The 257,617-nt window shown below is 44.8% G+C and overlaps 6 protein-coding genes and 3 long non-coding RNA genes across 9 annotated transcripts in view; 5 read left to right on the forward strand and 4 right to left on the reverse strand.

Moving 5' to 3' along the window:
- The window catches only part of LOC112236278 (cytoplasmic FMR1-interacting protein 1 homolog), an 89,817-nt gene extending 69,863 nt beyond the window's left edge, over nt 1–19,954 (reverse strand). The window contains 3 exon segments of the mRNA XM_042322672.1: nt 3,625–3,714; nt 3,808–3,925; nt 19,716–19,954. Coding sequence (XP_042178606.1) covers nt 3,625–3,714; nt 3,808–3,924 — 207 coding nt within the window. The 5' untranslated portion in view covers nt 3,925; nt 19,716–19,954.
- A 19,782-nt stretch (nt 19,955–39,736) lies between these two features.
- On the forward strand, nt 39,737–66,252 carry LOC112235788 (protein XRP2-like). The gene is made up of 5 exons (XM_042322673.1): nt 39,737–40,057; nt 41,960–42,628; nt 61,262–61,376; nt 65,279–65,364; nt 65,499–66,252. Exons 1-5 carry the CDS (start codon nt 39,902–39,904, stop codon nt 65,580–65,582), a joined length of 1,110 nt encoding a protein of 369 aa, XP_042178607.1. The 5' UTR covers nt 39,737–39,901; the 3' UTR covers nt 65,583–66,252.
- Nucleotides 66,253–69,137: 2,885 nt separating this feature from the next.
- On the forward strand, nt 69,138–69,326 carry LOC121846609. The gene is made up of 2 exons (XR_006083531.1): nt 69,138–69,191; nt 69,235–69,326. It is a non-coding gene; the product is annotated as an uncharacterized LOC121846609 (long non-coding RNA).
- Nucleotides 69,327–71,810: 2,484 nt separating this feature from the next.
- LOC121846568 lies at nt 71,811–72,599 on the forward strand. The gene is made up of 2 exons (XR_006083510.1): nt 71,811–72,388; nt 72,455–72,599. It is a non-coding gene; the product is annotated as an uncharacterized LOC121846568 (long non-coding RNA).
- A 10,051-nt stretch (nt 72,600–82,650) lies between these two features.
- LOC112235789 (protein Jade-3-like) lies at nt 82,651–124,596 on the forward strand. The gene is made up of 14 exons (XM_042322674.1): nt 82,651–82,869; nt 92,722–92,780; nt 93,613–93,672; nt 95,707–95,789; nt 96,448–96,605; nt 99,688–99,878; nt 102,653–102,864; nt 106,622–106,789; nt 117,124–117,240; nt 120,801–121,337; nt 122,489–122,606; nt 122,763–122,936; nt 123,033–123,107; nt 123,177–124,596. Exons 3-14 carry the CDS (start codon nt 93,624–93,626, stop codon nt 123,869–123,871), a joined length of 2,577 nt encoding a protein of 858 aa, XP_042178608.1. The 5' UTR covers nt 82,651–82,869; nt 92,722–92,780; nt 93,613–93,623; the 3' UTR covers nt 123,872–124,596.
- Nucleotides 124,597–126,799: 2,203 nt separating this feature from the next.
- LOC121846569 lies at nt 126,800–127,068 on the reverse strand. The gene is made up of 3 exons (XR_006083511.1): nt 126,992–127,068; nt 126,872–126,953; nt 126,800–126,830 (listed from the first exon to the last, which is right to left on the reverse strand). It is a non-coding gene; the product is annotated as an uncharacterized LOC121846569 (long non-coding RNA).
- A 10,343-nt stretch (nt 127,069–137,411) lies between these two features.
- si:dkey-66a8.7 (PI-PLC X domain-containing protein 1) lies at nt 137,412–163,898 on the forward strand. Its single transcript, XM_024404312.2, has 6 exons — nt 137,412–137,786; nt 139,514–139,650; nt 150,595–150,723; nt 150,948–151,103; nt 151,640–151,823; nt 163,537–163,898. The coding sequence occupies exons 1-6, from the start codon at nt 137,672–137,674 to the stop codon at nt 163,812–163,814; spliced, it is 999 nt and encodes a 332-aa protein (XP_024260080.2). The 5' UTR covers nt 137,412–137,671; the 3' UTR covers nt 163,815–163,898.
- Nucleotides 163,899–166,715: 2,817 nt separating this feature from the next.
- gtpbp6 (GTP binding protein 6 (putative)) lies at nt 166,716–193,142 on the reverse strand. The gene is made up of 10 exons (XM_042322675.1): nt 192,375–193,142; nt 191,692–191,829; nt 191,451–191,521; nt 191,191–191,321; nt 185,763–185,833; nt 184,899–185,057; nt 181,613–181,821; nt 180,630–180,778; nt 179,269–179,421; nt 166,716–168,547 (listed from the first exon to the last, which is right to left on the reverse strand). Exons 1-10 carry the CDS (start codon nt 192,853–192,855, stop codon nt 168,421–168,423), a joined length of 1,689 nt encoding a protein of 562 aa, XP_042178609.1. The 5' UTR covers nt 192,856–193,142; the 3' UTR covers nt 166,716–168,420.
- Nucleotides 193,143–214,707: 21,565 nt separating this feature from the next.
- On the reverse strand, nt 214,708–252,911 carry LOC112240851 (mitochondrial import receptor subunit TOM70-like). The gene is made up of 12 exons (XM_042322676.1): nt 252,578–252,911; nt 240,780–240,953; nt 240,085–240,211; nt 238,662–238,771; nt 231,315–231,463; nt 230,754–230,961; nt 228,375–228,509; nt 227,961–228,068; nt 226,324–226,440; nt 226,070–226,167; nt 216,947–217,069; nt 214,708–216,274 (listed from the first exon to the last, which is right to left on the reverse strand). The coding sequence occupies exons 1-12, from the start codon at nt 252,821–252,823 to the stop codon at nt 216,121–216,123; spliced, it is 1,749 nt and encodes a 582-aa protein (XP_042178610.1). The 5' UTR covers nt 252,824–252,911; the 3' UTR covers nt 214,708–216,120.
- Nucleotides 252,912–257,617: the final 4,706 nt, after the last annotated feature.

Below are 257,617 nucleotides of genomic sequence, written 5' to 3' on the forward strand. Positions count from 1 at the left end.
GAATAAAGGGAGAGGTTGTAATCTGAATATAGTGAGAGGTTGTAATCTGAATATAGTGAGAGGTTGTAATCTGAATATAGTGAGAGGTTGTAATCTGAATATAGTGAGAGGTTGTAATCTGAATATAGTGAGAGGTTGTAATCTGAATAAAGGGAGAGGTTGTAATCTGAATAAAGGGAGAGATTGTAATCTGAATATAGTGAGAGGTTGTAATCTGAATAAAGGGAGAGGTTGTAACCTGAGTAAAGGGAAAAAGGCCATTCTTGAACATAGGATGAGACATTCTTACTAATTTACCAGAGAACCAGTTTGGAGTTATGTATAACTTTTGTATGACTGAAGCCTTTAGTGAGAATTCTAATGCTTTAATATTTAATCATTTCTGCCCTCCAAATTCATATTCATTATATAAATAGGCCCTTTTTATTATTTTTTTCTCCATATAATTTTAACAGGTCGCTAGTTGCAGGCAAGGCCATAAGTAAAAAGGTTAAACTGGGATATGACTAAAGAGTTCATCAGGGGGATTATTCAACAAATAGACAGGCATTTTTCGATAGCAAGATCTTATCAGTTTTTGGACAACTTTCTATGATTATCATGAGGGAGGAGCACAGTGCTACGCAGAGCCATGACCACATGGAACTCTATTCCACAGTGCTACGCAGAGCCATGACCACATGGAACTCTATTCCACAGTACTACATAGAGCCATGACTACATGGAACTCTATTCCACAGTACTACATAGAGCCATGACTACATGGAACTCTATTCCACAGTGCTACGCAGAGCCATGACCACATGGAACTCTATTCCACAGTACTACATAGAGCCATGACTACATGGAACTCTATTCCACAGTACTACATAGAGCCATGACTACATGGAACTCTATTCCACATCAGGTAACTGATGCAGCAGGAGAATCAGATTAAAACACCTTATGGAATGGAGGGGACGGTGAAGAGACACACAGGCACGGACACACATGATAAGACACACGTGAACATGGATGTTGTATTGTAAATATGTGATAGTGGAGTAGTGGCCTGAGGGAACACACTAAATGTGTTGTGAAAAGGGTTATGAAATGTAATGTCATATTTTAAACTGTATATAACTGCCTTAATGTTGCTGGACCCCAGGAAGAGTAGCTGCTGCCTTGACAGGAACTAATGGGGACCCATAATAAACCCCAGGAAGAGTAGCTGCTGCCTTGGCAGGAACTAATGGGGATCCATAATAAACCCCAGGAAGAGTAGCTGCTGCCTTGGCAGGAACTAATGGGGATCCATAATAAACCCCAGGAAGAGTAGCTGCTGCCTTGGCAGGAACTAATGGGGATCCATAATAAACCCCAGGAAGAGTAGCTGCTGCCTTGGCAGGAACTAATGGGGATCCATAATAAACCCCAGGAAGAGTAGCTGCTGCCTTGGCAGGAACTAATGGGGATCCATAATAAACCCCAGGAAGAGTAGCTGCTGCCTTGGCAGGAACTAATGGGGATCCATAATAAACCCCAGGAAGAGTAGCTGCTGCCTTGGCAGGAACTAATGGGGATCCTGGTTGATGTGGTTGTTACTGACAAGGAGCACATGGCTGAGCTCTTTAATCACCATTTCATTAAGTCAGGATTCCTATTTGACTCAGCCACGCCTCCTTGCCCATCCAACACTTCCTCATCTCCCACCCCTTCTAATGCGACTAGCCCCGATGCTCCTCCCTAGCCCTGCTACAAAGTTTCTCCCTGCAGGGCGTCCCTTACTCCAAGGTGCTAAAGGGGCTCCTTAAACTGAACCCCAAAAAACATCTGGGTCAGATGGTTTAGACCCTTTCTTCTTTAAGGTTGCTGCCCCTATCACCAAGCCTTTCTCTGACCTTTTTAACCTCTCTCTCCTTTCTGGGGAGGTTCCCATTGCTTGGAAGGCAGCCACAGTGCATCCTTTATTTAAAGGGGAGATCAAGCTGATCATAAATGTTATAGGCCTATTTCTATTTGCCCTGTTTATCAAAAGTGTTGTCAATAATCAACTGACTGGTTTTCTTAATGCCTTTATTTCTCTCCGGTTTCCACTCAGGTTATGGATGTGTCACTGCAACCTTAAAGGTCCTCAATGACATCACCATCACCCTTGATTCAGGAATTGTGAAAAACTGAGTTGAAATGTATTTGGCTAAGGTCTACTGTATGTAAACTTCTGACTGCAACTGTATATGGCTCCCCCTCTTGGCCATTCATTGTACTGTGGCAAGTGTGGAAGTAGAAGGATAAAGACAGGAAGTTGGGCCTTCGGTGGGGGAAGTGCTTGGTCTGTTGACCATATACAGAGGAGATCAGATGATGTATTTTCCTGTCCTGTTGTCTATGCTTTAAGTTGATAGGATTTGTTCGATTAAAAGGAATATAAGTTATTTTTTGTTGCACTGTGGCAAGTGTGCAGGTAAATGGAGGAAGTTGGGCCTTCTGTGGGAGGAGTCCTAGCTGGACGCAGGAGCTGTAAAGTCTTGACCATATCATGCCTTTTCATTTCAAATAGTCTGGGCTTTTAGTCGATTGGAGAATACTTTAGATTTAAAGGAAAATAAATCCTATTTTTGCTGCACCATATCCCTGGCTCTCTGTGCATGCTGCACCATATCCCTGGCTCTCTGTGCATGCTGCACCATATCCCTGGCTCTCTGTGCATGCTGCACCATATCCCTGGCTCTCTGTGAATGCTGCACCATATCCCTGGCTCTCTGTGCATGCTGCACCATATCCCTGGCTCTCTGTGCATGCTGCACCATATCCCTGGCTCTCTGTGCATGCTGCACCATATCCCTGGCTCTCTGTGCATGCTGCACCATATCCCTGGCTCTCTGTGCATGCTGCACCATATCCCTGGCTCTCTGTGCATGCTGCACCATATCCCTGGCTCTCTGTGCATGCTGCACCATATCCCTGGCTCTCTGTGCATGCTGCCCCATATCCCTGGCTCTCTGTGCATGCTGCACCATATCCCTGGCTCTCTGTGCATGCTGCACCATATCCCTGGCTCTCTGTGCATGCTGCACCATATCCCTGGCTCTCTGTGCATGCTGCACCATATCCCTCTCTCTGTGCATGCTGCACCATATCCCTGGCTCTCTGCATGCTGCACCATATCCCTGGCTCTCTGTGCATGCTGCACCATATCCCTGGCTCTCTGTGCATGCTGCACCATATCCCTGGCTCTCTGTGCATGCTGCACCATATCCCTGGCTCTCTGTGCATGCTGCACCATATCCCTGGCTCTCTGTGCATGCTGCACCATATCCCTGGCTCTCTGTGCATGCTGCACCATATCCCTGGCTCTCTGTGCATGCTGCACCATATCCCTGGCTCTCTGTGCATGCTGCACCATATCCCTGGCTCTCTGTGCATGCTGCACCATATCCCTGGCTCTCTGTGCATGCTGCACCATATCCCTGGCTATGTTCACATGGTAAGGAACAACCCTGACACAGGCTGGGGTAGTGGCTATGTTCATATGGTAGGGAAGTCACCACATTCACCTCTATTCACTCCTGGTATTCAAACCTGGTACTTACCATGCTAGAGTGGACAGAGGCCTGCTCGATGTGTCTGGAACCTGGTACTTACCATGCTAGAGTGGACGGTGGCCTGCTCGATATATCTGGCGATCCCCGTCACAAAGGCATTACGGTCCTCAAAGTTGGTGTTGAAGTTGGGCTTTGGAGAGAGAGCGGATGTTTTAATCAAATTAAATCTACATTCAGGTGTTTACCTGCTGAGCTTGACAGGAGATCTGAGAACAGGTCTTACCTGGTACATGAGGGAGCAGGGCAGAGGCTCGATGCAGGGCTGCTGGTCTGGGAGAGGCAGCTCCTCCAGAAGGTCCACATTGGACAGAGCATCCTCCAGGGTCACCGTGGACGCCATGCTGCTGCAACAACACAGATATAGGAGTTAGATATATGATGCTGCTGCAACAACACACAGATATAGGAGTTAGAGATATGATGCTGCTGCAACAACACACAGATTTAAGTCAGGACTCCTATTTGACTCAGCCATGCCTCCTTGTCCATCCAACATCAGATTTGCCACCAATGCTCCTTATAGGACACATCAGTGCACTCTATACTCTTCTGTAAACTGGTCATCTCTGTATACCCATCGCAAGACCCACTAGTTGATGCTTATTTATAAAACCTTCTTAGGCCTCACTCCCCCTTATCTGAGATATCTACTGCAGCCCTCATCCTGGTAAATATATCCAATGCAAAAAAACATCTACATATAAACAGCATCAATATGAATTCCCATATATTCCTGTTAATTCCCATAGAAAGTTTCCACCTCTGAATATTCCCCAAAATGTGCAACCCTAGTCTAGAACGTCATTTTAAGACTTCCCTTCACTGGAACTAAGGGGCCTAGTCTGAACCATGAAAAACAGCCCCAGACCATTATTCCTCCTTCACCAAACTTTTCAGTTGGCACTATGCATTGGGGCCAGGTAGCGTTCTCCTGGCATTCGCCAAACCCAGATAGTGTAGCGCGATTCATCCCTCCAGAGAACGTGTTTCCACTGCTCCAGAGTCCAGAGTCTTGTGTGCGGCTGCTCTGCCATGGAAACCCATTTCATGAAGCTCCCGACTAACAGTTCTTGTGCTGACGTTGCTTCCAGAGGCAGTTTGGAACTCGGGATTGAGTGTTGCAACCAAGGAAAGATGATTTGTACATGCTATGTGCTTCACACTCGCCAGTCCCGTTCTGTGTGGTCTACCACTTCACGACTGAGCCGTTGTTGTTCCCAGACATTTCCACTTCACAAAAACACCACTTACAGTTGACCTGGGCAGCTCTAGTAGGGCAGAAATTTGACGAACTGACTTGTTGGAAAGGTGGCATCCTATGACGGTGCCACATTGAAAGTCACTAAGCTCTTCAGTAAGGTCATTCTATTGTCAATGTTTGTCTATGGAGACTGCATGGCTGTGTGCTCGATGTTACACACCAGTCAGCAATGGGTTGCGCTGAAATAGACTAATTTCAAGGCGTGTCCACATACTTTTATATAGACAGTGTAAAGTACAGGACAGGTCCAGGTATAACATAATAGCCTAGTATAAATGATTAAACCCCTCAGGCTGCAGGTTAAATAATGATTAAACCCCTCCGGCTGCAGGTTAAATAATGATTAAACCCCTCCGGCTGCAGGTTAAATAATGATTAAACCCCTCAGGCTGCAGGTTAAATAATGATTAAACCCCTCAGGCTGCAGGTTAAATACATTCTAATTAGCTTCGTTGCAGTCTTGATAATACAGTCACATGCTTCTCTTCTCTTTCTCTCAACTGCTGATGGAGATTTATTGCCATGGAACAGTAAAAACTCACTGCAATCAAAACAGACCGTCAGATCGGTATTACAAAGGACTGTGGGGACACACAATCATGGACAGGGTGTGAGAGGGATACCGGCCCGACAGGCGGCAGACCGGCCAGACAGGCGGCAGACCGGCGGCAGACCGGCGGCAGACCGGCCAGACAGGCGGCGCTCCACTAACACAAACACTAGTGCTGAGAATTGAATGAAATGTTGGCTATTTTTCGGTTTTAAACAACTAATTGACCGACATCGGTTCAATAATATGAAGTTTTCCTTGAGCAGCGGTTCATCATCCTGGTCCTGGGGACCCACAGGGCGCACATTGTAGTTGTTGCATTCGCACTCCACACCTGATTGAAATCATCAAAGATGATGAGTTGATCATTTGAATCAGCTGTGTAGTGCTAGGGAAAAAACTACAATGTGCACCCTGTGGGTCCCCAGCACCAGGATGAACCACTGCTCTAGAGATACAGTAAATCAGACCAGCTGAACTGTGCGATGGGAGTTGTAGTTTCCAACAGGACAAAACTACATATTTTAGCTCAGAAACCGTGGTAATGAACTACAGTGACCATATAATCCATTGCTCGCAGGTGTGTTTCTTTTACGCCGGCTACGTTAGGTTAGTAGTGTTGGGCAGACAGTAGTGAGAAGAATGCATCGTGGGGCATCTCTACATGATCTCAGAACTCCAGGATTATAAATCTGTTGCATCGCGGGGTATCTCTACCTGAAAATACATGCACTAAGTCGGGGGTTCCCAAACTCGGCCCTGGTGCCCCACTTGGGTGCAAGTTTAGTTTTTTGCCCTAGCACGACACAGCTGATTCAAATAATCAAAGATTGATGAGTTCGTTATTTGAATCAGCTGTGTAGTACTCGGGCAAAAAAACGTAAAAAATGCACCCAGGGGGGCCCCAGGACCGAGTTTGGGAAACACTGATTGATAGTTGGTATTCAGCAGTCATGAAAGTAAGCCTTATTAACTTTGAAGAACTACAAAAGTGATTTTGTCAGACAGCATAGACAGCAGCTCTATAGGGATGAGATGATGACTTGGAATGAAATACTAAAAGTCATTCAATAAAACCAATGTAATATAGAACTGGAATACTGTATTAAAAGGTAATAAATTATGGTTCATAAGTGATCAGTAGTGATGGAGAGTCACTATCATCATGTGGCTCTGATTGTTTTATTCTGTGATGTTACAGCATTCCACATAATGCACTGCATTTAATGTTTAAAAAAAAAGAAAACCGTAATATTGTATTTTTTAGAATCGAACCGACCTCAAAAAGCACTAACCGCTCAGCACTGTCAGACACACAGACAGATGTGAGGAATCAGAGGCCATGTGGACAGGAGAACACAAAAGCCTTGTTCACACTGCAGGCCTTAATGCTCAAATCCGATTTGGAATATTGACTATCCAAATCAGATGTGTGTTCAGGCAACAGTCATTAGCTGACATGGCTACACTAGTTGTCATAGTAACAACAGGTGTGTGCACAGTGGTGCTCGTGCTTCCTATCACTCAGAAGTCATGTTGCAACATAAGGTGACAACGACGCCTGCCATGGATGTTTCCCAGTTGAGTTGAATGTTCAACATCACAGTGTAAGAACACCAAGTCTCAAAGCACATGTCAAACTCAGAGGGTTTCGCTCCTCCCTTGTTCTTGAATGATGAATTAAGGTCACTAATTAGTAAGGAACTCCCCTCACCTGGTCGCCTAAGTCTTAATTAACGCACGCCTCCAACTCAATCATCAAGTTTGCGGACGACACAACAGTGGTAGGCTTGATTACCAACAACGACGAGACGGCCTACAGGGAGGAGGTGAGGGCCCTCGGAGTGTGGTGTCAGGAAAATAACCTCACACTCAACGTCAACAAAACTAAGGAGATGATTGTGGACTTCAGGAAACAGCAGAGGGAACACCCCCCTATCCACATCGATGGAACAGTAGTGGAGAGGGTAGCAAGTTTTAAGTTCCTCGGCATACACATCACAGACAAACTGAATTGGTCCACTCACACAGACAGCATCGTGAAGAAGGCGCAGCAGCGCCTCTTCAACCTCAGGAGGCTGAAGAAATTTGGCTTGTCACCAAAAGCACTCACAAACTTCTACAGATGCACAATCGAGAGCATCCTGGCGGGGTGTATCACCGCCTGGTATGGCAACTGCACCGCCCTCAACCGTAAGGCTTTCCAGAGGGTAGTGAGGTCTGCACAACGCATCACCGGGGGCAAACTACCTGCCCTCCAGGACACCTACACCACCCGATGTTACAGGAAGGCAATAAAGATCATCAAGGACATCAACCACCCGAGCCACTGCCTGTTCACCCCGCTATCATCCAGAAGGCGAGGTCAGTACAGGTGCATCAAAGCTGGGACCGAGAGACTGAAAAACAGCTTCTATCTCAAGGCCATCAGACTGTTAAACAGCCACCACTAACATTGAGTGGCTGCTGCCAACACACTGACACTGACACTGACTCAACTCCAGCCACTTTAATAATGGGAATTGATGGGAAATTATGTAAATGTATCACTAGCCACTTTAAACAATGCTACCTTATATAATGTTACTTACCCTACATTATTCATCTCATATGCATACGTAGATACTGTACTCTATATCATCGACTGCATCCTTATGTAATACATGTATCACTAGCCACTTTAACTATGCCACTTTGTTTACATACTCATCTCATATGTATATACTGTACTCGATACCATCTACTGTATCTTGCCTATGCTGCTCTGTACCATCACTCATTCATATATCCTTATGTACATATTCTTTATCCCCTTACACTGTGTATAAGACAGTAGTTTTGGAATTGTTAGTTAGATTACTTGTTGGTTATTACTGCATTGTCGGAACTAGAAGCACAAGCATTTCGCTACACTCGCATTAACATCTGCTAAACCATGTGTATGTGACCAATAACATTTGATTTGATTTGGATTTGATTTAATTGAAAAGAAAACCCAAAAGCCAGCAGACACCAGGACCTCCATGGAATGAGTTTGACACCCCTGCCTCGAAGGATGAGATGATCCAACTTACTTTGGGTGTACTATCTAACAGGCTGGAGGCTATCAACGTGTGTACTATCTAACAGGCTGGAGGCTATCAACGTGTATACTATCTAACAGGCTGGAGGCTATCAACGTGTATACTATCTAACAGGCTGGAGGCTATCAACGTGTATACTATCTAACAGGCTGGAGGCTATCAACGTGTATACTATCTAACAGGCATCAGGCTAACAGGCTGGAGGCTATCAACGTGTATACTATCTAACAGGCGGGGTAAGAGTAGATAGGAAACTATGAAATGCTAATGCACATTCTGACTGAGTGACAGTAAACTTGGCTGCCTGCTGCAACTTGACCACAGACACTCAGTGCTAATCTGAAGCTTTTTTGCAGTGATGTATTTAGCCAACATCTATTTACATTAAAACAACATCTATTTACATTAAAACACTTCTCTTTGTTTTACAATCACAAGTGTCATCCGATCCAACTGTCAGTTTACGGATATGATTATAGCCATGTCAGCAAACTCCTGACAGGAACTTACACATAACTCAACAATAAGACATCTGATTGGCTTAGAATAAACACTGGAATGGGATTCAACAATCACATTTCCTGGTTGAAACACTCAATCTAAAAGATGGAAGTAGACTGAATACGTACACTTATTATAGTTGTGGAGCTCTTCAACACTGACTGACTGGCAGACCTGTGAAATACAGTCTGGCAGAGCAGGGTAGTAACTGGAGAGAACTACACATGGTATTTCATGCTTACCTTTCAAAAAAATGACTTAACAGATTCACTATGCAGATATCACTCTGCCATTTCCTGGTTCATAAAACTAGTAGTTTGACTAATTCCAGTTTATGTGACAAAAACAAACAAGTGTAGTGTAGAGAATCACTGTTCCCTCTCAACCACTGACATTTATTATCCATAACCAGGAATACTCTATTTTCAGCTGTTTGAAGCTGGTGTACAAAACCCCTATGTAAAAGACCCCAAAACAGCAAAGACTCAAATCCAGAAGCTAAATAGAATAGGTGTACTTTCACTGTAAAAAAGCAGTGACTTCTGGTTCAGTTCCTCTTGAAGCAGCAAAGTCTCCAGTCGTCTTCTCCTTCCCTTATGAATAGGGTTAAAATGCCTTGTCCCAGGATTAGGTCCGGGCCCTAGGGAGGTCCGGGCCCTAGGGAGGTCCGGGCCCTAGGGAGGTGGGCAGCAGCAGATTAGAGATACAAGTAGGACTGAACCTCAGCTAACTAAGACAGAATCAGGAGGTGTCCCTGATCTCTCTCTGTAGTGTAATTGATTGCACCCAAATTGGTCATTTCAATGTATAGGATTCATGTCATATTAAATATAATATCCAAACGATTTAACGGTTAAGACATGAGGATTCCAAATCAATGGCCAAGAGCCACCCACGGACCCCCCCCTCCCAAACCAAGAGCCACCCACGGACCCCCCCCTCCCAAACCAAGAGCCACCCACGGACCCCCTTCCCAAACCAAGAGCCACCCACGGACCCCCTTCCCAAACCAAGAGCCACCCACGGACCCCCTTCCCAAACCAAGAGCCACCCACGGACCCCCCCCTCCCAAACCAAGAGCCACCCACGGACCCCCCTTCCCAAACCAAGAGCCACCCACGGACCCCCTCCCAAACCAAGAGCCACCCACGGACCCCCTTCCCAAACCAAGAGCCACCCACGGACCCCCTCCCAAACCAAGAGCCACCCACAGACCCCCTTCCCAAACCAAGAGCCACCCACAGACCCACCCCCTCCCAAACCAAGAGCCACCCACAGACCCCCTCCCAAACCAAGAGCCACCCACAGACCCCCTCCCAAACCAAGAGCCACCCACGGACCCCCTTCCCAAACCAAGAGCCACCCACGGACCCCCTCCCAAACCAAGAGCCACCCACGGACCCCCTCCCAAACCAAGAGCCACCCACAGACCCCCTTCCCAAACCAAGAGCCACCCACAGACCCCCTCCCAAACCAAGAGCCACCCACAGACCCCCTCCCAAACCAAGAGCCACCCACGGACCCCCCCTCCCAAACCAAGAGCCACCCACGGACCCCCTCCCAAACCAAGAGCCACCCACCAACTCTATAAGTAACATAATTGAGCTACAACATTTTTAGATACTTTATTGTGAGTTGGATATGAAGCGTGAAAATGCTAATATTAGGTACCATTGACTTGCATTGGATTTGTGTTACAAATGCTAAAAGGTTAGCATCTAAAACAGGGTCCAACAAAACCAAAGCATGGTCTGCTGTCATACCTTATCCAGACTGCTTACAGTCTTATTTCACTTGCTACACCCTTTATCAAAGGGCCACAGACTGCTTACAGGGGAAGGAAACCAATATGTCCTTTATCAAAGGGCCACAGACTGCTTACAGGGGAAGGAAACCAATGTCCTTTATCAAAGGGCCACAGACTGCTTACAGGGGAAGGAAACCAATGTCCTTTATCAAAGGGCCACAGACTGCTTACAGGGGAAGGAAACCAATGTCCTTTATCAAAGGGCCACAGACTGCTTACAGGGGAAGGAAACCAATATGTCCTTTATCAAAGGGCCACAGACTGCTTACAGGGGAAGGAAACCAATATGTCCTTTATCAAAGGGCCACAGACTGCTTACAGGGGAAGGAAACCAATGTCCTTTATCAAAGGGCCACAGACTGCTTACAGGGGAAGGAAACCAATGTGTCCTTTATCAAAGGGCCACAGACTGCTTACAGGGGAAGGAAACCAATGTCCTTTATCAAAGGGCCACAGACTGCTTACAGGGGAAGGAAACCAATGTCCTTTATCAAAGGGCCACAGACTGCTTACAGGGGAAGGGAAACCAATGTGTCCTTTATCAAAGGGCCACAGACTGCTTACAGGGGAAGGAAACCAATGTCCTTTATCAAAGGGCCACAGACTGCTTACAGGGGAAGGAAACCAATGTCCTTTATCAAAGGGCCACAGACTGCTTACAGGGGAAGGAAACCAATGTCCTTTATCAAAGGGCCACAGACTGCTTACAGGGGAAGGAAACCAATGTCCTTTATGTAGTTTAGGAGGCCAATTTGTTTTCAGCACTTCTCTTTCCATGACGGATTGAAACTAGATGTTTTCTCATGACTCGTCTCTCTGCAGCAGACACATGGTGAGCAATATGTTCGCAACATCGAATCACAATAAAATCACAGTATGCAATTACAATACACATCATAGAAGCGTTGTGATAATATCGGATCGTGAGGGCCCTGGTTGTGATAATATCGGATCGTGAGGTCCCTGGTTGTGATAATATCGGATCGTGAGGTCCCTGGTTGTGATAATATCGGATCGTGAGGTCCCTGGTTGTGATAATATCGGATCGTGAGGGCCCTGGTTGTGATAATATCGGATCGTGAGGTCCCTGGTTGTGATAATATCGGATCGTGAGGGCCCTGGTTGTGATAATATCGGATCGTGAGGGCCCTGGTTGTGATAATATCGGATCGTGAGGGCCCTGGTTGTGATAATATCGGATCGTGAGGTCCCTGGTTGTGATAATATCGGATCGTGAGGGCCCTGGTAATTCCCAGCCCTAATATCTGGGGGGCGTTCAGCTCACTCAAACGCTTGCTACATTGTGGAATGGTTTGTACCTGAATGGCACATTTTCCCCAAAACATTTTTTGTAAGTTCTTGAACAGAAAGATAAGTTAAGTTAAGTTAAGTTAAGTTTTCTCCATTTAGGTGGGTGTGGCTTGAAGCAAAGAGCAGCGTATTTTAAAGGGAAACGGTGCATTTTTTACCCACAACCCAACCTGTTTCCCCCCCCCAACTGGTCATTCAATACAGCACTGTTTCAATTCAATTGAAGGTAAAAATGTAGTGAACCCAGCCCAGTAGTCCAGCGCTGTTGGAAATCAGTCTCCTCTCACAGACTCTCGTCTGGATGAAGCCTTGCATGGTAGAAACTCCGTTCAAGTCATGTTATGTTTTGTGGCCCTGTAGCTATGTCGTAGCTAGACCCTGTAGCTAGACCAGCAGAAAAAGATGTAGCCAATGACACCTCTGAACAGGAGATTGACAGAGTCACACCTCCAACAGTATCTGTGCAGTTGCAACAAGTTGTCACGTTGCAAATATACAAGAGGTGTGAAATCACATGAAAACGTCAGCTTCCAAGGAAACCACTTCACTCGAAGCCTCACTTTGCCACAAGAAAAACAACTACAGAGGTAGAAACCCTGCAGAGATGACGTCTCCCACCACAAACCAAACCTGCAATACCAAGATCCAGATATACTAGGGTCCAGCTGTCACCCTCCCCCATCTACAGTTTCTCTCTTTCGCTTCTAAACCTCAGCAGCAACTCTCACTTCTCCTAAACATCAGCAGCAACTCTCACTTCTCCTAAACATCAGCTGTAACTCCCTCTCCCCTGCCCCCTCTCTCAACTGTGCTTCACCAGATCACACAAGGAAGACACTGAGCAAATACAAAACACAGAGTTCCTTGGGCCTATACCAGACTGCTGGAGGGCCTATACCAGACTGCTGGAGGGCCTATACCAGACTGCTGGAGGGCCTATACCAGACTGCTGGAGGGCCTATACCAGACTGCTGGAGGGCCTATACCAGACTGCTGGAGGGCCTATACCAGACTGCTGGAGGGCCTATACCAGACTGCTGGAGGGCCTATACCAGACTGCTGGAGGGCCTATACCAGACTGCTGGAGGGCCTATACCAGACTGCTGGAGGGCCTATACCAGACTGCTGGAGGGCCTATACCAGACTGCTGGAGGGCCTATACCAGACTGCTGGAGGGCCTATACCAGACTGCTGGAGGGCCTATACCAGACTGCTGGAGGGCCTATACCAGACTGCTGGAGGGCCTATACCAGACTGCTGGAGGGCCTATACCAGACTGCTGGAGAGCCTATACCAGACTGCTGGAGGGCCTATACCAGACTGCTGGAGGGCCTATACCAGACTGCTGGAGGGCCTATACCAGACTGCTGGAGGGCCTATACCAGACTGCTGGAGGGCCTATACCAGACTGCTGGAGGGCCTATACCAGACTGCTGGAGGGCCTATACCAGACTGGTGGAGGGCCTATACCAGACTGCTGGAGAGCCTATACCAGACTGCTGGAGAGCCTATACCAGACTGCTGGAGAGCCTATACCAGACTAGATCTAGGCCTATCTGGTCTCAATAGAGACGTGTTGAGCTTTAAGAGAAACTTCTCCTTATCTAATTGCAGAGTTGGTTAGTGGTGGCAGAATGACTACAGGATAGTGGGTGTATTACAAAGCAAGGATCCAACCAACCGGTGAATGGTTACATTGAGGCAGGAACCTGGGCCATGCCACACAGCCCACACCCAACAGATATAATACGAGTACATAGAAACCACATTTATAAATCAACAATACAAGTCACTACAGACATCTGGTTCGAATGCACTGACACCAAATACAATTTAAACCTTGATATCTGCAGAGAAATGGATATGACTTCAGTTCAGAAAGAATGAAATGTCAACTTTGAAATGTCTGTTCCTCAATAACAACCCAACAGCAGTGGCCGACACGTAGTTCAACTACTAGACATTTTGCAGGTGGTAGCTGAACTACACTGAACACCAATAGAAGAAACGCAACATGTAAAGTGTTGGTCCCATGTTTCATGAGCTGAAATTACAAAAATCCCAGAAACGTTCCATACCTGCAAAAACTCCCCACCCATAGCCGCACCCCTGCACCCACTGCCCACACTGCGCCCACTGCACCCACAGCGCCCACCGCGCCCCCTGCACCCACCGCGCCCACCGCACCCACCGCGCCCACCGCGCCCCTGCACCCACTGCGCCCCTGCACCCACTGCGCCCCCTGCGCCCACCGCGCCCCTGCACCCACTGCGCCCCCTGCGCCCACTGCGCCCCCTGCGCCCACTGCCCAGTCATGTGAAATCCATAGATAAGAGCCTTGTGAATTTATTTCAATTGACTGATTTCCTTCCATGAACTGTAACTCAGTCAAATCGTTGCGTTTATATTTTTGTTCAGTATTGTTGGATTTGACATTTTGAACATTGAGATATGAAAGACATGATAGAGCAGACACATATTAAGGAGAGAGATCTGTAGAAAGACAGAGTGGCTGTGGAATGTGTTGGGGGACAGGAGCAGAGCAACGTGTTGATAAAGGGGAGACAGATGGACATCTGTGGACTAGGGGAAGGAGGGGTTGAGGTCAGGAGGCGAGGACAGCGATGTGTTGATACAGGGGAGACAGATGGACATCTGTGGACTAGGGGAAGGAGGGGTTGCGGTCAGGAGGTGAGGACAGCGATGTGTTGATACAGGGGAGAAAGATGGACATCTGTGGACTAGGTGAAGGAGGGGTTGAGGTCAGGACAGCGATGTGTTGATACAGGGGAGAGATGGACATCTGTGGACTAGGGGAAGGAGGGGTTGAGGTCAGGGGGTGAGGACAGATCTCCTGAAGGGAGTATTTCAAGGTTTTACTACCCTTTTCCTGTGGAACCATAAGATGTAAGGATTGGAGAGGAGGAGGAGCAACGAACCACTCTTGCTGTCTCTGACTGGCCGGCTCCCCTCTCTCTACTGGGATTCTCTGCCTCTGACCCTATTACGGGGGCTCACTGGCTTAGTAGCGGTCTTGCATGACAGTCCTAGAAGGGGTGAGTCACTGACGTGATCTTCCTGTCCGGTTTCGCAGCCCCTCGGGCTGGTGCAGTGGATGATACCTTCGTGGCTATATTCAGCCTTGGCTCAGGGTCGTAAGTTGGTGATCTGTTGATATGCCTCTCGTGGTGTTGGGGCTGTGCATTGGCTAAGTGGGTGGGGTTATACTCTGCCTGGTTGACCCTGTCTGGGGGTATCGTCAGACGGGGCCACAGTGTCCCCCGACCCACCCCGTCTCAGCCTCCGGTATCTATGTTGCAATAGTTTGTATGTCGGGGGGCTAGGGTCAGTATGTTATATCTGGTGAAATTCTCCTGTCTTATCTGGTGTCCTGTGTGAATTTAAGTATGCTCACTCTAATTCTCTCCCTCCCCTCCCGGAGGACCTGAGCCCTAGGACCATGCCTCAGAACTACCTGGCCTGATGACTCCTTGCTGTCCCCAGTCCACCTGGTCATGCTTCTGCTCCAGTTTCAACTGTTCTGCCTGCGGCTATGGAACCCGGACTTGTTCACCGGACGTGCTACCTTGGGTTTCTGTATAGAACTTTGGGACAACTGCTGATGTAAAAAGGCCTTTACAAATACATTTAATTGAAAAAAATGCACCTTCATAGGATGCCACCTTTCCAACAAATCTGTTTGTCAAATGTCTGCCCTGCTAGAACTGGCCCAGTGTAAGTGCTGTTATTGTGAAGTGGAAACTTCTAGGAGGAACAACGGCTCAGCTGTGATAGGCCACACAAGCTCACAGGACCACTGAGTGATGAAACGTGTAGCGTGTAAAAATCGTCTGTCCTCGGTGGCGACACTCACTACAGTGTTCCAAACTACCCCTGGAAGCAACATCAGCATAAGAAGTGTTCATGGCCTAGCAGCTGCACATAAGCATGAAATCACCATGCACAATGCCAAGCGTCAGCTGGAGTGGTGATAAGCTCGCTGCCATTGGACTCTGGAGCAGTGGAAACGCGTCGAACAGACTAATCACATGTATGCATGGATGTATATATGGTGTAAACTCAGCAAAAAAAGCAAAGTCCCATTTTCAGGACCCTGTCTTTCAAAGATAATTCGTAAAAATCTAAAACACTTCATTGTAAAGGGTGTAAACACTGTTTCCCATGCTTGTTCAATGAACCATAAACAAATAATGAACAAGCACCTGTGGAACGGTCGTTAAGACACTAACAGTTTAGACGGTAGGCAATTAAGGTCACAGTTATGAACGTTTAGGACACTAAAGAAGCCTTCCTACTGACTCTGAAAAAGAGTGTCCCTGCTCATCTGCATGAACGTGCCTTAGGCATGTTGCAAGGAGGCATGAGGACTGCAGATGTGCCCAGGACAATAAATTGAAATGTCCATACTGTGAGACGCCTAAGGCAGCGCTACAGGGAGACAGGACGGACAGCAGATCGTCCTCGCAGTGGCAGACCACGTGTAACAACACCTGCACAGGATCGGTACACAAAAACATCACACCTGCGGGACAGGTACAGGATGGCAACAACAACTGCCCAAGTTACACCAGGAACACACAATCCTTCCATCAGTGCTCAGACTGTCTGCAATAGGCTGAGAGAGGCTGGACTGAGGGCCTGTAGGCCTGTTGTAAGGCAGGTCCTCACCAGACGTCACCGGCAACAACATCGCCTATGGGCACAAACCCACCGCTGCTGGACCAGACAGGACTGGCAAAAAAGTGCTCTTCACTGACGAGTTGTGGTTTTGCCTCACATGGGATGATGATCGGATTCGCATTTATTGTGGAAGGAATGAGCGTTACACCGAGGCCTGTACTCTGGAGCGGGATCGATTTGGAGGTGGAGGGTCCGTCATGGTCTGGGGCGGTGTGTCACAGCATCATCGGACTGAGCTTGTTGTCATTGCAGGCAATCTCAATGCTGTGCGTTACAGGGAAGACATCCTCCTCCCTCACGTGGTACCCTTCCTGCAGGCTCATCCTGACATGACCCTCCAGCCATACTGCTCGTTCTGTGAGTGATTTCCTGCAAGGAATGATCTTAATTCCATTGAGCACGTCTGGGACCTGTTGGATCGGAGGGTGAGGGCTAGGGCCGTTCCCCTCCAGAAATGTCTGGGACCTGTTGGATCGGAGGGTGAGGGCTAGGGCCATTGCCCCCAGAGATGTCTGGGACCTGTTGGATTGGAGGGTGAGGGCTAGGGCCATTGCCCCCAGAGATGTCTGGGACTTGTTGGATTGGAGGGTGAGGGCTAGGGCCATTGCCCCCAGAGATGTCTGGGACCTGTTGGATTGGAGGGTGAGGGCTAGGGCCATTGCCCCCAGAGATGTCTGGGACCTGTTGGATTGGAGGGTGAGGGCTAGGGCCATTGCCCCCAGAAATGTCCGGGAACTTGCAGGTGCCTTGGTGGAAGAGTGGAGTAACATCTCACAGCAAGAACTGGCAAATCTGGTGCAGTTCATGAGGAGGAGATGCACTGCAGTACTTAATGCAGCTGGTGGCCACACCAGATACTGACTGTTACTTTTGATTTTGAACCCCCCTTTGTTCAGGGACACATTATACAATTTCTGTTAGTCACATGTCTGTGGAACTTGTTCAGTTCATGTCTCAGTTGTTGAATCTTATGTTCATACAAATATTTACACATGTTAAGTTTGCTGAAAATAAACGCAGAAGACAGTGAGAGGACGTTTCTTTTTATGCTGAGCTTAGATATTATTTTTAGTCCATATCGCCTTAGTCCTTATACATCCAAAACAGCGAGTGATGCCTGTTAATGTTCAGACGGCTGTTAGCAAAACCCCTACAGAAGACGTCTTCGTCCAATGAGCGTGTGTGCATTCGGAAAGTATTCAGACCCCTTGACGGTTTCCACTTTTGTTACATTACAGCCTTTATTCTAAAGTGGATTAAATTGTGTTTCCCCCCTCAAGCTACATACAATTATCCATAATGACAAAGCAAAAACAAGTTGAGATTTTAGCAAATGTATTTAAAAATATATAACATTTCCATAAGTATTCAGACCCTTTACTCAGTTATTTGTTGAGGCACCTTCGGCAGCACATACAGCATCAAGTCTTCTTGGGTATGACGCTACAAGCTTGGCACACCTGTATTTGGGGAGTTTCTCCCATTCCTCTCTGCAGATCCTCTCAATCTCTGTCAGGTTGATGGGGAGCGTCGCTGCACAGCTATTCTCAGGTCTCTCCAGAGATGTTAGATCGGGTTCAAGTCCAGTCCACTCAAGGACATTCAGAGACTTGTCCAGACATTCAAAGACTTGTCCAGAAGCCACTCCTGTGTTGTCTTGGCTGTGTGCCAAGACTACACAGGGTCGTTGTTCAGTTGGAAGGGGAACCTTCACCCCCAGTCTGAGGTCCTGAGGGCTCTGGAGCAGGTTTTCGTCAAGAATCTCGCTGTACTTTGCAGTGTTCATCTTTCCCTTAATTCTGCCACCACCATGCTTCACCGAGGGGATGGTGGCAGGTTTCCTCCAGATGTGACGCTTGGCATTCAGGCCAAAGAGTTCAATCTTTGTTTCAACAGACCAAAGAATCTTGTTACTCATGTTCTGAGCATCCTTTAAGTGAATTCCGTCTGGCCACACTACCATAAAGGCCTGATTGGTGGAGTGCTGCAGAGATGGCTGTCCTTCTGGAAGGCTCTTCCATGTCCACAGAGGATCTCTAGATTTCTGTCAGAGTGACCATCGGGTTCTTGGTCACCTCCCTGACCAAGACCCTTCTCCCCTGATTGCTCAGTTAGGCCGGTACAGTCAGCTCTAGGAAGAGTCTTGGTGGTTCCAAACTTCTTCCATTTAATAATGATGGAGGTCACTGCGTTCTTGGGGACCTTCAATGCTGCAGAAAATGTTTTGGTACCCTTCCCCAGATCTGTGCCTCTACACAATCCTGTCTCAGAGCTCTCCCCAGATGTCATTCACTTTGTCATAATATGATAATGTGTAAATTGATGAGTAAAACATTTCATCCATTTTAGAATGAGGCTGTAAAATAACAAAATGTGGAAAAAGTCAAGGTGTCTGAATACTTTCCAAATGCCCTGTAACAGAGTCATTATCAACCGGTAGCTTTCACAGTAACTTCCCCAAACAGGCAATTATTTGGATCACTTTTAGTATTTTCTCATTGATGTGTCAGTCAACATCCACCATGATTGGTACAAATAATTCCTGCAACCTGTGACTCGCCTGTATAAGAGTTACTCTCGACGGGCGGATCTGTGTCAGATTCCTGCGTGTCAAGATCCTATCTAGTCTGATTAGTCGCACTGTTTGAGGCCTAGGGCGTTGAAGGAAAATATGCAGTTTATAGAGTTAACTTTTCATTAATTAAAATCAAAATAATAAGCGCATAAGTAATTTATTTTATCGACTAAATTCGATTAAAAAAAGGTAATTCTCTTGAATAGAAAACCCATCCAAATCCATAAGGAGTAAAACAACGCGAAGCCACAAAAGGCAACACCCATCCAGAGAAACATCACAGAAAGTTTTCGTAGGCGTTGGTTACACAGCTAAAACTTCCCGAACTGATTAGATACTCACCCGGAGTTGTTTTCCTGGGAATTTGGTCCACTTCAACGACTTAGAAATCCATTCAACACTAATATTAACAAGCTTGACGCCCCTGGAAAGCAATGGCGGTGAAAAAGCATAAATAGCACCGTTTTTTTTAGTCTGGGCAATCTTCTTCCCTGTTTGAGGCTATCGCGTCAGGCAGGCGGGGAGTCGAGAACAGGGAGTTCCTGTCCCACTGAAGCAGGGAAATGGAACAGGAAACCCCTCCGCTGCGGTGCAGATGTTATCCGCTAGGGACGGTGTGATGAACGACCTCACAGGAAAGGGCTCCTCACTACTTACCATAACCACAGAGTCAGCCTACTCCACCAATCAGATGAGGGAGTGTGATGACGCGAACGCCGAGATACATGCCTTTCTTTTTTTTGATGAACTGTTTCACAGAAAGAGACATCTTTGAAATTGGCTGATTAAATATGATAACTTTATTTGGCACCTATAAACTTACTATAGTAATTTATTTATTGAACTTAAAATAGCCTTGTAGTCCACCCTAACCCCACTCTATACAGGGGTAACTCACCACCCTAACTCCACTCTATACAGGGGTAACTCACCACCCTAACCCCACTCTATACAGGGGTAACTCACCACCCTAACTCCACTCTATACAGGGGTAACTCACCACCCCACTCTACACAGGGGTAACTCACCACCCTAACCCCACTCTATACAGGGGTAACTCACCACCCCACTCTATACAGGGATAACTCACCACCCTAACTCCACTCTATACAGGGGTAACTCACCACCCTAACTCCACTCTATACAGGGGTAACTCACCACCCTAACCCCACTCTATACAGGGGTAACTCACCACCCTAACCCTACTCTATACAGGGATAACTCACCACCCTAACCCCACTCTATACAGGGGTAACTCACCACCCTAACCCTACTCTATACAGGGGTAACTCACCACCCTAACCCTACTCTATACAGGGATAACTCACCACCCTAACTCCACTCTATACAGGGGTAACTCACCACCCTAACTCCACTCTATACAGGGATAACTCACCACCCTAACCCCACTCTATACAGGGGTAACTCACCACCCTAACCCTACTCTATACAGGGGTAACTCACCACCCTAACTCCACTCTATACAGGGGTAACTCACCACCCTAACTCCACTCTATACAGGGGTAACTCACCACCCCACTCTACACAGGGGTAACTCACCACCCTAACCCCACTCTATACAGGGATAACTCACCACCCTAACCCTACTCTATACAGGGATAACTCACCACCCCACTCTATACAGGGATAACTCACCACCCCACTCTATACAGGGATAACTCACCACCCCACTCTATACAGGGATAACTCACCACCCTAACCCTACTCTATACAGGGGTAACTCACCACCCCACTCTATACAGGGATAACTCACCACCCTAACTCCACTCTATACAGGGGTAACTCACCACCCTAACTCCACTCTATACAGGGGTAACTCACCAGCCTAACCCCACTCTATACAGGGGTAACTCACCACCCTAACCCTACTCTATACAGGGATAACTCACCACCCTAACCCCACTCTATACAGGGGTAACTCACCACCCTAACCCTACTCTATACAGGGGTAACTCACCACCCTAACCCTACTCTATACAGGGATAACTCACCACCCTAACTCCACTCTATACAGGGGTAACTCACCACCCTAACTCCACTCTATACAGGGATAACTCACCACCCTAACCCCACTCTATACAGGGGTAACTCACCACCCTAACCCTACTCTATACAGGGGTAACTCACCACCCTAACTCCACTCTATACAGGGGTAACTCACCACCCTAACTCCACTCTATACAGGGGTAACTCACCACCCTAACTCCACTCTATACAGGGGTAACTCACCACCCTAACTCCACTCGATACAGGGGTAACTCACCACCCTAACCCTACTCTATACAGGGGTAACTCACCACCCTAACCCTACTCTATACAGGGGTAACTCCCCACCCCACTCTATACAGGGGTAACTCACCACCCCACTCTATACAGGGGTAACTCACCACCCTAACCCTACTCTATACAGGGGTAACTCACCACCCTAACCATACTCTATACAGGGGTAACTCACCACCCTAACCCTACTCTATACAGGGGTAACTCACCACCCCACTCTATACAGGGGTAACTCCCCACCCTAACCCTACTCTATACAGGGGTAACTCACCACCCTAACCCTACTCTATACAGGGGTAACTCACCACCCTAACTCCACTCGATACAGGGGTAACTCACCACCCTACTCTATACAGGGGTAACTCACCACCCTAACCCTACTCTATACAGGGGTAACTCACCACCCTAACCCTACTGTGTACAGGGGTAACTCACCTCCCCACTCTATACAGGGGTAGCTCACCACACTAACCCCACTCTACAGGGGTAACTCACCACCCTAACACCACTCGATACAGGGGTAACTCACCACCCTAACACCACCCGATACAGGGGTAACTGACCACCCTACTAGATACAGGGGTAACTCACCACCCTAACACCACTCGATACAGGGGTAACTCACCACCCTACTCGATACAGGGGTAATTCACCACCCTAACACCACTCGATACAGGGGTAACTCACCTCACCACTCGATACAGGGGTAACTCACCACCCTAACACCACTCGATACAGGGGTAACTCACCACCCTAACACCACTCGATACAGTGGTAACTCACCACCCTAACACCACTCGATACAGGGGTAACTCACCACCCCACTCGATACAGGGGTAACTCACCACCCTAACACCACTTGATACAGTGGTAACTCACCACCCTAACACCACTCGATACAGGGGTAACTCCCCACCCCACTCGATACAGGGGTAACTCACCACCCTACTCGATACAGGGGTAACTCACCACCCTAACCCTACTCTATACAGGGGTAACTCACCAACCTAACCCTACTCGATATAGGGGTAACTCACCACCCTAACCCTACTCTATACAGGGGTAACTCACCACCCTAACCCAACTCTATACAGGGGTAACTCACCACCCTAACCCTACTCTATACAGGGGTAACTCCCCACCCCACTCTATACAGGGGTAACTCACATTCCCACTCTATACAGGGGTAACTCACATTCCCACTCTATACAGGGGTAACTCACCACCCTAACACCACTCGATACAGGGGTAACTCACCACCCTAACCCTACTCTATACAGGGGTAACTCACCACCCTAACCCTACTCTATACAGGGGTAACTCACCACCCTAACCCTACTCTATACAGGGGTAACTCACCACCCTAACCCTACTCGATACAGGGGTAACTCACCACCCTAACAATACTCTATACAGGGGTAACTCACCACCCTAACCCTACTCTATACAGGGGTAACTCACCACCCTAACACCACTCTATACAGGGGTAATTCACCACCCTACTCTATACAGGGGTATCTCACCACCCCACTCTATACAGGGGTAACACACCACCTTACTCTATACAGGGGTAACTCACCACTCCACTCTATACAGGGGTAACTCACCACTCCACTCTACACAGGGGTAACTCACCACTCCACTCTATACAGGGGTAACTCACCACTCCACTCTATACAGGGGTAACTCACCACTCCACTCTATACAGGGGTAACTCACCACCCCACTCTACACAGGGGTAACTCACCACTCCACTCTATACAGGGGTAATTCACCACCCTACTCTATACAGGGGTATCTCACCACCCCACTCTATACAGGGGTAACACACCACCTTACTCTATACAGGGGTAACTCACCACCCCACTCTATACAGGGGTAACTCACCACTCCACTCTATACAGGGGTAACTCACCACTCCACTCTATACAGGGGTAACTCACCACTCCACTCTATACAGGGGTATCTCACCACCCTAACCCCACTCTGTACAGGGGTAACCCACCACCCCACTCTATACAGGGGTACCTCACCACCCTAACCCCACTTACATACTCATTATTAGTATATATTTTGGTGGCCCATCCACCCCCCTCTTCGGAGGACAAAGGTAATTTTGTTTTACATTTTCGTTTCTTTTACAAATATTTTGTTCCATCCTGTGTACAATAACAGTCAAACGTAAACATACAGTACCAGTCAAACGTAAATATACAGTACCGGTCAAACGTTTGGACACACCTACTCATTCAACGGTTCTTCTTTATTTTTACTATTTTCTACATTGTAGAATAATAGTGAAGACATCAAACTATGAAATAACACATATGGAATCATGTAGTAATTAAAAAAGGGTTAAACAAATCAAAATATATCTCATATTTGAGATTCTTCAAAGTAGCCACCCTTTGCCTTAATGACAGCTTTGTACACTCATGGCATTCTCTCAACCAGCTTTACCTGGAATGCTTTTCCAACAGTCTTGAAGGAGCTCCCACATATGCTGAGCACTTGTTGCCTGCTTTTCCTTCACTCTGCGGTCCAACTCTTCCCAAACCATCTCAATTTGGTTGAGGTCGGGTGATTGTGGAGGCCAGGTCATCAGATGCAGCACTCGATCACTCTCCTTCTTGGTCAAATAGCCCTGACACAACCTGGAGGTGTGTTGGGTCATTGTCCTGTTGAAAAACAAATGATTGTCCCACTAAGCGCAAACCAGGTGAGATGGCGTATTGCTGCAGAATGCTGTGGTAGCCATGCTGGTGAAGTTTGCCTTTGCCCACTAATTGAGTGGTTGAAAAACTAGTTTTAATGACTCCAACGTGTATGTAAACTTCTGACTTAAACATGATACGTTTATACACAGTACTACATGATAGGAATACAGTTTGATATACACAGTATACAGTATTACATGATAGGAATACAGTTTGATATATACAGTATACAGTATTACATGATAGGAATACAGTTTGATATATACAGTACTACATGATAGGAATACAGTTTGATATACACAGTATACAGTATTACATGATAGGAATACAGTTTGATATACACAGTATACAGTATTACATGATAGGAATACAGTTTGATATACACAGTATACAGTATTACATGATAGGAATACAGTTTGATATACACAGTATACAGTATTACATGATAGGAATACAGTTTGATATATACAGTACTACATGATAGGAATACATTTTGATATACACAGTATACAGTATTACATGATAGGAATACAGTTTGATATATACAGTACTACATGATAGGAATACATTTTGATATACACAGTATACAGTATTACATGATAGGAATACAGTTTGATATATACAGTACTACATGATAGGAATACATTTTGATATACACAGTATACAGTATTACATGATAGGAATACAGTTTGATATATACAGTACTACATGATAGGAATACATTTTGATATACACAGTATACAGTATTACATGATAGGAATACAGTTTGATATATACAGTACTACATGATAGGAATACATTTTGATATACACAGTATACAGTATTACATGATAGGAATACAGTTTGATATATACAGTACTACATGATAGGAATACATTTTGATATACACAGTACTACATGATAGGAATACAGTTTGATATACACATTACACAGTACTACTGTCACCACTGATAAATCCACAATAATTGAGAATTTCAAGAATAATTTTTCTACGGCTGGCCATGCTTTCCACCTGGCCAACCCTATCCTGGTCAACAGCCCTGCACCACCCACAGCAACTTGCCCAAGCCCCCCATTTCTCCTTCACCCAAATCCAGATAGCTGCAAAATCTGGACCCCTACAAATCAGAAGGACTAGACAATCTGGACCCTCTCTTTCTAAAATTATCAGGCGAAATTGTTGCAAAGGGGGAGACACTCTTGACCAAACTGCTACAGACCTAAATCTATTCTACCCTGCCTTTCTAAGGTCTTCGAAAGCCAAGTTAACAAATAGATCACCAACCATTTCTAATCCCACCGTACCTTCTCCGCTATGCAATCTGGTTTCCGAGCTGGTCATGTATGCACCTCAGCCACGCTCAAGGTCCTAAACGATATCATAACTAGAGGTCGACCGATTAATCTGAATGGCCGATTAATTAGGGCCGATTTCAGTTTTCATAACAATCAGTATTTTTGGACACCGATTTTCCAACTCCTGACCGCAAACCTGAACCTATAAAGGAGGGTCCGGTTGGGCATCTACCCTCGGTGGCGGATCCGGTTCTGGACGCAGCCCCCCCTCTTTACGCTGATCCCTCCACCTTTGAAGAACCGGACAGTGGATCATCGCCGGAGGCTCTGGACTGCGGAACATCGCCGGAGGCCCCTGACTGGGGACCGTCGCTGGAGGTTCCGGACTGTGGACCGTCGGTGAAAGTTCCGGATTGTGGACTGTCGTTGGAGGTTCCAGACTGTGGACCGTCGGTGGAGGTTCAGGACTGTGGACCGTCGTTGGAGGTTCCGGACTGTGGACCGTCGGTGGAGGTTCAGGACTGTGGCCCATCATTGGAGGTTCCGGACTGTGGACCGTCGTTAGAGGTTCTGGACTGTGGCCCGTCGTTAGAGGTTCCGGACTGTGGCCCATCGTTGGAGGTTCCGGACTGTGGACCGTCGGTGAAAGTTCCGGACTGTGGACCGTCGTTGGAGGTTCCGGACTGTGGACCGTCGGTGAAGGTTCCGGACTGTGGACCGTCGGTGAAAGTTCCGGATTGTGGACTGTCATTGGAGGTTCCGGACTGTGGACCGTCGGTGGAGGTTCAGGACTGTGGACCGTCGTTGGAGGTTCTGGACTGTGGACCCTCGTTGGTGGTTCCGGACTGTGGACCGTCGTTGGAGGTTCCGGACTGTGGCCCGTCGTTAGAGGTTCCGGACTGTGGCTCGTCGTTAGAGGTTCCGGACTGTGGCCCGTCATTGGATGTTCCAGACTGTGGCCCGTCGTTAGAGGTTCCGGACTGTGGCCCGTCGTTAGAGGTTCCGGACTGTGGCCCGTCGCCGGAAGCTCTGCACTGGGAACTGTCGCCGGAAGCTCTGGAATGTGGAGGCGCACTGGAGATCTGATGCGTGGTGCTGGCACTAGTGGTACCGGGCTGAAGAGACGCATCTCAGGGCGAGTGAGGGGAGGAGGCACAAGACGTACTGGACTCTGGAGGCGCACTGGAGACCTGGTGCTTGGGACCGGTACAGGTGGCACTGGGCTGAAGACACGCACCTCAGGGCGAGTGCGGGGAGGAGGCACAGGACGTACTGGACTCTGGAGGCACACTGGATGCCTGGTGCATGGGACCGGTACAGATGGCACCGGGCTGAAGACACGCACCTCAGGGCGAGTGCGGGGAGGAGGCACAGGACGTACTGGACTCTGGAGGCTCACTGGAGGTCTGGTGCGTGGTGCCGGCACTGGTGGTACCGGGCTGGTGACACGCACCTCAGGGCGAGTGCAGGGAGCAGGCACAGGACGTACTGGACTGTGGAGGCTCACTGGAGATCTGGAGCGTAGCGCTGGCACAATGCGTCCTGGCTGGATGCTCACTTGAGCCCGGCAAGTGCGGGGCGCTAGCACAGGACGCACTGGGCTGTGCAGAAGCACTGGAGACACAGTACGTAGAGCCGACGCAGGATATTCTGGTCCAAGGAGGCGCTGAGCCGGCACCATCCGTCCTGGCCCATTCTAGCCCAGCAAATGCGAGGAGCTGGAATAGAGCGCACCAGGCTATGAATCCGAACTGGAGACACCGTGCGCATCACTGCATAACATGGTGTCTGACCAGTCACACGTTCCCCACGGTAAGCAGGAGGAGTTGGCTCAGGTCTCCAACCTGACTCAGCCAATCTCCTCGTGTGCCACCCCCAAAAAATGATGGGTTTGCCTCTTGTGCTTGTCTCGTTGATACAACTCCTTGTAATATCGCCGTTCCACTTTCACTGCCTCTATCTCCTTCTTAGGACAGCGATACTCCCCAGTCTGTGTCCAGGGTCCTGCTCCATCCAGAATCTCCTCCAGGTCCATTCCTCCTGAACACGCTGCTTGGTCCTTTGTTGGTGGGATCTTCTGTCACGTTCGTTATAAGGATGAGACCAAGGTGCAGCATGGTAGGCGTACATTATACTTTTAATTAATGAACACCGAACAAAAACTACAAAACGAACAAACGAAACGTGAAGCTATACAACTAGTTCTGACAGGCAACTAAACATAGACAAGATCCCACAAACACCAAAGGGAAAATGGCTGCTTAAATATGATCCCCAATCAGAGACAACGATAAACAGCTGTCTTTGATTGAAAACCATATCAGGCCAACATAGAAATACAAAAAGCCCTAGACCTACAACAACCCTAGACATACAAAAATTAGCGTACTGTGACGGCCCTGAATTATTCTGAACCGTCTCAGTGCAGCTCCTTCCAATAGGGCGCTTTCCCTTTAATTCCCAATTAAATAGCCAGCATCAGCTGCGCAAAAGGGGGGTTGTGATGGAGACGTGAATGAGGATGTGTTCAACCCTCAGTGCCGAAGCTTCTCTATTCCGTTTGTTTTGTTGCCGTTAAACGTGTGTTTTGTAGCCTAATAGAGTTTACCCAGGATCGGCTCCACTCTTTGCGTCCGTGGACTACACCTCTCCGTTCTTCGTGGCCTTTCTCCGCTGGAGATCTATTGGCGGATTGGATTGTCTGACTGACCGACTGACTACCACCTTTTTGTATACAGTATTTCATTTGTTTTGATGTGATGTATACTGTGATTTATGTAGTTAGTTGTAGTTGAGGACTTAGTAAGAGTTGATACGCTTTAAAGTTCTGTGGTAAAATAATTGTTATATTGATTGTATGTTTAATACTGGGTTTACGCTACATGGAATGAACGGACAAACATTGCGTGACAAAAGTCACTTGAGTTCACTGAACTCCTTTACCGGGCTGGACTCTTTTTAGGCCCGAGGTACAGGACATTTCTGGAGGAACCAGAACTCATTGTGATATTATTATATGTGTGTAATCATTGTTGTTGCTAATACAACCCACGCAAAAGAATATAGTTGTTTTTGAAGTTCTTTCCAATGTTTTAAGGGTTTATGAAAAGTTTATTTCCATCCTGACTTTTACATAAGTCCTTTGTATTGGTGTAGACTTGACGGACCAGATGGGACTCATTCCCACCCAAACTAAAAGGAGAAACCAATGTTTTCTCTGGTAGGCACAACCTACCTGGCACCCCTATAAATAATAACCTCAAGTCAAAACCGTTACAGTACCCACCCTAGTCACACCCTGACCTAACCAAAATATAAAGAAAACAAAGATATCTAAGTTCAGGGCGTGACAGAATTGTACATAACATTGAAGGTTGTACAATGTAACAGCAATATTTAGACTTAGGGATGCCACCCATTAGATAAAATATGGAACGGTTCCGTATTTCACTGAAAGAATAAATGTTTTGTTTTCGAAATGATAGTTTCCAGATTCTACCATTTTAATAATGACCAAAGGATCATATTTCTGTGTGTTATTTTGTTATAACGAAGTCTATAATTTGATAGAGCAGTCTGACTGAGCGGTGGTAGGCAGCAGCAGGCTCGTAAGCATTCATTCAAACAGCACTTTCGTGCGTTTTGCCAGCAGCTCTTCGCTGGGCTTCAAGCATTGAGCTGTTTATGACCTCAAGCCTATCAACTCCGGAGATTAGGCTGGTGTAACCGATGTGAAATGGCTAGCTTGTTAGCGGGGTGCGCGCTAATAGCGTTTCAATCGGTGACGTCACTCGCTCTGAGACCTTGAAGTAGTTGTTCCCCTTGCTCTGCAAGGAGAGATGGGTAACGTTGTCGATGTGTTCCTGGTTCGAGCCCAGGTAGGAGCGAGGAGAGGGACGTAAAGCTATACTGTTACACTGGCAATACTAAAGTGCCTATAAGAACATCCAATAGTCAAAGGTATATGAAATACAAATGGTATAGAGAGAAATAGTCCTATAATTCCTATAATAACTACAACCTAAAACTTCTTACCTGGGAATATTGAAGACTCATGTTAAAAGGAACCACCAGCTTTCATATGTTCTCATGTTCTGAGCAAGGAACTTAAATGTTAGTTTTCTTACATGGCACATATTGCACTTTTACTTTCTTCTCCAACACTTTGTTTTTGCCTTATTTAAACCAAATTGAACAGGTTTCATTATTTATTTGAGGCTAAATTGATTTTATTGATGGATTATATTAAGTTAAAATAAGTGTTCATTCAGTATTGTTGTAATTGTCATTATTACAAATACATTTTAAAAATTGGCCAATTAATCGGTATCGCCATTTTTTTGGTCCTCCAATAATCGGTATCGGTATTGGCGTTGAAAAATCATAATCGGTCGACCTCTAATCATAACCTCCATCGATAAGAGACAATACTGTGCAGCCATCTTCATCGACCTGGCCAAGGCTGTCGACTCTGTCAATCACCACATTCTTATCGGCAGACTCAACAGCCTTGGTTTCTCAAATGACTGCCTTGCCTGGTTCACCAACTAGTTCTCAGACAGAGTTCAGTGTGTCAAATCAGAGGGCCTGTTGTCCGGACCTCTGGCAGTCTCTATGGGTGTGCCACGGGGTTCAATTCTCGGGCCGATTCTTTTCTCTGTATACATCAATGATGTCGCTCTTGCTGCTGGTGACTCTCTGATCCACCTCTACGCAGACGATACCATTCTGTATACTTCTGGCCCTTTTTTGGCCACTGTGTTAATTAACTAACCTCCAGATGAGCTTCTATGCCATTACAACTCTCCGTCCATGGCGTACCAACTGCTCTTAAATGCAAGTAAAACTAAATGCATGCTCTTCAACTGATCGCTACCAGCACCTGCCCGCCCGTCCAGCATCACTACTCTGGACGGCTCTGACTTAGAATATGTGGACAACTACAAATACCTAGGTGTCTGGTTAGACTGTAAACTCTCCTTCCAGACTCACATTAAGCATCTCCAATCCAAAATTAAATCTAGAATCGGCTTCCTATTTCGCAACAACAAAGCATACCGATCCTCAACAACGGCGATGTCATTTACAAAATAGCCTCCAATACTCTACTCAACAAATTGGATGCAGTCTATCACAGTCAGTGGCGCTTCTAGACCATTTCAACTGGGGGGCAAGCTGGGGCCAGTTGTACTGTTAGAGAGGCCAGTTACATTAGACGTTATTGTTGTCATATCGTATTCTTCACTGCATTGCAGGCATTAGCAGGCAAAATACCATGTTCCGCATTGCCACTGTCTAATAACGGATGTAAAAAAAAGAACAATAGCAAAAATGTGTTATGTAAAAATGATTTCATACTCCACATTTAGGGGGGCCACAAGGGGGTCCACAATTGTTTTCACAGGGGCACTGGCCCCTCCTGGCCCCCCAGAACAGCTAGTGATCACAGTGCCATCAATTTTGTCACCAAAGCCCCATATACTACCCATCACTGCGACCTGTACGCTCTCGTTGGCTGGCCCTCGCTTCATGTTCATCGCCAAACCCACTGGCTCCAGGTCATCTATAAGTCTCTGCTAGGTAAAGTCCCACCTTATCTCAGCTCACTGGTCACCATAGCAGCACCCACCCGTAGCACACGCTCCAGCAGGTATATTTCACTGGTGACCCCCAAAGCCAACTCCTCCTTTGGCCGCCTTTCCATCCAGTTCTCTGCTGCCAATGACTGCAAAGAACTGCAAAAATCGCTGAAGCTGGAGACTCTTATCTCCTTCACTAACTTCAAGCACCAGCTGTCAGAGCAGCTCACAGATCACTGCACCTGTACATAGCCCATCTGCAAATAGCCCTTCCAACTACCTCATCCCCGTACTGTATTTATTTATTTTGCTCAATTGCACCCCAGTATCTCTACTTGCAGATTCATCTTCTGCACATCTATCACTCCAGTATTTAATTCCTATATCGTAATTACCTCTCTCTTTGGCAAGCCAGCACTAATAGGCTAGCTAACTAGCATGTAGCTAAGCTAACTTACCTAACTTTTCCATAAATAAAATAAAATGTTAGGTAGCTTCCTAGCTAGCCAACATAAACCCAACATCCTGCCTCACAGTGTAATTTCAGTTCATGATAAGGTGGACTACAATGCTTACCTTCATTACTTTGTTCTGTCTTTGATGTGAATTCTCTCCGATCAAATTATATTGGTCACATACACATGGTTAGCAGATGTTAATGCGAGTGTAAGCGAAATGCTTGTGCTTCTAGTTCTGACAATACAGTAATATCTAACAAGTAATCTAACAATTCCTTGTCTTATCTTGTGACTTGTCTTGTGTTGTAAGATGATGAGAGCTGACTGCTAAATTCTGTCAGTGAAGTGTGATGACAACGAAGGAGCGCAGCCTCAACTTTCACCGTAGCAACGAGTAGGTCTTCGGGCGGCAGACACCCAGAAGTAATGATGGTGGCATTTGGAGAGATGTTGCCTTCATATTTATACCTCCACATGTAACGGATGTGAAACGGCTAGCTTAGTTAGCGGTGCGCGCTAAATAGCGTTTCAATCGGTGACGTCACTTGCTCTGAGACCTTGAAGTAGTGGTTCCCCTTGCTCTGCATGGGCCGCGGCTTTTGTGGAGCGATGGGTAACGATGCTTCGTTAGTGTCAGTTGTTGATGTGTGCAGGTTCGCACCCGGGTATGGGCGAGGGGACGGTCTAAAGTTATACTGTTACACACACACACACACACAGCATAAGGTTTAAAAAGTGTAGTGTGATCAGAGTTAACTGTGTGTGTCACGGTGAATATGTGAGAATCAGGGTCATTACCACACCTGAAGGTGTTATGCAATTGGCTAGTTTTACAAACCAATGGGTGGGTATGAAAAGGTATGCATTAACAATGTGTAATAATGGCTGCTTTGGCAATGTTGGAAGATTTGGCAAATGGAAGAATTCAGAGAGAGAATTTTCAGAGACCAGCAAGATTTTCTGGCTAATGATGATGAGTGGTTTATGAGCCAGTTTCGATTACCAAGAGCTGTTCTCTTGGATCTCTGCTCTGTAGTGGGCCCAGCTTTACAGAGACCACAGGAGCGCAGGAGAGAGGGCCCGTCCCCTGCCCGTGGCCACCATAGGGTGCTACTAAATTCATCCAGAAAGGGCTGGGGCTGGCCCAGGGAGTCGGAGCCAATCTCAGGGCAGCACCACCGCCGCCATGGTTTGTTCAACAGCCTGTAGGGTAATAAATTATGTTTATGTATCATTAAAATATATATATATTCTTTTATTATTGCAGAAAATGACTTATTTGGTAAATACAGGCTGAGGAAATGTTCATTAAACCTGTTCAGCCTGTTGGGGAAGAAATGGCGTTTTGTAGTTGTTTTTGGATAATTGCCAAAAACAACTTATTTGGTAGCAAACGTCACCTTTTGTGATTTTATTATGCATTTATGTATTGAAAAAAACTCCTAAAGGCTTCATAACTGCTAAATGTCATGTTAAATGACTGATATTATCTCATAGATGGAAACGGATCAGACCTCCTGAACCCATCTGTCTGAACCTGACCTTATTTTCAGTGTTTTGTCAGATTTCTTCCATTATCACATTTACATTTGAGTAATTTAGCAGATGTTCTGGTAATATTTAGCAAAATACATATACTGGGACATCTTTTAGCATTTTCCTCACAGTAACACACATTATCAAGCTTTATTAGTCTTACTACACCAATTATTTACAGGATCGATTTGTCCGCGATGGGACGGTTGAGCTGACGTTGTAAGTAACAACAAAAAAATCCCAGGAAATAGACATATCTGATATGGGCAGAAAGCTTGAATTCATGTTAATCTAACTGCACTGTCCAATTTACAGTAGCTATTAGAGTGAAATAATACCATACTATTGTTTGAGGAGAGTGCACAGTTATGAACTTGAAAATGTATTAATAAACCAATTAGGCACATTTGGCCAGTCTTGATACAACATTTTAAACAGAAATGCAATGGTTCATTAAATCAGTCTAAAACTTTGCACATACACTGCTGCCATCTAATGGCCAAAATCTATATTGCGCCTGGACTGACATGAGATGATGGAAAAAAACAGGGAAAAAACACATGGTTTTTTTCTGTATTATCTTTTACCAGATCTAATGTGTTTTATTCTCCCACATTCCTTTCACATTTATACACACTTCAAACTGTTTCCTTTCAAATGGTATCAAGAATATGCATATCCTTGCTTCAGGTCCTGAGCTGCAGGAAGTTAGATTTGGGTCACTTCAGGTGAAAATTGCAAAAAAGGGTCAGATTCTTGAGAAAAAATGTACTCAGTTCCTCCACATTGAAATGAATGGCAGCCAACGTGAAAATACGCTGCTGTGACTGATTTGACACTGAATCCATGATGACTATGAAACGTTTCCAATGGGTCTCCTTGTTCTGTGGGAAGTTTGGTGTAGTTCTCATCTAGGGTACCATGTGATACTAATGCACATCCCAGAGCTGCCCATTCTGTCTCATCAATATACCCCAAAATGCATGCAGGTATGACCTTTGACCCCCCAAGGTGGACCCATAGAGATGTCATTAACGTTCCAATTATTTTATACATTATTTCATACCTCAAGTTAACCACATTGAATTTCTTCCTATAGGTGGTTATGCCAGTGATAACCACATTGAGCTCCCTCCTATAGGTGGTTATGCCAGTGATAACCACATTGAGCTCCCTCCTATAGGTGGTTATGCCAGTGATAACCACATTGAGCTCCCTCAGTGATAACCACATTGAGCTTCCTCCTATAGTGGTTATGCCAGTGATAACCACATTGAGCTCCCTCCTATAGGTGGTTATGCCAGTGATAAGCTCCCTCCTATAGGTGGTTATGCCATAACCACATTGAGCTCCCTCCTATAGGTGGTTATGCCAGTGATATTAGAGGTGGTTATGCCAGTGATAACACATTGAGCTCCCTCCATAGGTGGTTAGCAGTGATAACCACATTGAGCTTCCTCCTATAGGTGGTTATGCCAGTGATAACCACATTGAGCTTCCTCCTATAGATGGTTATGCCAGTGATAACCACATTGAGCTCCCTCCTATAGGTGGTTATGCCAGTGATAACCACATTGAGCTCCCTCCTATAGATGGTTATGCCAGTGATAACCACATTGAGCTCCCTCCTATAGATGGTTATGCCAGTGATAACTGAGCTTCCTCCTATAAATCAAATCAAATCAAATGTATTGGTCACATACACATGGTTAGCAGATGTTAATGCGAGTGTAGAGAAATGCTTGTGCTTATAGTTCCGACAATGCAGTAATAACGAACAAGTAATCTAACTAACAATTCCAAAACTACTACCTTATACACAAAAGTGTAAAGGGATAAAGAATATGTACATAAAGATATGAATGAGTGATGGTACAGAACGGCATAGACAAGATGCAGTAGATGGTATAGAGTACAGTATATACATATGAGATGAGTAATGTAGGGTATGTAAACAAAATGGCATAGTTTAAAGTGACTAGTGATACATGTATTACATAAAGATGCAGTAGATGGTATAGAGTACAGTATATACGTATGAGATGAGTATGTAAACAAAATGGCATAGTTTAAAGTGACTAGTGATACATGTATTACATAAAGATGCAGTAGATGGTATAGAGTACAGTATATACATATACATATGAGATGAGTAATGTAGGGTATGTAAACATTATATTAATAAGTAGCATTGTTTAAAGTGGCTAGTGATATATTTTACATCAATTTCCATCAATTCCCATTATTAAAGTGGCTGGAGTTGAGTCAGTGTGTTGGCAGCAGCCACTCAATGTTAGTGGTGGCTGTTTAACAGTCTGATGGCCTTGAGATAGAAGCTGTTTTTCAGTCTCTCGGTCCCAGCTTTGATGCACCTGTACTGACCTCGCCTTCTGGATGATAGCGGGGTGAACAGGCAGTGGCTCGGGTGGTTGTTGTCCTTGATGATATTTATGGCCTTCCTGTGACATCGGGTGGTGTAGGTGTCCTGGAGGGCAGGTAGTTTGCCCCCGGTGATGCGTTGTGCAGACCTCACTACCCTCTGGAGAGCCTTACGGTTGTGGGCAGAGCAGTTGCCGTACCAGGCGGTGATACAGCCCGACAGGATGCTCTCGATTGTGCATCTGTAGAAGTTTGTGAGTGCTTTTGGTGACAAGCCAAATTTCTTCAGCCTCCTGAGGTTGAAGAGGCGCTGCTGCGCCTTCCTCACGATGCTGTCTGTGTGAGTGGACCAATTCAGTTTGTCTGTGATGTGTATGCCGAGGAACTTAAAACTTACTAACCTCTCCACTACTGTTCCATCGATGTGGATAGGGGGTGCTCCCTCTGCTGTTTCCTGAAGTCCACAATCATCTCCTTAGTTTTGTTGACGTTGAGTGTGAGGTTATTTTCCTGACACCACACTCCGAGGACCCTCACCTCTGCCCCGTAGGCCGTCTCGTCATTGTTGGTAATCAAGCCTACCACTGTAGTGTCGTCCGCAAACTTGATGATTGAGTTGGAGGCGTGCATGGCCACGCAGTCGTGGGTGAACAGGGAGTACAGGAGAGGGCTCAGAACGCACCCTTGTGGGACCCCAGTGTTGAGGATCAGCGGGGTGGAGATGTTGTTGCCTACCCTCACCACCTGGGGGCGGCCCGTCAGGAAGTCCAGTACCCAGTTGCACAGGGCGGGGTCAAGACCCAGGGTCACGAGCTTGATGACGAGTTTGGAGGGTACTATGTTGTTAAATGCTGAGCTGTAGTCGATGAACAGCATTCTCACATAGGTATTCCTCTTGTCCAGATGGGTTAGGGCAGTGTGCAGTGTGGTTGAGATTGCATCGTCTGTGGACCTATTTGAGCGGTAAGCAAATTGGAGTGGGTCTAGGGTGTCAGGTAGGGTTGAGGTGGTATGGTCCTTGACTAGTCTTTCAAAGCACTTCATGATGACGGAAGTGAGTGCTACGGGGCGGTAGTCGTTTAGCTCAGTTACCTTAGCTTTCTTGGGAACAGGAACAATGGTGTCCCTCTTGAAGCATGTGGGAACAGCAGACTGGGATAAGGATTGATTGAATATGTCCGTAAACACACCAGACAGCTGGTCTGCGCATGCTCTGAGGATGCGGCTGGGGATGCCGTCTGGGCCTGCCGTCTGGGCCTGCAGCCTTGCGAGGGTTAACACGTTTAAATGGTTTACTTAAGTCGGCTGCAGTGAAGGAGAGTCCGCATGTTTTGGTTGCGGGCAGTGTCAGTGGCACTGTATTGTCCTCAAAGCAGGCAAAAAAGTTATTTAGTCTGCCTGGGAGCAAGACATCCTGGTCCGTGACGGGGCTGGTTTTCTTTTTGTAGTCCGTGATTGACTGTAGACCCTGCCACATACCTCTTGTGTCTGAGCCGTTGAATTGCGACTACGTTGTCTTTATACTGACGCTTAGCTTGTTTGATTGCCTTGCAGAGGGAATAGCTACACTGTTTGTATTCGGTCATGTTTCCGGTCACCTTGCCCTGGTTAAAAGCAGTGGTTCGCGCTTTCAGTTTCACGCGAATGCCGCCATCAATCCACGGTTTCTGGTTTGGGAATGTTTTAATCGTTGCTATGGGAACGACTTCTTCAATGCACGTTCTAATGAGCTCGCTCACCGAATCAGCGTATTTGTCAATGTTGTTGTTGGATGCAGTGCGGAACATATCCCTGTAGGCAGGGAGCAACAAAATGGAGTCGTGGTCAGCTTTTCCAAAAGGAGGGCGGGTGAGGGCCTTATCTGCGTCGCGGAAGTTAGAATAGCAATGATCCAAGGTTTTATCAGCCCTGGTTGCGCAATCGATATTCTGATACAATTTAGGGAGTCTTGTTTTCCTTCCTGTTTGGCCCTGTCCGGGGGTGTCCTCGGATGGGGCCACAGTGTCTCCTGTCTTAGCCTCCAGTATTTATGCTGCAGTAGTTTATGTGTCGGGGAGCTAGGGTCAGTTTGTTATATCTGGAGTACTTCTCCTGTCCATGTTCTGTTATAATCTCCACCCGGCACAGCTAGAAGAGGACTGGCCACCCCACATAGCCTGATTCCTCTCTAGGTTTCTTCCTAGGTTTTGGCCTTTCTAGGGAGTTTTTCCTAGCCACCGTGCTTCTACACCTGCATTGCTTGCTGTTTGGGGTTTTAGGCTGGGTTTCTGTACCGAACTTTGAGATATCAGCTGATGTACGAAGGGCTTTATAAATACATTTGATTTGATTTCAGATTAGCCTTGTTAAAATCCCCAGCTACAATGAATGCAGCCTCAGGATATGTGGTTTCCAGTTTGCAAAGAGTCAAATAAAGTTAGTTCAGAGCCATTGATGTGTCTGCTTGGGGGGGAATATACACGGCTGTGATTATAATCGACGAGAATTCCCTTGGTAGATAATGCAGTCTGCATTTGATTGTGAGGAATTCTAAATCAGGTGAACAGAAGGACTTGAGTTCCTGTATGTTGTTGTGACCACACCACGTCTCATTAACCATAAGGCATACACCCCCGCCCCTCTTCTTACCAGCAAGATGTTTGTTTCTGTCCTCGCGATGCGTGGAGAAACCAGCTGGCTGCACCGACTCCGATAGCGTCTGTCCAGTGAGCCATGTTTCCGTGAAGCAAAGAACGTTACAGTCTCTGATGTCCCTCTGGAATGCTACCCGTGCTCGGATTTCATCAACCTTGTTGTCAAGAGACTGGACATTGGCAAGAAGTATACTGGGGAGTGGTGCACGATGTGCCCGTCTCCGGAGTCTGACCAGAAGACCGCTTCGTTTCCTTCTTTTACGACGTCGTTGTTTTGGGTCGCCGGCTGGGATCCATTCCATTGTCCCGGGTGGAAGGCAGAACACAGGATCCGTTCCGGGAAAGTCATATTCCTGGTCGTAATGATGGTGAGTTGACATTGCTCTTATATTCAGTAGTTCCTCCCGACTGTATGTAATGAAACCTAAGATGACCTGGGGTACCAATGTAAGAAATAACACGTAAAAAAAAAAAAATACTGCATAGTTTCCTAGGAACGCGAAGTGAGGCGGCCATCTCGGTCGGCGCCAGTGATATCCACATTGAGCCTCCTCCTATAGGTGGTTATGCCAGTGATTACCACATTGAGCTCCCTCCTATAGGTGGTTATGCCAGTGATAACCACATTGAGCTCCCTCCTATAGGTGGTTACGTCAGTGATTATCATACCAAAACATAACCCACAGACATGGACCTTAATGTAAATTGTCATTAGACTTTGCCACACCAAAGTGGGAAAATGTGTGAAATGTGTCCTTCTGGCCATGGACTCATGTGGGATGCATACTGTGTCTTTAATGATTGTGTAATCCATATTTGGCTCTTAATGTGTTTTAAAAAAAATGTTAATTCAGAATGTATTATTGTTTTTTTTTTTACTGTGAGAAATAAAACCAAATTCTGTTGTCATTGATATCAGAAAAGGGTCCAACTGACTGACTGGCTAACTGCCTGCCTGCCTGGCTGGCTGACTGACTGCCTGACTGGCTAACTGCATGACTGGCTGAATGTTACATTTGCTACCAAATAAGTTGTTTTCGGCAATTATCAAAAAACAACTCCAAAACGCCATTCCTTCCCCAACAGGCTGAACAGGTTTAATGAATGTGTGTAAAAATGTGCCCTAACAAGCGTTCTAATCACGTTAACACACTAGACAGGTGAAAAAAATCACGTGTACAAAAATTACATTTGACACTTGAAAAAAGCAAGTGAAAAATGACAATTACAAACGTTCAGAAGAGTCCGATTAAAAGACGATTTTGTGACTTTGTGACTGTGCTAACTAGTGTCGAGCACCAAAACGAGCACGGCACTGATTTGATTGGCTGCTATTGACCACGTTGCCCCATCCACGCCTGCCTGTTAGGTTACGCCCTCGCAAACCTTTTCTGTTCTGTGATTCGCTGTTACTAAGTAACGGATTGCAAAGTATCGATTGGTTGTTGACTGGGTAAGGAAACGGGAAGCTCAAATGCAGGTTTCGTGCGTGATAAGCCCGAAACTGAGGTGTCTCGAAGATAGAAATACCTGTATATTTCTTACAAAGTAGGCAAGATAACTTCTCGGGACAGACTCTAGTCATATATTACTATTCACCTTTGGTGGTTTTGTCGTTAATAGGACAAAATGGGTTGCTGGTTTTCCAAAAAATCTAAAAGAAAATCACCCGAAAAAGAACCTACGACGACGGTAGAAGAGAACACGACCAGCAACAACATTGCCCTCAGCAGCAATGCAACTGAGGATCCACCTAAACAATACAGCTGGGACAAACGTGAAAAGGTTTGAAGGAGATGCATGCATGGCCAGGGAGACTAACTAGCGACATGGTTGTAACTGTAGCTAACATGTCAAAGACTTTTCAAGTCAGGGATTTTTTCAAGTGCTTGTGAACCAATTATCTGGGTTTATATACATTATTGTTGCTAATAGACTGCCTTGAAAACAGATTGTAGCAAACAAGGTTAGGGTGATACACGGGTATATTTTGTCTACCTAGCTGGCCTGGTAGCTCGATAGAGCTCATTATCGGCTTAAAGTCAGTCCAAGACACGTAACAATTTTGTTTGGCAGCTAGTTGGTCATATACCTGAATACACCGGATTTGCATATAAACAGTTACAACCGATATTCGCGCTTACAAACCTCAATAGCTGTGAAACTACTTGAGCTACAAACTCCAAATAAGTGTCATGATATTGGAAAAATTGTGCACAACAATGCATAGGTCTTATTTTCAAGATTTGGACAAATTTTCTTTCCAAAGCTAATAAACATGTGGAAATGTGAGCAGCATTTTGTATTCCTAGTTGAATTATTTAGGGAGCGTAATCAAATGTATTTATATAGCCCTTCGTACATCAGCTGATATCTCAAAGTGCTGTACAGAAACCCGTTTAACAAAATAAACAAAATACAAGCTTTTTTTTACATTCGAATTTCAATAGCACCTTGGTCATGTGACCTACTGACCTCCAACTACTCCACGGACTGGCGGAGACTGGCGCCGCGAGGAGTCCAGCGCGATAACGCGACCGATCCTGGAGAAGCTGGCGGGAGCCCCGGGGAGAGTTGTCTTTTCTTTGTGAAGGGCGCCCTGGAATGGGTTCGCCCCGAGAGACCCAAGCCCTGAAAGGCTTTGCGCTTTCGGCGGTGTCTGGTGAGCTCTCGCTGGCCCTTGAAAATCCTGGGGAGAGGGTGTAAATCTCGCGCCGGGCCGTACCCATATCCGCAGCAGTTCTCCAAGGTGAACAGCCTCTGGCAGGTGGGGAGTTTGACTGGGGTGGTACATCTGTCAAACGGTAACGCAGGTTTCCTAAGGCGAACAGCCTCTGGCATGTTAGAACAATGTAGATAAGGGAAGTTGGCAAGTCAAATCCTGTAACTTCGGGTTAAGTATTGGCACTAAGGGCTGGGGTGCGAAGTGGGGCTCGAGCCGTGGCTGGGGAAGCAGTCGCTCCGTCCTCCTCTTTATATAATGTTTCCATACCCTACATTACTCATCTCATATACTGTACTCGATACCATCTTTATGTAATGTGCCACTAAACTCTGCCACTTTGTTTACATACCCTACATTACTCATCTCATATGTATATACTGTACTCTATATCATCTACTGCATCTTTATGTAATACATGTATCACTAGCCACTTCAAACTATGCCACTTTGTTTACATACCCTACATTACTCATCTCATATGTATATACTCTACTCTATACCATCTACTGCATCTTGCCTATGCCGTTCTGTACCATCACTCATTCATATATTTTTATGTACATATTCTTATTCATTCCTTTACACTTGTGTGTATTTAAAAAAAATGTTTAACCTTTATTTTACCAGGCAAGTCAGTTAAGAACAAATTATTATTTTCAATGATGGCCTAGGAACAGTGGGTTAACTGCCTGTTCAGGGGCAGAACGACAGATTTGTACCTTGTCAGCTCGGGGATTTGAACTTGCAACCTTTCGGTTACTAGTGCAACGCTCTAACCACCAGGCTACCCTATAAGGTAGTTGTTGTGAAATTGTTAGGTTAGATTACTTGTTAGATATATTACTGCACAGTCGGAACTAGAAGCACAAGCATTTCGCTACACTCGCATTAACATCTGGTAACCAGGTGTATGTGACCAATAAAAATGGCTTTGATTTGATTCTTGTCCTGTCCCCCTGCAGGTTGACCCGAAGGACTTCATGCTAACGGGGCTGAAGGATGCCACGGTGGGCCGTCTGCCAGGCAAGCTGAACGGACAGCAGTTTGTCATCCAGGACTGTGACAACTGTAAGATCTTCGTGTTGGACCACTCCGCCACCATCACCATCGACGACTGTACTAACTGCTGCATCGTTATGGGGCCAGTGAAGGGCAGTGTGTTCTTCAGGGACTGTAAGGACATCAAGTGTGTGGTGGCCTGCCAGCAGTTCAGGACCAGGGACTGTAAGAAGATGGAGGTGTTCCTGTGTTGCGCCACTCAGCCCATCATCGAGGCGTCCACGGGGATGAAGTTCGGCTGCTTCCAGTACTACTACCCTGAGCTGGCCTTCCACTTCAAGGACGCAGGCCTCAGCATCTTCAACAACAACTGGAGCAACGTCCATGACTTCACGCCTGTCTCAGGGGAGACCAATTGGAGCCTGCTGCCTGAGGACACTGTGGTGTTGGACCATGTTCCAGCCCCTGACCCGGAGTCAGAGTTTAAATCAGTCCGGATCTCAGCTGAGGCATCCCGCAGCATCGTGCCCATGACCAAAGGAGGCAGACGCAAGGAGAGTGACGAGTCCTGTCTGTTTGTGTTCTTCTCTGGGGACTACACCACTGCTAACGCCCGGAAACTCATTGATGAGGTGAGGAGGAGGTAGAAGGGAGGAAAGGAAGTCAGTACAGGGTCGTTCCACCTCCAAAAAGCACAAGAATCCCGTTGAATCCCACCGTCTCAGATTTTCTGGAATCGTTTCTGTTAGAAATAAGATTACTGTTCCTGCAATATTATTTAGGTGAAATATAATTTGATCTCTGAGAAATTAAGATAATTGATTGCACCCAAATTAGCCATTTTTTTATTGATAAGATTCATATAATATTTAATAAATATAGTACCTAACATCTGATTTGGACCAACATGTTTTCCCAACAATGAGTTAGACACTGGGTCAGACAGGGGGTTAGACACAGGGTCAGACCCGGGGTTAGACAGGGGGTCGGACAGGGGGTCAGACACGGAGTTAGACACGGGGTCAGACAGGGGGTTAGACATGGTGTTAGACACTGTTTTAGACAGGGGTTAGACAGGGGGTTAGACAGGGGCTCAGACACGGGGTTAGACAGGGGGTCAGACACGGGGTTAGACATGGTCAGACAGGGGTTAGACACAGGGTTAGACGGGGGTCAGTCACAGGGTTAGACGGGGTTAGATGGGGTCAGACAGAGGGTTAGACACGGTTAGACCAGGGGTTAGGCAGGGGGTTAGACACGGGGTTAGACATGGTCAGACAGGGTGTTAGATGGGGTCAGACAGAGGGTTAGACACGGGGTTAGACAGGGGGTCAGACAGAGGGTTAGACAGGGGGTCAGGCCTGTGGTTAGACACAGGGTCAGACAGGGGGTTAGACACAGGATTAGCCGGGGTCAGACATTGGGGTTAGACAGAGGGTTAGACAGAGGGTTAGACACGGGGTCAGACACAGGGTTAGATGGGGTCAGAAACGGGGTTAGACACAGTTTTAGACAGGGGTCAGACACGGGGTTAGACGGGGTCAGACGGGGTTATACAGGGTTGGACACGGTGTTAGACAGGGGGTCAGACACAGGGTTAGACGGGGGGTCAGACAGGGGGTTAGACGGGGGGTCAGACCCGGGGTCAGGCACAGTTTTAGACAGGGGGTCAGAAACTGTTTTAGACTGGGAGTCAAGACAGGGGGTCAGACACTAAGACAGGGGGTCAGACACAGGGTTAGGCAGGGGGTCAGACACGGGGTTAAACACAGGGTTAGATGGGGTCAGACAGAGGGTTAGACGGGGTCAGGCCTGTGGTTAGACACGGGGTCAGACACAGGGTTAGATGGGGTCAGAAACGGGGTTAGACACTGTTTTAGACAGGGGTTAGACAGGGGGTTAGACGGGGTCAGACAGGGGTTAGACGGGGGCAGGGGTTAGACGGGGTCAGACAGGGGGTTCAGACGGGGGGTTAGACGGGGTTGGACACGGTGTTAGATGGGGTCAGACACGGTTAAACACGGGGTTAGACGGGGGGTTAGACGGGGTCAGACAGGGGGTTAGACGGGGTCAGAAAGGGGGTCAGACGGGGTCAGGCACAGTTTTAGACAGGGAGTCAGACGGGGTCAGACACAGGGTCAGACAGGGGTCAGACACGGGGTTAGACACAGGGTCAGACACGGGGTTAGACATGGTCAGACGGGGTCAGACAGAGGGTTAGACAGGGGTTAGACGGGGTCAGACTGGGTCAGACAGAGGGTTAGACACTGGGTCAGGCCTGGGGTTAGACACTGGGTCAGGCACTGGGTCAGACAGAGGGTTAGACACGGGGTCAGACACGGGGTTAGTCATTGGGTTAGATGGGGTTAGACATGAGGAATCCTAATGTGTGGACCCCCCACGCCCGAAACACAGACCCACGCCCGACACATGGACCCCCCATGCCCTGACACATGGATGACCCCCCACGCCCGACACATGGACCCCCCATGCCCTGACACATGGACCCCCATGCCCTGACACATGGACCCCCCACGCCCGACACATGGACCCCGACACATGGACCCCCCAACACATGGACCCCCTCCACTACCCAACACATGGACCCTCCACGCCCCAACACATTTTTCCAGAACGTTATCGACCGAATTAAGGAATATCGCCGTAACTTGTAACGACATTAGAAGTTTATCAAAATAATAATTATTTTGAGCTATGAGAATATGAATATGTTGCAAGTGAAAAGATCATTTGCCGTTATTAAACTCGCCAGATCATTTGCTGTTATTAAACTCGCCAGATCATTTGCCGTTATTAAACTCGCCAGATCATTTGCTGTTATTAAACTCGCCAGATCATTTGGTATTTAATCATTTGCTGTTATTAAACTGCCAGATCATTTGGTTATTAAACTGTTATTTGCCAGATCATTTGCTGTTATTAATCACGTTATTAAACTGAGATCATTTGCTGTTATTAAACTCACCAGATCATTTGCTGTTATTAAACTCACCAGATCATTTGCTGTTATTAAACTCACCAGATCATTTGCTGTTATTAAACTCACCAGATCATTTGCCTTCATTAAACTCACCAGATCATTTGCCTTCATTAAACTCACCAGATCATTTGCTGTTATTAAACTCGAGCGGTATTAAACTTGAGCGGTATGGTATATGGCCGGGTGGTGCCAGAATAACAACCTATCCCTCAACGTAACTAAGACTAAGGAGATCATTTTGGACTACAGGAGGACCGAGCACACCCCCATTCTAATTGACAGGGCTGTAGTGGAGCAGGTTGAGAGCTTCAAGTTCCTTGGTATCCACATCACCAACAAACTAAAGTGGTCCAAACACACCAAGACAGTAGTGCCCCCCTCGGCCCCAAGGCTTCCCCCTCAGGAAACTAAAGATTTGGCATGGGTCCTAAGATCTTCAAAAGGTTCTACAGCTGCAACATCGAGAAGCCCAAACAGATATAATGTTTGACTAAAAACATAATAATTGCAACTCTTGCTTACATTTGCACACGATCACGTCTTATCTCTATTAATCCTTGGGAACAGAATTCTTAAATGAAAATCACTTGGAGCTGATTTCCTGTTCCCAAGGATTAATAGAGATAAGACGTGATCGTGTGCAAATGTAAGCAAGAGTTGCAATTATTATGTTTTTAGTCAAACATTATATCTGTTTGGGCTTCTTGCAGTCCACAAATTATTTGTAATTATGTTCCGGCCCCCAGGCCCCCCTCGGCCCCAAGGCTTCGGCTGAATCTAGTTGATGATCCCTGCTGTAGCCCCTGATAGGCCTACATCTTATTTCAGATAGCTTACAGTAGCCTAGACACGATTTAGCAGCTTTCTTAGTTCAAATTAAGACTAATTTATTCAACGTGAATAGCGAGGTGATTTTTGAGGTAAGAAAGTGCTTGTGTTTCCCCAATAGCCTGCTGGAATATGCTACTGAGGATGAGGTCATCATTTCAATCACTGAATTAAAAATGAATACTATGAAGTGGATATGCCTGTCAACAACAGCTGGTGTTTATTATCTCCTTGTTTACCTGCCGTCAAATGCTTTCTAACAACTGATCGGAAATTGCGGTAGAGCGTTAATAACGTCCAATAATTAATGAACTAAACATGGCCGTTTGAATAATTTCACTTTTACACAAAGCGACAACAACAATACACTGAAGTTATATGCTATTTATTGAAGTTGTTTACCAGCTCCAGGGAGGCGACACAAGCGGATGAAATTGATTTGCAATGTATCAAATGGTAGCCCACAATGGTATAGAAATTAATAGGCTACTTTGATGACCAACAGATGCAAATGTATCATTCTCCACATTTAATGTTCGTTTCCTTGAGGACTTTTCCACATAACGGAAGCCCGTGAGAGAGTTACATTTCAAATTTCCACTCGTGCATAATGACATGTTGAATAGCCCCCCTACCTACAACAGGTAAACAGGAGTCTCCATAATGACATGTTAAATAGTCCTACCTACAACAGGTAAACAGGAGTCTCCATAATGACATGTTAAATAGTCCTACCTACAACAGGTAAACAGGAGTCTCCATAATGACATGTTGAATAGCCCCCCTACCTACAACAGGTAAACAGGAGTCTCCATAATGACATGTTGAATACCCCCTACCTACAACAGGTAGACAGGAGCCCCCTACCTACAACAGGTAAACAGGAGTCTCCATAATGACATGTTGAATAGCCCCCTACCTACAACAGGTAAACAGGAGTCTCCATAATGACATGTTAAATAGTCCTACCTACAACAGGTAGACAGGAGTCTCCATAATGACATGTTAAATAGCCCCCCTACCTACAACAGGTAGACAGGGGTCTCCATAATGACATGTTAAATAGCCCCCCTACCTACAACAGGTAGACAGGAGTCTCCATAATGACATGTTAAATAGCCCCCCTACCTACAACAGGTAAACGGGTGTCACGACGTGTACTTATGCTGCTGACTCCTCCTACTCACGTGACTCAGCCAATAGTGGACTGGGCTGCATGCGTCAGTTCTCTCTCAACACCCCCCCCACCCTCTGGCCTTCTACCACTCTCACTCAGCAACAGCCTGCCTCACTGTCAGTTCTCTCTCAACACCCCCCCCTGGCCTTCCACCACTCTCACTCAGCAACAGCCTGCCTCACTGCCTGATTGCGTTGCAACTTAGAGGTAGGCCAAAAACCAACCACCACCCGCAATCAATACATTTTCCCCTGCGACATCATTTTCAAAGTAGCCAAATTCAATCAGGCAGGGGATTACCAGGTTCTGACCACTAGATGGTGCTGTATCTGCTGTTAGGGGAGAGGGGGCAATTCTTAAGTTCTCACCTATGTTAAAGGGATAGTTCACCCAAATTACAAAATTACATATTGGTTTCCTTCCCCTGTAAGCAGTCTGTGGATAAGGTATGACAGCAGACCATGCTTTGGTTTTGTTGGACCCTGTTTCAGATGCTAACTTTTTAGCATTTGTGGCACAAATCCAATGCAAGTCAATGGTAACTATATTAGCATTTTCACACTTCATATCCAAATTCTCCTGAAGTATCTGAATATGTATTGTAACTCAATGATGTAACTTATAGATTTGGATACTGATAACGGCCCAACACTTAAGTTTCAGTCGCTTGTTAGGTTTCAGTGGCTTGTTAGGTTTCAGTGGCTTGTTAGGTTTCAGTGGCTTGTTAGGTTTCAGTGGCTTGTTAGGTTTCAGTGGCTTGTTAGGTTTCAGTGGCTTGTTAGGTTTCAGTGGCTTGTTAGGTTTCAGTGGCTTGTTAGGTTTCAGTCGCTTGTTAGGTTTCAGTCGATTGCTGCAATAGGACAAGATTTTTGTGCTTTGGCCACAATGGCCAGATTTCCAACTACCAGGTGATTTGTAATTATTTATTTTATCCATTGAGGTCCTTCTGATCTAAACTACTGGCCATCCTCCAGATGAGGAAGTGAAACTACTGGCCATCCTCCAGAAGAGGAAGTGAAACTACTGGCCATCCTCCAGAAGAGGAAGTGAAACTACTGGCCATCCTCCAGAAGAGGAATTGAAACTACTGGCCATCCTCCAGAAGAGGAAGTGAAACTACTGGCCATCCTCCAGAAGAGGAAGTGAATCTACTGGCCATCCTCCAGAAGAGGAAGTGAAACTACTGGCCATCCTCCAGAAGAGGAAGTGAAACTACTGGCCATCCTCCAGAAGAGGAAGTGAAACTACTGGCCATCCTCCAGAAGAGGAAAACTACTGGCCATCCTCCAGAAGAGGAAGTGAAACTACTGGCCATCCTCCAGAAGAGGAAGTGAAACTACTGGCCATCCTCCAGAAGAGGAAGTGAAACTACTGGCCATCCTCCAGAAGAGGAAGTGAAACTACTGGCCATCCTCCAGAAGAGGAAGTGAAACTACTGGCCATCCTCCAGAAGAGGAAGTGAAACTACTGGCCATCCTCCAGAAGAGGAAGTGAAACTACTGGCCATCCTCCATACGAGGAAGTGAAACTACTGGCCATCCTCCATACGAGGAAGTGAAACTACTGGCCATCCTCCAGAAGAGGAAGTGAAACTACTGGCCATCCTCCAGAAGAGGACATGTGTCATGGTGTTCACTTCCTCCCTCCTCTACCCAGACAGTTATTTAGAAATGCAGAACAATTTAAGTTGTTACGGTCATATGAGGCCATGCAATCGATGACAGTCCTTGAGTGAACGACATTGAGACTGTGAGATAATGTTGAATACATTATTATTATTATTATTATTATTATTATTATTATTACTATTATTAGAGACACAACACCAGAACTATCAGTTTGCTGATGCAACTTCCAGAGGTCTGATTAGGCTACTTTCTGCTCAGTAGAAACACAGATTGTGCATCCCAAATGATCTATTGTAGTAGTAGTGATCTATTGTAGTAGTGATCTATTGTTGTAGTAGTAGTGATCTATTGTTGTAGTAGTGATCTATTGTAGTAGTAGTAGTAGTAGTAGTAGTAGTAGTGATTAGTAGTAGTAGTGATTAGTAGTAGTAGTAGTAGTGATTAGTAGTAGTAGTAGTAGTGATTAGTAGTAGTAGTAGTAGTGATTAGTAGTAGTAGTAGTAGTGATTAGTAGTAGTGATTAGTAGTAGTAGTAGTAGTGATTAGTAGTAGTAGTAGTAGTGATTAGTAGTAGTAGTAGTAGTGATTAGTAGTAGTAGTAGTAGTGATTAGTAGTAGTAGTAGTAGTGATTAGTAGTAGTAGTAGTAGTGATCTATTGTAGTAGTAGTGATCTATTGTAGTAGTAGTGATCTATTGTAGGAGTAGGAGTAGTGATCTATTGTTGTTTTATTGGTAGATGTGCTCTATTGTTTTTGTAGTAGTAGTTGTAGTTGTACTCTTTTGTTGTACAAGTGGCAAAAGCATGGATAAATCTTTCTGCATTTTTGGACAGAACGTTTCAGATTTTTGCCATGTTACATAGATGGAAAAGAGCTGTCCTTGAAACAGTCTTGATATGTTCGTCAAAAGAGATCAGGGTCCAGAGTAACGCCGAGGTCCTTCACAGTTTTATTTGAGACGACTGTACAACCATCAACATTAATTGTCAGATTCAACAGAAGATCTCTTTGTTTCTTGGGACCGAGAACAAGCATCTCTGTTTTGTCCGAGTTTAAAAGTAGAAAGTTTGCAGTCATCCACTTCCTTATGTCTGAAACACAGGCTTCCAGCGAGGGCAATTTTGGGGCTTCACCATTTCCGTTTCATCGAAATGTACCGCTGTGTGTCATCCGCATAGCAGTGAAAGTTAACATTATGTTTCCGAATGACATCACCAAGAGGTAAAATATATAGTGGTCCTAAAACGGAACCTTGAGGCACACCGAAATTTACAGTTGATTTGTCAGAGGACAAACTGATATCTTTCCGATAAGATGTAAACAAGGCCAGAACTTGTCCGTGTAGACCAATTTGGGTTTCCAATCTCTCCAAAAGAATGTGGTGATCGATGGTATCAAAAGCTGCACTAAGGTCTAGGAGCACGAGGACAGATGCAGATGCAGTTTCAGTGCTATGATGGGTTCTAAAACCAGACTGAAGTGTTTTTTAGACATTGTTTGTCTTCAGGAAGGCAGTGAGTTGCTGTGCAAAAGCGTTTACATTTCTTTTGAGAGGAATGGGAGATTCGGTATAGGCTGATAGTTTTTTATATTTTTCTGGGTCAAGGTTTGGCTTTTTCAAGAGAGGCTTTCATGTTACCTGATGAAATTGCTGTATAATATGATCTTGTTGCCTTCTAATGCAAATTCAGATGTCATAAATCAGCACTGCAGAGCTCTCCTTGTCCTCTGCCGTGTCCTGATTGTAATACTGTTGATGATATCTGGAAATGTGAATGTACTGTTGCTAGCTCCAATTCTGATTTGAGCTCTGATATCTGCTTCACTGATTTCTGCTCTCGTAAAAGCCTGGGTTTTCTGCACGTTAACACTTGAAGCTTATTACCTAAAATGGACCAATTGAAAATGTGGGTTCTCAGATGTTGGTCATTACGGAGACGTAGTTAAGGATTCTCTGGTTCTAACCTTTTTTTGGCAAGACAGATCTTCCAAAGGTGGGGGAGTGGCAAATCTTTACCAAGGATCACCTTCAGTGCTCAGTTGTCTCCACCAAGTCTGTCCCCAAACAATTTGATTTGCTGATTTTAAGCATTAAACTTTCAAATAGCTCTTCGTTGACTGTTTCTGGGTGTTATGGTCCTCCATCAGCACCGGCCTGTAACCTACCTGCCCTAAGCTCAAAAGTGTTGGAAAATCTTGTCAATAATCAACTGACTGGCTTTCTTGATGTCTATAGTATTCTCTCTGGTATGCAATCCGGTTTCCACTCAGGTTATGGATGTGTCTCTGCAACCTTGAAGGTCGTCAATGATGTCGCCCTTGATTCTAAGCAATGTTGTGCTGCTATTTTTATTGACTTGGCCAAAGCTTTTAATACGGTAGACCATTCCAGTCTTGTGGGCCGGCTAAGGAGTATTTGTGTCTCTGAGGGGTCTTTGGCCTGGTTTGGTAACTACCTCTCTCAAAGAGTGCAGTGTATAAAATCAGAACATCTGCTGTCTCAGCCACTGCCTCTCACCAAGGGTGTACCCCAAGGCTCGATCCTAGGCCCCACGCTCTTCTCAATTTACATCAACAACATATCTCAGGAGGTAGGAAACTCTCTCATCCATTTATATGCAGATGATACAGTCTTATACTCAGCTGGCCCCTCCCCGGATTTTGTGTTAAATGCTCTACAACAAAGCTTTCTTAGTGTCCAACAAGCTTTCTCTGCCCTTAACCTTGTTCTGAACACCTCCAAAACAAAGGTCATGTGGTTTGGGAAGAAGAATGCCCCTCTCCCCACAGGTGTGATTACTACTTCTGAGTGTTTAGAGCTTGAGGGAGTCACCTCATACAAGTACTTGGGAGTATGGCTAGACGGTACACTGTCCTTCTCTCAGCACATATCAAAGCTGCAGGCTAAAGTTAAATCTAGACCTGGTTTCCTCTATCGTAATCACTCCTCTTTCACCCCAGCTGCCAAACTAACCCTGATTCAGATGACCATCCTACCCATGCTACATAATTTATAGATCGGCAGGTAAGGGTGCTCTCGAGCGGCCAGATGTTCTTTACCATTCGGCCATCAGATTTGCCACCAATGCTCCTTATAGGACACATCAGTGCACTCTATACTCTTCTGTAAACTGGTCATCTCTGTATACCCGTCGCAAGACCCAATGGTTGATGCTTATTTATAAAACCGTCTTAGGCCTCACTCCCCCTTATCTGAGATATCTACTGCAGCCCTCATCCTGCACATACCACACCCGTTCTGCCAGTCACATTCTGTTAAAGGTCCCCAAAGCAAACATATACCTGAGTCGCTTGTCTTTTCAGTTCGCTGCAGCTAGTGACTGGAACAAGCTGCAACAAACACTCAAACTGGACAGTTCTCAATCTCTTCATTCAAAGACTCAATCATGGACTCTTACTGCCAGTTGTGACTGCTATGTGTGATGTATTGTTGTCTCTACCTTCTTACCCTTTGTGCTGTTGTCTGTGCTGTGTTGCTACCATGTTGTGCTGCGACCATGTTGTGTTGCTGCCTTGCTATGTTGTTGTCTTAGGTCTCTCTTTATGTAGTATTGTGTTGTTTCTCTTGTTGTGATGTGTTTTGTCCTATATTTTTATTTCATTTATTATTATTTTTAATCTCAGCCCCCGTCCCCACGCAGGAGGCCTTTTGCCGTGACTGAGGAAAATATTGCTTTGGTTGAGGACTGTATTGATGATGGCTGCTGATGACTTGTTGGAAACATTTACTACGCAGCCAGGTACAGCCAGACAGCCCAGGTAGAAGACGTATGGGGATACTGTGGGAATACTGAAAGGACACTTTTCAACAAAACCACTAGTTATTGTTGAAAGGTTCCACCGATGAAATCAGGAAAGAAGGAGAATCAGTAACAATGTTTGCTGCTGCGTTAAAAAACTGTGTTGAATGATGTTCTAAATGACGTCATTGGAGACAGACTAGTATGTGGGCTACGGAGTGAAGCTACACAAAGAGACTGTTGATTGAAAGTAATCTGACCTTGACCACGGCCATTGAAGTTAGTGTGTCCATGGAACTAGCTGCTAAAGAGACTCCGCAGTTGAGTTGCAACTGAACATCAGAAACAGGGAAATCAGGCATCAGGCAGCTGGTAGTCTACATGCTGGTGCAAAGACATGGATTGCTAAACCTTCAGAAACAAAAAGAGCTCTGAGAATACGTCAACGACTGCTCTGTTGAGCAAGAGAACACTGAGGAAGTTGAGCAAGAGAACAGATGAGGAAGTCACACTGGATTAGCATGGAAATCTGCATGCCATTAAAGCCACAACACTAAACAATACATAAATTGCACTATAACGGTGACCAACAGTGCCTACAAACTGTTAGGGCCTACATAAAGCTGTCCCATTATTTTACCACTGCTACACCTGGCTGTCAGCGGAGCCTTGTCTGGCAGCGAAACAGTTAATTCAGCCTCCTTTAATGCCTTTTAATAAACATACCTGACGTGGATGACTTGCTTATACAATTGTGGTTTCTACCGACAATTGAGATGTACAAACTATGGCATAAGGGAACGATGAGCGTAAAAGGGGCAATCTGTAATTTTGATTAAGACATTAATGAGCGAGCTAGGACGGACGTAGTCAATATAACTATTTATTCAGCACTTTTGAAATGTACAACGACAGAATTCGGAACATGGTCCGCTTTCTACACTCCATAAGAAGGTCCGTTGCAGACAATCCCTTTTGATCATCCTTGAGATGTCGCTACAACCTCATTGGAGTCCACCTCATTGGAGTCCACCTCATTGGAGTCCATTTCAATTGTTTGGACATGATTTAGAAAGAAACACACCTGTGTAAATCATGTCCCACAGTTGACAGAGCACGTCAGAGTAGAAACTATATCATGAAGTCCAAGGAACTGTCATAATTTCTCCCAGATTGGCTCTATATACCCTCAGTGGCCAGTTTATTAGGTACACCACCACATTCCCAAAATGGTTCCCTCCTACAGACAGTGAGTCACGTGCCTTGCTATATAAAGCAGGCAGACAGGCATCAAGACATTCAGTTACTGCTCTATTGAATGTTAGAATGGACAAAACCAGTGACCTAAGAGACTTTGAGCTTGGGTTGATCGTCGGTGCCAGGCGTGCCAGTTCCAGTATCTCAGAAACGGCCTCCTAGGCTTTTCACACACAACAGTGTCTAGGGTTTACAGACCAGGTTGCAACAAACAAAAAACATCCAGTCAGCGGCAGTCCTGTGGGCAAAAACAGCTCGTTGATGAGAGAGATCGAAGGAGTATGGCAAGAAACGTGCAAGCTAACAGGCTGGCCACAGACAGACAAATAACGGTGCAGTAAAACAGTGGTGTGCAGACCACCACAGACTGAGGCTGGCACTAAAACCTGCTCTCGATTAGCTGTATTCTGCCATAAGCAAACAGGAAAAGGCTCATCCAGAGGCGGCGCTCCTAGTGGCCGGGGACTTTAATGCAGGGAAACTTAAATCATTTTTACCTAATTTCTATCAGCATGTTAAATGTGCAACCAGAGGGACATTTTTTTGAGACCACCTTTACTCAACACACAGAGAAGCATACAAAGCTCTTCCTCGCCCCCCATTTGGTAAATCTGAATATAACTCTATCCCACCGATTCCTGCTTACAAGCAAAAATTAAAGCCGGAAGCACCAGTGACTCAGTCTATAAAAAAGTGGTCAGATGAAGCAGATGCTAAACGACAGGACTGTTTTGCTAGCACAGACTGGAGTATGTTCTGGGATTCTTCCGATGGCATTGAGGAGTACACATCAGTCACTGGCTTTATCAATAAGTGCAACGAGGACGTCGTCCCCACAGTGACTGTACGTACATATCCCAACCAGAAGCCATGGATTACACACAACATCCACACTGAGCTAAAGGGTAGAGCTGAGGCTTTAAAGGAGCGGGACTCTAACCCGGAAGCTTATAAGAAATCCCGCTATGCCCCCCGACGAACCATCAAACAGGCAAAGCATCAATACAGGACTAAGATCGAGTCGTACTACCCCGGTTCTGACACTTGTTGGATGTGGCAGGGCTTGCAAACTATTACAGACTACAAAGATAAGCACAGCTGAGAGCTACCCTGTGACACGAGCCTACCAGACGAGCTAAACTACCTCTATGCTCGCTTAGAGGCAACACTGAAACATGCATTATAGCACCAACTGTTCCGGGTTGACTGTGTGATCACGCTCGCTGTAGTCGATGTGAGTAAGACCTTTAAACAGGTCAACATTCACAAGGCCGCAGGGCCAGACATATTACCAGGACGTATACTTTGAGCATGCCCTGACCAACTGGCTCGTGTCTTCACTGACATTTTCAACCTTTCCCTGTCGGAGTCTGTAATGCCAACATGTTTCAAGCAGACCACCATAGCCCCTGTGCCCAAGAGCACTAAGGTAACTTGCCTAAATTACTAACGATCCATAGCACTCACTTCTGAAGCCATGAAATGCTCTGAAAGGCTGTTCATGGCTCACATCAACACCCTAGACCCACTCCACTTGCATACTTCCCCAACAGATCCTCAGATGATGCAATCTCTATTGCACTCCACACCTCCCTCTCCTACCTGGACAAAAGGAACACCTGTGTGAGAATGCTATTCATTGACTACAGCTCAGCGTTCAACACCATAGTGCCCTCAAAGCTCATCACTAAGCTAAGGACCCTGGGAATAAACACCTCCCTCTGCAACTGGATCCTGGACTTCCTGACCGGCCGCCCCCAGGTGGTAAGGGTAGGTAACACCACATCCGCCACGCTGATCCTCAACACAGGGGCCCCTCAGGGGTGCGTGCTCAGTCCCCTCCTGTACTTCCTGTTCACTCATAACTGCACGACTAGGCATGACTCCAACACCATCATTAAGTTTGCCGATGACATAGTGGTAGGCCTGATCACCGACAACGATAAGACAGCCTATAGGGAGGAGGTTAGAGACCTGACTGTGTGGTGCAAGGACAACAACCTATCCCTCAACGTGATCAAGACAAAGGAGATGATTGTGGACTACAGGAAAAGGAGGAGCACTCCCCCATTCTCATCGACTGGGCTGTAGTGGAGCAGGTTGAGAGCTTCAAGTTCCTTGGCGTCCACATCACCATCAAACTAAAATGGTCCAAGCACACCAAGACAGTTGTGAAGAGGGCACGACAAAATCTATTCCCCCTCAGGAGACTGAAAAGATTTGGCATGGGTCCTCAGATCCTCAAAAGGTTTTACAGCTGCACCATCGAGAGCATCCTGACTGGTTGCATCACTGCCTGGTATGGCAACCGCACGGCAAGCGGTACCAGAGCGCCAAGTTTAGGTCCAAGAGGCTTCTAAACAGCTTCTACCCCAGGAGCCATAAGACTCCTGAACAGCTAATCAAATGGCTACCCAGACTATTTGCATTGCCCCCCCCACGCTGTTGCTACTCTTTGTTATCATCTATGCATAGCCACTTTAATAACTCTACCTACATGTACATATTACCTTGGTGCCCCTACACATCGACTCTGTACCGATACCCCCTGTACAGTGCCTTGCGAAAGTATTCGGCCCCCTTGAACTTTGCAACCTTTTGCCACATTTCAGGCTTCAAACATAAAGATATAAAACTGTATTTTTTTGTGAAGAATCAACAACAAGTGGGACACAATCATGAAGTGGAACGACATTTATTGGATATTTCAAACTGTTTTAACAAATCAAAAACTGAAACATTGGGCGTGCAAAATTATTCAGCCCCCTTAAGTTAATACTTTGTAGCGCCACCTTTTGCTGCGAGTACAGCTGTAAGTCGCTTGGGGTATGTCTCTATCAGTTCGAGACATCGAGAGACTGAAAATTTTTCCCATTCCTCCTTGCAAAACAGCTCGAGCTCAGTGAGGTTGGATGGAGAGCATTTGTGAACAGCAGTTTTCAGTTCTTTCCACAGATTCTCGATTGGATTCAGGTCTGGACTTTGACTTGCCCATTCTAACACCTGGATATGTTTATTTTTGAACCATTCCATTGTAGATTTTGCTTTATGTTTTGGATCATTGTCTTGTTGGAAGACAAATCTCCATCCCAGTCTCAGGTCTTTTGCAGACTCCATCAGGTTTTCTTCCAGAATGGTCCTGTATTTGGCTCCATCCATCTTCCCATCAATTTTAACCATCTTCCCTGTCCCTGCTGAAGAAAAGCAGGCCCAAACCATGATGCTGCCACCACCATGTTTGACAGTGGATATGGTGTGTTCAGGGTGATGAGCTGTGTTGCTTTTACGCCAAACATAACGTTTTGCATTGTTGCCAAAAAGTTCAATTTTGGTTTCATCTGACCAGAGCACCTTCTTCCACATGTTTGGTGTGTCTCCCAGGTGGCTTGTGGCAAACTTTAAACTACACTTTTTATGGATATCTTTAAGAAATGGCTTTCTTCTTGCCACTCTTCCATAAAGGCCACATTTGTGCAACATACGACTGATTGTTGTCCTATGGACAGAGTCTCCCACCTCAGCTGTAGATCTCTGCAGTTCATCCAGAGTGATCATGGGCCTCTTGGCTGCATCTCTGATCAGTCTTCTCCTTGTATGAGCTGAAAGTTTAGAGGGACGGCCAGGTCTTGGTAGATTTGCAGTGGTCTGGTACTCCTTCCATTTCAATATTATCGCTTGCACAGTGCTCCTTGGGATGTTTAAAGCTTGGGAAATCTTTTTGTATCCAAATCCGGCTTTAAACTTCTTCACAACAGTATCTCGGACCTGCCTGGTGTGTTCCTTGTTCTTCATGATGCTCTCTGCGCTTTTAACGGACCTCTGAGACTATCACAGTGCAGGTGCATTTATACGGAGACTTGATTACACACAGGTGGATTGTATTTATCATCATTAGTCATTTAGGTCAACATTGGATCATTCAGAGATCCTCACTGAACTTCTGGAGAGAGTTTGCTGCACTGAAAGTAAAGGGGCTGAATAATTTTGCACGCCCAATTTTTCAGTTTTTGATTTGTTAAAAAAGTTTGAAATATCCAATAAATGTCGTTCCACTTCATGATTGTGTCCCACTTGTTGTTGATTCTTTACAATAAAATACAGTTTTATATCTTTATGTTTGAAGCCTGAAATGTGGCAAAAGGTTGCAAAGTTCAAGGGGGCCGAATACTTTCGCTAAGGCACTGTATATAGCCTCCACATTGACTCTGTACAGGTACCCCCTGTATATAGCCTCCACATTGACTCTGTACTGGTACCCCCTGTATATAGCCTCCACATTGACTCTGTACTGGTACCCCCTGTATATAGCCTCCACATTGACTCTGTACCGTAATACCCTGTATATAGCCTCCACATTGACTCTGTACCGTAACACCCTGTATATAGCCTCCACATTGACTCTGTACCGTAATACCCTGTATATAGCCCCGCTATTGTTATTTACTGCTGCTCTTGATTAATTATTTGTTATTCTTATCTCTTACTTTTTTGGGGGATGAAACAACAAGGAAGGTGGTTGCTGGCTGCAGCCCCACACCTCTTTCTTGCCTGCTCTCCTTTATGTATCGACTCTAGGGGGTTACATTTCCAAATTAATGTGTTTATGCAAGAAATGTTGGTACATTGAAACGAGGGGCCCTCCGCTGCATCGAACCGAGTGGCCCTCCGCTGCATCGAACCGAGTGGCCCACCGCCTTATCGAACCGAGTGGCCCACCGCCTTACCGAACCGAGTGGCCCACCGCCTTACCGAACCGAGTGGCCCACCGCCTTATCGAACCGAGTGGCCCACCGCCTTATCGAACCGAGTGGCCCACCGCCATCGAACCGAGTGGGCCCACCGAGTGGCCTCCGCTGCATCGAACCGAGTGGCCCACCGCCCGAACCGAGTGGCCCACCGCCATCGAACCGAGTGGCCCACCGCCTTACCGAACCGAGTGGCCCACCGCCTTACCGAACCGAGTGGCCCACCGCCTACCGAACCGAGTGGCCCATCGAACCGAGTGGCCCACCGCCTTATCGAACCGAGTGGCCCACCGCCTTATCGAACCGAGTGGCCCACCGCCTTATCGAACCGAGTGGCCCACCGCCTTATCGAACCGAGTGGCCCACCGCCTTATCGAACCGAGTGGCCCACCGCCTTATCGAACCGAGTGGCCCACCGCCTTATCGAACCGAGTGGCCCACCGCCTTATCGAACCGAGTGGCCCACCGCCTTATCGAACCGAGTGGCCCACCGCCTTATCGAACCGAGTGGCCCACCGCCTTATCGAACCGAGTGGCCCACCGCCTTATCGAACCGAGTGGCCCTCCGCCTTATCGAACCGAGTGGCCCTCCACCTTATCGAACCCAGTGGCCCACCACCTTATCGAACCCAGTGGCCCACCGCCTTATCGAACCCAGTGGCCCACCACCTTATCGAACCGAGTGGCCCACCACCTTATCGAACCCAGTGGCCCACCACCTTATCGAACCGAGTGGCCCACCGCCTTATCGAACCGAGTGGCCCACCACCTTATCGAACCGAGTGGCCCACCACCTTATCGAACCCAGTGGCCCGCCACCTTATCGAACCCAGTGGCCCACCACCTTATCGAACCCAGTGGCCCACCACCTTATCGAACCCAGTGGCCCACCACCTTATCGAACCGAGTGGCCCGCCACCTTATCGAACCCAGTGGCCCACCACCTTATCGAACCCAGTGGCCCACCACCTTATCGAACCCAGTGGCCCACCACCTTATCGAACCGAGTGGCCCACCACCTTATCGAACCGAGTGGCCCGCCAATGCTAAATTGTTACCACCACTGCAAACAAATAAGAAGGAATTTTGTCCAGATTTGGTCTTGCTTGGGGATGGAGCTCATTAGAATAATAGCCAAATATGCAAAGGAGGATATTATATATTTGTACCTATTTAGGATACATCACCATGAAGACAATGACATTTAGAATTATGTATTTCTGTACAGATTATGGACCCAGCATTTAATTACCTTAATTCTGTTACAAGGTGTAAATACACTTCACTTTCTGTCGTTGAATAACCAAAACATGTTTTTTATCAAGGTGTCATTCCATAGCTGACTCCCAGTTTTGAGAAAACATGGACATAAAAAAGAAAATGTTACTGTCATTCTGCTACCAGACTTTGCATCAGCACAGCTCTTCCAGGAAATGTGTTTTTGGGAAATCTTCAGTGTAAAATAGTCCTTGTGCATAGAGTTGTATGGTTTGGTTAACTTTGAAATCAATGGTTTTTGTTTGGCACGCTTTAAAGTCAACAATCTGAGTCTAATTCTGTTACTGTGCCCACGTGTCAAATAAGGACAAGGAGTGGTTGATTGTGTTATGTGGATTTTATTTTATTTGAACCTTTTATTTAACTAGGCAAGTCAGTTAAGAACATTCTTATTTTCAATGACGGTCTACCGGGGAACAGTGGGTTAACTGCGTGTTCAGGAGCAGAACGATGGATTTGTACCTTGTCAGCTCAGGGATTCGATCTTGCAACCTTTCAGTTACTGGTCCAACGCTCTAACCACCAGGCTGCCTGCTGCCGATTGAACTGATTGTAATGACCCAGGATTCCATGGGGTTTGTAATGACCCAGGATTCCATGGGGTTTGTGAAATGACTCACTTTGTCTGAAAAGATTCCACTTATGTTTTCTTCACTTCCTAAAAATGCACTACTGTCTCTTTAACAACAATCTATACTATATATACACTACTGTCTCTTTAACAACAATCTATACTATATATACACTACTGTCTCTTTAACAACAATATATACTATATATACACTACTGTCTCTTTAACAACAATATATACTATATATACACTACTGTCTCTTTAACAACAATATATACTATATATACAGTACTGTCTCTTTAACAACAATATATACTATATATACAGTACTGTCTCTTTAACAACAAGATACAGTATACCATATTGTCTATTTAACTACAATATACACTATAAATACAGCAGTATGCCATACTGTCTCTTTAACTACAATATACACTATATATACAACAGTATGCCATACTGTCTCTTTAACTACAATATACACTATATATACAGCAGTATGCCATACTGTCTCTTTAACTACAATATACACTATATATACAACAGTATGCCATACTGTCTCTTTAACTACAATATACACTATATATACAGCAGTATGCCATACTGTCTCTTTAACTACAAGATACTTATTTAGAAAAAAGACGGCCAAAATAAATGCTTAGTGGGAATAAAATACAGTGGCCATCGGTAAATGCTTAGTGGGAATGCCTTCCTAAACATGGACTACTGTCTCTTTCAAAACCAGATAGGTTACTGTCCTGTGAGGTAGTGGTGGATTCCTGCTGCTGCCCTGCTTTAGTGTGCAGCAGGGTGGATTTTGGGCCAAATCCATTTCAGTCCGGTCACTTCAGGAAGTCGGCTAAACTGAAATTCCAAATTGAGTTCCTTCCTGGACTGACAGAATATAGTCAACCCTAGTGTGCAGTCAACAATAACACCAACTTCCTGTACAGATGTCGGTTATTAAATGATGGAAAGGGTTTAATGGTGTCATTGCTTCCTGTCTGTATTAACTCCAGGCCTCTGGGAAAGGGTTTGTGCTGATCCAGACTAAGGAAGTGTCCATGCGCCCAGAGGATGTCAGCAGAGTGTTCCAGAACAATGCAGAGGGACTCCTGGAGTGGATCACCAACGGTAAGCAACACAAGACTGTGTCCCAAATGGCACCCTATTCCCTATATGGACCAGTGCCCAAAAGTAGTGCTCTATATTGGGAATAGGGTGCCATTTGGGATGCATACAATCTTGTCAAAAGTAGGGTACTATATAGGGAATAGGGATAACATGTGAAATGCTTGATAATGTATGTGATATCAACAGAGGTATTTTTTCCGGGTGATTTTAAATGTTTACTGGGTTTCATCAAGCTGCCCACTCAAGAAAAAGCTTCAAACTGTCACCAGTGCCTGCAACCTGGTTCAGGTTATCAGTCAACCTACCAGGGTAGTTACAAACAGCACAGGAATGAAATCATCAATATGTATTGATCACATCTTTACTAATGCTGCAGAAATGTGCTTTAAAACAGCATCCAAATCCATCAGATGTAGTGATCACAATATAGTAGCCATATCTAGGAAAACCACAGTTCCAAAGGCTGGAACTAATGTAGTGTATAAGAGGTCAGGCTGGGTCTAATATAGTGTATAAGAGGTCAGGCTGGAACTAATATAGTGTATAAGAGGACAGGCTGGAACTAATATAGTGTATAAGAGGACAGGCTGGAACTATTATAGTGTATAAGAGGACAGGCTGGGCCTAATATAGTGTATAAGAGGTCATAAAAATACGTTTTGTAGTGATTCTTATGTTGTTGATGTAAGAAATGACCAAAAACTGTTAAATCCCAGTGGATTGATGAGGGATTTAAAAATGGTATGTTTGAGAGGGATGAGGCAAAAGGAATGGCACATAAGTCTGGCTGCACAACTGATTGGCAAACATACCGCAAACTGAGAATTAATGTCACTAAACTGAATGCAAAGAAGAAGAAACTACAAAGAATGATAGTAACAATCTGTGGAGCACCTTCAATTAAATTTAGGGATAAAAGGCAAACTCAGATGGCTCATTCATTACAAAACCGACTGATATTGCCAACTATTTTAATTATTTTTTCATTGGCAAGATTAGCAAACGTAGGCATGACATGTCAGCAACAAATGCTGACATTACGCATCCAAGTATATCTGACCAAATTCTGAAAGTCATTTCGCTACCTAAGAATAGTAAAGCCCCCTTTTACTGGCTCAAATAGACGACCAATCAGCCTGTTTCCAACCCTGAGTAAAGTTTTGGGAAAAAACGTGTTTGACCAGATACAATACTATTTCACAGTAAACAAATTGACAACAGATTTTCAGCATGCTTACAGAGAAGGATATTCAACAAGCACAGCACTTACACTCATGACTGATGATTGGCTGAGAGAAATTGATGATAAAAAGAATGGGGCGACTGTTTTGTTAGACTTCAGTGTGGCTATTGACATTATTGATCAGTCTGCTGCTGGAAAACATATGTGTTATGTCTTTACACCCCCTGCTATATTGTGGGTAAAGAGTTACCTGTTAACAGAACACAGAGGGTGCTCTTTAGTGGAAGCCTCTCCAACATGGGGCGGCAGGTATCCTAGTGGTTAGAGCGTTGGACTTGTAACCAAAAGGTTGTAAGATCGAATAAAAATCTGTCATTCTGCCCCTGAACAAGGCAGTTAACCCAGTGTTCCTAGGCCGTCATTGAAAATAAGAATTTGTTCTGAACTGACTTGCCTAGTTAAATCAAGGTAAAATAAAATTAAAATAAAAACATAATCCAGGTAGAATCAGGAATTCCCCAGGGCAGCTGTCTAGGCCCCTTACATTTTTCAATCTTTAATAAACCCTTGGAAGAGTAGCTGCTGCCTTGGCAGGAACTAATGGGGATCCATAATAAACCCTTGGAAGAGTAGCTGCTGCCTTGGCAGGAACTAATGGGGATCCATAATAAACCCCAGGAAGAGTAGTTGCTGCCTTGGCAGGAACTAATGGGGATCCATAATAAACCCCAGGAAGAGTAGCTGCTGCCTTGGCAGGAACTAATGGGGATCCATAATAAACCCCAGGAAGAGTAGCTGCTGCCTTGACAGGAACTAATGGGGATCCATAATAAACCCCAGGAAGAGTAGTTGCTGCCTTGGCAGGAACTAATGGGGATCCATAATAAACCCCAGGAAGAGTAGCTGCTGCCTTGGCAGGAACTAATGGGGATCCATAATAAACCCCAGGAAGAGTAGCTGCTGCCTTGACAGGAACTATTGGGGAGCTATAATAAACCCCAGGAAGAGTAGCTGCTGCCTTGAACAGGATCCATAATAAACTAGCTGCTGCCTTGGCAGGAACTAATGGGATCCATAATAAACCCCAGGAAGAGTAGCTGCTGCCTTGGCAGGAACTAATGGGGATCCATAATAAACCCCAGGAAGTGTAGCTGCTGCCTTGGCAGGAACTAATGGGGATCCATAATAAACCCCAGGAAGAGTAGCTGCTAACTTGACAGGAACTAATGGGAATCCATAATAAACCCCAGGAAGAGTAGCTTCTGCCTTGAAAGGAACTAATGGGGAGCTATAATAAACCCCAGGAAGAGTAGCTGCTGCCTTGACAGGAACTAATGGGGATCCATAATAAACCCCAGGAAGAGTAGCTGCTGCCTTGACAGGAACTAATGGGGATCTATAATAAATACAAATAGGGTGCCATTTGGAACTTTTATCATCTGGGTTAATAATTCAATAAGAAGGAAGGCGTGACATCGTCTGGGTTAATAATTCAATAAGAAGGAAGGTGTGACATCGTCTGGGTTAATAATTCAATAAGAAGGAAGGTGTGACATCGTCTGGGTTAATAATTCAATAATTAGGAAGGTGTGACATCATCTGGGTTAATAATTCAATAAGAAGGAAGGTGTGACATCGTCTGGGTTAATAATTCAATAAGAAGGAAGGTGTGACATCGTCTGGGTTAATAATTCAATAAGAAGGAAGGTGTGACATCGTCTGGGTTAATAATTCAATAAGAAGGAAGGTGTGACATCGTCTGGGTTAATAATTCAATAAGAAGGAAGGTGTGACATCGTCTGGGTTAATAATTCAATAAGAAGGAAGGTGTGACATCGTCTGGGTTAATAATTCAATAATTAGGAAGGTGTGACATCGTCTGGGTTAATAATTCAATAATTAGGAAGGTGTGACATCGTCTGGGTTAATAATTCAATAAGAAGGAAGGTGTGACATCGTCTGGGTTAATAATTCAATAATTAGGAAGGTGTGACATCGTCTGGGTTAATAATTCAATAATTAGGAAGGTGTGACATCGTCTGGGTTAATAATTCAATAAGAAGGAAGGTGTGACATCGTCTGGGTTAATAATTCAATAAGAAGGAAGGTGTGACATCGTCTGGGTTAATAATTCAATAAGAAGGAAGGTGTGACATCTTCTGGGTTAATAATTCAATAAGAAGGAAGGTGTGACATTGTCTGGGTTAATAAATCAATAATAAGGAAGGTGTGACATCGTCTGGGTTAATAATTCAATAATTAGGAAGGTGTGACATCGTCTGGGTTAATAATTCAATAAGAAGGAAGGTGTGACATCGTCTGGGTTAATAATTCAATAAGAAGGAAGGTGTGACATCGTCTGGGTTAATAATTCAATAAGAAGGAAGGTGTGACATTGTCTGGGTTAATAAATCAATAATAAGGAAGGTGTGACATCGTCTGGGTTAATAATTCAGTAATTAGGAAGGTGTGACATCGTCTGGGTTAATAATTCAATAAGAAGGAAGTTGTGACATCGTCTGGGTTAATAATTCAATAAGAAGGAAGTTGTGACATTAGTTTGCTGTTTCTGGTTCTCTGTGAGGTATGATGACCTTTGAACCAAGAGAAAGGGTGGATAAGATCCTCATAGCTGAAGGAAATAATTGTGTTAATGAGTTGGTTTAGTGCTTATGATGATAAGGCATGCATTTCTGAACTGCATCTCTTGTTGCCACAGGCCCAGTGACAGCTCTGGAGTTGAATGGGGACGGGGTAGTGGAGGCCTGCAAGAGTATGGCCAGTGACATGTTCAGTGGAACCAAGGTAACAGCATTCCTGACCTCTTGGTACAAAAACATCTCAAGATTGAATCAATTGTATTGAACGTGTTAGTCAGAGCTGAACTAGCTAATAATATAGTACCTGTATGTGAAGTACCTCTGTCCTATTCCCTGCAGGTGTTTGTTTCAGACAACAGAAATACTTCCTCTCGAGATGTGGACAACTTCTTCAACTTTGCTGACATGCAGATGGGCTTGTGATTGAATCACTGTATGACAATCAAACTACACCACTGATACACTTTTGTATGTTGACATTTTTTATTGGTAGTATTAACACTGGATATACCGGTAGGTAGGAGAGAGGACAGGTTGACCAACATAGTGAATGTAGGTAGGAGAGAGGACAGGTTGACCAACATAGTGAATGTAGGTAGGAGAGAGGACAGGTTAATCAACAAAGTGAATGTAGGTAGCAGAGAGGACAGGTTATTCAACATAGTGACAATGACATCTACCAGTCTGTCTATCCTGGCCTCTATCCACTATTCATAGTAACAATATAGACTACCAGTCTGTCTATCCACTATTCATAGTAACAATATAGACTACCAGTCTGTCTATCCACTATTCATAGTAACAATATAGACTACCAGTCTGTCTATCCACCATTCATAGTAACAATATAGACTACCAGTCTGTCTATCCACCATTCATAGTAACAATATAGACTACCAGTCTGTCTTTCCACCATTCATAGTAACAATATAGACTACCAGTCTGTCTATCCACCATTCATCGTGACAATATAGACTACCAGTCTGTCTATCCTGGCCTCTATCCACCATTCATAGTAACAATATAGTCTACCAGTCTGTCTATCCTGCCCTCTATCTATACCTAGCAGTGGAGAGGTCAGCTGATAGGCAGTGGATAGTAACAATGATAGGCAGTGAGAGGTCATTGATAGGCAGTGGAGAGGTCAGCTGATATCCAGTGGAGATGTAACAAGCTGACTAGTCAGTCTGAGGTCAGCTGATAGTCAGTGGAGAGGTCAGCTGATAGGCAGTGGAGAGGTCAATATAGGCTACCAGTCTGGGTCTACCATTCTGGACAGTGTACAATATCAGTAGTGGGTCTACTCTGGACAGTTTATAAGGATCAGTAGTGGGTCTACTCTGGACAGTTGATAAGGATCAGTAGTTGGTCTACTCTCTACAGTTTATAAGGATCAGTAGTGGGTCTAGTCTGGACAGTTGATAAGGATCAGTAGTGGGTCTACTCTGGACAGTGTATAAGGATCACCATGGGTCTACTCTACAGTTTATAAGGATCAATAGTGGGTCTAGTCTCTACAGTCTATAAGGATCAGTAGTGGGTCTACTCTACAGTTTATAAGGATCAGTAGTGGGTCTACTCTGGACAGTTGATAAGGAACAGTATGGGTCTAGTCTGTACAGTTGATAGGATCAGTAATGGGTCTACTCTCCACAGTTAATAAGGGTCAGTAGTGGGTCTACTCTCCACAGTTAATAAGGATCAGTAATGGGTCTACTCTCCACAGTTAATAAGGATCAGTAGTGGGTCTACTCTGGACAGTTGACAAGGGTCAGTAGTGGGTCTACTCCACAGTTAATAAGGATCAGTAGTGGGTCTGCTCTGGACAGTTTATAAGGATCAGTAGTGGGTCTACTCTGGACAGTGTATAAGGATCAGTAGTGGGTCTACTCTGGACAGTGTATAAGGATCAGTAGTGGGTCTACTCTGGACAGTTGATAAGGATCAGTAGTGGGTCTACTCTGGACAGTTGATAAGGAACAGTAGTGGGTCTAGTCTGTACAGTTGATAAGGATCAGTAGTGGGTCTACTCTGGGCAGTTTATAAGGATCAGGAGTGGGTCTACTCTGGACAGTTGATAAGGATCAGTGGTGGGTCTACTCTGGCCAGTTTATAAGGATCAGTAGTGGGTCTACTCTGGACAGTTAATGAGGATCAGTGGTGGGTCAACTCTCTCCAGTTAATAAGGGTCAGTAGTGGGTCTACTCTGGACAGTTAATGAGGATCAGTAGTGGGTCTACTCTGGACAGTGTATAAGGATCAGTAGTGGGTCTACTCTGGACAGTTGATAAGGATCAGTAGTGGGTCTACTCTGGACAGTTGATAAGGATCAGTAGTGGGTCTACTCTGGACAGTTGACAAGGGTCAGTAGTGCGTCTACTCTCCACAGTTAATAAGGATCAGTAGTGGGTCTACTCTGGACAGTTTATAAGGATCAGTAGTGGGTCTCCTCTGGACAGTTTATAAGGATCAGTAGTGGGTCTCCTCTGGACAGTTTATAAGGATCAGTAGTGGGTCTACTCTGGACAGTTTATAAGGATCAGTAGTGGGTCTACTCTGGACAGTTTATAGTTTATGACCTTCTGGATGGATTTTTACCTGTGAGTGTTCACATCCTGTTGAAAAGGGAGAGTCTCGTCCATGGTGGACAGGCAGGGAGAGTCAGGCAGGGAGAGTCAGTCAGGGAGAGTCTCGTCCATGGTGGACAGGCAGGGAGAGTCAGGCAGGGAGAGTCAGTCAGGGAGAGTCGTCCATGGTGGACAGGCAGGGAGAGTCAGGCATGGGAGAGTCAGTCAGGGAGAGTCTCATCCATGGTGGACAGGCAGGGAGAGTCAGGCAGGGAGAGTCAGGCAGGGAGAGTCAGGCAGGGAGAGTCAGTCAGGGAGAGTCAGTCAGGGAGAGTCAGGCAGGGAGAGTCAGGCATGGGAGAGTCAGGCAGGGAGAGTCTCGTCCATGGTGGACAGGCAGGGAGAGTCAGGCAGGGAGAGTCAGGCAGGGAGAGTCAGTCAGGGAGAGTCTCGTCCATGGTGGACAGGCAGGGAGAGTCAGGCAGGGAGAGTCAGTCAGGGAGAGTCTCGTCCATGGTGGACAGGCAGGGAGAGTCAGGCAGAGAGAGTCAGTCAGGGAGAGGCTTCCATGGTGGACAGGCAGGGAGAGTCAGGCAGGGAGAGTCAGTCAGGGAGAGTCTCATCCATGGTGGACAGGCAGGGAGAGTCAGGCATGGGAGAGTCAGGCAGGGAGAGTCAGTCATGGGAGAGTCAGTCAGGGAGAGTCAGGCAGGGAGAGTCAGGCAGGGAGAGTCAGGCAGGGAGAGTCAGGCAGGGAGAGTCAGGGTCCATGGTGGACAGGCAGGGAGAGTCAGGCAGGGAGAGTCAGTCAGGGAGAGTCTCGTCCATGGTGGACAGGCAGGGAGAGTCAGGCAGGGAGAGTCAGTCAGGGAGAGTCTCATCCATGGTGGACAGACAGGGAGAGTCTCGTCCATGGTGGACAGGCACGGAGAGTCTCGTCCATGGTGGACAGGCAGGGAGTCTCGTCCATGGTGGACAGGCAGGGAGTCTCGTCCATGGTGGACAGGCAGGGAGAGTCAGGCAGGGAGAGTCAGGCAGGAGAGTCAGGCAGGGAGAGTCAGGCAGGGAGAGTCAGTCAGGGAGAGTCAGGCAGGGAGAGTCTCGTCCATGGTGGACAGGCAGGGAGAGTCTCGTCCATGGTGGACAGGCAGGGGAGTCTCGTCCATGGTGGACAGGCAGGGAGAGTCTCGTCCATGGTGGACAGGCAGGGAGTCTCGTCCATGGTGGACAGGCAGGGAGTCTCGTCCATGGTGGACAGGCAGGGAGTCTTGTCCATGGTGGACAGGCAGGGAGTCTCGTCCATGGTGGACAGGCAGGGAGTCTCGTCCATGGTGGACAGGCAGGGAGTCTCGTCCATGGTGGTCAGGAGGGAGAGTCTCGTCCATGGTGGTCAGGCAGGGAGATTCAGGCAGGGAGAGTCTCGTCCATGGTGGACAGGCAGGGGAGTCTCGTCCATGGTGGTCAGGTAGGGAGAGTCTCGTCCATGGTGGTCAGGCAGGGAGATTCAGGCAGGGAGAGTCTCGTCCATGGTGGACAGGCAGGGAGAGTCTCGTCCATGGTGGACAGGCAGGGAGAGTCTCGTACATGGTGGACAGGCAGGGAGAGTCTCGTACATGGTGGACAGGCAGGGAGAGTCTCGTCCATGGTGGACAGGCAGGGAGAGTCTCGTCCATGGTGGACAGGCAGGGAGAGTCTCGTCCATGGTGGACAGGCAGGGAGAGTCTCGTCCATGGTGGACAGGCAGGGAGAGTCTCGTACATGGTGGACAGGCAGGGAGAGTCTCGTACATGGTGGACAGGCAGGGAGAGTCTCGTACATGGTGGACAGGCAGGGAGAGTCTCGTACATGGTGGACAGGCAGGGAGAGTCTCGTACATGGTGGACAGGCAGGGAGAGTCTCGTACATGGTGGACAGGCAGGGAGAGTCTCGTACATGGTGGACAGGCAGGGAGAGTCTCGTACATGGTGGACAGCAAACCCTCAACCTTCTGGCCTGTTGGCCCTGCGTGGCATCAGCTGTGTCACAAAAGAATGCTGAAGTTGTAAAGACGATATGTCCATGATTATAAACACAGGCTTGCTACAGTTTATTTATGGTTGTAATCATCATTGTTGTACATTTTAGAAGGGGGGGGGGGGGTTGGTCCATCCAGCTATGTGACATTGTTTGGTATGTTTCATGTGTTTTCTCTTCACGTATTTATTAGGGTGTTTAGTAGAGCAGCAAGTCAGCTGGACTTCCTTAGTGGTTACCTGGGTTACCTGGGTTGTTTCCAGACACGTTGTCAAGGTGATACAGGTGTAAATAGCTGACTGGACATTGATCTGATTAATGAGTACGAGAGTGTATTCACTAGGAAATAAACTGAAGCAAACAGGGCAAAACGGGGTTGTATCCACCTGAATATGTCAAATAGAAATGAGTTGGCACTAATGAATATACCCCATGCCACATGATTCAGGTTGTATCTGTAACACTGGTTACACCACTGAAATGAGTTTGCACTAATGAATATACCCCATGCCACATGATTCAGGTTGTATCTGTAACACTGGTTACACCACTGAAATGAGTTTGCACAAATGAATATACCCCATGCCACATGATTCAGGTTGTATCTGTAACACTGGTTACACCACTGAAATGAGTTTGCACAAATTAATACATCCCATGCCACATGATTCAGGTTGTATCTGTAACACTGGTTACACCACTGAAATGAGTTTGCACTAATGAATATACCCCATGCCACATGATTCAGGTTGTATCTGTAACACTGGTTACACCACTGAAATGAGTTTGCACTAATGAATATACCCCATGCCACATGATTCAGGTTGTATCTGTAACACTGGTTACACCACTGAAATGAGTTTGCACTAATGAATACACCCCATGCCACATGATTCAGGTTGTATCTGTAACACTGGTTACACCACTGAAATGAGTTTGCACAAATTAATACATCCCATGCCACATGATTCAGGTTGTATCTGTAACACTGGTTACACCACTGAAATGAGTTTGCACTAATGAATATACCCCATGCCACATGATTCAGGTTGTATCTGTAACACTGGTTACACCACTGAAATGAGTTTGCACTAATGAATATACCCCATGCCACATGATTCAGGTTGTATCTGTAACACTGGTTACACCACTGTAATACGTTTGCACTAATGAATATACCCCATGCCACATGATTCAGGTTGTATCTGTAACACTGGTTACACCACTGAAATGAGTTTGCACTAATGAATATACCCCATGCCACATGATTCAGGTTGTATCTGTAACACTGGTTACACCACTGAAATGAGTTTGCACAAATGAATATACCCCATGCCACATGATTCAGGTTGTATCTGTAACACTGGTTACACCACTGAAATGAGTTTGCACTAATGAATATACCCCATGCCACATGATTCAGGTTGTATCTGTAACACTGGTTACACCACTGAAATGAGTTTGCACTAATGAATATACCCCATGCCACATGATTCAGGTTGTATCTGTAATACTGGTTACACCACTGAAATGAGTTTGCACAAATTAATACATCCCATGCCACATGATTCAGGTAACACTGGTTACACCACTGAAATGAGTTTGCACTAATGAATATACCGCATGCCACATGATTCAGGTAACACTGGTTACACCACTGAAATGAGTTTGCACAAATGAATATACCCCATGCCACATGATTCAGGTAACACTGGTTACACCACTGAAATGAGTTTGCACTAATGAATATACCCCATGCCACATGATTCAGGTAACACTGGTTACACCACTGAAATGAGTTTGCACTAATGAATATACCCCATGCCACATGATTCAGGTTGTATCTGTAACACTGGTTACACCACTGAAATGAGTTTGCACAAATGAATATACCCCATGCCACATGATTCAGGTTGTAACACTGGTTACACCACTGAAATGAGTTTGCACAAATGAATATACCCCATGCCACATGATTCAGGTTGTATCTGTAACACTGGTTACACCACTGAAATGAGTTTGCACAAATGAATATACCCCATGCCACATGATTCAGGTTGTATCTGTAACACTTTGGTTACACCACTGAAATGAGTTTGCACTAATGAATATACCCCATGCCACATGATTCAGGTTGTATCTGTAACACTGGTTACACCACTGAAATGAGTTTGCACTAATGAATATACCCCATGCCACATGATTCAGGTTGTATCTGTAACACTGGTTACACCACTGAAATGAGTTTGCACTAATGAATATACCCCATGCCACATGATTCAGGTAACACTGGTTACACCACTGAAATGAGTTTGCACTAATGAATATACCCCATGCCACATGATTCAGGTTGTATCTGTAACACTGGTTACACCACTGAAATGAGTTTGCACTAATGAATATACCCCATGCCACATGATTCAGGTTGTATCTGTAACACTGGTTACACCACTGAAATGAGTTTGCACTAATGAATATACCCCATGCCACATGATTCAGGTTGTATCTGTAACACTGGTTACACCACTGAAATGAGTTTGCACTAATGAATATACCCCATGCCACATGATTCAGGTTGTATCTGTAACACTGGTTACACCACTGAAATGAGTTTGCACAAATGAATATACCCCATGCCACATGATTCAGGTAACACTGGTTACACCACTGAAATGAGTTTGCACTAATGAATATACCCCATGCCACATGATTCAGGTTGTATCTGTAACACTGGTTACACCACTGAAATGAGTTTGCACTAATGAATATACCCCATGCCACATGATTCAGGTTGTATCTGTAACACTGGTTACACCACTGAAATGAGTTTGCACTAATGAATATACCCCATGCCACATGATTCAGGTAACACTGGTTACACCACTGAAATGAGTTTGCACTAATGAATATACCCCATGCCACATGATTCAGGATTACACCACAGAGTTTGCACAAATGTACCCCATCATGATTCAGGTAACACTGGTTACACCACTGAAATGAGTTTGCACTAATGAATATACCCCATGCCACATGATTCAGGTTGGTAATACTTTGGTTACACCACTGAAATGAGTTTGCACTAATGAATATACCCCATGCCACATGATTCAGGTAACACTGGTTACACCACTGAAATGAGTTTGCACAAATGAATATACCCCATGCCACATGATTCAGGTTGTATCTGTAACACTGGTTACACCACTGAAATGAGTTTGGGGAAAGGCTTTTTATAAGTCTCCATTATTTTGTATTTTTGTTTTCTGCTCTCAAGGTGTGAATAGTTTTGATTGAAAGCCAACCAGAATGTGCACAAATCAGCTTTCAAGACTACACACAATGTTAACTAAATAGATCTAAGGATTTGGAATGTATTGCAGAGAGGAAAAGGTGGTAATGTTGTTTTCTATGGGACCAGACAGGAAGAGATGGTAATGTTGTTTTCTATGGGACCAGACAGGAAGAGATGGAGGTGGTAATGTTGTTTTCTATGGGACCAGACAGGAAGAGAGGTGGTAATATGGGACCAGACAGGAAGAGATGGTAATGTTGATGGGACCAGACAGGAAGAGATGGAGGTGGTAATGTTGTTTTCTATGGGACCAGACAGGAAGAGATGGTAATGTTGTTTTCTATGGGACCAGACAGGGAGTAAGATGGAGGTGGTAATGTTGTTTTCTATGGGACCAGACAGGAAGAGATGGTAATGTTGTTTTCTATGGGACCAGACAGGAAAGAGAGGTGGTAATGTTGTTTTCTATGGGACCAGACAGGAAGAGATGGTAATGTTGTTTTCTATGGGACCAGACAGGAAGAGAGGTGGTAATGTTGTTTTCTATGGGACCAGACAGGAAGAGATGGAGGTGGTAATGTTGTTTTCTATGGGACCAGACAGGAAGAGATGGAGGTGGTAATGTTGTTTTCTATGGGACCAGACAGGAAGAGATGGAGGTGGTAATGTTGTTTTCTATGGGACCAGACAGGAAGAGATGGAGGTGGTAATGTTGTTTTCTATGGGACCAGACAGGAAGAGATGGTAATGTTGTTTTCTATGGGACCAGACAGGAAGAGATGGAGGTGGTAATGTTGTTTTCTATGGGACCAGACAGGAAGGAAGTAAGATGGGACCAGACAGGAAGGTGGTAATGTTGTTTTCTATGGGACCAGACAGGAAGATGGAGGTGGGGTAATGTTGTTTTCTATGGGACCAGACAGGAAGAGATGGTAATGTTGTTTTCTATGGGACCAGACAGGAAGAGAGGTGGTAATGAATGGGACCAGACAGGAAGGAGGTGGTAATGTTGTTTTCTATGGGACCAGACAGGAAGAGATGGAGGTGGTAATGTTGTTTTCTATGGGACCAGACAGGAAGAGAGGTGGTAAGACCAGACAGGAAGAGATGGAGGTGGTAATGTTGTTTTCTATGGGACCAGACAGGAAAGATGGAGGTGGTAATGTTGTTTTCTATGGGACCAGACAGGAAGAGATGGTAATGTTGTTTTCTATGGGACCAGACAGGAAGAGAGAGGTGGTAATGTTGTTTTCTATGGGACCAGACAGGAAGAGATGAAGGTGGTAATGTTGATGGGACCAGACAGGAAGAGTGGTAATGTTGTTTTCTATGGGACCAGACAGGAAGAGATGGGGGTGGTAATGTTGTTTTATGGGACCAGACAGGAAGAGATGGAGGTGGGACCAGACAGGAAATGTTGTTGTTTTCTATGGGACCAGACAGGAAGAGATGGTAATGTTGTTTTCTATGGGACCAGACAGGAAGAGATGGTAATGTTGTTTTCTATGGGACCAGACAGGAAAGAGATGGTAATGTTGTTTTCTATGGGACCAGACAGGAAGAGATGGAGGTGGTAATGTTGTTTTCTATGGGACCAGACAGGAGATGGTGGTAATGTTGTTTTCTATGGGACCAGACAGGAAGAGATGGAGGTGGTAATGTTGTTTTCTATGGGACCAGACAGGGAATGGTAATGTTGTTTTCTATGGGACCAGACAGGAAGAGGTGGTAATGTTGTTTTCTATGGGACCAGACAGGAAGATGGATGGTAATGTTGTTTTCTATGGGACCAGACAGGAAGAGATGGAGGTGGTAATGTTGTTTTCTATGGGACCAGACAGGAAGAGATGGAGGTGGTAATGTTGTTTTCTATGGGACCAGACAGGGAATGGAGGTGGTAAGATGGGACCAGACAGGGAGGTGGTAATGTTGTTTTCTATGGGACCAGACAGGAAGAGAGGTGGTAATGTTGTTTTCTATGGGACCAGACAGGAAGAGATGGTAATGTTGTTTTCTATGGGACCAGACAGGAAGAGAGAGGTGGTAATGTTGTTTTCTATGGGACCAGACAGGGTGGTAATGTTGTTTTTTCTATGGGACCAGACAGGAAGAGATGGGACCAGACAGGAAGGTGGTAATGTTGTTTTCTATGGGACCAGACAGGAAGAGATGGAGGTGGTAATGTAATGTTTTTCTATGGGACCAGACAGGAAGAGAGGTGGTAATGTTGTTTTCTATGGGACCAGACAGGAAGAGATGGAGGTGGTAATGTTGTTTTCTATGGGACCAGACAGGAAGAGAGGTGGTAATGTTGTTTTCTATGGGACCAGACAGGAAAGATGGATGGGAAGACCAGACAGGAAGAATGTTGTTTTCTATGGGACCAGACAGGAAGAGAGGAAGGACCAGACAGGAAGAGATGTAATGTTGTTTTCTATGGGACCAGACAGGAAGAGATGGAGGTGGTAATGTTGTTTTCTATGGGACCAGACAGGTAAGGTGGTAATGTTGTTTTCTATGGGACCAGACAGGAAGAGATGGAGGTGGTAATGTTGTTTTCTATGGGACCAGACAGGAAGAGATGGAGGTGGTAATGTTGTTTTCTATGGGACCAGACAGGGAAGAGATGGGACCAGACAGGAGAGATGGTAATGTTGTTTTCTATGGGACCAGACAGGAAGAGATGGGACCAGACAGGAAGAGGTGGTAATGTTGTTTTCTATGGGACCAGACAGGAAAGAGAGGTGGTAATGTTGTTTTCTATGGGACCAGACAGGAAAGAGAGGTGGTAATGTTGTTTTCTATGGGACCAGACAGGAAGAGATGGAGGTGGTAATGTTGTTTTCTATGGGACCAGACAGGAGAGAGATGGAGGTGGTAATGTTGTTTTCTATGGGACCAGACAGGAAGAGAGGTGGTAATGTTGTTTTCTATGGGACCAGACAGGAAGAGTAATGTTGTTTTCTATGGGACCAGACAGGAAGAGTAATGTTGTTGTTTTCTATGGGACCAGACAGGAAGAGATGGTAATGTTGTTTTCTATGGGACCAGACAGGAAGATGGAGATGGTAATGTTGTTTTCTATGGGACCAGACAGGAAGAGATGGAATGGTAATGTAATGTTTTTCTATGGGACCAGACAGGAAGACAGGAAGATGGAGGTGGTAATGTTGTTTTTTGGGACCAGACTAATGTTGGGACCAGACAGGGAAGAGATGGAGGTGGTAATGTTGTTTTCTATGGGACCAGACAGGAAGATGGAGGTGGTAATGTTGATGGGACCAGACAGGAAGGTGGTAATGTTGTTTTCTATGGGACCAGACAGGAAGAGATGGAGGTGGTAATGTTGTTTTCTATGGGACCAGACAGGAAAGAGATGGTAATGTTGTTTTCTATGGGACCAGACAGGAAGAGATGGTAATGTTGTTTTCTATGGGGGACCAGACAGGAAGAGAGGTGGTAATGTTGTTTTCTATGGGACCAGACAGGAAGATGGAGGTGGTAATGTTGTTTTCTATGGGACCAGACAGGAAGATGGAGGTGGTAATGTTGTTTTCTATGGGGACCAGACAGGAAGACAGAGAGATGGAGGTGGTAATGTTGTTTTCTATGGGACCAGACAGGAAGAGAGGTGGTAATGTTGTTTTCTATGGGACCAGACAGGAAGAGAGAGGTGGTAATGTTGTTTTCTATGGGACCAGACAGGAAGAGATGGAGGTGGTAATGTTGTTTTCTATGGGACCAGACAGGAAAGAGATGGTAATGTTGTTTTCTATGGGACCAGACAGGAAGAGATGGTAATGTTGTTTTTTCTATGGGACCAGACAGGAAGAGATGGTAATGTTGTTTTCTATGGGACCAGACAGGAAGAGATGGTAATGTTGTTTTCTATGGGACCAGACAGGAAGAGATGGTAATGTTGTTTTCTATGGGACCAGACAGGAAAGAGATGGTAATGTTGTTTTCTATGGGACCAGACAGGAAGAGATGTAATGAGGACCAGACAGGAAAGAGGTGGTAATGTTGTTTTCTATGGGACCAGACAGGAAGAGATGGAGGTGGTAATGTTGTTTTCTATGGGACCAGACAGGAAGAGATGGTAATGTTGTTTTCTATGGGACCAGTGGTAGATGGTTGTTGTTTTCTATGGGACCAGACAGGAAGAGATGGTAATGTTGTTTTCTATGGGACCAGACAGGAAGAGATGGTAATGTTGTTTTCTATGGGACCAGACAGGAAGAGATGGTAATGTTGTTTTTCTATGGGACCAGACAGGAAGAGATGGTAATGTTGTTTTCTATGGGACAGGAAGACAGGAAGAGATGGTAATGTTGTTTTCTATGGGACCAGACAGGAAGAGATGGTAATGTTGTTTTCTATGGGACCAGACAGGAAGAGATGGTAATGTTGTTTTCTATGGGACCAGACAGGAAGAGATGGTAATGTTGTTTTCTATGGGACCAGACAGGAAGAGATGGTAATGTTGTTTTCTATGGGACCAGACAGGAAGAGATGGATGGTAATGTTTTTCTATGGGACCAGACAGGAAGAGAGGTGGTAATGTTGTTTTCTATGGGACCAGACAGGAAAGAGAGGTGGTAATGTTGTTTTCTATGGGACCAGACAGGAAGAGATGGTAATGTTGTTTTCTATGGGACCAGACTAATGTTGTTTTCTATGGGACCAGACAGGAAGAGAGGTGGTAATGTTGTTTTCTATGGGACCAGACAGGAAGAGATGGTAATGTTGTTTTCTATGGGACCAGACAGGAAGAGATGGTAATGTTGTTTTCTATGGGACCAGACAGGAAGAGAGGTGGTAATGTTGTTTTCTATGGGACCAGACAGGAAGAGATGGAGGTGGTAATGTTGTTTTCTATGGGACCAGACAGGAAAGAGATGGTAATGTTGTTTTCTATGGGACCAGACAGGAAGAAGAGATGGTAATGTTGTTTTCTATGGGACCAGACAGGAAGAGATGGTAATGTTGTTTTCTATGGGACCAGACAGGAAGAGATGGTAATGGTAATGTTGTTTTCTATGGGACCAGACAGGAAGAGATGGTAATGTTGTTTTCTATGGGACCAGACAGGAAGAGAGAGGTGGTAATGTTGTTTTCTATGGGACCAGACAGGAAGAGATGGAGGTGGTAATGTTGTTTTCTATGGGACCAGACAGGAAGAGATGGTAATGTTGTTTTCTATGGGACCAGACAGGACCAGAGATGGTAATGTTGTTTTCTATGGGACCAGACAGGAAGAGATGGTAATGTTGTTTTCTATGGGACCAGACAGGAAGAGACAGGAAGAGGATGGTAATGTTGTTTTCTATGGGACCAGACAGGAAGAGATGGTAATGTTGTTTTCTATGGGACCAGACAGGAAGAGATGGTAATGTTGTTTTCTATGGGACCAGACAGGAAGAGATGGAGGTGGTAATGTTGTTTTCTATGGGACCAGACAGGAAGAGATGGTAATGTTGTTTTCTATGGGACCAGACAGGAAGAGATGGTAATGTTGTTTTCTATGGGACCAGACAGGAAGAGATGGTAATGTTGTTTTCTATGGGACCAGACAGGAAGAGATGGTAATGTTGTTTTCTATGGGACCAGACAGGAAGAGAGATGGTAATGTTGTTTTCTATGGGACCAGACAGGAAGAGATGGTAATGTTGTTTTCTATGGGACCAGACAGGAAGAGATGGTAATGTTGTTTTCTATGGTACCAGACAGGAAGAGATGGTAATGTTGTTTTCTTCTGTGATGAAATGTAAAGTGCCTTCGGAAAGTATACAGACCCCTTGACTTTTTCCACATTTTGTTACGTAACAACCTTATTCTAAAATTGATTTTAAAAAATTGTTTCCTCAATCACAATACCTCATAATGACAAAGAAAAAACGGGTTTTTAGACATTTTTGCTAATTTATTCAAAATAAACTGAAATATCATACTTACACAAGTATTCAGACCCTTTACTCAGCACTTTGTTGAAGCACCTTTAGCAGCGATTACAGCCTCCAGTCTTCATCGGTATGAAGGTAACTTGGCACACCTGTATTTGGGGAGTTTCTCCCATTCTTCTCTGCAGATCCAAGCTATGTCAGGATCGATGGGGAGCGTCGCTGCACAGCTATTTTCAGGTCTCCAGAGATGTTCGATCGGGTTGGTGCCAGATTTCCTCCAGACGTGACACTTGGCATTCTGGCTAAAGAGTTCAATCTTGGTTTCATCAGACCAGAGAATCTTGTTTCTCATGGTCAGAGTCCTTTCGGTGCATTTTGGTAAACTCTAATGTAAATATAAATAAGGTATTTCTGTTTTGTATTTGTTTTTACATTTGCCCAAAATAAAAATAAAAACAGTTTTTGCTTTGTCATTATGGGGTATTGTGTGTAGATTGCTGAGGATTTTTATTTATTTAATCAATTTTTGAATAAGGCTATAACATAACAAAATGTGGAAAAAGTCCAGGTGTCTGAATACATTCCAAAGGCACTGTGTACTTCCTAAATGTCACCCTGTTCCCTTTATAGTACACTACTTTTGACCAGGGTAGTGCACTATAAAAGGACTAGGGTGCCATTTGGGATAGACGATATACTGTAATATTTGTTGAAGGAATGATATGATTGGACTTTGTAAAAATAATTTCTTTTTGTATCTGCTTCTTTTGTAGAATCAACATGTCTAATATATTTGTCAAAAGATCAGTTTTATGTTCTGTGGTGTGTTTATTTTAGATTTTAGTGTGGCGTCATTGTGGGAGATTTTCTTGTTATACCGTACAGACTTTAACCAAATACATTTCAACTCAGTTTTTCACAATTCCTGACATTTAATCCTAGTAAAAATTCCCTGTCTTAGGTCAGATAGAATCACCACTTTATTTTAAGAATGTGAAATGTCAGAATAATAGTATAGAGAATGATTTATTTCAGCTTTTATTTCTTTCATCACATTCCCAGTGGGTCAGAAGTTTACATACACTCAATTAGTATTTGGTAGCATTGCCTTTAAATTGTTTAACTTCGGTCAAATGTTTTGGGTAGCCTTCCACAAGCTTCCCACAATAAGTTGCGTGAATTTTGGCCCATTCCTACTGACAGAGCTGGTGTAACTGAGTCAGGTTTTGTAGGCCTCCTTGCTCACACACACTCTTTTTCAATTCTGTTCACAACTTTTCTATAGGTTTGAGGTCAGGGCTTTGTGATGGCCACTTCAGTACCTTGACTTTGTTGTCCTTATGCCATTTTGCCACAACTTTGCAAGTATGCTTGGGGTCATTGTCCATTTGGATGACACATTTGCAACCAAGCTTTAACTTCCCGACTGATGTCTTGAGATGTTGCTTCAATATATCCACATAATTTTCCTACCTCATGATGCCATCTATTTTGTGAAGTGCACCAGTCCCTCCTACAGCAAAGCACCCCCACAACATGATGCTGCCACCCCCGTGCTCCACGGTTGGGATGGTGTTCTTCGGCTTGCAAGCCTCCCCCTTTTTCCTCCAAACATAACAATGATCATTACGGCCAAACAGTTCTAATTTTGTTTCATCAGACCAGAGGACATTTCTCCAAAAAGTATGATCTTTGTCCCCATGTGCAGTTGCAAACCATAGTCTGGCTTTTTTATGGCGGTTTTGGAGCAGTGGCTTCTTCCTTGCTGAGAGGCCTTTCAGGTTATGTTGATATAGGACTCATTTTACTGTGGATATAGATACTTTTGTACCTGTTTCATCCAGCATCTTCACAAGGTCCTTTGCTGTTCTGCGATTGATTTGCACTTTTCACACCAAAGTACGTTTATCTCTAGGAGACAGAACGCGTCTCCTTCCTGAGCAATATGACGGCTGCGTGGTTCCATGGTTTTTATACTTGCGTACTATTGTTTGTACAGATGAATGTGGTAGCTTCAGGCATTTGAAAATTGCTCCCAAGGATGAAACAGACTTGTGGAGGTCTACAATTTATTTTCTGAGGTCTTGGATGATTTCTTTTGATTTTCCCATGATGTCAAGCAAAGACGCACTGAGTTTGAAGGTAGGTCTTGAAATACATCCACATGTACACCTCCAATTGCCTCAAATTATGTCAATTAGCCTATCAGAAGCTTCTAATGCCATGACAATTTTCTGGAATTTTCCAAGCTGTTTAAAGGCACAGTCAACTTAGTGTATGTAAACTTCTGACCCACTGGAATTGTGATACGGTGAATTATAAGTTAAATAATCTGTCTGTAAACAATTGTTGGAAAAATTACTTGTGTCATGCACAAAGAAGATGCCCTAACCGACTTGCCAAAACTATAGTTTGTTAAAAATAAATTTGTGGAGTGGTTGAAAAACTAGTTTTACTGACTCCAACCTAAGTGTATGTAAACTTCCGACTTCAACTGTACATGGTAGTAGGCTGGCAATAGCCGTAACCAGGTATAGTAAACAGATATACAGGATATCCTGTCTCAGGATAATAACTGGGCTCCCAAGTGGTGCAGTGGTCTAAGGCACTGTATCTCAGTGCTAGAGGCGTCACTACAGACCCTGGTTCGATTCCAGGCTGAATCACAACTGGCTGTGATTCGGTGTCCCATAGGGTGGTGCACAATTGGCCTGGCTAGGCCTTCATTGTAAATAAGAATGTGTTCTTAACTGGCTTGCCTATTTAAATGAAGGTGAAAAAAAAAATATATATATATATGGTAGTTGGCTGATAATGGCCATAATCAGGTATAGTAAACAGAAATAAACTCAGCAAAAAAAAAACGGGAACTTGCAGGTGCCTTGGTGTAAGAGTGAGGTTTATTTTTTTTACATCTCACAGCAAGAACTAGCAAATCTGTTGCAGTCCATGAGGAGGAGATGCACTGCAGTACTTAATGCAGCTGGTGGCCACACCTGATACTGACTGTTACTTTTGATTTTGACCCCCACCTTTGTTCAGGGACACAATATTCCATTTCTGTTAGTCACATGTCTGTAGAACTTGTTCAATTTATGTCTCAGTTGTTTAATCTTATGTTCATACAAATATTTACACATGTTAAGTTTGCTGAAAATAAACGCAGTTGACAGTGAGAGGACGTTTCTTTTTTTGCTGAATTTATATGTTCGTTGGCTGAGTGGCCATATCCAGATATAGTAAACAGATTTACAATATATAATCCACTTAAGACTTTCATCCTTCACATCTTGATTCAACTTAGTTTGTTGACATTTCTCATACCCTGTCCAAAGGCACTTCAATGTTTTGTCTTACCCATTCACCTTCTGAATGACACACATACACAATCCATGTCTCAGGGCTTAAAAATCCTTCTTTAACCTGTCTCCTTCCCTGCATCTACACTGATTGAAGTGGATTTAACAAGTGATGTCAATAAGGGATCATATTTTTCACCTGGTTAGTCTATGTAAAGACCTGGTTTTCTTAATGTTTTGTATACTCAGTGTATTCCAAGTGTTGTATGTTATCAAAAAAAATAACTCAGATATACAGTTCAATATATTTGACAGAATATCACCAGTTTAGTTCAGTACAGTAGCGCAGGCCAATGCTTTAACCAGAGACCGTAAATATAAATTCAATAGATTTTAAACCGAAGTACAGTGTTGACCATACAGCCCCAAGCCAGGCGGAGTCTATGACCCAGCGGACAGGGTGGTACAATAGCCCTGTTATGCCGTAATGCGGAGAGCTTGCTGCTAACTCTGGGAAATACTGTCTCCCAAAAAATACCGTTTTACTAAGAGTCTGCGGTGTTTTATATGTGAGGAATTGGGTGATAGAAATCACGAGTCTCAATAAGCTGCAGAATTTACCGCTGCCCCAAGGTAAGGTCGCTGAACAATCTTGTCGCTGTGTGCCGAGCCTGCTTGCCATATTGTTCAGCCAGGCTCTATGGCCTGCTAACTAGATAACTTCCTCCTCTCTCATGTAGATATTTCACCCTCGTATGGCACAAATTATTAATGTGATACGCGGTCACATCGATACTCAAATGGATTAACGTCTGAATTAATTGAGACATTGAGAAATGCCGCTGGGAGCTAAAATGGAGTGATATTTTAGGCATCGCAAGTAGCCGGAGTGGTGGTGTTGGTGGCGGCGCCGTTTGATTTCAGCCACCGCGGTGCTGTAGTCCACGTCATGAAGCGAGGCCTGAGCTTGGCGCTAGGGCCGCCAGTGGTTTGTCCCGGTCTGGATGTGTGTGCTTTGTCCCGGTCTGGATGTGTGTGGTTTGTCCCGGTCTGGATGTGTGTGGTTTGTCCCAGTCTGGATGTGTGTGGTTTGTCCCAGTCTGGATGTGTGTGGTTTGTCCCGGTCTGGATGTGTGTGGTTTGTCCGGTCTGGATGTGTGTGGTCTGGATGTGTGTGGTTTGTCCCAGTCTGGATGTGTGTGGTTTGTCCCGGTCTGGATGTGTGTGGTTTGTCCCGGTCTGGATGTGTGTGGTTTGTCCCGGTCTGGATGTGTGTGGTTTGTCCCGGTCTGGATGTGTGTGGTTTGTCCCAGTCTGGATGTGTGTGGTTTGTCCCTGGATGTGTGTGGGTCCCCATGTGTGTGGTTTGTCTGGATGTGTGTGGTTTGTCCCAGTCTGGATGTGTGTGGTTTGTCCCAGTCTGGATGTGTGTGGTTTGTCCTGGATGTGTGTGGTTTGTCCCGGTCTGGATGTGTGTGGTTTGTCTGGATGTGTGTGGTTTGTCCCAGTCTGGATGTGTGTGGTTGGATGTGTGTGGTTGTGGTCTGGTGTGTGTGGTTTGTCCCGGTCTGGATGTGTGTGGTTTGTCCCGGTCTGGATGTGTGTGGTTTGTCCCGGTCTGGATGTGTGTGGTTTGTCCCGGTCTGGATGTGTGTGGTTTGTAGTTTTGGTCTAGCAATATGCATGGTTTTACAGAATCTATATTTTGAGTGACAGGGGCCGGGGTCTGTTGATTTAGCTTCAGGAAACTGGTCATTTGTGGAGGTAAATGTAGGATAGTAGATTTGTCTTCTTATTTACATACTGGAATTCCATATTACTGTTAGCTAGTTATATATCAAATTGGGTTAGCCTATGCTTAGACTTGTTAGTTGATGGTGAATAACGTAGTAAGTTAGACAACGCGTCCTGCCATAGTTATAAGAACAAAACACAATGATTTCATGCACTTTATTCTCATGAAAATAACTTTCCTTTTTCGTAAATGAGCGTAGTTAATCTGTGGAACTGGAGTAGCAAATATATTTATAACAAACCCAATATAGACCATAACTTGTCGTTTCCAATTGGAGTAAATGAATGATATCGGGAAGAACAAGCACGGATGTAGGCAGAGCCAAGCAGGAGCTAGTGAGATCCTATTGGCGCTTTCTAGCATTGGTTTGCATATTTCCGTTAGGGAACACCTACTTTGAAGTGAGCCTGTGTAATACTTCTGTTTGCCCTGGCTTTCCTTCTAAACAATGTCACTTTTAAAAACTTTGACATAGGGTAAAGTCTACAACATCCAGTCCACTCCGTTTGTTACAGTTTCTAGTTTTGGAAACCGAAAACTGTATGGAGATCAAATGTTTAATCTATGAGGAAATGTGTAGCATAACGGCCATCTTGCTCAATCTTCTCCCACTGCCGGTCACTGGACTTCCTCTCATCACCATATTTGGTAGTGAGTGTGAACGCCAACCTGATGCCTCAAATTTATACATCCGGTGAAATATCTGGCTCATTGTTCTGTCTGTGGAAGTAGTGTCAGAGGAATTCTGGAGGAAACAAAACGTTAAGTGGATTGAACTTCTTTAGGAAAACCTCACTAATGTTGTAAACAAACGTCATTATGTTGTCATCGAGTCACGGGTATTTATTTCCAAGCTATAGCACACAATATTTTACATACAGCAGGTTTTTAAAGGACCAAGGAGTTTGAATTGCTTCATGTTTTCATTTTTGCCATGGAAAAAATATTGTGATTATTGGTATCATCCTGGCCCTACTAATGGTATACAGCTACGAACAGAATTTACTTTTCTAGAGTTCCTTTAAATTAGTTTTTTAAATTTTTAATAGGGGTAGAATAGCGGAAGCTTGAAAGCCACTTTCTCGCAGATGGTACTTCAGGTGTGGACCTTAGTAACAATATGATTTTTTGGGGCTAAGTTTACAAGGTTATTGAGCAGATGTTCAGAATCAGGGTCAAGCACAATGTTACAATCAAAGTAGAGTGAAGACAAACCGGTGTAAAGTAGGTTCTATGAAGAAATGGAGTTGTTTGCTTATGGAGTTGCATTTGGGGTAGACCCGTTGGCATATAGAAGCCCATTCTTCCTCACCCATGTCCAATGTCTCTCTCCCAAACAGGTTTCAACGCAGCATAAGATGAGGAACTTCTGTCAAATAGAATATATGTCGGAGATTAAACCTCTCCGAACAGTAGGATTCGTAAATAGATTTAAAAAAAATCTTCAGTCATTTGAAAACGTAGTTAATTGACTCCTATGAAGTGTCTAAGATGTAGGTAAAAAAAATCAATCTCAGTTTTTATCTGTTGGAACGATTTAAGAGTGTCCTGAGTAAATAAAGGCTTAAGGTCAGCAATCATCTTCTTCTTCTAGTCCAGAAGTCCAATACTCCTTATTTGGGGGGGGAATCTTGATTAAGGGCAAACGGTGACCAGAGTGATACATCGTCTGGAATCTGCAGGTACCTCTTTGCATGTTTCCAAGCTAAGAGTGTATTATGTACTGTTACAATTGTCAGATAAGGTCGGGATCTTTTCAATGCTATTAACATACATGGTAAGGAAGGTCATGTGCTTTGGGTGACATGCTATTGGTTCAATCCCAACCTAAATTGTGTGGTGTCTGTCTAGGCACCAACTAATCATGTGCAGACCAGTAATATAGTTGTGGTTTTGGCAAAGAGATCCCTGCTAAATCCTTAGGTTAATAGGTTTCTTATTGTTCCAGATATATTTAGATTGGCATTCATTTTCTGGCAAAAGGACTGCGATAGATGGCAGGGGATCATTTAGCCGATGAAGGATATTCATCCTGCCAAAAAGAGTTTGCTAGGGTGACCAGTTAATCAGGTCCTCTTTAATCTTCGTTAGCCAAGGCATATCATTTGAAGTGACCAGGTTATTAAGATTTGGAGCAACACAAGTATTTGAAACCTGTTTCAGTCTTTTGGAATGGAGATAACATTTCTAAGTTGATTGTGGACGGGATGCCTGGTTGCTTAGTATGGCAACTGCTCGGGCCTCCGACCGCAAGGCACTACAGAGGGGAGTGCATATGGTCCAGTACATCACTGGGGCCAAGCTTTCTGCCAGGACCTCTATACCAGGCAGTGTCAGAGGAAGGCCCAAAAAATGGTCAGACTCCAGCAACCCCAGTCATTGACTGTTCTCTCTGCTACTGCATGGCAAGCGGTACCGGAGCGCCAAGTCTAGGTCCAAGAGGCTTCTAAACGGCTTCTACCCCCAAGTCATAAGACTCCTGAACATCTAGTCAGATGGCTACCCAGACTATTTGCATTGCCCCTCTCCCCCCTCTTCCACGCTGCTGCTCTCTGTTATTATCTATGCATAGTCACTTTATTAACTCTACCTACCAGAGGTCGACCGATTAGGTTTTTCAACGCCGATACCGATTATTGGAGGACCCAAAAACAGCAGATACCGATCAATCGGCTGATTTTAAAATATTTATTATTTGTTATAATGACAATTACAACAATACTGAATGAACACTTAACTTAATATAATACATCAATAAAATCAATTTAGCCTCAAATAAATAATGAAACATGTTCAATTTGGTTTAAATAAGGCAAAAATAAAGTGTTGGAGAAGAAAGTAAAAGTGCAATATTTGCCATGTAAGAAAGCTAACGTTTAAGTTCCTTGCTCAGAACATGAGAACATATGAAAGCTGGTGGTTCCTTTTAACATATCAAATCAAACATGAGTCTTCAATATTCCCAGCTGGTGAGTATCACCACTAAGGGAGGCCGTGGGGACGGCACAGAGTATCACCACTAAGGGAGGCCGTGGGGAAGGCACAGAGTATCACCACTAAGGGAGGCCGTGGGGAGGCACAGAGTATCACCACTAAGGGAGGCCGTGGGGACGGCACAGAGTATCACCACTAAGGGAGGCCGTGGGGACGGCACAGAGTATCACCACTAAGGGAGGCCGTGGGGACGGCACAGAGTATCACCACTAAGGGAGGCCGTGGGGGGAAGGTATCACCACTAAGGGAGGCCGTGGGGACGGCACAGAGTATCACCACTAAGGGAGGCCGTGGGGACGGCACAGAGTATCACCACTAAGGGAGGCCGTGGGGAAGGCACAGAGTATCACCACTAAGGGAGGCCGTGGGGAAGGCACAGAGTATCACCACTAAGGGAGGCCGTGGGGAAGGCACAGAGTATCACCACTAAGGGAGGCCGTGGGGACGGCACAGAGTATCACCACTAAGGAGGCCGTGGGGACGGCACAGAGTATCACCACTAAGGGAGGCCGTGGGGACGGCACAGAGTATCACCACTAAGGGAGGCCGTGGGGACGGCACAGAGTATCACCAGCTATTACATTTTACTGTTCATTCCCATATTTTTGAATCTACAACGTTTGTTGGTTTCTGTCATTTCTGTTAATGCATTCAATATGTATTATTATTACATCAGAGTTACTTTTTAATCTTTGTTTACAGGTCACATGGCTGTCTGCTTAGCTAGCGAGCTTGCTAATTACATGCATGTCCGGACACGTCCACACGAGCCTTATTATTAGTGATTTAACAAAACTAATATTTGGTCACTGTCAATTCATCCACCTCTCAATACCTTACCTTTCTGTTAGAGAATGAGCTAGATGCTGATTTGACCAGCTAGACATTCCTCAGCATTGTACAGTGCTCGTGGCATAGCAGCAGTGTTTCTATGTATAGGGACTATTGGCATAGTGGACAGCCAATAGACTAGAAAAGGCCAATATCGACCCGATAGGTCGGGTTGGACGATTATCGGTTGTTCTGGAAATTGTAGTTATGCTGTAGATGAGGGCAATACAGAAACTTCAACATGACACAAATGAGAAGCAACAACTCTAAAACATCCGTGTCACATCTTACAGCATATTAACAGGTTATAAAGTGGCTGAATTGTCAGTTTTCGTGCTGATAGATTAATATTTGAGGGCACTGCCACAGACATGGAAGTTGGTGTGATTTAGTCCAGTCAGCAAAATGGGACTTTGTCCTGTATTTCTTGGCTTTGTACACGGTTTCGTCCACAAGCTAGGTTGTTGTTCAATGTTAGTTTGGTTCTGCAGCTTCAACTGATAGCAGAGTGGCTGTCTACTACACGTCCAACATCTCAGACATGTGACACCATTACCACGGTAACCTCCCGCCCTTAAAGGGGCAGCTGAACATTTTGTCTCTGATATTTTGATTAAAAGACTCTGGTCACATTAAATTGAGCAGTATACCACATTACTTCTTACTAATACATTTCCTGTTTTAGAAACATTACAAAGCATGCTCATCTGGGGAGGGGGTTGATGTGATAATGGGGCAAAAATATTTTGGCTGGTAAAAAGCCATAGGGCTTTGGTCTAAAGTAGGACCACTATATAGGGAATAGGGCTCTGGTTTATAGTAGTGTACTATATAGGTAATAGGGCTCTGGTTTATAGTAGTGTACTATATAGGGAATAGGGCTCTGGTCTATAGTAGTGCACTATATAGGGCTCTGGTCTATAGTAGTGCACTATTTAGGGAATAGGGCTCTGGTCTAAAGTAGTGCACTATATAGGGCTCTGGTCTATAGTAGTGCAATAGGGCTCTGGTCTAAAGTAGTGCACTATATAGGGAATAGGGCTCTGGTCTATAGTAGTGCACTATATAGGGAATAGGGCTCTGGTCTATAGTAGTGCACTATATAGGGAATAGGGCTCTGGTCTAAAATAGTGCACTATATAGGGAATAGGGCTCTGGTCTATAGTAGTGCACTATATAGGGAAAAGGGCTCTGGTCTATAGTAGTGTACTATGTAGGGAATAGGGCTCTGGTCTAAAGTAGTGCACTATATAGGGAATAGGGCTCTGGTCTATAGTAGTGCACTATGTAGGGAATAGGGCTTTGGTCAAAAGTTGTGCACTATATAGGGAATAGCATGCCATTAGACACGCCCCCCACCACTTCCATTGTCAGCAGTATCTCCAAATAGGACGTGTCAGTAGCAGTGTCTCCAAATAGGACGTGTCAGTAGCAGTGTTAGTAACATGGTCAGGGGGACTAGGGGTGTTACAGTAGACCATATTACAGGGGTTAGTAACATGGTCAGGGGGACTAGGTGTGTTCCAGTAGACCATATTACAGGGGTTAGTAACATGGTCAGGGGTACTAGGGTTAGTAACATGGTCAGGGGGACTAGGGGTGTTACAGTAGACCATATTACAGGGGTTAGTAACATGGTCAGGGGGACTAGGGGTGTTACAGTAGACCATATTACAGGGGTTAGTAACATGGTCAGGGGGACTAGGGAGTTACAGTAGACCATATTACAGGGGTTAGTAACATGGTCAGGGGTACTAGGGGACTCAGGGGGGGTGTTACAGTAGACCATATTACAGGGGTTAGTAACATGGTCAGGGGGGTTACAGTAGACCATATTACAGGGGTTAGTAACATGGTCAGGGGGACTAGGGGGTACAGTAGACCATAACAGGGGTTAGTAACATGGTCAGGGGGACTAGGGGTGTTACAGGACCATATTACAGGGGTTAGTAACATGGTCAGGGGGACTAGGGGTTAGTTACAGTAGACCATATTACAGGGGTTAGTAACATGGTCTGGGGGACTAGGGGTGTTACAGTAGACCATATTACAGGGGTTAGTAACATGGTCATGGTCAGGGGGACTAGGATCATATTACAGGGGTTAGTAACATGGTCAGGGGGACTAGACTGGGTGTGTTACAGACCATAGGGGTTCGGGACTATGGGGGGGACTAGGTGTGTTACAGTAGACCATATTACAGGGGTTAGTAACATGGTCAGGTGGACTAGGGATGTTACAGTAGACCATATTACAGGGGTTAGTAACATGGTTGGGGGACTAGGGGTGTTACAGTACACCATATTACAGGGGTTTAGTAACATGGTCAGGGGGACAAGGGGTGTTACAGTAGACCATATTACAAGGGGTTAGTAACATGTTCAGGGGTACTAGGGTTAGTAACATGGTCAGGGGACAAGGGGTGTTACAGTAGACCATATTACAGGGGTTAGTAACATGGTCAGGGGGACTAGGGGTGTTACAGTAGACCATATTACAGGGGTTAGTAACATGGTCAGGGGGACTAGGGTTAGTAACATGGTCAGGGGGACTAGGGGTGTTACAGTAGACCATACTACAGGCATTAGTAACATGGTCAGGGGACTAGGGTGTTACAGTAGACCATATTACAGGGGTTAGTAACATGGTCAGGGGACTAGGGTTAGTAACATGGTCAGGGGGACTAGGGTTGTTACAGTAGATCATATTACAGGGGTTAGTAACATGGTCAGGGGGACTAGTGTTAGTAACATGGTCAGGGGTACTAGGGGTGTTACAGTAGACCATATTACAGGGGTTAGTAACATGTTCAGGGGTACTAGGGTTAGTAACATGGTCAGGGGGACTAGGGTGTTACAGTAGACCATATTACAGGTGTTAGTAACATGGTCAGGGGGACTAGGGGTGTTACAGTAGACCATATTACAGGGGTTAGTAACATGTTCAGGGGTACTAGGGTTAGTAACATGGTCAGGGGACTAGGGTGTTCCAGTAGACCATATTACAGGGGTTAGTAACATGGTCAGGCGGACTAGGGTTAGTAACATGGTCAGGGGACTAGGGGTGTTACAGTAGACCATATTACAGGGGTTAGTAACATGGTCAGGGGGACTAGGGGTGTTACAGTAGACCATATTACAGGGGTTAGTAACATGGTCAGGGGTACTAGGGTTAGTAACATGGTCAGGGGGACTAGGTGTGTTACAGTAGACCATATTACAGGCGTTAGTAACATGGTCAGCGGGACTAGGGGTGTTACAGTAGACCATATTACAGGGGTTAGTAACATGGTCAGGGGGACTAGGGTGTTACTGTAGACCATATTACAGGGGTTAGTAACATGGTCAGGGGGACTAGGGGTGTTACAGTACACCATATTACAGGGGTTAGTAACATGGTCAGGGGACTAGGTGTTACAGTAGACCATATTACAGGGGTTAGTAACATGGTCAGGGGGACTAGGGTGTTATAGTAGACCATATTACAAGGGGTTAGTAACATGGTCAGGGGGACGAGGGGTGTTACAGTAGACTATTACAGGGGTTAGTAACATGGTCAGGGGGACTAGGGTTAGTAACATGGTCAGGGGGACTGGGGGTGTTACAGTAGACCATATTACAGGGGTTAGTAAGATGTTCAGGGGTACTAGGGTTAGTAACATGGTCAGGGGGACTAGGGGTGTTACAGTAGACCTTATTACAGGGGTTTGTTAGTCAGGTATCAGGGGTATAACAGCAGACTAGTCAGTGATTTCAAGTTGCACTTTCACCAATGGTGAGTCCTGTGTTATTCAAGTTCATGAAATAACTATAGTATGAACACTCAACTAACAGTTTGAGCAATGTCTTTGGCAATGAACTGCAATGTCTTTGGCAATGAACTGCAATGTCTTTGGCAATAGATAGTGTTACAGCATAATAGTGTTTCTCGTGTTGATGTACAATACCAGATGGATCATATTGTCTAGTGGTTCCATTCCCCTACCAGCAGGATCATATTGTTTAGTGGTTCCAGATGGATCATATTGTCTAGTGGTTCCAGCCCCCTACCAGCAGGATCATATTGTCTAATTGTTCCAGCCCCTTACCCACAGCTATTGACAGGGTTCTCCTACCCACAACTATTGACAGGGTTCTCCTACCCACAGCTGTTGACTGGGTTCTCCTACCCACAGCTATTGACTGGGTTCCCCTACCCACAGCTATTGACAGGGTTCGCCTACCCACAGCTATTGACTGGGTTCTCCTACCCACAGCTATTGACTGGGTTCTCCTACCCACAGATATTGACTGGGTTCTCCTACCCACAGCTATTGACTGGGTTCTCCTACCCACAGCTATTGACTGGGTTCTCCTACCCACAGCTATTGACTGGGTTCTCCTACCCACAGCTATTGACTGGGTTCTCCTACCCACAGCTATTGACTGGGTTCTCCTACCCACTGCTATTGACTGGGTTCTCCTACCCACTGCTATTGACTGGGTTCTCCTACCCACTGCTATTGACAGGGTTCGCCTACCCACTGCTATTGACAGGGTTTGCCTACCCACAGCTGTTGACAGGGTTCGCCTACCCACAGCTGTTGACAGGGTTCGCCTACCCACAGCTGTTGACTGGGTTCTCCTACCCACAGCTATTGACAGGGTTCTCCTACCCACAGCTGTTGACAGGGTTCGCCTACCCACAGCTATTGACTGGGTTCTCCTACCCACAGCTATTGACTGGGTTCTCCTACCCACAGCTATTGACTGGGTTCTCCTACCCACAGCTATTGACTGGGTTCTCCTACCCACAGCTAATGACTGGGTTCTCCTACCCACAGCTATGGACTCATAATGACATGAGCTGTTGTAATCTGTCTACAGGGATGAGAGGAGGTTGGTTGGAGTGCACCAGAGGAAGACTTTGTGACAGGACATTTATGGTGAGTTGTCTCCGTGCTGCTTGCTGATGTGTCAGCATCAAGTACTTGTCTCTGTCCCCCTCCCAGTTAGGGGGAGTGGTGAGCTCTACAGCAGACTTACACAACTCAATCGCTGGTTGAAAACTGTTTTCTGCCCTCTCCCAAAATATAGAATTTTGTAGATAACTGGCCCCAGTGTGTCCTCTGGAAAATGTGTTAGCCGTTGGGGGGTCCCCCTGTTTTGGGGTGTTTCCGAGGACCCCCCCACAAAAAAACATGTTTACGGTTTGAAAAGGTTCTGGTGACCTTTTTTAAAACAAAACAAAATACCCATCTAAAATATAATTTCCACACCCAGAAATGAGCTCAATAACATATTGGTAAAGTGATTAAAGTATACAGGATGTCATTTAAGGGTGAGTGCTGCAGCTATCTAAAGAAACACAAGAGACCTTCTTTCTGAAATTAAAATGTTTATTTTGACAAAATGAACAGAGGAGCATTTGACTGAACATCCAATTAAAGCCCACTAATTCATGTTCATCACAAACGGAGGGCATTGAAAATCTCTCTAGGTTCTGACAAAAACCTCGATCTGACATAGTTTACAGCCTTTTGACAGAGCACTTTGTTTTTCTGGGCTTTCAGAAAAACAAGTCAAATTTATCACCCCTTACCCCTTACAGCTTCCAGATATAAAGAAGATGGTATGAACGATGTTATTGGATAGGATGGAAGTTCTTTAGTCTCCTGTTGGGCTCATATATAGTTTATTCTACGTCTCATTGCTCAGCTTCTCGTGCCTCTTCTCGTGCCTCTTCTCGTGCCTCTTCTCATGCCTCTCTCCCTGTAGGATACGTCAGGATGAAACGGCTCAGGTCTTCAAGCAGCAGTGACAGTTCTGACAATGAGAGTGAGTTCACTTTCTGCATAAACTTCATGACTTAAAACGACATGTGATTGTTTTTTAATATATTTTTTATACCTAGTACACAGTGCCTTCGGAAAGCATTAAGACCCCTGGACTGTTTCCACATTTTGTTATGTTACAGCCTTATTCAAAAATGCTGAGGAAATGTTATTTAATACAATCTACACACACCACCCCATAATAAAAAAGAGCGAACCAACTTTTTTGACATTTTGATTGGACTCCACCTGTAGTAAATTCAATTGATTGGACATGGTTTGGAAAGGCACACACCTGTCTATATAAGGTCCCACAGTTGACAGTGCATGTCAGAGCAAGAACCAAGCCATGAGGTCGAAAGAATTGTCCGTAGTGCTCAGAGAGGATTGTGTCGATGGACCAGATCTGGGCAACAAAACATTTCTGCAGCATTGAAGGTCCCCAAGAACACAGTGGCCTCCAAATGGAAGTAGTTTGGAACCACCAAGACACTTCCTAGAGCTGGCCGCCCGGCCAAACTGAGCAATCGGGAGAAGGACCTTGGTCAGGGAGGTGACCAAGAACCCGATGGTCACTCTGGAGCGCTGTCAGAGTTCCTCTGTGGAGATGGTTATCCTTCTGGAAGGTTCTCCCATCTCTGCAGCACTCCACCAATCAGGCCTTTATGGTAGAGTGGCTGGACGGAAGCCACTCCTCAGTAAAAGGCACATGACAGCCCACTCTGAGTTTGCCAAAAGGCACCTAAAGACTTTCAGACCATGAGAAAAAATATTCTCTGGTCTGATGAAACCAAGATTGAAATCTTTGGCCAGAAGGCCAAGTGTCACGTCTGGAGGAAACCTGGCACAATCCCTACAGTGAAGCATGGTGGTGGCAGCAGCATGCTATGGGGATGTTTTTCAGGGACTGGGAGACTAGTCAGGATCAAGGGAAAGATGAACGGAGCAAAGTACACAGAGATCCTTGATAAAAACTTGCTCCAGAGCGCTTAAGACCTGAGACTGGGGGCGAAGGTTCACCTTCTAACAGGACAACGACCCGAAGCACACATCAAAGACAACGCAGGAGGGGCTTCGGGACAAGTATCTGAATGTCCTTGAGTGGCCCATCCAGAGCCCGGACTTGAACCCGCTCAAACATCTCTGGAGAGACCTGAAAATAGCTGTGCAGCAACGCTCCCCATCCAGCCTGACAGAGCTTGGATCTGCAGAGAAGAATGGGAGAAACTCCCCAAATACAGGTGTGCCAAGTTACCTTCATACCCATGAAGACTGGAGGCTGTAATCGCTGCTAAAGGTGCTTCAACAAAGTACTGAGTAAAGGGTCTGAATACTAATGTAAATATGATATTTCCTTTGATTTTATTTGATAAATTAGCAACAATTTCTAAAAACCTGTTTTTGTTTTGACATTATGGGGTATTGTGTGTAGATTGGGGGGGTACATATTAATTTTAGAAAATGACTGTAATTTAACAAAATCTGGAAAAAAAGTCAAGGGGTCTGAATTCTTTCCGAAGTGTTTGTTGGATGTTTTGCATTTTCATCTTGACAAAGAAAAACAGGTCGAACGTGTACCAGGGTTGGCTCAATTTGAAATGAAGCCAGTCAATTCAGGAAGATTTAAAACCTGTACCGGGGTTGGTTCAATTTGAAATGAAGCCAGTCAATTCAGGAAGATTTAAAACCTGTATCAGGGTTGGCTCAATTTGAAATGAAGCCAGTCAATTCAGGAAGATTTAAAACCTGTACCAGGGTTGGTTCAATTTGAAATGAAGCCAGTCAATTCAGGAAGATTTAAAACCTGTACCAGGGTTGGCTCAATTTGAAATGAAGCCAGTCAATTCAGGAAGATTTAAAATGTTTGAAATAAATAGCTACTACATTTCAGTTTATTGAAAAGCCATTGAAAATAAAGGACATTTTTTTCGATTGAATTGTAATTTTAGTTTACTTCCTGAAATGACTGCCTCCAATTAGAATTGAGCCCAACCCTGGCTTGTACGCCCTGTTCCTCTCTCAACCCCTTTTCCTCCAGGTCCTTCCACCTCATTCTGCTCCTCCAACAAGTATGGAAGCAAACCTGGAACCCCTGCTCCCATGCCCAAGAAACCAGCAGAGGTACAGTAAGAGAAGGACACTGTTTCCTGTCTATAGGCTGGTTCTCAGGTTGTTCCCTGATGACAACTCCACAGGGCTCTGGTCAATAGTAGTGCACTGTTTAGGTAATAGGGGGCCATTTTGGACACATGGTCAGAAAGCTGCAGCTTGCTTTGATACCCCTCTCCTCCCTCCCTAGGGTAGAATGTCTCTGTCAGCCTGTTGATACCCCTCTCCTCTCTTCCTAGGGTAGAATGTCTGTCAGCCTGTTGATACCCCTCTCCTCTCTCCCTAGGGTAGAATGTCTGTCAGCCTGTTGATACCCCTCTCCTCTCTCCCTAGGGTAGAATGTCTCTGTCAGCCTGTTGATACCCCCTTTCCTCCCTCCCTAGGGTAGAATGTCTGTCAGCCTGTTGATACCCCTCTCCTCCCTCCCTAGGGTAGAATGTCTCTGTCAGCCTGTTGATACCCCCTTTCCTCCCTCCCTAGGGTAGAATGTCTGTCAGCCTGTTGATACCCCTCTCCTCCCTCCTTAGGGTAGAATCTCTGTCAGCCTGTTGATACCCCTCTCCTCCCTCCTTAGGGTAGAATCTCTGTCAGCCTGTTGATACCCCTCTCCTCCCTCCCTAGGGTAAAATGTCTCTGTCAGCCTGTTGATACCCCCTCTCCTCCTCCCTAGGTGTTCAGGAAAGACCTGATCAGTGCCATGAAGCTGCCAGACTCTCACCATGTCTCCCCTGAAGACTATTACCTGCTGGGGGACACCTGGAGACAGGAGTGGGAGAAGGGGGTGCAGGTGCCCGCCTTCCCTGAAACCATCCCACACGCCTCTATCAGGTAACCCTCCCACACGCCTCTATCGGGTAATCCTCCCACACGCCTCTATCGGGTAATCCTCCCACACGCCTCTATCGGGTAATCCTCCCACACGCCTCTATCGGGTAATTCTCCCACACGCCTCTATCGGGTAATTCTCCCACACGCCTCTATCGGGTAATCCTCCCACACGCCTCTATCGGGTAATCCTCCCACACGCCTCTATCGGGTAATCCTCCCACACGCCTCTATCGGGTAATCCTCCCACACGCCTCTATCGGGTAATCCTCCCACACGCCTCTATCGGGTAATCCTCCCACACGCCTCTATCGGGTAATCCTCCCACACGCCTCTATCGGGTAATCCTCCCACACGCCTCTATCGGGTAATCCTCCCACACGCCTCTATCGGGTAATCCTCCCACACGCCTCTATCGGGTAATCCTCCCACACGCCTCTATCGGGTAATCCTCCCACACGCCTCTATCGGGTAATCCTCCCACACGCCTCTATCGGGTAATCCTCCCACACGTGATCGGGTCTGACTGGTGTCTCCCACACGTCGGGTAATCCTCCCACACGCCTCTATCAGGTAACCCTCCCACGTGAGAGGTCTGACTGGTGTCTCCAAGTGGCCACTCCTCTCCAGACTGTGGGTTTGAGTGAGAGGTCTGACTGGTGTCTCCAAGTGGCCACTCCTCTCCAGACTGTGGGTTTGAGTGAGAGGTCTGACTGGTGTCTCCAAGTGGCCACACCTCTCCAGACTGGTGTCTCCAAGTGGCCACAGCTCCTAAGTAATTTCGATATACTTTTATGATTAAAAAAATATTCTTCAGCTATAAAGTATTTTTTTTGCTGTGCAGTTGAGGAACTAGAGTAAGCACACTTGTAGTGGTTTGGAACACAGCCCTGCATCCCTGCCTGTTTGGTTTGGAACACAGCTCTGCAAACACACAACTACTGTTGTTTACACAATCCACAAATTGTCTACTTATAAATTGCAATCTGGGTCATGTGGGCATAATTTGAAAGCTTGTTCGATTGCCAACATGACTAGATAAATGATAAATGATAGTATTTTATCTTACAGTTTTAGGCATTCACAAGGCAATTCAGAGAAGCAGGTTGTAATTTTGGTGCGTATATAGGAATGCACGCATGACTCCATTCTGATGTGTGGTCAGCGCCAAATGTTCTTCACAATACACACACAGGCTCATCCTGTTCAGGACAGGCCAGGGTACGACGCCGTGTCATCCTGTTCAGGACAGGCCAGGGTACGACGCCGTGTCATCCTGTTCGGGACAGGCCAGGGTACGACGCCGTGTCATCCTGTTCAGGACAGGCCAGGGTACGACGCCGTGTCATCCTGTTCGGGACAGGCCAAGGGTACGACGCCGTGTCATCCTGTTCGGGACAGGCCAAGGGTACGACGCCGTGTCATCCTGTTCGGGACAGGCCAAGGGTACGACGCCGTGTCATCCTGGACAGGCCAAGGGTACGACGCCGTGTCATCCTGTTCGGGACAGGCCAAGGGTACGACGCCGTGTCATCCTGTTCGGGACAGGCCAAGGGTACGACGCCGTGTCATCCTGTTCGGGACAGGCCAAGGGTACGACGCCGTGTCATCCTGTTCGGGACAGGCCAAGGGTACGACGCCGTGTCATCCTGTTCGGGACAGGCCAAGGGTACGACGCCGTGTCATCCTGTTCGGGACAGGCCAAGGGTACGACGCCGTGTCATCCTGTTCGGGACAGGCCAAGGTTACGACGCCGTGTCATCCTGTTCGGGACAGGCCAAGGGTACGACGCCGTGTCATCCTGTTCGGGACAGGCCAAGGGTACGACGGCGTGTCATCCTGTTCGGGACAGGCCAAGGGTACGACGGCGTGTCATCCTGTTCGGGACAGGCCAAGGGTACGACGGCGTGTCATCCTGTTCGGGACAGGCCAAGGGTACGACGGCGTGTCATCCTGTTCGGGACAGGCCAAGGGTACGACGGCGTGTCATCCTGTTCGGGACAGGCCAAGGGTACGACGGCGTGTCATCCTGTTCGGGACAGGCCAAGGGTACGACGCCGTGTCATCCTGTTCGGGACAGGCCAAGGGTACGACGCCGTGTCATCCTGTTCGGGACAGGCCAAGGGTACGACGCCGTGTCGGGACAGGCCCAGGGTACGACGCCATGTCATCCTGTTCGGGACAGGCCAAGGGTACGACGCCGTGTCGGGACAGGCCCAGGGTACGACGCCGTGTCATCCTGTTCGGGACAGGCCAAGGGTACGACGCCGTGTCGGGACAGGCCAAGGGTACGACGCCGTGTCGGGACAGGCCAGGGGTACGACGCCGTGTCATCCTGTTCGGGACAGGCCAGGGTACGACGCCGTGTCATCCTGTTCGGGACAGGCCAGGGTAACTGTACATCAAACACAGGGATCATAAACGTTGACACTGTATGACATGAGTTTTATTATATGGAAATGTGACGTGCACATTTGGACGTGTGTTTGGATTGCTTGTATGACATCAAAGCGGTATTCATTATAAACATCAACGTCTCATCTTTTCAAAATACGTAGAGTCCTCGTAATTTACAGCAATTCCCTCACTCAAAGTGTGCAAAAGTTGCCCAATTAGCGGGATGGATGGGGGAACTTCTCGTGCTCTAGTTCAGAACAGCTGTCAGTCAAAACCCATACAGCGCTGTGAAGCTCAGAGCCTGAGCATGTTACTGTACAGCCACTGCGTTCCAATTTCAGTGCTTCTCAGTGTCCAGGTCTGCCGTTATCAACCTGTGTATAGGTATGATTGTAGAGTGTTATTGGTTCTCTGTTTGTCTGGGTACTAGACGACTTGGGGGCGGCAGGGTAGCCTAGTGGCTAGAGCATTGGACTAGTAACCGGAAGGTTGCAAGTTCAAATCCCCAAGCTGACAAGGTACAAATCTGTCATTCTGCCCCTTAACAGGCAGTTAACCCACTGTTCCTAGGCTGTCATTGAAAATAAGAATTTGTTCTTAACTGACTTGCCTCGTTAAATAAAGGTAAAATATAAAAAATAAACTTCCCAAACTGCCAGTGATTCCTGACAATTGTTTGTGTCTGTAGGAACATAGCGGAGAAGCCTAAGGAGACGGTGTTCACCCTACAGAAGAGGTATATCCAATGCTGGAGTCAGGCCTCTACAGAGACTGGTTACGTTAACATCAAGGAGCTGGCTGAGGCCATGTGCTCTTATGACCTGGATAACATGGACCTCTACTGGCTGCAGGCACTCAACGCTGAGCTGGAACACATGGGTAAGGACTCAATGCTGAGCTGGGACACATGGGTAAGGACTCAACGCTGAGCTGGGACACATGGGTAAGGACTCAATGCTGAGCTGGGACACATGGGTAAGGACTCAACGCTGAGCTGGAACACATGGGTAAGGACTCAATGCTGAGCTGGGACACATGGGTAAGGACTCAATGCTGAGCTGGGACACATGGGTAAGGACTCAACGCTGAGCTGGGACACATGGGTAAGGAATACAACGCTGAGCTGGGACACATGGGTAAGGAATACAACGCTGAGCTGGAACACATGGGTAAGGAATACAACACTGAGCTAGGACACATGGGTAAGGAACACAACACTGAGCTAGGACACATGGGTAAGAGCTAGGACACATGGGTAAGAGCTAGGACACATGGGTAAGGAACACAACACTGAGCTAGGACACATGGGTAAGAGCTAGGACACATGGGTAAGAGCTAGGACACATGGGTAAGAGCTAGGACACATGGGTAAGAGCTAGGACACATGGGTAAGGAACACAACACTGAGCTAGGACACATGGGTAAGAGCTAGGACACATGGGTAAGAGCTAGGACACATGGGTAAGAGCTAGGACACATGGGTAAGAGCTAGGACACATGGGTAAGAGCTAGGTCACATGGGTAAGAGCTAGGTCACATGGGTAAGAGCTAGGTCACATGGGTAAGAGCTAGGACACATGGGTAAGAGCTAGGACACATGGGTAAGGAACACAACACTGAGCTAGGACACATGGGTAAGAGCTAGGACACATGGGTAAGAGCTAGGACACATGGGTAAGAGCTAGGACACATGGGTAAGGAACACATGGGCTGAGCTAGGACACATGGGTAAGAGCTAGGACACATGGGTAAGGAACATATTGCTGAGCTAGGACACATGGGTAAGAGCTAGGACACATGGGTAAGAGCTAGGACACATGGGTAAGAGCTAGGACACATGGGTAAGAGCTAGGACACATGGGGGTAAGGCTAGGACACATGGGTAAGAGCTAGGACACATGGGTATAGAGCTAGGACACATGGGTAAGGAACATATTGCTGAGCTAGGACACATGGGTTAGGAATATATTGCTGAGCTAGGACACATGGGTAAGGAATATATTGCTGAGCTAGGACACATGGGTAAGAGCTAGGACACATGGGTAAGGAACACAATGCTGAGCTAGGACACATGGGTAAGAGCTAGGACACATGGGTAAGGAACATATTGCTGAGCTAGGACACATGGGTAAGAGCTAGGACACATGGGTAAGAGCTAGGACACATGGGTAAGGAACATATTGCTGAGCTAGGACACATGGGTAAGGAACATATTGCTGAGCTAGGACACATGGGTTAGGAATATATTGCTGAGCTAGGACACATGGGTAAGGAACATATTGCTGAGCTAGGACACATGGGTTAGGAATATATTGCTGAGCTAGGACACATGGGTAAGGAATATATTGCTGAGCTAGGACACATGGGTAAGAGCTAGGACACATGGGTAAGAGCTAGGACACATGGGTAAGAGCTAGGACACATGGGTAAGAGCTAGGACACATGGGTACGGAACATATTGCTGAGCTAGGACACATGGGTAAGAGCTAGGACACGGAACATATTGCTGAGCTAGGACACATGGGTATAGAGCTAGGACACATGGGTTAGGAACATATTACTGAGCTAGGACACATGGGTTAGGAACATATTACTGAGCTAGGACACATGGGTTAGGAACATATTACTGAGCTAGGACACATGGGTTAGGAACATATTGCTGAGCTAGGACACATGGGTTAGGAACATATTACTGAGCTAGGACACATGGGTTACTTGCGTAGATTCGGGTTTGCTCCCAGCAGAACTCTGCTAGGCGACGCGAATGTCTGTGTTCGCATACTCCCTTAAAAGACCTCGCTTGAATAACAAGATAAAAAGTGGTAATTTTACTGTTTGTCCCTCTTGAGACGCCGTAGCAGCAACACAGACAATATACTACTTCCTCAATAGTCCAAATGAATCTAAGATGAATACATCAGGTATGAGTTTTGACTTTTTTGCGTAGGAGGTCATATTCATTCTATTTTACATTAAAGATATTTGGTCAAGTATTTTTCAAGTGAAAACTACTATTTGCTTTTTGAATGACGACAAACAATGAATTCAAGAAAACCCATCCATAGTGCCCACACCTACTAGGAGTAGTACTGTTGACCAATCATAGACAAGGGGCATAGACTTCAGCTCCCGAACTTCAACTGGCCTCAAGAAAACATTTGTTCAAACAGCCGTAAAAAAAAATAACTGCTTGACACCAAAATGAAGGTCACGAAGGCTACAACGTTTCATCATAATATGTGTTTGAACTGTTTCGACTGGGAAGCAGGGGACGGGCTTCACGCCTCCGCCTTCCGGGGGACGGGCTTCACGCCTCCGCCTTCCGTGGGACGGGCTTCACGCCTCCGCCTTCCGGGGGACGGGCTTCACGCCTCCGCCTTCCGTGGGACGGGCTTCACGCCTCCGCCTTCCGTGGGGACGGGCTTCACGCCTCCGCCTTCCGGGGACGGGCTTCACGCCTCCGCCTTCCGGGGACGGGCTTCACGCCTCCGCCTTCCGGGGGACGGGCTTCACGCCTCCGCCTTCCGGGGGACGGGCTTCCGGGGGACGGGCTTCACGCCTGTTATTCTGTCTCTCAGGGGAGGGTCCCGGGGACGAGCCAACTGTTATTCTGTCTCTGTCTGTTTGTCTAACTGCGTTACGTCATTCCCCAGGGGAGGGGCCTGTAGACGAGCTGACAATGGAGCGCACCATGGAGGCATTGGAGCGTCACTGCCATGACAACATGAACCACGCCATCGACACGGTAGAAGGGCTGGGCATCGAGTACGACGAGGATGTCATCTGTGACGTGTGTCGCTCCCCCGACAGCGAGGAAGGCAACGACATGGTCTTCTGTGACAAATGTAACATCTGTGTTCATCAGGTAGGAACCTGACCACCTGATGACTATAGAAATGTAATACTAATGATAAACTGGGTGGTCCCTGAATGCTGATTGGCTGACAGCATATATATATATATATATATAACCATAATAGATCTTATTATGCCATAGTATTCCTTGTTATTTGTATTTATTGTGTGTGTATATTTATATATACTCTATTGTATTTTTATGACCGTATACCACAGTTATGACAAAACATTTATTTTTACTGCTCTAATTATGTTGGTAACCAGTTTATAATAGCAATAAGGCACCTTGGAGGTTTGTGGTATATGGCCAATATACCATGGCTAAGGGCCATGGTATATTGGGCATATACCACACCTCATTGGGCCTTATTGCTTAAATAGTCATCTAAAGTCATTTTTAGATAAAACTATACTAAATATATTCACGTCACCACATAATTGATTTAAAACACACTGTTTTGCAATAGTCTACAGTGTCTTCAACAGCACTCTGTATGGTAGCACCATGGTGTAGCCGGAGGACAGCTAGCTTCCGTCCTCCTCTGGGTACATTGACTTGACAACTTCCAGAGGAAGTCCTCCAACATATCAGAGCTCTTGCAGCATGAACTGACATGTTGTCCACCCAATCAAAGGATCAGAGAATGAATCTAGTACTGAAAGCATAAGCTACAGCTAGCTAGCACTGCAGTGCATAAAATGTGGTGAGTAGTTGACTCAAAGAGAGGAAGACAATAGTTGAACCGTTTTGAACAAATACATTGCTTCAAAAAGCTTTTGTTTTTACAAATGTTTTGCCTCCGGGGCCTGCCGGTGTAACTACTAAACTGACTGTACACTGTACTGCATGATTTTAGCGGGTTTTTAACACATTAGTTCTATTAGCTATGTTGACTATGACGTTACTTTAGCAAATATGGTGACAACGATGTAGGCTGTGTGTAGCGGTTATGATTTTAAAGTTTTTGGTAAGGATTTTTCACCTGGTCACAGACAGCTAATGTGTTGTACATTGAAGTCTACAAGTGAAGGGAAACGGTGAGAGGAGGAGAGCGCGTAGAGGTCGAGAAGGAATACAACGTGGCTGCTATGAAAGTGAACTGTGTTTACGTGTGATCAGGGGTGTATTCATTCTGCCTATTCCGTTGAGAAACATTTCTTAAACGGAAGCAAACAAAATGGGGATAAACATACCTGAATTTGGCCTAGCTGTTGGACTAATGCTTACTCCCAAGATCAGCTAGATGCAGGCAAGCGCGTGCAAGGCGCTATTGAATGTATGACTGTCTGACACCTCAAATTTGTCTCTCAACCTGTGTGTATCTACGTTGTAAACTTTCATTCATATGCTAGGTTGTAGCAACCTCATGATTGGTATAGGGGATATTAGAGTATCATGTAGTAGCTATCACTAGTAGCTAGTGCCTATCACTGTTAAATTGAGCTGGGTGAATGGAATATGAATGACAGTCATCCAATATGCTGTAATAGAAATTAGGCCATGCTCATGAAAAAATACTCATCTTAAACGTCACCGACCGACGCTGACAGTGAATTAAATATAAAGGCAACATGCAACAATTTCAGAGATTTTACTGAGTTACAGTTAAAATAATGAAATCAGTCAATTGAAATACATTCATTAGACCCTAATCTATGCACTTAAATATCAAACGGAGGTCCCTTTTCCCGTGGTTCATTTTCATGCCAGCCAGGTAGGCTATACTCCTGCTGTAAAGATAAGCAATGTGCTTAATATTAGGAAAGTTGAGAAATAAATATAGTAGGCCTGGCCTATAGAAAGCTGGTAGGATCCTCCTCTTTTTATTAGAGGCCATCACTCTGTTTTCTCGCGCAATTGCATAGCCTATAGAAATGTTGTGTAACATGAGCTCATGGGCTCTCATGAAGTGTTTGATTCGATTTTAGGTCACATTTGCATTGATGTCAGAGTGATTAGAGGGACAATAGAGTGCTGAGTACCAGGCAGTAAGCAAGTTTGGTAGGTTACTAATGACCATCACTAGCATTAGAGCTTTGGAGAAGCCTAATTACCGTGACTAAATGGTCACATAGAATTTGACTGCCTTCATGACATGTGACTGCCGGTGTGGTGGTAATACGGTCACTGCAACAGCCCTAGGTGAGACCACCGTTTACATCACACAGTGGGACACGTCTCCTTCACATAGTTGATCAGGCTGTTGTTTGTGGCCTGTGGAATGTTGTCCCACTCCTCTTCAATGGCTGTGTGAAGTTGCTGGATATTTGCAGGAACTGGAACACGCTGTCGTGCACGTCGATCCAGAGCATCCCAAACATGCTGAATGGGTGACATGTATGGTAAGGGTAGGCCATGGAAGAACTGGGACATTCTCAGCTCCCAGGAATTGTGTCCAGATCCTTGCGACATGGGGCCGTACATATTCATGCTGATACATGAGGTGATGGTGGAGGATGAATGGCACAACAATGGGCCTCAGGATCTCGTCACTCGATCTCGTATCTCTGTGCATTCAATTTGGCATCAATAGAATGCAATTGTTTTCATTGTCAGTAGCTTATTCCTGCCCATACCATAACCCCACCACCAGCATAGGGCACTCTGTTCACCATGTGACATCAGCAAACCTCTCGCTCAGACGACGCCATACAAGCTGTCTGCTAACTGCCCGGTACAATTGAACAGGGAGTCATCCGTGAAGAGCACACTTCTCCAGCATGACAGTGGCCATCGAAGGTGAGCATTAAGTCTGTTACGACGCTGAACTGCAGTCAGATCAAGACCCTGGTTAGGACGACGAGCATGCAGATGAGCTTCCCTGCGTTGGTTTCTGGCAGTGTGTGCTGAATTTCACAATTTCATCAGCTGTCCAGGTGGCTGGTCTCAGACGTTCCTGCAGGTGAAGAAGCTGGATGTGGATTGGTTGGCTTGGTTTACATGGTCTGCGGTTGTGATGCCTGTTGGACATACTGCTAAGTTCTCTAAAATGACTTTGGAGGTGGCTTATGGTAGAGAAATTAACATTTTAATTCTGGTGGACATTCCTGCAGTCAGCATGCCAATTACACACTCCCTCAACTTGAGACATCTGTGGCATTGTGTTGTGAGACACAGCTTCACATTTTAGATTGGCCTTTTATTGTCCCCAGAACAAGGTGCACCTGTGTAATGATCATGCTGTTTAATCAGTTTCTTGATATGCCAAACCTGTCAGGTGGATGGATTATCTTGGCAAAGGAGAAATGCTCACTAACAGGGATGGAAACACATTGTGCAGAAAATGAGAGCGAGAAGCTTTTTGTGCATATGGAACATTTCTGGGTTCTTTTATATCAGCTTGGAACCAACACTTCATGTGTTACGTTTATATTTTCGTTCAGTATAGATGAGTGTATCTAATAAACTGGCCACGGAGTATATTTAGTTTTGAGGAGGGCAACGTCATGGTCTTCTGTGACAAGGCAGCATCAGATTCCTACCTGGTAAACAATCTCCTCGTTTAGTATGGCTGTTGAAGGGGCCATCGGTCTCTCTCTCTCCTGCCCAGGTGTGTTATGGTATAGTGAAGATACCATGTGTAGTCCTAACTCTCTCTCCCCCTGACCCCCCCCTGCCCAGGCATGTTATGGTATAATGAAGATACCATGTGTAGTCCTAACTCTCTCTCTCTCTTCCCCCTGCCCAGGTGTGTTATGGTATAGTGAAGATACCATGTGTAGTCCTAACTCTCTCTCTCTCTCCCCCTGCCCCCCCCACCCAGGCGTGTTATGGTATAGTGAAGGTACCAGATGGTAACTGGCTGTGCAGGACGTGTGTCCTGGGCATCGACCCCCAGTGTCAGCTGTGCCCCATCAAGGGAGGGGCGATGAAGGCTACGAGGGCGGGCACCAAGTGGGCACACGTCAGCTGTGCCCTGTGGATCCCTGAGGTAAAGGATGACTTCCGAATTACACCCAATTGCCTTTATAAACTCAGCAAAACAAGAAACGTCCTCTCACTTTCAACTGCGTTTATTTTCAGTGTAAATATTTGTATGAACATAACAAGATTCAACAACTGAGACATGAACTGAACAAGTTCCACAGACATGTGACTAACAGAAGTGGAATAATGTGTCCCTGAACAAAGGGGGGGTCAAAATCAAAAGTAACAGTCAGTATCTGGTGTGGCCACCAGCTGCATTAAGTACTGCAGTGCATCTCCTCCTCATGGACTGCACCAGATTTGCCAGTTCTTGCTGTGAGATGTTAAAAAAAAAAAACTCACTCTTCTACCAAGGCACCTGCAAGTTCCCGGACATTTCTGGGGGGAATGGCAGAACACTGACATTCCTGTCTTGCAGGAAATCACGCACAGAACGAGCAGTATGGCTGGTGGCATTGTCATGCTGGAGGGTCATGTCAGGATGAGCCTGCAGGAAGGGTACCACATGAGGGAGGAGGATGTCTTCCCTGTAAGGCACAGCATTGAGATTGCCTGCAATGACAACAAGCTCAGTCCGATGATGCTGTGACACACCGCCCCAGACCATGACGGACCCTCCACCTCCAAATTGATCCCACTCCACAGAGTACAGGCCTCGGTGTAACACTCATTCCTTCAACGATAAATGTAAATCCGACCATCACCCCTGGTGAGAAAACCGCTACTCGTCAGTGAAGAGCACTTTTTGCCAGTCCTGTCTGGTCCAGTGACGGTGGGCTTGTGCCCATAGGCGATGTTGTTGCCGGTGATGTCTGGTGTGGACCTGCCTTAAACAGGCCTACAAGCCCTCAGTCCAGTCTCTCTCAGCCTATTGCGGAGAGTCTGAGCACTGATGGAGGGATTGTGCGTTCCTGGTGTAACTCGGGCAGTTGTTGTTGCCATCCTGTACCTGTCCCGCAGATGTGATGTTCGGAAGTACCGATCCTGTGCAGGTGTTGTTATACGTGGTCTGCCACTGCGAAGACGATCAGCTGTCCGTCCTGTCTCCCTGTAGCGCTGTTTTAGGCGTCTCACAGTACAAGGTTCCCAGTAGATTACAGCGGTGATAGACAGAGGTGGATAAAACGTGAACACCTTCAACATGTTGACACACTCCAACATCAGTAGACCGGAGCTAAAAGGCAAAGGAACAACACCATCTCCCCTCAGCATTCAAGCTGTCCTTGGCAGCTGATTCTGACCGGGACAAATACATTACAAGAGTGATAGGTAGGCTATGTTTATATGTTTAGTCTTTGGGCGCATATCCACAGCTATAAACCAATTCTCAGTGGTTGAGAATAAGGGGTTTCAGCACCCTGATCAAGTGCTCAAGCCACATTATAAACTTCCCTCTTGCACCCATTTCAGCAAACCAGTGTAGTATCCTCTCTATGTAAACAAGCCAAACCAGTGTAGTATCCTCTCTATATAAACAAGCCAAACCAGTGTAGTATCCTCTATATAAACAAGCCAAACCAGTGTAGTATCCTCTATATAAACATGCCAAACCAGTGTAGTATTCTCTCTATATAAACATGCCAAACCGTTGTTGTATCCTCTCTATATAAACAAGCCAAACCAGTGTAGTATTCTCTCTATAAACAAGCCAAACCAGTGTAGTATTCTCTCTATATAAACATGCCAAACCAGTGTAGTATCCTCTCTATATAAACATGCCAAACCAGTGTAGTATTCTCTCTATATAAACATGCCAAACCGTTGTTGTATCCTCTCTATATAAACAAGCCAAACCAGTGTAGTATTCTCTCTATATAAACATGCCAAACCGTTGTTGTATCCTCTATATATAAACAAGCCAAACCAGTGTAGTATCCTCTCTATATAAACATGCCAAACCGTTGTTGTATCCTCTCTATATAAACAAGCCAAACCAGTGTAGTATTCTCTCTATATAAACATGCCAAACCGTTGTTGTATCCTCTCTATATAAACAAGCCAAACCGGTGTAGTATTCTCTCTATATAAACATGCCAAACCGTTGTTGTATCCTCTCTATATAAACAAGCCAAACCGGTGTAGTATCCTCTCTATATAAACATGCCAAAGTTTCCATTGAATTGGTCCATGCACCCGTGTTGCACGTAACAATGACAGCCATCATATGACCCCGGATTGTCAAGATGGCGCCGACAGATATGGAGGCTCTGCTCCTAAGACATGACAGATATGTCAGCTCTGCTACTAGCTCCCAAGACATGACAGATATGACAGCTCTGCTACTAGCTCCCAAGACATGACAGATATGACAGCTCTGCTACTAGCTCCTAAGATATGGCAGCTCTGCTACTAGCTCCTAAGATATGGCAGCTCTGCTACTAGCTTCTAAGACATGGCAGCTCTGCTACTAGCTTCTAAGACATGGCAGCTCTGCTACTATCTCCTAAGATATGGCAGCTCTGCTACTAGCTCCTAAGATATGGCAGCTCTGCTACTAGCTCCTAAGACATGACAGCTCTGCTACTAGCTCTTAAGATATGGCAGCTCTGCTACTAGCTCTTAAGATATGGCAGCTCTGCTACTAGCTCCTAAGATATGGCAGCTCTGCTACTAGCTCCTAAGATATGGCAGCTCTGCTACTAGCTCCTAAGATATGGCAACTCTGCTACTAGCTCCTAAGATATGGCAGCTCTGCTACTAGCTCCTAAGATATGGCAGCTCTGCTACTAGCTCCTAAGATATGGCAGCTCTGCTACTAGCTTCAAAGACATGACAGATATGGCAGCTCTGCTACTAGCTCCTAAGACATGACAGATATGGCAGCTCTGCTACTAGCTCCTAAGACATGGCAGCTCTGCTACTAGCTCCTAAGACATGGCAGCTCTGCTACTAGCTCCTAAGACATGGCAGCTCTGCTACTAGCTCCTAAGACATGGCAGCTCTGCTACTAGCTCCTAAGACATGGCAGCTCTGCTACTAGCTCCTAAGACATGGCAGCTCTGCTACTAGCTCCTAAGACATGGCAGCTCTGCTACTAGCTCCTAAGACATGGCAGCTCTGCTACTAGCTCCTAAGACATGGCAGCTCTGCTACTAGCTCCTAAGACATGGCAGCTCTGCTACTAGCTCCTAAGACATGGCAGCTCTGCTACTAGCTCCTAAGACATGGCAGCTCTGCTACTAGCTCCTAAGACATGGCAGCTCTGCTACTAGCTCCTAAGTTAAGGCAGCTCTGCTACTAGCTCCTAAGATATGGCAGCTCTGCTACTAGCTCCTAAGATATGGCAGCTCTGCTACTAGCTCCTAAGATATGGCAGCTCTGCTACTAGCTCCTAAGATATGGCAGCTCTGCTACTAGCTCCTAAGACATGGCAGCTCTGCTACTAGCTCCTAAGACATGACAGATATGGCAGCTCTGCTACTAGCTCCTAAATCAAATCAAATTTAGTTATATAGCCCTTCGTACATCAGCTGATATCGCAAAGTGCTGTACAGAAACCCAGCCTAAAACCCCAAACAGCAAGCAATGCAGGTGTATAAGCACGGTGGCTAGGGAAAACTCCCTAGAAAGGCCGAAGCCTGGTTCCTCTCTAGGTTATGTGGGGTGGCCAGTCCTCTTCTGGCTGTGCCGGGTGGAGATTATAACAGAACATGGCCAAGATGTTCAAATGTTCATAAATGACCAGCATGGTCGAATAATAATAAGGCAGAACAGTTGAAACTGGAGCAGCAGCACGGCCAGGTGTGTGTGTGTGTGTGTGTGTGTGTGTGTGTGTGTGTGTGTGTGAGACTGTGGCCCCATCCAAGGACAGGGCCAAACAGGAAGGATATGACAGATATCTGCTACTAGCTCCTAAGACATGGCAGCTCTACTACTAGCTCCTAAGATATGGCAGCTCTGCTACTAGCTCCTAAGATATGGCAGCTCTGCTACTAGCTCCTAAGATATGGCAGCTCTGCTACTAGCTCCTAAGATATGGCAGCTCTGCTACTAGCTCCTAAGACATGGCAGATATGGCAGCTCTGCTACTAGCTCCTAAGATATGGCAGCTCTGCTACTAGCTCCTAAGATATGGCAGCTCTGCTACTAGCTCCTAAGATATAGCTCCTAAGCAGCTCTGCTACTAGCTCCTAAGATATGGCAGCTCTGCTACTAGCTCCTAAGACATGGCAGCTCTGCTACTAGCTCCTATGGCAGCTACTATATGGCAGCTCTGCTACTAGCTCCTAAGATATGGCAGCTCTGCTACTAGCTCCTAAGATATGGCAGCTCTGCTACTAGCTCCTAAGATATGGCAGCTCTGCTCTACTAGCTCCTAAGATATGGCAGCTCTGCTACTAGCTCCTAAGATATGGCAGCTCTGCTACTAGCTCTAAGACATGACAGATATGGCAAATCTAAATCAAATCAAATTTAGTTATATAGCCCTTCGTACATCAGCTGATATCGCAAAGTGCTGTACAGAAACCCAGCCTAAAACCCCAAACAGCAAGCAATGCAGGTGTAGATGGCCAAGATGTTCAAATGTTCATAAAGCACGGTGGCTAGGAAAAACTCCCTAGAAAGGCCAAAACCTAAGAAGAAACCTAAGAGCAGGAACCAGGCTATGTGGGGTGGCCAGTCCTCTTCTGGCTGTGCCGGGTGGAGATTATAACAGAACATGGCCAAGATGTTCAAATGTTCATAAATGACCAGCATGGTCGAATAATAATAAGGCAGAACAGTTGAAACTGGAGCAGCAGCACGGCCAGGTGTGTGTGTGTGTGTGTGTGTGTGTGAGAGACTGTGGCCCCATCCAAGGACAGGGCCAAACAGGAAGGATATGACAGATATCTGCTACTAGCTCCTAAGACATGGCAGCTCTACTACTAGCTCCTAAGATATGGCAGCAACTATGCACTAATTTGTTTTTTTTTGTGTTATTTCTTACATTATTAGCCCTGTTATGACATACAGATGGAAATAACTTTGGGATATCAGAGCTGTGGTAACTCGCCAGCAAAAATATGACTTCTCCGAATTGTATCCGTTGTTCGAACTCCCAACTGAACTTATCCCAGATGCTGCTCGAAGACTGCACCGGTGGAGAATAAGTATTCAGACTTGTAGTCCTGCTCAGGAGGCGTGCACACCACCCACCGCTTCCGAGTATATTACTCGCTAATGTTCAGTCTCTGGATAGTAAAGTAGACGAGCTCAGGGAGAGGATCTCCTTCTTCTGTCTTGTTGCTTTTTGTTCCATGTTGCTCTGTCTGTATGCTAAGTTTTGCTAGTCCTATGTTGCTCTGTGTGTGCTCAATGATAGTCTATATTGGAATTGTTTTTAATAACCTGCCCAGGGACTGCGGTTGAAAATTTGCCGGCTTGCTAAAACCGGCACTTTTACTGAAACGTTGATTAATGTCCACTGTCCCTGTAAAAATAATATAAACTCAAACAAACTAGAAAGGCATCCGGGACTGTAACATGCTTTGTTTCACGAAATCATGGCTCTCTCCGGATATACTGTCCATACAGCCAGCTGGGTTCTCAGTACATCACGCAGACAGGAATAAAGAACTCTCCAGGAAGAAGAAAAGCAGGTGGTGTCTGTTTCATGACCGTATTACCTCCCAAGAGAATTTTCTTTGGTTATAGTCACAGCCGTGTATATTCCCCCTCAAGCCGATACCACGACGGCCCTCAAATTACTAACCTGGACTTTATGCAAACTCAAAACCATATATCCTGAGGCCACATTTATTGTAGCTGGGGATTTTAACAAAGAACATTTGAGGAAAAAGCTACCAAAGTTCTATCAGCACACTGCCTGTAGTACTGCATCAAAAACTCTTGATCATTGTTACTCCCCCTTCCTGGATGGCTTCAAGGCCCTCTCTTTGGCAAATCAGATCACCACTCCACTCTGCTCCTCCCTTCCTATAGGCAGAAACTCAAACAGGAAGTACCTCTGCTAAGGCTTATTCAAAGCTGGTCTGACCAATCAGAACCCACGCTTCAAGATTGTTTTGATCACGCGGACTGGGATATGTTCCGGGTAGCCTCCGAGAATGACATTGACAAATACACAGATACGGTGACGGAGTTCTTTAGGAAGTGTATAGCAGATGTTGTACCCACTGTGACTATTAAAACCTACTCAAACGAGAAACTGTGGATAGATGGCAGCATTCGTGCAAAACTGAAAGCGCGAACCACTGCATTTAACCACGGCAAGGTGACTGGGAATATGGTTGAATACAGTGTTGTTATTCCCTCCGTAAGGCAATCAAACAGGCTAAACGACAGTACAGAGACAAGGTGGAGTCCCAATTTAACGACTCCGTCACGAGACTTATATTGCACAGTCTACAGAATCACGGATTACAATGGGAAAACTAGCCACGTCGCAGACACCGTCTTGCTCCCGGACAAGCTAAACACCTTCTTCTCTTGCTTTGAGGATAACACAGTGCCACTGACGTCTTGCTCCGGACAAGCTAAACACCTTCTCTCGCTTTGAGGATAACACAGTGCCACTGACGTCTTGCTCCGGACAAGCTAAACACCTTCTCTCGCTTTGAGGATAACACAGTGACACCGACGTCTTGCTCCGGACAAGCTGAACACCTTCACATTTAAGCGTGTTAACCCTCGCAAGACTGCCGGCCCAGAAGGCATCCCTAGTCACGTCCTCGGAGCATGCGCAGACCAGCTGGCTGGAGTGTTTACAGACATATTCAATCTCTCCCTATCCCAGTCTGCTGTCCCCACATGCTTCAAGATGCCCACCATTGTTCCTGTACCTAAGAAAGCAAAGGTAACTGAACTAAATGACTATCGCCCCGTAGCACTCACTTCTGTTATCATGAAGTGCTTTGAGAGGCTAGTTAAGGATCATATCACCTCCACCTTACCTGACACCCTAGACCCACTTCAATTTGCTTACATTCCTAATCGATCCACAGACGACGCCATCGCTATAGACAAGAGGGATATCTATGTAAGAATGCTGTTCATTGACTATAGCTCAGCCTTCAACACCATAGTCCCCTCCAAGCTCATCATTAAGCTTGGTGCCCTGGGTCTCAACCCTGCCCTGTGCAACTGGGTCCTGGACTTCCTGACGGGCCGCCCGCAGGTGGTGAAGGAAGGAAACAACACCACCTCTACGCCAATCAACACTGAGGCCCCACAAGAGTGTGTTCTCAGACCTCTCCTGTATTCCCTGTTCACCCATGACTGCGTGGCCACGCACGCCTCCAACTCAATCACCAAGTTTGCAGGTGACACAACAGTAGTAGGCCTGATTACCAACAATGACGAGACGGCCTACAGGGAGGAGGTGAGGGCCCTCGGAGTGTGGTGTCAGGAAAATAACCTCACACTCAACGTCAACAAAACAAAGAGGATGATCGTGAACTTCAGGAGACAGCAGAGGGAGCACCCCCCCCTATCCACATCGACGGGACAGCAGTGGAGAAGGTGGAAAGTTTTAAGTTCCTCTGCGTACACATCACGGATAAACTGAAATGGTCCACCCACACTGACAGCGTCGTGAAGGAGGCGCAGTAGTGCCTCTTCAACCTCAGGAGGCTGAAGAAATTGGCTTGTCACCAAAACACTCACAAACTTTTACAGATGCACAATTGAGGACTTCCTGTCAGGCTGTATCACTGCCTGCCCTACAGGACACCTACAGTCCTAGAGAACAGCACCCGTTGTCACAGAAAGGCAAAAAGTTCAAGGGCAACCACCCGAGCCACTGCCTGTTCCCCCTGCTATCATCCAGAAGGCGAGGTCAGTACAGCTGCATCAAAGCAGGGACCGAGAGACTGACTTGAGCTTCTATCTCAAGTTCATCATATTGTTAAATAGCCATCACCAGCCAGCTACACTGGTTACTCAAACCTGCATATTAGTCTCTGCTGCCCCATATACATAGACATGGAATCACGGCCACTTTAATAATGTTTACATACTGCTTTACTCATTTCATATGTATGTACTGTATTCTAGTTTATTTTAGTCAATGCCACTCCTACTTTGCTCGTCTTAATATTTATATATTTCTTAATTCCGATCTTTTACTTTTAAATGTGTGTATTGTTGTGAATTGTTAGATACTACTGCACTGTTGGAGCCAGGAACACAAGCATTTAGTTAGATACTACTGCACTGTTGGAGCCAGGAACACAAGCATTTAGTTAGATACTACTGCACTGTTAGATACTACTGCACTGTTGGAGCTAGGAACACAAGCATTTATTTAGTTAGATACTACTGCACTGCTAGGAACACAAGCATTTCGCTACACCCGCAATAACATCTGCTAAATTTGTGTATGTGACCAATAGAATGAGATTTTATTTGAGTGGGGGATGTAATGCGCTACAGATATGCCCCCTTTAAGAGAGTCACAAGTGGGCAGCTGGCACAGGAGGCAGTGTCATGCTGCGTTCGTAACCAAGATGGAAGTGGGAAAATACCACATACGACTGAAAAATCCGCTAACGCCCCTCCAACTGGTAATTACTTGTGGGGAAACTGTCATCCTGAGCTCACACCTCTCCCACGTGGTGACCTCTGACCTCATCTAAGGAAATGACCTCGATAACAGCATTTTCGGCAGTTGAACGCAACAAAAATCAATGGATTAATGTGTTTTTCAACATTATAATTAGGTTACAATCATGATAGCTGTACTTTTAGTTTATGGTTGACGCAGCTTGTTGACCTTTAGCCAACTGGCGTTGCTCAACGAGTTCAAATCACATGAATGTATCCAACTGGTATTTTCGACAGCTGGTAAATTCCCACCATCCACATGGTTACAAACGCAGCATCCGAGTGGAAACTAGAGGCCCAATGAAACAACCCTGTCGCAACAGACAATGCTGAACATTGTGAATAGGATTTCATTTTCCCACTGTAACAAAGCCGAACCGTGACCCCGAACCTGCAATACGTACTGAACTGTGGGTTTGGTGGGCCGTTTACAATACGTACTGAACTGTGGGTTTGGTGAACCGTTTACAATATGTACTGAACCGTTTACAATACGTACTGAACCGTTTACAATACGTACTGAACCGTTTACAATACGTACTGAACCGTTTACAATACGTACTGAACTGTGGGTTTGGTGAACGTGGGTTTGGTGGGCTGTTTACAATATGTACTGAACTGTGGGTTTGGTGGGCTGTTTACAATATGTACTGAACCGTTTACAATATGTACTGAACCGTTTACAATACGTACTGAACCGTGGGTTTGGTGGGCTGTTTACAATACGTACTGAACCGTTTACAATATGTACTGAACCGTTTACAATACGTACTGAACTGTGGGTTTGGTGAACCGTTTACAATATGTACTGAACCGTTTACAATACGTACTGAACCGTTTACAATATGTACTGAACCGTTTACAATACGTACTGAACCGTGGGTTTGGTGGGCCGTTTACAATACGTACTGAACCGTTTACAATACGTACTGAACCGTTTACAATATGTACTGAACCGTTTACAATACGTACTGAACCGTGGGTTTGGTGAACCGTTTACAATATGTACTGAACCGTTTACAATACGTACTGAACCGTTTACAATACGTACTGAACCGTTTACAATATGTACTGAACCGTTTACAATATGTACTGAACCGTTTACAATACGTACTGAACCGTTTACAATATGTACTGAACCGTTTACAATACGTACTGAACCGTGGGTTTGGTGAACCGTTTACAATATGTACTGAACCGTTTACAATATGTACTGAACCGTTTACAATATGTACTGAACCGTTTACAATATGTACTGAACCGTGGGTTTTACAATATGTACTGAACCGTTTACAATACGTACTGAACCGTTTACAATATGTACTGAACCGTTTACAATATGTACTGAACCGTTTACAATATGTACTGAACCGTTTACAATATGTACTGAACCGTTTACAATATGTACTGAACCGTTTACAATACGTACTGAACCGTTTACAATACGTACTGAACCGTTTACAATACGTACTGAACCGTTTACAATACGTACTGAACCGTTTACACCCATACTTTAGAGCACTACTTTTATTTCAAATGAAGGGTCCCTGAGGTTTGGCCAGAACCCATAGGGTTAGCCCAAATGAAGGGTCCTTCAGCTCCAATAAAACATGAAAACACACTCATTTATTTATTACCACACGGTGAAGAATGGCCAGAACAGTAAATCTGACAGTGTGTTCTAGGTGAGCAGTATCTAGGTGAGCATAGCGTGTTGACAGTGTGTTCTTCATGTATCTAGGTGAGCATAGCGTGTTGACAGTGTGTTCTGACGATTCCGTGTGTCTCTAGGTGAGCATAGCGTGTCCAGAGAGGATGGAGCCCATCACCAAAGTGTCTCACATCCCCCCCTCCCGCTGGTCTCTCATCTGCAGCCTCTGTAAACTGAAGACTGGAGCCTGTATACAGGTGAGTAATGCTGACTATGTGGAGGGCAGGGCCCGCTGTCTATGTGGAGGGCAGGGCCCGCTGTCTATGTGGAGGGCAGGGCCCGCTGTCTATGTGGAGGGCAGGGCCCGCTGTCTATGTGGAGGGCAGGGCCCGCTGTCTATGTGGAGGGCAGGGCCCGCTGTCTATGTGGAATCAAATCAAATCAAATTTTATTTGTCACATACACATGGTTAGCAGATGTTAATGCGAGTGTAGCGAAATGCTTGTGCTTCTAGTTCCGACAATGCAGTAATAACGAACAAGTAATCTAACTAACAATTCCAAAAAACTACTGTCTTATACACAGTGTAAGGGGATAAAGAATATGTACATAAGGATATATGAATGAGTGATGGTACAGAGCAGCATAGGCAAGATACAGTAGATGATATCGAGTACAGTATATACATATGAGATGAGTATGTAAACAAAGTGGCATAGTTAAAGTGGCTAGTGATACATGTATTACATAAGGATGCAGTCGATGATATAGAGTACAGTGTATACGTAGGCATATGAGATGAATAATGTAGGGTAAGTAACATTATATAAGGTAGCATTGTTTAAAGTGGCTAGTGATATATTTACATCATTTCCCATCAATTCCCATTATTAAAGTGGCTGGAGTAGAGTCAATGTCATTGACAGTGTGTTGGCAGCAGCCACTCAATGTTAGTGGTGGCTGTTTAACAGTCTGATGGCCTTGAGATAGAAGCTGTTTTTCAGTCTCTCGGTCCCAGCTTTGATGCACCTGTACTGACCTCGCCATCTGGATGACAGCGGGGTGAACAGGCAGTGGCTCGGGTGGTTGATGTCCTTGATGATCTTTATGGCCTTCCTGTAGCATCGGGTGGTGTAGGTGTCCTGGAGGGCAGGTAGTTTGCCCCGGTGATGCGTTGTGCAGACCTCACTACCCTCTGGAGAGCCTTACGGTTGAGGGCGGTGCAGTTGCCATACCAGGCGGTGATACAGCCCGCCAGGATGCTCTCGATTGTGCATCTGTAGAAGTTTGTGAGTGCTTTTGGTGACAAGCTGAATTTCTTCAGCCTCCTGAGGTTGAAGAGGCGCTGCTGCGCCTTCCTCACGATGCTGTCTGTGTGAGTGGACCAATTTAGTTTGTCTGTGATGTGTATGCCGAGGAACTTAAAACTTGCTACCCTCTCCACTACTGTTCCATCGATGTGGATGGGGGTGTTCCCTCTGCTGTTTCCTGAAGTCCACAATCATCTCCTTAGTTTTGTTGACGTTGAGTGTGAGGTTATTTTCCTGACACCACACTCCGAGGGCCCTCACCTCCTCCCTGTAGGCCGTCTCGTCGTTGTTGGTAATCAAGCCTACCACTGTTGTGTCGTCCGCAAACTTGATGATTGAGTTGGAGGCGTGCGTGGCCACACAGTCGTGGGTGAACAGGGAGTACAGGAGAGGGCTCAGAACGCACCCTTGTGGGGCCCCAGTGTTGAGGATCAGCGGGGAGGAGATGTTGTTGCCTACGCTCACCACCTGGGGGCGGCCCGTCAGGAAGTCCAGTACCCAGTTGCACAGGGCGGGGTCGAGACCCAGGGTCTCGAGCTTGATGACGAGCTTGGAGGGTACTATGGTGTTGAATGCCGAGCTGTAGTCGATGAACAGCATTCTCACATAGGTATTCCTCTTGTCCAGATGGGTTAGGGCAGTGTGGTTGAGATTGCATCGTCTGTGGACCTATTTGGGCGGTAAGCAAATTGGAGTGGGTCTAGGGTGTCAGGTAGGGTGGAGGTGATATGGTCCTTGACTAGTCTCTCAAAGCACTTCATGATGACTGATGTGAGTGCTACGGGGCGGTAGTCGTTTAGCTCAGTTACCTTAGCTTTCTTGGGAACAGGAACAATGGTGGCCCTCTTGAAGCATGTGGGAACAGCAGACTGGTATAGGGATTGATTGAATATGTCCGTAAACACACCGGCCAGCTGGTCTGCGCATGCTCTGAGGGCGCGGCTGGGGATGCCGTCCATCCACAAAATGGAGTCGTGGTCAGCTTTTCCGAAAGGGGGGCGGGGCAGGGCCTTATATGCGTCGCGGAAGTTAGAGTAACAATGATCCAGGGTCTTTCCACCCCTGGTTGCGCAATCGATATGCTGATAAAATTTAGGGAGTCTTGTTTTCAGATTATCCTTGTTAAAATCCCCAGCTACAATGAATGCAGCCTCCGGATAAATCGTTTCCAGTTTGCAGAGAGTTAAATAAAGTTCGTTCAGAGCCATCGATGTGTCTGCTTGGGGGATATATACGGCTGTGATTATAATCGAAGAGAATTCTCTTGGTAGATAATGCGGTCTACATTTGATTGTGAGGAATTCTAAATCAGGTGAACAGAAGGATTTGAGTTCCTGTATGTTTCTTTCATCACACCATGTCACGTTGGCCATGAGGCATACGCCCCGCCCCTCTTCTTACCAGAAAGATGTTTGTTTCTGTCGGCGCGATGCGTGGAGAAACCCGCTGGCTGCACCGCTTCGGATAGCGTCTCTCCAGTTAGCCATGTTTCCGTGAAGCATAGAACGTTACAGTCTCTGATGTCCCTCTGGAATGCTACCCTTGCTCGGATTTCATCAACCTTGTTGTCAAGAGACTGGACATTGGCAAGAAGAATGCTAGGGAGTGGTGCACGGTGTGCCCGTCTCCGGAGTCTGACCAGAAGACCGCTTCGTTTCCCTCTTTTTCTGAGTCGTTTTTTTGGGTCGCTGCATGTAATCCACTCCGTTGTCCTGGTTGTAAGGCAGAACACAGGATCCGTCTATGTGGAGGGCAGGGCCCGCTGTCTATGTGGAGGGCAGGGCCCGCTGTCTATGTGGAGGGCAGGGCCCGCTGTCTATGTGGGGGGCAGGGCCCGCTGTCTATGTGGAGGGCAGGGCCCGCTGTCTATGTGGAGGGCAGGGCCCGCTGTCTATGTGGAGGGCAGGGCCCGCTGTCTATGTGGAGGGCAGGGCCCGCTGTCTATGTGGAGGGCAGGGCCCGCTGTCTATGTGGAGGGCAGGGCCCGCTGTCTATGTGGAGGGCAGGGCCCGCTGTCTACGTGGAGGGCAGGGCCCGCTGTCTACGTGGAGGGCAGGGCCCGCTGTCTACGTGGAGGGCAGGGCCCGCTGTCTACGTGGAGGGCAGGGCCCGCTGTCTACGTGGAGGGCAGGGCCCGCTGTCTACGTGGAGGGCAGGGCCCGCTGTCTACGTGGAGGGCAGGGCCCGCTGTCTACGTGGAGGGCAGGGCCCGCTGTCTACGTGGAGGGCAGGGCCCGCTGTCTACGTGGAGGGCAGGGCCCGCTGTCTACGTGGAGGCCAGGGCCCGCTGTCTACGTGGAGGGCAGCTAGTAATATGTTTGTATTAGTTGTGTATCAGGATCAGTCAATGAACTCTCCTTATCCTCCTCCATCCCCCAGAGGGCTGAGTGAAGAACTGCACCATCCCGTTCCATGTGACGTGTGTCTTGGAGTTGTAATATGTTTATATTTTTCTGATTTAGTTAATGATGTGTATATTCTGTTGTGTTGGGTCTCATCCCTCTCAGTGCTCAGTGAAGAACTGCACCATCCCGTTCCATGTGACGTGTGCCTTCGAGTACAGCCTGGAGATGAAGACTGTCCTGGATGAAGGAGACGAGGTGAAGTTCAGGTCCTACTGCCTGAAGCACAGCAAGCCCAAGAACCAGGCCTCCTCCGACCCACCAGCCCCCGGCCTCAGCCCCTGTCAACCAGCCCACAACAAGCAGCCCAAGGCAGGGGAGCCAGGCTCCGGTCTCAGTCCGGCCCGGCCCAAACCACCCGTAGACCCAGAGAGGGGGGGCCTGAGGGCCCAGAGGTTACTAGAACTAGAGGAGGAGTTTTCTACTCTGATTCACCCTGAGGAGCTGGCCCTGAACCTGGGCCTCCCTCTCAGCCTGCTGGACTTCATCTACCAGTACTGGAAACTGAAGAGGAAGAGCAACTTCAACCGTGCTTTGCTGCCCCCTAGTGAGGAGGAGGGTAACCTGCTGCTGTTGCCTCATGAAGACAGCATCCACACACGGATGAGGATGTTCATGCACCTCCGACAGGACTTAGAGAGGGTTAGTATTACTTATTAGTTGGATATTTAAAACAGATATATTAGAAGACAGCGGCTACACACGAATGAGGATGTTCATGCACCTCAGACAGGACTTAGTGTGTGACTGGTTGATTATATTATGTCAGGCCTCGTCAACCCTGTTCCTGGAGAGAGACCCTCCTGTAGGTTTGAACTCCGACCCTGTTCCTGGAGAGAGACCCTCCTGTAAGGTTTGAACTCCGACCCTGTTCCTGGAGAGAGACCCTCCTGTAGGTTTTAAGAACAGAGTTGGAGTTCAAACCTACAGGAGGGTATCTCTCCAGGAACAGGGTTGTAGTTAAAACCTACAGGAGGATATCTCTCCAGGAACAGAGTTGGAGACATATAATGTAATGAAGCTCATCCATATGGTTTCTAGGTTAGCTCCAGGTACAGGGTTGGAGAGATATAATGTAATGAAGCTCATCCATATGGTTTCTAGGTTAGCTCCAGGTACAGGGTTGAGAGATATAATGTAATGAAGCTCATCCATATGGTTTCTAGGTTAGCTCCAGGTACAGGGTTGGAGAGATATAATGTAATGAAGCTCATCCATATGGTTTCTAGGTTAGCTCCAGGTACAGGGTTGGAGAGATATAATGTAATGAAGCTCATCCATATGGTTTCTAGGTTAGCACCAGGTACAGGGTTGGAGAGATATAATGTAATGAAGCTCATCCATATGGTTTCTAGGTTAGCTCCAGGTACAGGGTTGGAGAGATGTAATGTAATGAAGCTCATCCATATGGTTTCTAGGTTAGCTCCAGGTACAGGGTTGGAGAGATATAATGTAATGAAGCTCATCCATATGGTTTCTAGGTTAGCTCCAGGTACAGGGTTGGAGAGATGTAATGAAGCTCATCCATATGGTTTCTAGGTTAGTTCCAGGAACACATTTTCTGTGCCAGGTATAGGACCATTCTATTATATTCTGGTTACTGAGGAACCTTCCAGGTATTTAAATGTCTATCTAGAAATGGGGTGGGCAAACTACGGATCTCCGTTGAATTTCAAAATCCCGAACTGACCCCTGAGCCAAAAAGTTTGCCCACCCCTGATTTAGAACATGGCCTTCTCTACCGTGTTGGGTCAATGTCTGCTCTCTTGACGGCCATGTTGTGTACCCTACAGGTGAGGAACCTGTGTTACATGGTGAGTCGGAGGGAGAAGCTGAAACTGTCTCAGAGCAAGGCCCAAGAGCAGATCTTCAACCTCCACGTCAAACTGCTCAACCAGGAGATCTCCGCTGGTAAGATACTGGTTGTGTGTCTGTGTGTCCTCTGTCCAGAAGAGGAACAGGTTAACGCTCTATCCTAGGGTGGAGTTGGGACTCATGGTGTTTGTCTCTCCAGGTTAATGTTCTATCCTAGGGTGGAGTTGGGACTCATGGTGTTTGTCTCTCCAGGTCTGCCGGTGGACAGCATGTTGTTCCGGCCTCCTCCCAGAATCACCCTGAAGCTGAAGATGCCCAAAGTGTCGCTGGGTAATGGGAAGACCGGCTCCAAGACGGGCAACGGCCCCCTCTGTCCAGATAACAGCGGGAATGTTCACGAACGTAGTGGGGGAGGGAAGGGGCTGGGTAAGGAGGGTGGGGGCTGGGTAAGGAGGGTGGGGGGCTGGGTAAGGAGGGAGGGGGCTGGGAAAGGGTAAGGGGGAGGGTTGGGTAAAGGAGGAGGGAAGCCTCAGCTCCATGGGCGAGGCAGGAGAGAGGAGCGCTCCAATGGCAGTCTACTGTCAACCTCTACCTCAGGTCAGTCATGTAGAGAGAGCAGTACCACCACTGAACCAGCACTGACCAACAGCATGCCCAGAGGCTCAGCACTGCCTATCAAATCTACTGGCAAGCCCCTTACTGGCAAAACCTTAACGGGTAAACCCCTGGTGCTCCACGGCCATTCCTCCAATGGAAATGTTAAACTGGACCCAGACCGAGCGGGCCACACCCCCAAACCCAACGGTGTGATGGAGAAGATGGTGGGCGTGACCCAGAAGGACACCGCCTGTCAGACCCCCAGTGAACAGGAAGCTGGTGAGGGGTCAGGGGGCAAGGGCAGCCAGTCAGCCAGCTTCAGGAGGTCAACCATGGAGCACTTCAGCCGGTCATTCAAGGAGGCGACGGTCAGTTTGGTGCGGACCACGGAGGACCTGCGTGGGGACAAGGTGTCCCAGGGGGGTAAAGGCTCCAGATCAGCCCAGGACCGGCCCTGGGCCAAACCAGCTCCTGGGGTCCCCCAAGGAGCCAGTGGTACCAGATCAGCCCAGGACCGACCCTGGGCCAAACCAGCTCCTGGAGGCCCCCAAGGAGCCAGTGGTACCAGACCACCACCCTACCAGGAGACGGACGGATACTGCCCTGACCTGGAGCTTAGTGACTCTGAGCCAGAGGCTCAAGGTCAGAGGTGGAGGCAGGGTAGGGGTGACTCGGGGGGCCAGGCAGGAGGAGACTACAGCAGGGGGAACAGCAGAGGGAAGCAGGGCCTGGGGGGGTCCAGTAGAACCTCAGCACAGAGGTGACATCCCTGACCCCTCACCTACTGTAGACACTGGCCCCAGTTCTGTCACTGCTCTGTCATTCCCTCTCTGACCACTGGAGCCCTGACCAGCCATAGAGCAGCAGGGGCCAATCGCAGCCATCTATTGGTAAACTGGGGCATCTATCGGTCAACTGGGACCTGGGCCCCCAACACTGGCTGGGGCATCTATCTATTGGCCAACTGGGACCAGGCCCCCCAACACTGGCTGGAGCATCGATCTATTGGTCAACTGGGACCAGGGCCCCCTACACTGGCTGGGGCATCTATCTATCTATTAGTCAACTGGGACCAGGCCCCCCTACACTGGCTGGGGAATCTATCTATTGGTCAACTGGGACCAGGCCCCCCTACACTGGCTGGGGCATCTATGTATTGGTCCGCTGAGACACATACAGACAGGAGCAAAGGACTGATGCATGGCGGGCGTCCTAGCCCAGATCATCACCTCAATGGGACTCAGACGTGTGTCCTCCTGTTACGGATCCTCTCTCTCTCCATGCTCGCTGTGAGTGGAGCAGTGTTGTACTGTCTTCTGAGATTAAACGACTTGTCTGTTTATTTCTGTCTTCTCTGTTTTGCTGAGAAATGTTTTTCTGTATCTGTTAGGGGTTTAACAGTATACATATTCATACGGAACCTTGTTTTGGTCGCACTGTGAGCCTGAAAGAATACAAAAACAAATATAACCACTACCTACAGGCTAAACCTACGCTGTGTTGTCTGCCTCTTGAGTAAGTCTGAATTAAACATATTTCAGGCTGATCTGATTTGAACAACTAGAGCCTATATGTAATAAAAGGTTTGCGCATTTCAATGTCTCCACGCTCATCTAGAATAGATTAGAGGTGATGGACAGAGAGCATGTCTCCACGCTCATCTAGAATAGATTAGAGGTGATGGACAGAGAGCATGTCTCCACGCTCATCTAGAATAGATTACAGAGGTGATGGACAGAGAGCATGTCTCCGCTCATCTAGAATAGATTACAGAGGTGATGGACAGAGAGCATGTCTCCACGCTCATCTAGAATAGATTACAGAGGTGATGGACAGAGAGCATGTCTCCACGCTCATCTAGAATAGATTACAGAGGTGATGGACAGAGAGCATGTCTCCACGCTCATCTAGAATAGATTAGAGGTGATGGACAGAGAGCATGTCTCCACGCTCATCTAGAATAGATTACAGAGGTGATGGACAGAGAGCATGTCTCCACGCTCATCTAGAATAGATTAGAGGTGATGGACAGAGAGCATGTCTCCACACTCATCTAGAATAGATTACAGAGGTGATGGACAGAGAGCATGTCTCCACGCTCATCTAGAATAGATTAGAGGTGATGGACAGAGAGCATGTCTCCACGCTCATCTAGAATAGATTAGAGGTGATGGACAGAGAGCATGTCTCCACGCTCATCTAGAATAGCCTCTGCATCTGCCAACACCTCAGACATGTTGACACATTTACACCAACATCACCTCAGTATTCCATGGGAGCAAGACGGAAAGCATGTCTCCACGTCATCTAGAATAGATTAGAGGTGATGGACAACTAAACCCGCTCATCTAGAATCAGCTGATTCATGTCTCAGGCCAAAATAGATTACAGAGGTGATGGACAGAGAGCATGTCTCCGCCATTCTCAGTGGTTACAGAGGTGGGTCAGAGCATGTCTCCACGCTCATCTAGAATAGTTACAGAGGTGATGGACAGGCATGTCTCCACGCTCATCTAGAATAGATTACAGAGGTGGGACAGGAGCATGTCTGCTCATCTAGAATAGATTAGAGGTGATGGACAGGGCATGTCTCAGGATGTTGGTGTGGACAGAGGGGTCTAGAATAGGATGCCAACACCTCAGACATGTTGACACATTTACACCAACATCACCTCAGTATTCCATGGGAGCAAGACGGGGTCAGGATGTCAGGCCTGGAGTTATGTGGGCCATTCTCAGTGGTTAGGGGTCAGGATGTCAGGGGTTAGGGGGTCAGGATGTCTGGGTTAGGGGTCAGGATGTCTGGGTTAGGGGTCAGGATGTCTGGGTTAGGGGTCAGGATGTCTGGGTTAGGGGTCAGGATGGTTCTGGATTAGGGGTCAGGATGTCGGGGTTAGGGGTCTGGGTTGGGGGGTCAGGATGTCAGGGGTTAGGGGGTCAGGTGATTAGGGGTCAGGATGTCGGGGTTAGAGCGTTTCTGCACTTTGTGAAAGTGTTCTAGCCACATTAGGCTCTTCACTCTCTCACTCATTTCAGTATACAGGCTACCCATATATAAGCTAGTTAAAGCTGAAGTTGACAATGAATTGGCCAATCCAGCCTGTGTTGGGCTGCCTACAGATGGATGGATCTCCAGGGTTACACAGTTACTTCACAGTGACGGCCCATCACATGACCCCGGACTATTAAGTGACAGCCAATCACATGACCCCGGACTGTTAAGTGACAGCCCATCACATGACCCCGGACTGGGAAAGAACTACAGTGCCATAGACACACCCCCTTTGAGTCACACAAGTGCGCATATGTTTGTCTTCGTAAGAAAACAGGTCTTTTCCATGTCTGAGCCATGTTTCCATATTGATTGCACATGTCACTTTCTCCTAGTGTTGATGAGTCGTGGTGTTTTCATTTCAGAAGATGGTGCTCTCATCAGGCCTGTTATGGTGGATATGGAATCAGAAGTACCAACGTGTATCTTATTTCGTTAACAGAAGTTAACTGCCGAAGCCAAACTGTTCATTTTCCCCCTATACCAAAACCGAATCGTGACCCCAAAACTGCAATCCATACCTTTCCACCGGTCTCTGTACGCTCTACTCATCTTCATCATCATAACCAGTGAATCTACACGTCTTCATCATAACCTGTGAATCTACTCTACCCCCTATGTCTTCATCATAACCTATGAATCTACTCTACCCCCTCTGTCTTCATCATAACCTGTGAATCTACTCTACCTATATCTATGTCTTCATCATAACCTGTGAATCTACTCTACCTATATCTATGTCTTCATCATAACCTGTGAATCTACTCTACCTATATCTATGTCTTCATCATAACCTGTGAATCTACTCTACCCCCTCTGTCTTCATCATAACCTGTGAATCTACTCTACCTATATCTATGTCTTCATCATAACCTGTGAATCTACTCTACCTATATCTATGTCTTCATCATAACCTGTGAGTCTACTCTACCTATATCTATGTCTTCATCATAACCTGTGAGTCTACTCTACCCCCTCTGTCTTCATCATAACCTGTGAGTCTACTCTACCCCCTCTGTCTTCATCATAACCTGTGAGTCTACTCTCACCCTCTGTCTTCATCATAACCTGTGAGTCTACTCTACCCCCTCTGTCTTCATCATAACCTGTGAGTCTACTCTACCTATATCTATGTCTTCATCATAACCTGTGAGTCTACTCTACCCCCTCTGTCTTCATCATAACCTGTGAATCTACTCTACCTATATCTATGTCTCTGTACACTGAACTAAAATGTGAACGCATCATCATATAAACGCAACCATTTCAAATATTTTACTGAGTTACAGTTCATGGAAGGAATATTGTCAATGGAAATGAAGGCCCTAATCTTTGGATTTCATTTAACTGGGCAGGGGTGAAGCCATGGGTGGGCCTTGGGGGGGCATAGGCCCACCCACTGGGGAGCCAGGCCCAGCCACTGGGGAGCCATGCCCAGCCAATCCATAATGAGTTTTTCCCCCCAAAAATTGCTTTATTACAGACAGAAATACTCCATATGCCACACCTGTCTGGTGGATGGATTATCTTGGCAAAGGAGAAATGCTCACTAATTATATGTTGTGTTCAAATCAAATCAAATCAAATTTTATTTGTCACATACACATGGTTAGCAGATGTTAATGCGAGTGTAGCGAAATGCTTGTGCTTCTAGTTCCGACAATGCAGTAATAACCAACAAGTAATCTAACTAACAATTCCAAAAAAACTGTCTCATACACAGTGTAAGGGGATAAAGAATATGTACATAAGGATATATGAATGAGTGATGGTACAGAGCAGCATAGGCAAGATACAGTAGATGATATCGAGTACAGTATATACATATGAGATGAGTATGTAAACCAAGTGGCGTAGTTAAAGTGGCTAGTGATACATGTATTACATAAGGATGCAGTCGATGATATAGAGTACAGTATCTACGTATGCATATGAGATGAATAATGTAGGGTAAGTAACATTATATAAGGTAGCATTGTTTAAAGTGGCTAGTGATATATTTACATCATTTCCCATCAATTCCCATGATTAAAGTGGCTGGAGTAGAGTCAGTGTCATTGACAGTGTGTTGGCAGTAGCCACTCAATGTTAGTGGTGGCTGTTTAACAGTCTGATGGCCTTGAGATAGAAGCTGTTTTTCAGTCTCTCGGTCCCAGCTTTGATGCACCTGTACTGACCTCACCTTCTGGATGACAGCGGGGTGAACAGGCAGTGGCTCGGGTGGTTGATGTCCTTGATGATCTTTATGGCCTTCCTGTAGCATCGGGTGGTGTAGGTGTCCTGGAGGGCAGGTAGTTTGCCCCGGTGATGCGTTGTGCAGACCTCACTACCCTCTGGAGAGCCTTACGGTTGAGGGCGGTGCAGTTGCCATACCAGGCGGTGATACAGCCCGCCAGGATGCTCTCGATTGTGCATCTGTAGAAGTTTGTGAGTGCTTTTGGTGACAAGCCGAATTTCTTCAGCCTCCTGAGGTTGAAGAGGCGCTGCTGCGCCTTCCTCACGATGCTGTCTGTGTGAGTGGACCAATTCAGTTTGTCTGTGATGTGTATGCCGAGGAACTTAAAACTTGCTACCCTCTCCACTACTGTTCCATCGATGTGGATGGGGGGGTGTTCCCTCTGCTGTTTCCTGAAGTCCACAATCATCTCCTTAGTTTTGTTGACGTTGAGTGTGAGGTTATTTTCCTGACACCACACTGTATGTTTGTTCAGTGTAGGTAAAAAATTGACCTTAAACGAGTATTGTGGTAAATATTGATTGAGCTCTAAGTCATCTTTAGTATATTGACACTTGGAGTTAGAACACATATTGATTTAAAGACATCACACTGAACACAAGGTTCCAATGGGCAGGGGAACCTCAACATGACACCGGATCTGCAGGGGAACCTCAACATGACACCGGATCTGCAGTGGCAACGGGTCTGAATACTTATGTAAATAAGCTATTTGTTTTCTATTTTTAATAAATTTGCAACAACAAAAAACGGTTAACTTTGTCATTATATCGTTATGGCATATCTCTAGCCGCGTCCTCAGAGCATGCGCAGACTGTTGGAAAAGCATTCCAGGTGATGCTGGTTGAGAGAATGCCAAGAGTGTGCAAAGCTGTCACGGTAAAGGGTTGCTTCTTTGAAGAATCTCAAATATAAAATATGTTTTGATTTGTTTGAAAAGTAACCACTTTTTTGGTTACTACATGATTCCATATGTGTTATTTCATAGTTGTCATGTCTTCACAATTATTCTACAATGTAGAACATAGTCAAAATAAAGAAGAAGAAAAGCCTTGATGTTGTGAAACTTATGACTGGTAGTGTATAGAGTATGTATAAGCTGGAAGCAGAAGCCTAAGTAGTGTTTTTCATTACTTTACTCCAATTAGCGGAAGGGTGGTAGGGTTAGGGGAAAATAATGAAGGAAAATCGATTTTTAAAAGATAAACACACCCAGTGCATTCAGAAACTATTCAGACCCCTTGACTTTTTCCACATGTTACTTTACAGCCTTATTCTAAAATTGATTCAATAAACTCAGCAAAAAAAGAAATGTCCCTGTTTCAGGACCCTGTCTTTCAAAGATAATTCATAAAAATCCAAATAACTTCACAGATCTTCATTGTAAAGGGTTTAAACACTGTTTCCCATTCTTGTTCAATGAACCATAAACAATTAATGAACATACACATGTGGAACGGTCATAAAGACACTAACAGCTTACAGACGGTAGGAAATTAAGGTCACAGTTGAAAACTTAGGACACTAAAGAGGCCTTTCTACTGACTCTGAAAAACACCAAAAGAAAGATGCCCAGGGTCCCTGCGTGAACTTGCCTTAGGCATGCTGCAAGGAGGTTGCCGATTTAGCCAGGGCAATAAATTGCAATGTCCGTACTGTGAGACGCCTAAGACAGCGCTACAGGGAGACAGGATGGACAGCTGATCGCCCTCACAGTGGCAGACCACGTGTAACAACACCTGCACAGGATCGGTACATCCGAACATCACACCTGCGGGACAGGTACAGGATGGCAACAACAACTGCCCGAGTTACACCAGGAACGCACAATCCCTCCATCAGTGCTCAGACTCTCCGCAATAGGCTGGACTGAGGGCTTGTAGGCCTGTTTAAGGCAGGTCCACACCAGACATCACCGGCAACAACGTCGCCTATGGGCACAAACCCACCGTCGCTGGACCAGACAGGACTGGCAAAAAGTGCTCTTCACTGACGAGTTGTGGTTTTGCCTCACAAGGGATGATGGTCAGATTCGCGTTTATCATCGAAGGAATGAGTGTTACACCGAGGCCTGTACTCTGGAGCGGGATCGAGGTGGAGGGTCCGTCATGGTCTGGGGCGGTGTGTCACAGCATCATCAGACTGAGCTTGTTGTCATTGCAGGCAATCTCAATGCTGTGCGTTACAGGGAAGACATCCTCCTCCCTCATGTGGTACCCTTCCTGCAGGCTCATCCTGACATGACCCTCCAGCATGACAATGCCACCAGACATACTGCTCGTTCTGTGCGTGATTTCCTACAAGACAGGAATGTCAGTGTTCTGCCAGAGCCTGGATCTCAATCCCATTCAGCACGTCTTTGCTCTTGTTTTCCTTATTAGGATGTCGGTGGGCGGAGCCTGGAGGGTCGTCAGCGAAATGGGACACACCTGGGCTCGGGTGTGTCCCGGGATAAATACACCTCTTCCCCATTCATTGAGGAGACTCTCTCCATGCAGACACACTGATAGATTTTGGTTGTGGCATTTTGTGGCTGGTTTTGTTTGTTTGCTTTGGCACCTTTCAACGCCCCTCATTATCACATTTATGCGTGCAAACACTCACTCACTACTGACTACACATACCATTGTTAATTGTATTTACTTTACTTCAGTTCATGAATATAGTTTGTTATTCCTTATCTCCACGTTGTCTCCCTTTTTATTCTGAACTTGGAGCTGGTTCGTGACAGAACTCACCTAAAGAAGAGGATGAAACTGCAGCATGATGAAATAAAGCGTGGCTCGTTTTCAAAATAAAATAATATCCTTGACTTGAACATCATTATCTGCTAAGATATGTTTGCACAAAATTATTGACAACAGTGAACTGTTTCTTCCTGTGTTGAGCTGCTCTCTCCACTTCCTGTCTGTTGAGCTGCTCTCTCCACTTCCTGTCTGTTGAGCTGCTCTCTCCACTTCCTGTCTGTTGAGCTTCTCTCTCCACTTCCTGTCTGTTGAGCTTCTCTCCCTACTTCCTGTCTGTTGAGCTTCTCTCTCCACTTCCTGTCTGTTGAGCTGCTCTCTCCACTTCCTTTCTGTTGAGCTTCTCTCTCCACTTCCTGTCTGTTGAGCTGCTCTCTCCACTTCCTGTCTGTTGAGCTGCTGTCTTCCTGACCTGCACGGATATATTGATGTATCTGTTTACGTGAACTTTTGTAATCTTTAGTCCTCTCTTTATGCAATGTATGCATTTTCATATCTCAGGCCACATGTTTTAAAATGCTCCTTTGACCTAAGCAATAATGATATGACTAATGTTTTCACTAAAACCTCTGTCAGTGTCTAAGACCACAACAAGCACTTCACACAGCACTGGTTTAAAGTAGCATATACAGAATGGGCACTTCAATGGTTAGCACACTTTGAGGTCAAAAACAAACACCTACCATGTTTTTCCATTAGATATCCCATATCTGTGGTTAAAATGTTTCTCTAGTTATAACACTGTACCAACTGAAGAACATGGCTGGGCCCTGGTCTAAAGCAGAGCACTATAAAGGGAATAGGGCCCTGGTCTAAAGTAGGACACTATAAAGGGAATAGGGCCCTGGTCTAAAGTAGGACACTATAAAGGGAATAGGGCCCTGGTCTAAAGTAGGACACTATAAAGGGAATAGGGCCCTGGTCTAAAATAGAACATTATAAAGGGAATAGGGCCCTGGTCTAAAGTAGAACATTATAAAGGGAATAGGGCCCTGGTCTAAAGTAGGACACTATAAAGGGAATAGGGCCCTGGTCTAAAGTAGGACACTATAAAGGGAATAGGGCCCTGGTCTAAAGTAGAACATTATAAAGGGAATAGGACCCTGGTCAAAAGCAGAGCACTATATAGGCAATAGGGTGCCATTTGGAACACACTAGATCAAACGTACATGAACCACTGCTTGATATCAGAGGCACAACTCTCAGCACGACCTATGACTTCTTATGACTGTTCTGCAGTTGAGGTATGACCAGTGATGTAAGTGATAAAAACAGTTGAGGTATGACCAGTGATGTAGTGGTAAAAACAGTTGAGGTATGACCAGTGATGTAGTGGTAAAAACAGTTGAGGTATAACCAGTGATGTAGTGGTAAAAACAGTTGAGGTATAACCAGTTATGTAGTGGTAAAAACAGTTGAGGTATAACCAGTTATGTAGTGGTAAAAACAGTTGAGGTATAACCAGTGATGAGGTGGTAAAAAATAGGGTCTTTATTCAATGAGATCCACTTTAGTCGATGTCCGCATAGTGGTTGTTCTGACTGTGTCGGAGGTGGAACTGCCTTCGAGCTGTCAAATCCACAAGCAGCATTATACCTAAAGCGGACATTGCCATTAGCTGCATGGAGTTGTATTAACAGAAATCTCATGCAGCCTTGTTTACACTGTTCCAACACTGTCATGTGAGATGTAATCCACACCTCGATTTGGATGCAAGAAATCCTTATTATTTAGTTGAATATTTTTCAATTTGAGCCTAATTATTTCTATACAGCCTACTGGTTATTGTTCTGAACTTCTAACGTGAGTGGGAGATTTGACAGCTCCAAGGAAGCTACTCCTCCAACATCGCCAAAACATCAGATATGTGTCGCTATCGCCGGTTAATGCTTGATCTGGATGAATCTAGGCCTAGATGGGTAAATGCTGATTGCTGTTCACGATGAGTAAAGTAACCCTCTATACTTTCATTGCATTTTTCTGCAAAAGATTAAACGTCCAACATAAAAAAAGGTTAGTAAACGGCCTTGACATGTGTTTACCCTTCACGAGACTGGGTATGACCTACAGTGGGGAGAACAAGTATTTGATACACTGCAGGTTTTCCTACTTACAAAGCATGTAGAGAGGTCTGTACTTTTCATCATAGGTACACTTCAACTGTGAGAGACGGAATCTAAAACAAAAATCCAGAAAATCACATTGTATGATTTTTAAGTAATTAATTAGCATTTTATTGCATGACATAAGTATTTGATCACCTACCAACCAGTAAGAATTCCGGCTCTCACAGACCTGTTAGTTTTTCTTTAAGAAGCCCTCCTGTTCTCCACTCATTACCTGTATTAACTGCACCTGTTTGAACTTGTTACCTGTATAAAAGACACCTGTCCACACACTCAATCAAACAAACTCCAACCTCTCCACAATGGCCAAGACCAGAGAGCTCTGTAAGGACATCAGGGATAAAATTGTAGACCTGCACAAGGCTGGGATGGGCTACAGGACAATAGGCAAGCAGCTTGGTGAGAAGGCAACAACTGTTGGCGCAATTATTAGAAAATGTAAGAAGTTCAAGATGACGGTCAATCACCCTCGGTCGGGGGCTCCATGCAAGATCTCACCTCGTGGGGCATCAATGATCATGAGGAAGGTGAGGGATCAGCCCAGAACTACACGGCAGGACCTGGTCAATGACCTGAAGAGAGCTGGGACCACAGTCTCAAAGAAAACCATTAGTAACACACTACGCCGTCATGGATTAAAATCCTGCAGCGCACGCAAGTTCCCCTGCTCAAGCCAGCTCATGTCCAGGCCCGTCTGAAGTTTGCCAATGACCATATGGATGATCCAGAGGAGGAATGGGAGAAGGTCATGTGGTCTGATGAGACAAAAATAGAGCTTTTTGGTCTAAACTCCACTCGTCGTGTTTGGAGAAAGAAGAAGGATGAGTACAACCCCAAGAACACCATCCCAACCGTGAAGCATGGAGGTGGAAACATCATTCTTTGGGGATGCTTTTCTGCAAAGGGGACAGGACGACTGCACCGTATTGAGGGGAGGATGGATGGGGCCATGTATCGCGAGATCTTGGCCAACAACCTCCTTCCCTCAGTGAGAGCATTGATGATGGGTCGTGGCTGGGTCTTCCAGCATGACACCGACCCGAAGCACACAGCCATGGCAACTAAGAAGTGGCTCCGTAAGAAGCATCTCAAGGTCCTGGAGTGGCCTAGCCAGTCTCCAGACCTGAACCCAATTGAAAATCTTTGGAGGGAGCTGAAAGTCCGTATTGCCCAGCAACAGCCCCGAAACCTGAAGGATCTGGAGAAGGTCTGTATGGAGGAGTGGGCCAAAATCCCTGCTGCAGTGTGTGCAAACCTGGTCAAGAACTACAGGAAACGTATGATCTCTGTAATTGCAAACAAAGGTTTCTGTACCAAATATTAAGTTCTGCTTTTCTGATGTATCAAATACTTATGTCATGCAATAAAATGCAAATGAATACCTTAAAAATCATACAATGTGATTTTTCTGGATCTACATGCTTTGTAAGTAGGAAAACCTGCAAAATCGGCAGTGTATCAAATACTTGTTCTCCCCACTGTATATACCCTTTAATAGGGGACAGTGGATGCATGCCTTCATTATTACTGAAAAGACCTGCACTTCTGTGCCTGTGGACAAGATGAGAGCCCGCTCATACAACAGGAGGAGCATTTTGAATAGAGAATCAATCTACAGAATGGTTTACCTTATAGGCTTCAACTTCAAAAATGTTTTTACTTAAAACATGATTTGGATTTCTGCTTGTGTTTTTGGCTATTCTAGTAATTACAGCTTAAAACCTTCTAAAGTTGATTCCAGTTTAGAGATCACGGAGAGGAATGGAGTTCTCAATATAGCAAGTCAGAGGTCTGGCAATAGAATAGATTAGAACAATGAAACCATAGGTCAATGACAGGTCAAGTCACAGACCTTTAAACAACATGCTACTAACACTCAAACAAGTCTCTATGACTAGTGAGACGTCATCTGAAATATTGATCGGTGAAAATGGTTCATTGGCAAGGTTCCAAATGTTTGGAGGAGGGTGTGGTTTCAGTTTGGAGGAGGGTGTGGTTTCAGTTTGGAGGAGGGTGTGGTTTCAGTTTGGAGGAGGGTGTGGTTTCAGTTTTGGAGGAGGGTGTGGTTTCAGTTTGGAGGAGGGTGTGGTTTCAGTTTGGAGGAGGGTGTGGTTTCAGTTTGGAGGAGGGTGTGGTTTCAGTTTGGAGGAGGGTGTGGTTTCAGTTTGGAGGAGCGTGTGGTTTCAGTCACCACAGGCAGACTTCAAACAGAACAGTTGAACATTTTCAGGAAGAATTCATACCCCTCGCCTTATTCCACATGTTGTTGCAGCCTGAATAAAACAGTTATTAATTGTTTTTACCCATCTACACACAATACCCCATAATGACAAACTGAAACATGTTGTTGGTTTTACCCATCTACACACAATACCCCATAATGACAAACTGAAACATGTTGTTGGTTTTACCCATCTACACACAATACCCCATAATGACAAACTGAAACATGTTGTTGGTTTTACCCATCTACACACAATACCCCAGAATGACAAACTGAAACATGTTGTTGGTTTTTTGCAAAATGTATTGAAAATGAAATACAGAAATATCTAATTTAGAGATGTTTTCACACCCCTCTGTCAATACATGTTAGAATCACCTTTGGCAGCGATTACAGCTGGGAGTCTTTTTGGGTAAGTCTCTAAGAGCTTTGCATACCAGGATTGTACAATATTTGCACATTATTCTTTTTTAAATTCTTCAAGCTCTGTCAAGTTGGTTGTTGATCAATGCTTGACCAACATTTTCAACTCTTGCCATAGATTTTCAAGCCGACTTTAAGTTAAAACTGTAACTAGGCCACTCAGGAGCATTCAATATGTTCTTGGTAAGCAACTCCAGTCTATATTTGTCCTTGTGTTTTAGGTTATTGTCCTGCTGAAAGGTGAATTAATCTCCCAGTGTCTGGTGGAAATCAGATTGAACCAGGTTTTCCTCTAGGATTTTGCCTGTACTTAAGCTCCATTCCGTTCCTAAAAACTCCCTAGTCTTTGCCGATGACAAGCATACCCATAACATGATGCAGCCACCACCATCTCTGAAGCATTGGAAAACCTCCCTGGTCTTTGTGGTTGAATCTGTGTTTGAAATTCACTGCTCGACTTAGGGATCTTACAGATAATTGTATGCGTGAGGTACAGACTGTTGCACACAGTCCATGCAACTTATTATGTGACTTGTTAAGCACAGTTTTACTTCTGAACTTATTTAGGCTCCTCACCATAACAAAGGGGTTGAATACTTATTGCTTTTTATTTTTTATACATTTGTAAAAATGTCCAAAAACATAATTCCACTTTGACATTATGGGGTATTATGTGTAGACCAGTGACACAAAATCTACATTAAAATTTAGGCTGTAACAACAAAACGTGGAAGAAGTTCAGGGGTGTAAAATACTTTCTGAAGGCACTGTATACATCTGCATTCTTCACATCTTAACATTGTTTCTACTGGGACTGCTTTCCTCCTCTGAACAGGCGAAACAATTTCAGGACACCTCAGGTTCAAAGCAAATAATGCATCTAATTGCAACTTAAGTTTATACTTGATTTGAGCTTTTCTGACATGTTCGAAAATTATGAATGGAGCGGATGAGAACCTGGGTCGCTGGCGTGAAGGGCAAACATCCTAAACATTGCGCCAATAAGACTAATCCGCGTGGTGAAAATTGTAACGTGACTCACAGCAAGGATTGCTACAGTATTCTAATTCTTAAGGTAATTTTGTTCTCTTGGGATAGTATTACTGTCTGTGTAAATAACAGATATGACTGATGATATTAACTGAACTTGAGCGTGATTGTATCAGACCAATTTATGGATCCCACATTTTATAGACCTAAATGTATTATGTGTGATAAAAAGGAAGCTACTACAGGAATATTTGTACCCACAATACTGTAGAATGAAAAAGTGAAATTATCAATACTCGCATAAATCAATCCCTATGTGTGTTGATGATTTGAAATGAAATTGATTTCGCCATTTTGTGGGAAATAACTTTTTAGACACTCTCTGGGGTGACAGAGGCGGAGCGACATGAGTACTGACGACCTCTTAGTAACTGATCTAGAGCCAGTTGTTGTTTGGATCAACGCTCAGTTTTAAAGCAATGCTAGCGCCAGTCGATCCAGAGTCAGTCATAATAAGTAAAGGCATTTATTTTTTTAAACGGTCGAGCCCAAACACAATAGCGAAACCAGGAAATGCAACCTTGGGTGATATTCCCACATTGTTGTTCGCTTTTATAGAGGTGTCACTATTTCGGTTTGAGAGTTTCCGTCTGGAACTGATAGAGGAACCGATGGGAATTATTTGTAATGAAATGGTGTCATGAGTAGAAACCACTGGGTTTCGACTTGTCAGTGGGAACTTCGGCAGACAGAGCACTGACACGAATGAATGTCCACGGAAGTTGCAATGTATTCTGATGAGGATAACCAGAATTATGAGGACTGGATGTCAAATTTGCCCGAGGAGCTGTGGGATGTGCCTCTTTCAAGTCTCGCCATACCAGGTAACTTTATTCAACTGCATGCAAACTGTACATGTTTAAATTAATTCATTAAACGTCCACAATCCTCTCTTCTTCACGTTAACAAGTGGCCAATTGCGATAGGCTTTCTAATCTTCAGTAGCCAAACTAATTTGCCTAAAGAGACATTATTTTCATTCTGTAGCCTAATCATGATTATATAACCATCCCTACAATTTACAATTATGTAACCATTTATAAGTATATAACCATTACAATTTCTTTACAAAACAAATTACCGAGGTAAAGACAGATTCAGGTTGGATATTGCCTGTAATTTTCCTTAAATCCACCAACAGCAGTTAGGGACCATCAACATAGTGACAAATCAAATTCTTCCAATTTCAATAGCTCTTTAACCATTACTCCTACAACTTTCAAAACTGGTTCTAGCTAATCTGATGGGATAGACACACATTGCGCACACTTTTTTTTGTTGATTCACATCTCACACTATTTTAAATTATTTATTTACATTTTTTAATTTCAATAGCACCTTGGTCATGTGACCTACTGACTTCAAACAAGGTTCAGAATGTCCACTCAGTGGCCCTACACGTTGCACACCCTTTAGTTTGTCCATTTTCATCTCACAATTTTACATTCATTTTCTGTTTTTCAATGTTTCTAATTTCAATAGCTCCTTGGTCATGTGACCTAAAGACTTCAAACAAGGTTCAGAATGCCCACTGACTACCCTTCTACATTGCACACCCTTTAGTTTGCCCATTTTAAACTCACACAATTGTACATTAATTTTTGTAAACATTCTAATTTCAATAGCTATTTGGTCATGTGACCTACTGGACTCAATCAAGGTTCATGATGAGGCTCCGCTTTCACGGTCTGTATTCATACTGAAAATCAAGCGAGCTTTTGCCCTTCTGCTCCACGGGAGGTTTCTGTCCTCCCTAAAGCTCGCCTTAGGACACCTGTATTACCGTTTGACAGGTGTACCGCCCCAGTCAAACTCCCCACCTGCCAGAGGCTGTTCACCTTGGACACCTGCGTTACCGTTTGACAGATGTACCACCCCAGTCAAACTCCCCACCTGCCAGAGGCTGTTCACCTTGGAGACCTGCTGCGGATATGGGTACGGCCCGGCGCGAGACAACTCTCCCCGGGGCTCCTGCCAGCTTCTCTGAGATCGGTCGCGTTACCACACTAGAAGCCTTTGCGGCGCCCGTCTCCGCCAGTCCGTGGACATTCTGAAAGTAGTTTATGGTCAGTAGGTCACATGACCAAGGAGCTAATGAAATGTGAAAGTTTGAAAAAGTAATGTAAAATTTGTGAGATGAAAATGTACTAACTAAAGGGTGTGCAATGTGTTGGCCCAGTGATTGGACATTCTGAACCTTGTGTGAGATCAATAGGTCATATGACCAAGGAGCTAAATGAAATTCAAATATAAAAAAAGTTTGTTCTTTGTTTACACTCCCTAACTAATTCAACTAGGAATACAAAATGCTGCTCACATTTCCACATGTTTATCAGCTTTGTCAAAGCGAATGAATGTCCAAATCGTGAAAATAAGACCTGTGCAATGTTGTGCACAGTTTCCCCAACATCATGACACTTATTTAGAGTCTGTGGCTCAAGTGGTTTGAAAGCTATTGAGGTTTGAAAGCGCGAATATCGATTGAATATCCAACCTGAAACTGTCTTTACCTCTGTAAACAAATTACAATCTTTCATTCATCCCTATTTAGGAAGTCATGATGCTATGAGCTACTCCCTGGACATCAACTCTCCTCTGATCCGCTCTGAGTCTGACACCTTTAGACTCCTGGATGGTCTCTTCTACTGCCTCACCAGACCTGCTATCTACAGGTGGTCTACCACGCAGGTACAGGGCCTGCTAATACCGTGACATCTGTTGTAAAAAAAACTGGTTTGCCCGGAGGCTTTGAATAGGCGACTAATGGCTAGGTAGGGTGAGCATAGTATGAACGCTATAGCCATCTTCTTGTCTGAGACCAAAATGGACGGTTGTTGTGAATAGCATTAGCTTGAGCAACAATAGTGGAGACAGACAGGTTGTTAGGCAGTAGGTTGCCACAGAGTTGTGGTGGCAGTGTTCTCACTTCCTCTCTCAGCCAAACTTCTCACGCGATGGTGGTTCATCACTTAAAGTATCTGTGACACTGCCTGCCTGTCTGTCTTCTCAAGACTAGGATTCCAGTAAACCATGCATATGTCATTATGAAGACTAGGATTCCAGTAAACCATGCATACGTCATTATGAAGACTAGGATTCCAGTAAACCATGCATACGTCATTATGAAGACTAGGATTCCAGTAAACCATGCATAGGTCATTATGAAGACTAGGATTCCAGTAAACCATGCATACGTCATTATGAAGACTAGGATTCCAGTAAACCATGCATACGTCATTATGAAGACTAGGATTCCAGTAAACCATGCATACGTCATTATGAAGACTAGGATTCCAGTAAACCATGCATACGTCATTATGAAGACTAGGATTCCAGTAAACCATGCATACGTCATTATGAAGACTAGGATTCCAGTAAACCATGCATACGTCATTATGAAGACTAGGATTCCAGTAAACCATGCATACGTCATTATGAAGTCTAGGATTCCAGTAAACCATGCATACGTCATTATGAAGACTAGGATTCCAGTAAACCATGCATACGTCATTATGAAGACTAGGATTCCAGTAAACCATGCATACGTCATTATGAAGACTAGGATTCCAGTAAACCATGCATATGTCATTATATACATACATTTTTTTAGAATATACCTTTATTATTCCCTAAACCCTTCCCCCAATTGGAGTAAACTAATTAACAATAACACTTGGGCTTCTACCTTCAGTTTATACATACTATACACGTTTTACAGACACAATCTATTTTACAATAGTTATATTTAGTTTGTTTTTAGTCCTTCCTCTATTTCTGATGTCCCTCCAGGTTGATTTCTATTTGTAACTGTGCTATTTCACAAAGGTTCTGAACCAATATACATTTACAGACCCCATATGTTTTACATGTGTTATCTTGTTGTTATTAGTCCCACCCTTCAGCTCCATTCAACCCCTCCCATCTATCTCTTAACACCATCCAGTCCCACTCTTCAGCTCCATTCAGCCCCTCCCATCTCCCAACACCATCCAATCCCATCCTTCAGCTCCATTCAACCCCTCCCATCTATCTCTCAACACCATTCAGTCCCTTCAGCTCCATTCAACCCCTCCCATCTCCCAACACCATCCATTTTGGATTTCTATTCGCCATATATTTTTCAACTGTGCTGTGATGCTTCACAAAAGTACTGAACCTTTCTATTCTCATAGCTTCTACAGATTGTAAATTAAAAATATATTTTTTTGCCAAAGTAATTATATTATTGATTGATTGCCTATGGCTTTTCAAATCACCCAGTATTGCTGTCTGCAGCGTTATTTCTAGGCAAATGTTGCAATTCTTCAGCCATTCGTGGACCTGTGACCAAAAACGAGCTACATATGGACAGTACCACAATAAATGATCAAATGACTGGCTCCTCACAGCAAAATCTGCAGAGCTGGGAAGATTGTGTCCTCCATATATCTAACAATCTATTGGTTGCAAGAATTTTGTATAGTAATTTAAATTGAAAAATTTGAAGTTTTGATTCAGGTGTTTTGCGTATCAATTCATAAACCATGTGCCATGGAATGGGTACATCGAAAATCTCATCCCAACTATTTTGCAATTTATAGGGCACAGCTGTTTTTATTATTTTTTTGGTCCTTAAATGAAATTGGTATATGTTTTTATTTTTCACACCCTTCTTTAACAGTTTAGTGCAGGGCCGACATACAAGTTCCTTACTTGTCCCCCCTTCTACTTGCCTCTTCCATTTTTGTGGTAATGCTGCAATTAGTTGGTTGTAATGTTGGGTAGAGCAGACATTTCCATATGTCTGTGTTAGCTGCATGTGTGACAACTCCCCCAGTCCTATTTGTATCATTCACAAAAATTATACCTTTCTTAAACATTTCTTCGGAAAATTCATTTTTTAAAATCAATTAGTATATTTGAGTTTAACCACAATATTTGTTGTATTATTTGGTCTGTCTTTTCAGGTGGATTAAACTGAAATTGCAACCAGCTTTCTAAGGCTTGTTTAAAAAATAACAATATTTTGGAGATGATTTCCTTTTCAAACAACCGAAAGTGAGCAGTTGTAATCTGAATAAAGGGAGCGGTTGTAATCTGAATAAAGGGAGCGGTTGTAATCTGAATAAAGGGAGCGGTTGTAATCTGAATAAAGGGAGCGGTTGTAATCTGAATAAAGGGAGCGGTTGTAATCTGAATAAAGGGAGCGGTTGTAATCTGAATAAAGGGAGCGGTTGTAATCTGAATAAAGGGAGCGGTTGTAATCTGAATAAAGGGAGCGGTTGTAATCTGAATAAAGGGAGCGGTTGTAATCTGAATAAAGGGAGCGGTTGTAATCTGAATAAAGGGAGCGGTTGTAATCTGAATAAAGGGAGCGGTTGTAATCTGAATAAAGGGAGCGGTTGTAATCTGAATAAAGGGAGCGGTTGTAATCTGAATAAAGGGAGCGGTTGTAATCTGAATAAAGGGAGCGGTTGTAATCTGAATAAAGGGAGCGGTTGTAATCTGAATAAAGGGAGCGGTTGTAATCTGAATAAAGGGAAAAAGGCCATTCTTGAACATGGGATGAGACATTCCTACCAATTTACTAGAGAACCAGTTTGGATTTAAGTATAACTTTTGTATGACTGATGTCTTTGAGAATTCTAATGCTTTAATGTTTAATAATTTCTGCCCTCCGAATTCATATTCATTATATAAATAGGCCCGTTTAATTTTGTCTGGTTTGCCATTCCAAATTAACTTGAATATTTTTTGTTCATATAATTTAAAAAGCAGATCTAAAGGTGTAGGCAAAACCATAAGCAAATAGGTCAACTGTGATATGACTAAAGAGTTAATCAGGGTGATTTTTCCACAAATAGACAGGTATTTTCCTTTCCGTGGTAGCAAGATCTTATCTATTTTTGCTAACTTTCTATAAAAATATGTCCACATCTCCGTCAGACGACGTTAGCTAGTTTCCATGAAACAGCTGTCTGTGTTAGCTGCCAAGTTAGTGCAGTGTACTTAGCTAGTTAGATATGTTATGCTAGCTAGTTAAACATTTGGCTAAGATCTGGCATTGGCAATAAGTGAATTCAATTGTTTCTTCTTCATCTTGCTTGGCACCTAGCTGTGGCCATCTGACATGTATAGGGCTGTGGCCTACAAGCCACTGATGCAGACCTTTTGGAACATCTACATTTTAAAAAGTCTAATAAATCCATGAAATATAGTCTACACCATCACAATAAATCCATGTAATGTAGTCTACCTACACCATCACAATAAATCCATGTAATGTAGTCTACCTACACCATCACAATAAATCCATGTAATGTAGTCTACCTACACCATCACAATAAATCCATGTAATGTAGTCTACCTACACCATCACAATAAATCCATGTAATGTAGTCTACCTACACCATCACAATAAATCCATGTAATGTAGTCTACCTACACCACCACAATAAATCCATGTAATGTAGTCTACACCGTTACAATATATCCATGTAATATAGTTTACCTACACCGTTACAATATATCCTTGTAATATAGTCTACCTACACCGTCACAATAAATCCATGTAATATACCAAGGGAATTCTCTTCGATTATAATCACAGCCGTATATATTCCCCCCCAAGCAGACACATCGATGGCTCTGAACGAACTTTATTTGACTCTTTGCAAACTGGAATCCATACATCCTGAGGCTGCATTCATTGTAGCTGGGGATTTTAACAAGGCTAATCTGAAAACAAGACTCCCTAAATTGTATCAGCATATCGATTGCGCAACCAGGGCTGGCAAAACCTTGGATCACTGCTATTCTAACTTCCGCGACGCATATAAGGCCCTGCCCCGCCCTCCTTTCAAAGGCTGACCACGACTCCATTTTGTTGATCCCTTCCTACAGACAGAAACTAAAACGAGAAGCTCCCACGCTGAGGTCTGTTCAACGCTGGTCCGACCAATCTGATTCCACACTCCAAGACTGCTTCCATCACGTGGACTGGGATATGTTTCGTATTGCGTCAGACAACAACATTGACGAATACGCTGATTCGGTGTGCGAGTTCATTAGAACGTGCGTTGAAGATGTCGTTCCCATAGCAACGATTAAAACATTCCTTAACCAGAAACCGTGGATTGATGGCAGCATTCGTGTGAAACTGAAAGCGCGAACCACTGCTTTTAATCAGGGCAAGGTGACCGGAAACATGACCGAATACAAACAGTGTAGCTATTCCCTCCGCAAGGCTATCAAACAAGCTAAGTGTCAGTATAGAGACAAAGTAGAATCTCAATTCAACGGCTCAGACACGAGGTATGTGGCAGGGTCTACAGTCAATCACGGATTACAAAAAGAAAACCAGCCCCGTCACGGACCAGGATGTCTTGCTCCCAGACAGACTAAATAACTTTTTTGCCCGCTTTGAGGACAATACAGTGCCACTGACACGGCCTGCAACCAAAATATGCGGCCTCTCCTTCACTGCAGCCGAGGTGAGTAAAACATTTAAACGTGTTAACCCTCGCAAGGCTGCAGGCCCAGATGGCATCCCCAGCCGCGCCCTCAGAGCATGCGCAGACCAGCTGGCTGGTGTGTTTACGGACATATTCAATCAATCCCTATCCCAGTCTGCTGTTCCCACATGCTTCAAGAGGGCCACCATTGTTCCTGTTCCCAAGAAAGCTAAGGTAACTGAGCTAAACGACTACCGCCCGTAGCACTCACTTCCGTCATCATGAAGTACTTTGAGAGACTAGTCAAGGACCATATCACCTCCACCCTACCTGACACCCTAGACCCACTCCAATTTGCTTACCACCCAAATAGGTCCACAGACGATGCAATCTCAACCACACTGCACACTGCCCTAACCCATCTGGACAAGAGGAATACCTATGTGAGAATGCTGTTCATCGACTACAGCTCGGCATTTAACACCATAGTACCCTCCAAGCTCGTCATCAAGCTCGAGACCCTGGGTCTCGACCCCGCCCTGTGCAACTGGGTACTGGACTTCCTGACGGGCCGCCCCCAGGTGGTGAGGGTAGGCAACAACATCTCCACCCCGCTGATCCTCAACACTGGGGCCCCACAAGGGTGCGTTCTGAGCCCTCTCCTGTACTCCCTGTTCACCCACGACTGCGTGGCCACGCACGCCTCCAACTCAATCATCAAGTTTGCGGACGACACAACAGTGGTAGGCTTGATTACCTACAACGACGAGACGGCCTACAGGGAGGAGGTGAGGGCCCTCGGAGTGTGGTGTCAGGAAAATAACCTCACACTCAACGTCTACAAAACTAAGGAGATGATTGTGGACTTCAGGAAACAGCAGAGGGAACACCCCCCTATCCACCGCCAGGAACAGTAGTGGAGAGGGTAGCAAGTTTTAAGTTACTCGGCATACATATCACAGACAAACTGAATTGGTCCACCCACACAGACAGCATCGTGAAGAAGGCGCAGCAGCGCCTCTTCAACCTCAGGAGGCTGAAGAAATTTGGCTTGTCACCAAAAGCACTCACAAACTTCTACAGATGCACAATCGAGAGCATCCTGGCGGGCTGTATCACCGCCTGGTACGGCAACTGCTCCGCCCACAACCGTAAGGCTCTCCAGAGGGTAGTGAGGTCTGCACAACGCATCACCGGGGGCAAACTACCTGCCCTCCAGGACACCTACACCACCCGATGTTACAGGAAGGCCATAAAGATCATCAAGGACAACAACCACCCGAGCCACTGCCTGTTCACCCCGCTATCATCCAGAAGGTGAGGTCAGTACAGGTGCATCAAAGATGGGACCGAGAAGCTGTTTTTCAGTCTCTATCTCAAGGCCATCAGACTGTTAAACAGCCACCACTAACATTGAGTGGCTGCTGCCAACACACTGTCTCAACTCCAGCCACTTTAATAATGGGAATTGATGGGAAATGATGTAAAATAGCTAAGGTAACTGAGCTAAACGACTACTGCCCCGTATCACTAGCCACTTTAAACAATGCTACCTAATATAATGTTTACATACCCTACATTATTCATCTCATATGTATATGTATATACTGTACTCTATCATCTACTGCATCTTTATGTAATACATGTATCACTAGCCACTTTAACTATGCCACTTTGTTTACATACTCATCTCATATGTATATACTGTACTCGATACCATCTACTGTATCTTGCCTATGCCGCTCTGTACCATCACTTATTCATATATCTTTATGTACATATTCTTTATCCCCTTACACTTGTGTGTATAAGACAGTAGTTTTAGAATTGTTAGTTAGATTACTTGTTGGTTATTACTGCATTGTCGGAACTAGAAGCACAAGCATTTCGCTACACTCGCATTAACATCTGCTAACCATGTGTATGTGACAAATAAAATGTGATTTGATTTATAGTCTACCTACACCGTCACAATAAATCCATGTAATATAGTCTACCTACACCATCACAATAAATCCATGTAATATAGTCTACCTACACATCACAATAAATCCATGTAATATAGTCTACCTACACCGTCACAATAAATCCATGTAATATAGTCTACCTACACCGTCACAATAAATCCATGTAATATAGTCTACCTACACCGTCACAATAAATCCATGTAATATAGTCTACCTACACCGTCACAATAAATCCATGTAATATAGTCTACCTACACCGTCACAATAAATCCATGTAATATAGTCTACCTACACCGTCACAATAAATCCATGTAATATAGTCTACCTACACCGTCACAATAAATCCATGTAATATAGTCTACCTACACCGTCACAATAAATCCATGTAATATAGTCTACCTACACCGTCACAATAAATCCATGTAATATAGTCTACCTACACCGTCACAATAAATCCATGTAATATAGTCTACCTACACCGTCACAATAAATCCATGTAATATAGTCTACCTACACCGTCACAATAAATCCATGTAATATAGTCTACCTACACCGTCACAATAAATCCATGTAATATAGTCTACCTACACCGTCACAATAAATCCATGTAATATAGTCTACCTACACCGTCACAATAAATCCATGTAATATAGTCTACCTACACCGTCACAATAAATCCATGTAATATAGTCTACCTACACCGTCACAATAAATCCATGTAATATAGCCTGAACCATCACAATAAATCCATGTAATATAGCCTGAACCATCACAATAAATCCATGTAATATAGTCTACCTACACCATCACAATAAATCCATTAGACAGGTCTAAAGAAACATGAGATGAAGAAAATGTTGTCTTTCAGAAGAACAGAATGGCATACTCTGAGTTGTCCTCATGTTAGGTCCGGATCTGGCTATGCCATATGGCTGTGGGCAACACTAGTTCATTTAGCAGACATGGTTTGCTTAGAATTCCTTGGAATTATTTGATATTATTTTATAGTATGAAGAACACAATTGAACAAAGCTGAATAAAATTGAAAGGATATTTTTTCCAAAAGATTTGAGGGAGTGTGCAGCTGCGGCCACTCTGAGTTGAGTGGTTAACAAACAAAACAAAGGAACAGGTCCTCCTATAAGCTTCATGTAGAGTTGTTAATGTAACTTTAGTTCTACAAATGTTGGGCTATAAACGTTTTTATGTTTAATACATTCTAAGGCTGCATGATGAGACTCTAATGATGATTTGAAAAAAGTCACTTGAAAGGCATGAGCTCTGCTTAGTTTTCTGCGCCGGCTGTTCACACTTCATCAGTCTCTCATTCACAATGAGACAAGCACTTGATAATGCCTAGAATTTCAAGGCGGCATCCCCTTTGTGTGGTCGTAATGTGCCCTAAAAAAATCCATGCCGTTTGTCGGCCAGTGGCCGTTGTGCCCTTCTCCCTGAGTGCTGCGCGCTCCATCATGTGATCGGGTCTTTCTCACAGGCTACAAGTGAAGACAGACACATCGGGGATGCAATTGCACGTGTCTTTATCCAATTCCGAGGTGCATATTGAAGATATTGGAAGAACTGTCCACAATTACTTTTCGTCAAAAAACAAGATGAGTAGGCCTAACGTACAGCAAAAGCACTAGCCTTTGTCAATCTACTATCCTCCATAGTATAAAAGTCGACATTCTGTGCGAGAAATAAATAATCCAAACATAGTCTAGGACAGTTGAGGGATAGATCCCAAATTAATACAACCACTACCATCAAAAACATGTTTTACGCAATGTGGCTGACACAACAGATCAGAAAATTTAGCTTAAAATGTTGAACTATTATGCTACTTCTTCACATTATAAGCGCAACAATGCGCACATGGTAGTAGGCTATTAGCACCAATTAGCGGAAAACACCATTATCAAAAATTACCACGAATGCAATTCTGTATGTAATGCTTTTATTATAAAGGTGGATTTTTATGGTGACAATGATCTTCCCCAAACTGGAACCTCACGCTCTGCGTATGTATGCCAGTTAGGCTCTACACCCCTTGTAAAGCAGATTAATGTGCTTAATCTAAAAAAGTTATTTGGCCACTTTAGTTGTAATACAAACCTTATTAAAACATATAGGCCTATGGGCTAGACTACATGAGGTGTGATACTAACCTTATTAAAACATATAGGACTATGGGCTAGGCTACATGGGTATGATACTAACCTTACAGGCCTATGGGCTAGGCTACATGAGGTGTGATACTAACCTTATAGGCCTATGGGCTAGGCTACATGAGGTATATTACTAACCTTATAGGCCTATGGGCTAGGCTACAAGAGGTGTGATCCTAACCTTATTAAAACATATAGGCCTATGGGCTAGGCTACAAGAGGTGTGATCCTAACCTTATTAAAACATATAGGCCTATGGGCTAGGCTACATGAGGTATGATACTAACCTTACAGGCCTATGGGCTAGGCTACATGAGGAGTGACACTAACCTTATTAAAACATATAGGACTATGGGCTAGGCTACATGAGGTGTGATACAAACCTGATTAAAACATATAGGACTATGGGCTAGGCTACATGAGGTGTGATACAAACCTGATTAAAACATATAGGCCTACGGGCTAGACTACATGAGGTGTGATACTAACCTTATAGGCCTATGGGCTAGGCTACATGAGGAGTGATACTAACCTTATTAAAACATATAGGACTATGGGCTAGGCTACATGAGGTGTGATACAAACCTGATTAAAACATATAGGCCTACGGGCTAGACTACATGAGGTGTGATACTAACCTTATTAAAACATATAGGCCTATGGGCTAGACTACATGAGGTATGATACAAACCTTATTAAAACATATAGGCCTACGGGCTAGACTACATGAGGTATGATACTATGATTAGAAAAAGTCACAAAAAAATACATTATTTCTTATGCTGGGCTTCATTCACAAGTTATAGGCTTATGTTGTCACTCATCAGACTATTCTTGATTTAATCTTGTCTTTAAATATTATATGTGTGAAATTTGTTTTGATTTAGAATGGACCATTATCATGCACCTGTATTGAAACGGGTAGCGGAAAAAATATAATCTATGCACTTCAATAGCGAATGGAAGACGCTTTTCCCCGTGGTTTATTTTCATGCCAGCCAGGGAGGCTATACTCCTGTTGTAAATATAAGCAATGTGCTTAATATTAGGAAAGTTGAGAAATAAATTTAGTAGGCCTAGCCTATAGAAAGCTGGTAGGATCCTCCTCTTTTTAATAGAGGCCATCACTCTGTTTTCTTATGCATAGCCTATAGAAATGTTGAGCAACATGAGCTCATGGGCACTCATGAAGTGTTTGATTAGATTTTCCATTACATTTGCATTGATGTCAGAGTGATTAGAGGGACAATAGAGTGCTGAGTACCAGGCAGTAAGCACATTTGGTAGGTTACTAATGACCATCAGTAGCATCAGAGCTTTGGAGAAGCCTAATTACAGTGACTAAACGGTCATAACTGCCGGTGTGGCGGTAATACGGTCATGCAACAGCCTAGGCTTGCATCAACAAAATAACAACATTGGTGCAGATAGCTGGGAATCTAGACCATAAGTAATAGACACAGATATTGTCAAACAATGTTACTGCCACCTTCTGGTTTGGAGTATTTTTGCTCTGACATGCACTGTCAACTGTGGGACCTTTTATAGACAGGTGTGTGCCTTCCCAAATCATGTCCAATCAGTTGAATTTACCACAGATGGACTCCAATCAAGTTTTAGAAACATCTCAAGGATGATCAATGGAAACAGGATGCACCTGAGCTCAATATTGAGTCTCATAGCAAAGAATCTGAATACTTATGTAAATAAGGTATTTATGTTTTTAAAATGTTTAATACACATCTACTTCAATTTCTTTTTCACTTTGTCATTATGGGGTATTGTGTGTAGATTGCTGAAGAAGAAAAAATGTAATCTATTTTAGAATAAGGCTGTAATGTAACAATATGTGGAAAAAGTCAAGGGGTCTGAACTTTCCTGAAGGCACTGTAAGAATTGACGTGGACTCTGAAAACCAATTTTCAATGTTTCTATATCAATAATTGTAATATTGAGAGTAAAAAACAGAAACAAATCATAAACAAAGAAAAATAAAACCGAGAACTGAATTCAGGAAAGTTATTTATTTAAATAATGTTTTGTTTGTTTTTGCCCTTCAAACAGGAAAAAGGTATTGTGGAGCAGCTATCAGAGGGGATTCGATACTTCGACCTCCGAATCGCCCACAAACCGTACGACCCGTCCAACGAACTGTATTTTACACATGTCATTTACACTCATCTGACAGTGGTGGTGAGTAGAAGGAATACTATGCCTAACTATTCATTAGAAACATTTTTTACTACATCGTCAATTGTTACAAAGAGCTTTATAGTTACCCAGCCTAAGCCCCAAAGACCAAGTAGAAACAGGAGAGAGAGAGCACAATGACCAAGAAGAGCTCTCTAAAAAGAATACGCAATATTGGGAGGATCATTTCTCATATATTTAATATTTCCTGACTGGTGGCTGTACAGGAAACTCTGAGGGCCGTAGCCTCGTGGTTGGAGTCTCACTCCAGGGAGGTTGTTATCCTAGCATGCAGTCACTTTGAAGGACTCAACGACAAACTACATGAACATTTAATTTTCTCACTGAAGAAAATCTTTGGGTCTAAACTCTGTCCTCGCAAGGTAAGCTTTGTTATTTCTATAACTGTAGTCAATGGCAATAGCTGAAAAGACTGATACGTTTACAACATTTACAACAAGCATTACCAGTAGGTCTCTATCGAATTGGATTGCTTTACTGAAAATACTGTATTTCTTCAGTAAATGAGATGTTTAGTTAATGTTCAGCATGAGAGAAGGCTTCACTAGCTGCCCAATACTACCTACACAAATCACTAGCTGCCCAATACTACCTACACAAATCACCAGCTGCCCAATACTACCTACACAAATCACCAGCTGCCCAATACTACCTACACAAATCACCAGCTGCCCAATACTACCTACACAAATCACCAGCTGCCCAATACTACCTACACAAATCACCAGCTGCCCAATACTACCTACACACATCTCTAGCTGCCCAATACTACCTACACAAATCCCTAGGATGCTTTCCTTTCTCTGCCCAGGGCTGAAGTAGTGCACTATACAGGGAATTGGGTGCCATATGGACAGCCGATAACAGAGGCTACTTGTTCTTCTGTCTTTCCCTCCAGGAGACAGTGGTCACCCTGCGTGGTCTGTGGGCATTGGGTTACCAGGTACTGCTGTCGTATGATGACCAGTCAGCAGCACGACACCAGGCTCTGTGGCCAGGTATACCGTACTGGTGGGCCAACCAATACACGGCCAGCGGGGTGGTCAGCTATCTGGACTGGCAGAAAGACATGGGACGCCCAGGTATGTGAAAAGCCCTTGACTAAAAGTAATAAATGACTGAGGTTCAGACATGTTACAGTGCCTAGTCTACACACCCCTTGCACAGTCTTCACATTTTGCCGTCTTCTAATTTAATACTTTTTGGGGATTAAATTATATATTTTTCCTACAGATCTACACAACCTACTCCACATTTCCGAATTTGACCGTTTTCCAAATGAATCAAAAATAAAGATGTCTTAATTGTGTAGGGTTAGGGTATGTCTTAGGGTATGTCTTAGGGTATGTCTTAGGGTATGTCTTAGGGTATGTCTTCACAAGCCAAGAGATAATACTTAGTGGAAGAGCCTTTAGCAGCCATTACAGCTGTGAACCTGGTTTGAATAAGAGCCTTTAGCAGCCATTACAGCTGTGAACCTGGTTTGAATAAGAGCCTTTAGCAGCCATTACAGCTGTGAACCTGGTTTGAATAAGAGCCTTTAGCAGCCATTACAGCTGTGAACCTGGTTTGAATAAGAGCCTTTAGCAGCCATTACAGCTGTGAACCTGGTTTGAATAAGAGCCTTTAGCAGCCATTACAGCTGTGAACCTGGTTTGAATAAGAGCCTTTAGCAGCCATTACAGCTGTGAACCTGGTTTGAATAAGAGCCTTTAGCAGCCATTACAGCTGTGAACCTGGTTTGAATAAGAGCCTTTAGCAGCCATTACAGCTGTGAACCTGGTTTGAATAAGAGCCTTTAGCAGCCATTACAGCTGTGAACCTGGTTTGAATAAGAGCCTTTAGCAGCCATTACAGCTGTGAACCTGGTTTGAATAAGAGCCTTTAGCAGCCATTACAGCTGTGAACCTGGTTTGAATAAGAGCCTTTAGCAGCCATTACAGCTGTGAACCTGGTTTGAATAAGAGCCTTTAGCAGCCATTACAGCTGTGAACCTGGTTTGAATAAGAGCCTTTAGCAGCCATTACAGCTGTGAACCTGGTTTGAATACGAAGCAACCAACTTTGCACAACTCAAGTTTTGTGGTTTCAGCATCATGTTATGGGTATTTATTGTGGTGGCAGCATCATGTTATGGGTATTTATTGTGGTGGCAGCATCATGTTATGGGTATTTATTGTGGTGGCAGCATCATGTTATGGGTATTTATTGTGGTGGCAGCATCATGTTATGGGTATTTATTGTGGTTTCAGCATCATGTTATGGGTATTTATTGTGATGGCAGCATCATGTTATGGGTATTTTTTGTGGTTTCAGCATCATGTTATGGGTATGCTTTTCACTGACGGGGACTGGGGAGTTTGTCACGATTAGAATAAATATAGAAGGAGCAAAGCCCAGGTTAAAACCTAAATGAAAACCCGCCGTAGTCTTCTGTAAACCTAACCCTGCAATAGTGTTGTATTTTTCAGTGGGACAATTACAAAAAAAATGTATGACAAAGACACCAGAATGGATTTTCAAGATGTGTTTCTGAATGATTTGAATATTGCTGTCCACCAATAACTCCTGACCAAATTTACTGAGAAAAAAAACAATGGATGTACAATATGTTGCCCTAAGAGTTATTGGTAGAATCTTATTTAAAATGATTCACATCTGTAATGGTTGACAAAGACGCTTCCATCAATCTTAGCTCTGGAGTGGGAAGACATACGCAAACAACATATCTTCATTTATTTTTTTAGGTTGTGTAGATCAGTATGATTTTATTTTACATTTAGGGCTGTATTCAATCAGATATGCTTTAGCTGACATTTGCATAGCAAATAGAGTACGGGCACTTCCATAGAGCACAAACCCATATGTTAGAACTGGTTATCACACTTTGAGGTTAGAAAAACACCTACCATGTGTCATGACTGTCCACGAGAATCCAAATAGGTCAGATCAGGTTTGCAATGAATAACTTCAATCAGACCCCCTCTCACCCGTAGAGGGGGAAGGAAAGAACTAGTGGGGATTAACAACCACATCCTGTTGTAAATCAGGGGAGAAGATCCAGGCCTGTACTATCCAAATTCACCAAAGGAATGTGCTTTGTCTCAACAGACCTTTTTTCTGCTAAAACTCTTAACACGCTCAAAAGCGAATAGTGGAACATTTGTAACGTAGAATGGGGGGAATGGTCAGAGGCGATCTATAGAACACTAATGTCCTTTTTGTTTGTTTGTTTTTGTTAAGAGAGGGATGTGATTTGAGAAGTTTTAAGAGAATTGTTTTCCAGAACTTTGCAGAATGACTAATCACCGCCGTGAGTGAGGTCAGGGAGCGTGTCAGCCTGCCGGAACCACCCCTTTCGAGCAAAAGGTATAAATGATGGGTTTAGAAAAAAACACATTGGACCAGAAAATGGAAGAAAAATCGACTCTGTAGTTCTGTTCAGGACTACACGACAAGTCACCAGATACCGGACAACAACAAAGAAGGACAACAGTTGTTGGAACTATTTTGGATAATCAGAACCTTACAAGCGTGCCGCGAAAAGGCCCAAATCCCTTTCTAAGGCTGCCCCGTTCACCGAGAGATCTCCGGCGAAACCAGGCATTTCACGTAAATACATGCATGATTTCTTGCTCAAAGCGGGCGGTGGTTCATGTGCAAAGTATATGGTTAATGTAGGGTAGAGTAGTTTCTGAATGTGGCAATGTTAAGTGTCTCTGTCCCCCTCTCTCCATCTCTTCTTTAACAAGCATGTTGTCATTCCGCTAGGGACCCTTTTTCAGCATATTATGTCTCCAGTTAATATCGGTGTAGTGTGTGTGTTTATCCTGTGTTCCCATTTAATTAGCTAGTAAATAATAATTCAACCAATTTCTGTAGTACTGAATCAAGTAAGGCTCAGGTTTTTGTAGTTGCAATGTTACGACTGTTCAGAATGGTAATATTAAGTTGTCTGTATAGATGTGATAGGTAAATTCGGGAGATGGTAACTCTTTAAAGAACCGCTCTCGTGGTGCCCCAGATCCTAATGAGTTAATTGTTACATGATGAATTTTACAATTAAACATATTTTAGTTAATTAGATAAAGAGGCACAACTCTCAGCATGACCTATGACCAGATCAAGATGGCGCCAATAGAGGTGCCAGCTTTGCTTCAAGTCCAGGAAACTGTGCAGGATTTGCAGTACACGAGCGAGAAACGCACTCGACCACTGCTACTCTAACTTCCGTGCTGCACATAAGGCCCTCCTTTTGGCAAATCTGACCATAACTCCATCTTGTTGCTCCCCTCCTGTTGCATAAACTAAAACAGGAAGCGCCCATGCTTAGGTCTATCCAAAGCTGGTGTGACCAATCAGATTCCACGCTTCAAGATTGCTTCGATCACGTGGACTGGCATATGTTCCGGGTAGCCTCAGACAATAACATTGACGTATTCACTGACTCGTGAGCGAGTTTATAAGGAAGTGTATAGGAGATGTTGTACCCACTGTGACTATTAAAACCTTCCCGAACCAGAAACCGTGGATTGATGGCAGCATTCACGCAAAACCGGAAGCACGTATCACCGCATTTAATCATGGCAAGGCAACTGGAAACATGACCGAATACAAACATTGTAGTTATTCCCTCCTCAAGGCAATCAAACAAGCAAAGTGTCATTATAGACACAAAGTGGAGTCGCAATTCAACGGCTCAGAAACGAGATGTATGTGGCAGGGTCTTCAGTCAATCACGGATTACAAAAAGAAAAACAGCTCCATCGCGGACATCGAAGTCTTGCTCCCAGACAAATTAAACAACTTCTTTGCGCGCTTGAGGACAAAACAGTACCACCAACACGGCCCGCTACCAAAGACTGTGGGCTCTCCTTCTCCGTGTGCGACCTGAGTAAGACATTTAAGTGTTAACCCTCACAAGACTGATGGCCCAGACGACATCCCTAGCCGCGTCCTCAGAGCATGCGCAGACCAGATGGCTGGTGTGTTTACGGACATATTCAATCTATCCCAATCTGCTGTCCCCACATGCTTCAAGATGGCCACCATTGTTCCTCTACCCAAGAAAGCAAAGGTAACTGAACTAAATTACTATTGCCCCGTAGCACTCACTTCTGACATCATGAAGTGCTTTGAGAGAGAAGTTAAGGATCATATCACCTCCACCCTACCTGACATCCTAGACCCAATTCCATTTGCTGGCCACCCCAATAGGTCCACAGACGATGCAATCACCATCACACTGTACAATCCCATCTGGACAAGATAAATACCTATGTAAGAATGCTGTTTATTGACTACAGCTCAGCATTCAACACCATAGTACCCTTCAAAGTCATCATTAAGCTTCAGACCCTGTGTCTCAACCCCACCCTGTGCAACTGGGTCCTGGACTTCCTGACGGGCCGCCCCCCAGGTGGTGAAGGTAGGAAACAACATCTCCACTCCTCTGATCCTCAACACTGGGGCCCCACAAGGGTGTGTTCTCAGACCTCTCCTGTACTCCCTGTTCACTCATGACTGCGTCACCATGCACGCCTCCAACTCAATCATCAAGTTTGCAGACGACACTACAGTGGTAGGCTTGATTAACAACAATGAAGAGACAGCCTACAGGGAGGAGGTGAGGGCCCTCGGAGTGTGGTGTCAGGAAAATAACCTCTCATTCAATGTCAGCGAAACAAAAGAGATCATTGTGGACTTCAGGAAACAGCAAAGGGAGCACCCCCCATCCACATCGACGGGACAGTAGTGGAGAAGGTGGAAAGTTTTAAGTTCCTCAGCGTACACATCACAGACAAACTGAATTGGTCCACACAGACAGTGTGGTGAAGAAGCCGCAACAGTGCCTCTTCAACCTCAGGAGGCTGAAAAAATGTGGCTTGTCACCGAAAACCCTCAGTAACTTTTACAGGTGTACAATTGAGAGCATCCTGTCGGGCTGTATCACTGCCTGGTATGGCAACCGCACCGCCCACAAGCGCAGGGCTCTCCAGAGGGTGGTGCGGTCTGCACAACATGCCCTCCAGGACACCTACAGCACCCGATGTCACAGGAAGGCCATAAAGATCATCAAGGACAATAATCACCGAGCCACGGCCTGTTCACCCCGCTTCCATCCAGAAGGCGAGGTCAGTACAGGTGCATCATAGCTGGGACAGAGAGACTGAAAAACAGCTTCTATCTCAAGGCCATCAGATTGTTAAACAGCCACCACTAGCACAGAGAGACGGCTGCCTACCTACAGACTTTAAATAATTGGCCACTTTAATAAATGGAACACTAGGCACTTTAATAACGCCACGTTAAGAATGTTTACAAAGCTCACATTACTCATCTCATATGTATATACTGTACCCTTCATTATCTATTGCATCTTAGCCGCTCTGTCACTGCTCGTCCATATATTTTATACTTCTCATCCCATTCCTTTACTAGATTGTGTGTATTAGGTTTTATGGTGGAATTTTTAGATATTAGGTTTTGTTGTGAATTTGTTAGATATTACCTGTTAGATACTGCTGCACTGTAAGATCTAGAAGCATTTCACTACAACTCACATCTGCTAGCCATGTGTATGTGACCAATAACATCTGCTAGCCATGTGTATGTGACCAATAACATCTGCTAGCCATGTGACCAATAACATCTGCTAGCCATGTGTATGTGACCAATAACATTTGATTTGACCTCTGACTGTTCTGCAGCTGAGGTATAACCAGTGATGTAGTGGTAAAAACAGCTGAGGTATGACCAGTGATGTAGTGGTAAAAACAGCTGAGGTATGACCAGTGATGTAGTGGTAAAAACAGCTGAGGTATGACCAGTGATGTAGTGGTAAAAACAGCTGAGGTATGACCAGTGATGTAGTGGTAAAAACAGCTGAGGTATGACCAGTGATGTAGTGGTAAAAACAGCTGAGGTATGACCAGTGATGTAGTGGTAAAAACAGCTGAGGTATGACCAGTGATGTAGTGGTAAAAACAGCTGAGGTATGACCAGTGATGTAGTGGTAAAAACAGCTGAGGTATGACCAGTGATGTAGTGGTAAAAACAGCTGAGGTATGACCAGTGATGTAGTGGTAAAAACAGCTGAGGTATGACCAGTGATGTAGTGGTAAAAACAGCTGAGGTATGACCAGTGATGTAGTGGTAAAAACAGCTGAGGTATGACCAGTGATGTAGTGGTAAAAACAGCTGAGGTATGACCAGTGATGTAGTGGTAAAAACAGCTGAGGTGTAACCAGTTTAGAAAAAAAATGATTCAACCTTTCTTTTAACCAATAAAAGCCCATTGAAACCCAGAGTCTCTTTTTCAAGGGAGACCTGGCCAAGAAGGCAGCAACAATCAATACATTACATCATTAAAACATACAACATGATACGGCAACATGATACGGCAACATGATACGGCCTAAAAAAAAGCATTTACACTCCTCTGTAACAGAGTCTCTATTTTACATTCTTTCAGTGGCACTAACACATCCAGATGAAACATGGATTGTAGACTATTCCATGCCTCTGGTGCACAAGACAAGAAGGCAGTCTTGCCTAATACTGTGAATGTCCTGGGGACTTTAAGTAGTAACCACCTAGCAGATGGGGTAACTGCTGGTGGTGAAGGAGACCAGACTACAGAGGTAAAGAGGGAGTTTACCCAAAAGGGCTTTGTAGACACATGTAGCTTTCTGCGCATATAAAGTGAGATCCAATCTACCACTTTGTGCAATGGTGAGTGAGTGACTTGGCATTTGTAATAATGTGCACGGATGCGTGATAAACAGAGGAGGCTGCATGATAAACAGAGTCCAGTCTCTGTAAGACAGAGGAGGCTGCATGATAAACAGAGTCCAGCCTCTGTCAGACAGAGGAGGCTGCATGATAAACAGAGTCCAGCCTCTGTCAGACAGAGGAGGCTGTATGATAAACAGAGTCCAGTCTCTGTAAGACAGAGGTTGCATGATAAACAGAGTCCAGCCTCTGTCAGACAGAGGAGGCTGCATGATAAACAGAGTCCAGCCTCTGTCAGACAGAGGAGGCTGTATGATAAACAGAGGAGGCTGCATGATAAACAGAATCCAGCCTCTGTCAGACAGAGGAGGCTGTATGATAAACAGAGGAGGCTGCATGATAAACAGAATCCAGCCTCTGTCAAACAGAGGAGGCTGCATGATAAACAGAGTCCAGCCTCTGTCAGACAGAGGAGGCTGCATGATAAACAGAGTCCAGCCTCTGTCAGACAGAGGAGGCTGTATGATAAACAGAGTCCAGCCTCTGTCAGACAGAGGAGGCTGTATGATGAACAGAGTCCAGTCTCTGTCAGACAGAGGAGGCTGCATGATAAACAGAGTCCAGCCTCTGTCAGACAGAGGAGGCTGTATGATAAACAGAGGAGGCTGTATGATAAACAGAGTCCAGTCTCTGTCAGACAGAGGAGGCTGTATGATAAACAGAGGAGGCTGCATGATCAACAGAGGAGGCTACATGATAAACAGAGTCCAGTCTCTGTCAGACAGAGGAGGCTGTATGATAAACAGAGTCCAGTCTCTGTCAGACAGAGGAGGCTGCATGATAAACAGAGTCCAGCCTCTGTCAGACAGAGGAGGCTGTATGATAAACAGAGGAGGCTGCATGATAAACAGAGTCCAGTCTCTGTTAGACAGAGGAGGCTGTATGATAAACAGAGTCCAGTCTCTGTAAGACAGAGGAGGCTGTATGATAAACAGTCCAGTCTCTGTCAGACAGAGGAGGCTGTATGATAAACAGAGGAGGCTGCATGATAAACAGAGTCCAGTCTCTGTTAGACAGAGGAGGCTGCATGATAAACAGAGTCCAGTCTCTGTCAGACAGAGGAGGCTGTATGATAAACAGAGTCCAGTCTCTGTTAGACAGAGGAGGCTACATGATAAACAGAGTCCAGTCTCTGTTAGACAGAGGAGGCTGTATGATAAACAGAGTCCAGTCTCTGTTAGACAGAGGAGGCTGCATGATAAACAGAGTCCAGTCTCTGTCAGACAGAGGAGGCTGTATGATAAACAGAGGAGGCTGCATGATAAACAGAGTCCAGTCTCTGTTAGACAGAGGAGGCTGTATGATAAACAGAGGAGGCTGCATGATAAACAGAGTCCAGCCTCTGTCAGACAGAGGAGGCTGTATGATAAACAGAGGAGGCTGCATGATAAACAGAGTCCAGTCTCTGTTAGACAGAGGAGGCTGTATGATAAACAGAGTCCAGTCTCTGTAAGACAGAGGAGGCTGCATGATAAACAGAGTCCAGCCTCTGTCAGACAGAGGAGGCTGTATGATAAACAGAGGAGGCTGCATGATAAACAGAGTCCAGCCTCTGTCAGACAGAGGAGGCTGTATGATAAACAGAGGAGGCTGTATGATGAACAGAGTCCAGTCTCTGTTAGACAGAGGAGGCTGTATGATAAACAGAGGAGGCTGTATGATAAACAGAGTCCAGTCTCTGTAAGACAGAGGAGGCTACATGATAAACAGAGTCCAGTCTCTGTAAGACAGAGGAGGCTGCATGATAAACAGAGTCCAGTCTCTGTCAGACAGAGGAGGCTGTATGATAAACAGAGGAGGCTGCATGATCAACAGAGGAGGCTACATGATAAACAGAGTCCAGTCTCTGTCAGACAGAGGAGGCTGTATGATAAACAGAGGAGGCTGCATGATAAACAGAGTCCAGTCTCTGTCAGACAGAGGAGGCTGCATGATAAACAGAGTCCAGTCTCTGTCAGACAGAGGAGGCTGTATGATAAACAGAGGAGGCTGCATGATCAACAGAGGAGGCTACATGATAAACAGAGTCCAGTCTCTGTCAGACAGAGGAGGCTGCATGATAAACAGAGTCCAGTCTCTGTCAGACAGAGGAGGCTGCATGATAAACAGAGTCCAGTCTCTGTCAGACAGAGGAGGCTGTATGATAAACAGAGTCCAGTCTCTGTCAGACAGAGGAGGCTGTATGATAAACAGAGTCCAGTCTCTGTCAGACAGAGGAGGCTGTATGATAAACAGAGTCCAGTCTCTGTCAGACAGAGGAGGCTGCATGATAAACAGAGTCCAGTCTCTGTCAGACAGAGGAGGCTGCATGATAAACAGAGTCCAGTCTCTGTAAGACAGAGGAGGCTGCATGATAAACAGAGTCCAGTCTCTGTCAGACAGAGGAGGCTGCATGATAAACAGAGTCCAGTCTCTGTCAGACAGAGGAGGCTGTATGATAAACAGAGGAGGCTACATGCATATACAACAACCATAATCAATAACAGAGAGAAAAGTGGCCTGAACAAGCTACTTTCTAGCCATAAGCGGGAAACAAGCCTTATACGAAAATAAAACCCTAATTTCAATTCAAACTTCATAAGATTATCCATGTAAACTTTTAAAGGACAACTTGTCATCCAACCATATACCTCAATATTTGTAGGATGACACGTTTTCAATGGATAAGCCACCAGATGTGACAGTGCAAACCTCTGTCTGAGTGTGAGCTCTGGTAAAGGTCATATTTATTTTTTCTACATTCAAGACCAGTTGGAGACCATAAAGGGAGGCCTGCAGTGACTGAAAAGCAGTCTGCAGCTCTTCAACAGCCTGAACCAGAGAAGGAGCACATGAATATATGACTGGAGCATCTGTATGTTGTGTCTTCATTCAACTGAAGACTTATTTTTATCAAATAAATTCTCTGTAATTATTATTACATGATTAAACTAACTTAATAATGTAAATGTAATTAACTAGGAAGTCGGGGCACCAAGGAAAATATTCAGATCAAAGTTATAATTTTCCTAATATAACTTTCAGATATTTTAATATCTGATCAATTAGTCTTCTCTTCTAGTGGAGCAGGTTGAGAGTTTCAAGTTCCTTGGTGTCCACATCACCAACAAACTAACATGGTCCAAGCACACCATGACAGTCGTGAAGCGGGCACGACAACACCTGTCCCCCCTCAGGAGACTGAGTACTGGGTCCTCAGATCCACAAAAAGTTCTACAGCTGCACCATCGAGAGAATCCTGACCGGTTGCATCACTGCCTGGTATGGCAACTGTTCAGCCTCCGACCGCAAGGCACTACAGAGGGTAGTGCGTATGGCCCAGTACATTACTGGGGCCAAGCTTCCTGCCATCCAGGACCTCTATACCAGGCGGTGTCAGAGGAAGGCCCTAGAAATGGTCAGACTCCAGCCACCCTAGTCAAAGACTGTTCTCTCTGCTACCGCACGGCAAGCTGTACCAGTACCCCCTGTATAGAGCCTCCACATTGACTCTGTACCGTAATACCCTGTATATAGTCTCCACATTGACTCTGTACCGTAACACCCAGTCTATACTGCGACCTGTACGCTCTCGTTGGCTGGCCCTCGCTTCATACTCCTCTCCAAACCCACTGGCTACAGGTTATCTACAAGTCTCTGCTAGGTAAAGCCCCGCCTTATCTCAGCTCACTGGTCACCATAGCAGCACCCACTCGTAGCACGCGCTCCAGCAGGTATATCTCACTGGTCACCATAGCAGCACCCACTCGTAGCACGCGCTCCAGCAGGTATATCTCACTGGTCACCATAGCAGCACCCACTCGTAGCACGCGCTCCAGCAGGTATATCTCACTGGTCACCATAGCAGCACCCACTCGTAGCACGCGCTCCAGCAGTATATCTCACTGGTCACCATAGCAGCACCCACTCCAGCAGGTATATCTCACTGGTCTCAGGTATATCTCACTGGTCACCATAGCAGCACCCACTCGTAGCACGCGCTCCAGCAGGTATATCTCACTGGTAGCAGCACCATAGCACGCGCTCCAGCAGGTATATCTCACTGGTCACCATAGCAGCACCCACTCGTAGCACGCGCTCCAGCAGGTATATCTCACTGGTCACCATAGCAGCACCCACTCGTAGCACGCGCTCCAGCAGGTATATCTCACTGGTCACCATAGCAGCACCCACTCGTAGCACGCGCTCCAGCAGGTATATCTCACTGGTCACCATAGCAGCACCCACTCGTAGCACGCGCTCCAGCAGGTATATCTCACTGGTCACCATAGCAGCACCCACTCGTAGCACGCGCTCCAGCAGGTATATCTCACTGGTCACCCCAAAAGCCAATTCCTTTTTTTGTCTTTTTTCTTAAAACTGCATTGTTGTAAGGCGTGTGTGACAAATACGATTTGATTATACCTAAAGCGGACATTGCCATTGGCTGCACAGAGTTTCGTGGAGAGAAATTCCATGTAGCCTTGTTGACAAGTTAGAACACTGGAATGTAAGATGTAATCTACACCTCGATTGGGATTCTAGAAATCCTTATTTAAATAATTTTTTACATTTGAGCCTAATTATTTCTATATATCGTACACTTCCTCCTTTTGAACTTCTAAGGAGAGTAGGACAGTGTGGCTTCGTGATCAAGGTGTGTCTGCTACCGTTGCTTAATGCTCGATATGATTCAATCTAGGCCTTACGACTGTGCAAGGGGTGTGTAGACTTTCACATGACACTGTATGTTATTACTCTTCAGATAGCAACATATCAAGAGGACCATGACAATGTCTAGTGATACTGTTGTGAACTGCCTCTGTAAAAAGGGCTTTATAAAATCCATTTGATGTGAAGTCAGTGTGTTCAGAGATGTCCTGTAGGGCTCAATCTGTGTCGCTGGTGTGTTCTCCACTAACACAACATTATCTTTACGTTTCAATCACGCTGTAATGCTGAACTTCCGTGAAACGGATTGAATAGAGCCCTTAAACTTTAATCCACGTTTTGTTTTGTTCAGATGGTTTCTTTGTGTCTGGTCTGAACCTGACGGCTGACCGCTCCTACATCGCGCTGCACCCCCGTCAGTCCCTGCAGACCCTAACTCTGGCTAACTGGAAGGAGCTGAGGCCGTGGCTGGAGGAACAGGTCCCTGGACCACACTCAAACAACCTCAACATCATAGCAGGAGACTTTATAGGACCTGTCCCCTTCTGTCCTCTGGTCATCAACCTCAATAGAAAACTGTTACGGCAGCAGAGGATGGATGAGAGGACTCTTAGAGGAGAGGATAGATGAGAGGACTCTTAGAGGAGAGGATAGATGAGAGGACTCTTAGAGGAGAGGATAGATGAGAGGACTCTTAGAGGAGAAGATAGATGAGAGGACTCTTAGAGGAGAGGATAGATGAGAGGACTCTTAGAGGAGAGGATAGATGAGAGGACTCTTAGAGGAGAGGATAGATGAGAGGACTCTTAGAGGAGAGGATGGATGAGAGGACTCTTAGAGGAGAGGATGGATGAGAGGAGTCTTAGAGGAGAGGATGAATGAGAGGAGTCTTAGAGGAGAGGATGGATGAGAGGAATCTTAGAGGAGAGGATGGATGAGAGGACTCTTAGAGGAGAGGATGGATGAGAGGACTCTTAGAGGAGAGGAATCTTAGAGGAGAGGAGGACTGACCGACCTACAGATGAGAAATAAAATACCTGGTTTAGGGAGTAATTCCATCAAAAATAAGTAATTCAAAGAGAACAGAAAACTGCTACATCAGCAAAGTTACGACAGAGGACAACCAGTCATTATTTAGTTTCACTGGGAATCATACAGACCATAGAAAGCCATTCCATTCACACCCCTTGACTTTTTACACATTTTGTTACAGCCTGAATTTAAAATGGATTAAATTGAGGTTTTGTGTCACTGGCCTACACATAATTCCACTTTGACATGATGTGGTATTATGTTTTTAGAAATTTAATTAAAAATGAAAAGCTGAAATGTCTTAAGTCTATAAGTATTCAACCCTTTTGTTATGTCAGGAGTAAAATGTGCTGAACAAGTCACATAATTAGTGTCATGGACTCACTCTGTGTGCAATAATAGTTTAACATGATTTCTGAATGACAACCTCATCTCTGTACCCCACACATACAATTATCTGTTAGGTCCCTCATCTCTGTACCCCACACATACAATTATCTGTAAGGTCCCTCATCTCTGTACCCCACACATACAATTATCTGTAAGGTCCCTTAGTCGAGCAGTGAATTTCACACAGATTCAACCACAAAGACCAGGGCGGTTTTACAATGCCTTGCAAAGAAAAGCACCTATTGGTAGATGGTTAAAAAAAAATCAGACATTGAATATCCCTTTGATCATGGTGAAGTTATTAGTTACACTTTGGATGGTGTATCAATACACCCAGTCACTACAAAGATACAGGCGTCCTTCCTAACTCAGTTGCTGTTGAGGAAGGAAACCGCTCAGGGTCTTTAAAACAGTCAATGGTGACTTTAAAACAGTTACAGAGTTTAGTGGCTGTGATAGAACACTGAGGATGGATCAACAACATTGTAGTTACTCCACAATACTAACCTAAATGAGAGCAAAAAGAAAGAAACCTTTTGTTAAAGGAATTAAATTGCTCTGTTTTAATACCCAATTAAAATGAAACACTCTGTCAATTCATAAGGATTTGTAAGACCCTTATTCTATAATAATAGACAGAGCCCAGTCTTAAAGTCAATCAGCAGAGTTTATTCACGAGAGTACTGAATACGATACAGTTTACCACAGGTTATAAACTGAAAATGACGTCATTAGTTTCAGCACCAACCCGTGCCATCTCCGTTCCACTACAAAGGCTGTATCTCAAGCCTTCCCACATCGTCTCCCTACCAATTTAATATAATTTACGGCTGAGCCAAGGTTTTCCGGTGTAGATAAGCATTCTAGCCAGTCTGAAGATTTAGCTCATTCATTTCTACCAAGGAACAGACCGTCATTGTTCTAATCCTTGATTCATTCACACACAATATATTCAGTATTAAGATTAAGAAAGAAAATTCATACATATACAGTAACATAATAGTATTCGGATTAGTACATATACAGTAACATAATAGTATTCGGATTAGTACATATACAGTAACATAATAGTATTCTGATTAGTACATATACAGTAACATAATAGTATTCGGAGATTAGTACATATACAGTAACATAATAGTATTCTGATTAGTCAGTCCTGATTGAAATGTATACATAATTAGTCGTCATTGATAAAAATTCCCTTAACACCTTTACAGAATAAACTATATTCCAAAACATGCACCCTGTTTGAAATAAGGCACTAAAGTAAAACTGCAAAAAAAAATGGCAAAGAAATTATCTTTATGTCCTGACTACAAGGTGTTATATTTTGGGCCAATCCAACACATCACTGAGTACGACTCTTCATATTGTCAAGCGTGGTGGTGACTGCATCATGTTATCGGTGTGCTTACCATCTAAAGGACTAGGGAGTTTTTTATGATGAAAAGAAACGGGAATAGAGCTAAGCACAGGCAAAATCCTAGAGGAAAACCAATTTCAGTCTGCTTTCCAACAGACACTGGGAGATTAATTCACCTTTCAGCAGGACAATAACCTAAAACACAAGGCCAAATATAGACTGGAGTTGATTACCAAGACAACATTGCATGTTCCTGAGTGGCCTAGTTACAGTTTGGACTTAAATCAGCTGGAAAATCTACAGCAAGACTGAAATGTCTGTCTAGCCATGATCAACAACCAACTTGACAGAGCTTGAAGAATTTAAAAAAATAATAATGTGCAAATATTGTACAATCCTGGTATGCAAAGCTCTTAGAGACTTACCCAAAAAGACTCCCAGCTGTAATCGCTGCCAAAGGTGATTCTAACATGTATTGACAGAGGGGTGTGAAAACATCTCTAAATTAGATATTTCTGTATTTCATTTTCAATACATTTGCAAAAAACCAACAACATGTTTCAGTTTGTCATTCTGGGGTATTGTGTGTAGATGGGTAAAACCAACATGTTTCAGTTTGTCATTATGAGGTATTGTGTGTAGATGGGTAAAACCAACATGTTTCAGTTTGTCATTCTGGGGTATTGTGTGTAGATGGGTAAAACCAACAACATGTTTTCAGTTTGTCATTCTGGGGTATTGTGTGTAGATGGGTAAAACCAACATGTTTCAGTTTGTCATTCTGGGATATTGTGTGTAGATGGGTAAAACCAACAACATGTTTCAGTTTGTCATTCTGGGATATTGTGTGTAGATGGGTAAAACCAACAACATGTTTCAGTTTGTCATTATGGGGTATTGTGTGTAGATGGGTAAAACCAACAACATGTTTTCAGTTTGTCATTCTGGGGTATTGTGTGTAGATGGGTAAAACCAACATGTTTCAGTTTGTCATTCTGGGATATTGTGTGTAGATGGGTAAAACCAACAACATGTTTCAGTTTGTCATTCTGGGATATTGTGTGTAGATGGGTAAAACCAACAACATGTTTCAGTTTGTCATTATGGGGTATTGTGTGTAGATGGGTAAAACCAACAACATGTTTCAGTTTGTCATTCTGGGATATTGTGTGTAGATGGGTAAAACCAACAACATGTTTCAGTTTGTCATTATGGGGTATTGTGTGTAGATGGGTAAAACCAACAACATGTTTCAGTTTGTCATTCTGGGGTATTGTGTGTAGATGGGTAAAACCAACAACATGTTTCAGTTTGTCATTCTGGGATATTGTGTGTAGATGGGTAAAACCAACAACATGTTTCAGTTTGTCATTATGGGGTATTGTGTGTAGATGGGTAAAACCAACAACATGTTTCAGTTTGTCATTCTGGGGTATTGTGTGTAGATGGGTAAAACCAACAACATGTTTCAGTTTGTCATTCTGGGGTATTGTGTGTAGATGGGTAAAAACAATTAATAACTGTTTTATTCAGGCTGCAACAACATGTGGAATAAGGAGAGGGGTATGAATTCTCCCTGAAGCCCCTGTACCTCATACTTACGCTCCGTACTCCCCTTTCAATGCTACGGGTTTTTCGACAGAAAAACTGTTACATGAATCTTACAGTACAGGTCAATATTTTGTTTTAGAGGGTCATTAAGCCCACAAAAAGTCATTCCAAAAGAACCACTAAATAGGCTTCCTCTTATTCATACATCTGTCTTTCCTTTTTCTATGCGATGGATATTCAAATATGTACAGGAATATTCTGCTTTTTTACAGTGATGATATCTTCAATTTAAGAGATCACATGTTACACATGCATTGTTTCTCCACTGAAACAAGCAGATCAGCCCAGGTGAGATGCGAAACATGATAGCCAGTTAATAATGAATCAATATACTGTCATACCTTGTCACTTTCCTGTTAACATATTTACATTAAAATACATTTTATCATTCATATAACAAGAGTAGTTTGGTTTTCTGATGAAACAGCTTTTTGTGAACTCTCGGGAAACAGTGATTATTGGTATAGGCTTCAGCATGGTTCAGTTCGGCCAAACTCGCCTAACTGAACCGAACAAGTGTGCTCCATACTCCCTTAAAAGACCCTTGCTTGAAAAACAAGAAAAAAAATTGGCTATACTGGTAGTACCGTTTGTCCATTTTGAGACACCGTAGCCATTATACAAGTATTTTTTGTTGTTGTAGTGGGGACAGTAACAATACTCAAAAAATAAATACTTTATTAAGGAAAATGTTTTTATTTGTATGTTAAGCTAACATAAAACATTTTTGAAGTCTGCATTAAGGTGTCTGTAATATAATAAATGCATTTCTATGGCTGCGCGGTGGCTTCAATAAAGCCTCCTGTCAATCATCCAGGGTTTAGACCTGCAGTGTTTCTAACTACCTAAGAACATCTTCCTGTAGCGTCCGTACGCAGCAGCACTGATGATCACCTTGACGACAGCGGAACCTTCATCTGGGTTAACGTCCACTTCCTGGACGGTTGCCTCCTTGTACAGCCAGCTGGAAACACACGAAGAAGAAGTTAATAATAACTTTATTTATATTGGGCTTTTCAATAAAAGTAACAAAGTGATTCACATCATAAAATAAAAGTACTAACAAAGAAACAGACATGAGGAAGGAGAATGAAACATAGCTAATTAAAAATCAGACTTTAAAATCTAGACTTTGGAATGGTCAACAGAGGCCTGCCAGAGGATCTCAGGCAGGCTGTGTCCTGGCTCGTAGGGAGATGAATGGTCAACAGTGGCCTGCCAGAGGATCTCAGGCAGGCTGTGTCCTGGCTCGTAGGGAGATGAATGGTCAACAGTGGCCTGCCAGAGGATCTCAGGCAGGCTGTGTCCTGGCTCGTAGGGAGATGAATGGTCAACAGTGGCCTGCCAGAGGATCTCAGGCAGGCTGTGTCCTGGCTCGTAGGGAGATGAATGGTCAACAGTGGCCTGCCAGAGGATCTCAGGCAGGCTGTGTCCTGGCTCATAGGGAGATGAATGGTCAACAGTGGCCTGCCAGAGGATCTCAGGCAGGCTGTGTCCTGGCTCGTAGGGAGATGAATGGTCAACAGTGGCCTGCCAGAGGATCTCAGGCAGGCTGTGTCCTGGCTCGTAGGGAGATGAATGGTCAACAGTGGCCTGCCAGAGGATCTCAGGCAGGCTGTGTCCTGGCTCATAGGGAGATGAATGGTCAACAGTGGCCTGCCAGAGGATCTCAGGCAGGCTGTGTCCTGGCTCGTAGGGAGATGAATGGTCAACAGTGGCCTGCCAGAGGATCTCAGGCAGGCTGTGTCCTGGCTCATAGGGAGATGAATGGTCAACAGTGGCCTGCCAGAAGATCTCAGGCAGGCTGTGTCCTGGCTTGTTGGGAGATGAATGGTCAACAGTGGCCTGCCAGAGGATCTCAGGCAGGCTGTGTCCTGGCTCGTAGGGAGATGAATGGTCAACAGTGGCCTGCCAGAGGATCTCAGGCAGGCTGTGTCCTGGCTCGTAGGGAGATGAATAGTCAACAGTGGCCTGCCAGAAGATCTCAGGCAGGCTGTGTCCTGGCTTGTTGGGAGATGAATGGTTAGAGATATAGAATGGGGGTAAATCAAGCCTTAAACATGATAAATATCATTGTAAAACCTATTCTAAAAGGCCCTCATTCTGACCTGAGTTAAGCATAAATGGAACGTCATTTCCTTTATATGCACTTTTCTCTCTGATTATTCTGAAGTTGAACTAAAGCATGAGAACAACATGTTATTCACCTGCTATTCACCCACTACTCACCTGCTATTCACCCACTACTCACCTGCTATTCACCCACTACTCACCTGCTATTCACCCACTACTCACCTGCTATTCACCCACTACTCACCTGCTATTCACCCACTACTCACCTGCTATTCACCCACTACTCACCTGCTATTCACCCACTACTCACCTGCTATTCACCCACTACTCACCTGCTATTCACCCACTACTCACCTGCTATTCACCCACTACTTACCTGCTATTCATTTGGGGGTGGAGATCAAATAAATGACGTGTGGAGGAGGTGTGTCTACTGATACACTGTATTAATGGAGGTGTGGAGCAGGAGGTGTGTCTACATAAACACTGTATTAATGGAGGTGTGGAGCAGGAGGTGTGTCTACAGAAACACTGTATTAATGGAGGTGTGTCTATAGATACACTATTAATGGAGGTGTGTCTACTGATACACTGTATTAATGGAGGTGTGGAGGAGGTGTGTCTACAGATACACTGTATTAATGAAGGCGTGTCTACAGATACACTGTATTAATGGAGGTGTGGAGCAGGAGGCGTGTCTACAGAAACACTGTATTAATGGAGGTGTGTCTATAGATACACTGTATTCATGGAGGTGTGTCTACAGATACACTGTATTAATGGAGGTGTGTCTACAGATACACTGTATTAATGAAGGTGTGGTGGAGGAGGTGTGTCTACAGATAAACTGTATTAATGGAGGTGTGGAGGTGTGTCTACTGATACACTGTATTAATGGAGGTGTGTCTACAGATACACTGTATTAATGGAGGTGTGACAGAGGTGTGTCTACAGATACACTGTATTAATGGAGGTGTGTCTACAGATACACTGTATTAATGGAGGTGTGTCTACTGATACACTGTATTAAGGGAGGTGTGTCTACAGATACACTGTATTAATGGAGGCGTGTCTACTGATACACCATATTAATGGAGGCGTGTCTACTGATACACCATATTAATGGAGGCGTGTCTACTGATACACCATATTAATGGAGGCGTGTCTACTGATACACCATATTAATGGAGGTGTGTCTACAGATACACTGTAATAACGGAGGTGTGGAGGAAGTGTGTCTACAGATACACTGTATTAATGGAGATGTGTCTACAGATACACTGTATTAATGGAGGTGTGTCTACAGATACACTGTATTAATGGAGGTGTGTCTACAGATACACTGTATTAATGAAGGTGTGGTGGAGGAGGTGTGTCTACAGATAAACTGTATTAATGGAGGTGTGGAGGAGGTGTGTCTACTGATACACTGTATTAATGAAGGTGCGTCTACAGATACACTGTATTAATGGAGGTGTGTCTATAGATACACTGTATTAATGGAGGTGTGTCTACAGATACACTCTATTAATGGAGGTGTGTCTACAGAAACACTGTATTAATGGAGATGTGGAGCAGGAGGCGTGTCTACAGAAACACTGTATTAATGGAGGTGTGTCTATAGATAAACTATTAATGGAGGTGTGGAGGAGGAGTGTCTACTGATACACTGTATTAATGAAGGTGTGTCTACAGATACACTGTATTAATGGAGGTGTGTCTACAGAAACACTGTATTAATGGAGGTGTGTCTATAGATACACTGTATTAATGGAGGTGTGTCTACAGATACACTGTATTAATGGAGGTGTGGAGGAGGTGTGTCTACAGATACACTGTATTAATGGAGGCGTGTCTACTGATACACTGTATTAATGGAGGTGTGTCTACAGATACACTGTATTAATGGAGGTGTGTCTACAGATACACTGTATTAATGGAGGTGTGGTGGAGGTGTGTCTATAGATACACTGTATTAATGGAGGTGTGTCTACAGATACACTGTATTAATGGAGGTGTGTCTACAGATACACTGTATTAATGGAGGCGTGTCTACAGATACACTGTATTAATGGAGGCGTGTCTACTGATACACTGTATTAATGGAGGCGTGTCTACTGATACACTGTATTAATGGAGGTGTGTCTATAGATACACTGTATTAATGGAGGTGTGTCTACAGATACACTGATTTAATGGAGGTGTGGAGGAGATGTGTCTACAGATACACTGTATTAATGGAGGCGTGTCTACTGATACACTGTATTAATGGAGGCGTGTCTACTGATACACTGTATTAATGGAGGTGTGTCTATAGATACACTGTATTAATGGAGGCGTGTCTACAGATACACTGTATTAATGGAGGTGTGTCTACAGATACACTGTATTAATGGAGGTGTGTCTACAGATACACTGTATTAATGGAGGTGTGGTGGAGGTGTGTCTATAGATACACTGTATTAATGGAGGTGTGTCTACAGATACACTGTATTAATGGAGGTGTGTCTACAGATACACTGTATTAATGGAGGTGTGCCTACAGATACACTGTATTAATGGAGGCGTGTCTATAGATAAACTGTAATAATGGAGGTGTGTCTACAGATACACTGTATTAATGGAGGCGTGTCTACAGATACGCCGCATTAAATGAGATACCATTCTCCATGCACCGTTATTTACAACTTCATAAGAGCTATTGATAAGAGCTATTGATAAGAGCTAGGTAAATGAGTAATCCGTTTGGAGAAGGGGATTGTAAATATAAATGACACTTGTTTTAGATATATTTGACCTTACAATAGCTGGAGACAAATTTGAACCCAGTCATACAGTGCATTTGGAAAGTATTCAGACTGACATTTTCAACAACAAAATACATTACAGCCTTATTCTAAAATTAATTTAATCGTTTTCCCCCTCATCAAATGACACACAATACCCCATAATGACAAAGCAAAAACTGGTTATTAGAATTTTTTGCAAATGTAATAAAATTATATAAAGTTAAATATCATATTTACATAAGTAGTCAGACTATTTACTTAGTACTTTGTTGAAGCACCTTTGGAAGAGATTACAGCCTTTAGTTTTCTCGGGTATGACGCTACAAGCTTGGCTCACCTGTATTTGGGGAGGTTCTCCTATTCTTCTCTGCAGATTCTCTCAAACTCTGTCAGGTTCGATGGGGAGCGGGTTATATCGGGTTGGTGCCAGATTTCCTCCAGACGTGATGCTTGGCATTCAGGCCAAAGAGTTCAAACTTGGTTTCATCAGACCAGAGAATCTTGTTTCTCATGGTCAGAGTCCTTTAGGTGCATTTTAGTAAACTCCAAGCGGGCTGTCATGAGCCTTTTACTGAGGAGAGGCTTCTGTCTGGCCACTCTACCATAAAGGCCTGATTGGTCGAGTGCTGCAGAGATGGTTGTCCTTCTGGAAGGTTCTCCCATCTCCACAGAGAAACTCTGGAGCTCTGTCAGTGACCATCGGGTTCTTTGTCACCTCCCTTCTCCCCCGATTGTTCGAGAAAGACTCTTGGTGGTTCTAAACTTCTTCCATTTAAGATTGATGGAGGCAACGGTGTTCTTGGGGACCTTCAATGCTGCAGAAATGTTTTGGTACCCTTCCCCAGATCTGTGCCTCGACACAATCCTGTCTCGGTGCTCTACGGACAACTCCTTCGACCTCATGGCTTGGTTTTTCCTCTGACATGCACTGTCAACTGTGGGACCTTATATAGACAGATGTGTGCCTTTCCAAATCATGTCCAACCAATTGAATTTACCACAGGAGGACTCCAATCAAGTAATAGAAACATCTCAAGGATGATCAATGGAAACAGGATGCACCTGAGATCAATTTCGAGTCTCAAAACAAAGGGCCTGAATACTTGTGTAAATAAGGAATCTGTTTTTTTATTTTTTTAAATAAATTTGCAAACATTTCTAAAAACCTGTTTTCTCTTTGTGATTATGGGGCAGTGTGTGTAGATTGAGGATTTTTTATTTATTTAATCCATTTTAGAATAAGGCTGTAACGTAACAAAATGTGGAAAGAGTGAAGGGGTCTGAATGCTTTCCGAATACACTGTACATGTTGTAAATCAAAACAAAGTTTATTTGTCACGTGCGCCAAATACAACAGATGTAGACTTACAGGCTCAAACCAATAGTACAAACAAGGTGTTAGGTGAACAATAGTTAACTAAAGAAATAAAACAACAGTAAAAAGACAGGCTATATACAGTAGTGAGGCTATAAAAGTAGCGAGGCTACATACAGACACCGATTAGTCAGGCTGATTGAGGTAGTATGTACATGTAGATATGGTTAAAGTGACTATGCATATATGATGAACAGAGAGTAGCAGTAGAGTAAAAGAGGGGTTGGTGGGTGGTGGGACACAATGCAGATAGCCCGGTTAGCCAATGTGCGGGAGCACTGGTTGGTCGGCCCAATTGAGGTAGTATGTACATGAATGTATAGTTAAACTGACTATGCATATATGATAAACATAGAGTAGTAGTAGCAGATGTGTGTACCTGTACTGTATGTATGTACTATTTGTGTGTACTTCAGCTATGTTAAGCTTCCAGTATGCCCACCACTCAGACACCTTTGGAAAAAGCAAACAGCAGCACTGCTTCGCATGGCAACTCCAACTATAGCAAGTCACCAGCCTCTTCCAGGATCAATGAGAAACTGGGCACTCTAATATATGACACCCTCTCCCTAGCTCTACCACTGGGAGGCTCTATAGACAACCCTGACACCCTCTCCCTAGCTCTACAACTGGGAGGCTCTTTAGACAACCCTGACACCCTCCCCCTAGCTCTACAACTGGGAGGCTCTATAGACAACCCTGACACCCTCCCCCTAGCTCTACAACTGGGAGGCTCTATAGACAACCCTGACACCCTCTCCCTAGCTCTACAACTGGGAGTCTCTATAGACAACCCTGACACCCTCTCCCTAGCTCTACAACTGGGAGTCTCTATAGACAACCCTGACACCCTCTCCCTAGCTCTACAACTGGGAGTCTCTATAGACAACCCTGACACCCTCCCCTAGCTCTACAACTGGGAGGCTCTATAGACAACCCTGACACCCTCCCCCATAGCTCTACAACTGGGAGTCTCTATAGACAACCCTGACACCCTCTCCCTAGCTCTACAACTGGGAGTCTCTATAGACAACCCTGACACCCTCTCCCTAGCTCTACAACTGGGAGTCTCTATAGACAACCCTGACACCCTCCCCCTAGCTCTACAACTGGGAGGCTCTATAGACAACCCTGACACCCTCCCCCTAGCTCTACAACTGGGAGTCTCTATAGACAACCCTGACACCCTCTCCCTAGCTCTACAACTGGGAGTCTCTATAGACAACCCTGACACCCTCTCCCTAGCTCTACAACTGGGAGGCTCTATAGACAACCCTGACACCCTCCCCCTAGCTCTACAACTGGGAGGCTCTATAGACAACCCTGACACCCTCCCCTAGCTCTACAACTGGGAGTCTCTATAGACAACCCTGACACCCTCCCCTAGCTCTACAACTGGGAGTCTCTATAGACAACCCTGACACCCTCTCCCTAGCTCTACAACTGGGAGTCTCTATAGACAACCCTGACACCCTCCCCTAGCTCTACAACTGGGAGTCTCTATAGACAACCCTGACACCCTCTCCCTAGCTCTACAACTGGGAGTCTCTATAGACAACCCTGACACCCTCCCCTAGCTCTACAACTGGGAGTCTCTATAGACAACCCTGACACCCTCTCCCTAGCTCTACAACTGGGAGTCTCTATAGACAACCCTGACACCCTCTCCCTAGCTCTACAACTGGGAGTCTCTATAGACAACCCTGACACCCTCCCCTAGCTCTACAACTGGGAGTCTCTATAGACAACCCTGACACCCTCTCCCTAGCTCTACAACTGGGAGTCTCTATAGACAACCCTGACACCCTCCCCCTAGCTCTACAACTGGGAGGCTCTATAGACAACCCTGACACCCTCCCCTAGCTCTACAACTGGGAGTCTCTATAGACAACCCTGACACCCTCTCCCTAGCTCTACAACTGGGAGTCTCTATAGACAACCCTGACACCCTCTCCCTAGCTCTACAACTGGGAGGCTCTAATGAAAGGAAAGAATATAACCTAAGGCTCATATTTCTGTGTGTTTATTATATTATAATTAAGTCTATGATTTGAAAGAGCAGTCTGACTGAGCGGTGGAAAGCAGCAGCAGGTTTCCTTGGGCACAGGGACTATGGTGGTCTGCTTGAAACATGTAGGTTATTACAGACTCGGTCAGGGAGAGGTTGAAGATGTCAGTGAAGACACTTGCCAGTCGGTCCACCCATGCTCTGACTACACATCTGCCCTGGAGTTGCCGTACATGTCAACTTGGTGATATTATGGTGTATGGGGAGAATGCAACCACATATGATAACAAGCTCATAAGGCAGGTGTTCATAACAATCAACCAGCACAACACTCATTGACAAGAAATGCCATCAACTTACTGGGCCTTCACATATGATAAGAATTGCACCTCCTCAACGTCAAAGCCATCCTGAATCTCACAGAACTATCCTCGATAGGCACACTTCACCATGAGCCCTCCCCTCTGGCAGTTAATAATGACGGAGACATGGAACTGCACTGCCACGTGTCAGGAGGCCATTCAACAGGAGGCCATTCAACAGGAGGCCATTCAACAGGAGGCCTTTCAACAGGAGGCCATTCAACAGCTGAAATACCATCTGTAAAGTGCTGGAGTGCATTGTCCTCATCTGTACCTATTTTGCTACCACCCATAGCTGGCCAGACCATGCAATACCTGAACTGGACTAGCTACCACCCATAGCTGAACAGACCATGCAATACCTGAACTGGACTAGCTACCACCCATAGCTGGCCAGACCATGCAATACCTGAACTGGACTAGCTACCACCCATAGCTGGCCAGACCATGCAATACCTGAACTGGACTAGCTACCACCCATAGCTGGCCAGACCATGCAATACCTGAACTGGACTAGCTACCACCCATAGCTGGCCAGACCATGCAATACCTGAACTGGACTAGCTACCACCCATAGCTGGCCAGACCATGCAATACCTGAACTGGACTCACATGAGCTCTCATGCCAGGTTTTAACTAATTAAACAACAGAATATCATCTACATGATCAGTCTCTGTGTGTAAAATAACAAGTGGTTAATGTGAACCTAACACACAGCTAAAACATGTAAAGAAAGCAATCCAATGTTATTTGTTGCCTAAACTTTACTGCAAATGACACTCAAGTCTTGAGAAAAAACAATACACTAATATTGCAGTTAGCCATGACAGCCTTTATAATAGAACGCTTGTTACCATGACAGCCTTTATAATAGAATGCTTGTTACCATGACAGCCTTTATAATAGAACGCTTGTTACCGTAACAGCCTTTATAATAGAACGCTTGTTACCATGACAGCCTTTATAATAGAACGCTTGTTACCATGACAGCCTTTATAATAGAACGCTTGTTACCATGACAGCCTTTATAATAGAACGCTTGTTACCATGACAGCCTTTATAATGGAACGCTTGTTACCGTAACAGCCTTTATTAGAACGCTTGTTACCACGACAGCCTTTATAATAGAACGCTTGTTACCATGACAGCCTTTATAATAGAACGCTTGTTACCATGACAGCCTTTATAATAGAACGCTTGTTACCGTAACAGCCTTTATAATAGAACGCTTGTTACCATAACAGCCTTTATAATAGAACGCTTGTTACCATGACAGCCTTTATAATAGAACGCTTGTTACCATGACAGCCTTTATAATAGAACGCTTGTTACCATGACAGCCTTTATAATAGAACGCTTGTTACCACGACAGCCTTTATAATAGAACGTTTGTTACCATGACAGCCTTTATAATAGAACGCTTGTTACCACGACAGCATTTATAATAGAACGCTTGTTACCATGACAGCCTTTATAATAGAACGCTTGTTACCACGACAGCCTTTATAATAGCGTTTGTTTATAATAGAACGCTTGTTACCACGACAGCATTTATAATACGCTTGTTACCATGACAGCCTTTATAATAGAACGCTTGTTACCACGACAGCCTTTATAATAGAACGCTTGTTACCACGACAGCCTTTATAATAGAACGTTTGTTACCACGACAGCCTTTATAATAGAACGCTTGTTACCACGACAGCCTTTATAATAGAACGCTTGTTACCACGACAGCCTTTATAATAGAACGCTTGTTACCACGACAGCATTTATAATAGAATGCTTGTTACCATGACAGCCTGTATAATAATTTCACACCATAAACTAAATTATTTGATCAGTTAAATTGGCTAATGTTGCGCAACATTTTTCTGGCTAGCTAACAGAGAATTCGATCCAGTTAGCAAGATACTTAACAATGCTAACAATACTTGTCCACCACTTTCTTCCTCACCTCAAACTTTCCAAATGCCAGTTGTTTTTCAGTACCAGCTCATGAAGTAGGCTTTGTCACATTCTCAACCCCAGGTCTCCGTGGTCAAGCTTCTCATCTACCTCTTCGTTACCGTTCAGGGGACGCGCTGCTGTAACTGGCAAACTGCCTTTCCTCTCTCCCGCTCTTTCCAGAGCTCGTTGATACTGGAACTACCAAATTGATTGTCTCGTGTTTCTTCAGTCGCGTGCTGCGCTGCATTCTGTTGTTATGTGATTGAATGGCTGAGCCTTGCTCCAAACGCGCATCACCCGTTCGCTTACAGCCAGTAGTGATCCAAAGCCCCCCCCATCCCCTGTTTCTCATGGACTGAGTGTCTTTTGGAACCTTATGGCAAACTCCAAGTGGGCTGTCATGTGCATTTTACTGAGGAGTGGCTTCCAACTGGCCACTTTACCATAAAGGCCTGATTGGTGGAGTGCTGCAGAGATGGCTGTCCTTCTGGAAGGCTCTTCCATCTCCACAGAGGATCTCTAGATTTCTGTCAGAGTGACGATCGGGTTCTTGGTCACCTCCCTGACCAAGGCCCTTCTCCCCTGATTGCTCCGTTTGGCCGGGCGGCCAGCTCTAGGAAGAGTCTTGGTGGTTCCAAACTTCTTCCATTTAAGAATGATGGAGGCCCCTGTGGTTTTTGGATCTTCAATGCTGCAGAAATGTTTTGGTACCCTTCCCCAGATCTGTGCCTCTACACATCCTGTCTCGGAGCTCTACGGACAATTCATTCTACTTATGTAAATAAGGTATTTCTGTTTTACGTTTTGAATACATTTGCAAAAAAATCTAAAACCCTGTTTTCACTTCATCATTATGGGGTACTGTGTGTGGATTGCTGAGAATTTTACTTAAAAAAAAATCCATATTAGAATAAGGCTGTAGCATAACAATGTGGAAAAAGTCAAGGGGTCTGAATACTTTCTGAATTCACCGTACTTACTGTATATACTGAAGAAGAAGAAAAAGAAGAAAAATCAGAAGAAGTGGACATGTAATGTCATATGAATAAGGTTGTTCAAAGTGACTGCTACTATACTGTAGCAGTCACTCACAGTATGTGGCTTGATTCCAATACTTTTAACCTTACCTTAACTGGGAGCTGCTGAGGTCCACAGGGAGAGTCAGGACCTGTTTCCCTGTAGATCTCATTATAGCTTCTTCTACGACTATCTTCAGCTCCTCCAGACCCTGTCCTCTCAGAGCAGAGATAGGCAGGCTGTTGGGCTCAGAGGGCTCATAGCTGAGGAGGACAACATATCCATGTAATGAATGATAAGAACTTATATATGGATAAACAGCATAGTCACATATACATCTGGCAGACTTTAGTTCCTCCCCTCAACAGACTTTAGTTCCATCCCCTCAACAGGCTTTAGTTCCATCCCCTCAACAGACTTTAGTTCCATCCCCTCAACAGACTTTAGTTCCTCCCCTCAACAGACAGACTTTAGTTCCATCAACAGGCCCATCAACAGACTTTAGTTCCATCCCCTCAACAGACTTTAGTTCCTCAACAGGCTTTAGTTCCCTCAACAGACTTTAGTTCCTCCCCTCAACAGACTTTAGTTCCATCCCCTCAACAGACTTTAGTTCCTCCCCTCAACAGCTTTAGTTCCTCCCCTCAACAGACTTTAGTTCCTCCCCTCAACAGACTTTAGTTCCATCAACAGACCCCTCAACAGACTTTAGTTCCATCCCCTCAACAGACTTTAGTTCCTCCCCTCAACAGACTTTAGTTCCTCCCCTCAACAGACTTTAGTTCCATCCCCTCAACAGACTTTAGTTCCTCCCCTCAACAGACTTTAGTTCCATCCCCTCAACAGGCTTTAGTTCCATCCCCTCAACAGACTTTAGTTCCTCCCCTCAACAGACTTTAGTTCCATCCCCTCAACAGACTTTAGTTCCTCCCCTCAACAGACTTTAGTTCCTCCCCTCAACATACTTTATTTTGCATCTCACCGAAGTGTTTGAGTGTGTTGTTCTAACTGTTCTAACTACTTGTGGACCAAAAGTCCCCACAAGAATAGTGGGGTTTAGGGTCAAGGTTAGAATTAGAATTAAGTTCAGGGTTAGGAGCTAGGGTTAGGAGCTAGGGTTGGGTTTAGGGTTAGGAGCTAGGAGCTAGGGTTGGGTTTAGGGTTAGGAGCTAGGGTTGGGTTTAGGGTTAGGAGCTAAGGTTGGGTTTAGGGTTAGGACCTAAGGTTAGTTTTAGGGTTAGGATCTAGGGTTAAGAGCTAGGGTTAGGCGCTAGGGTTAGTTTTAGGGTTAGGAGCTAGGGTTAGTTTTAGGGTTAGGAGCTAGGGTTGGGTTTAAGGTTAGACTTTCAGGTTAAGGTTAGGATTAGGGTACGGGTTATGTTCAGGGAAAATAGGATTTTGAATGGGGCTGAATTGTGTGTCCCCACAAGGTTAGCTGTACAAGACTGTATGTGAATGTTATTATCCTCACCTGTCCACCAGATCTATTTTATTATGGACTTCTACGATAGAGCTCAGCAGTCTGCCTGGGATCTGAAGGTTCCTCAGGACATTCAACACATTCTCCTTCTGGTTCACAGTCTCTGGGTGGCTGATGTCTCTCACATGGACTATCAGGTCCTGGGGACAGAACGAGGAGAAAGAACACCATCTATACAGCAGTATGTGGACACCCCTTCAAATTAGTGGATTCTGCTATTTCAGCCACGCCTGTTGCTGACTGGTGTGTAAAATCGAGCACACAGCCATGCGATCTCCATAGACAAACATTGGCAGTAGAATGGCCTTACTGAAAAGCTCAGTGACTTTCAACGTGGCATCGTCACAGGATGCCATCTTTCCAACAAGTCAGTTAATCACATTTCTGCCCTGCTAGAGCTGCCTAGTCAACTGCAAGTGGTGTTAATGTGAAGTAGAAATGTCTAGGAGCAACAACGGCTCAGCCACAAAGTGGTAGGCCACACAAGCTCACAGAACTGGACCGGCGAGTCCTGAAGTGCTTAGAGCGTAATAATAGTCTGTCCTCGGTTGCAACACGACCGAGTTCCAAACTGCTTCTGGAAGCAACGTCAGCACAAGAACCTTTCGTCAGGAGCTTCATGAAATGGGTTTCCATGGCCTAGCAGCCGCACACAAGCCTAAGATCACCATGTGCAATACCAAGCGTCAGCTGGAGTGGTGATAAGCTCGCTGCCATTGGACTCTGGAGCAGTGGAAACGCTTTCTATGGAGTGATGAATCCCTTCACCATCTGGCAGTCCGGTTAATTAATCAGGGTTTGGCGGATGCCAGGAGAACACTACCTGCCCCATAGTGGAGAAGGAATAATGGTCTGGGGCTGTTTTTCATGGTTATGGTTAGGCCCCTTAGTTCCAGTGAAGGGAAAATGTAACGCTATGGAACACCTTTGGGATGAATTGTAAACATTTTGAAATGAAAACCGTTGTAACATACAGAGTGAGTGACATCATCCAGCGTGGCGGAGAAGGAGTCTATGAGCCGGTGGGGAAGCTGGGACAGGAAGCCGATGGTGTCCACGTAAAGCACAGTCATGTGACTAGGCAGCGTGCCGGCGTGCACCGTGACGTCCAGCGTGGCAAACAGCTGATCTCTAGGCTGCAGCGCAGCGTCACCAGTCAACGCCTTGATCAGAGTCGTCTTACCTGGAGGAGAGATAGGAGTTTAACAGTAATGAACAGGCAGAAGAGACAATATTTTAATTAGATATTAAATAAGTGCTTCTGGAGGTGTAATAGTCAGTAAATAAGTGGGTAAATGCTGATCACCGTTCGGTGAATGAAGCCATTTATATTATATTTAGCAACAACAGGTGGGTAAAACACTTGTGCAAAATCAAAAACGGCTCATAATAATGTCCGGAACGGAGCAAATGGAATGGCATCAAACACCTGGAAACAGACTACGGGAGGAGCACAGTACCACGTAGAGCCATGACTACATGGAGCCATGACTACACAGTCCCCACATCCAGAACAGACTACGGGAGGAGCACAGTACTACGTAGAGCCATGACTACACAGTCCCCAAAACCAGAACAGACTACGGGAGGAGCACAGTACTACATAGAGCCATGACTACACAGTCCCCAAATCCAGAACAGACTACGGGAGGAGCACAGTACTACATAGAGCCATGACTACACAGTCCCCAAGTTCAGAACAGACTGGGAGGAGCACAGTACTACATAGAGCCATGACTACACAGTCCCCAAGTTCAGAACAGACTGGGAGGAGCACAGTACTACGTAGAGCCATGACTACACAGTCCCCAAATCCAGAACAGACTACATGCAACTCTATTCTACAGTACTACATAGGGCCATGACTACATGGAACTCTATTCCACAATACTACATAGAGCCATGACTACATGGAACTCTATTCCACAGTACTACATAGAGCCATGACTACATGGAACTCTATTCTACAGTACTACATAGAGCCATGACTACATGGAACTCTATTCCACAGTACTACATAGAGCCATGACTACATGGAACTCTATTCCACAGTACTACATAGGGCCATGACTACATGGAACTCTATTCCACAGTACTACATAGAGCCATGACTACATGGAACTCTATTCCACAGTACTACATAGAGCCATGACTACATGGAACTCTATTCCACAGTACTACATAGAGACATGACAACATGGAACTCTATTCCACAGTACTACATAGAGCCATGACTACATGGAACTCTATTCTACAGTACTACATAGAGACATGACTACATGGAACTCTATTCCACATCAGGTAACTGATGCAGCAGGAGAATCAGATTAAAAAATATATAAAAATACACCTTATGGAACAGCAGGGACTGTGAAGCAACACAAACGTTGGCACAGACACATGCATACACACGTAACCTACACACACACGATAACAGTATTGTATTGTAGATATGTGGTAGTAGAGTAGTGGTCTGAGGGAACACACTTAATGTATTGTAGAGTAGTGGTCTGAGGGAACACACTTAATGTATTGTAGAGTAGTGGCCTGAGGGAACACACTTAATGTATTGTAGAGTAGTGGTCTGAGGGAACACACTTAATGTATTGTAGAGTAGTGGTCTGAGGGAACACACTTAATGTATTGTAGAGTAGTGGTCTGAGGGAACACACTTAATGTATTGTAGTAGTGGTCTGAGGGAACACACTTAATGTATTGTATAGTAGTGGTCTGAGGGAACACACTTAATGTATTGTAGAGTAGTGGTCTGAGGGAACACACTGTAGAGTAGTGGTCTGAGGGAACACACTTAATGTATTGTAGAGTAGTGGTCTGATGGAACACACTTAATGTATTGTAGAGTAGTGGTCTGAGGGAACACACTTAATGTATTGTAGAGTAGTGGTCTGTGGGAACACACTTAATGTATTGTAGAGTAGTGGTCTGAGGGAACACACTTAATGTATTGTAGATATGTGGTAGTAGAGTAGTGGTCTGAGGGAACACACTTAATGTGTTGTAGAGTAGTGGTCTGAGGGAACATACTTAATGTATTGTAGAGTAGTGGTCTGAGGGAACACACTTAATGTATTGTGAAATCTGTTGTGAAATGTATTATAATGTTTTTTAAATTGTTTATAACTTCCGTAATGTTGCTGGACCCCAGGAAGAGTAGCTGCTGCCTTGGCAGGAACTAATGGGGATCCATAATAAACCCCAGGAAGAGTAGCTGCTGCCTTGGCAGGAACTAATGGGGATCCATAATAAACCCCAGGAAGAGTAGCTGCTGCCTTGACAGGAACTTATGGGGATCCATAATTAATCCCAGGAAGAGTAGCTGCTGCCTTGACAGGAACTTATGGGGATCCATAATAAACCCCAGGAAGAGTAGCTGCTGCCTGAACTAATGGGGATCCATAATAAACCCCAGGAAGAGTAGCTGTTGCCTTGGCAGGAACTAATGGGGATCCATAATAAACCCCAGGAAGAGTAGCTGCTGCCTTGACAGGAAGTAATGGGGATCCATAATAAACCCCAGGAAGAGTAGCTGCTGCCTTGACAGGAACTAATGGGGATCCATAATAAACCCCAGGAAGAGTAGCTGCTGCCTTGACAGGAACTAATGGGGATCCATAATAAACCCCAGGAAGAGTAGCTGCTGCCTTGACAGGAACTAATGGGGATCCATAATAAACCCCAGGAAGAGTAGCTGCTGCCTTGACAGGAACTAATGGGGATCCGTAATAAACCCCAGGAAGAGTAGCTGCTGCCTTGACAGGAACTAATGGGGATCCATAATAAACCCCAGGAAGAGTAGCTGCTGCCTTGACAGGAACTAATGGGGATCCATAATAAACCCCAGGAAGAGTAGCTGCTGCCTTGACAGGAACTAATGGGGATCCATAATAAACCCCAGGAAGAGTAGCTGCTGCCTTGACAGGAACTAATGGGGATCCATAATAAACCCCAGGAAGAGTAGCTGCTGCCTTGACAGGAACTAATGGGGATCCATAATAAATATTTGATACCATTCCATTGATTCCGCTCAAGCCATTACCACGAGCCAGTTCTCCCTAATGAAGGTGCCACCAACCTCCTGTGCCCACAATCCCCTGTCACTCACCACAGTTGGTATAGCCCATAACCCCGTCTCTCACCACAGTTGGTATAGCCCATAACCCCGCCTCTCACCACAGTTGTTAATGCCCATAACTCCTGTCTCTCACCACAGTTGGTATAGCCCATAACCCTGCCTCTCACCACAGTTGGTATAGCCCATAACAGAGATGATGGGGAAGTCTCTGTTTTTGCGTTGGGAGCGGAGCAGGTGTCTCTTCCTCCTCAGATGTTGCAGAGCAGAGCAGATCTTCAGCTCTCTCTCCTGCAAAACTCTCTGCTGTACCTCCATCAGCGTCTCACCTAGAGACAGGGAGGGAGGGGTTAGTAACCTAGAGACAGGGAGGGAGGGGTTAGTCACGTAGAGACAGGGAGGGGTTAGTCACCTAGAGACAGAGAGGGAGGGGTTAGTCACCTAGAGACAGAGAGGGAGGGGTTAGTCACCTAGAGACAGGGAGGGAGGGGTTAGTCACCTAGACAAAGGAATTTAACTGGTGCTCTTATACAGACTAACTTACAGTAAGTTATATATCACTAGCCACTTTAAACAATGCTACTTAACATAATGTTTACATACCCTACATTATTCATCTCATATGTATACGTATATACTGTACTCTATATCATCTACTGCATCTTTATGTAATACATGTATCACTAGCCACTTTAACTATGCCACTTTGTTTACATACTCATCTCATATGTATATATTGTACTCGATACCATCTACTGCATCTTGCCTATGCCGCTCTGTACCATCACTCATTCATATATCTTTATGTACATATTCTTTATCCCTTTACACTTGTGTGTATAAGACAGTAGTTTTGGAATTGTTAGTTGCTTATTACTGCATTGTCGGAACTAGAAGCACAAGCATTTCGCTACACTCGCATTAACATCTGCTAACCATGTGTATGTGACAAATAAAATGTGATTTGATTTGATTTGTGAGGAAGCAGAGACATCCACAGGTTTCCAGGAGCAGCCATATTACTGTAGGCTTACCTGAACCCATAATGTATCTGGAGCCCCCACCCTGCTGGTCCAAGTTGGCCACTTCATTTCTCAAACGGGATCTGTCAGAAGAACACATTGTGTACATGTTGGAAAACACCATGTTCAATAGTATTTCAGTGTTCAAAACAGAATCAGTTTCAATGGAGGTGCATTAAAATTACACTAGTTGGTGCTGTGGATCACATACTGGAAAAATCTACTTTACCACATATTATCCATTATATTTACCAGATACTCTAACAGCCGCCTTAACAATGAAAATAAATGTCTTGGAAGGCAGTCGGGAGGAGGCTCAGATCAGGAAAAACCATGCTATGTGTGAACAACAGGCACAACGGGTTTCACTAGTTACCACAGCTACAAAGTCAAAATTCACATGAATAAACATTTGCTTTTTGGTCTTAATTTAAGGTTAGGGTTGAGGTTAGGCATAAGGTCAGGGTTGAGGTTAGGCATAAGGTTAGGGTTGAGGTTAGGCATAAGGTTAGGGTTGAGGTTAGGGTTGAGGTTAGGCATAAGGTTAGGGTTAGGCATAAGGTTAGGCATAAGGTTAGGGTTGAGGTTAGGGTTGAGGTTAGGGTTGAGGTTAGGCATACGGTTAGGCATACGGTTAGGCATACGGTTAGGGTTGAGGTTAGGCATAAGGTTAGGAATGAGGTTAGGGTTGAGGTTAGGGTTGAGGTTAGGGTTGAGGTTAGGCATACGGTTAGGCATACGGTTAGGGTTGAGGTTAGGCATACGGTTAGGGTTGAGGTTAGGGCTGAGGTTAGGTAAGGGGAAAATAAGCTGTTACCCACAAGGAGTACAGAGTGGACAGGCACATAGACAATTAGCCCACTCATTTTATGACCCTCTAGTTAAAACCAAGATACCATTTTTACCAATAGGTGAGAAGGTCCCAGAAAGGGCAGTCCCCTGTAACTGGGATGCTTCTTATTGACACATTCATAGTCTCCTTTATATAGAGGGGATGCTCCTTATTGGCACATTCATAGTATCCTTTACATAGACGAGATGCTCCTTATTGACACATTCATAGTATCCTTTATATAGAGGGGATGCTCCTTATTAACACATTCATAGTATCCTTTGCATAGACGAGATGCTCCTTATTGACACATTCATAGTATCCTTTACATAGATGGGATGCTCCTTATTAACACATTCATAGTATCCTTTACATAGATGGGATGCTCCTTATTGACACATTCATAGTATTCTTTACATAGATGGGATGCTTCTTATTGACACATTCATAGTATCCTTTACATAGATGGGATGCGTCTTATTGACACATTCATAGTATCCTTTACATAGATGGGATTCTCCTTATTAACACATTCATAGTATCCTTTACATAGATGGGATTCTCCTTATTAACACATTCATAGTATCCTTTACATAACTGGGATGCTTCTGAGATAAGGGGTTGAGAAAGGAGTCAATATATTCTGCCACATTACATGTATTTTCAACAATGGGACAGTCAGGGGTATCTGGAAGGGAACCGTCCATAAACCTGGGTCCTTATGTCTTTTAAACAATGGGGCAGCCAGGGGGTATCTGGAAGGGAACCGCCCATAAACCTGGGTCCTTATGTCTTTTAAACAATGGGACAGCCAGGGGGTATCTGGAAGGGAACCGCCCATAAACCTGGGTCCTTATGTCTTTTAAACAATGGGGCAGCCAGGGGGTATCTGGAAGGGAACCGTCCATAAACCTGGGTCCTTATGTCTTTTAAACAATGGGGCAGGCAGGGGGTATCTGGAAGGGAACCGTCCATAAACCTGGGTCCTTATGTCTTTTAAACAATGGGACAGCCAGGGGTATCTGGAAGGGAACCGTCCATAAACCTGGGTCCTTATGTCTTTTAAACAATGGGATCTGGAAGGGAACCGCCCATAAACCTGGGTCCTTAATGTCTTTTAAACAATGGGTCAGTCAGGGGGTATCTGGAAGGGAACCGTCCATAAACCTGGGTCCTTATGTCTTTTAAACAATGGGACAGCCAGGGGGTATCTGGAAGGGAACCGCCCATAAACCTGGGTCCTTATGTCTTTTAAACAATGGGTAGAACTTTCTCGCTGTAGACCATACGTTTGTTTAGATGAAATATATTTATCTTTTATCATTTCTCCAATCTTCCTCTGAGTTTCAAGCTGTAAGGAATGTGGTAGTAATACACTGCTCAAAAAAATAAAGGGAACACTAAAATAACACATCCTAGATCTGGATGAATGAAATATTCTTATTAAATACTTTTTTCTTTACATAGTTGAATGTGCTGACAACAAAATCACACAAAAATTATCAATGGAAATCAAATTTATCAACCCATGGAGGTCTGGATTAAAGTGAAAAACCACACTACAGGCTGATCCAACTTTGATGTAATGTCCTTAAAACAAGTCAAAATGAGGCTCAGTAGTGTGTGTGGCCTCCACGTGCCTGTATGACCTCCCTACAACGCCTGGGCATGCTCCTGATGAGGTGGCGGATGGTCTCCTGAGTGATTTCCTCCCAGACCTGGACTAAAGCATCCGCCAACTCCTGGACAGTCTGTGGTGCAACGTGGCATTGGTGGATGGAGCGAGACATGATGTCCCAGATGTGCTCAATTGGATTCAGGTCTGGGGAACGGGCGGGCCCGTCCATAGCGTCAATGCCTTCCTCTTGCAGAAACTGCTGACACACTCCAGCCACATGAGGTCTAGCATTGTCTTGCATTAGGAGGAATCCAGGGCTAACCGCACCAGCATATGGTCTCACAAGGGGTCTGAGGATCTCATCTCGGTACCTAATGGCAGTCATGCTACCTCTGGTGAGAAAATGGAGGGCTGTGCGGCCCCCCCAAAGAAATGCCACCCCACACCATGACTGACCCACCGCCAACCGGTGATGCTGGAGGATGTTGCAGGCAGCAGAACGTTCTCCACGGCGTCTCCAGACTCTGTCAGGTCTGTCACATGTGCTCAGTGTGAACCTGCTTTCATCTGTGAAGAGCACAGGGCGCCAGTGACGAATTTGCCAATCTTGGTGTTCTCTGGCAAATGCCAAACGTCCTGCACGGTGTTGGGCTGTAAGCACAACCCCCACCTGTGGACGTCGGGCCCTCATACCACGCTCATGGAGTCTGTTTCTGACCGTTTAAGCAGACACATGCATATTTGTGGCCTGCTGGAGGTCATTTTGCAGGGCTCTGGCCTTTGTGCTCCTCCTTGCACAAAGGCGGAGGTAGCGGTCCTCCTGCTGGGTTGTTGCCCTCCTACGGCCTCCTCCACGTCTCCTGATGTACTGGCCTGTCTCCTGGTAGCGCCTCCATGCTCTGGACACTACGCTAACAGACATAGCAAACCTTCTTGCCACAGCTCGCATTAATGTGCCATCCTGGATGAGCTGCACTACCTGAGCCACTTGTGTGGGTTGTAGACTCCGTCTCATGCTACCACTAGAGTGAAAGCACCGCCAGCATTCAAAAGTGACCAAAACACCAGCCAGGAAGCATAGGAACTGAGAAGTGGTCTGTGGTCACCACCTGCAAAACCACTCCTTTATTGGGGGTGTCTTGCTAATTGCCTATAATTTCCACCAGTTGTCTATTCCATTTGCACAACAGCATGTGAAATTTATTGTCAATCAGTGTTGCTTCCTAAGTGGACAGTTTGATTTCACAGAAGTATGATTGACATGGAGGTACATTGTGTTGTTTAAGTGTTCCCTTTATTTTTTTGAGCAGTGTATATAGTGCTGAACATTGTTCAATCCAACCAGTTGAACGTATGCGTTGGTACTTAATGAGTATGATGTCAGTTCGGTTGTCATCTGAGACATTCTCATCAATGATAGGATGACATAAACGGTACAGTGGAAAGTCTACACATTATAGTTATCAGATTCAGATTCTAGTTATCAGCCGCTATAAACGTGGGCTGGGAGAGGAAAGACAGAGTATCCCATCTACCACCCAACGACGACACTACAACGTATTCCGTTCCCGTTCAAAGACACTCTTCAAAGGACTCTGTTGGGCAACACGGCCTTCCATCTACCACCAACCTATTGAAGCACAGCTCAGAGTAAATATATTTTCATTTCCCAAATGGGCGGTAATTTAGAATGCATAAGATTCTGTATTTAGGATAGAGTAGTTGCCTACGGCCCGATAGGGACATCGCTTCTCCCTTTGTTCTTCAGTCTTCCCGCTCTTTCACTCAAACCCAACCCACTTTCTTTGCGTAGTCATATCTGTTCCGTCCGCCAGGGACGTTTTCCTTTATGACATAATTTGTAATCAAGTTATGATTCACTCTTTGTATATATAATTCTGTGTGATTAGTTAGGTATTTAGTAAATAAATAATTAAACCCAATTTTGTATTGCTGATTCAACTTGTTAGCCAGGGTTCGTGAAGATAACCAAGAATTTACAACTTTCAGATGAGACTGAATTAAGGTGACGATTAATATTGACTGCTATTGATGTACAATATTACTAGGTCTTTAAGAGTTTTTTTCAGAAGATAGGTCTGTCATTTTTATCATAGGTGCACTTCAACTGTGAGAGACGGAATCTAAAACAAAAATCCAGAAAATCACATTGTATGATTTAAGTAATTAATTTGGATAGAATTTAAAACCACATGACAATGATTTGAAGATACAAAGTGTATTATAAATTAAATTAAACTGTTTCACAAAAATGTGCATATGAAAACCATAACTGGCACGCAGATCGGTAGAAATGGTCAGATTTATTGTCATTCCACATGAGAAAGGTTGCCGACTCCTCGTGTAGACTATTAGCGTCAACTTCATGAGAGTAATGGCAGAATCGGAGAGAGGCAGCAGGGAGCAGGAGGAGAATAGTTGGGTCAGGTTAAGGTTTTATTCTTCTGGGTATCTCGAACTCTGGCGCCCTCGAGGCATCAAACAGTAAGCTTAAAGCATCAGACAAACTCAATGCACATCGTTGATCATATTAAAACAAATTGGCTGTGTCTATATATGGTAAAATACATGTTTAAAAATGTTGAGCAATCGATTGGTCGAAAGAATAGACGACTTTCGGTCAACCAAGATTTTTTTTTTCCTTCTTTCGGGGACAACCCTACCAGGATGTTTTGTGTCCTACTTATATCAGTACACTCGTAACAACCTAATCATTACAGAACTTCTATTCGATCAAATAAGCCACTCGTAGCAAATAAGCCATTCCAATTTCTGTTAACCAAATTCGCCATTCATTGACCTCTATACAAAATCTCCTAGATTGGTGTGCGAAAACACTACCTGCTGGATAAGACAGATTTTGGGCTCAGTAATCCCTCTCGCTTCGCCTCTACCTTTCTGACTTTATACATTGTATTACATTAGTATGAATACTTGGGTGATATATAGGTAAAATACTAGGACGCTACCTGAGCAGTGGAATCTCAGCCAGGGAGACCTGTAGCTTGGCCTCCTTGGTTCTGGCATTACAGCGGAAGATATGGAGAACCACAGAGTATCTGTCAAACACCTTCACCCCCCACGCCTCCTCAAACTCTTTCTGAAAGGAAAACATACTATCAGAGTCAAGTCTATGCTGCCATATGCCATATTGTGACAGGTCTATGGGACAATAAAGACTCAATCTACCCTGTAGTGCATGGGTAAAGCTCTCGTCTCCCACTCTCACCTCTGAGGCAGGGGACAGACGCTCCACGTTGACAAACACAGCAGTTACTCCCGGAGTCTTTCTGATTCTCTCTGAGAAAAAAAAATCACAATAGGATTCTGGACTCAATACAGTAATGCTAAATAGTGACTCACATTACATATCACCAAACATTGCCTGTCAAATCGTGTCAGGGAGAGAGAACAGACTTCATGAAACAGGGTTAGGGCGAGGGTAAGTTATGGGGTTAAAACAGGCAGACCTGTGAGCGTCTGGAAGTTGCCTTTGCCAAAGATCATCTTTTTCTCTGGTGTCTTGGTGGAGAGGATGATCTTGTCGATGACACTCCAGTTGTGTAGAGTGTTGACCAAACCCACTGCCTCCGCCATCATCAGATTGGCTGTGAAAGAGACACATGACAGAACTGCTTCGTCCCAAATGGCCTCCTACACCCTATACAATGTTCTATTTTTGACTAAGTTCCATAGAAGGACCCCGGGAAACAGGGTGTCATTTGGAGCTCATTATGACATGGGTGGGTATCATTCGTGGAACATTCCAACAGGAATCTGTTCCAAAAACTTTGTAAATAACAAGGTTGTCAACAAACAACGTATACAAAGTTGTATAGCGACAGAATAAGATACCGGGTAGGGAGTGGGCTATTTTATTAAGTTTTTCACAAACCATGTTTATTCCGGAAAATGTCTGTCCTCACTCTGGTAGCCGATGGACAAACATTAAGAATAAGCTACGTGGTGAGTTGATGCCTATTCGTCAACTAGTTGAATTGATCATGCCACTCTATGCGTTGTTTGTTGGCAACCTTGTACTTTACAAAGTTTTTGGAACAGATTCCTGTTGGAACATTCCACAAATTATACCCACCCTAATGACATAACTGCCTTACATGGTATAATGGCCAGCTCCTGAGTTTCCACTAACCTGTGGTAAGGTACTGCTTCCTGCTTCCCCATTTCACATCAGGATGGACGATGAAGATGCGGTGGTCTCCCTCTCCGACCATAGGGATCTGGTGCTGAAACAGCTCATCTATCTCACTGTCATCTATATAATCGTCCTCCTCCCTGCCCAGGCTTTCATGTCCTGGGGTATGGTCGTCATCCCTAATTTTCAGCTGGTATGTTGACAGTGAAAAGCGTCTGTGTTGTAAGGGGATAGATGTCTGCCATGACACTGTTGTAGCTCTGTGACGTTGAAGCCCATATTGTGAGATATACTGATATGATGATTGATTGACATGATGTGATCTCTTATGGCATGTATAACTTGTTGGTAACTTAAGCCAGTTCTCTGCGCAGTAAATCTGCTGATGCTTCAACTGTACACACCATGAAAAGGTCCTTTTGGGGAATAAACGTGTAACTACATTGTTCCCTAACATACAATACTTTATGGTTGACATGATAACGGTTTCCTAACGTTAGCTAGTAGCCTAGCTATGTAGCGAACTAGCTAGCTACCGTTAGCCAGCTAACGTTGCCACTAACAATGTCACTGGGAAGTGAGTGAGACCAAAACAACGCATTATTACTACAGTTCTAGGAAATTAGCTACAAAACCTTTTCGCAATATTGAATCAGTGCTGAAAATGCAATCAATTCTGATGACAGAAGCGACTTATGGAAAAGGTCTAAAATAATGTGCTGGTGTTGTTTTGAAGCTGCACATGTCGACTAGACATTTCCGGTATCACATGCTTTATTTATGTTTCTGAAAGCAGACAGCATCTCCTGGTGGACAAAGTGTGGCAAAGAAGGCGCAATACCTCAGCCAACCACAGACATTAAAACCAGGGTGTTAGCCATGTTATTTGCATCACACCGACTGAAGTGCTTCCTGACACAGCTTCCTGGTAAAATGATAAAAAGCAGTCGTTCTAATATAAGAAGCTTCTATGATTATTTCATTCCTCTGTAGGCCACTCCAGATTGTCACATAAACCACGTTTCCATCCACAGTTTGTATGTGAGTAAAGTCATCCTCTATTAAAAAGGATCATGACAGGTGTATTCATAGCCGTAGGAAGTAGGGGTGCTGACAGTGCTGCAGCACCCACTGTAAAATCAGATATTCATATTTAATGATAAATGTCTTCAGTAAAGTAGTGTACTGGGTCTTTACTAGTCCTTTACTAGTCCTGTGTTAAAGTAGTGTACTGGGTCTTTACTAGTCCTGTGTTAAAGTAGTGTACTGGGTCTTTACTAGTCCTTTACTAGTCCTGTATTAAAGTAGTGTACTGGGTCTTTACTAGTCCTTTACTAGTCCTTTACTAGTCCTGTATTAAAGTAGTGTACTGGGTCCTGTCCTTTACTAGTCCTGTATTAAAGTAGTGTACTGGGTCTTTACTAGTCCTAGTATTAAAGTAGTGTACTGGGTCTTTACTAGTCTTTACTAGTATTAAAGTAGTGTACTGGGTCTTTACTAGTCCTGTATTAAAGTAGTGTACTGGGTCTTGACTAGTCCTGTATTAAAGTAGTGTACTGGGTCTTTTACTAGTCCTGTATTAAAGTAGTGTACTGGGTCTTTACTAGTCCCTTTACTAGTCCTTATTAAAGTAGTGTACTGGGTCTTTACTAGTCCTGTGTTAAAGTAGTGTACTGGGTCTTTACTAGTCCTGTGTTAAAGTAGTGTACTGGGGTCCTTTACTAGTCCTGTATTAAAGTAGTGTACTGGGTCTTTACTAGTCCTGTATTAAAGTAGTGTACTGGGTCTTTACTAGTCCTTTACTAGTCCTGTGTTAAAGTAGTGTACTGGGTCTTTACTAGTCCTTTACTAGTCCTGTGTTAAAGTAGTGTACTGGGTCTTTACTAGTCCTTTACTAGTCCTGTATTAAAGTAGTGTACTGGGTCTTTACTAGTCCTGTATTAAACTAGTCCCTGTATTAAAGTAGTGTACTGGGTCTTTTACTAGTCCTGTATTAAAGTAGTGTACTGGGTCTTTACTAGTCCTTTACTAGTCCTGTGTTAAACTAGTGTCTTGGGTCCTTTACTAGTCCTTTACTAGTCCTGTATTAAAGTAGTGTACTGGGCCTTTACTAGTCCTGTATTAAAGTAGTGTACTGGGCCTTTACTAGTCCTGTATTAAAGTAGTGTACTGGGCCTTTACTAGTCCTGTATTAAAGTAGTGTACTGGGTCTTTACTAGTCCTGTATTAAAGTAGTGTACTGGGTCTTTACTAGTCCTGTATTAAAGTAGTGTACTGGGTCTTTACTAGTCCTGTATTAAAGTAGTGTACTGGGTCTTTACTAGTCCTGTATTAAAGTAGTGTACTGGGTCTTTACTAGTCCTTTACTAGTCCTGTGTTAAATAGTGTACTGGGGTCCTTTACTAGTCCTGTAAAGTAGTGTTAAAGTAGTGTACTGGGTCTTTACTAGGTTAAAGTAGTGTACTGGGACTTTACTAGTCCTTTACTAGTCCTGTGTTAAAGTAGTGTACTGGGTCTTTACTAGTACTAGTCCTGTATTAAAGTAGTGTACTGGGTCTTTACTAGTCCCTAGTCCTGTATTAAAGTAGTGTACTGGGTCTTTACTAGTCCTTTACTAGTCCTGTGTTAAAGTAGTGTACTGGGTCTTTACTAGTCCTTTACTAGTCCTGTATTAAAGTAGTGTACTGGGTCTTTACTAGTCCTGTATTAAAGTAGTGTACTGGGTCTTTACTAGTCCTTTACTAGTCCTGTATTAAAGTAGTGTACTGGGTCTTTACTAGTCCTTTACTAGTCCTGTGTTAAAGTAGTGTACTAGTCTTTACTAGTCCTGTATTAAAGTAGTGTACTGGGTCTTTACTAGTCCTTTATTAGTCCTTTACTAGTCCTGTATTAAAGTAGTGTACTGGGTCTTTACTAGTCCTTTACTAGTCCTGTATTAAAGTAGTGTACTGGGTCTTTCTAGTCCTTTACTAGTCCTTAAAGTAGTGTACTGGGTCTTTACTAGTCCTGTATTAAAGTAGTGTACTGGGTCTTTACTAGTCCTTTACTAGTCCTGTGTTAAAGTAGTGTACTGGTCTTTACTAGTATTAAAGTAGTGTACTGGGTCTTTACTAGTCCTTTACTAGTCCTGTATTAAAGTAGTGTACTGGGTCTTTACTAGTCCTGTATTAAAGTAGTGTACTGGGTCTTTACTAGTCCTTTACTAGTCCTGTGTTAAAGTAGTGTACTGGGTCTTTACTAGTCCTGTATTAAAGTAGTGTACTGGGTCTGGGTCCTTTACTAGTCCTGTATTAAAGTAGTGTACTGGGTCTTTACTAGTCCTTTACTAGTCCTGTATTAAAGTAGTGTACTGGGTCTTTACTAGTCCTTTACTAGTCCTGTGTTAAAGTAGTGTACTGGGTCTTTACTAGTCCTGTTTTAAAGTAGTGTACTGGTCTTGGGTCTTTACTAGTCCTTTACTAGTCCTGTATTAAAGTAGTGTACTGGGTCTTTACTAGTCCTGTATTAAAGTAGTGTACTGGGTCTTTACTAGTCCTTTACTAGTCCTGTATTAAAGTAGTGTACTGGGTCTTTACTAGTCCTGTATTAAAGTAGTGTACTGGGTCTTTACTAGTCCTTTTAGTCCTACTGGGTCTTTACTAGTCCTGTATTAAAGTAGTGTACTGGGCCTTTACTAGTCCTGTATTAAAGTAGTGTACTGGGTCTTTACTAGTCCTTTACTAGTCCTGTATTAAAGTAGTGTACTGGGTCTTTACTAGTCCTGTATTAAAGTAGTGTACTGGGTCTTTACTAGTCCTGTATTAAAGTAGTCTACTGGGTCTTTACTAGTCCTTTACTAGTCCTTTACTAGTCCTGTATTAAAGTAGTGTACTGGGTCTTTACTAGTCCTTTACTAGTCCTTTACTAGTCCTGTATTAAAGTAGTGTACTGGGTCTTTACTAGTCCTTTACTAGTCCTTTACTAGTCCTGTATTAAAGTAGTGTACTGGGTCTTTACTAGTCCTTTAGTCCTGTATTAAAGTAGTGTACTGGGTCTTGACTAGTCCTGTATTAAAGTAGTGTACTGGGTCTTGTCCTTTACTACTAGTCCTGTATTAAAGACTAGTACTGGGTCTTTACTATTAAAGTAGTGTACTGGGTCTTTACTAGTCCTGTGTTAAAGTAGTGTACTGGGTCTTTACTAGTCCTGTATTAAAGTAGTGTACTGGGTCTTTACTAGTCCTGTTTTAAAGTAGTGTACTGGGTCTTTACTAGTCCTTTACTAGTCCTGTATTAAAGTAGTGTACTGGGTCTTTACTAGTCCTGTTTTAAAGTAGTGTACTGGGTCTTTACTAGTCCTTTACTAGTCCTGTTTTAAAGTAGTGCACTGGGTCTTTACTAGTCCTGTATTAAAGTAGTGTACTGGGTCTTTACTAGTCCTGTTTTAAAGTAGTGTACTGGGTCTTTAATAGTCCTGTTTTAAAGTAGTGTACTGGGTCTTTACTAGTCCTGTATTAAAGTAGTGTACTGGGCCTTTACTAGTCCCGTTTTAAAGTAGTGTACTGGGTCTTTACTAGTCCTTTACTAGTCCTGTATTAAAGTAGTGTACTGGGTCTTTACTAGTCCTGTATTAAAGTAGTGTACTGGGTCTTTACTAGTCCTTTACTAGTCCTGTGTTAAAGTAGTGTACTGGGTCTTTACTAGTCCTGTATTAAAGTAGTGTACTGGGTCTTTACTAGTCCTGTATTAAAGTAGTGTACTGGGTCTTTACTAGTCCTTTACTAGTCCTGTGTTAAAGTAGTGTACTGGGTCTTTACTAGTCCTGTATTAAAGTAGTGTACTGGGTCTTTACTAGTCCTGTATTAAAGTAGTGTACTGGGTCTTTACTAGTCCTGTATTAAAGTAGTGTACTGGGTCTTTACTAGTCCTTTACTAGTCCTGTATTAAAGTAGTGTACTGGGTCTTTACTAGTCCTGTGTTAAAGTAGTGTACTGGGTCTTTACTAGTCCTTTACTAGTCCTGTATTAAAGTAGTGTACTGGGTCTTTACTAGTCCTGTATTAAAGTAGTGTACTGGGTCTTTACTAGTCCTTTACTAGTCCTGTGTTAAAGTAGTGTACTGGGTCTTTACTAGTCCTGTATTAAAGTAGTGTACTGGGTCTTTACTAGTCCTTTACTAGTCCTGTATTAAAGTAGTGTACTGGGTCTTTACTAGTCCTGTGTTAAAGTAGTGTACTGGGTCTTTACTAGTCCTGTATTAAAGTAGTGTACTGGGTCTTTACTAGTCCTTTACTAGTCCTGTATTAAAGTAGTGTACTGGGTCTTTACTAGTCCTTTACTAGTCCTGTATTAAAGTAGTGTACTGGGTCTTTACTAGTCCTTTACTAGTCCTGTGTTAAAGTAGTGTACTGGGTCTTTACTAGTCCTGTTTTAAAGTAGTGTACTGGGTCTTTACTAGTCCTTTACTAGTCCTGTGTTAAAGTAGTGTACTGGGTCTTTACTAGTCCTGTATTAAAGTAGTGTACTGGGTCTTTACTAGTCCTTTACTAGTCCTTTACTAGTCCTGTATTAAAGTAGTGTACTGGGTCTTTACTAGTCCTTTACTAGTCCTGTATTAAAGTAGTGTACTGGGTCTTTACTAGTCCTTTACTAGTCCTGTATTAAAGTAGTGTACTGGGTCTTTACTAGTCCTGTATTAAAGTAGTGTACTGGGTCTTTACTAGTCCTTTACTAGTCCTGTATTAAAGTAGTGTACTGGGTCTTTACTAGTCCTTTACTAGTCCTGTGTTAAAGTAGTGTACTGGGTCTTTACTAGTCCTGTATTAAAGTAGTGTACTGGGTCTTTACTAGTCCTTTACTAGTCCTGTATTAAAGTAGTGTACTGGGTCTTTACTAGTCCTGTGTTAAAGTAGTGTACTGGGTCTTTACTAGTCCTGTATTAAAGTAGTGTACTGGGTCTTTACTAGTCCTTTACTAGTCCTGTATTAAATAGTGTACTGGGTCTTTACTAGTCCTGTATTAAAGTAGTGTACTGGGTCTTTACTAGTCCTTTACTAGTCCTGTATTAAATAGTGTACTGGGTCTTTACTAGTCCTGTATTAAAGTAGTGTACTGGGTCTTTACTAGTCCTTTACTAGTCCTGTGTTAAAGTAGTGTACTGGGTCTTTACTAGTCCTTTACTAGTCCTGTATTAAAGTAGTGTACTGGGTCTTTACTAGTCCTGTATTAAAGTAGTGTACTGGGTCTTTACTAGTCCTTTACTAGTCCTTTACTAGTCCTGTATTAAAGTAGTGTACTGGGTCTTTACTAGTCCTTTACTAGTCCTGTATTAAAGTAGTGTACTGGGTCTTTACTAGTCCTTTACTAGTCCTGTATTAAAGTAGTGTACTGGGTCTTTACTAGTCCTGTATTAAAGTAGTGTACTGGGTCTTTACTAGTCCTTTACTAGTCCTGTATTAAAGTAGTGTACTGGGTCTTTACTAGTCCTTTACTAGTCCTGTGTTAAAGTAGTGTACTGGGTCTTTACTAGTCCTGTATTAAAGTAGTGTACTGGGTCTTTACTAGTCCTTTACTAGTCCTGTATTAAAGTAGTGTACTGGGTCTTTACTAGTCCTGTGTTAAAGTAGTGTACTGGGTCTTTACTAGTCCTGTATTAAAGTAGTGTACTGGGTCTTTACTAGTCCTTTACTAGTCCTGTATTAAATAGTGTACTGGGTCTTTACTAGTCCTGTATTAAAGTAGTGTACTGGGTCTTTACTAGTCCTTTACTAGTCCTGTATTAAATAGTGTACTGGGTCTTTACTAGTCCTGTATTAAAGTAGTGTACTGGGTCTTTACTAGTCCTTTACTAGTCCTGTGTTAAAGTAGTGTACTGGGTCTTTACTAGTCCTTTACTAGTCCTGTATTAAAGTAGTGTACTGGGTCTTTACTAGTCCTGTGTTAAAGTAGTGTACTGGGTCTTTACTAGTCCTTTACTAGTCCTGTATTAAAGTAGTGTACTGGGTCTTTACTAGTCCTTTACTAGTCCTGTGTTAAAGTAGTGTACTGGGTCTTTACTAGTCCTTTACTAGTCCTGTATTAAAGTAGTGTACTGGGTCTTTACTAGTCCTGTGTTAAAGTAGTGTACTGGGTCTTTACTAGTCCTTTACTAGTCCTGTATTAAAGTAGTGTACTGGGTCTTTACTAGTCCTGTATTAAAGTAGTGTACTGGGTCTTTACTAGTCCTGTATTAAAGTAGTGTACTGGGTCTTTACTAGTCCTTTACTAGTCCTGTATTAAATAGTGTACTGGGTCTTTACTAGTCCTGTATTAAAGTAGTGTACTGGGTCTTTACTAGTCCTGTATTAAAGTAGTGTACTGGGTCTTTACTAGTCCTTTACTAGTCCTGTATTAAAGTAGTGTACTGGGTCTTTACTAGTCCTGTATTAAAGTAGTGTACTGGGTCTTTACTAGTCCTGTATTAAAGTAGTGTACTGAGTCTTTACTAGTCCTGTGTTAAAGTAGTGTACTGGGTCTTTACTAGTCCTGTATTAAAGTAGTGTACTGGGTCTTTACTAGTCCTGTATTAAAGTAGTGTACTGGGTCTTTACTAGTCCTTTACTAGTCCTGTATTAAAGTAGTGTACTGGGTCTTTACTAGTCCTGTATTAAAGTAGTGTACTGGGTCTTTACTAGTCCTGTATTAAAGTAGTGTACTGGGTCTTTACTAGTCCTTTACTAGTCCTGTTTTAAAGTAGTGTACTGGGTCTTTACTAGTCCTTTACTAGTCCTGTATTAAAGTAGTGTACTGGGTCTTTACTAGTCCTTTACTAGTCCTGTGTTAAAGTAGTGTACTGGGTCTTTACTAGTCCTGTGTTAAAGTAGTGTACTGGGTCTTTACTAGTCCTTTACTAGTCCTGTATTAAAGTAGTGTACTGGGTCTTTACTAGTCCTTTACTAGTCCTTTACTAGTCCTGTATTAAAGTAGTGTACTGGGTCTTTACTAGTCCTTTACTAGTCCTGTATTAAAGTAGTGTACTGGGTCTTTACTAGTCCTGTATTAAAGTAGTGTACTGGGTCTTGACTAGTCCTGTATTAAAGTAGTGTACTGGGTCTTTACTAGTCCTGTATTAAAGTAGTGTACTGGGTCTTTACTAGTCCTTTACTAGTCCTGTATTAAAGTAGTGTACTGGGTCTTGACTAGTCCTGTTTTAAAGTAGTGTACTGGGTCTTGACTAGTCCTGTGTTAAAGTAGTGTACTGGGTCTTTACTAGTCCTTTACTAGTCCTGTATTAAAGTAGTGTACTGGGTCTTTACTAGTCCTGTATTAAAGTAGTGTACTGGGTCTTTACTAGTCCTGTATTAAAGTAGTGTACTGGGTCTTTACTAGTCCTTTACTAGTCCTTTACTAGTCCTGTGTTAAAGTAGTGTACTGGGTCTTTACTAGTCCTTTACTAGTCCTGTGTTAAAGTAGTGTACTGGGTCTTTACTAGTCCTTTACTAGTCCTGTATTAAAGTAGTGTACTGGGTCTTTACTAGTCCTGTATTAAAGTAGTGTACTGGGACTTTACTAGTCCTTTACTAGTCCTGTGTTAAAGTAGTGTACTGGGTCTTTACTAGTCCTTTACTAGTCCTGTATTAAAGTAGTGTACTGGGTCTTTACTAGTCCTGTATTAAAGTAGTGTACTGGGTCTTTACTAGTCCTTTACTAGTCCTTTACTAGTCCTGTGTTAAAGTAGTGTACTGGGTCTTTACTAGTCCTGTATTAAAGTAGTGTACTGGGTCTTTACTAGTCCTGTATTAAAGTAGTGTACTGGGACTTTACTAGTCCTGTATTAAAGTAGTGTACTGGGTCTTTACTAGTCCTTTACTAGTCCTGTATTAAAGTAGTGTACTGGGTCTTTACTAGTCCTGTATTAAAGTAGTGTACTGGGTCTTTACTAGTCCTGTATTAAAGTAGTGTACTGGGTCTTTACTAGTCCTGTATTAAAGTAGTGTACTGGGACTTTACTAGTCCTTTACTAGTCCTGTGTTAAAGTAGTGTACTGGGACTTTACTAGTCCTTTACTAGTCCTGTGTTAAAGTAGTGTACTGGGTCTTTACTAGTCCTGTATTAAAGTAGTGTACTGGGTCTTTACTAGTCCTTTACTAGTCCTGTGTTAAAGTAGTGTACTGGGACTTTACTAGTCCTTTACTAGTCCTGTATTAAAGTAGTGTACTGGGTCTTTACTAGTCCTGTATTAAAGTAGTGTACTGGGTCTTTACTAGTCCTTTACTAGTCCTGTATTAAAGTAGTGTACTGGGTCTTTACTAGTCCTTTACTAGTCCTGTGTTAAAGTAGTGTACTGGGTCTTTACTAGTCCTTTACTAGTCCTGTATTAAAGTAGTGTACTGGGTCTTTACTAGTCCTGTATTAAAGTAGTGTACTGGGTCTTTACTAGTCCTTTACTAGTCCTTTACTAGTCCTGTATTAATGTAGTGTACTGGGTCTTTACTAGTCCTGTATTAAAGTAGTGTACTGGGTCTTTACTAGTCCTTTACTAGTCCTGTGTTAAAGTAGTGTACTGGGTCTTTACTAGTCCTGTATTAAAGTAGTGTACTGGGTCTTTACTAGTCCTGTATTAAAGTAGTGTACTGGGTCTTTACTAGTCCTTTACTAGTCCTGTGTTAAAGTAGTGTACTGGGTCTTTACTAGTCCTGTATTAAAGTAGTGTACTGGGTCTTTACTAGTCCTTTACTAGTCCTGTGTTAAAGTAGTGTACTGGGTCTTTACTAGTCCTGTATTAAAGTAGTGTACTGGGTCTTTACTAGTCCTTTACTAGTCCTGTGTTAAAGTAGTGTACTGGGTCTTTACTAGTCCTGTATTAAAGTAGTGTACTGGGTCTTTACTAGTCCTGTATTAAAGTAGTGTACTGGGCCTTTACTAGTCCTTTACTAGTCCTGTATTAAAGTAGTGTACTGGGTCTTTACTAGTCCTTTACTAGTCCTGTATTAAAGTAGTGTACTGGGTCTTTACTAGTCCTGTATTAAAGTAGTGTACTGGGTCTTTACTAGTCCTTTACTAGTCCTGTATTAAAGTAGTGTACTGGGTCTTTACTAGTCCTGTATTAAAGTAGTGTACTGGGTCTTTACTAGTCCTTTACTAGTCCTGTATTAAAGTAGTGTACTGGGTCTTTACTAGTCCTTTACTAGTCCTGTATTAAAGTAGTGTACTGGGTCTTTACTAGTCCTTTACTAGTCCTGTGTTAAAGTAGTGTACTGGGTCTTTACTAGTCCTGTTTTAAAGTAGTGTACTGGGTCTTTACTAGTCCTTTACTAGTCCTGTATTAAAGTAGTGTACTGGGTCTTTACTAGTCCTTTACTAGTCCTGTATTAAAGTAGTGTACTGGGTCTTTACTAGTCCTTTACTAGTCCTGTGTTAAAGTAGTGTACTGGGTCTTTACTAGTCCTGTTTTAAAGTAGTGTACTGGGTCTTTACTAGTCCTTTACTAGTCCTGTGTTAAAGTAGTGTACTGGGTCTTTACTAGTCCTGTATTAAAGTAGTGTACTGGGCCTTTACTAGTCCTGTATTAAAGTAGTGTACTGGGTCTTTACTAGTCCTTTACTAGTCCTGTGTTAAAGTAGTGTACTGGGTCTTTACTAGTCCTGTATTAAAGTAGTGTACTGGGTCTTTACTAGTCCTGTATTAAAGTAGTCTACTGGGTCTTTACTAGTCCTTTACTAGTCCTTTACTAGTCCTGTATTAAAGTAGTGTACTGGGTCTTTACTAGTCCTTTACTAGTCCTTTACTAGTCCTGTATTAAAGTAGTGTACTGGGTCTTTACTAGTCCTTTACTAGTCCTTTACTAGTCCTGTATTAAAGTAGTGTACTGGGTCTTTACTAGTCCTTTACTAGTCCTTTACTAGTCCTGTATTAAAGTAGTGTACTGGGTCTTGACTAGTCCTGTATTAAAGTAGTGTACTGGGTCTTGACTAGTCCTGTATTAAAGTAGTGTACTGGGTCTTTACTAGTCCTGTGTTAAAGTAGTGTACTGGGTCTTTACTAGTCCTGTATTAAAGTAGTGTACTGGGTCTTTACTAGTCCTGTTTTAAAGTAGTGTACTGGGTCTTTACTAGTCCTTTACTAGTCCTGTATTAAAGTAGTGTACTGGGTCTTTACTAGTCCTGTTTTAAAGTAGTGTACTGGGTCTTTACTAGTCCTTTACTAGTCCTGTTTTAAAGTAGTGCACTGGGTCTTTACTAGTCCTGTATTAAAGTAGTGTACTGGGTCTTTACTAGTCCTGTTTTAAAGTAGTGTACTGGGTCTTTAATAGTCCTGTTTTAAAGTAGTGTACTGGGTCTTTACTAGTCCTGTATTAAAGTAGTGTACTGGGCCTTTACTAGTCCCGTTTTAAAGTAGTGTACTGGGTCTTTACTAGTCCTTTACTAGTCCTGTATTAAAGTAGTGTACTGGGTCTTTACTAGTCCTGTATTAAAGTAGTGTACTGGGTCTTTACTAGTCCTTTACTAGTCCTGTGTTAAAGTAGTGTACTGGGTCTTTACTAGTCCTGTATTAAGGTAGTGTACTGGGTATTTACTAGTCCTGTATTAAAGTAGTGTACTGGGTCTTTACTAGTCCTTTACTAGTCCTGTATTAAGGTAGTGTACTGGGTCTTTACTAGTCCTGTATTAAAGTAGTGTACTGGGTCTTTACTAGTCCTGTATTAAAGTAGTGTACTGGGTCTTTACTAGTCCTGTATTAAAGTAGTGTACTGGGTCTTTACTAGTCCTTTACTAGTCCTGTATTAAAGTAGTGTACTGGGTCTTTACTAGTCCTTTACTAGTCCTGTATTAAAGTAGTGTACTGGGTCTTTACTAGTCCTGTGTTAAAGTAGTGTACTGGGTCTTTACTAGTCCTTTACTAGTCCTGTATTAAAGTAGTGTACTGGGTCTTTACTAGTCCTGTATTAAAGTAGTGTACTGGGTCTTTACTAGTCCTTTACTAGTCCTGTGTTAAAGTAGTGTACTGGGTCTTTACTAGTCCTGTATTAAAGTAGTGTACTGGGTCTTTACTAGTCCTTTACTAGTCCTGTATTAAAGTAGTGTACTGGGTCTTTACTAGTCCTGTGTTAAAGTAGTGTACTGGGTCTTTACTAGTCCTGTATTAAAGTAGTGTACTGGGTCTTTACTAGTCCTTTACTAGTCCTGTATTAAAGTAGTGTACTGGGTCTTTACTAGTCCTTTACTAGTCCTGTATTAAAGTAGTGTACTGGGTCTTTACTAGTCCTTTACTAGTCCTGTGTTAAAGTAGTGTACTGGGTCTTTACTAGTCCTGTTTTAAAGTAGTGTACTGGGTCTTTACTAGTCCTTTACTAGTCCTGTGTTAAAGTAGTGTACTGGGTCTTTACTAGTCCTGTATTAAAGTAGTGTACTGGGTCTTTACTAGTCCTTTACTAGTCCTTTACTAGTCCTGTATTAAAGTAGTGTACTGGGTCTTTACTAGTCCTTTACTAGTCCTGTATTAAAGTAGTGTACTGGGTCTTTACTAGTCCTTTACTAGTCCTGTATTAAAGTAGTGTACTGGGTCTTTACTAGTCCTGTATTAAAGTAGTGTACTGGGTCTTTACTAGTCCTTTACTAGTCCTGTATTAAAGTAGTGTACTGGGTCTTTACTAGTCCTTTACTAGTCCTGTGTTAAAGTAGTGTACTGGGTCTTTACTAGTCCTGTATTAAAGTAGTGTACTGGGTCTTTACTAGTCCTTTACTAGTCCTGTATTAAAGTAGTGTACTGGGTCTTTACTAGTCCTGTGTTAAAGTAGTGTACTGGGTCTTTACTAGTCCTGTATTAAAGTAGTGTACTGGGTCTTTACTAGTCCTTTACTAGTCCTGTATTAAATAGTGTACTGGGTCTTTACTAGTCCTGTATTAAAGTAGTGTACTGGGTCTTTACTAGTCCTTTACTAGTCCTGTATTAAATAGTGTACTGGGTCTTTACTAGTCCTGTATTAAAGTAGTGTACTGGGTCTTTACTAGTCCTTTACTAGTCCTGTGTTAAAGTAGTGTACTGGGTCTTTACTAGTCCTTTACTAGTCCTGTATTAAAGTAGTGTACTGGGTCTTTACTAGTCCTGTATTAAAGTAGTGTACTGGGTCTTTACTAGTCCTTTACTAGTCCTTTACTAGTCCTGTATTAAAGTAGTGTACTGGGTCTTTACTAGTCCTTTACTAGTCCTGTATTAAAGTAGTGTACTGGGTCTTTACTAGTCCTTTACTAGTCCTGTATTAAAGTAGTGTACTGGGTCTTTACTAGTCCTGTATTAAAGTAGTGTACTGGGTCTTTACTAGTCCTTTACTAGTCCTGTATTAAAGTAGTGTACTGGGTCTTTACTAGTCCTTTACTAGTCCTGTGTTAAAGTAGTGTACTGGGTCTTTACTAGTCCTGTATTAAAGTAGTGTACTGGGTCTTTACTAGTCCTTTACTAGTCCTGTATTAAAGTAGTGTACTGGGTCTTTACTAGTCCTGTGTTAAAGTAGTGTACTGGGTCTTTACTAGTCCTGTATTAAAGTAGTGTACTGGGTCTTTACTAGTCCTTTACTAGTCCTGTATTAAATAGTGTACTGGGTCTTTACTAGTCCTGTATTAAAGTAGTGTACTGGGTCTTTACTAGTCCTTTACTAGTCCTGTATTAAATAGTGTACTGGGTCTTTACTAGTCCTGTATTAAAGTAGTGTACTGGGTCTTTACTAGTCCTTTACTAGTCCTGTGTTAAAGTAGTGTACTGGGTCTTTACTAGTCCTTTACTAGTCCTGTATTAAAGTAGTGTACTGGGTCTTTACTAGTCCTGTGTTAAAGTAGTGTACTGGGTCTTTACTAGTCCTTTACTAGTCCTGTATTAAAGTAGTGTACTGGGTCTTTACTAGTCCTTTACTAGTCCTGTGTTAAAGTAGTGTACTGGGTCTTTACTAGTCCTTTACTAGTCCTGTATTAAAGTAGTGTACTGGGTCTTTACTAGTCCTGTGTTAAAGTAGTGTACTGGGTCTTTACTAGTCCTTTACTAGTCCTGTATTAAAGTAGTGTACTGGGTCTTTACTAGTCCTGTATTAAAGTAGTGTACTGGGTCTTTACTAGTCCTGTATTAAAGTAGTGTACTGGGTCTTTACTAGTCCTTTACTAGTCCTGTATTAAATAGTGTACTGGGTCTTTACTAGTCCTGTATTAAAGTAGTGTACTGGGTCTTTACTAGTCCTGTATTAAAGTAGTGTACTGGGTCTTTACTAGTCCTTTACTAGTCCTGTATTAAAGTAGTGTACTGGGTCTTTACTAGTCCTGTATTAAAGTAGTGTACTGGGTCTTTACTAGTCCTGTATTAAAGTAGTGTACTGAGTCTTTACTAGTCCTGTGTTAAAGTAGTGTACTGGGTCTTTACTAGTCCTGTATTAAAGTAGTGTACTGGGTCTTTACTAGTCCTGTATTAAGGTAGTGTACTGGGTCTTTACTAGTCCTTTACTAGTCCTGTATTAAAGTAGTGTACTGGGTCTTTACTAGTCCTGTATTAAAGTAGTGTACTGGGTCTTTACTAGTCCTGTATTAAAGTAGTGTACTGGGTCTTTACTAGTCCTTTACTAGTCCTGTTTTAAAGTAGTGTACTGGGTCTTTACTAGTCCTTTACTAGTCCTGTATTAAAGTAGTGTACTGGGTCTTTACTAGTCCTTTACTAGTCCTGTATTAAAGTAGTGTACTGGGTCTTTACTAGTCCTGTATTAAAGTAGTGTACTGGGTCTTTACTAGTCCTGTATTAAAGTAGTGTACTGGGTCTTTACTAGTCCTGTATTAAAGTAGTGTACTGGGTCTTTACTAGTCCTTTACTAGTCCTGTATTAAAGTAGTGTACTGGGTCTTTACTAGTCCTTTACTAGTCCTTTACTAGTCCTGTATTAAAGTAGTGTACTGGGTCTTTACTAGTCCTGTGTTAAAGTAGTGTACTGGGTCTTTACTAGTCCTGTATTAAAGTAGTGTACTGGGTCTTTACTAGTCCTGTATTAAAGTAGTGTACTGGGTCTTTACTAGTCCTTTACTAGTCCTGTATTAAAGTAGTGTACTGGGTCTTTACTAGTCCTTTACTAGTCCTGTGTTAAAGTAGTGTACTGGGTCTTTACTAGTCCTGTATTAAAGTAGTGTACTGGGTCTTTACTAGTCCTGTATTAAAGTAGTGTACTGGGTCTTTACTAGTCCTTTACTAGTCCTGTGTTAAAGTAGTGTACTGGGTCTTTACTAGTCCTTTACTAGTCCTGTATTAAAGTAGTGTACTGGGTCTTTACTAGTCCTTTACTAGTCCTGTGTTAAAGTAGTGTACTGGGTCTTTACTAGTCCTGTATTAAAGTAGTGTACTGGGTCTTTACTAGTCCTGTATTAAAGTAGTGTACTGGGTCTTTACTAGTCCTTTACTAGTCCTGTATTAAAGTAGTGTACTGGGTCTTTACTAGTCCTTTACTAGTCCTGTATTAAAGTAGTGTACTGGGTCTTTACTAGTCCTGTGTTAAAGTAGTGTACTGGGTCTTTACTAGTCCTTTACTAGTCCTGTGTTAAAGTAGTGTACTGGGTCTTTACTAGTCCTTTACTAGTCCTTTACTAGTCCTGTATTAAATGAGTTTTTCCCCACAAAAGGGCTTTATTACAGACAGAAATACTCCTCAGTTTCATCAGCTGTCCGGGTGCCTGGTCTCAGACGATCCCACAGGTGAAGAAGCTGTATGTAGAGGTCCTGGTCTGGCATGGTTACACATGGTCTGCAGTTGTGAGACCGGTTGGACGTACTGTCAAATGTTGTTGGAGGCGGTTTATGGTAGAGAAATTAACATAACATTTTCTGGTAACAGCTCTGGTGGACATTGCTGCTGTCAGCATGCCAATTGCACACTACCTTAACCTTCGAGACATCTGTGGCATTGTGTTTTGCAACAAATCTACATATTTTATTTATTGTCCCCAGCACAAGGTGTACCTGTGTGATGATCATGCTGTTTAATCAGCTTCTTGATATGCTACACCTGTCAGGTGGATGGATGATCCTGGCAAAGGAGAAATGCTCACTAACAGGGACGTAAATAAATTAGTGGAAAATAAGCTTTTTGTGTGTATTTCTGGGATCTTTTATTTCAGCTCAAAAAACGGTCTTCTCACTACAACTCAGGGAACTATGCCGTTTATTAGGCTACAAATGAAACTAGTGACGAACTTCACAAGGTGGTGAACGTGCACGTTGATCTTGATGCTCCTTTCCAATAAATATTGAGGTTCTGTGTGCACCCTCGTCATTACACACGGGTTTTTATCTGCAACAAGTATGTTTGGTGGGAACACCACTTAATAAGATTTTTTGAATAGTCACATGAAAATCTGTCGCCAAATGGATGGAAATCTAGCTAGTGTCGTTCATTTGAACAAAGTTGCACAAATACATTTACAAGATGAAAGTCAGACAAGTAGGAACATGATCACTGCCTGACAGTTAGTTCATTTACAAGCATTTTGCTACACCCGCAATAACGTCTGCTAAATAGGTGTATGTGACCAATAAAATGTAATTTGATTTGGCGTTGGGTGTCATGGTCGCACATCGCCTAAAGGCTGGCAGATGGCGATATTCAGTCATCTTTTCTTACCGTCCAAAGGCAATGAATGGAGCCGGCTTAGCACTCCCAAACCCCGTGGACTGGTTCATACATACAACCTTCTCCATTCAGGCTGCAACGGTTTCGATTTCCTCCTTAACTCGATTTAATGGCAGAAGAAAAAAAAACTGGGAAAATATGCGTACTTTCTTTACGAAACGCCATTCTCCACCACCATGCTATGGTGGCTAATGCTACTTCCTGACATTGGGTACAGCGTTCAGATCAAGGGTAAACAACACACTTGTGCGACCTGATTGGCTGAACACGATACGCAGCATCCGGTACTACCATTTATCCACTATAGCATGAGAATTGTTTCCTTTTCACAGAGGGTTCTTCATGGAACCCAAAATAGTTCTACCTGCAACCAAAAAAAGGGTTCTACCTGGACCCAAAAAGGGTTCTCCTATGGGTACAACTGAATAACTATTTTGGAACCCTTTGTTCTAAGAGTGTATTTCAGAAGCACCCACCCAGCTCCCCTGAATATATGATGGAGCAGCAGACCTGACCTCACTGAATGTTTCCATTAAATGGCAGCGGGACAGTGGAGGCTGGTGGGAGGAGCTATAGGAGGACGGGCTCATTGTAATGGCTGAAATGGAACATATTAAACATATGGAAACCACGTTTGAATTCCGTTCCATTTCATTCCAGCCATTACAATGAGTCCGTCCTCCTATAGCTCCTCCCACCAGCCTCTTCTGGGTCAGTGTGGGGAAAGGGGACCGTAGAAACATGGAACTGGTTGTACAGAAAAAACAGTGTCTGCCGATGCGCAACAGAAGGACAGCAGGTAGGGTAGTACTGGTGAAAAAACACTGGTAGGGTTAGGGCAGGAGCACAGAGGGAGATGAGACCCACTTCCTATGTCACTCTAGAGGAGTGTTCCCTGAGCTCCTGTTCATTGGCTGAACAATGCCACAGCCCGCCCCCTGAGGGTACAGTCCGGACTGTCAGCGCCCCTCTCTAGAACTTCACTAGTATCCTCAACATCACTCAGGATACCAGACTCCTCTCTAGAACATCACTAGTATCCTCAAAATCTCTCAGGATACCAGACTCCTCTCTAGAACATCACTAGTATCCTCAACATCTCTCAGGATACCATACTCCTCTCTAGAACATCACTAGTATCCTCAACATCTCTCAGGATACCAGACTCCTCTCTAGAACATCTCTCAGGATACCAGACTCCTCTCTAGAACATCTCTCAGGATACCAGACTCCTCTCTAGAACATCACTAGTATCCTCAACATCTCTCAGGATACCAGACTCCTCTCTAGAACATCTCTCAGGATACCAGACTCCTCTCTAGAACTGCACTAGTATCCTCAACATCTCTCAGGATACCAGACTCCTCTCTAGAACATCTCTCAGGATACCAGACTCCTCTCTAGAACTTCACTAGTATCCTCAACATCTCTCAGGATACCAGACTCTTCTCTAGAACATCACTAGTATCCTCAACATCTCTCAGGATACCATACTCCTCTCTAGAACATCACTAGTATCCTCAACATCTCTCAGGATACCATACTCCTCTCTAGAACATCACTAGTATCCTCAACATCTCTCAGGATACCATACTCCTCTCTAGAACATCTCTCAGGATACCAGACTCCTCTCTAGAACATCACTAATATCCTCAACATCTCTCAGGATACCAGACTCCTCTCTAGAACATCACTAGTATCCTCAACATCTCTCAGGATACCAGACTCCTCTCTAGAACTTCACTAGTATCTTTATGAATAAAGGATTCAGAAAACTTTAATGTCCTCAGAGGCAATTCATCTTGCAGCAGTCATAAAACAAATATCTAAAAATGTTAAATAAATAGCAAAGGATATTTACAAACAAATAGGCAGGGTAAGTGCAATTTCATAGTGTAAGTGCTAAGTGCAATTATTACATTTGTTAAGTTGCAGAATTGCATTCGGAATAAAAGAGAACTTGGCCCTATTTTTTTTTAGCCTTAGGTAGTCTGTACCTGTGTCCAGAGGGAAGAAGTTGGAATTCAGGGTGGAGTGGATGGGAAGAGTCAACCGCTATTCTATTAGCCACCTGGAGGGCTCTGCCCAGGTAGAGAGATGGAGGGCTCTGCCCAGGTAGAGAGATGGAGGGCTCTGCCCAGGTAGAGAGATGGAGGGCTCTGCCCAGGTAGAGAGATGGAGGGCTCTGCCCAGGTAGAGAGATGGAGGGCTCTGCCCAGGTAGAGAGATGGAGGGCTCTGACCAGGTAGAGAGATGGAGGGCTCTGCCCAGGTAGAGAGATGGAGGGCTCTGCCCAGGTAGAGAGATGGAGGGCTCTGCCCAGGTAGAGAGATGGAGGGCTCTGACCAGGTAGAGAGATGGAGGGCTCTGCCCAGGTAGAGAGATGGAGGGCTCTGCCCAGGTAGAGAGATGGAGGGCTCTGCCCAGGTAGAGAGATGGAGGGCTCTGCCCAGGTAGAGAGATGGAGGGCTCTGCCCAGGTAGAGAGATGGAGGGCTCTGCCCAGGTAGAGAGATGGAGGGCTCTGCCCAGGTAGAGATGGAGGGCTCTGCCCAGGTAGAGAGATGGAGGGCTCTGCCCAGGTAGAGATGGAGGGATGGAGGGCTCTGCCCCAGGTAGAGAGATGGAGGGCTCTGCCCAGGTAGAGAGATGGAGGGCTCTGCCCAGGTAGAGAGATGGAGGGCTCTGCCCAGGTAGAGAGATGGAGGGCTCTGCCCAGGTAGAGAGATGGAGGGCTCTGCCCAGGTAGAGAGATGGAGGGCTCTGCCCAGGTAGAGAGATGGAGGGCTCTGCCCAGGTAGAGAGATGGAGGGCTCTGACCAGGTAGAGGGATGGAGGGCTCTGCCCAGGTAGAGAGATGGAGGGCTCTGCCCAGGTAGAGAGATGGAGGGCTCTGCCCAGGTAGAGAGATGGAGGGCTCTGACCAGGTAGAGAGATGGAGGGCTCTGACCAGGTAGAGAGATGGAGGGCTCTGCCCAGGTAGAGAGATGGAGGGCTCTGACCAGGTAGAGAGATGGAGGGCTCTGCCCAGGTAGAGAGATGGAGGGCTCTGCCCAGGTAGAGAGATGGAGGGCTCTGCCCAGGTAGAGAGATGGAGGGCTCTGCCCAGGTGACCAGAGAGATGGAGGGCTCTGCCCAGGTAGAGAGATGGAGGGCTCTGCCCAGGTAGAGAGATGGAGGGCTCTGCCCAGGTAGAGAGATGGAGGGCTCTGCCCAGGTAGAGAGATGGAGGGCTCTGCCCAGGTATAGAGATGGAGGGCTCTGCCCAGGTAGAGAGATGGAGGGCTCTGCCCAGGTAGAGAGATGGAGGGCTCTGCCCAGGTAGAGGATGGAGGGCTCTGCCCAGGTAGAGAGATGGAGGGCTCTGCCCAGGTAGAGAGATGGAGGGCTCTGCCCAGGTAGAGAGATGGAGGGCTCTGCCCAGGTAGAGAGATGGAGGGCTCTGACCAGGTAGAGAGATGGAGGGCTCTGACCAGGTAGAGAGATGGAGGGCTCTGACCAGATAGAGAGATGGAGGGCTCTGACCAGGTAGAGATGGAGGGCTCTGACCAGGTAGAGAGATGGAGGGCTCTGACCAGGTAGAGAGATGGAGGGCTCTGCCCAGGTAGAGAGATGGAGGGCTCTGACCAGGTAGAGAGATGGAGGGCTCTGCCCAGGTAGAGAGATGGAGGGCTCTGACCAGGTAGAGAGATGACAGTTCTTGCTGTTGCTGCCCCAAGTCCTGACCATCTTGCCCAACCTATTTTTCTGTGTAACCTTGATGTTCCCAAACCAGCAGGTCAAGCAGTAGGACAGAATGCTCTCTATGAATGATTTATACAAGAGAACCATGATGGTTAGATCAACATTAAAACGAAGTGCAGTTTCCATAGGAAATACAGTCTCCGTTGGCCTTTCTTAAAAATAGCGTCAGTACAAGGACAGCTGCTTGTTGATAACTAGCCCAAGGTATTTGTACTCCTCTACTATGTCAATGGGCTCACCTTTTGTAAGTGATGGTGTGTGCACGGTAGTGTTCCTTCAAAGTCAAACACCATGTCCTTTGTTTTTGATGTATTTAATATTAGATGGGATGACTCACACCAGTAAAATCATTCAGAGCCGGGCCGTGCTCCATCTCATCCCCTTCGAGAAGACTGACCAAAGCAGTATGGTCAGCATATTTGATCAGGTGGAGCACGGACCAGCTCTGAATGATTTTACTGTCTGGTGTGAGTCATCTCATCTAATATTAAATATATTCCCTGGGAACCGGCTCCGGCAGCTGTCTGTAGACAGTATGTATTGTACTGGTGAAAGAACACTGCCCTGTGGGGTTCCAACTGAAGCAGTGCCCACCTCAGAGAGTGTGTTGCCAACTCCTAACTACTGAGGCCTATCAGTTAGGAAGTTGGTGATCCGTGTCTCCTCAGTCTGTCCACAAAGACCAATGGATTGATTGTGTTAGATGCCGAGGAGGAATCTGCAAACATGATACACACGTGGGTTTTACTGCCCTACAAATGCATGTACACCAGATGTAAGAGCGAAAGGATGGCATCATCTGTCTCTCTCTCTGACCGGTATGCAGATTGGAGGGGGTCCACAAGGTGACTGGTGGTGTTGATGATGTATGCAGGTTGGAGGAGGTCAACAAGGTGACTGGTGTTGATGATGTATGCAGAGTGGAGGGGGTCAACAAGGTGACTGGTGGTGTTGATGATGTATGCAGATTGGAGGGGGTCAACAAGGTGACTGGTGGTGTTGATGATGTATGCAGATTGGAGGGGGTCAACAAGGTGACTGGTGGTGTTGATGATGTATGCAGATTGGAGGGGGTCAACAAGGTGATTGGTAGTGTTGATGTATGCCTTGATCTTTTCAAGAGATTTAATTAAGAGAGGTCAGAGCGACAGGTCTGTAATCCTTTTATGCAGACGGATAGTTAGCATCTGAACGGGTTAGGGCAGCTACCCCCTTCTCAAATGAAATCACATTTTATTTGTCACATACACATGGTTAGCAGATGTTAATGTGAGTGTAGCAAAATGCTTGTGCTTCTAGTTCCAACCATTGCAGTAATATCCAACAAGTAATATAACCTAAGAATTTGTTAGAAATAACACAACAAAAAACAGCAGTTTCCTAGGAACGCGAAGCGAGTCGGCCATCTCTGTCGGCGCCGGGAGTTCATGTACTTAGTTTGAATGTAGCTGGCGCCCTGACATGTACATGTTTGTTTAGCGTTTACAATCAATTCTATTATTTTATTAATACACGGTAAGTACCTATAAACAGTTAGTGAAAATCAGTAATGCTTTTAATTTGAAACCCAAAAGGGGCGTGTTCTCAGGTAAAAGTCTCAACGGGATCCTTGTGTCATCCTAACTCTGATGTCAACCCATTGAAGTTGAACATTTCAACGGTTAAAGTAAGGGAAATGGTTAGGGTTAAGGTAACCCATATTTCAACCCTCTCAAGGTTTAAAAATCCTTCTTTAACCCGTCTCCTCCCCTTCATCTACACTGATTGAAGTGGAATTAACAAGTGACATCAATAAGGGATCATAGCTTTCACCTGGATTCACCTGGTCAGTCTGTGTCATGGAAAGAGCAGGTGTTCTTAATGTTTTATATACCCAGTGTATATATTCACATTGTTTCTGTAGATTTTAATTCACCCTTTATTCAAAAAGGGGAAAAGGAAAATAAACAACTATATAAGAATGATATGTTACCAAGGATTCAAATAACGTGTCAGTTCCAGCTTTATTTTCCATGTCCTCTCTCTGACTTTGGTCATGATACATCTCTGTGTGGGAAGAATGTCAGTGTTGTTTCCCAACATAGTCACATGTTTTATTCTGTAGCACTGCCTCAAACATCCACAGATCCACTACATATGATGGCATACCTGCCCTCTGCAATATACGACAGCATGAAAACATATTTAAAATAATTGTCCCTTCTGACATTTTCTGAATCTACAAGTTGGGGAAACAACCACATAAAAATAAAAGCGGTACATTGAGAATTATTCTGAATCAGGCCATGAATCATTTCAGGTCTAAATGTTCACGTCAGCATTTCCAACATGGCCAGATGACTTCAGCATCAACATTTACTTAGAGAAATATCACATGCTGTACGGAATATAGAAAAAACAGGCAATCCCCTCAAATTAAACTCCACCCTTATCCCACACTACTTTAGGACCCTAACTCCACCCTTATCCCACACTACTTTAGGACCCTTATCCCACACTACTTTAGGACCCTTATCCCACACTACTTTAGGACCCTTATCCCACACTACTTTAGGACCCTTATCCCACACTACTTTAGGACCCTTATCCCACACTACTTTAGGACCCTTATCCCACACATCGTCAACTCCAGCATTACACCAAACACAGACATCCATCATTATACACACACATTTGACTAACATTTTAATCCTTCATTTAATTAGCCATTCGATAATGTTACATCATCTTGAGGATATGGAAGTGTCCGGAAAGAAACGTGGTAGAGAACAGTAACAAACAAATGAACAGTCCATTGGAGCTCTATTCCGTTGTCAGTGTGCAGGCAACATACAAGGTTAATCATGTTAAATACTTCCGAATATGGATTAGTCAATGAGAATGAGACGTCTATTGAAAGAATCTCCCTTTTGCTTTTAGAAGGTTGAATTATACCTGGTTTCACATGGCCATTCACATGTTTCTGATAACACACCAGACAGTGAGGTACAGGAAGGATCATAAGGGTTGGTGATCTGGGTTAAACTAAGTACCAAGAAACAGAGGGGTGTGTGGGTCAAACTAAGGGCCTTGAGGAAGAGGGGTGTGTGGGTTAAGACCATTAATTACCAGATGCTTGGGTTCTGGCCTTGGTTGTGAACAGTAAAGCCTCTCCTTTGTTACAGCTCGATTCAACGTGACGTAAACATGATCATGTAGTGCAGCGTTTCCCAAACTCTGCCTGCCTGCCCCCCCCGGACAGAGTTTGGGAAATGCTGATATTTGGTCACAGATCAAGTTTCTCTTTTTTATTTATCCAGCATGTCTACAAAACCAAATGACTGAAACATCTGCAGTTATAATACAATCAGGTTCAGCAGTGGAGAGTGGGAGGGTCTTGGGTCATGTGACAGGGTAGTTACAGTGTGGGTGGCTTCAGCCCATACTTCCTGGCTACCTCAGTCTGGGCGTATGCTGCGTCACACAGTGAGTAGAGGTGGGCCATCTCCATCTCGGACTTGGCCAGGTTGATGGCCTTGTTGAACATGTCTATTGCCTTGTCCAGGTTGCCCCTGGGAGGGAGAGAGGGATGTTAATAAATTATTATTTTTAACGTGTTTTATACACTGTGGACAAAACATTAAGAACACCTTTCTAAATGATTTGCACCCCCCTCTGCCCTCAGAACAGCCTCCATTCATCAGGGCCATGGACTCTACAAGGTGAAAACGTTCCACAGAGATGCTGGGAACATGTTGACTCCAATGTTTCCCACAGTTGTGTCAAGTTGGCTGGATGTCCTTTGGGTGGTGGACCATTGTTGATAAACACAGGAAACTGTTGAGCGTGAAAAACCCAGCAGCGTTGCAGTTCTTGACACAAACCGGTGCGCCTGGCACCTACTAAAATACCCCATTTCAAGGCACTTATGCTTTGCCCATTCACTATCTGAATGACACACATACACAATCCATGTCTCAAGGCTTAAAAATCATTCTTTAACCTGTCTCCTTCCCTTCATCTACACTGATTGAAGTGGATTTAACAAGAGACATCAATAAGGGATCATAGCTTTCACCTGGTTAGTCTATTTTTTCTTCCACCCAGTGTATATTGTAAGACATCACATTTAATGTGTATCAGCATATAAACCTTAACATCAGTTATTTCATGCCTTTTAAACCAAACTCCAAAGTGTGTTAAGTGTTTATTACTGGCCAATATTTTAAAAGTATTCAGCTAACCTTTGAACTTCGATAGTTCCCATGGTTTCGTAGGCAAAGTCACATTTGTTGTCAATCTCGATGGCCTTGCTGATGAGGTCCAGGCCGAGGTCCAAGTCCTGCTTCCACTGGAGCTGCAACAACCTGAATACACCGAGAGGCATTGGCAACTGGCTGGGCACACACAGAACGTCTGGTGTAGTGTTGTCAGACTAACTCACACCTTGTGGACGTATGTTGTAGTGTTGTCAGACTAACTCACCCCTTGTGGACGTATGTTGTAGTGTTGTCTGACTAACTCACCCCTTGTGGACGTATGTTGTAGTGTTGTCAGACTAACTCACCCCTTGTGGACGTATGTTGTAGTGTTGTCTGAATAACTCACCCCTTGTGGACGTATGTTGTAGTGTTGTCAGACTAACTCACCCCTTGTGGACGTATGTTGTAGTGTTGTCAGACTAACTCACCCCTTGTGGACGTATGTCGTAGCGTTGTCACCCCTTGTGGACGTATGTTGTAGTGTTGTCAGACTAACTCACCCCTTGTGGATGTATGTTGTAGTGTTGTCAGACTAACTCACCCATTGTGGACGTATGTTGTAGTGTTGTCAGACTAACTCACCCCTTGTGGACGTATGTTGTAGTGTTGTCAGACTAACTCACCCCTTGTGGACGTATGTTGTAGTGTTGTCAGACTAACTCACCCCTTGTGGACGTATGTTGTAGTGTTGTCAGACTAACTCACCCCTTGTGGACGTATGTTGTAGTGTTGTCAGACTAACTCACCCCTTGTGGACGTATGTTGTAGTGTTGTCAGACTAACTCACCCCTTGTGGACGTATGTTGTAGTGTTGTCAGACTAACTCACCCCTTGTGGACGTATGTCGTAGAGTTGTCACCCCTTGTGGACGTATGTTGTAGTGTTGTCAGACTAACTCACCCCTTGTGGACGTATGTCGTAGCGTTGTCACCCCTTGTGGACGTATGTTGTAGTGTTGTCAAACTAACTCACCCCTTGTGGACGTATGTTGTAGCGTTGTCAGACTAACGCACCCCTTGTGGACGTATGTTGTAGTGTTGTCAGACTAACTCACCCCTTGTGGACATATGTTGTAGTGTTGTCTGAATAACTCACCCATTGTGGACGTATGTTGTAGCGTTGTCAGACTAACTCACCCCTTGTGGACGTATGTTGTAGTGTTGTCAGACTAACTCACCCATTGTGGACGTATGTTGTAGTGTTGTCAGACTAACTCACCCCTTGTGGACGTATGTTGTAGTGTTGTCAGACTAACTCACCCCTTGTGGACGTATGTTGTAGTGTTGTCAGACTAACTCACCCCTTGTGGACGTATGTTGTAGTGTTGTCAGACTAACTCACCCCTTGTGGACGTATGTTGTAGCGTTGTCAGACTAACTCACCCCTTGTGGACGTATGTTGTAGTGTTGTCAGACTAACTCACCCGTATGTTGTAGTGTTGTCAGACTAACTCACCCCTTGTGGACGTATGTTGTAGTGTTGTCAGACTAACTCACCCCTTGTGGACATATGTTGTAGCGTTGTCAGACTAACTCACCCCTTGTGGACGTATGTTGTAGTGTTGTCAGACTAACTCACCCCTTGTGGACATATGTTGTAGTGTTGTCTGACTAACTCACCCCTTGTGGACGTATGTTGTAGTGTTGTCAGACTAACTCACCCCTTGTGGACGTATGTTGTAGTGTTGTCAGACTAACTCACCCCTTGTGGACGTATGTTGTAGTGTTGTCAGACTAACTCACCCCTTGTGGACGTATGTTGTAGTGTTGTCAGACTAACTCACCCTTGTGGACGTATGTTGTAGTGTTGTCAGACTAACTCACCCCTTGTGGACGTATGTTGTAGTGTTGTCAGACTAACTCACCCCTTGTGGACGTATGTTGTAGTGTTGTCAGACTAACTCACCCTTGTGGACGTATGTTGTAGTGTTGTCTGAATAACTCACCCCTTGTGGACGTATGTTGTAGTTTTGTCAGACTAACTCACCTTTGTGGACGTATGTTGTAGTGTTGTCAGTCTAACTCACCTTTGTGGACGTATGTTGTAGTGTTGTCAGACTAACTCACCCTTGTGGACGTATGTTGTAGTGTTGTCAGACTAACTCACCCCTTGTGGACGTATGTTGTAGTGTTGTCAGACTAACTCACCACTTGTGGACGTATGTTGTAGTGTTGTCTGACTAACTCACCCCTTGTGGACGTATGTTGTAGTGTTGTCAGACTAACTCACCCTTGTGGACGTATGTTGTAGTGTTGTCAGACTAACTCACCCCTTGTGGACGTATGTCGTATGTTGTAGTGTTGTAACACCCCTTGTGGACGTATGTTGTAGTGTTGTCAGACTAACTCACCCCTTGTGGATGTATGTTGTAGTGTTGTCAGACTAACTCACCCCTTGTGGACGTATGTTGTAGTGTTGTCAGACTAACTCACCCCTTGTGGACGTATGTTGTAGTGTTGTCAGACTAACTCACCCCTTGTGGACGTATGTTGTAGTGTTGTCAGACTAACTCACCCCTTGTGGACGTATGTTGTAGTGTTGTCAGACTAACTCACCCCTTGTGGACGTATGTTGTAGTGTTGTCACTCACCCCTTGTGGACGTATGTTGTAGTGTTGTCTGACTAACTCACCCCTTGTGGACGTATGTTGTAGTGTTGTCTGACTAACTCACCCCTTGTGGACGTATGTTGTAGTGTTGTCAGACTAACTCACCCCTTGTGGACGTATGTTGTAGTGTTGTCTGAATAACTCACCCCTTGTGGACGTATGTTGTAGTTTTGTCAGACTAACTCACCCCTTGTGGACGTATGTTGTAGTGTTGTCAGACTAACTCACCCCTTGTGGACGTATGTTGTAGTGTTGTCAGACTAACTCACCCCTTGTGGACGTATGTTGTAGTGTTGTCAGACTAACTCACCCTTGTGGACGTATGTTGTAGTGTTGTCAGACTAACTCACCCCTTGTGGACGTATGTTGTAGTGTTGTCAGACTAACTCACCCCTTGTGGACGTATGTTGTAGTGTTGTCAGACTAACTCACCCCTTGTGGACGTATGTTGTAGTGTTGTCAGACTAACTCACCCCTTGTGGACGTATGTTGTAGTGTTGTCAGACTAACTCACCCCTTGTGGACGTATGTTGTAGTGTTGTCAGACTAACTCACCCCTTGTGGACGTATGTTGTAGTGTTGTCAGACTAACTCACCCCTTGTGGACGTATGTTGTAGTGTTGTCAGACTAACTCACCCCTTGTGGACGTATGTTGTAGTGTTGTCAGACTAACTCACCCCTTGTGGACGTATGTTGTAGTGTTGTCTGAATAACTCACCCCTTGTGGACGTATGTTGTAGTGTTGTCAGACTAACTCACCCCTTGTGGACGTATGTTGTAGTGTTGTCAGACTAACTCACCCCTTGTGGACGTATGTTGTAGTGTTGTCAGACTAACTCACCCCTTGTGGACGTATGTTGTAGTGTTGTCAGACTAACTCACCCCTTGTGGACGTATGTTGTAGTGATATCAGACTAACTCACCCCTTGTGGACGTATGTTGTAGTGTTGTCAAACTAACTCACACCTTGTGGACGTATGTTGTAGCGTTGTCAGACTAACGCACCCCTTGTGGACGTATGTTGTAGCGTTGTCCGACTAACTCACCCCTTGTGGACGTATGTTGTAGCGTTGTCAGACTAACTCACCCCTTGTGGACGTATGTTGTAGCGTTGTCCGACTAACTCACCCCTTGTGGACGTATGTTGTAGTGTTGTCAGACTAACTCACCCCTTGTGGACGTATGTTGTAGTGTTGTCAGACTAACTCACCCCTTGTGGACGTATGTTGTAGTGTTGTCAGACTAACTCACCCCTTGTGGACGTATGTCGTAGCGTTGTCACCCCTTGTGGACGTATGTTGTAGTGTTGTCACCCCTTGTGGATGTATGTTGTAGTGTTGTCAGACTAACTCACCCCTTGTGGACGTATGTCGTAGCGTTGTCACCCCTTGTGGACGTATGTTGTAGTGTTGTCAGACTAACTCACCCCTTGTGGACGTATGTTGTAGCGTTGTCAGACTAACGCACCCCTTGTGGACGTATGTTGTAGCGTTGTCCGACTAACTCACCCCTTGTGGACGTATGTTGTAGTGTTGTCTGACTAACTCACCCCTTGTGGACGTATGTTGTAGTGTTGTCTGACTAACTCACCCCTTGTGGACGTATGTTGTAGTGTTGTCAGACTAACTCACCCCTTGTGGACGTATGTTGTAGTGTTGTCAGACTAACTCACCCCTTGTGGACGTATGTTGTAGTGTTGTCTGACTAACTCACCCCTTGTGGACGTATGTTGTAGTGTTGTCTGACTAACTCACCCCTTGTGGACGTATGTTGTAGTGTTGTCTGACTAACTCACCCCTTGTGGACGTATGTTGTAGTGTTGTCAGACTAACTCACCCCTTGTGGACGTATGTTGTAGTGTTGTCTGAATAACTCACCCCTTGTGGACATATGTTGTAGTGATATCAGATTAACTCACCCCTTGTGGACGTATGTTGTAGTGTTGTCAGACTAACTCACCCCTTGTGGACGTATGTTGTAGTGTTGTTGACTAACTCACCCCTTGTGGACGTATGTTGTAGTGTTGTCAGACTAACTCACCCCTTGTGGATGTATGTTGTAGTGTTGTCAGACTAACTCACCCTTGTGGACGTATGTTGTAGTGTTGTCAGACTAACTCACCCCTTGTGGACGTATGTTGTAGTGTTGTCAGACTAACTCACCCCTTGTGGACGTATGTTGTAGTGTTGTCAGACTAACTCACCCCTTGTGGACGTATGTTGTAGTGTTGTCAGACTAACTCACCCCTTGTGGACGTATGTTGTAGTGTTGTCAGACTAACTCACCCCTTGTGGACGTATGTTGTAGTGTTGTCAGACTAACTCACCCCTTGTGGACGTATGTTGTAGTGTTGTCAGACTAACTCACCCCTTGTGGACGTATGTTGTAGAGTTGTCACTCACCCCTTGTGGACGTATGTTGTAGTGTTGTCAGACTAACTCACCCCTTGTGGACGTATGTTGTAGTGTTGTCACCCCTTGTGGACGTATGTTGTAGTGTTGTCAGACTAACTCACCCCTTGTGGACGTATGTTGTAGCGTTGTCAGACTAACTCACCCCTTGTGGACGTATGTTGTAGTGTTGTCAGACTAACTCACCCCTTGTGGACATATGTTGTAGTGTTGTCTCAGAATAACTCACCCATTGTGGACGTATGTTGTAGTGTTGTCAGACTAACTCACCCCTTGTGGACGTATGTTGTAGTGTTGTCAGACTAACTCACCCCTTGTGGACGTATGTTGTAGTGTTGTCAGACTAACTCACCCCTTGTGGACGTATGTTGTAGTGTTGTCAGACTAACTCACCCATTGTGGACGTATGTTGTAGTGTTGTCAGACTAACTCACCCCTTGTGGATGTATGTTGTAGTGTTGTCAGACTAACTCACCCATTGTGGACGTATGTTGTAGTGTTGTCAGACTAACTCACCCCTTGTGGACGTATGTTGTAGCGTTGTCAGACTAACTCACCCCTTGTGGACGTATGTTGTAGCGTTGTCCGACTAACTCACCCCTTGTGGACGTATGTTGTAGTGTTGTCAGACTAACTCACCCCTTGTGGACGTATGTTGTAGTGTTGTCAGACTAACTCACCCCTTGTGGACGTATGTTGTAGTGTTGTCTGAATAACTCACCCATTGTGGACGTATGTTGTAGCGTTGTCAGACTAACTCACCCCTTGTGGACGTATGTTGTAGTGTTGTCAGACTAACTCACCCCTTGTGGACGTATGTTGTAGTGTTGTCAGACTAACTCACCCCTTGTGGACGTATGTTGTAGTGTTGTCAGACTAACTCACCCCTTGTGGACATATGTTGTAGTGTTGTCTGAATAACTCACCCCTTGTGGACGTATGTTGTAGTGTTGTCAGACTAACTCACCCCTTGTGGACGTATGTTGTAGTGTTGTCAGACTAACTCACCCCTTGTGGACGTATGTTGTAGTGTTGTCAGACTAACTCACCCCTTGTGGACGTATGTTGTAGTGTTGTCAGACTAACTCACCCCTTGTGGACGTATGTTGTAGTGTTGTCAGACTAACTCACCCCTTGTGGACGTATGTTGTAGTGTTGTCAGACTAACTCACCCCTTGTGGACGTATGTTGTAGTGTTGTCAGACTAACTCACCACTTGTGGACGTATGTTGTAGTGTTGTCTGAATAACTCACCCCTTGTGGACGTATGTTGTAGTTTTGTCAGACTAACTCACCTTTGTGGACGTATGTTGTAGTGTTGTCAGACTAACTCACCCTTGTGGACGTATGTTGTAGTGTTGTCAGACTAACTCACCCCTTGTGGACGTATGTTGTAGTGTTGTCTGAATAACTCACCCCTTGTGGACGTATGTTGTAGTGTTGTCAGACTAACTCACCCCTTGTGGACGTATGTTGTAGTGTTGTCACCCCTTGTGGACATATGTTGTAGTGTTGTCAGACTAACTCACCCCTTGTGGACGTATGTTGTAGTGTTGTCAGACTAACTCACCCCTTGTGGACGTATGTTGTAGTGTTGTCAGACTAACTCACCCCTTGTGGACGTATGTTGTAGTGTTGTCAGACTAACTCACCCCTTGTGGACGTATGTTGTAGTGTTGTCAGACTAACTCACCCCTTGTGGACGTATGTTGTAGTGTTGTCAGACTAACTCACCCCTTGTGGACGTATGTTGTAGTGTTGTCAGACTAACTCACCCCTTGTGGACGTATGTTGTAGTGTTGTCTGAATAACTCACCCCTTGTGGACGTATGTTGTAGTGTTGCCAGACTAACTCACCCCTTGTGGACGTATGTCGTAGCGTTGTCACCCCTTGTGGACGTATGTTGTAGTGTTGTCTGACTAACTCACCCCTTGTGGATGTATGTTGTAGTGTTGTCAGACTAACTCACCCCTTGTGGACGTATGTTGTAGTGTTGTCAGACTAACTCACCCCTTGTGGACGTATGTTGTAGTGTTGTCTGAATAACTCACCCCTTGTGGACGTATGTTGTAGTTTTGTCAGACTAACTCACCCCTTGTGGACGTATGTTGTAGTGTTGTCAGACTAACTCACCCCTTGTGGACGTATGTTGTAGTGTTGTCAGACTAACTCACTCACCCCTTGTGGACGTATGTTGTAGTGTTGTCAGACTAACTCACCCTTGTGGACGTATGTTGTAGTGTTGTCAGACTAACTCACCCCTTGTGGACGTATGTTGTAGTGTTGTCAGACTAACTCACCCCTTGTGGACGTATGTTGTAGTGTTGTCTGAATAACTCACCCCTTGTGGACATATGTTGTAGTGATATCAGACTAACTCACCCCTTGTGGACGTATGTTGTAGTGTTGTCAGACTAACTCACCCCTTGTGGACGTATGTTGTAGTGTTGTCAGACTAACTCACCCCTTGTGGACGTATGTTGTAGTGTTGTCTGAATAACTCACCCCTTGTGGACGTATGTTGTAGTTTTGTCAGACTAACTCACCTTTGTGGACGTATGTTGTAGTGTTGTCACCCCTTGTGGACGTATGTTGTAGTGTTGTCACCCCTTGTGGACGTATGTTGTAGTGTTGTCAGACTAACTCACCCCTTGTGGACGTATGTTGTAGTGTTGTCAGACTAACTCACCCCTTGTGGACGTATGTTGTAGTGTTGTCAGACTAACTCACCCCTTGTGGAGGTATGTTGTAGTGTTGTCAGACTAACTCACCCATTGTGGACGTATGTTGTAGTGTTGTCAGACTAACTCACCCCTTGTGGACGTATGTTGTAGTGTTGTCAGACTAACTCACCCCTTGTGGACGTATGTTGTAGTGTTGTCAGACTAACTCACCCCTTGTGGACGTATGTTGTAGTGTTGTCAGACTAACTCACCCCTTGTGGACGTATGTTGTAGTGTTGTCAGACTAACTCACCCCTTGTGGACGTATGTTGTAGCGTTGTCAGACTAACGCACCCCTTGTGGACGTATGTTGTAGCGTTGTCCGACTAACTCACCCCTTGTGGACGTATGTTGTAGCGTTGTCAGACTAACTCACCCCTTGTGGACGTATGTTGTAGCATTGTCCGACTAACTCACCCCTTGTGGACGTATGTTGTAGTGTTGTCAGACTAACTCACCCCTTGTGGACGTATGTTGTAGTGTTGTCAGACTAACTCACCCCTTGTGGACGTATGTTGTAGTGTTGTCAGACTAACTCACCCCTTGTGGACGTATGTCGTAGCGTTGTCACCCCTTGTGGACGTATGTTGTAGTGTTGTCACCCCTTGTGGATGTATGTTGTAGTGTTGTCAGACTAACTCACCCCTTGTGGACGTATGTCGTAGCGTTGTCACCCCTTGTGGACGTATGTTGTAGTGTTGTCACCCCTTGTGGACGTATGTTGTAGCGTTGTCAGACTAACTCACCCCTTGTGGACGTATGTTGTAGCGTTGTCAGACTAACTCACCCCTTGTGAACGTATGTTGTAGTGTTGTCTGACTAACTCACCCCTTGTGGACGTATGTTGTAGTGTTGTCTGAATAACTCACCCCTTGTGGACGTATGTTGTAGTGTTGTTCGACTAACTCACCCTTTGTGGACGTATGTTGTAGCGTTGTCCGACTAACTCACCCCTTGTGGACGTATGTTGTAGTGTTGTCTGACTAACTCACCCCTTGTGGACGTATGTTGTAGTGTTGTCTGACTAACTCACCCCTTGTGGACGTATGTTGTAGTGTTGTCAGACTAACTCACCCCTTGTGGACGTATGTTGTAGTGTTGTCAGACTAACTCACCCCTTGTGGACATATGTTGTAGTGTTGTCTGAATAACTCACCCCTTGTGGACGTATGTTGTAGTGTTGTCAGACTAACTCACCCCTTGTGGACGTATGTTGTAGTGTTGTCAGACTAACTCACCCCTTGTGGACGTATGTTGTAGTGTTGTCAGACTAACTCACCCCTTGTGGACGTATGTTGTAGCGTTGTCAGACTAACTCACCCCTTGTGGACGTATGTTGTAGTGTTGTCAGACTAACTCACCCCTTGTGGACGTATGTTGTAGCGTTGTCAGGCTCCAGGTCAATACACTTGTTGTACATCTGATCTGCCTTGCCAAACTGCTGCTGGTCAGTCAACGCCTGAACAACACCGAGTCACAGGAGAAACGGTTCAGGGTGATTCACATACTCAAGTTAGTTTTGAGACAACCAGACACAATGTACTGCAAGTGAGACGTGATGTTACGATAGTGTGCCAGACAGGCGAGACTTGCAGCATGTGTGTGAGACGTTTACCTGAGCGTACAGAGCGTACCCCTCGGCACACTTAGGGAACCTCCTGATGACGTCCTCAAAGCCGTCCATGGCCGTCTGCACCTGGGACTGGCTGTTGCCAGTGTACGCCTGTCTGTACTGGAGGGAAATTAGCACAAGAGACTCACAGACTAGCTGGTTAAACTATAATCAACACACATTTAGTATACGCCATACTGCACCAACCTTAGAGAGCTATACTCCATACTGCACCAACCTTAGAGAGCTATACTCCATACTGCACCAACCTTAGAGAGCTATACTCCATACTGCCTAACACTGTGTAGAGTGTACCGTCCCAACACCGTCCCAACACTGTGTAGAGTGTACTGTCCCAACACTGTGTAGAGTGTACCGTCCCAACACTGTGTAGAGTGTACTGTCCCAACACTGTCCTAACACTGTGTAGAGTGTACTGTCCTAACACTGTCCCAACACTGTGTAGAGTGTACTGTCCCAACACTGTCCTAACACTGTCCTAACACTGTGTAGAGTGTACTGTCCTAACACTGTCCTAACACTGTCCTAACACTGTGTAGAGTGTACTGTCCTAACACTGTCCTAACACTGTCCTAACACTGTGTAGAGTGTACTGTCCCAACACTGTGTAGAGTGTACTGTCCCAACACTGTCCCAACACTGTGTAGAGTGTACTGTCCTAACACTGTCCTAACACTGTGTAGAGTGTACTGTCCCAACACTGTCCCAACACTGTGTAGAGTGTACTGTCCCAACACTGTCCCAACACTGTGTAGAGTGTACTGTCCCAACACTGTCCCAACACTGTGTAGAGTGTACTGTCCCAACACTGTCCCAACACTGTGTAGAGTGTACTGTCCCAACACTGTCCCAACACTGTGTAGAGTGTACTGTCCCAACACTGTCCTAACACTGTGTAGAGTGTACTGTCCCAACACTGTGTAGAGTGTACTGTCCCAACACTGTCCCAACACTGTGTAGAGTGTACTGTCCCAACACTGTCCTAACACTGTGTAGAGTGTACTGTCCCAACACTGTCCCAACACTGTGTAGAGTGTACTGTCCCAACACTGTCCTAACACTGTGTAGAGTGTACTGTCCTAACACTGTCCTAACACTGTGTAGAGTGTACTGTCCTAACACTGTCCTAACACTGTGTAGAGTGTACTGTCCTAACACTGTCCTAACACTGTGTAGAGTGTACTGTCCTAACACTGTCCTAACACTGTCCTAACACTGTGTAGAGTGTACTGTCCCAACACTGTGTAGAGTGTACTGTCCCAACACTGTCCCAACACTGTGTAGAGTGTACTGTCCTAACACTGTCCTAACACTGTCCTAACACTGTGTAGAGTGTACTGTCCTAACACTGTCCTAACACTGTCCTAACACTGTGTAGAGTGTACTGTCCTAACACTGTCCTAACACTGTGTAGAGTGTACTGTCCCAACACTGTCCCAACACTGTGTAGAGTGTACTGTCCCAACACTGTCCTAACACTGTGTAGAGTGTACTGTCCCAACACTGTCCTAACACTGTGTAGAGTGTACTGTCCTAACACTGTGTAGAGTGTACTGTCCTAACACTGTCCTAACACTGTGTAGTGTGTACAGTACAGTGGTGGTCTGGTGTCCACTCACCAGGGCGAAACATTTCTGAGCCTGTGCCAGAGCAGAGTCAGGTCTGAGCAGGATGCACTCATCAAAGTCTCCGACGGCCTCCTCCACCTGGTCCAGAAGGATCTTCAACTGAAGGGGAAACACGTCGGTGTGTTAGGGTCAACCAATGGCAACAAGCCTGACGTGAGTTAATGTAACTTTATGATTGCAACATAGATATAGTCACAAATGGAACCTTTTTCTCCATTTAGTGCACTACTTTTGACCAGAGCCCTATGGGTAGTGCACCACTTTTGACCAGAGCCCTATGGGTAGTGCACTACTTTAGACCAGAGCCCTATGGGTAGTGCACTACTTTTGACCAGAGCCCTATGGGTAGGGAACTAAATAGGGTGCCATTTGGGCCATAAGGGATAGTGATAGAGACAGCCCTACCTGTCCCCGGTGGTGGTAGACGTCTGCGTTGCGCGTGTCGATCTCAGCAGCCATGTTGAAGTCCTGTGTTGACATCATAGGTTGCTGCTGCTGCATGTACATACTGCCACGCTTGATCAGAGCATTGGCCCTGAGCTGCAGTACCAGGACAGAGACAGGACAAACACAGGGTTTCAGTCAGAGCATTGGCCCTGAGCTGCAGTACCAGGACAGAGACAGGACAAACACAGGGTTTCAGTCAGAGCATTGGCCCTGAGTTGCAGTACCAGGACAGAGACAGGACAAACACAGGGTTTCAGTCAGAGCATTGGCCCTGAGCTGCAGTACCAGGACAGAGACAGGACAAACACAGGGTTTCAGTCAGAGCATTGGCCCTGAGCTGCAGTACCAGGACAGAGACAGGACAAACACAGGGTTTCAGTCAGAGCATTGGCCCTGAGCTGCAGTACCAGGACAGAGACAGGACAAACACAGGGTTTCAGTCAGAGCATTGGCCCTGAGCTGCAGTACCAGGACAGAGACAGGACAAACACAAGGTTTCAGTCAGAGCATTGGCCCTGAGCTGCAGTACCAGGACAGAGACAGGACAAACACAGGGTTTCAGTCAGAGCATTGGCCCTGAGCTGCAGTACCAGGACAGAGACAGGACAAACACAGGGTTTCAGTCAGAGCATTGGCCCTGAGCTGCAGTACCAGGACAGAGACAGGACAAACACAGGGTTTCAGTCAGAGCATTGGCCCTGAGCTGCAGTACCAGGACAGAGACAGGACAAACACAGGGTTTCAGTCAGAGCATTGGCCCTGAGCTGCAGTACCAGGACAGAGACAGGACAAACACAGTGTGTATTGGACCTTCCTAGTGCTCTCGAGGAAGACTATAGTCACCGGTGACAGTAGTGGCCACAGGCAGAAAGTCACTACCTGTTTCCACCGACTTCGCCGCCCCGATCGTAGCGGGTGAAGTACGGTTTCAACATGACATGACACAGCCGTTTTCTTCCTGCACTCCGGTGTGGCGATAATGTAATCCAGATCACCAATTATTTTTTCACTACAGTTCACTACAGCTTGCAACAGTGATCCCAGAACGGGCAACAAAACAAAAACTTGGTCACCCACATCAAAAGTACGGATTGGGCTTTTCGTTCGTAACAAACTTAGATTTTAGTTTGAGTTGCAATCTGTATGGAAAAGCGTTACCATGCTCCATGTGTTTAAGGTGTTACCCTGCATAGCGTGTACGACAGCGTGTTCCAGTTCTCGCCAATATCCAGCAACTTCGTACAGCCATTGAAGAGGAGTGGGACAACATTCCACAGGTCACAATCAACAGCCTGATCAACTCTATGTGAAGGAGCTGTATCTGCTGCATAATGTGAATGCTGGTCAGATACTGACTGGTTTTCTGATCCACCCCCCCCACCTTTGTTTTTATCTGGATTCCCAGTCATGTGACCTCCATAGATTAGGACCTAATGAATGTATTCCCAGTCATGTGACCTCCATAGATTAGGACCTAATGAATGTATTCCCAGTCATGTGACCTCCATAGATTAGGACCTAATGAATGTATTCCCAGTCATGTGACATCCATAGATTAGGACCTAATGAATGTATTCCCAGTCATGTGACCTCCATAGATTAGGACCTAATGAATGTATTCCCAGTCATGTGACCTCCATAGATTAGGACCTAATGAATGTATTCCCAGTCATGTGACATCCATAGATTAGGACCTAATGAATGTATTCCCAGTCATGTGACCTCCATAGATTAGGACCTAATGAATGTATTCCCAGTCATGTGACCTCCATAGATTAGGACCTAATGAATGTATTCCCAGTCATGTGACATCCATAGATTAGGACCTAATGAATGTATTCCCAGTCATGTGACATCCATAGATTAGGACCTAATGAATGTATTCCCAGTCATGTGACATCCATAGATTAGGACCTAATGAATGTATTCCCAGTCATGTGACATCCATAGATTAGGACCTAATGAATGTATTCCCAGTCATGTGACCTCCATAGATTAGGACCTAATGAATGTATTCCCAGTCATGTGACATCCATAGATTAGGACCTAATGAATGTATTCCCAGTCATGTGACATCCATAGATTAGGACCTAATGAATGTATTCCCAGTCATGTGACATCCATAGATTAGGACCTAATGAATGTATTCCCAGTCATGTGACATCCATAGATTAGGACCTAATGAATGTATTCCCAGTCATGTGACATCCATAGATTAGGACCTAATGAATGTATTCCCAGTCATGTGACATCCATAGATTAGGACCTAATGAATGTATTTCATTTGACTGATTTCCTTCTATGAACTGTGAGTCAGTAAAACCTGAAAAACCCTACCTTGATGTTGGCGTCCTCCATGTTGATGACCCGGTCCAGGTCGGGCTGGGCGCCGGTGGCGTTGCCAATCAGGAGGTAAAAGGTTGCCCGTAGCAACAAGGCCTCAGCAGTATACCGGCCCCCAGACTCCACCTCCTTAGTGCACTCACTGATGATCTTATCATAGTTCTCCTCTTCCATGTACTGTTTGGCCTTCAGATAACCAGAACTATGGACAGGACAGAGGTCAGAGGTTAAGGACAAGGTTAATGTACTGTTTGGCCTTCAGATAACCAGAACTATGGACAGGACAGAGGTCAGAGGTTAAGGACAGGGTTAATGTACTGCTTGGCCTTCAGGTAAACAGAACTATGGACAGGACAGAGGTTAAGAGGTTAAGGACAGGGTTGACATATTAGGATCTTTCAAAATGTATCTTTCCTCAATTCCTATCAATCCTCGGTCCTCACCTTCTCAGAACACATTGGACAAGAAGGCCTGAGGGGAGGGACTAGTAAGTTAGGCAGGCCTTTTCATCCAGAGCCAACATACGGAAAGTGACGTCACACAGTGACTTCTGACCTTTCTGTGACCTCTGCGGCCTCGCCCTCGTTGTCCTTGTCCTCGTCCTTCTTCTCGCCCTTCTGGAGCGGCTGGCTGATTATGTCATCGGTGAAGGAGCTGAAGTAGGACTTGATGAACTGAGGAGAAGGCATCAGGGGGTCACGGTTCTGGAGAGAGAGATGGAAATAGAGGGAGAGACTTGTACTGCTTTCAAAGTATTTACGGTATTTTGCTAAAAAAATCAATTATATATATATATATATATATATATATAATAATATATATTATATATATATATATATATATATATATATATATATATATATATATATATATATATATATATATATATATATATATATATATATATATATAGGCCATTGTTTATATGACCCCCTTACGAACAGGCCCACCTTTTTGCCATCCGGTGCGCATGCCGTGGTAGTAGTGGTGTGTGGATGTGGTTGGCTGTCTTATTTTAATAAATCCATTGAGAAAATACACCATCAAAAATGAATCCATTATTATTTCATTGAAGCAAAAATGATATTTTTTTTAGATGTATTTTCAAAAGACCAGAACAGAATATTTTTAGTTGAATTGGGCCGATGTTACGGGTCTGTGCAGCCATCGCTACGCCATCCAAATGAAATCAATAGTTAGTTACCTTGTTCATGAAACAGACACGACACACCAACCCGATCACAGTCAACATACATATATTGTATAGTAAGAATATAATGGAACATAACAGAATAAAATACATCAAATATTCACAACTTGTGTCACGGGAACGTATGGAGCCGCTGTCATATAAAAAAGTGATATTTAGAAACAGAGCCCAAGCCTCTGCTTCGTTATCCGCGTTCCACCTCTTTCCCACCCCCCCTCTGTGGTGTTATCCGCGTTCCACCTCTTTCCTACCCCCCTCTGTGGTGTTATCCGCGTTCCACCTCTTTCCTACCCCCCCTCTGTGGTGTTATCCGCGTTCCACCTCTTTCCTATCCCCCTCTGTGGTGTTATCCACGTTCCACCTCTTTCCTACCCCCCTCTGCTTCGTTATCCACGTTCCACCTCTGTCCTACCCCCTCTGCTTCGTTATCCGCGTTCCACCTCTTTCCTCCCCCCCCTCTGCTTCGTTATCCACGTTCCACCTCTTTCCTACCCCCCCTCTGTGGTGTTATCCACGTTCCACCTCTTTCCTACCCCCCTCTGTGGTGTTATCCACGTTCCACCTCTTTCCTACCCCCTCTGCTTCGTTATCCACGTTCCACCTCTTTCCTACCCCCTCTGCGGTGTTATCCGCGTTCCACCTCTTTCCTACCCCCCTCTGCGGTGTTATCCGCATTCCACCTCTTTCCTACCCCCTCTGCGGTGTTATCCGCGTTCCACCTCTTTCCTACCCCCTCTGTGGTGTTATCCGCGTTCCACCTCTTTCCTACCCCCTCTGTGGTGTTATCCGCGTTCCACCTCTTTCCTACCCCCCTCTGTGGTGTTATCCGCGTTCCACCTCTTTCCTACCCCCTCTGCTTCGTTATCCGCGTTCCACCTCTTTCCCACCCCCTCTGTGGTGTTATCCGCGTTCCACCTCTTTCCTACCCCCTCTGTGGTGTTATCCACGTTCCACCTCTTTCCTACCCCCCTCTACTTCGTTATCCGCGTTCCACCTCTTTCCTACCCCCCTCTGTGGTGTTATCCACGTTCCACCTCTTTCCTACCCCCTCTACTTCGTTATCCACGTTCCACCTCTTTCCTACCCCCCTCTGCTTCGTTATCCACGTTCCACCTCTTTCCTACCCCCCTCTGTGGTGTTATCCGCGTTCCACCTCTTTCCTACCCCCCCTCTGCTTCGTTATCCGCGTTCCACCTCTTTCCTACCCCCTCTGCTTCGTTATCTGCGTTCCACCTCTTTCCTACCCCCTCTGCGGTGTTATCCGCGTTCCACCTCTTTCCCACCCCCTCTGTGGTGTTATTTGCATCCCACCTCTTTCCTACCCCCCTTCTGTGGTGTTATCCGCGTTCCACCTCTTTCCTACCCCCTCTGTGGTGTTATCCGCGTTCCACCTCTTTCCTACCCCCCCCTCTGTGGTGTTATCCGCGTTCCACCTCTTTCCTACCCCCCTCTATGGTGTTATCCACGTTCCACCTCTTCCCTACCCCACCTCTGCGGTGTTATCCGCGTTCCACCTCTTTCCTACCCCCTCTGCGGTGTTATCCGCGTTCCACCTCTTTCCTACCCCCTCTGCGGTGTTATCCGCGTTCCACCTCTTTCCTACCCCCTCTGTGGTGTTATCCGCGTTCCACCTCTTTCCTACCCCCCTCTGTGGTGTTATCCGCGTTCCACCTCTTTCCTTCCCCCCCTCTGTGGTGTTATCCGCGTTCCACCTCTTTCCTACCCCCCCCCTCTGCTTCGTTATCCGCGTTCCACCTCTTTCCCACCCCCCCTGTGGTGTTATCCGCGTTCCACCTCTTTCCTACCCCCTCTGTGGTGTTATCCACGTTCCACCTCTTTCCTACCCCCTCTACTTCGTTATCCGCGTTCCACCTCTTTCCTACCCCCTCTGTGGTGTTATCCACGTTCCACCTCTTTCCTACCCCCTCTACTTCGTTATCCACGTTCCACCTCTTTCCTACCCCCCTCTGCTTCGTTATCCACGTTCCACCTCTTTCCTACCCCCCTCTGTGGTGTTATCCGCGTTCCACCTCTTTCCTACCCCCCTCTGCTTCGTTATCCGCGTTCCACCTCTTTCCTACCCCCCCCCTCTGCTTCGTTATCTGCGTTCCACCTCTTTCCTACCCCCTCTGCGGTGTTATCCGCGTTCCACCTCTTTCCCACCCCCTCTGTGGTGTTATTTGCATCCCACCTCTTTCCTACCCCCCTTCTGTGGTGTTATCCGCGTTCCACCTCTTTCCTACCCCCCTCTGTGGTGTTATCCGCGTTCCACCTCTTTCCCCCCCCTCTGTGGTGTTATCCACGTTCCACCTCTTTCCTACCCCACCTCTGCGGTGTTATCCGCGTTCCACCTCTTTCCTACCCCCCTCTGTGGTGTTATCCGCGGTCCACCTCTTTCCCACCCCCTCTGTGGTGTTATCCGCGTTCCACCTCTTTCCCACCCCCCTCTGTGGTGTTATCTGCATTCCACCTCTTTCCTACCCCCTCTGCGGTGTTATCCACGTTCCACCTCTGTCCTACCCCCTCTGTGGTGTTATCCGCGTTCCACCTCTTTCCTACCCCCCCCCCTGCGGTGTTATCCACGTTCCACCTCTTTCCCACCCCCTCTGTGGTGTTATCCACGTTCCACCTCTTTCCCACCCCCTCTGCGGTGTTATCCGCGTTCCACCTCTTTCCCACCCCCTCTGTGGTGTTATTTGCATCCCACCTCTTTCCTACCCCCCTTCTGTGGTGTTATCCGCGTTCCACCTCTTTCCTACCCCCCTCTGTGGTGTTATCCGCGTTCCACCTCTTTCCTACCCCCCTCTGTGGTGTTATCCACGTTCCACCTCTTTCCTACCCCACCTCTGCGGTGTTATCCGCGTTCCACCTCTTTCCTCCTACCCCCCTCTGTGGTGTTATCCGCGGTCCACCTCTTTCCCACCCCCTCTGTGGTGTTATCCGCGTTCCACCTCTTTCCCACCCCCTCTGTGGTGTTATCCGCGTTCCACCTCTTTCCCACCCCCTCTGTGGTGTTATCTGCATTCCACCTCTTTCCTACCCCCTCTGCGGTGTTATCCACGTTCCACCTCTGTCCTACCCCCCTCTGTGGTGTTATCCGCGTTCCACCTCTTTCCTACCCCCCCCCTGCGGTGTTATCCACGTTCCACCTCTTTCCTACCCCCTCTGTGGTGTTATCCGCGTTCCACCTCTTTCCTACCCCCTCTGTGGTGTTATCCGCGTTCCACCTCTTTCCTACCCCCTCTGTGGTGTTATCCACGTTCCACCTCTTTCCTACCCCCTGTGGTGTTATCCGCGTTTCACCTCTTTCCTACCCCCCTCTGTGGTGTTATCCACGTTCCACCTCTTTCCTACCCCCCTCTGTGGTGTTATCCGTGTTCCACCTCTTTCCAACTCCCCCTCTGTGGTGTTATCCGCGTTCCACCACTTTCCTACCCCCCTCTGCGGTGTTATCCGCGTTCCACCTCTTTCCTACCCCCCCTCTGCGGTGTTAGGGAACAGGCGTAGGGTCTTACCTTCATCATGATACAAATAGAAAATATTAATCCTATTTTCAAAAGCATGTCTCATATTTCACAACCTCCGTGGGCCTCTGCCAGGCTTAGTGTTTGGTATGGTGCATTATCACTGTCAGGCTTAGTGTTTGGTATGGTGCATTATCACTGTCAGGCTTTGCGTTTGGTATTGGTGCATTACCACTAAGCCCGACATCGGCAATGCACCATACCAAACACTAAGCCCGACATCGGCAATGCACCATACCAAACACTAAGCCCGACAGTGATAATGCACCATATCAAACACAAAGCCTGCCAGTGATAATGCACCATACCAAACACTAAGCCCGACATCGGCAATGCACCATACCAAACACTAAGCCCGACATCGGCAATGCACCATACCAAACACTAAGCCCGACAGTGATAATGCACCATATCAAACACAAAGCCTGCCAGTGATAATGCACCATACCAAACACTAAGCCTGACAGTGATAATGCACCATATCAAACACAAAGCCTGCCAGTGATAATGCACCATCCCAAACACTAAGCCTGACAGTGATAATGCACCAAAATTAAATTAAACTCAGCAAAAAAAAGAACCGTCCCTTTTTCCAGGACCATTTCAGGACCCTTCCAGGACCATTTCAGGACCCCTAATTTGTAAAAATCCAAAAAACTTCACAGACCTTCATTGTAAAGGGTTTAAACACTGTTTCCCATGCTTGTTCAATGAACCATACACAAATAATGAACAAGCACCTGTGGAACGGTCGTTAAGACACTAACAGTTTACAGACGGTAGGCAATTAAGGTCACACACATGAAAACTTAGTACACTAAAGAGGCCTTTCTTCTGTCTGAAAAACACCAAAAGAAAGATGCCCAGGGTCCATGCTCATCTGCGTGAACGTGCCTTAGGCATGCTGCAAGGAGGCATGAGGACTGCAGATGTGGCCAATGTCCGTACTGTGAGACGCCTAAGACAGCACTACAGGGAGACAGGACGGACAGCTGATTGTCCTCGCAGTGGCAGACCACGTGTAACAACACCTGCACAGGATCGGTACATCCGAACATCACACCAGCGGGACAGGTACAGTACAGCAACAACTGCCCGAGTTATACCAGGAACACACAATCCCTCCATCAGTGCTCAGACTCTCCGCAATAGGCTGAGAGAGACTGGACTGAGGGCTTGTAGGCCTGTTTAATAATCTTAAGTCGACCCCCTACTTTTTCGAACATTCTGTTAAAAATCGCGCAACATTTCGGCGTCCTGCTACTCATGCCAGGAATATAGTATATGCATATGATTAGTATGTGTGGATAGAAAACACTCTCACGTTTCTAAAACTGGTTAAAATCACCGCTGTGACTATAACAGAGCGTCCGTTTCATCGAAAAGCGCAAGAAAAACTGATCACTGAAAACTGAAAAAAATATCCATGCGCCACTTGCATGTATTGTTTAAGGGGCACGAAATTAAATGGGGCCGAGATTGCAAGTCCTACAGCTTCCACACGATGTCGCCAGTCTTGTCAATTGCCTTCTCGTTGTTTCTTGGTCAAACGAGTTAGAGAGACCACTTTCCATCCGGTCTCCGACAGGAAGTTTTGGAAGAGAGATTTTGGAACATGATTTGAAATCGTGGAGCTATTGAATACACATCGCCTCGTGATCAATTTGATAGATTATTAACGTTTACTAATACCTAAAGTTGGATTACAAAAGTATTTCGAAGTGTTTTGTGAAAGTTTATCGTCAACTTTTTTAATTTAAAAAAATGACGTAGCGTTTTGAAACTGTGTTTTTTTCTGAATCACACAGTTTCCATAGATGGATATTTTGGGTATATATGGACCGATTTAATCGAAAAAAAGACCCAATAGTGATGTTTATGGGACATATAGGAGTGCCAACAAAGAAGCTCGTCCAAGGTAATGAAAGTTTTATATTTTATTTCTGCTATTTGTGTAGCGCCGGCTACGCTAATTCTTTTGTTTACATCGCCTTCAGGTATTTCGGGGTGTTGCATACTATCAGATAATAGCTTCTCATGCTTTCGCCGAAAAGCATTTTAATAATCTGACTTGTTGGCTAGATTCACAACGAGTGTAGCTTTAATTCAGTACCCTGCATGTGTGTTTTAATGAACGTTTGAGTTTTAACGAGTGCTATTAGCATTTGGCGTAGCGCATTTGCATTTGCTGATGGCTAGATGGGACGATTGCGTCTCGGGTCGACGCAAGAGGTTATTAAGGCAGGTCCTCACCAGACATCACCGGCAACAACGTCGCCTATGGGCACAAACCCACCGTCGCTGGACCAGACAGGACTGGCAAAACGTGCTCTTCACTGACGAGTCGCAGTTGTCTCACCAGGGGTGATGGTCGGATTTACATTTATCTTTGAAGGAATGAGCGTTACACCGAAGCCTGTACTCTGTGGAGTGGGATCAATTTGGAGGTGGAGGGTCCGTCATGGTCTGGGGCGGTGTGTCACAGCATCATCGGACTGAGCTTGTTGTCATTGCAGGCAATCTTAACGCTGTGCGTTACAGGGAAGACATCCTCCTTCCTCATGTGGTACCCTTCCTGCAGGCTCATCCTGACATGACCCTCCAGCATGACAATGCCACCAGCCATACTGCTCGTTCTGTACGTCATTTCCTGCAAGACAGGAATGTCAGTGTTCTGCCATGGCTAGCGTTGAGCCCGGATCTCAATCCCATTGAGCACGTCTAGGACCTGTTGGATCGGAGGTTGAGGGCTAGGGTCATTCCCCGCAGAAATGTCCAGCAACTTGCAGGTACCTTGGTGGAAGAGTGGTGTAACATCTCACAGAAAGAACTGGCAAATATGGTGCAGGAGGAGATGCATTGCAGTATTTAATGCAGCTGGTGGCCACACCAGATACTGACTGTGACTTTTGATTTTGACACCCCCCCCTTTGTTCAGGGACACATTATTCCATTTCTGTTAGTCACATGTCTGTGGAACTTGTTCAGTTTATGTCTCAGTTGTTGAATCTTGTTATGTTCATACAAATATTTACACATGTTAAGTTTGCTGAAAATAAACGCAGTTGACAGTGAGAGGACATTTCTTTTTTTTTGCTGAGTTTAGTTGTAATCAAACAGCATCTAAGTTCAGTAAGGAGCAACAGGAGAGCTGGGACATCCTCTCACCTTGTATTTGTCTTTGGCCTTCTCCTTCCCCAGCAGTTTGAGGACTTTGTCTGCTAGCAGCATACTCTGCTGGTTCTGGAAGGCCTCCAGGATACACACCGCCGTCACATCTACAGGAACAGGAGGGGAGGAATATATGGGGGTTCCCTTGTTATCTACAGGAACAGGGGGGAATATGGGGGTTCCCTTGTTATCTACAGGAACAGGAGGAGGGGGAATATATGAGGGGTTCCCTTGTCATCTACAGGAACAGGAGGAGGGGGGAATATATATGGGTTCCCTTGTTATCTACAGGACAGGAGGAGGGGGAATATATGGGGTTCCCTTGTTATCTACAGGAACAGGAGGAGGGGGAATATATGGGGGTTCCCTTGTCATCTACAGGAACAGGGGGAGAATATATGGGGGTTCCCTTGTTATCTACAGGAACAGGAGGAGGAGGGGGGAATATATGGGGGTTCCCTTGTCATCTACAGGAACAGGAGGGGGGATATATGGAGGTTCCCTTGTTATCTACAGGAACAGGAGGGGGATATATGGGGGTTCCCTTGTCATCTACAGGAACAGGAGGGGGATATATGGGGTTCCCTTGTTATTTACAGGAACAGGGGGGAATATATGGGGTTCCCTTGTCATCTACAGGAACAGGGGGAGAATATATGGGGGTTCCCTTGTTATCTACAGGAACAGGGGAATATATGGGGGTTCCCTTGTCATCTACAGGAACAGGGGGAGAATATATGGGGGTTCCCTTGTCATCTACAGGAACAGGGGGAGAATATATGGGGGTTCCCTTGTCATCTACAGGAACAGGGGAATATATGGGGGTTCCCTTGTCATCTACAGGAACAGGAGTAGGGGGAATATATGGGGTTCCCTTGTCATCTACAGGAACAGGGGGAATATATGGGGGTTCCCTTGTCATCTACAGGAACAGGGGAATATATGGGGGTTCCCTTGTCATCTAAGTAGTCAATGTAGTTATTGTTGTCCAGTGTGTGTGTGTCTACCATGTAGTTCTTGTTGTCTAGTGTGTGTGTGTCTACCATGTAGTTCTTGTTGTCTAGTGTGTGTGTGTCTACCATGTAGTTCTTGTTGTCTAGTGTGTGTGTGTCTACCAAGTAGTTCTTGTTGTCTAGTGTGTGTGTGTCTACCATGTAGATCTTGTTGTCCAGTGTGTGTGTGTCTACCATGTAGTTCTTGTTGTCTAGTGTGTGTGTGTCTACCATGTAGTTCTTGTTGTCTAGTGTGTGTGTGTCTACCATGTAGATCTTGTTGTCCAGTGTGTGTCTACCTTCCATGTAGTTCTTGTTATCCAGTGTGTGTGTGTGTGTGTTCCTTCCAGGCACTCCTTCTTGTTATCCAGTGTGTGTGTGGGTCTACCTTCCATGTAGTTCTTGTTATCCAGTGTGTGTGTGTGTACCTTCCAGGCACTCCTTCTTGTTGTCCAGTCTCTCCAGGGCCTTGGCCCTCCTGAACAGGGCCTTGATGTAGCGTGGGTTCATCTCTACAGCCTGGGTACAGTCCTGCACCACCTCTGTCCACATCATCTACAAACACAGACAGTTTATGTCAACAACACAGCACCACATGAAACCCAAACCCTGGGTAGAGCACCACATGAAACCCAAACCCTGGGTAGAGCACCACATGAAACCCAAACCCTGGGTACAGCACCACATGAAACCCAAACCCTGGGTACAGCACCACATGAAACCCAAACCCTGGGTACAGCACCACATGAAACCCAAACCCTGGGTACAGTCCTGCACCACATGAAACCCAAACCCTGGGTACAGTCCTGCACCACATGAAACCCAAACCCTGGGTACAGTCCTGCACCACCTCTGTCCACTTCACCTAGAGGTGATAACCAATGTTGTTAATGTTAACACGAGGACACACTAGTTGTCCAGTGTAAACCAGTGATGTCTGATGACACCTTCAATCAGAAGATGGGCTCATTGTAATGGCTGGTATGGAATTAATGAAACAGCATTCCATTCCAGCTAGTATTATGAGCTGTCCTCCCCTCACCAGCCTCCACTGCTATAAACCCACATGAACACATACAGAGCAACATAATGAATGGTTTCCATGGTGATAGTTGTCACTAACCTGCTGTTCATAGGCAGCAGCTCTGTTCTGGTAGAAGGTGGACAGGTCTGTCTGGTTGTCTCTAGGACACAGACCGATGGCCTCTGTGTAACACTGGATGGCCTGCTCATACTTCCCAGCTTTGAAGTACTTGTTACCCTTGTTCTTAGCACCCTGGGCCCGGTCCAGAGGACTCTACAGGATGGAAGGGAGGGAGACAGAGTTAGTGGCACCCTGGGCCCGGTCCAGAGGACTCTACAGGATGGAAGGGAGAGTTGTGGCACCCTGGGCCCGGTCCAGAGGACTCTACAGGATGGAAGGGAGAGTTAGTGGCACCCTGGGCCCGGTCCAGAGGACTCTACAGGATGGAAGGGAGGGAGACAGAGACTTACAGGATAGCACCCTGGGCCCGGTCCAGAGGACTCTACAGGATGGAAGGGAGGGAGACAGATGGAAGGGAGAGTTAGCACCCTGGGCCCGGTCCAGAGGACTCTACAGGATGGAAGGGAGGGAGACAGAGTTAGTAGCACCCTGGGCCCGGTCCAGAGGACTCTACAGGATGGAAGGGAGAGTTAGTGGCACCCTGGGCCCGGTCCAGAGGACTCTACAGGATGGAAGGGAGAGTTAGTGGCACCCTGGGCCCGGTCCAGAGGACTCTACAGGATGGGATGGACCCTGGGGGTCCAGGAGACAGAGATTAGTAGCACCCTGGGCCCGGTCCAGAGGACTCTACAGGATGGAAGGGAGGGAGACAGAGTTAGTAGCACCCTGGGCCCGGTCCAGAGGACTCTACAGGATGGAAGGGAGGGAGACAGAGTTAGTAGCACCCTGGGCCCGGTCCAGAGGACTCTACAGGATGGAAGGGAGGGAGACAGAGTTAGTGGCACCCTGGGCCCGGTCCAGAGGACACTACAGGATGGAAGGGAGGGAGACAGAGTTAGTAGCACCCTGGGCCCGGTCCAGAGGACTCTACAGGATGGAAGGGAGAGTTAGTGGCACCCTGGGCCCGGTCCAGAGGACTCTACAGGATGGAAGGGAGAGTTAGTAGCACCCTGGGCCCGGTCCAGAGGTCTCTACAGGATGGAAGGGAGAGTTAGTGGCACCCTGGGCCCGGTCCAGAGGACTCTACAGGATGGAAGGGAGAGTTAGTGGCACCCTGGGCCCGGTCCAGAGGACTCTACAGGATGGAAGGGAGAGTTAGTAGCACCCTGGGCCCGGTCCAGAGGACTCTACAGGATGGAAGGGAGGGAGACAGAGTTAGTAGCACCCTGGGCCCGGTCCAGAGGTCTCTACAGGATGGAAGGAGAGTTAGTGGCACCCTGGGCCCGGTCCAGAGGACTCTACAGGATGGAAGGGAGAGTTAGTGGCACCCTGGGCCCGGTCCAGAGGACTCTACAGGATGGAAGGGAGGGAGACAGAGTTAGTAGCACCCTGGGCCCGGTCCAGAGGACTCTACAGGATGGAAGGGAGGGAGACAGAGTACAGGATAGTAGCACCCTGGGCCCGGTCCAGAGGACTCTACAGGATGGAAGGGAGGGAGACAGAGTTAGTGGCACCCTGGGCCCAGTCCAGAGGACTCTACAGGATGGAAGGAGAGAGTTAGTGGCACCCTGGGCCCGGTCCAGAGGACTCTACAGGATGGAAGGAGGGAGACAGAGTTAGTGGCACCCTGGGCCCAGTCCAGAGGACTCTACAGGATGGAAGGGAGGGAGACAGAGTTAGTGGCACCCTGGGCCCGGTCCAGAGGTCTCTACAGGATGGAAGGGAGAGTTAGTGGCACCCTGGGCCCGGTCCAGAGGACTCTGCAGGATGGAAGGGAGAGTTAGTAGCACCCTGGGCCCGGTCCAGAGGACTCTGCAGGATGGAAGGGAGAGTTAGTAGCACCCTGGGCCCGGTCCAGAGGACTCTGCAGGATGGAAGGGAGAGTTAGTAGCACCCTGGGCCCGGTCCAGAGGACTCTACAGGATGGAAGGGAGGGAGACAGAGTTAGTAGCACCCTGGGCCCGGTCCAGAGGACTCTGCAGGATGGAAGGGAGAGTTAGTAGCACCCTGGGCCCGGTCCAGAGGACTCTGCAGGATGGAAGGGAGAGTTAGTAGCACCCTGGGCCCGGTCCAGAGGACTCTACAGGATGGAAGGGAGGGAGACAGAGTTAGTAGCACCCTGGGTCAAGGGTGAACAAGAAGTAATTAAAAATAATAAACACAGCTCCAACTAGGTTGGAGGGGGGAAGAGAGGAATGCATGTGTGTGCCTAACGAAAACAAAGAGGGTCCTTAACCTGTTTGAACCAATCCTTTATCTTGGGGGGAATGGAACTGTCAGTTGGGTAGTGATCAACTGTGGTGAGAATTGTAGAGAAGTAGCCGGTGCCACATTTTTATGGCGATACATCAGTGCAAAAGTGGGGAGAACCGTCACAAAGCCTGTGTTTGACGGTTGATTTTGGAGAGCGTTCGCAATTTCGGCTGTTTTTTCGCTAATGGCATAATTAGGGTTGGTATCACTGCTGTGGTCAGAGATCAATCCTTTTATGGGTGGAGGTTCACTAATTAGCGGAGGAGTGGTGACCACCTTTGATAGCTTGCACATTATTAGAAACATTTAGAGGAAAAATGTTCCTCTTTTGTTTCAAAGTTTGGGTTTGGAATTCATTGGAAGCTGCAAAGACACGTTTAATCTATTTATAGATGTTGACGAACTAACAGTACTGTACCAGTAATGTGGAAGTTGGACGTGAATGAATTTGCAAAAGCAAATTTAATTCATTAATCAATTCCAATGATTAATCCTACCTGGGTAGGCTATCTGGGTATTAACCTTGAATTAACCTGAGAAGTGGCTTCATCTAGGTTAATATGAGAAGTTTAAAAGTGTCTCATTTGATTGGAAGAACATTCAGTTATGTTCAACAATTTAACTTATTAAAAATTGAATGAGACGATAATCCATACAATCTCCATTGATTGGATATCATAAGTATAAACAGTAGCTCTAATGTTGGGAACATTCAACACCGTGGTGCACTTCTCCCTAAGGCCGAAACCACATGGGATTCCCGCTGGGGCGGGGCTTCTGTCAGTACTGAATGGTTTTGCAAAAAAACAAATTTTACTGATTGATCAATTTAATGATAAATCAGACCTGTATAGGCTATTTGGGAATGAAACTTGAATTAACCTGAGAAGTTGCTTCATCTAGGTTAGTTTGGAAAAAGTTTACAATGTCTTATTTAGAAAATTTACACTTATTAGATTACGCCAGATTTACACTTATTAGTTCAATTGGATAAGACATTGATATCCGTCTGGATATCATAAGTAATGACTTGAGTGTGACCTGAATAATTCTTCATGAACGAATATAGTAGGCACCAGTCAGCGGTCAATGATTTCACACGCTGAAATCAAAAGGAACTACCTGGGGCGGAACTTCCGTTCCGCAAGGCGGAGGAGTTTCAACGTAGCACAAGAATACCAAATGGCATTTTCCCTTGTTAGCTTTAGCATTCAAGCTAAACCCTCCTTTGTGCCTGAAAATGCAGCACATAGGATTCCCTTGGCAACGGAAAGGTTTTACTTATAACGTATTATGTTCAAACCCTTTTCTGCGTTTTTTTGACAATGTTTTAACCGGAAAACGCGGCAACAACGAAATGCGCCTTGGTCTACTCATGAGAGAGACAGAGATATATATCGCTGGTCAAGCTTACATCTCCCGATCGGCTGGCTCTTTGTCCTCGCTCGAGAAATTAATAATTACCGAGCCTACCCGCGTCTGAAACACGTTTGGCCAAACGCTCTATTTCTCAGATTTCTATAATTATCTTTCTCGGCCCTACTACAGAAATGTATTTGCTTACATTACCCACTGACTACGTCAGAGAACAACACGGATGGGAATCTTCAGCACACACACACACACAATAATGCTCGTCTACCACTCCAAAAAATGTGTGCGATAAACGTGGTATATTATGTAATCTGCCATTCAATTTTATACAGGCTGAATCAAAATGAAAGCGTCATTCTATTTTAGATTCCTATCAGGGGGCTCCAATTATGTTGCGTCTTTGGCTATGCCGGATTAAGTGATATGACATGCTATTCTATAAAATTATTTATCCGTAATTAATATCACCTGATTGAGCTAATCATGTAAATGTAATTAACTAGAGAGTCGGGCACCACAAAATAATATTTATAGAGCTGTTATCTTCCGAATAAACTCTTAAAGACCTAGTAATATTTTACATCAATAGCAGTCAACATTAATCGTCACCTTAATTCAGTCTCATCTGAAAGCTGTAAATTCTTGGTTATCTGCACGAACCCTGGCTAACAATTTGAATCAGCAATACAAAATTTGGTTTAATTATTTATTTACTAAATACCTAACTAATCACACAGAATTACACATTCACATAATTAAATCATAACTTGATTACAAATGACGTCATAAAGGAAAACGTCCCTAGCGGGCGGAACAGATATGACAGCTTGTTACACAAAGGAAAAGGGCTGGGTTTGAGTGAAAGAGCGGGAAGACTGAGGGACACAGGGAGAAGCTGTGTTATCGTAAATACAGTATCTGCTGCATTGTAAATTACCGCCCATTTGGAAAAGGAAAATGCAATAAATATTTACTCTGAGCTGCGCTTCGGTAGGTTGGTGGTAGATGGAAGGCCGTGTTGCCAAACGGAGTGCTTTGAAGAATGTTTCTGGTTGTTAATTGGATACGATGTAGTAACGTTATTGTGTGATAGACGGGATACTCTGTCTGTTCCTTCCTAACCCTCGTTGCATCTGCTGTTGCTAACTCAACGGCTAGGAGGTATCACTTCTGTAGTGAATAAGAGTTCAAAGTTCATACCATTCGCAACCAAAGCTCACGCTGATGTTGGCTTCGTTCTGTAGTTATTATCTGAACCATTCTGACATCCGAGCGTCGTCCTACATCCTCGGAACAGGAAGTTATATTGTCGTCAAGGGCTTATATAGGAAGGGAGAGGAGGGCGTGTTTGAAAAGTTTTATAGCCCATGTCCCTTAACAGGTGCGGGCCACTGATTGAGCAGAGCCCTCTCTTATGAAAACCCAAATCTCACTTTTTAGAAGCTAAAATCACATTTCATCCCATCACAAATAATTTAATATTCAAACATTTAAATTGAACAACAATTCCATGTGAATCCGATAACTCTGATGTGTAGACTTTCCACTGTAGAGTTTATGTCATCTTATCATTGATGAGAATGTCTCAGATGACAACCGTTCGGTTGTCACCTGAGACATTCTCATCAATGATAAGATGACATAAATGATAAGACTGACATCATATTCATTAAGTACCACCGCAAGTGTTCAATTATTCGGATTACCAGAATATAGTTCATTTCCCCCACCTTCTGATGTTCCCAGAATCTCTATGTTAACCAAGGGTTTTGCAAATGTAACCTCAGTTGGGTAGAGAAAGGAAAAAGGGGGAAAGAGGTATTTATGACTGTCATAAACCTACCCCCCAGGCCAACATCATGACACATCCATCCAGCCAGACTGTCCCCCTACTCCATCCTAACCATCCATCCAGCCAGACTGTCCCCCTACTCCATCCCTAACCATCCATCCAGCCAGACTGTCCCCCTACTCCATCCTAACCATCCAGCCTGACTGTCCCCCTACTCCATCCCTAACCATCCAGCCAGACTGTCCCCCTACTCCATCCTAACCATCCATCCAGCCAGACTGTCCCCCTACTCCATCCTAACCATCCATCCAGCCTGACTGTCCCCCTACTCCATCCTAACCATCCATCCTGCCTGACTGTCCCCTACTCCATCCCTAACCATCCATCCAGCCTGACTGTCCCCCTACTCCATCCCTAACCAACCATCCAGCCTGACTGTCCCCCTACTCCATCCCTAACCATCCATCCAGCCTGACTGTCCCCCTACTCCACCCCTAACCATCCATCCAGCCTGACTGTCCCCCTACTCCATCCCTAACCATCCATCCAGCCTGACTGTCCCCCTACTCCATCCCCAACCATCCATCCAGCCTGACTGTCCCCCTACTCCATCCCTAACCATCCATCCAGCCTGACTGTCCCCCTACTCCATCCATCCAGCCTGACTGTCTCCCTACTCCATCCATCCAGCCTGACTGTCTCCCTACTCCATCCATCCAGCCTGACTGTCTCCCTACTCCATCCCTAACCATCCATCCAGCCTGACTGTCCCCCTACTCCATCCCTAACCATCCATCCTGACTGTCCCCCTACTCCATCCATCCAGCCACACTGTCCCCCTACTCCAGGGAGTGAGAAGGGATCCCACTCAGATGGTGTAATCGACCATGTCCAAGAAAGGGAGGGGCTAGACAGACAGGCTTATTTTCAAGCCAACAAGAACCACTCAGCCTAAAGACACTAGGGAGGAGTGGGCTTCATGGTGCTGACTTGTGTAAACGGAGGCCCCTGCAAACCTGCAGCCCTGACATTGAGTAAGTTTACATGCACACTAATAATTGAATATTAAACATTATGGCAGTAGTAATTTAAACACCTTATCTTAAAATCAGCATAAGTTCATTAATACAAGTAAACATACGCAGATTAAAACACCTGGTCTTCTGAGTAATGTTTTGAATGATTCGGACAAGTAAACATCTTAATGGGCGTTCCAGTGGTGTGTTTGATCCACGCACGTGCCAGCACCAGCCGAGTGGGCCTCCCTCTTTAGGCCGAGTGGGCCTCCCTCTTTAGGGCGAGTGGGCCTCCCTCTTTAGGGCGAGTGGGCCTCCCTCTTTAGGGCGAGTGGGCCTCCCTCTTTAGGGCGAGTGGGCCTCCCTCTTTAGGGCGAGTGAGGGGAGTATGCATTTTAGTAAACATACACATTTTAACAAATCAAATACGCTTCCCAAAAAGAACATGGTCGCTGTATTAGAACGTTTATTTTGATTGACGAAGTCCCAACAGGTAGCCTGATTTCAGTCCATGTAAACAGGATTATTAGGGAAATTGTTCTTGCAAATGTTTTATTCAAACTATTATATTAATCTGACAGTCCACAATAATGGTATGATTGTGTGCCTTACTCATTAGCAGCTCACCTGCATAGCTAGACGTTAGGCTCATCACAGACAGATCACTTCTGTGGGTGAATTCATTCAAATGAGGAGAGACTGAACTGTGGACTCATGTTGGGTGTAGCTAGCAGGTTACAAATGAACTCAGAATGGAGTGAGGCAGTGCAGTGGAAGGTTTCTATACAACACTGACTGTGGACTTGTCACATTGATTGGGTTGTGTGAATGTGTACAAGCAAGTAACACAACAAGATGTCAGAACTATGTAGCTACCTTTAAATGCAGATTCAGGATCAGACTTTTTGTTCGACTGGCAAGCCCTTCCCTGTCTGAACCAATTAAGATCTGTCCCCCCTTACCAACTATGGGAACAAGGGCAATCACAGAGACCAACCAATGACCAACAATGAGCAGGAGTTCTGACCATCCATAGTGTTTGGTGACTTGTTAGCTAACGAGTAAACGAAAGGAAAAGCAAGGTGACTCAATACCGTCAGAAAATATTCACACCCCTTTTTCCACATTTTGTTGTTACATAGCCTGAATTTATAAAAGGGATACAATTGAGATTGTTTTGGTCACTGGCCAAAACACACACAATACCCCATAATGTCAAAGTGGAATTATGATTATTGAAATTGTTACAAATTAATAAATAAATGAAAAATGTATGTCTTGAGTCAATAAGTATTCAACCGCTAAATAAGTTGTTTAACATGATTTTGAATGACTACATCTGTAAGGTCCCTCAGTCCAGCACTGAATTTCAAAACAGATTCAACCAAAGACCAGGGATGTTTTCCAAAGCCTCAATGGGTAAAATGTTTAAAAAAGCACACCTTGAATACCCCTTTGATCATGGTGAAGTTATTAATTACACTTTGGATGGTGTATCAATACACCCAATCACTACAAAGATACAGACGTCCTTCCTAACTCAGTTGCTGGAGAAGAAGGAAACTACTCAGGGATTTCACCATGAGGCCAATGGTGACTTTAAAACAGTTACAGAGTTTAATGGTTGTGATAGGAGAGAACTGAGGATGGATCAACAACATTGTAGTTATTCCACAATACTAAACTAATTGACAGAGTGAAAAGAACGAAGCATGTACAGAATACTAATACTCCAAAACCTTGTTTGCAACAAGGCACTAAAGTAATACTGTAAAAGACTTGGCAAAGTAATACACTTTTTGAAGTTGTAAATGAGAACTTGTTCTCACCTGGCCTACCTGGTTAAATAAAGGTGTTCTCAACTGGCCTACCTGGTTAAATAAAGGTGTTCTCAACTGGCCTACCTGGTTAAATAAAAAAAATAAAAAAATCTGGTTAGCATCAGTTGATCAGAGCATCGCAAAGGTTGCGGCTTTGATACCCGTACTGGACAAGATCTATTTTGGGGCGGCAGGTAGCCTAGTGGTTAGAGTGTTGGACCGGGAGGCAGGTAGCCTAGTGTTTAGAGAGTTGGACCGGGAGGCAGGTAGCCTAGTGGTTAGAGTAGGACCGGGAGGCAGGTAGCCTAGTGTTTAGAGAGTTGGACCGGGAGACAGGTAGCCTAGTGGTTAGAGTAGGACCGGGAGGCAGGTAGCCTAGTGTTTAGAGAGTTGGACCGGGAGACAGGTAGCCTAGTGGTTAGAGTAGGACCGGGAGACAGGTAGCCTAGTGGTTAGAGTAGGACCGGGAGGCAGGTAGCCTAGTGGTTAGAGTAGGACCGGGAGGCAGGTAGCCTAGTGGTTAGAGTAGGACCGGGAGGCAGGTAGCCTAGTGTTTAGAGAGTTGGACCGGGAGGCAGGTAGCCTAGTGTTTAGAGTAGGACCGGGAGGCAGGTAGCCTAGTGGTTAGAGAGTAGGACCGGGAGGCAGGTAGCCTAGTGGTTAGAGAGTAGGACCGGGAGGCAGGTAGCCCAGTGGTTAGAGAGTTGGACCGGGAGTCAGGTAGCCTTGTGGTTAGAGAGTTGGACCGGGAGGCAGGTAGCCTAGTGGTTAGAGAGTTGGACCGGGAGGCAGGTAGCCTAGTGGTTAGAGAGTTGGACCGGGAGGCAGGTAGCCTAGTGGTTAGAGAGTTGGACCGGGAGGCAGGTAGCATAGTGGTCAGAGAGTTGGACCGGGAGGCAGGTAGCCTAGTGGTTAGAGAGTTGGACCGGGAGGCAGGTAGCCTAGTGGTTAGAGAGTTGGACTGGGAGGCAGGTAGCCTAGTGGTTAGAGAGTTGGACTGGGAGGCAGGTAGCCTAGTGGTTAGAGAGTTGGACCGGGAGGCAGGTAGCCTAGTGGTTAGAGAGTTGGACTGGGAGGCAGGTAGCCTAGTGGTCAGAGAGTTGGACCGGGAGGCAGGTAGCCTAGTGGTCAGAGAGTTGGACCGGGAGGCAGGTAGCCTAGTGGTTAGAGAGTTGGACCGGGAGGCAGGTAGCCTAGTGGTTAGAGAGTTGGACCGGGAGGCAGCCTTGTGGTTAGAGAGTTGGACCGGGAGGCAGGTAGCCTAGTGGTTAGAGAGTTGGACCGGGAGGCAGGTAGCCTAGTGGTCAGAGAGTTGGACCGGGAGGCAGGTAGCCTAGTGGTCAGAGAGTTGGACCGGGAGGCAGGTAGCCTAGTGGTTAGAGAGTTGGACCGGGAGGCAGGTAGCCTAGTGGTTAGAGAGTTGGACCGGGAGGCAGGTAGCCTAGTGGTTAGAGAGTTGGACCTTGCTGTCCCCAGTCCACCTGGCCATGCTGCTGCTCCAGTTTCAACTCCCACCTGACTGTGCTGCTGCTCCAGTTTTCAACTGTTCTGCCTTATTATTATTCGACCATGCTGGTCATTTATGAACATTTGAACATCTTGGCCATGTTCTGTTATAATCTCCACCCGGCACAGCCAGAAGAGGACTGGCCACCCCACATAGCCTGGTTCCTCTCTAGGTTTCTTCCTAGGTTTTGGCCTTTCTAGGGAGTTTTTCCTAGCCACCGTGCTTCTACACCTGCATTGCTTGCTGTTTGGGGTTTTAGGCTGGGTTTCTGTACAGCACTTTGAGATATCAGCTGATGTACGAAGGGCTATATAAATAAATTTGATTTGATTTGACCGGGAGGCAGGTAGCCTAGTGGTTAGAGAGTTGGACCGGGAGGCAGGTAGCCTAGTGGTTAGAGAGTTGGACCGGGAGGCAGGTAGCCTAGTGGTCAGAGAGTTGGACCGGGAGGCAGGTAGCCTAGTGGTCAGAGAGTTGGACCGGGAGGCAGGTAGCCTAGTGGTCAGAGAGTTGGACCGGGAGGCAGGTAGCCTAGTGGTTAGAGAGTTGGACCGGGAGGCAGGTAGCCTAGTGGTTAGAGGTAGGACCGGGAGGCAGGTAGCCTTGTGGTTAGAGAGTTGGACCGGGAGGCAGGTAGCCTAGTGGTTAGAGAGTTGGACCGGGAGGCAGGTAGCCTAGTGGTTAGAGAGTTGGACTGGGAGGCAGTTAGCCTAGTGGTCAGAGAGTTGGACCGGGAGGCAGGTAGCCTAGTGGTTAGAGAGTTGGACCGGGAGGCAGGTAGCCTAGTGGTTAGAGAGTTGGACCGGGAGGCAGGTAGCCTAGTGGTTAGAGAGTTGGACCGGGAGGCAGGTAGCCTAGTGGTTAGAGAGTTGGACCGGGAGGCAGGTAGCCTAGTGGTTAGAGTTGGACCGGGAGGCAGGTAGCCTAGTGGTTAGAGTTGGACCGGGAGGCAGGTAGCCTAGTGGTCAGAGAGTTGGACCGGGAGGCAGGTAGCCTAGTGGTTAGAGTTGGACCGGGAGGCAGGTAGCCTAGTGGTTAGAGAGTAGGACCGGGAGGCAGGTAGCCTAGTGGTTAGAGAGTTGGACCGGGAGGCAGGTAGCCTAGTGGTCAGAGAGTTGGACCGGGAGGCAGGTAGCCTAGTGGTTAGAGAGTAGGACCGGGAGGCAGGTAGCCTAGTGGTTAGAGAGTTGGACCGGGAGGCAGGTAGCCTAGTGGTTAGAGAGTTGGACCGGGAGGCAGGTAGCCTAGTGGTTAGAGAGTTGGACCGGGAGGCAGGTATCCAGAGTAGGACCGGGAGGCAGGTAGCCTAGTGGTTAGAGAGTTGGACCGGGAGGCAGGTAGCCTAGTGGTTAGAGAGTTGGACTGGGAGGCAGGTAGCCTAGTGGTTAGAGAGTTGGACCGGGAGGCAGGTAGCCTAGTGGTCAGAGAGTTGGACCGGGAGGCAGGTAGCCTAGTGGTTAGAGAGTTGGACCGGGAGGTTGCTAGATCAAATCCCCGAGCTGACAAGGTAAAAATCTGTCGTTCTGCCCCTGAACAGACAGTTAACCCACTGTTCCTAGACCGTCATTGTAAATACGAATTTGTTCTTAACTGACTTGCCTCCCGGTTAAGGTTAAATTTAAAAAGTCAAGGGGTATGAATCCTTCTTGATGGCTCTATAGAATTAGTAAAACATGTGCTTGGCTCTCAGTTCAACTACCTAGTTAGCGACATGTTTTGCTCATACCACGCTAAATATGACTTGGTGTAACTACATTCGTTTCCTTCATTGAAATTGTTATTTAGGCGCCTACGTTAGTTAGCGTGCTTTTTTACCATTCAAACTAGCTACATAGCTAGTTAGCGGCCATCTGCTACATGTAGGTGGGATTCATTGACAGTCTGTCCTTGAATGTATTTCGGTACTGAACAAATTCTGCTCAAGGAACACGGATTTAGTGTTATAGCTAGTACCAGGCTGGGCAGGAAAACTGAAGTAAAGCAGAGTTATATCTAGGAGAGCCTGAGATTCATACCATGTCCTCCAGCTCGCGACTGGTTCGGTTAGCTGCGCCGTCTTGGCCCTGGACGGGGCTCGCGCTGCCTTCTGGAGTTGTCCGTTCCCCATTCCGTTTCCCTGGTGAGTCCTTCGTCTTGCTGCGGTTCCACAGGTAAACAGCTCCTACACCCAGCACTATGGGGGTTCCGATCAGGAGGGCCAGCTGCCAGCGAGGGAGACTGCTCCCGGATTGCGGCTCAACGGGCTTTGAAGCGGCCATCATCCACCATGCAAGGAGAGCACACAACACTGCTTACACTACCGACTCCGTTATCGGCGAGGTCATTGCAGAAACAGCGGAATCTTGGGATACTGGCGGGCGCCTTGCAACTGCAACCGGGGCGGGGTACTCTGTACTTCCGGACTACACAGGACAATAACAACAAAAACACCACTGCAAAATGACATGCAGTGCAAGGGCCCCATCTAGTGTACGTTGTATGTAATGGAGGCTGCAACAAATTCATATCAACAGACCCACCTTGACTATGAGAGATACAGTATGTCTGTATTTGTTGTGCTTTACCACCTGTGCTTTACCACTGATAAAGATGGTCATTATTTAACACTCACATAAACTGTTAATGTTATTAACCTTTATTTTAACAAGGTGTCATATTGAGACCAAAGCTGCGTTCGAATACCCATACTAACATACTGTATACTACATACTATATACTATTAGTCTATAGGTCTAGAGACTAGAGCTGTGTTCCAATACCCATACTAACATACTGTAAACTATATACTATTAGTCTATAGGTCTAGAGACTAGAGCTGTGTTCCAATACCCATACTAACATACTGTATACTTCATACTGTATACTATATACTATAATTCTATAGGTCTAGAGCTGTGTTCTAATACTCATACTAACATACTGTATACTACATACTTATATACTACATACTATATACTATTAGTCTATAGGTCTAGAGACTAGAGCTGTGTTCCAATACCCATACTAACATACTGTAAACTATATACTATTAGTCTATAGGTCTAGAGACTAGAGCTGTGTTCCAATACCCATACTAACATACTGTATACTATATACTATTAGTCTCTAGGTCTAGAGCTGTGTTCCAATACCCATACTAACATACTGTATACTACATACTATATACTATATACTATTAGTCTATAGGTCTAGAGACTAGAGCTGTGTTCCAATACCCATACTAACATACTGTATACTACATACTGTATACTATATACTATATACTATTAGTCTATAGGTCTAGAGCTGTGTTCTAATACTCATACTAACATACTGTATACTACATACTTATATACTACATACTATATACTATTAGTCTATAGGTCTAGAGACTAGAGCTGTGTTCCAATACCCATACTAACATACTGTATACTTCATACTGTATACTATATACTATATACTATTATTCTATAGGTCTAGAGCTGTGTTCTAAAACTCATACTAACATACTGTATACTACATACTTATATACTACATACTATATACTATTAGTCTATAGGTCTAGAGACTAGAGCTGTGTTCCAATACCCATACTAACATACTGTAAACTATATACTATTAGTCTATAGGTCTAGAGACTAGAGCTGTGTTCCAATACCCATACTAACATACTGTATACTATATACTATATACTATTAGTCTATAGGTCTAGAGACTAGAGCTGTGTTCCAATACCCATACTAACATACTGTAAACTATATACTATTAGTCTATAGGTCTAGAGCTGTGTTCTAATACTCATACTAACATACTGTATACTACATACTTATATACTACATACTATATACTATTAGTCTATAGGTCTAGAGACTAGAGCTGTGTTCCAATACCCATACTAACATACTGTATACTTCATACTGTATACTATATACTATATACTATTATTCTATAGGTCTAGAGCTGTGTTCTAATACTCATACTAACATACTGTATACTACATACTTATATACTACATACTATATACTATTAGTCTATAGGTCTAGAGACTAGAGCTGTGTTCCAATACCCATACTAACATACTGTAAACTATATACTATTAGTCTATAGGTCTAGAGACTAGAGCTGTGTTCCAATACCCATACTAACATACTGTATACTATATACTATATACTATATACTATATACTATTAGTCTATAGGTCTAGAGACTAGAGCTGTGTTCCAATACCCATACTAACATACTGTAAACTATATACTATTAGTCTATAGGTCTAGAGCTGTGTTCTAATACTCATACTAACATACTGTATACTACATACTTATATACTATTAGTCTATAGGTCTAGAGACTAGAGCTGTGTTCCAATACCCATACTAACATACTGTATACTATATACTATTAGTCTATAGGTCTACAGACTAGAGCTGTGTTCTAATACTCATACTAACATACTGTATACTACATACTTATATACTATTAGTCTATAGGTCTAGAGACTAGAGCTGTGTTCTAATACCCATACTAACATACTGTATACTACATACTGTATACTGTATACTACATACTACTAGTCTATAGGTCTAGAGCTGTGTTCCAATACCCATACTAACACACTGTATACTACATACTGTATACTGTATATTACATACTACATACAATATACTATTTGTCTATAGGTCTAGAGCTGTGTTCTAATACCCATACTAACATACTGTATACTACATACTGTATACTGTATACTACATACTATATACTATATACTATTAGTCTATAGGTCTAGAGCTGTGTTCCAATACCCATACTAATATACTGCATACTGCATACTATATACTCTTTACTATTAGTCTATAGGTCTAGAGCTGTGTTCCAATACCCATACTAACATACTGTATACTATATACTACATACTATATACTATATACTATTAGTCTAGAGGTCTAGAGCTGTGTTCCAATACCCATACTAACATGCTGTATACTACATACTATATACTATATACTATTAGTCTATAGGTCTAGAGACTAGAGCTGTGTTCCAATACCCATACTAACATACTGTATACTACATACTATATACTATATACTATTAGTCGATAGGTCTAGAGCTGTGTTCCAATACCCATACTAACATATTGTATACTACATACTATATACTATATACTATTAGTCTATAGGTCTAGAGCTGTGTTCCAATACCCATACTAACATACTGTATACTATATACTATTAGTCTATAGGTCTAGAGACTAGAGCTGTGTTCCAATACCCATACTAACATACTGTATACTATATACTTTTAGTCTATAGGTCTAGAGCTGTGTTCCAATACCCATACTAACATACTGTATACTATATACTTTTAGTCTATAGGTCTAGAGCTGTGTTCCAATACCCATACTAACATACTGTATACTATATACTTTTAGTCTATAGGTCTAGAGCTGTGTTCCAATACCCATACTAACATACTGTATACTATATACTATATACTATTAGTCTATAGGTCTAGAGCTGTGTTCCAATACCCATACTAACGTACTGTATACTACATACTATATACTACTAGTTCATTTTAGCATACTGGAAACAAATTGTATTGTTTCATTTGAGCATATAGCTCTTCGCCTGTCTACCGGAAGTTGATACTGTTGTTATGCATCCTCTTGCTAGGTAGTTAGCAATCAGTAGTTATACATTTTACAACTTCGGGTGTGTTCTTAAATTCAATCTGGAGTGCCAGAATGCGCTCGTTCAAAGTGTTGTCAGATTGTCCATTAGTAAATTCAGACACTGGACAGGAGTAGGGTTGATTTGAGCGTTCTGACCTTACAACGGGCAGTCAAGGACCCAAGATAACGTTGGCTAACTTGCTAGCTACTTCCAGACACAAATGAGACCACTCTGACCATTTTACTCGCCCTAGCAGAGCTGGTTAGGCAGTTTTAATGTTATCAAGAGCGGTGGTGACTGTAACTGTGCTGTTGGCACAATTTAATTACGCTTTTTTGCAATGTTTGCTGACACCAGCCATATTCAACTGGTGTTGAGCGCTTGTAAATTCATCAGCTATTCTGTGCTCTGGTAACTCGGAGTAGATAGCCAGAGCAAATTTACGAAAGCACTCGATTGTCCATTGAGTACGCACAACGCCTATACCATTTACCTAAGCTAAGAATTCTATATACTGTAACTATATACTATACTACATTCTATATACTGTAACTATATACTATATACTACATTCTATATACTGTAACTATATACTATATACTACATTCTATATACTGTAACTATATACTACATTCTATATACTGTAACTATATACTATATACTACATTCTATATACTGTAACTATACTATATGCTACATTCTATATACTGTAACTATATACTACATTCTATATACTGTAACTATATACTATATACTACATTCTATATACTGTAACTATATACTATATACTACATTCTATATACTGTAACTATATACTATATACTACATTCTATATACTGTAACTATATACTATATACTACATTCTATATACTGTAACTATATACTATATACTACATTCTATATACTGTAACTATATACTACATTCTATATACTGTAACTATATACTATATACTACATTCTATATACTGTAACTATATACTATATACTACATTCTATATACTGTAACTATATACTATATACTACATTCTATATACTGTAACTATATACTATATACTACATTCTATATACTGTAACTATATACTATATACTACATTCTATATACTGTAACTATATACTATATACTACATTCTATATACTGTAACTATATACTATATACTACATTCTATATACTGTAACTATATACTATATACTACATTCTATATACTGTAACTATATACTATATACTACATTCTATATACTGTAACTTCTAGATTTTGTTTTGTTTTGTTGTTGATCCATTTTTCATCAAATCAAGTCTGTCTTTTTTAAGTGAAATTTACCCACTTTAGAAGCCTTTATAAAGACTTGAAGTCATTTAATAATTTCTACAAACAATCAAATATAATTTATCAACATTTCTGAAAGTGG

Source organism: Oncorhynchus tshawytscha, linkage group LG05 (genome assembly GCF_018296145.1).
Source record: "Oncorhynchus tshawytscha isolate Ot180627B linkage group LG05, Otsh_v2.0, whole genome shotgun sequence".
In the NCBI taxonomy this organism is placed as follows: Eukaryota; Metazoa; Chordata; class Actinopteri; order Salmoniformes; family Salmonidae; genus Oncorhynchus; species Oncorhynchus tshawytscha.

Bases quoted from the DNA above. Each gene is read 5' to 3' on its own strand.
- LOC112235788 (XM_042322673.1), top strand. From the start codon at position 39,902: ATGGGTTGCTGGTTTTCCAAAAAATCTAAAAGAAAATCACCCGAAAAA. The intron at 40,058-41,959 runs GTTTGAAGGAGA...GTCCCCCTGCAG, and splicing joins GCTGGGACAAACGTGAAAAG to GTTGACCCGAAGGACTTCAT. The intron at 61,377-65,278 runs GTAAGCAACACA...TTGTTGCCACAG, and splicing joins CCTGGAGTGGATCACCAACG to GCCCAGTGACAGCTCTGGAG.
- LOC112235789 (XM_042322674.1), top strand. From the start codon at position 93,624: ATGAAACGGCTCAGGTCTTCAAGCAGCAGTGACAGTTCTGACAATGAG. The intron at 106,790-117,123 runs GTAAAGGATGAC...GTGTGTCTCTAG, and splicing joins GTGCCCTGTGGATCCCTGAG to GTGAGCATAGCGTGTCCAGA. The intron at 123,108-123,176 runs GTCAGTCATGTA...CCAGAGGCTCAG, and splicing joins ACTGTCAACCTCTACCTCAG to CACTGCCTATCAAATCTACT.
- si:dkey-66a8.7 (XM_024404312.2), top strand. From the start codon at position 137,672: ATGTCCACGGAAGTTGCAATGTATTCTGATGAGGATAACCAGAATTAT. The intron at 150,724-150,947 runs GTGAGTAGAAGG...GTGGCTGTACAG, and splicing joins ACACTCATCTGACAGTGGTG to GAAACTCTGAGGGCCGTAGC. The intron at 151,104-151,639 runs GTAAGCTTTGTT...CTTTCCCTCCAG, and splicing joins CTAAACTCTGTCCTCGCAAG to GAGACAGTGGTCACCCTGCG.
- gtpbp6 (XM_042322675.1), bottom strand. From the start codon at position 192,855: ATGTCAACCATAAAGTATTGTATGTTAGGGAACAATGTAGTTACACGT. The intron at 185,834-191,190 runs GTAGCGTCCTAG...TTCTTCTGACAG, and splicing joins GCTGAGATTCCACTGCTCAG to ATCCCGTTTGAGAAATGAAG. The intron at 179,422-180,629 runs GTGAGGATAATA...TGTCCTCCTCAG, and splicing joins AAAATAGATCTGGTGGACAG to CTATGAGCCCTCTGAGCCCA.
- LOC112240851 (XM_042322676.1), bottom strand. From the start codon at position 252,823: ATGATGGCCGCTTCAAAGCCCGTTGAGCCGCAATCCGGGAGCAGTCTC. The intron at 228,510-230,753 runs GTAGGGTTTTTC...CTGGTACTGCAG, and splicing joins TGGAGGACGCCAACATCAAG to CTCAGGGCCAATGCTCTGAT. The intron at 216,275-216,946 runs GTTAGCTGAATA...TCTCCCTCCCAG, and splicing joins GGAACTATCGAAGTTCAAAG to GGGCAACCTGGACAAGGCAA.